Source organism: Epinephelus lanceolatus, chromosome 14 (genome assembly GCF_041903045.1).
Source record: "Epinephelus lanceolatus isolate andai-2023 chromosome 14, ASM4190304v1, whole genome shotgun sequence".
In the NCBI taxonomy this organism is placed as follows: Eukaryota; Metazoa; Chordata; class Actinopteri; order Perciformes; family Serranidae; genus Epinephelus; species Epinephelus lanceolatus.
Genome location: NC_135747.1, coordinates 27,920,406 through 28,183,377, shown reverse-complemented (window position 1 = coordinate 28,183,377; position 262,972 = coordinate 27,920,406). Strand labels below are relative to the sequence as shown.

The 262,972-nt window shown below is 40.7% G+C and overlaps 13 protein-coding genes and 1 non-coding gene across 26 annotated transcripts; 6 read left to right on the top strand and 8 right to left on the bottom strand.

Moving 5' to 3' along the window:
• Positions 1 to 3,455: 3,455 nt before the first annotated feature.
• On the bottom strand, positions 3,456 to 14,035 carry nxpe3 (neurexophilin and PC-esterase domain family, member 3). 3 transcript variants are annotated; one of them, XM_033615408.2, is made up of 6 exons: positions 13,851 to 14,035; positions 9,712 to 9,912; positions 8,684 to 9,465; positions 7,637 to 7,707; positions 7,315 to 7,536; positions 3,456 to 7,222 (listed from the first exon to the last, which is right to left on the bottom strand). In XM_033615408.2, the coding sequence occupies exons 2-6, from the start codon at positions 9,802 to 9,804 to the stop codon at positions 6,657 to 6,659; spliced, it is 1,734 nt and encodes a 577-aa protein (XP_033471299.1). In that variant the 5' UTR covers positions 9,805 to 9,912; positions 13,851 to 14,035; the 3' UTR covers positions 3,456 to 6,656. The 3 variants fall into 3 exon arrangements, with proteins under 3 accessions (XP_033471299.1, XP_078030680.1, XP_078030681.1); XM_078174554.1 differs by lacking the exon at positions 13,851 to 14,035 and adding an exon at positions 11,347 to 11,460; XM_078174555.1 differs by lacking the exon at positions 13,851 to 14,035 and adding an exon at positions 11,361 to 11,460.
• A 1,304-nt stretch (positions 14,036 to 15,339) lies between these two features.
• On the bottom strand, positions 15,340 to 20,382 carry cep97 (centrosomal protein 97). Its single transcript, XM_033615914.2, has 11 exons — positions 20,250 to 20,382; positions 19,238 to 19,380; positions 18,983 to 19,141; positions 18,764 to 18,865; positions 18,526 to 18,639; positions 18,258 to 18,424; positions 17,989 to 18,153; positions 17,725 to 17,903; positions 16,939 to 17,590; positions 16,724 to 16,799; positions 15,340 to 16,514 (listed from the first exon to the last, which is right to left on the bottom strand). The coding sequence occupies exons 1-11, from the start codon at positions 20,284 to 20,286 to the stop codon at positions 15,987 to 15,989; spliced, it is 2,322 nt and encodes a 773-aa protein (XP_033471805.1). The 5' UTR covers positions 20,287 to 20,382; the 3' UTR covers positions 15,340 to 15,986.
• Positions 20,383 to 20,842: 460 nt separating this feature from the next.
• rpl24 (ribosomal protein L24) lies at positions 20,843 to 25,408 on the top strand. Its single transcript, XM_033616129.2, has 6 exons — positions 20,843 to 20,910; positions 21,037 to 21,112; positions 21,906 to 22,016; positions 23,507 to 23,643; positions 24,907 to 24,970; positions 25,280 to 25,408. Exons 1-6 carry the CDS (start codon positions 20,906 to 20,908, stop codon positions 25,358 to 25,360), a joined length of 474 nt encoding a protein of 157 aa, XP_033472020.1. The 5' UTR covers positions 20,843 to 20,905; the 3' UTR covers positions 25,361 to 25,408.
• On the top strand, positions 22,665 to 22,845 carry LOC117251848 (small nucleolar RNA SNORA23). The gene has a single exon (XR_004501273.1). It is a non-coding gene; the product is annotated as a small nucleolar RNA SNORA23 (small nucleolar RNA).
• Positions 25,409 to 27,717: 2,309 nt separating the features above from the next.
• On the bottom strand, positions 27,718 to 36,729 carry mpc2b (mitochondrial pyruvate carrier 2b). Its single transcript, XM_033618386.2, has 5 exons — positions 36,344 to 36,729; positions 33,129 to 33,169; positions 31,560 to 31,644; positions 30,986 to 31,097; positions 27,718 to 28,870 (listed from the first exon to the last, which is right to left on the bottom strand). Exons 1-5 carry the CDS (start codon positions 36,435 to 36,437, stop codon positions 28,828 to 28,830), a joined length of 375 nt encoding a protein of 124 aa, XP_033474277.1. The 5' UTR covers positions 36,438 to 36,729; the 3' UTR covers positions 27,718 to 28,827.
• A 3,820-nt stretch (positions 36,730 to 40,549) lies between these two features.
• On the top strand, positions 40,550 to 78,643 carry dcaf6 (ddb1 and cul4 associated factor 6). 9 transcript variants are annotated; one of them, XM_033615825.2, is made up of 21 exons: positions 40,551 to 40,959; positions 50,137 to 50,198; positions 55,249 to 55,341; positions 55,876 to 56,061; positions 56,164 to 56,277; positions 57,750 to 57,885; positions 58,052 to 58,263; positions 61,001 to 61,094; positions 63,589 to 63,708; positions 64,086 to 64,436; positions 64,769 to 64,960; positions 68,140 to 68,199; positions 70,182 to 70,392; positions 73,501 to 73,604; positions 73,965 to 74,283; positions 74,414 to 74,443; positions 76,574 to 76,712; positions 77,033 to 77,189; positions 77,278 to 77,366; positions 77,803 to 77,908; positions 78,005 to 78,643. In XM_033615825.2, the coding sequence occupies exons 1-21, from the start codon at positions 40,863 to 40,865 to the stop codon at positions 78,061 to 78,063; spliced, it is 2,931 nt and encodes a 976-aa protein (XP_033471716.1). In that variant the 5' UTR covers positions 40,551 to 40,862; the 3' UTR covers positions 78,064 to 78,643. The 9 variants fall into 9 exon arrangements, with proteins under 9 accessions (XP_033471734.1, XP_033471716.1, XP_033471707.1 ...); XM_033615816.2 differs by having other exon boundaries at positions 74,402 to 74,443; XM_033615843.2 differs by lacking the exon at positions 68,140 to 68,199 and having other exon boundaries at positions 40,550 to 40,959; positions 74,402 to 74,443.
• Positions 78,644 to 79,475: 832 nt separating this feature from the next.
• gpr161b (G protein-coupled receptor 161b) lies at positions 79,476 to 93,658 on the bottom strand. The gene is made up of 6 exons (XM_033615875.2): positions 93,059 to 93,658; positions 90,515 to 90,902; positions 86,483 to 87,204; positions 84,715 to 84,822; positions 83,208 to 83,333; positions 79,476 to 83,069 (listed from the first exon to the last, which is right to left on the bottom strand). The coding sequence occupies exons 2-6, from the start codon at positions 90,856 to 90,858 to the stop codon at positions 82,786 to 82,788; spliced, it is 1,584 nt and encodes a 527-aa protein (XP_033471766.1). The 5' UTR covers positions 90,859 to 90,902; positions 93,059 to 93,658; the 3' UTR covers positions 79,476 to 82,785.
• A 134-nt stretch (positions 93,659 to 93,792) lies between these two features.
• On the bottom strand, positions 93,793 to 99,962 carry otc (ornithine transcarbamylase). The gene is made up of 10 exons (XM_033618060.2): positions 99,781 to 99,962; positions 99,521 to 99,659; positions 99,322 to 99,403; positions 98,212 to 98,299; positions 97,761 to 97,914; positions 97,555 to 97,677; positions 97,380 to 97,433; positions 97,147 to 97,296; positions 95,823 to 95,960; positions 93,793 to 95,700 (listed from the first exon to the last, which is right to left on the bottom strand). Exons 1-10 carry the CDS (start codon positions 99,861 to 99,863, stop codon positions 95,641 to 95,643), a joined length of 1,071 nt encoding a protein of 356 aa, XP_033473951.1. The 5' UTR covers positions 99,864 to 99,962; the 3' UTR covers positions 93,793 to 95,640.
• rpgra (retinitis pigmentosa GTPase regulator a) lies at positions 99,549 to 115,662 on the top strand. Its single transcript, XM_033616794.2, has 14 exons — positions 99,549 to 99,675; positions 101,315 to 101,453; positions 101,744 to 101,869; positions 101,959 to 102,051; positions 103,139 to 103,201; positions 103,310 to 103,468; positions 103,554 to 103,703; positions 103,791 to 103,949; positions 104,695 to 104,850; positions 104,988 to 105,112; positions 105,263 to 105,469; positions 107,598 to 108,123; positions 108,249 to 108,328; positions 111,730 to 115,662. Exons 2-14 carry the CDS (start codon positions 101,423 to 101,425, stop codon positions 115,483 to 115,485), a joined length of 5,631 nt encoding a protein of 1,876 aa, XP_033472685.2. The 5' UTR covers positions 99,549 to 99,675; positions 101,315 to 101,422; the 3' UTR covers positions 115,486 to 115,662.
• A 3,768-nt stretch (positions 115,663 to 119,430) lies between these two features.
• srpx (sushi-repeat containing protein X-linked) lies at positions 119,431 to 150,865 on the top strand. Its single transcript, XM_033618296.2, has 10 exons — positions 119,431 to 119,579; positions 129,100 to 129,156; positions 134,104 to 134,292; positions 136,352 to 136,528; positions 139,355 to 139,481; positions 139,624 to 139,745; positions 141,858 to 142,037; positions 143,032 to 143,165; positions 148,298 to 148,419; positions 150,195 to 150,865. The coding sequence occupies exons 1-10, from the start codon at positions 119,519 to 119,521 to the stop codon at positions 150,376 to 150,378; spliced, it is 1,353 nt and encodes a 450-aa protein (XP_033474187.1). The 5' UTR covers positions 119,431 to 119,518; the 3' UTR covers positions 150,379 to 150,865.
• A 3,599-nt stretch (positions 150,866 to 154,464) lies between these two features.
• Positions 154,465 to 222,254, bottom strand: sytl5 (synaptotagmin-like 5). 3 transcript variants are annotated; one of them, XM_033617514.2, is made up of 18 exons: positions 222,103 to 222,254; positions 185,906 to 186,260; positions 185,601 to 185,816; positions 183,796 to 183,908; positions 183,575 to 183,692; positions 182,312 to 182,455; positions 179,230 to 179,338; positions 178,994 to 179,123; positions 175,325 to 175,425; positions 171,892 to 171,987; positions 166,642 to 166,707; positions 163,602 to 163,780; positions 162,656 to 162,758; positions 162,404 to 162,565; positions 162,190 to 162,298; positions 160,559 to 160,697; positions 158,986 to 159,194; positions 154,465 to 158,078 (listed from the first exon to the last, which is right to left on the bottom strand). In XM_033617514.2, exons 2-18 carry the CDS (start codon positions 186,022 to 186,024, stop codon positions 157,936 to 157,938), a joined length of 2,256 nt encoding a protein of 751 aa, XP_033473405.2. In that variant the 5' UTR covers positions 186,025 to 186,260; positions 222,103 to 222,254; the 3' UTR covers positions 154,465 to 157,935. The 3 variants fall into 3 exon arrangements, with proteins under 3 accessions (XP_033473405.2, XP_033473408.2, XP_033473409.2); XM_033617517.2 differs by having other exon boundaries at positions 179,236 to 179,338; XM_033617518.2 differs by lacking the exon at positions 166,642 to 166,707.
• Positions 222,255 to 224,596: 2,342 nt separating this feature from the next.
• Positions 224,597 to 230,082, top strand: dynlt3 (dynein light chain Tctex-type 3). The gene is made up of 5 exons (XM_033616446.2): positions 224,597 to 224,717; positions 227,355 to 227,396; positions 227,481 to 227,604; positions 227,721 to 227,798; positions 228,963 to 230,082. The coding sequence occupies exons 1-5, from the start codon at positions 224,691 to 224,693 to the stop codon at positions 229,037 to 229,039; spliced, it is 348 nt and encodes a 115-aa protein (XP_033472337.1). The 5' UTR covers positions 224,597 to 224,690; the 3' UTR covers positions 229,040 to 230,082.
• A 1,508-nt stretch (positions 230,083 to 231,590) lies between these two features.
• On the bottom strand, positions 231,591 to 248,693 carry xk (X-linked Kx blood group (McLeod syndrome)). The gene is made up of 3 exons (XM_033618383.2): positions 248,208 to 248,693; positions 238,088 to 238,350; positions 231,591 to 233,631 (listed from the first exon to the last, which is right to left on the bottom strand). The coding sequence occupies exons 1-3, from the start codon at positions 248,450 to 248,452 to the stop codon at positions 232,706 to 232,708; spliced, it is 1,434 nt and encodes a 477-aa protein (XP_033474274.1). The 5' UTR covers positions 248,453 to 248,693; the 3' UTR covers positions 231,591 to 232,705.
• A 1,941-nt stretch (positions 248,694 to 250,634) lies between these two features.
• Positions 250,635 to 259,548, bottom strand: LOC117251701 (lanC-like protein 3). Its single transcript, XM_033618202.2, has 5 exons — positions 258,728 to 259,548; positions 257,145 to 257,268; positions 254,695 to 254,892; positions 254,381 to 254,588; positions 250,635 to 253,760 (listed from the first exon to the last, which is right to left on the bottom strand). The coding sequence occupies exons 1-5, from the start codon at positions 259,259 to 259,261 to the stop codon at positions 253,601 to 253,603; spliced, it is 1,224 nt and encodes a 407-aa protein (XP_033474093.1). The 5' UTR covers positions 259,262 to 259,548; the 3' UTR covers positions 250,635 to 253,600.
• Between the last annotated feature and the right edge of the window lie 3,424 nt (positions 259,549 to 262,972).

The window sequence follows — 262,972 nt, the reverse complement described above, 5'->3', positions numbered from 1 at the left end:
AGGTGGTTCAAGCGTCCAATCAGGATGCCTCCTGGGCGCCTCCTGTTAGAGGTGTTCTGAGCACGTCCCACTGGTAGGAGGGACACAGTGGAGGGATTACATATCTCATCTGGCCTACACGCTTTGAGGTTCCCCCAGGAGGAGCTGGAAAGCGTTGCTGTGGAGAGGGATGTCTGGGGTGCTTTGCTTGGCTTGCTGCCCCCACGACCCAGCCCCGGATAAGCGGATGAAAATGGATGAATGGATGCATCATAAAAACTTCCATCAACAATGCAAAGTGGTCATCAAAGCGCTGAACAGATGTTCCTCTACACAGATTATCTCCATATGGTTTGCTCCACAGGGCTAACTACGCAATGTAATTCCATCGAATGAGAGATGAAATGTGATTGAGGGCTGCAGCCGCTGAGTCCGAACGGCAGCTGTTGGAGGCTCCTTCAAACTGACAGATGGTGTAATGTTCCTCTGCTTAAACTATATATAACCAAAAATAAATATTAGAATGATTTCCTACTTCAGTTCAGTATGTTCACATTTTAATTTGGATAAAGAGCACTGTAGGATCTTTGAGTCCAGTGTGACACATCAGATGCAGTTATTAGTGTTCATCATGTTTCAGCCTGTCGTCAACATGAATATGTGGGAGGAAGGTGATATGAGGTGAAAGCACGCCAGTCGCTGACAAATGAGGGTTGCTGTTTTTATTTTCTTTGAGGGGGCAGCGCAGCAAAGCATCTGGGGAATAACTGATCTATTTTTTCTATTGTGTGACAGTTGTATTAGCCTGTTTATATTGTGTGTATTCATTGTAGTAACAGGGTTTTGATGCTGCCTTCTTAGCTACACTTTTACCTGTTTAATGCAGAAAAAAAATTAACCGGGGAAGACATATTAAAAGATGCATCACCAGCATGATCCTTACAGATCCTGACGATCGTCTTAGTGATATAAATACTGTATGGATATATCATTCAGCTCCATCTCAAACCTGCTTTTACTACTTGACATAATATTATCTCCACTTTGGGTAGGCAAATGACACAAATACAGTCACGACTTTGCTCCTTTTAAAAGTTAAAAAAGCACACATTTGACAAAAGCAAATACTGACAGCAGCTCTGCTCTTATTAGTCATGACAAAGTCTCTTATTAGTCAGCCTCTGATCACCGTTGGGGACAAACAGGACAAGACAGAACACAGGCACATTTTCTCTTTGTATCACACAGACCAGACACCTCCAGTCCTCACTGTCTCCCCATGATGAACACGTGACAACACACAGTTTTTGATCATGAATGCTGTGTGGAACAGTGTGTTACAGACGTCACCAGCGAGAGATCAGCTGATACAATGGCTGCAATTCATTACATGGCCCTCTTCCACTTCCCCTTCATTCACTTCCAGCCTTTGGTAACAGCATATGTCACACAGAGGCCACTTATGCCTCTTTAACACCACCATGGAATCGGTTTCATTGCAGTTCCTGCACTTAATTTAGAAACTGTTCAGAATGTTGACCAAAAAGAAATTGGTTTAGAACCTGAAAAGTTGGTTCTCAGCCAAAACCAAAAAGAAGCAGGTTTTTCTTAACCTGAAGTGCGAAGTCAAGTGAGAAATTGTCTGGGGGGAAAAGGAGGATGCAGTGATCTCATTAACAGTCGGTCTGTCCTTATATATATCTGTAACAACAGGACAAAAGCGGGGTAAGTAAATGGTACGCACCTGCCCTTGAACACTTTCAGCCTAAACTATAACAGATCGCCCACAAGTTGAAGGTTTAGCGTTATTCTGCCTTTTACAAATCACCAGAAACACCTGCAGACTCGTTTCAGTGACGTTAAAGGATCTTTTGCAATACAGTGCTGCAGGGATGATGTTTTTTTGGTAGGCCATCACAGAAGTTAGGGTCACCTGGTTCCCTTCTCAAAAAGCCGATGGTATCTTTCCATTGGATTTTGGATCGCTGCAGAATATAAGCCCTGTGGCAAACCAAAGCTTACATGTTGTGTTCACCAAGATAATCTTCACAAATGAGCACTGCATTTATTATTTTTCAATCGTAAATGCACTTGCCAGAAGTACAAAATTAACATTAGGCTACAAACAAACTACACCACAGTCACATGACTTCAGCCTCACCATCACAACGAGGCTGTAAAGCCACGTTAGGTGTGATGACGCTTTGTAGTCTCATTTAGCCACTTGTTAGCCACTGCCATTTTGAGGACACATAAAACCTTATAAATTAATGAGTTGGGTATGTACTGACATATTTTTTTGTCGTAGAACAAAATGTGTTAACCACAGACCTTATTCCAGGTATCTAACCAAAAACCCACTCAAACATTCCATGGACTTCAAGACAAAGGAACCAGGAGTGCTAAAATGCTAACCCTTTACTAGTTCCTGGAGCACTCTATACATTAGTACCCAAGCTGCAGCTTCTGAGGCTGACATCTATTGCACGTCTGTCCGTCCTGGAGGAGGGATCCCTCCTCAGTTGCTCTTCCTGAGGTTTCTACCGTTTTTTTCCCCTGTTAAAGGTTTTTTTTGGGGAGTTTTTCCTCATCTGCTGTGAGGGTCCTAAGAACAGAGGGATGCCGTATGCTGTAAAGCCCTGTGAGGCAAATTGTGATTTGTGATATTGGGCTGTATAAATAAAATTGATTGATTGATTGATTGAATTTTCATATGAATCACCCGTTAACATTTTATTAGGACCCAATTGTAAACAAATTCAAGGGTGTGGCTGCTCTGAATGTGGATAGTTGGAGGACAGTCGCAGCCATTGTGAAGGGATTGGAAGTAAAACGAACACAGCCAAAACTTAAAGTGACGAAAAGCTGAGTTGCAGGTTTTGTCTTTTAAATTACTATTATATTATAATTACAATATAATCTATTGAAGATGTGTCTGCAGGACTGTCAGTTACTGTTTGTAAACAGGCTCGCAAGTGAAAGTCAAAGTCAAAGCCAACCGTAGATCCACTCTCGGTTGGTGTTTCACCTCACTGTATTTGCATTTTTTTTTACAGCAGTGTGTATCTTGGATGTGTGCTGCTTACAGTCTGGCACCTGGTTGCTGACTTTTGTAAAGCCCTGACCTCACCTGACGGCTGTGGGGGTACATGCCCATCAAATAACAAGAAAATTTAAAAATACAGGCAGGGGGCAGAGTCTCTGCAGAAAAATACACCACACACTTTTTGTGGGTCATAAGTGATGACTGAGATTGATTACTTCTGTATAAGTCTTTGTTTTTTTTTAATAGGAAAAAGAATATATCTACCTTATTTAGACAACAAAAGAATTGTAAAGCGCTTTGGATAATAAATGCAACCATTTTCACCTTTTGTTTGCTATAATGATTTACAGTGATGTCCACCATGAGGACTATATGCACCTAAAATATAACTTAAAACTATAAAACAAATTTCACACACATATAGATGAGATTTAATGGTAAATGTAGTTTATGTTTGTTTTTTTTTTGCAAAACAATTAACCCAAGAAAGCTGCATGTCATCATTTTAAGTAATCAGACACAAAGAACAGAGTGTGGTCAACGTGGTGCAACATGGCATCGGAGCGTAAGAACACGTTTTCAACACTGAGCAGCCTGAGGGAAAATCTTAGGAATCAGAACTCACTGAGACGTCAGCTTTGGCAAAACTAACAAACAAACATTAACAAATATAAAGGTTAAACTGAAAGAACAGATTCATGGCAACTTATGTAAAAATACTGCATACACTCACACACATAGAAAAGACTTTGGTAACAACAGCAGATGGAAAGTAACAATCACTGTGTGTTACGGCTGTAGGAGTCCCTTTTCCCTCTGTAGATCTGCCCAGGTGTGCTGCATTACCTAACGAGGTGCACTGCACAAAGAGGAGAGACGCCTCTGGCTTGGGAACTGCTGGTCCTGCTGCCTCTCAGCCTGGGATTTTACTGTCTTGTCTGCATGGTTTGTTGTCATGGATTTGACTGTTTTAAAGGTGTCTTATGTGGTTATTTTGGGCCAGTGTTGGAGTGTTTTGTTGACCTTAGGGCCACCCAAGGGTGGGTCGCAACAAATGGGGGCTCACCTGGGGCTGAACATTTGTAACTTGTGGCCTTTGTTTGAGTGTAGAGATCATCCCTTTTGTCAGACCAGTTGTGGTTTCAATTTTTAACTGACTGACTAGGTAGCCATTGGGTAGGTTTAAAGAGCTTGCCACTTTGTTATTTTGCCTTATTTTTTCTGGTGGCAATCCTGAGTGGGGGCACGCTTCAGTGTATTACAGTTGGCTATTTCTTTGGTCTCCTGTGATGCAGTAAATTCAGAGTTTAAAGCCACCTCGAGCTTGACAGGCCACTGAAGACTACCTAGGGTTAGCTTGCCATGTTGGTAGGCAGGTCAGTTTTCCTAGTTTTGCACTTTAGCAACTTAGTTGTGATTTCTTTTTGTTTGGTCCCTTGTGGGCTGCTGTGTAAGCAGGATTTATACCTCTATGTCAAACTGACGCCGTACCTACAGCATAGGCCCACACCATACCCTATGCCGTGGTCTGACGTACACCTCCTCCGAAATTTAACTACACGTCACGGCGACGCAGAGCTCCTGTCTATTTTTGTGAGATGAAACCATTTCCCTTGGAGGAAGCAAAGCTTTTATTTACTTTAATTTCACAGATAAGAAACAATAACTTGTAAAGACAGTAAAGCCTCCACAAAATAGCATTTTAAGTTGTGTATGATTTATCCTGGTTTCATATGAATAGAGGAAATCTCCACTTGTCGCTAGGCTAATTCATACAATGTAAAATGCCATAGGCTTGTGCTAAAAACATTAGCATGTGGGGAAAATGTGTCCAGCAAGAGACAAATGTTTTGTCTGTGAATGCTGCAGGTTATATTGAAGCTGATTTGTGTACTTGTTTTTGAAGCTGTAGCTATTAAGCCATATCTAATGTGTGTTTTGAATCAACTAAACTCTACAGCACTTCATAGAAGCTATGCCGCTGACTAGTGTTATGGAGGTGTAACTGCAGAGTGACACAGACACACCACTGTACAAGTACAAATGCTCACAACAGTGTAGGCCACGTGCGTAGGCTACGGCATAAGGCTCTGCATAGAGCTGACGCACAAGTATGAATCCCGCTTTAGGTGTAAGTTCGCAACATCTGTGTAGTGGTTAACGACATCGTGACCATTTGTGATTTTCCACTATTTGGTGTGGTCACTTGTGTGTTACTGCTGTTGGGTATTTGTTGTAGCAAATTAGTTGTGACCTTTTTTGGGTTTGGGATGTAGTCACCCCACAGATCATTAGATCTTGTAGTGGTGGGTGTGGCTTCCCAATTCATCAGGTTCATTTATGTTGCTGGTTTCCTACATCCATTACAGTAACTTGTGTATGTGGCTGGAGACAACATGGTGTCCATTTTGTGTTGTAGTAGTAGCAGTTCACTTTTGTTGGATCTTGGTGTGCTGCTGTTGGTCTACTAGTTATGATCTTTTTGGTTTGTGGCTGTTGCACTTGTTTTTAGCGTTGGTAGATGAAGTCAGTGTTTAGTGTTGTGGTGGTTTCTTTCTTTTTTTTTACCTCATGGTGGTAACCATTTTGTACCTTGTGGGAGTGGCATCCATTGATTTGGCTGGTTGACTTAGTTGGCCCTTTGTATAATAAGATCTTGTTTGATCCAAATTTGACCCAAGTTGACACCTTCTGTCAGCAGCAGTCCCAATCTGTTGTGACTTAATTACACCATTTGCTTTGTATTGAAGAGATGCTTGCATGTAGTGTTGGGGAAACTGAGCATCATTGTTTCAGATTTGAGCGCAAACTAGATTAATCTACATACTCAGAGTTACTGAGGTGTTTTTCTGAGTGCTTTTGATCTGTGTTTACCTTTAACATAAAGCCTCTGTAAGCAGCACTCATTTCCTTATTGTTAAGTACACTTAATTTCAATGAATAAATAGTATTTGTCACTGAACTATGGTTTGTTACAGTTGTTCTGTGTTTAACTGCCTCAGTACTTGTGTGTGACTGAGCGACAGTGTGACAACCTATTTATTCATTGTTTTAAGGGTGGGGGTGTTGCCGCTGTGTGTGTTCTGTGCTGCTGTCCCCTTTCCCTCTATTGCAGATCTGCCCAGGTGTGCTGCATTGCCTAATGAGGTGCACTGCATCTGGCATGGGGAGGAGGTGCTTAAGAGCTTCTGTGCCAGCAGCAGAGGAGAGAGGCCTCTGGCATGAGGACTGCTGGTCCTGCTGCCTCTCAGCCTGGGATTTTACTGTCCTCTATGCAGGATTTTTGTTAATAACTCCCATGGATTTGATTTAAGGGATGTGGGTATTTTGGGTCAGTAGTGGAGCTTTGTTCAGCCCATAGGGCCGCCCAAGGGTGGGGCGTAACACTGTGCCAAAGTCTTTGGCTTTTTCCAGAATAAATTTAGTTTTGTTGGATTGATAATTAAATTTAACAGGCAAGTAAACAAAGATCAGTCCTACATTAGAAGTCTCTCAGTATTTAAAGGGTGTGTAGCTTTGAAGAGCGCTAAAAAGAAGCCTTACTGTCGTGAGCTGAAGAACCGGTTGGCGAATTGACACATCAATCTCAGTGTCCTTCAACAAGATCCATTATCGTCACTGTTCCTCTACATCAGTTGTCTTTGCTCTTTGTCTTTTCTGGGCAAACGTAAGACAAAAGCATGTCTATCATGTTCTTGACAATGACTTGAGGAGGATGGAGGGCGTGAGGAAGGTGGTGAGCTGAACTCATTTGCCAGGCGTCCACCAGCAGCACGTTCAGTCCTTTGAACATGGACCGCAGCACCATATCGAGCTGTAGGGAGTACCAGTCGCTGTTGTACAGGCTCACCTCTTGGTCCAGGGCTTGGAGGTTGCCCGAGCGGATCACAACGATCGTCCCAGGCGCTCGGTCCAGAAGCTGCACCAGCGAGCGTCTAATGTGACGGAGCCGCCGTATGTACACCTCCACAGGAAAGGTGCTGAAATGGGCCCAGATGCTGAGGACGACGATGGTGTTAGGACCCCCAGAGAGGTTGTCCAGCTCATTTGAAATGTACCGCAGCTCTCTGGACATGACAGTGGAGAAGCGGATGGGTGGGCCATGGCAGCGGTACTTCAAGAGAATATTATGGGTGCTGTCCACCGCCATGAAAGGCCCGACGTTTTTAGGACTGTGCAGGTTGAACTCCTTTAAACCTGGGGAAAGTGAAATGAATGGAATTTGCAGTGGGAAAGATACACAAGGCAGAGTGTAAAGATAAAAGATGAGACAAAAAGGCATCACTCACCTGGTACTAAAGCAATGAGGTACTCAAACCACTGCCTGACGGTCGAGTCTCCGTACATGTTGATCACCTTGTTCTTCAAACACTGAGTGGTGGCAGATGATTCATTGAACTGGCGCATTGTAACGCCATTTAATGGCCTCCATGTGTCCTCGTAGTAATATCCAGATGGTTCTAGCTTAATAGGTTCTGGTTTTATACTGCTGTTTTCTACCTCTACTTTATCTGATACAAAGCGAGAAATGTTGCAGACAAAATTAAATTAATGGAATAAATCAAATCATGTAACATGACGCACAAAAGTTTCTCTGTAGGTATACTGTACCTTTCCTGGGAGGCAGCACGATGATTCTGTCGGGTCCTGAAGCGTGTATGTGAACTTTAATGTTTACACCACTACGATAAAAGAAACAGAATTTAGTGTTAAAACACTGTCAAAGGTTGAGTCTGGTCATATTCTATATTTTTGTTACTGTGAACAAACCCCATGAAAAAAGACCCAAACCAACAGTCTTAACACTTTCCGCTTTCTTGTACCTGACTCAGAATGAAGTCAGTCAAATCGGATTTCAGGGTGACAGTTAGCCCTCAGAGCTAATGCGTGCTAACTACACCAACGATGGATCGTAAAGGTGCAACATTTTTGGCCGGCACTAGTTATTAAAAGTACGTCAGAGGCAGTATCGTTGCTGTGAGCTGTAAATCCAGCACTTCGAACCATAAGGCAGAAGATAATGTTATCTCGGAGCCCACCCCTCCTCTGGGAAGCTGCCTCCATCTCACACAGACTCACCCTGGGTCTAGGTCTGCAACTGCCTGTACCACAGAGCAGCGTAACAGTGAGGAGCACTCACTCTAAGCTACAAGTTGGAACCAAAACATCCCCTGAAGAACACTGCACACTGACTGAAAAATAATGACTGCTCAATCTGAAGAATGTCAGTCTGAGAGAACTGAGGGGTGTCCGACTGATTCTGAGCTCTGATTCTGTAATGTGCTGTAATTCCTCATTATTCAGCCTGTAATGAATCCGGTCGAGCTCTTGCCATTCTTGCAGGTAAATGGCAGGAGTTTTAATGGAGTGAATTAAGAGGGGAAGGGGGGGGGGTAAACAGGGTAGGAAAAATCCAGTGTTTTTACTGGTTTTAATTACCTTGTCCTTTTGTTTTTGGAGTTGAGGAGACCTCTGCAGATAATTCAGCTCTCTGTAAAACCTCCTGAACAAAGACCACTGAAGGAACTCTAACCAGAAGAAGTTTAAGCTGGTTGCAATCTGCAATCCTCACCACTAAGTACCACTAAATCCCCATGAATCTTACACACCGGACACAAATATACTGTATGTCATATTATGAAATGTTTCCCTACAAACCTCTGGAAGAGCAATGCTTCTTTGTTGGTGATGAGGTGTTTCAGATAGCCTCCTTTGGCGTGGTTGATTCTGGTGTCACAGCTGAGCATCTTCGGCTTGTAGCAGTACCAGGGCTCTCCTGTGTAAAGGTCTGTGTAGTTGCACAGAGGCTGCTGGTCAGGGGGGAGGCACATGTTGCACACAGTAGTTTCAGACAGGAAGCCCAGGCGAAACAGGCTCTTAAAAAACACTCTATCAGGCCGTTCCTCCCTCAGCCGTCGCAGCACAGCAACAGCCTCGCTCGAGTGCACCAGTGTTATCTCAACATGTGCCGTCCCCTCCCAGAGGAGCGGGAACATAGTGGAGTAAAATCCATTCCTGTGGTCCAGCACTTTACCTGCTACACCTGCTCCAACCTCCGGGGAGTGCAGTCTGGCCAAAAGGAAATCCCCACCGTAGCGTTTGGGGCGCCCCTGGAAGTCATGCATTTGGACGAGTACCTCCAGCTGGTCGCCCAAATGCCACTCCCTTCCTCCCTTAGTGGGAAGGATGGCGAACAGGCTGTGGACGGGGTCGCTCGTCTGGCGCAGGGAGGTTGGCGCAGAGCGAGGCGGAGGCCCAGGCCAGGCAATAGAGTCCAAAAGGTAGCGCTCTTCCAGCTCATCTTCAGGGGAGGGTTTCTGGCCCAGATGGGCACAGAAGGTGCGGTTGTGATGGAAAGTGGGGAGATTCTCTGGGACGAAGGATGATTGGATCCTGCTCTGGAGCTGGTAGAGGGCTGAGACGGTGTGGCAGTTCCAGTTCTGAAGAGAAAGGGAGATTTAAAAGGTGCTGCATGAGAAATGAACATCAACCTATGACTGGCAGATACAAATGTATAAAGGAGCAAAATACTGTTGAGGTTCTGTGCTTTAACTGTCCCCATGAGCTTCAGTGTTATTAAAAAGATCGATAAAATGCTGTTAAAACATAAAAGGGTAAATGATCATCCATCCATTCCCCTTCAAGTTAACTGAGGACTCCCACGTGTAGCCCAGTTTTCTGCTCACCTCCACAGTGTGGATGTTGCGCAGCAGGAAGATGAGGCCAGACAGGGCTAAGAAGAGAAAGATGAGGGCATATTTGGACAGATTTCGGCACATGGTGACCTTCTTCTGTCTCCCATGATCAGGCCCTGTGTCACTCTAATCTGTCACATCTGCGATGATGGCATCATTTCGTCATCAGCAACCGATCCTGGCGAATGAACTCTGTCAACGAGAAGGAGGCACAAACAGACAACTGTTTATAAAGAAGCACAAAAATCATACTGTCTTGACATCTCTGTGTTGTCTGTCATGATCATGCTTTATTCTGCTGTTAAAGTTGCAAAGGCTGCATTTTCCACGGCTCTTTTTAGTTATCGTTAGTAATTTTTTGTAGTTTTTGTGTAGTTTTGCCCTCTTTTCTGGTTAAAAGAGGTTGTATTTTTTATAATTGATATTCAGTTGTATGCAGAGACTGCAAATGTCCATCTTTAGAAAAGGAATTTATTGTTAGTTTGGACATGAGGGTGATGTTGTTTCACGAGTGTAAATGTATAGCATCCAAATTTATTTAAAGGGACAGTTCACCCCTATGCAAGAAATACATATTATTCCTTGTATTCGTAGTGCTATTATCAGTCTAGATTATTTTGTTGTGAGTTTCCGAGTGTTGGAGAAATCGGCCGTAGAGATGTCTGCCTTCTTTTTAATACAATGGAACTAGATGGCACTCAGCTTGTGGTGCTCAAAACATATTTGAAAAACTCAACAGCATCGTCTCTTTCTAGAAATCATGACCCAGTTGACCTTGTGAACAGTTTCATGTAAGAACAATTTTCTTTCAAACTACACCCGCAAAATGAATCACCACGCAGAAGGAAGCGTGCATCTACTCCTGGACGAGAGGCTTGTGCTCACGAGATGTAAATATTAACTAATTAATGTAAAACCTCAGCTAGCTCAGTGGTGCTACGTGAACTAGCGGAAGACACTTCTCCCTGCACGGTGATCGAGTTGGTGGGTGTAGTTCGGTACAAAGAAAATAGTTCCCACATGAAACTGCTCACAGCAAGCTCTCTGGATTATCTTGAGTGACCAGGTCATGATTTCTTGTAAGACAAACTATTGTTGAGTTTTTCAAATGTATGTGTACGGCTGATATCTCCAACGCTCAGCAACTTACACCAACAATCCAGACTGATAAACAGCACTACAGGTAAGAGGAAAAATATGTATTTCTAATTTTGGAATGAACTGTCCCTTTAAGAAAAATGACATCAGTATCATCATGATTGTAATTATACATGAAATTATAGTGTGTTGTTAATACTGATGCATTAATGTGTGAGCAGCATTTTTCTGTTGTATCTGGTTGAGAGGGAACTAGTCTACACACAGCTTGGTGGTTTAGTCCATGTTCCCTAAAATACTATACTGCACTCCCCACAGCCGCAGGTCAGACACACACTCGCACATATGAGGAAGCACGGCAAGTTACAGACAGAAGCAAAAATATTTACACCTTCCTGATCACTTGTTCCTGCAGAAATCAGCTGTATCCTGGTGGCCTGTTCAATCATTTGTCTTCCTCGTTAAAAGCAATTTTGTTGCAGTCTCTCTCTTGCAGTAGATAACCACACTATTTCCTCTCTTCCTTACCTTCGCCCACTCACATGTGTTTTGGGAATGGACTCTGACTGATGAGCAAAAAGAACTGTTTTCCATCACCAACTCCTTTCTATCACTGTCTTGGTGAAGAGACTGCCATGGCACCTGGACACAGATACAGACACACACAGCCTATAACTACTCTACCACTCCAGCACTGAGTCCTCCTGCACCAGACCCGTGTTACCTCATTCTTATTGCTTCATTCACCTCCTTCAGAGTTAGCGGTCGTAATGTGTAAGAATCACTCACTTCCTCCACAAACAGTGACTTGAAAACAAACTACAGATGCTGACGCAGAAAGTGGTAAAAAACATTAAGCCATCAGTGGTTCTCTTCTTGAACAGGGTGTTTTAGCTCCAGTGCTTCATGCAATACCTTCAAGCAATTAATGTGATTGTTCCTGTAACACCCACTGTGCCTGATGTCAGCTCCATTTTAGTCTCATTACCTCTCAATTCTAAATTCAGTGGTGCACTTGTGTTCAGCCTCTGTTTCTATTACACTGCACCCTGATAGCCAGTATCTTTTTTCTTTCATATTGTAGAGGAGAATAGTTCAAAACCCCTTTGAGTAACCTATGATATATATGCCACAGCAGTGAAGAAAGACCGTCATGGCCTTGTTATGCCTGCTGGCAGTGCACTGGGGCCCATGGGGTGGTGATGATTCAGATTGCCACCTTGGAAATACACCTGTGTTCAAAGAAGAACTCAAGAATGGAGCCATTTGCAAACCCAACTCTGTCATGATAAAGTTACATGAATAATTCCTTATTTTCTTGCCATATACAGGTACGCAGTGATGATTGTTGGATAACATGTATGTTGATCATGTTGCCAAATGTCTAGTCTCTATTTGATCATGTGAAAAGACGATGATACGATAGCTAGTTCAGGTGCAAAATCTGTCAGGACTAATAAACTGAGCATATCTACAGGTCCGACGAGCAGTCATGCCTTTTAAACATGAAAGCGGCAGTCAGAAAGAACAAGAGAAAAATGACCCAGAAGAAAAAGTAGCAGAACTCCCTCGATTAAATTCGTTTGGCTTTTCATAACCAGTTGGCAGTGGTGTGTGTGTGTGCGCCTTATAACTAGTTACTAGCGTGCACCAGGGCCCATCACAATAGCATGCAATGGGGCCCATTATGCCACTGGAGAGCCACATTTAGGCTTTACTGCACCATTTAATTAATTCTGCTTATCTTAGACCTGTTGTCCTCGTTGGTGGACACTTTTTTGCGCTAGTGGTACTATGAGCACAATACACTGATACACTAATCCATGTTAAAACAAGATGGTAGCCATCTCTGCCAAGTCAGTCTGCAGCCGACCCCGTCACAAAAATGGACAAGGTGCAAAACCTGATGGCATTTTATGAATGAAACTTGTTTATTTATGCTAAACCAATCTGACCAGTTTTGGAACAGTAACAATCGGAGACGCTGTTAATTAGGAAGTATTTGTTTGAGGACATTGGAGCTTTATTATGGCAGCATATTACACAAGCCATGAAGTGTGACTGATTGTTCTTACAGACAAAAAAGACATTCCTAGCTTGGAGTATGGAGCAGGGAAAATTTGTATGGAGTTACAAAATACAACAACACAGTTAAGTTTTTGCACAGCCATTGAAAGGAACAGTGTAAGGGCACTGAAATAAACAGTTTTATACTTTAGTACACACTTGTAAGTATTAAAAATAAACTGTATGTCTTCATATGAGGACATCATTTAGTTCAAGTAGTTATCAGATCCTACTGATGCCACATAGCTTGGAGAAATTAAAAATGTGTGCCAAACAAAAGCTCAGGTCTCAGGAGGATATCATAATTACTCGCCTGCATCCCATTAATCTATCATTTGGGCTACAAGATGCCAGAAAACAGTGAAAAATGGATCACATTCCCTGAAGCCCAAATTAATATTGATATTCTGGTTTTTGACCCAGAGTCAAAAACCTACATTTGATCTTTTAAACAGCAAATATTTATGATTTATGGACATTTCCCCCCCCCCCCCCCCCCCCAAAAAAAAACAACAACTTAATCTATCAAAATTGTTGCAAATAATTTCCTGTCATTCAACCTATCAGTTAATCGACTAGCCGTTGCAGTTTAAACCCTACATATGCACAAACACTACTTTAAATCAAGGTTATTGAGCCTGCTGTTTAACCTAAATGTTATCGATGCATATTCATTATGTTAACAGACATACTGACTGTCATATAGCCATTACGTTGCTTTTAAAAATAGCTCTGATGACAGTAAACAATCCTCCTCAGTCCAATTTTCCATCTTGAGATTCATCACTAACGGTCCGATGTTTATATTAACATATCACATGAACGGTGACGACAAAGAAACGGACGGTTAATAATATTTAAAACATACATAGAAATTACAACAAACATGTCTACTACCATTTAAAACACCGTCCCTTTGTTAGCTAACGTTAACACCGGTGATGCAGCCCCATAACGTTACTCACACATTACGTCGACGGATTAGCATGATGTCGGACCGCAGGGTGATGAAGCTAACGGCTGCCCCGAGGAGACGACACAGAGGCGGCTTGGCTGCCACATCGGAGGCGGTGTAGTAGACTGGAGGAGTGATGATGGGAGGAAAACAGGACCCGGTGGGCGGTGGGTTTATGTCTGGGTTTATGGGTGGTTGAAGGTGCAGCGTCCTCTGCTGGTCAGTAATGTACAACTTGAGTGTATAAAAGCTGTAACATGTAAAAAGTAAAAGTACGGAAGCTCGTAAGGAAAACACATAAAGAAGAATTCTAATATTTAAACGTAATAACATCCTGCAAGCTGCACCCTATATACAATGTGGTATTTGTAGCCTACATGTGACTGTACATAATCATCCAGTACATGTAACGTTATATCCATACAGTATTTATTTCTGTGCACTATTTATATGCTTTACAAGTCACAAACACACTTGTACATAGACGTTTTATTTGATTCTTGTTCTTAATCATCACAGTATAACACCAAGTCAGTTAAACTTCAGAGATATCAATATGTCCATTTAGGAAGCACATGTGATTGTGAATCAGTTCAGCTGCTTTGGTGCAAATGAAAGTGCAAACAGGTGCAGTGGAGGGGCAAAAACAAGACCCAAAATAGGGAATGGTTTTACGTGTGATGGCCACAGACAGTTGCTCCCTCCTTATCCTTACCGACTGATTCTTCTCTAGTTGTGTGTTCTGCTAGTGTCCTTGTCACTACTGGTACCTGCAGCCCGGTCAGGTTGCACAGGTAGTCCAGCTCCTCCAGGATGGTACATCCATACATGTGGGTGGAAGAAGGTTTGCTGTGTCATCCAGCACAGTCTCAAGGCCATAGAAGGACATCAACCCAGCAGAAGGACCGGTATCTGCTCCTTTGTGGGAGGAGGAACAGGAGGAACACTGCCAGAGCCCTACAAAATGACCTCCAGCAGGCTACTGGTGTGCATGTTTCTGACCAAACTGTCATTATTGAGAAACTGAACACTTCTTCAACTCATGAGTATCAATCAGGCCACCTACCAAAATGCTTCACCACTGCAACTTGTAGTTACTCTATTTCTGGTGATTAATACCTTCTTTATAGGAGGATGTTTGACTGGTCAGGACGGAAATGACCAGTCTCTTCTCTCATTTAAATCTAGTAACTAAAGTACAAGATCCAGGGACTGTTCAACCTTTGACATTCCTATGCACCTTTTAAGATGAAATGAACTACAAACTGGCCTCAAACTAGAATCTTACGTCCCCTTTAGCTTTATTAAAGCTGATGTTTTTATGATACTTGTAAATGTTTTTTCTTCACTTCCTGTTTGTTGTGTTGTTTGTTTTGCTGATTGTGCTCTTTTGAGGCTTTCTTGTTCTCAAGTCTCTCTTGAAAAATAGATCTTTTTTTCAATTAAACTGCCTGATTAAATTAAATATTATTAGATAAATAAAAAAATACAAACCATCATTTGAACATAATATGAAACCAAATAACAAAACAGATTTATTTACAATTTTTAAGATAAAGGTGCTACAACATTCTTAGATGAGTGAGCTTAAGTTAATAAAACAGTTCAGCTGTTAACACAGTATGTGCTAATAAATAGTGTGGTTATTGGTTCATGTGTAGAATATATCCGTGGTTACAAGTGCACTACGTTTAACACATCAACTTCTAATCTGATTAACTGTAGTTTATCACGTGTTTAATGCAGGAGATATTGATAAAGAAAATAGGATATACCGTGCTTGGTCTTTTGATCGGTAGAGGTAGCAAACTATCGTGAAGTAATTGCTTTAAAGTTACTAATATGTTATGATGCTACACCACAGTTATTGTCTTTACACAGATAGGAAAATGTTAAATAACAGAATCAAGTAGTGAAGTATAAAAAACATGAGTTACATTCACAGTAAGGTGTTGCTGTCAAGCCTGTCCTGGGATCAGTCTTGATGAATAGAAACTAAGCACACTGCCATTTGAGATCTGGGTCAGTTTGAGATGAGTGCTTTTGTCAGACAGTCTCAGGAGGGAGCAACGCATCTCTATTTACAGTCAGTGCAAACGTACACACACTCAGCAGTTCTGCACAGGTGTGTATTATTTGTAGGCTCTCAGACAGGGCCGGGAGTGGTGTCGTCCGTTCTTTGCACTTCTGCTTGGTTGTCTGCTGCCTTCTGTGGGGTGGAGTTAGGGGTGGACTGTGCTGTTTTGCTGGGTGATACTGGTGAGGAGGGCTGTGGTGTTTCTGTTCTATCACTGACCGCCTCCTCAGCCTCCTCCTCCCTCTGCTGCACAGAGGAAAGGTACTGTTCCAGCAGGCTGCAGTCTGCACTGTCCACACCGTCAGCGCTGCCTGCAAAGCCGCTACGAACAGGGCTCAGTGCTCGCACCGTCTTTAGAGAGTCTGCTGTCCCACTGCTCAGGAAGCTGTCTTCCTGCGCTGCCTGCTGATCGCTTGTTGACTGGAAGCCAGAGTCTGGGAACGAGGCATCTGTGTTGGGTGGGTTCGTCGTGCTGGATGCAACAGGCGGGGTGACTATACATAGTCCAGGAGCTGAGATCTGAGCTGGAGGGACAGCTTGGCTAATGCTGGCCAGCTGCTGCTCCACAGACTGCTTCCACTGCTGCATAGACTGGAGCTACAAGGAGAACACAGGAAAAGTGTAATGAGGCAGCTGTGTGAAACACTGCAAAGCTATTAACAGAATTTTAAAGGCCATTATTTTAGTAAGTCAGCATGTTTATCTGTCGGTTGATTAGTCCGTCAGCCCATCACTTGGTCCAGACTGAAATACCTCAACTGCCATTGGATGGATTGCAATGATAAATGACAATCTTAATCACTGACCTGTTTCCACAGAAACTTTACAGCTTCCTCCTGAACCAGCCTTTGTAACCTCTCTTCTTCATACTGCTGCTGCACCCTACAAACAAATCCCATTTTTAACCATTATTAATCTTTGAACATTTTAGCACAACCATATGTGATATCTATTGAAGTGCAACCATTTTAATATCATGAATAAAATAGAAAATCATCAGTGCTGAAGATCAGTCAGTTACCTGTCCAACTTTTCAGACAAGAAGAGGATATGGTCTTGCATCCTGCGCAGGCGGATCTCACTGCGCACCTCTCTGGCCATGGGGTGACAACACCGTGTGTGCTGTCCCCTCCACCATGACTGTATTTTAACCGCTGCCCTGTCTGCCTCCATCAAACTTGATTTACTGGCACATGTATCAACTTCTTCCTGCTTGGGGGCATCTCTCATCTCTGCTTTACCAAAATCAAAGGTTGTTTGCAGATCATTTTGTGGTGTGCTAACTTTGACGCCCACTGCTCCAGGTGTCGGAGCTGCACCAGAAATAACTTCCTCTTCAAGACCCTTCACTTGCTTATCTGATGAGGGTGAATGATGCGTCTTGTTTGCGTTGTGCTTTTTGGGCTGTGCTGGCCGCTTCGGAGCCAGGGAGTCAGGTTCAAATGTCTCTGTCTCATCCTCGCTGTCAGAGTGGGCGGTGTGGGGCTCCAGGTCGGATGTGAAGGGGAGGAACGTGGATTCTGAAGAAAGCATGCTGCCACTTAGTTTCTCCTCGTCGGTCTGCACATCCTCTAAATAGATGTGCTCCTCTCGGGGCCTCGGGCTGCGAACTACCGTCAGTGACGGGTGGGAAGAATCACAGCTCACCCAGGTGTTAAACTGCACGACTGGTTCTGTACAAAAAAGGACACACCAAACAGTTATCATCTTGAAATATAAAGCTCTACATCACAACTACCTGTAAAGAGAAACAATAAAAACAAATGCTCCGAGAACGCCCCACAGAGAGACAAAGAAACGGTCTTACCTGTCTCCCGCACTGATGGAGCAGCTGCTGGTGCAGGTGCACTTGTGTGCTTCACCTCTCTGGCTCCCTCCTGTGGGACTGGGTGTGTAGGACTGTGCCTCTCCACATCTAGCTGAGTTGGACGAGGAGGACTAGGACAGCCTCCTCGGGTCTCCTCTAACAGCTGCTTTTGGTGAAACCTGAGAGACAAAAAGTCATTGCAAACATGTAGTAAGTTTGCGTGTTGTTTGTTGTGTAGCATTACTGCTGAATTCAGATTCATACCTCTGCTTACTGAGGATCTTCTCTAATTTAGCGTCTTCTGCCGTTTCCAGGGCTGGTGATGACGACAGAGGGCACACAGTGGCAAGGTACTGAACCAGCTGAACATGCTGACCTGGTCGATATGAACGTCCTTTTCCCTGACTGTAGAGCCACTCTGCTTTCAGACTGTCATTGTGACAATAATACACAATAAATAAAGATTCAAACATTTGGATAGTATCCCTGCATTAATCTTAACAAGCAAACTAACAGCACAGGAATGTACGCACCCTTCTTTCTGTGACACCACGTAGCCATCCAGGACCTTTAGGCTCAGACACCAACTCATGACATACGGCCGATAATCAAAACTTGGCAATGAGGGGGTTGCCATAACACAAGGGTTGCTCATAATGGACAGCTGCTCCAGCTCATGGAGAGGTGCTAGGTATGATGCCTATGGAGTAATACAAGTAAAACAGGTCAATGATAATTAGCCTCTGTATAATATAAATGGAGATCAGTGCTGCTGTAATAAGTAAGGGAAGAGATAATTACTTCATTAAGATCTCTTATCTCATTTTCTGCCAGGGAGAGAATGGATAAATGGGCAGGTAGGTGAGCGGGAACAGTGCGGAGTGTTGTAATGCTGTTTCCATGGAGTAACAGTGTCTGTGAAATTGACATAATACTCATCAAAGATACACAAAAGACAACTGCAATAATAACTGTACATTATTAAATTGTTATATTTTGGTTTAGGCTCTCTTTTGACCTCAGAGGCTCCAGCGCTCACCTTCAGTGCCACCAATTTAGTCAAATCACCAATGGTAGAAATGTTATTGTCAGACAGATCCAAGTGTTGAAGGGAAACACAGTTGTTGAGTTGCTCAATAACCTGTGTAAAAGCATGTACAGTTAGTAAACATATTAAGACACGGGCTGAAACTTATGGTTTCACATATGCAACAAGATGAATGAGATATGATTTTATTTGAATCTCTTCTCTCCTCACCTTAATATTGTTCCCGGACAAATTGAGCCATTTGAGGTGTGGCAGATCCCTGAGCCCCTCAATGTAACCAATACTGTTATTGGGAAGATTGAGGACGGTCAACTGGGTTAACCGAGACACGCCCATCATTCTCACCAGACGGTTACTTGCTACAGATAACTAAGGAGAAAAAAACATAAAGATTGAAATCAAGAAAATGTTAAGTAAAGTATTTAGGCACCAAATTATACCTTTAAATAAAAGCAGTAAAACTACCTGCTGAAGGCCTGGGCTCCTTTCCAGATGGTCCAGCTTCATTATGTGGTTACGGTCCAGGATGAGAGTGTGAGTGTCCTCAGAGCAGACGAAATTAGGGTCCAGCTTTTGCATACCGCAGGCTGAAAGATCCACCACAGGACCTTGAAGGAGCAAAGGAAGAGGAGATTCAACAGACTAGAACACCACAACTACTATCATTTTGCTAATCACCAAGGCCATATTACACACAGGAACCTAAAGCAGTTACGCATACACACAGTACACAGCTGCAGTAAGCTGGAGGGCAGATAGACACACTAATTTTAGACATAAAAGGTCAGTTTGCAGCGGTCAGGGCTTCTTGAGAAGTTAAATAATTTACAGAAACCCTGTTATCAACTGGGTGCATGGAGTTAATATAAGGACACTGACTAGACTAATAAATGATGCTACTTAGCTGCATTATGGGAATTGGAGGATACTGCGTTTTTAAAGCTTGACTGATATAGGGACTAAAACATAGGGTATCTCAGCCATTTATTTTTGTTTTAATATGTCTCTGCAAATCTTCCAACTACATTACAGTGTAACACTAAATCACCAGAGTAACAGGAAAAGGACCGAACAATCACTTTTGTGCAGTAGACAGAGCTACCTCTGTGTAATCACATCTAAATAACAAAAGAAAATACCTGAGTCATATCAAGTATCGAATTCTTACACTAGCTAACATTACCTACACAGAATGCAGAACATTAACACAACATAAAATGAGTTGGTCTAATATAAAGTTTTGCTACAATTTGATACAAGACAATTATTAAGTCTAGCATTAAGTTAAAGCATCGACACGGGAGGTTTTATCTGCATCCTTTGAGACTTAACGTTAGTTAGCTAACGTCAGTACTATAGAGGTGATGCAGCTAGCTAACGTTTAGCTAGCAAGTAATAAACACTCACAACAGCTACCGCTAAATAAAAATGAACTATCTTTGCCTATTTGACCAAAACAACCGTGGAGACCACTTACCTGCATTTGTATCGACTTGTAAATCCGATACACCCATCCTGTCGCCTTAAGCAACACCTTTAGCTAACAGCTCTACTAGCTGCAGACTGTGATGTGAAAGGCAAGACGCGCCTGCCGCTTGTCAAACGGTTTTACCCAAAGAGGTTCTGGGAAATGTAGTTCATATACGCTGCCTCGCTTATTATGGAACGGCGTCTTTGCGGCGTGAAAAGACTACAATTTTCATCGTTTCCTTCCGCCTGCTAGGTTTAATAAAAGAAAGAATAAAGCTAGCTAACTGTAGTTAATGACGATAATATCTCGCAGTGACCGTAATTATTCTCTAACTTCATTTTTAATTTGCTTAGTTCAACTCTTTATTAGAATTATTACACCATAAAGTACTGCCTGTCCGCTTGCTGTTACGCTTCCTAGGCAACCGTCAGATTGTGACGTAAACCTTGTGGTGATTGGCCAAATATTAATTTGAGTAAACTATTTTTACAACAGCAAAAATAATTTATATTTATATTTCATTTGTGAAGTATCAAAAGCACGTCAACTGACCGAAAAAATATTTAGTCTTTATTAGTTCTTAAATTTCGCTTTGTGGTCTCCTAAGTCCGTTTCCGCATCCGTCATCTTTCTTTCCGGTTTTGTGCCCTCTCGTAGCCATCATGAAGTGAGTGTACAGAATAGTATCAAAAGCCATCTTAAGACTTAAACAAACTATCTAACGATGCTATGGACACAAAGAGTAAATGTATACCCTTTTCTTTATGTGATGCCTTGTATTTGTCGTTTTCAGGGTCGAGTTGTGCAGTTTCAGCGGGTATAAAATTTACCCCGGCCATGGCCGCCGATACGCCAGGATAGACGGAAAGGTAACCGCTCCACCCGACACCGGCTCACATCTGCTCTGTCTGTAGAGACGTGAAGTACAATTTACCGCATTGAATCTCCTGTATTCTTTGTATTTTGTCGCTTAATGTGAATGTGTATGACATAAACAACGGTCTTTGACCCAGGCCCAGCCGGCGCCGTTGAATGCTATGAAACTTGCTAGCATTAGCTGCTAACATAAACTGTCAAGCAGACTGTAGAACAAGATACTGTGTTAGCTGTTACTTCTGTTAGTACGTGGCATTTAAGCAACACTACTGCATTGGACTGCTGTGTTATTGTTAGTACAGAGCCACTGAAGAGCTTGGGAATGTTTTAAAAATGTTTAGTGTTTTAATTAGCTAGCTTGATATGTAAATTGTGTCAGAGGGGCATACACTAGTCTCCTTATGGCTAACTTCAATGGTATGTGAAGAAAACTACAATAAATCCAAGCTCAACCATTAGTTAAATGTTTGCTTTTCCCAGTCCACATGGCTGTGCCTAAAATCACTCCCTATTTAGTGTATAAAGGTCTGAACTCTTACTTATGTACTAAAGTGCTCTCAAATTCCCACAATGCAGCAATAGACGTTGCAAATGGCATCTGCATTACTTTGTACTAATAATCTCACACTACACATTTTGTAGATGACAAAATACAGCTGTCAGTAATGGTGCAAAATTTGTCTAATGTCACAATGTACTGCACATTATAGAGTAAGCGTGTGAGAGTCAATTAGATAGAGATTTGCAAATTACTTATTTAAGGATGTGATTGTCTGTCTTCATCAGGTGTTCCAGTTTCTGAATGCCAAGTGCGAGTCTGCCTTCCTGGCCAAGAGAAACCCCAGACAGATCAACTGGACTGTGCTGTACAGACGCAAGCACAAGAAGGGCCAGTCTGTAAGTAGCAGGCTGTATTTGTCTGTCTGTGTTTATAGTAACTAGGTGATGTCTGTGTAAATTGAAATTTACACATAAGATAATCCTTTAGTTGTCCCTCAGCAGCAGCGGGATAGTGAAAGCAGAACACAAAGCAATATATAAGTGTATCAATAAAAAGAAACACAGGTCGGTGTAATAAGTAAACTGCACAAAACAAAGAGTAATATAATAAGCAAACTGTATAATAGCAGCAATATAAAAGAAGCAAAATACAAGAGACTGGATGGTTGATTTCACATTTATATGGCTTCAGGTCTTTATTATTATTATTATTATTATTATTATACTGTGTGATAAAGCAGCCAATACCTGCATTCAGTAATATTTGTTGATTGTCTGGTGCTGAAGTTTGGCCGATTTACTAATTTGGCATCTGGGCTTCTTTTTTGCACTGCGTGCTTATAATGATGTTTATTACAGTACTAAAAATGGCAAACTAACATGATAGTGTTTATCAAATTGATTGCATTTGTTGTAGGAATTTTATGAGTGTGTAAAAGCACTGCTAATATAAAGGGTAGTACACAGGGAATTGTTTTGTTTTTTTTTAAGGTTGTTGAATACAAGTCAAGTTCCCACTCATTTATACACATTGATTTGGCTGCGGGTGGACGGTGTGCATGGTCTTAATCTGTGTTACGTGCTGTTGCCTGACTGTGTTTTGCAGACCGGGCAGCAGTGCTCACTCCACACCTGCAGCCATAGAGCAACAGGAGATCATAGTACTGGTCTTTGACGTCTTTGTTGACCTCTTACCATTGGCCAGCCTCCAAACTCTCCTACATGCCTCACTACTTTTCACCTGTAACTGTATTACGTGCAGTTTGATTCTGTCACAGCTCACACTTGTAAAATATCAGCATTTCAGTGATACTGTCAGGCGTAGTCTGGTTTTACTCTGGTTAGTGTTGGCATTTAAAAAATGTTTGAAATTCATTGACACTGATAGTTTTAAGAGGAAGAGTGCTCACCATAATATACCAAAATGTTTCATGTATGTTTGGCACATGCTTAGTCCTTAATAAGAGACGCTCTCTACACCCTGCTTGTATTTTGCTTTGGTAATTCCTGGAAAAATGTAGTTAAAACAAAGGTTTGCGACCTTTGTAAAGTTTAGAGTCCCCCTATAGCCGCAGAGCTTTGGACTGCAGTTAGTATCTTTGGAAGGTTTCATTCAACAAGTTCTTAATTTTATAGTTCCCTGTTCTTATTTTCATCTGTCATGTAGCAGCATTATTGGTTCAACACCTGTAGTGTTTTTCATGTGACTTAAACCAGAAGAAACACAGTGTAAGCTGCTGTTACGTTGGATACTCTTAATCGTTTTTTGTGATTCAGTGAACAGAGTCAGGGATGTGTTGACATGACACTGATGTGGGTCTGTAGAGTATTTTGTTAAAAATTGGGCTACAAATAACCTAAGGTCTCTCTGATGTGTTTCTTAACAGGAAGAGGTGACAAAGAAGCGTACCCGCCGCGCAGTGAAATTCCAGAGGGCCATCACTGGGGCCTCCCTGGCTGAGATCATGGCCAAGAGGAACCAGAAGCCCGAGGTCCGCAAGGCCCAGAGGGAGCAGGCCATCAGGTGAGGACACAAACCATACTGTCATGTAGTTACTCAGTTTCTTGGTTTCTCTTGAATCAGGCCGATTAACTCAAACATTGAGGTGCTGTAGTTTCAGCAGCAAAGATATTATGCTTGTAGAAGTTTTGGAATTTGAGTCTAATTTTCATGCACCACAGTTGGCCCTGTAAAGAATCCAATCTTGCAGCGCCTTTTTTCAGTAATTAAATCAGATTCAGAAAAACATCACTTGGGTTCATTTTAGTCTCGACCAATATGTTAATGTGGGTTGCAGCATTTGAAAACTTGACTGTCATCAATCACTATTTAAAATGGGTGGTGAATAAAATGAAGAGTTATACATCTACATAGTCTACAGGTTCAGACTTGCCACCAGGCAATTCTGGGGCCCAAGAACATATGGCCACTACCATCAATGTTGAAAAAATTACTGCAGGGGTGGGGAAAAAAAGACCTGCTGACTGCGGTCGACATAGCAAGGGGGACAGTCTAGAGAAAATTGGTAGGACTAAATGTTGTTCCTAGTAGGACCCCGATAGATACAAGTGGAAATTTTAGGAGAAATAATAAATGTTGGGCCACTCACCAAAATCATTTTGGTAAGTCTTTCCGTTGTTCCAGCAATCACCAGCTCTGGTTTGGTCAGATGAACCCTTAAGTTAATGTGCTATATGTGAAAATATGCTGTTTTTCCTCATGGTCTCGCTTGGCCATCGCTGACCGGCTTTCGGTCCCATTACCATCTTTCTCAGCCCAGATGCCTGTTCCACCAGTAAAGACTGTGGTTGCGTGTACTAAATCACCTGAATACAGCGTATCCATGTGTATAGGAGGAGGGTTTCGAAAATCTTATTGTCAGGATTTGATAAAGACCCTGGTATATTTTAATACCATGATTCGGCCCAAGCCTATTATTAACTGTACCTTTTTATACCGAGGTACATAATCCTTAAATATCTGTAGGTGTATTAAGTCAAATGTGCAAATCAAAGAGCAGGACTACTTTATGGGTCAAATAAACCTCTAAAAAAAATGTTTGCATCAACGTGATGTACTTACGTTGATTTGACAGATTTCATTGTCTTTATCAGCTGCAGGCTCATTACTGTGTGGTTATTTTATCCATTAACTCTTTCTCAGTTGTCTTTTTCCCCTCCAGATATTTTTTGTCACATAAGATTATACAAGATGACTGAGTGTTTTATCCATATCAATCTCTGCTGCTTGTTTAGTTTGGCTGATTGTTTCTCTGTTTCCTCTCAGAGCTGCCAAGGAGGCCAAGAAGGCAAAGCAGGCAGCCAAGAAGCCCGCTGCTCCAAGTGCAAAGGTAAGATCTCAAGTCTTACAGGAGTGGTAGTGTTTAGTTTTATAGATCTTTCTCTTCACTAATATCAAAGCTGGGAGACTATATGGCAGACATGTTGTGAATATTAAAATTCAGAGTACCATTTTTGTACAAACAAAAAGCTTATGTTGTGACAAGGTTAAAAAAATAAAAACTGCACACTGTGAAGGAGCTTGGCTTTCAGCTGCCTGCTCCTCAGTGTTCACTGGATTAATGACTAACTTTATTGCCTGCTTCAACTGTGTATTACGGTAATATGTAACTGAACTTAATGTTTTTGTCCTCCTGTAGACGTCTGCCAAGACAGCACAGAAACCCAAGATCGCTAAGCCCATGAAGATCAGCGCTCCCCGCGTCGGTGGAAAACGCTAAATCTGACTCAGTTTGTGGTTGTTAATAAAAAAATTTGATTAACCATCATATGTGTGATTTGTAATTTTTTTTAAGTCAATGTTGAAGCAAGATCATATTTATTATTACATCAAAGCCATGCAGATATCTAATGTTTTAACTAACTTGCTGCAACTTGCTTATGTGATTGATTATTTCAACCATACCTTTACTGCCATCACATGTTGAAAGCTCTTGTTAGGAAAAAGGATATCATCCTGAAGAGTTCATTGTCATAGTAAAGCTTAATCTGAGACTCAACTTTAAATCCAGATCTTCCCTCGGTGTTTTCCTCTCTGTCCTCGTGTAATCGGTCGATCCTGTGTCATACACACTGGCAGGCCAGTGTTGATAAGCAAAAATAATCTGTCATGAGACCCTTAGAAGTTTGAGGCCATAACAAGAATAGACTGAGATGAATGTGGTGCATTTTTGGCACCTTTTTAGTCTGAAGGTTTTCTGATGAAACTTTCAGAGTATGATTTCAAGCTGTGTTGAACTGGTGGATGTTAGAAACTGGGGTTTGTTGCTCTTACATGCAGACTGTCAGCAGCAGAGGGTGATGAGTTTCAGTGATGAGTTTATGGAGTGTACTTTAAACAGTAGCTCACATCTATCATGAAGCCTGACACAAATATATTCAGCATTTAAATTACAACTCACACCTTAAGTATTTTAGCAGCAGGGGTAATGTATATGTGTTGGGGCTACAAATGAATGTTTTCTGTTTTTGAAGAAACATTTCTTCAGTTTACTGTTAAGTTTGTAAAAGTCAGACAATTGTTTGAAACTCACCATCAGGTGACTTTCTCACAATGCTTGTTAAGCTCAGACCAACAGTTCACCGTCATGTAAAGACAAATAACCACAGAAAGTTGTCATGGTATTTTTGCTTGAGAATTCACAGGGCCAAAATTATAGCAGAACTATTTGCGAATGTGTGGAGTTTTGCAACAGCATCTCGACCCATGTGTGTTTAATTAAAATTCCAAATGAGTAAAAGAACCTCTAATGTGCAAACAGATTTATGACTGTGTGCAGGGATCTGTAAATGCATACTCAGGATTAATTTGTGCACGGTCAGATTAGGAAATGTGTAAAAAGAAATCTCAAAATCTGTACTTAGATTTGCAAGTGTGCTGACTCTTGAAACTGTAGATAAATCTGTAAATGTGTACATAAATGTCACGCTTATAATCACAGGTTGCTGCCGCCAAGTCTCAGCTCACATCTGCTGATATCTGCTACGACAGAAGCCTAGAAAAAGTCGGTTGTAGAAAGACGGTCAACTGTTGACAGAATATTTACAGGGTTACTAAACTTGGATTGCTAGGGGGCCATTTTTGCAAAATGACAGTAGTCAAGGGGCCCAGTATCTATGAACTGTTGGGAGTACAGGGGATCTTCACCTAGCACAGGGGTTGGCAACCTTTACTATCAAAAGAGCCAGTTTGGCCAAGAAAAAAAAACAAGAAAAATCTGTCTGGAGCTGCAAAACATATTTGAGCCTCATAATAAAGGTAACACAGCATTTTCAATTGAATCTAGCCTATCAATATTACTAATAGATCTAAATAAGCATCCATTAATATATTTTAGTAAAAGGTGGCTACTCTGCAGCGGACTATTTTTGATTACTTGAACTCTGTCTCGGTTTTTGTCAACACATTTATAAATATCAAATATTGGTAAACATGAACAACTCTCACCCAAATCCAATAACTAGAGTGCTAAAACTCAAATGTGTGATGTCATCAAGTATAAAGTCTGGAGCTGCTCCATAGACATTGAATGGTGAAAGATGTTCTAGGTGACACTGAGAGCACTCGGGAATATTCTGAGTATATGGGAACATTTTCTGTTTCAGAAATGAGAACACTACAATAGAATAAAGCTCATTTTGGTAGAAAAACAAAAACAAACATACTGTGGGTCCACAAAATCAGTCTTTCATTCATTGTCTGTGGAACAGCTCCAGACTTTATACTTGATGACATCACAAGTTTGAGATGAACATCTCTGGTTTCTGGCTTTAAGAGAGAGTAGCTCACATGCTACAGTATATGTTCACAAATATTGATTGAACTTTCCAATACCATGGAAATAACATTGGAATTCTTAATTTAGGTGGTGCTCCCCTTTACGTTACAGTAAATAATTAAAGGGCGCTCCAGTGAGTTAGTGTTGCCCTGTGATACAGTTGAGGGACTTGAGAGAGAGATTTAAAATGGAAGCACCTGAGGCCAGAATATCCTCACTTTTAGACCCTCATCGGGTCAAACACAATTTTTGCACTCAAACAACTTCAGCTTCAGTCAGTGAGACGTCCGTACTATAAATAAGCTGCAGGTGTTAAACAGGATTTATTAGTATTACACAGCCACAGAGCCATCGTGAACCAACCATCATAGACCATCATATTGCCCTTTGTTCAAACAGTCAGAAGATCAAGAATTATCTAAAAGTGAAAACATCAATTATTGCTAAAATATCCAAGGGATTAGATGTGTAACTACAGTGGAAACATGTCAGAGAAAGTACTATTCTTCCACAGCAAAAATATAAAACACCTTTCTAAGAATAAAGAGGCATTAGCAGCAGTGTTTTGATATTAAAGAGATGCTAACATGTCAGTTTGTCAGCTGACTCTGCAACAATCAAACAGCTGCACAGGTTAAATATGTGGCATTGGTGTTACTGATACAGAATCAGAAAATAACAGCGTCTTTCTATACAGTTTTCACTACAAGAGACATTTTCAATCAAGTGATTATATAAATTAGGATTCGCTCTCACACAAATTAAAGCCATTAAAATGGAAGGAATCATTACATGGTAATCAATCATGATTTAATAATCAATGAGGTACAGATGCTGTGACTGTTACCTAATTATAAATAAGTAAATGAAACAATAAATGTGATGAAATCCGTCTTAGATTCATTTGGAAAAAAAATAAACATTCCTTTAAACTACCTTCAACACAAACCCAAGAGTTACCTTTGTTTTTGGGAAATTAATGCATGAGGTACTGATTGCTACACCTGAACGATGACGATGATGTAAGAAAAGCAAAAACTTCCCGACTAGTGCACAAGACGTAAAGCATGAAGTTAAATTAAAGGAAGTACAATCATACATGTTGTCGAACGAGCAATACTTGTGCGTTTATGACTATGATTCTTGAAGGTGTGTTGACTACAGTTAAAAAAATGCTCTGTCCTTTTTTTTGTTTTGTTTATGACACCCTGAGGAAATCTGAGACTGGAGGAAAAGTTTCCAACAGGGACGACAGGCTTAATGTGGCAGATTAATGGTTATGGCATGGGTGTTATGGGGACGACGTGACATGGTGCAGAGATGATGAGAAGGAGGGCAGGTTTGTGCCCTGTGTGAAGTCTCCCTTTGTATCCACTGGAGGAAGTGGAGCGTTGGCACCAGCAGAGCACTCAGGACTGTTCAGCCTCTTTAGCCTTCAGAGCCTGGTTGTACCTGTCAGAGAGAAAACGATAAAGAATAAATAACATTAAGATTTAAATTTGAACAACGTACATTTTATTTGCAGACTGTTTTATGACCTGCCTGATCACAGTGAGTGAAGAGATGTGAGCTCAAGATTTCTCTGACTACATTTACATGCACAAAATGTTCTAGTTTTTGCCCTTATCCCCAAAAATATATTAACAATAACATTCCTAGAGTTCCCACACAACAAACTTTCCATGACTTTTAAGGGAGCCATGATAAAAGTTCCATGTCGGAAAAGCACATGGTTCACTGTGTCTGTGGCACATGCTGACCCCATTATGGTACTTTTCTACACAGAAGCACCAGCAGTCTCACTTTGCGTGACAAACGTGACTTATACATGTAATGTTTCTTAAAAGGGGAGGGCACGGTTGGTGAGTTTTCCTTTTGTATTAAGCAGCAAATACGTTCTTTCAGTTATTTTGCCGTACTTGACACTGCACATCCTGTGATGCGACATATTAGACATATTACAGCTATCTTACAAAATATAATAAATGAATGAATGAATGCCTTTATTGTCACTGCATGTTCACATACAACAAAATTTGCCGTCAATTCACTCAGCACACACTCACATACCCACACATTAAAATAGCATATGCAGTTATGTACATCTGTCCATGGTAGTGCCATTTTAAACTGTTGTTGTTGTGGTGGTGGGGGAGAGAGTTTAAGTTATGTTTGGGTGTGGGGTACAAAGTGTTTGCTGTTATATTACATTACATGGAAGGATATCACCAAAGATTACTGTCACAATTAATGTTATTCTACAAAACAAATTTCCATGACTTGTCCAGGTTTTCCATGACCCTGGGAACCCTGTTTTCCACAACTTTTACCATTTACATGCAGCTGCGCATACTCAGATTAACATGCTCTAATATGTTGTTTATCATATCAAAATATGGAAAACATTCCTACCAGAGGCAAACTGGGTTGACTGTGCAAACACAGCCTCCAGCATTCATTCCTTCAGCCACCTTCTTGAAAGGTTGGTGTTGTGATATTTCTGTGTATCCAAACGCTGATGTCAAAGTTGGTGTGTTTCTCGTTCTGGGCTTTTCTTTGGGGCATGCATCAAAACCTGCCATAAAGTGCTGGTTGGTTGGTTTGAGTACAGTGCAGCCATGACATGAAACAGCTGGCTGTTAACAGGTGTGTGACACAAACTGTAGTTAAAACCCCAACTGAGAGGCATATTCTGAATGCACTGTTTACATGCTGGGTTCCCACAATCATGGAAAACCTGGAAAAGTCATAGAACTTTTACAATCACATTTCTATGTATTCAGAGAACTGGATACAGCATTTGCAGCAGGTCCCTAATCATTCCTTTGAGAGAAGCTCAGAGGCGCATGAAGCAAAAATGGTTCAACTCCCATGATTAAATTTCCCAGATGATCTGCACTGCTTCCGCAATGTGCGACCAATAGAGCGGCTGAACGTCTGCCTTCTGCTGGCCGAGCAGCTAACTTCCAGTTTAGCGCTTCATTAACTTGAATGGGGATAAAAATATTTAATCTTGCAGCTTTTCTAGATTTTTCAAATGTAATCGGACCAAATGGATCAAATCCTGATAGTAAAATAAGTCATTTCAGAGGAGTGGTGAAGCTTAAAAAAGTCTATCGACTGATTTACAGGCGTCTCTTTCCCAATATAAGTCAACGAGAAAGTCTTTTTGGGTCGCAAGGCATTAAGTGACAGATCCCAGAATTTGCAGTACCGCTGTTTGGCTGCTACAAAAATTGGCTTCACAGCCTGGCGCACTTCCCTGGGGCCTGGCAACCATGGACACAATGAATATCTCTCTTTCTCTCAAAGATTCTTTTACCGTTACATATTTCAGTGCACCGTTTGGCTGTAACAGACGACCTCACACTTCTTTTAAGTCTTCATGTCATTAAATGAGTTTCACTCCTAATGGCAAATATTTAAACTAATTTCCCTGATGAAGTTAATTGTTGACTAAACCCAGATTAAAACTACTGTGTGTTACATATTTACTACGACGCTCACGGTATTAGCTTCAATGGCTGCTCACTTAATGTTGTAAATGAACCACAATAACACACAAACCTCCAGATCCTAAAGAGTTGGGAGCCTCCGCAACAGCCTAGGAAGAAGTTGACACAAAACAGGTTCCAGTTCTTTGGGATGATGACCAATGAGTATCTGGACCAGATCAGGCCTGGTGGAAGAAGGAGTGAAGGTTATGCACATAATGACGAACCAGCTGTTGCTCTTGAGAACAGAGTCTATGTTTTGGCACAAGAGTGACAGATAAGATTTGTTTGATGACACATATTGCAAAAGCAGACGCACCAGATGACCTTTAGCACAGACTGATCAAATTCTCTTCGAACAACAGACCAACAATTTTGAAATGTACATCGAGGATTCAAGGTCGAGATAGAAACACAATTCAGGGCCACATATTGGGATAAAGTTAGACCAAGATTTCTGATGTGTATATTATCTTGTAATATAAACTACATTCATTTTATTTTTTAGGTCAAGGACAGACTTTTTCTGGTACCAGTTATATTTTCCCGAATCACATTAACTGTTTTAAAATTAAATAAACCTACGCTGCAAATGGAAAAACTGTGCCATCAGAGGCTTGATGGTGAACATCTGGAGTTCATCTTACCTGTGGCTGTCAGCACTGCAGACTGGGAGGTACTGAGTTTTTCTGCTGGTCGAGTCATATCAGCAAAACCAGCTGCAACCAGGCCCTGCAGATGCGAAGACACCACAGTTAGTTTTTTACTGTATTTACTGTACAGGAAGTATACAACACGTCACCTGCGTCTCTTCGAAAATCAAGAAATGCCACTAAATATGGAGGGGTATTACATTTTTCTTTCATGTTCTATTGCTGGAGAAAAAATCCTGACAGTGAATGTTGGATCCTGCAGTCATGTGAACAAGGCCCTCTGAGACAGTAAAGTCATCCAAAAAACTAAGGGAATTTGACTCAGACAGCTAAATTTAGAGCAGAGCAATCTGAGGCTCAGATGTGAAACATTTTATTTTACAAAAGGTTTTGTTTTGTAACAGTATTTAAGCACTTTATTTAACAAAAAAGAACAACAGTTCAATGTGATACATCAAATTCACTAATATTCATTACATTTTGAGTGTTTTCTCATCAAATTGTCATTCAGATAAGCTCAGATTAAAAACACACAGAGGATATAGAGCCAAGTAAGGAAGCTATCGGTGTGTAATTGTATTAGATTGCTATAAAATCCTGATCTGCTTAAAAATCTCTCCCCGTAAAAGACACAAAACGAACCTTCAAGATTCACCTTTGTGTCTAAAATGTACAATCTCAGTAGGAACTTATACACATTGTGTCTGGCTCTGTCCTAAAATTCAAGCGTACTGAGTAAACATTCTGCAGGATATGGGAAAATCATTGGTGTTGCTTTGTGTATGAATCCTGTCTCTTTACTCCTCAGTGTCAAGATGCTACTGTTAGTTGCTTGAGCAGAATGTACAACATTCTTGTATATGCTGCAAGGAAGAATATCGATAGGTGACAAACCACCATCTAAGGCAAATTAGCATAAGATAATCATGGAGGATTACCCTCTGGAATACCTGACCTGTTTAGGACGATTCATGAAAATATGGACTCCATACCTTCATTTCTCACACTATACTGTGGCTTGCTGCACCTATGATTGTACTGGTGTTTTATGTTCATATCCAAATGTTTCATCATTTTTATTCTTGATGGTTGTGCAGATCAATGTTGTGCTGAGCTGTTCGATGTTGTTTGTGAAAAGAAGAAAAGTCAATAAATATACTTGGGGAAAAAACACACACACACAGAGGGAGTATGATGTCATTCTCTGCCTCTATATAAATACTCTGAATGTCACATACTGAACCTTTAAATTGTAAAAAACAGAAGTCAAATAAACAAAAAAAAAGAAAAATTAAAACAGAGATTTGCCAGCAATGGTTTACATCCTTGGTGTTATGTCTGTGAATTACTGGGTAATTTTACATCTTCATGCCCCTAAAAATATTCACATAACACAAAATGCATCATTGACTGAAGTGGCCACTCTGCACAGATACAAGTAATCTGTGATGAGGGGGTTTCATGTAGACAAAGCTTTGTTTTCACAAGCCAAAAAGACTGGGGACCGTCGGTCTAACGTATATTTACAATTAAACAGGTTAGACTGTGTGAAAATGCACTTACCCATTTAAACATTGGGGCCCAGAAGAAAACTGTTTTTGGACCTGAAATAAAAAGAAAAGAGAAACATTCAATTTTGGCAGCTGCGTTTGCACAGTTTTGTCTAGGAGGCAATAATCCACCTGCTCTGGTTCTCTAATGGGATATCTGGGAAACAGATACCAGGACGCCTCAGTGTGTCCAAACACAGAGGAAGCAGACTCAGATAAACTTAATCAGCTCTGTGTGGCTTGCTTCATGACAAGAGAAGAAAACTGTGAGCAAACATGAATGTCCTGCTGATTTCTAATCTACTGTCCTCATATGAAAATCACCTGTAAAAACCATCAAACTGATCCGTTCACTCTTTTAGCACTATTCATTTAGCTAGTTTTTAGTCACTTGAGAAAAGAGATTTAAAGACGTCACCATGAGCATGTTTTAGAAACAGAACAATCATTTAATCAAGAAACTCATCGACAGATTTATTATGAGAAGAGCCTTCAGTTGCAGCCCTGCACAAGTTTAATAAATAAAACAACACATGGCAATCATGTCGGTATGGCATGGCTCAAATTTTTATTGAGACTTTGATTGTTTTATATTTTTCATGGCGATACCTTTGAACTGCTTTTATACCCCGAACTGAACACCACACCACTATAAACTTAATGCCATATTGGCTTTAGGACAACAAAATGTTGCAAAGCAGCAACACCAAATATCACATACTTTACCGTATCATATCAGTGAACATCAAAAAACGTGGCCAGCCCATGATAAACATGAAATGTGGTATTTCAAGTTTCCCAAGATATTACATAACATGGTTTGATTTCATTGAGGTTTTCTCCTTAAATTATTTAAACTTCCAACCAGGATTTTATAACTGATGAAAAGATTAGGCGTAAAACTGGTAAAACAGCTGAGAGCCTGGGAATCTGTAACAAATACTTGAACACTCCAGGGTGTCTGTGCTGCTGGGAGCAGACAGACACACTTAATTAGCAACAGCACATGAAAGGACAATACACAGGACCATTAAAAGCTGCTGGTCTGGAATCATCTTTCCTCATGTCCCCGCTCTGTGCTGCAGGCTAAACAAAGAGGAGGACTTCTGTCCCTGCAAATCATCACTGAGGGAGGGAGGTGGCTTTAGTCACCGCCCCTTCATACCTGGTCAGAAAGTTGTCCTTGACAAATGGAGCTCCAGTACAATACAGACGAAACAGACTGTCCCCAGTGACGCCAGCAACTCCTTAATCTCTGTACCCTCTAGTTAAGATCAGTGTCAAAGAGATCTGAATGTGTGTGCTTGCAAAACAGGAGAAACACAGTCCCTTTATTACATCCTCCTGTCTAAACATGATGCAATGATGCAATCTAATACAATGAATTAAAGTTATAATGTTCAGTTTCTCTTTAAACTGTTTGAGAAATAGTGTCATTATTAGTGTAGAAGTTACTTCAAAGGTTAACCCTGTATCACAAGATTTAGACATATAGAAATGCTATAAATCATGATTAGATCTTAAAGGTCCAGTGTGTAGGATTTGGGAGATATACTGACAGAAATTAAAAACAACAAGCATGTTTTCTTTAGTGTATAATCACCTGAAAATAAGAATCGTGTTTTCATTAGCATAAAATTAGCTGTTTATATCTACATAGGGAGCAGGTCCTCGCCTATGGAGATTGCCGTGTTTCTACAGTGGCCCAGAACGGACAAACCAAACACTAATTCTATATAGAACCATTCGCGTTTTGTGTTGGCCAGCGCTGTTAGCAGCCCCTCTGCAAAGAGAGCGTTGAAAAAACACAGATTTTTTAACTTGAAACTGCTTTATTCAGTGTTTTTGTCGGCTTAAATCAACGGGTCTGTTTGTTTCAAAGAGGAAGAGACCTCTGCGGATAATTCGGCTCCCGGTAAAAACTTCCTGTGTGTCTGGATCTTAAGTTATCAGAGAGGTGCTGGGCTAGAGGTCCATCTATGACATGCCAAGCAGCATCTGCAAAACACTTAATTTAACATGAAACTGTTTTATTCAGTGTTTTAACTGGTTTTAATTATCAGGTCCATTTGTTTTGGAGGGGATGAGACTTTTGCGGATAATTCGGCTCACAGTAAAAACCTCCTGAACAATAAAACACAGAAGGAATCCTAACCAGGAGAAGTTTACGCTGTTTGCAATCTACAAACCTCATAGCTAGATGCCACTTAATCCTCCTAAATCTTGTACACTGGACCTTTAAGATAATGCTACGAATAATGATTAGAGCTTAAGCTACAAGACGATTGACAGAAAATTATTGAGCAACAATTTTGAGTATCAATTACTTCTTATTAGGCATTTAATCAAACACAAAAGTCAAAAGATTTGCTTTTAATCAGCCTCTCAAGTGGGAAGGTTTTATATACATTTTATGAGAATTGATCAGACAAAGCAAGACATTTATAGGTTGTACCTTTGGTGCTCATGCTCATTTTTCACTATAGCCTTTTGTTTTTACGTTTCAGAGACTAGACAATTAAACTTAAAAAATAATAAGCAGATTAATAATTGGCAGCTGCCCAATTAGAATCAGAATAAGATTTGTTGCCAAGCAGGTTTTCACCTACAAGGAATTTGCTTTGATTTCTAGTACATACATTAAACACACAAATGAATGAATGAATAGTGCCAATATCATTGCATGAACCTAAGATTATATTCAAGTGCTAGTAACCAGTTTGATCATGTATGATTTTCCACATCATGAAAGTACTTCCTATGTCTATCGTCTCTTTTCTGGGTTGCCATATTTTTATTTGCGCAAGTTGATATAAAGACAATAAGAAGCTCTGAATAAGGAGCGGCTGAAATTAGAGTAAATTTAACTTTTTTTTATGGCAATGAACTTTGAACTCCTCTCAAACTACAGTAAATTTGGCGACTTTAGAGTCCACAGACGCTACCTGTCATAAACTCAGCTCTTCTTCACAGACTGAGCTGCTTAGCTGGAGTGATCCCAGCAGATTAGGGTCTCCCACAGCAACCCTGACTGACACATCAAAACAATGACCACCACATACTTCAGGCATCAAGAATAGATAGGGGCTGCTGTTTGATCCACTACATGTTAGTGCATTCACATAACTGCCACCACACAGCTGCACGGAGCCCCGCATCCGTCCGCCAACACATCACAAACACACCCAACCTGCTCATCAGGAGCCGGGTGTTTAAACTCTGCCTTACCTGCCGGGTGGTTGTACATAGGTCTCAGTTTGGCGGGCAGCATATGCTCGACCCGGTCCAAAATCCTGTGATAGGACGCTCTCAACGCAGCCATGACTGTGGGTAGATGCTCTGATGGAATTACAGACACTGAGCGGAACTTGAAGCTAACGCGCTAAAAACGGTTAGCTAGCTAAAAGCTACAGAATGCCACAAAACCGTTTGCCTTCGTCTGTTAGCTATATATTGTCATGTAACTGAAAGACAGGAAGACTGAGCGATAGGAGAGGATGCTGTTGTCCTACTGTCGACCTTCTCCCGGCAGCAATGTGACCATGCTAGCCCGGCTAGCTCCTCTGTAGCTTCTGTCTGACCGTCACCAACACGACGAGGTGACTTTCTGTGCGATGCAACCTACCGCGTGAGGGGCGGGGTTACACGTTACCTTGCTCTCATTGGTCCGCGAGGCCAACACTCCGATACGATTGGTTTAGAAAGGATTGTTGCTTTTCTTTGCCCGGTGTATCCCGACTGAGTGGAGACAAATTGTTTTTCCTCAACTATTTTTAGTGAAGAAAAAGAAAAGTATTCAGTTTTTAGGGTGATTTTTCAACTCTATGAACACGATGAAAATTAGATAGTAATTGATCCTTAGAGGAGAAATGCAGGTTCTCTCAGGAGCAGAAAAATAAGCCACTGGGTCACATATGGCGCAGGGGCGAGTACCTGCAAAGGTGAACCCTTTGCATGAACACTTATAGTTTCTGCATATACATACACAAACATGGACCTTATTCAGCTGTATTTGATCTTAGCTGGGGCGGACCAGTAAAACCACTGCAGAATAACCTAGAAATAACAACAACCTTCACAGTTTTCATTTTCTTTTAATGTAAAAAGGTACATTTTAAGAGCTTTTATCTGTTTACATAACAGATGATGAACAGCCTGAGATATCTCAAGAAAAAAAAAGTGCAATGTCCTCAAAATGTCTCAGTTTTCCACATTCAGCTAGTCTAATTCTCTCTGTCATTACATTTTTCCATACATTTCCACTCTTGCAGTACTATTGGCATCACCACACCAAACTAAAGTGGAAGATATTCAGGAAGCAGGTTAGGTTATCCCCTTCCTTACAAACCTCTTACAGATCTAAAGTTTTGGCCGTACTTTAGCTGCAGGATTCCACCAAAAGTTGAAAAGTCTGATACAGATTCTTTTGTACTGAAGCTGCTGGTTGACAATATTTTGCACAGTGTTCAATATCTTTAAATAAAATAAAGTAGAATAAATATTCTGGTCAGGGTGGAAAAGCCTCTGAAGCAGCTTTAACTTGCCCCTGAAATCTGCAACTCTTTGCCTTCACAGCTGCTTCAACAGTAGGTGTGCAAAGTCATCTACTGGGCCAGATTGGACCCTTTGGTGGGCTGGTTTTGGCCTTCGAGCCATGTATTTGACACCCCTGCCATACAGATGCAGAAGAATAAATATTTAGAAAAGAAAGAGGATACAAATAGTTTTGGTTTATTTTTTGCTGATGCTATGATTAAGATATTTTTATTCACAATTTGCTTTGTAACATTATGCTATATATTCAATAACTTTACTTGAATTACACAGAAATAAAAAGAGTAAATTATAACACATGCCCTATAGGGTATTGACATATGACATCATGGCACAGTCAACCTGTTAGACCACAAACTACTCACTTTAATTTGTGAATCAGACTAATGACGGGTTAATGAGTGTTAAACATGACCTTATTCCTTCAGCCACATATCAGATATTGGAAACTCCTCAGATTTTCGAAACTGAAGCACTAATTTGCGAGCAGTGCGGACAGAGGACAAATGTGGACAAATGGGAAATGGCCCCCGAGATCAGGACCTACTGAAGTAAGATATCAGTTCCTCTGTTACAGCCTGATGTTGTGGCCCTGTCTTGTGGAGAGGGCCTGACACATGTCACAACAGCCCAACAGCCATGTTTCGCCCTGGGGCCCCAAACAGGTTAATCTGGCCCTGTCTTGATGGGACTCTGACAAAGTCTACAAAACTGTGGGACATGTTGTCAAACAACTTGTTTAGTTTTCTTTAAAATTTGAATGAAAAGGCGGTTTACTTCTGTGTGCGAAGGCTGGATTAACACCAAGCCCACAGCTGTCATATGCAGCATTATCCTGCCTCTGGAGTCTGAACCATCTACTGTAAATATACAGCAATGATCAGTAAATTTAATTTATTTTGTCAAAGACAATATAATAGATTCCAGGGCTAACATACTGGATACAGATGTGATTCAATTTCAGATATAATTCTGAACAGTGCAACTCTTGGTCTTGGTAGATTCAGGCTTAGGGTGTTTAGTTTGTATTCGGTAGAAAATTATTTGGGAAATATGCATCTCAAAAAGACAACATCGACTGAAAGACCTTTATTAGATTGTCACTGCTTCATTTCCTGAACGTAGGGCCCGGTCCCGAAGAGGGTCACTGTGTCAAAATCACGTCTTTAAACCTTCATAATTTCAGTTTTGTTCTTATGTTGCATATTCTGAAATGAATTTGTTCAAACTACCACACTGCAAATATGGGGCCAGGTAATATTCTAACATAGAAAAACTGTATATACTGCTCAGAGAGGAGAACAAACTGAGGTTTAATATGGGCAAATATTTTCAAATTCAAAGTTTATGATTACATGAGATGCAAAAACAGGGGCTATTTTTGGGTAATTATGGCAGTTACTTTCACTGGTGGAAAGTAAATACATTGATGTAAGTCCCATAAGTACAATTTTCAGTACTTTGCAGTTTAAGAGGAAATATTACACTTCAGATTAATAATATAAATTAACCAATTAATAAAGTATGATGTAATATTATAGGCAACATGAGACTTTATTGATCCTTTGGTGAAATTCACAGGCTACCAAGCAGCATAAAATGAATTGGGGTTTGGGTGTCCTCCGCCAGAATATTTTGATCATCAAACACTTGATTTCCTGCACTGTGGTGAATTTATATGCACTAACTGTACATTTTCTGCATCAATTTATGATGTAAATGTCTTGAATCTTGTCAAAACGAAAGTCCTCTGCTACGTTAATGTTTTTTTACTGGGGAGACAAATGTACATGTTCTTAATATCACTCCCAAAATCCACATATGCATTAGTCTGAAACTGACCAGTCTGCATTATGAGTACTTCTCTAGTATCTTAGTCGACATAGGCCGCCACCTATAGGCCACATATTGTATTACACATACCGTTCTTTTATTTTTTATTGTTTTAAAATTATTATTATTGTTTGTGAGTTGTTTATCTGGGCTGATTTCTCATTAGCGCTTGTTTTTATTAGTAATAGAGACAATACATATAGAGGACAATAGTAATAATAATAATAATAATAATCCCCAAACTGAATTGCACATACTGTTCTTTTGTTGTTTTTATTCATTTATTATTGTTTGTTAGCTAAGTTGTTTATCTGGGCTGATTTCCCATTAGCACTTGTTTTTGTTAGTAATAAATAATAGAGTAATAGTAATAAATAGTAATAAATCTAGAGGATAATAATAATAATGATAATAATAATAATCATAATTGATCATAATTCTTCTTCTTCTTCTTCTTATTATTATTATTATTATAAGCCCCATATTGTATTGCACATACTGTTCTTTTGTTGTTTTATTTATTATTATTATTTGTTAGCTAAGTTGTCTATCTGGGCTGATTTCTCATTAGTGCTAATTTATTATTGTTATTATTATCATTAATACAATTAATAATAGCAAATTATTATTATTAGCATTATTATTATATAATTAGTAATTAATTCCTTGATTTTGATAATATTATTATTCGTGGTATTATTATTATTATTATTATTATTATTATTATTATTATTATTATTATTATCATTATTATTATTATTATTATTATTTCTTGGGGGCGGGGCTTGCCCAGGGTGCTAGCTCCAGCACTGTATAAGTACATATTGATGCAAATACTTTTGTAGTTTTACAAAATTAAAATAATGAATGCAGGACTTTTACAGGAGTATTTCTATAATGAGGTATTGCTACTTTAAGGCGAGTAAAACATGTGAGTTCTTCTCCCACCCCTTTCCAAGCGTTCCTGATTACATTCCGCCCCTACAGCTGTTTGGTTTCCTAAAACGAGCGCTCCCACCCTCTCAGTCAAAACACGGAGTCTCTCGCGTTGTTTGGACACAGCTGACCGCTGCCTGCTAGAAGAAATAAACCAGGCTAGGCTAGCAGGACAGATAGTTAGCAGCGTAGGGAGCAGGAGGACAGTGTACGTAGAGCCGTGAGGACAGCGGAGACAGGACAGGAGCGAGTCTTTCCCCTCCGGTGATGCAGACGTTGAGTGTCGCAGCGAGCTAACGTTAGCGCTGTCCCGACACACAGGGACGGATCTCCATGGCAAAGCCCAAGCGACGATAGATAAAAGGCGACATCAACAGGAACGGGTTAGCTTAGTTTCAATGTTATTGCTAATTAAAAAACACATATGGTCACAATGTCCTGCTCTGGAAACCTGGTTTGGGATGTAAATAAACGTTTGATTGGATACAACGAGCCTAACGCCATCCGGACCAACTATTTAGGTAAGAACAACACAAGCCTCTGTGATGCTAACGATAACGTTTCATGTTAATGACAAGACAACATGTATTATTTTGACACTGTACGGCAGGTAACCTCACTGCAAGCTGTGAGTGTGTCTGTGTGTGTGTGGCGCTGGATCAGATCCACTGACAGCCAGACAAGACTGTGCCACAATATGCTTAATAACAACAGAGCTGCTAAGTTCCTCCTGCTGCAAAGTCAGAGCCGTCCAGGCAGTGTAAACTCAGCCTGTGCGTTTCATTCACTCATGTAAAACACGACATGTGGGAGTCCACGGCTAAAGCACTGGATAGATGGGATTAAAGATTACATAAGCCTTAATGGTGCAGCTTTTTTATGAGGTAATAGCTACAGATAAATCACGTTTATATCCTCATTCAGATATCCCATTAGTTGCAGAGGAGATGCAGTTTGCAGTTTCCATGGATGATGTGCAGAACCAGAAATATTACAGGCCTAATGCCAAGTAAATTTGTGCATAAAAGGAAGATGACATGGTGCATAACATTTAAACACAGCGCAAAAATATAAAAAAATAATATGAAATAACATTAAGAAAAATTATATAACAATTTATTTAGCCGATAACTGATATCGATATATCCACTTTTGTCCCCACCTAATTTTAGTGATCATCAGTTCTCCTTGATAGTGGAATTAATATCACATTATGCATGCATACTCTTATGGTGATGGCCCAACAACAGATGAAAACATGAAATACAATACTTTTTAAATTTATGTAATAATTATTAATTGTGCAAATTGAGAAAAAGCATGTTGGCCTGATCGGATAATTCATTTTAAAGCCAATATCAGTAGATACCGATGATGTACGGATATTATTGTGACTCCTTAAAAAGAAGAAATCCCTAAAAATTAAAATTGAATATTAAAAAAATGTATTCATATATGTCTAAATTTATATATAAGCATAGGTAAATGTGTAAAGATAATAAAGTACTGTTTTTACGACTGTACAGTTGTTCGAAAATGTGCACATTTTTTTGTCCAGGGGATGTAAAAATTCCCAGTATAATACAGGAACAAAAATATGTCTAAGAGTGATGATCGTAATGTCAAGCAGCAAAGCAAAGAAACTATCTACAGGCTGCATTACAATATAAACATCATATAGATACTGAACTCTTAGGTATAGCACTAAAATGGAAAAAGAGTTAAAAGCAGGGATCAATCATGTAATGTATTTATAAATGTGTGGTGCTCCATTATAAAGTGCTTTCAGTCTTGCAGTAATTTGTAGGCAGTTGAAATGAAAGTGCACGCTCCAGCAAACATCTGTCATAATAATAAACTGTCAAAGTCTGAACTACCAGAGATGACAACATTAAAGTGGGGATATACATCTGTCTCATAGAAACTCATCATGATACTGCATGATGAGAGCATTTGTAAGTATTCTAGGTTTCCTGAAAGATTAACAGCTCATGTATGATCTATATGACATGTGACTTAAAGCGAAGTCTTGAATACAAACTGATATTAGTCTTCATAAACTTGATGAAAAATCCTAGAAGAGAAAAAAATAATATGAAAACAGACACAAGTACAGAGGAATATAGTAAAGAAATAAAAAGAAAATAATCTAATCTTAACCAAATATCAGGCCTGAATTCAATATAGAAAATTCCCTCATTGAATAAAGGAAGGGGGCTGCTGTTCCTAACGACTAATTTCCCCTTAGCTTAACCAGACATTCAAACTTAATCTAGTTGACGAGTTTAAAAGTAAGAAAACACTCAAAATATATACATATTGTGTGTATAGTAAGAGCCATTTAAATCATTAATCAGATTTGTTCAACACCCAAATCATATTTTAAATGCCACTAAAATGTGTGTCACTTTGCACTGTACATTATGAACATGTCCTACAAAACATGACTACACTTTACTGAATACAAGTTAAAAAAAATAACATCAAGTGGAAACAATTTTGGGCAAACTCTTTAGGAAACATGCCTGATTATTACAATGGCATTTTCATTTGTGAATGCAATCGCATAAGATAATATTTATTTTTGAAAATAAGTGTTAACGAATAGTATTTTTGGTGCTTACAAGCGAGGGTAGCAACGTTTAATCGACTATTCGAGCACATTCCAAGCTCCTTTATCCATAAACTGAACTAGAGTAATAGATCAGATGAAAATAAATACTGACTTTATCTCATTTTCATTTTTCTTAGATTATATTTATTGAGTTGGGGATCATAACAATACAAAATAAAGGGCGTGGGAGATATACATCTCTTCATATGCATCCTCTTTTTCAACTTATTGCTACCTAACACAGAACACATTCTCCTCACTTAAAAAAATGTACATATATATAAGTCAAAGAATCAGTCAAACAATATGACCAAACCAAAAACTTGTCATGGTGCTGCAGTGTATTTAGATTCTCACAAGAGACAATATAATGTATTGCCATGTTATTATGGCACTTTTAAATAAGAGCATGATAGGCTGAGTTCAGTCTTAAGTGTGTAATGGTATCTGTGCCATGTGGTTTAAAAATAATCTAGTTTCGTTTTTTTATTCAAGCTGAAACTATAAAACTCACAGGTCTGAGTTTACTCGCAGTGAAAGTCCTCATTAGTGAGATTTTCCTGTGTTTAGCTGTACGTCTGTCTCTGTGTCAGCTGTTAGAGAACAACATAATAAAACAACAGTGACCACAGCGGTGTAGACCGCGCCGCTGGCACACAGCAAGACGCAGAGGTTTATAAAACCTGTCTGTGATGTGGTTCGTCAAACAGTCAGCACCTGACAGTGGTTGACTGAAAATTTACAAGGCTGTAGAGGTGGGGCAGGTGCCACAGAGCGTTAGTCAGTGCTGTATTTAGCTTGACTGAGATATGGTTGGAGCTGTTATTGTGTTGTGGGTACATGCAGTGATGTGTGGGTCAGAGCTCTTGTAGGTTATATTTAGCCTCAAAAAGGGGGGATGGGGGCAACAAGTAGTGGTCTGCATCAAATTCCTGAGGCACTTCCAGGGAGGTTAAAGGAAATGTGTGTGTGCCACAGGGCTTTCCCTGAACTTAAGAACGATTTAAGTATTAATAATGACACTAAATCCTGGTTTACATGAAGACGGGGACACAGAGTAACTCTGATGAGGAAAAATAATGCCTTCTGTATACTAAAGACTTTGAAAGACTTTCAAATAGAGGATTATTTCCCATCCTGCTGCTGGTGGAAAATATTACACCAACCTCTCTGAAGAAATATGGCATATTAACAGCTCCTTATGTGTCTACAAAACACCAGAAACACAAGATAAAGGGCGTCGTATGTCGTCACTATTCTTGCCAACATCAATGTGATCTATGAACTGTATTTGTGTACAAACTTTACATTTTGGATGTTGTCGCCTTTTTTAGTGGGAGGAAACTGCGGGAATGAGAGCAATTAAACACAGACTCTTGTTCACATCACAACTCCACCAGTTGCCTCTTCTTTTCCACAGCACAATATAACTGAGACTTGGGGCGCTTTCCATTTTGCTGACATGTCTCGTCGCTCCCCTCACTAGTGTCTCTTCCTCATGTCTTAGCTCCTCCCATCGAGGATGTGACTAAGAGATGCGAGGACTGACAACCCAAAGCTGCCAAATGAGAAATCCCACAGCATCAGTCTTAAGTGATGCCAGTAACATAAGATGTGCTGTGGCATTTATACGTCACGCCATGCCACTTGATAAAAGACTTCTGCATGAGCAACACATTCTCACTCCGACCTCGTCACAAATAGGCATTTGGTCATGGACTTTCCATGTCCAGTTACGACATGAAAGGTACCCTGGGTGTGTTGGTTGTTGACGTTCTGGGACACCCTGTCAAGTTCTGCCTGTTACAAGCATTGTCTTCTTTCAAAATACACTTCTGTTTTCACAGGAAATTTAAGGTTTACATACAGTCTCTTTCAAAATAAATGCACTACGTCACCATGCAAATTGATGTTTTATTTCCTTCACCCATTAAGGCACGTGGTTGGGTTTAGGAAAAAACAACAGGGTTTGACTTTATAATCTTATGGGTCACAAACACCGCTCTCCTGGGTGAAAGTTGGTATTTGTTAGACCCATCCGCCACCCCTCCCACCCACACTTGTCGGATTTTCGCCACCTTAACTTTCGTTCTTGTCCCACTGAGTGCCGTTAAACTATAATGGCGACCTGCCGCATATGCTGACGGCTTTTTTCATCAGTGTCTGATGCTGGTCACTGCCCAAGCGCCCAAGCGCCAGATTTCAGCAACTTCGTTGTGAGACCAGTTTGGCGTAGGATACACCTGTGTTTCCTCGCTCTAAGCTCCTCCTGAAGCCTCCTCTCTATTTTCATGTATAACTGTCCAAACACAGGCTATTTGTCACATTGAGAGACAGTTAGTTTTGAAACAGACAATTTATCTGTTGGTCAATATTAATTTCTAATTATTTTGATAATCAATTAATGCTTTTGCCTGATAATCTGTTTATATCATTGTAAATGAAATATATATTGTTGTTTTAGACTGTTGGTTTGCCCATGGGAAATAGTTATGGACATTTTGTTTTTTAAAATTCTGGCTTTCTATAGACCAAACAATTATTCGATTGATGAAAAGAATAAGAAGGAAACAGTCATCTGAGAGTTAAAATAATTTGTTGCAGCTTGAGACATTACACAGCCTATCCATGCATTTCTTACCAACATAATTAGTTAATTTTGAATTTTCTTTGGTGCCAAAAGTCAGTAAATAAAACATTTGTTGTATTTTTAAATTGTAACTTTCAAGCACATTTTACACAAGATATCGCACGACACATTATAGAATAAGATTAAAAACAAAAAACATCTTGTATGAGCAGTCTGATCGTGACTGTAGTGGGAATATTTTCATATTATTAATCCAGTGTTCATATGTGACATCATGATTATTAGTTGTTGTGATTGGCAGCTGAAGAGACTACAGCTCCTCATTTACAAGAAACACTCAACACAAATTCAGGCTTGTCTGACATCTGGAACACTGGTGAAACCTGTCGGAGCAAGTTAAAGCTCTCGATCGGATGAACAGCAGCTTTCGTAACTTCTCTCTGACACATTCAATTATTATTCAGTCAGAATGGAAAAACAACACCCTTATATTAAATGAATGAAGCTACTGTATCCTTAGATTATCTGTCTCGGAGTGAACAAATAACATAGTTACTGGCTTCATGCTGTGTTCACTATTGTGTGCATGTTTCGGGTCTTGCTGCAGACCTTTGTCATGGACGTCACTGTTGTTGCCGTGTCCCAATGTGCTGTTTCTGAACTTAGAATACAAGAAATCACCATAATTAACCGTTTTATACTAGAAAAGAAAATGAAACGATAAGTGGATCATCGGACATCAAGATGAATTTAAAAAAGAGGCAGCAAACTGTAACAATTATTTTACGGTTTCCATTTTTATCAGCCAAGAGCATCTCCTCCATTTCCCATTATGTGTTGCGTTGAGGGAGAATAGTGTCAACAGCATACTTAAAGATGAAGTATTATTTTTTTAGTCTGCATGCTAACTGTTTTAAGTATATTGAATTTTATCCACCTGAACACACGGCATCACAAAAACTGTTAAGAGTTAGAGTGTAGCCCTGGATTTTGGACACAGCTCTTGACTTAACAGTTAGGGCTGACCTGAATGTTTCAAAGCTTTTACTGTTGCCATGGTAATCAGCATCCAAATTAGTATTTGAATGCTCTGATGTTTGTTGTTGTTTTTTTATTATTATTAGTATAATTAAATTACCTCTAAAACCCTAAGTAGCCCATCCAATAAGAAATACTAATCCAACATTATTAAACACTGGCAGAAGCTACATGCGTATTATTTATTCATTTGTTTATGGGCCTACAGTGGCTGTAGATTATTTGATGTGATTATTGCACATTTTGTAGCTGTTTTTGCTTCAATAAAATGGAAAATCCTTGATGTACGTTCAGGGCAGCACTATTAAAAATGACAAAAAGTATCTCAAAACAGCTTCATTATTGCCCGGGAAAAAAACTCCAAGACATAAAGATGTGAGACATCATCTCATCCTGAAGCTGCACTTTTCAAAACGAAGACTTGATTGATCCAGAGATTAAAACATAAATTGAGTTAGTGTTGCTATCTCACAAATCCCCCGTGGATCCTGCTGTTTTAATGTGTTTTATTGTCACTTAATTCTTTCAAAAGAAGATTTCTTTCTCTCATTTCATGTCACAGCAGAGATGTACCATAAGCACAGCCCACTTTTCCCTGCATTTATAGTCTCATCTTACAGCAGCATGAATATTTCCCTTTCCTCTTTTTAATCTGTTTGTGTGTGTAAGTGCAAGGGAGGCTTCCCCTGCATGAATAATACAGTACATGATACGGAAATACTGAATCCAAATGCTTAATGTGATATTTTATACCAGACCGCAGATCTACTGCACTTAACTGGAGTGAAGCGAGGCACAAAGATGGAGTGATGGATGGATGGATACAGTGAACAAAAATATACATGCTATTGTTGTTAAAGATCTTAGACTCTTTTATGCACACAAAGGATATATTTCTCTCAAATTTTGGTCACATATTTGTTGAAATCCATGTTAGTTAGAGGGGCAGCTGCGGCTCAGAAGTAGAGCTTGTTGTCCACCAATTGGAAGATCTGCGGTTCACATTGGCAGTCTACATGTCAAAGCATCCTCAAGCAAGATATTGAACCCCAAATTGCTCCTGATAGCTGTTCCATTGGTGTGTGTTTGTGTGTGTGTGTGTGTGTGTCGGAAACGAGGAAGCAGGGGGCACCCTGTACGGTAGCCTTGGCCACCAGTGTATGAATGTGTGTGTGAATGGGTGAATGTGACTCGCAGTGTAAAAGTGCTATGAGGGGTCGGAAGACTAGAAAGGCGCCATACAAGTACAGTCCCTTACCATTTCACATTCACTTGCACCTTTGCCAAGATAGTGCATTCACCCAGCAGGTGTGGCATGTCAAGGTGAGCATGATTACTACACAGGTGTGCCTTGGGATGGTGATGATAAAAGGCTCCTAAAAAATGTGTGGTTTTATCACTGGACCCAATTCCACTGATGTCACAAGTTTTGAGGGAGCGTGCCTTTGGTATACTGACAATAACTGAATGTTCATCTCACGGCCATAAGCTGTCTCCTATGTCGTTTTCTATGAATTTGGCGGCACATCCAACCAGCCTCACAACTACAGACCACGTCTAACCACACCACGTCGTCTGAGACCAGCCACATGAACAACTGATGCAATAATTAGTTTGCACAACTGAAACATTTCTGCACAGACTGTCAGAAACCGTCTCAGAGAAGCTCATCTGCATGCTCGTCCTCCTCACCAGGGTCTTGACCTGACAGCAGATCGCCTTCGTAACCAACTTGAGTGGGCAACTGCTCAGTGTCGAAGGCCTCTGGCACTTTGGAGAAATGTTTTCTTCACGGATGAACTGTGGGTGGCCAAGAATGCATATCTGTAGCCATATTCACGTGCAATCCATAGTTCAGATTGTCCTATAAATGTCTTTTCTGTGACCTTTTATTGTGACCATCCCAAGACACACCTGTGTAGTAATGATGCTGTTTAGTCAGCATCTTGATGTGCCACACATGTCAGGTGGATGGAATATCTTAGTAAAGGAGAGATGCTCACTAACATGGATTTTAACAAAGTTGTGTGCAAAATGTGGGAGAAATAAACGCCTTCATGTGCACAGAAAAAGTCTTAGATCTTTAATTTCAACTCATGAAAAACTGAAGAGAAAATGAAAGTGTCACCTGTTATTTTATATCTTCTTTCCTTCAATGAAGGTTATTTTAACAGAGGTAAAAGCAGTATAATTCAGACACCAAATGTATTGTAGACATTTGAAGTAGATTTGGCTCAAAAAGAAGAATAATGAGATGATTCAAGCATTTATTCGACGTCCTACTGGGGTTACATTACAGGGGAGAACACTATTGGAACTATTTCCTCCCAGATTCTTTGAATGCTTTCCAGTCCAGAAAATTTTAAGTGACTCTCAATCATTACTGAACCACAACAGTAAACTGAGCTCTAAATATTTAAGGAACGTTTCTCTTTGGGCCCTCTGCAGTATACTCACTGGTTTGATTTAATAGGTTTAAACTGTGATTTGTCAGTCCATATGTTCAGCTGATATTCTCAGATCCATTTCCAACAGTGCTAACCCTCTTTTTTTCTTATTTTAAAGTTTTAAGAATTGCTTTGCTTCAGCAACACATTGCCTGTTGATTGCAGGTTGCTATAAACATTATTGTGCAGTAGTTGACACTAAAACAGGAACTTGTTTCTATTTAAATCTGCTTGCATTTTGATGCTTAACTTCCAGTTTCTCTTTCAGTGTCTGGAGATTTCTTCTGTTCTTATTGAACTGTTGTTTGTCTCTTTTGCCTTTTTAGTTATATTAGTTATATTTTTGTGTGGCAAAATCGTATCGAATCTTTTTTATTATATATAAATACAAATTAGACTTAAGATAGCCTGATAGAATAATATAATAGTATAATAGTATAATATAATAGAATAATATAATAGTCCACTGAATACATTTCGCTGCAAAAATGGCTGAGGTGAGATGAACAGACTGAAAACTTTATCTTATTAGATGAAACAGATGTTGACGAAGTTTTCGTTTGGGGACATTTTTTACAGTTGAAAAAAGGTAATAAATCACAATGTATTTTAGCACAATATTCAGCATATTGCAGCATATTTCAGATGGTAATAATGTAGTATCGTGTCTTACGTATCGTGATAATATCATATCATGGATCCTCTGGTGACTCCCACCCCTGCTGTACAGCGTTGTGTTCTCCATGTGCAAAACAAACCCTTCATACGAAATTAATCTTTTTGTAAGAAGCCTTCCTGTAATCTAAAAGCATGAAAGACCATCCAAACATGTAGAGTCGTCCTCTCAGACATCTGACGTCATCCTATTAGGCTTTTGTGGCAAGAGATTACACACTTTTTAATGACGAGTATATAGATGGATGGATAAATAGAGGTGTCATTCAGCTGGATGAGATGTAAATCTAGTAAACCTGTCATTCTGTTACAGCTGTTTTTTCTCTTTCTACAGGTAGAAGAGAATTTGTCCAGAGACTCAAACTTGAGGGGACACTGAATGTACACGATGGCTGCGTAAGTGCCCCTGCTTTTCATCTGTTTGTGCATTTTTATGTCTAAGAAAAACAAATGTCTGTGTCGTCTTGAAGAGAAAAACAACCCATCGTGCCTCTCTTCCTCAGTCAGTCAGTCAGTGAGGCCTCGGTCTCTGACAGAGAGCAGATCTTTGACTTCAGGCCAGGTGGTTAATACCTCTGAGAAACCTGACGCTGATATAACAGTCACACGTCCTGTCACACTATCAGCCTGGACGTCAGTCGGTCCAGAACACCACAACAACCACAGGACAGCTTCACTTTAATACCTGTCTCCTTCCTAACCACAACGGCTACAGTCACAAGAATTTTTATTGCATGTTGTAAATATATTAGGAGTTTTAATTTAAAAAAAAAAGAAAAGAAAAATATTTCGGTGACAAGGACTTTTTTGTTCTTTTTGCTGTGGTATCAAAAGAGGTATTAAGTGTTGTTTTTTATTTAGATGAAATCTGGTGTCCTCACTATTTTAAATGTGTTTTTTTTTATCTATTATATATACTCAGAACTTTTAAATTTGCTGGTGTTAGACATGAAACAGTATTTTGTTTTTATGTTTCGTTATAAAAATAACAATAAAATGAATCTGATCTGATCATTAGTGCACATTAAGTTAGTCTGAAGGTCCCGACAGGTCCATAATATCTGAAAAGTCAGGTTTTGGCTCATTTGTGGGGAAAGTAACAGGCTGAAGAAGATAATTATCTTCTTAAAAATATATATTCTCAACAGTTTCATACAGTCTTGGTTGGAGAGGGGGATATTTGATACAGAAGAGATACAGATACCGAAGTCGAGCAGATTAATTTCTCAATCAGTAGAAAAATAGTATAGGCTACTTTGATAATCATTAATCATTGTAGCCCGATTTCAAGCAAAAGTAGTGAAAAAAAATTCTCTGTTGTTTCCAGCTTCTCTAATGTGATAATTTGCGCCTTTTTTGTTGTTGTTGATTTCATTCATTTTCCATAACTGCTTATCTTGTTAGGGGTCAGGGCTGGGCCTGAAGCCTATCCCAGCTGATATTAGGTGATAGGTGGGGTACATCCTGGATAGGTCACAACATATGAACAACAGAACATGCAACCTCCGCACAAAAGGGCTCCCCCACCCTGGGTTCGAATCAGGACCCTCTTGCTGTGAGGCGACAATGCTATCCGTTGCATCACTGTGCCGCCTTCTCTAAGACAAATGAGACCTATTTGAAGACATTAACTTGGGTTGTTTTTTAAATAAACATCAACTACATTTACATGCACACTAATATTCCACATTTATATTTGTATATATTATTTGTATATATTGTCATGTAAACAGCATGTTCTGTTTAGATATTCAGAATTAGGCCTTTTATCGAATTTATCATTTTCCGATTAAGACATGTTTGATATGCTGGTGCTCTTCAGGCTTTTTCGGAGCATACTTTGGGCATGTATACTGCACATTCAGAATATGTGTCTCAGTTGGTGTTTTTACCATGACACATGGCCTCTTGCCTTTTTACAGTCAGCTCTGAACATTGTCATGGATACATTATACACACATCAACTTGACAACATGTTTGCAAAGCTGGTGTAGAGATGCATGCCCAAAAGGAAATCCCGCATTTCTGGTCGGAGGGAGAAACAACAACTTTTAAACATTAGAAAAGGCTTGGGTATCAACAGGTTTTTGGATATGCACAGATATCACACAGGGGGCTATGTTCCCACGGTCGAACCAGACGGCCACTGGTGGAAAATTCTGTAAAAATGCTATTTTGATGCAAAAAGCAAAATGGCACAAGCAGCTCCAGATGTTAAACTTAACCTTGTTTTGACATGATGAATGACACGTTAGAGGATGTTAATCAGAGTATGTATGGCTGCATGTTATAATGGGAATATTACTGGAATGTTTATTATTTATTTATTTTACAAAATACACCAAAACAGATAGACACACCTCCACACTTTTCTGTTGCCGCTCTCAACAAACTGCAACACTTGTCACCAAAGGGCTGCGTCCTCTCAGTGAGTTGATGATCTGAGTGTTTGTGGCTGAGCTCGCCTCGACCCTGTCAGCTGTTGGATGAGGTGATCAGTGGGCTGACGGGCGAGAAAGAGTCACACCACAGACATTGCAAAATTACTAAAAAAATGGGGAAGCTGTACTTATATCAGTTGCGAAAAACAACTTGCTGCTGTTTGTGAAAGAATGAGACATTTGCTGTTAATTCCAGTTGACACAGAGTTAAAATGTAAGTGTTAGGAAACATTACAGTATAACATGGATGTAGAATTTGCCAGATCTGATCAAATCTGCCTGTATAAGGTGATTAAGCTGGTGAGGCCTCTACATTGTACCATATTACACAACATACTCAGACCTGTGTTTAAAAAAAGGCTCGATGATACTCCACATGTCCTCATCCCCGTGTTTGAATCTGCTGCTCGGCGTCTGTTAATCTTTCATTACACGAGAGACGCGAGACAGATTGACTTCACTCCACCTCAGAGTCAGATAACATTTTACTTCAGATGATCAGAATCGATTGAAACCTGTTTAAAATGTATTATAAGCCTGAGCCTGGGGTTCAGTTTGCAGGATGTGGTAAATGGACGGGCAGGCAGTGTGATTTCACTGATTGCAGCAGAGTGAGTCTGAGGAAACGAGGAGTAACAAGGTGATGATGAAACACTGAAGCTGCAACAAACAGGTGTTAATGAAATATTGATTCATGGAGTGACAGCAAACTGTGAACTGAGTGTCTTTGTGCTCCACTTTAGATTCATGGGTGGATTATGATTAAGTTAAATGTGTGACCATGATCTGATTGTTATCTCAGTAAGTTAAATGTTAACGGATGTGTGAAGGAAAGAAATTTGAATTGGACTTTAGAGATTAAAGCACTATTATAGCTGTCAAACATCATTGCATGTGTATATACTGCACATCCTGCACTTCATGCTTTAAAAAGTGCTCCATTTCTCTTTGTTCCGTTACTATGATTTTCATCTCGAGATTGTTTTTTGATTCATATTTCAGTCCAGTGTGACCCAACCTTTTCTGGCATGTGACCCTTTAAGGCCCTGATCAGACAGGTTGCAAAACACGGGCCACACCTCACAGCCTTTTTTTATGTTAATCCCTATAATTTAAAAAAAGAGCAACTTGCTGCATCTTTTTTTTTTAATTCTCACTCAGCAACCACTGAATCACCTGTTATAGCCTAACTGTTAATTTTCGGTGAAGTTAACTCACAGATCTGTACCTTTTTTATTTTAGGTAGTATTAATTACTATTAATATTTATTTCATTTTAGCTACGATTAGGGCTGCCACGATTAATCGACTAATCGATGACTAATCGACTATTAAAATAATCAGTGACTATTTTAGTAGTCGACTAATCGGTTTGAGTCATTTTTCATAGAAAAGTACTATAAAAGTACCACAAAATGCTCTTATTGCAGCTTCTTATGTTCAGATATTGGCAGCTTTACACACTCTCCCGTGACAGTGAACTAAAACCCTTTGGCGTGAGTATGAAACAAGACATTAGATGACATAATTTTGAGGTTTGGGAGAGACAGACCGACATTTTTCAACATTTTAACACATTTTTCGATGAAATGATTAGTCGACTAATCGAAGAAATAATCAACAGATTAGTCGACAATGAAAATAATCGTTAGTGGCAGCCCTAGCTACGATTGGTGAAGTCATTTAGCGCTGGGTATCCCTTGTGAATGTTGTCTCCTCTTGTCCACCACAGAGGGCCCCACTCTCAATTCACCCCAATGGAGAATGGCGAAAAAACATATACTGCATAAATATAATTGATGTAGCTACTGTGATGCCACCCATTGCTTTGTGGACTGCTGTTTGATGCCTCAAATTTGTCATTTTGGCCGTCGCCATCCTGTTTTTTTGGAGCCAGAAAACACCATATTTGGATGAGAGGGTGGAGCTGTGAAGGAGTGAGGGGTGGATCTGACTTATAGACTAGCTGTACCTTACAGTCTGTCACTCAAAGCAGCCCTGCCCTTGAATACACATAACTTTAAGTCTTGATAAAATGTTAACATGTGAGTTATATAAAGCTACACCCCTCGTACAGTTGTCTTGACGGGGGAAATTAGCTATAGAGACCAAAACGTTTTTATGTACCAGGCTGTAAACATGTTTATATCTGCTGTAAAGTTGGGCATTTTAACATGGTGGTCTATGGGGGTTGACTCATTTCTGGAGCCAGCCTCAAGTGGCCATTAGAGGAACTGCACTTTTTTGACGCTTCTGCGTTTGCTTTATTTTTTAGCCGTAGAGGTTTGCGTTTGGAAAAAACGCACATGATATCAGGCACTTTTCCATTCTGAGCTGTAGTTTTTTAACTCAAGGTGTTCAGGGCGCTCTGGGAAGCGTCACTCATAGAAAACAATGACAAAAAGTTGCCCCAGGCTGCTGAAAAGTGCTTTGTTTGAACAAGGCCTAAATCAGGCTTAAGACAAACCAATGTTCAGGGGGATGTTTATGTGTTGTGATAGTTCAGTTGATTTTCTGTTTTAGATGATTTCATTTGAATAATTTTAGAGGTCTCAAGTTGTGACACTGCAGTATTTCACACACAGGTAAGAGAAATGTGGAAAAATAAATACAATTCCCAGTAGGACGTTTGTTTTATATTTTCCTGCTTTCATAATCACATCATGACCGCTTAAATTCATCCTGCAACTCCTCATGAGACTCCTCATGTCCAGATACCCAGATCAGGAGCCTCTGGTTTAGTCTCTATAAAATGTCTTATTTTATTTTGAATGACATATTTTCCCATAGCCCAAAGTGACATCTGCACAATGCTTTTTTTAAAATCAGTTTACAGTTATACAAAATGAAAAAAATCAGCAAATAATCACTTGAGAAGCTGGAGTCAATGAATGCTTGGTTGAGAATAGTCAGTGGTTCATTTTCTGTCAAATAACTAATCGATTTAATGAACTTCTCCTTCTAGCATGAATATAAACTCTGAAGTAAATATCTGTTTGTTAACAGGTCAACACTATATCCTGGAACGACACAGGTGAATATCTCCTGTCGGGGTCAGACGACACCTTTTTGGTTATCTCCAACCCGTACAACAAAAAGGTAGGTGGTGATTAATAAAGTGACAACAGATATGCACACTGAAAATATCTCACTGTATGAAAGAACAACAAAAGGAGGCAAATTAACTTTTGTCTATGAATGAAAAGCAGATGAAGCCGACTATTTTACAGCTGCATTTGTCATTTTAACTCTTTTTTCTTTAATTTAAAGAAAAGCCTAATCATTAGACTTAATCTCTGTCAGCTACACGCTATCATGTCACTTGGAAACACTACTAATACAAAAATGATGTATCATAGAATCTCTTTTTTGCACTTAAAGCACATTTTTTGTGCACAGCAGATGTCCTAAATAAATTAAAAAAGACGAACTCACTAAATCTGATTAATCACTTATTCATATTAAGGATTTTGTTCAAGGATTTTTTTTATTTGGGATAAAATGTGATGACAGACATTCAAAGCTTCATCAGAAAAAACTTCAACAGAGGCTTCAAATTTTAAAAAATGATGTTCGGTACAGTCTTTTGTTACTTCCCAGCAGCCATCGTGTATTTTTGCTTCTCTTCTTCAGGTCAAGAAGTCAATACGTTCAGGTCATCGGGCGAACATCTTCAGCGCTAAGTTCATGCCCCACACCAACGATCAGGAGATCGTGTCCTGCTCTGGAGACGGCATCATCTACTACACAAACACAGAGAAGAGTCCTGAGCACAACCGACAGTGTCAGTTCACCTGCCATTATGGGACAGCTTATGAGGTACTGAACACAGGAAACACTGGTCAAACATCTCACAGAGCAAACATATCTTTCCTCTTCATGGTTTCTGTCTCCTAACCTCCTCCCTTTCTGCTTTGTCAGATTATGACGGTACCAAATGACCCCTACACGTTTCTGTCGTGTGGAGAGGACGGCACGGTGCGATGGTTTGACCTCCGCACGAAGACGAGCTGCACTAAAGAAGACTGCAAAGATGTACGGTGACAGCTTTGATGTTTTTTCTTCTCAGTTGTTTTATGATGCATTGACACTAAGGGTGGGTGGGGCAGTCTCAGTAGGTGTTTTTGGACCAAATAGTTCTGTAGAGGTCCCCGAGAACGTCCTTGTCATGTTCAAAATCACAGTGTATTTCATCTGTAAAGCCTGGACTTTGCTGTTAGTCCATTTGTCTGTGTTTTCTTCCTTTTTTTGTCCATTATGAGCAGCTGTTGCATGTTTTCATGGCTCACGGGTTTTAAGAAATGGCGGCTTTGTTTGCTCTATCACTGAAAACTTACGTCTGGACCAATCAAAGTACACTTCCATCACTCACAATGCCTCGTGTGTCAGGAGAGCACCTGCTCTGAAAAGAGTGGTGTAACTGTGTTAGCATTTTAGCACACCCTGTTCCCTCGTGTCAAAGTCAGTTGGTTTTTGGTTAGGTGACTGAAATAAGGTCTGTGGTTAACACAAGCTGAAGAGTCTTTCACATTTTGTTCTACAACACAACGTACAGCCATAAATACCCCCATGGTGAGATGTGAGGCTTTCAGGTGTCTTTAAAAAGGCGGTTGCTAACAAGAGGCTAAATGAGACTACAGCTCTTTGGCTTTTGGCTCTTGGACTTTGGCTGATTCATTTGGTATTGAAGACCTCCCACTTTTCTAGTATGAGTTTGTCCTCAGTATCGTTCCTCACAAACAGCTCTCTGCCTCTGGAGCAATTCAGAAACTGTTTTATTGGCTTGAGGCCAGATTTCATCAGTATGTGCGTGTGTGTTTGTGTAGATTGCATTGCATCTTCTCATATGTCCTGCTCTAGATCACTGCCTGTGACCTTATACTGTCAGAGTAGTTTTACCAGACTCTGTTACCTCCCTCTTAATTACCCTACAACCTGTTAGTGTAACAAGTGGACTCGGGGATGTAACTAATGATTATTTTCATTATCGATTAATCTGCCCAGTATTTTCTGACCAATCGTTATGTCAAATGTGATTTCTCAGAGCCCAAGGTGGTGTTGTTAAAAGGTTTTATCCGCACCCATTAGTCCAAAAATCCAAATATGTTCAGTTTACTATCATATATGACAAGAAGAGCATCAAATTGTCCAATTTAAGAAGCATTTATACAGCAAATGTTTGGCTTTTTTGCTTTAAAGATTATTAAAACAAGTGGAAATCCAAAACTGGAAAATGACAAATACTTTGGAAATATTTTTAAAATATTTTTTATATTTATATATTTTGTATTTCTTTATAAAAAATTTTAAAGAAGTTTTTTTTTAATATTAATTTTTTTTTTATCTTTTTTTTTTTTAATTATTTATTTATTTTTTCAGCTGGATCAAACTGTAATGATGTCCTCTATATCACTGTACGTGCTGGTTATTAAAATGCCTCCTCTGTTGGTGCTGACTTTGTGATTTCGTTTTTTAATCCTTTCCTTTTGTGTTTGCTTTGATTTCAGGACATCCTGATAAACTGTCGAAGGGCAGCGACCTCTATTTCCATTTCTCCTCTGGTGCCGTACTACCTGGCGGTGGGCTGCTCTGACAGCTCCGTGCGGATCTACGACAGACGCATGTTGGGCACCAGAGCGACAGGTAAACTGTCCTGCAGGCTGACAGCATCACTCAGCTCCTTCTTTCTTTATATTTATGTTGACATAATAGAGTCACTCTGAGTTTTAGGCTCGCTGTATGGTTTTCCAGAGGCATATCTCTCCACCTCAGCAACCAGACACTTATAGACTCTTTGTCTCATCCCCAGGTAACTACATGGGCCGGGGGACGACGGGTATGTGTGTGAGGTTCGTCCCCACTCACCTTTCCAACAAGTCGTGTCGCGTGACGTCTCTCTGCTACAGCGAGGACGGTCAGGAGGTGCTGGTCAGCTACTCCTCAGATTACATCTACCTGTTTGATCCCAAAGACGACCAGGCCCGAGAGCTGAAGGGTCCATCTGAGGAGAGGAGGGAGGAGGTGAGTGCATGGGGTGACTTGAGTCACGCAGCTCTCATCACATCACACATCACATGAGTCCTGATAGGAGCTGTGTGTTTGTAGTTATGTGGCATCATGGCTGTATGGACGGTGATGTCTGTTAGCCTGTGTGTTAGTCCACTGCTTTGATCCAGGCTGAAATATCTCAACATCTTCTGGAGGGATTGCCATGAAACTTGGTTCAGACATTCATGTTCCTCACAGAATAAATTATAATGATAATTTGGTGATCCTCTGACTTTCCGTGTAGCACCATCATCAAGCTAATTGTTAATTTGTGCAGTACTTTGGGTTATGATAACGATGCAAAATATCTGATTTTTGCAGATATACCAATATTGTCCAACTCATTTTGACTGATTGCTGGTGCCTCTATATCTATATAATTTTTCCACCTCATTGCAGAAAACATCGAGTCTCTCCTTTAGAGAATAAACATATTATTTCTACTCTTGTGATGGCTGACTGGAAGATGTGGACATGAAATGTAATGCTTTTCACTAGGCAAAATAAGAAAACTGCTTTAATTTAGGTTACATGTAAATTATGCCATTTGGGGTGGTGCTTTCCCTGAAACAGTCCTGACAGCATCAAGGGCAAATCTCACCTATTTCAACTAATTAAAATTACATAGTTAGGGACGCCCAGTAGCTCAGTGGATAGAGCAGGCGCCCCATGTCTGAAGGCAGTGTCCTTGCCGCAACTTTTGCTTCATGTTGTCCCCCCTCTTCCTCCCATTGCCCCAAACTGTCCCATCATTAAAGGCAGAAAGCTCCAAAAATAATAATAAAATAAAAAGGTTACATATTAAAAATGTCATCTTATTGGCAGAGATTTTTTTTTCAGGCTAACTCAAGATACTAACAGTGTGCCAATATCTCATACATCTCTAGTTTATGACCAAGTACCTGCAAAGGCAATGACATTCCCATCAGCCTCAGCTGTACTTTGTGTTTAGTGCTAACTAGCAAATGTTTGCATGCTAACACACTAGCTAACAGACAAGTAGTTTCAGCTCTAATCACCTGAAAGAAGAATCATTGTATTTTTGATACTTAGAATGAGAAGTTTATAGCTACATATGGAGCAGGTCGTCTTCCACAGAGTCAGCCATGTTGTTTTTTTTTATCAGCCACCGTAGGTCTGCTACACGCTTGGCACACTGGAGTAGTTTCAGTTCTACAACCTCACCACTAGATGCCGCCAAATACCACACACTGTACCTTTAAAGAGATAATTCAAGGCCATTTGAAGTGAATTTGTTTGAGGTGCTTATCCATACTCAGTAGATGTCTGTCAGCAAGCCCCCAGTTTGGAGAAGCAGGCAGAAATACCGACACGTAAGCTATAAGCAGTGTACTGCTGTGGAGTGGGGGGTAGAAAACATGCTTTAGGTTCTAAGTGTATGCTATATTTAGAGTGTTTGCACCACTTTACCTTGCTGTCAGATGATTACTGACAGGGAACTGAAGCTGTCATATTGCTTACTTCAATGTATCGTGCATTTGAACTGTTACTGATTTAGATGGCTACGTTTTGCTGCTTCCCCCGTCCAACACAAGTACATTGCTTAGCTTCCGTGGTTATACTCCAGCCTGTTTCAACAAACTGGGTGCGTGCCAACTGATATTGTCTGTAATACACTGACTATAAAAAAGAACCTCATACAACCTCACTTCAAAAAACGATCCCTTTAAAATGGTTTAACCCTGTGTAGTCTGCATATTATAAGACTAGGATTACCCAGCTGTTACTACTTTTATCTGTTCACCATAGAAAATAAACATGCGCACTTGTGGTTGAGTGTTGTCTGACATGTAGGCAGTGAAAGGGCTGTTTATTGTAAACAAGCACACAATAAGAACCCTTGTTGTGGCTGTCAGTTTCTCTAAAAGCACTGCAGACATCAGGGCTATATCTGCACTGGCTGATGCAGCAGAGTGGAGCAGATGACCCTGAAGAACAGAGGAGAGAGGAAGAAACACAGTGATACGGGGAAAAAAAGGCACGATTGATACTGATTGAAACCAAATCTAAGACGTTTATTTAATCTGTTCTTCTTTAGTGTTTTTTTAAATGTATCTGGGTCATCATGTTTACTGTGAGTCCTGGTCTTCACGTGTGTGTGAATGTGCTGGATCATGGTGCCAGTGTTTGAAAGCCTCGTGGTGAGTTCAGCTGTGTCGGGATGCAACCACCACACGCATTCCTTTCCAAATACAGCGACCGACGCAGGCAGTGTTCCTCTATCCTCCAAAATAGTTCAGGCAGAGGTAGAGGGGATAGCCAAGCTGAGGCTCATTACCTCCCTCTCCCCTTTTTCCCTCCACCTGTAACCTCATTTCTTCAGGGTCTTTGGCTCCCTGTTTTATTCCACTATCTCTGTCAGCCTCTGCTCCTTTTCACCACCTCCAGCCCATAAACAGACCTGATGACATTTCCTGAGTGAAGCAGTTGATAGTCCCTGCACTAAGACCCCCTTTTTCTATTTCTGGCTCTCAGCCTGTTGCCCTGCAAAGAGAGCCAGGGGACTGGTGAGTGGAGGCAACCTCAGCCGAGCAGCCAGAAGGGAGGGGGCACTTTAAAGAGGACACTGACAGAGACGAGCAGTGTTTTGCTTTGGCAGCGGAGCTATTTTTGACCATGCTTTGACTGACAAACTGCTAATCTTTCCCTCTGTGTGTGTGTGTGTGTCTGTGCATGTGTGTTTCCACAGCTGAGGCAGCCTCCAGTGAAGCGCCTGCGTCTACGAGGTGACTGGTCTGACACTGGACCCCGAGCTCGTCCTGAGAGCGAGAGGGAGAGAGACGGTAAGATCAGAGCAGTCGGCACAGATACTGACATGTGCGTGTTCCTGCTCACTGAGGGCAAAGCCGAGCTCTCAAATTACTCATCCGGCTTCTGGGACAGTTTCCCAAGCACCCACCCCTTCTGATTTTTCCCTCAGTCTCTTTATTAAAATTTCCCCTCAATCACATTTAGCATTAAAGGGGTCCTATCATGCTCTTTTTTTTCAGGCTCATACTTGTATTTTGAGATTTTACTAGAACATACTGTATTTACAAACACTTTCTTTTCCTCAAACTGTCTGTGCTGGAACACCTGTATTCACCTCTGTCTGACACCCTTTGTTTTAGTGCCTGTTTCTCTAACCCCCCTCTTGAAATCACTGCAGTCCCCTTTGATTTGTCAGCATTTCTGGATCCCCTGTGTCTCAGCGTTTCTGCGCCATCATTGCAGCCTGTAATTGATTTTATTGGCAGTCTCTACTGTTAAAAGTCACAAAGAAAAACTTCTAAACACACCTGGACATATTCCAGCAGGAATATGATCTGAAATAGGGGCTAAATTAACAATATCGGCAACCGAGTTTACACGTTCTCTGACATTAGCATGTAGCTACATAAAGCAGTGAAGGCTACATACTGTAAACACTTGTGTGTCTGAAGCAGATCACCACATAAAGGATTCTGTCATGATCTGGGGCCGTATTCACAAAGCTACCTAGTGCTAAGAGTTGCTCTTAGTAACAACATTCTAAGAAAATTCTTAGAATTGTGACGTTTTCTTAGAATTTCCCCTTAAAATTCACAGAGCATCTTAGACCTTAATAGAGCTCCTAAGGTGAAAAACTGTCAGGAGCAGGAAGGAGGACTTTTAAGAGGTTTAAGAGTTTCTTAATCAGAGGAGAAAATGGTGGAAACACAAAGAGGTCGGTAGCCTGGTTCCAACCATAGACCCCGCCCACTCAACTGAGTAGGCTTGCATCTCTGGTCTGGCATGCTTCAGTGAATTTGCGATTTATCTCGTCCAAATGCTGGACGGACCAATGAACGCCGGGGGTGGGGGCGGGCCTAGCGATTAGCCAATCAGCGCCACGCTGATGTCAAGCTGTACGCCGGTGGGTAACTGGTGAGGATAGCAACAATGGCGACCGCTACAGATCCTACAGACCACATTAACGATGCTCTCGAGGTATTTCGCCACTACTCGTGTTAATGGAGGACCAAATTAAGGAAGCTGCTAAACTGGATTTAACGGCGATGCAGCTGGGCGTGCACGACGACAGAGACATTTTAAACGGGCAATGCTCACTTGTTTTCGGCACCCCCGAGGCATGGATACTAATGACGTCAGATTCTGGGTGAGTCGATCTCTACTGATTGGTTAGGGAAAAAATCAAATTCCCTCCCCCTTGTAAATCGCCTTCAATGGAAGCCATGTCAGACTGAAGGTTCTGGGAGCTTCAGTCTGACACTCAGGCTAAGAGGTCGGAGAAATATTCTTCAGACACTGGATGACAGTGAGTTATTGAAATGCCACAGATTAGATCGTGCAGGTATAATATATGTGGTCGATCTCATTAGGGCAACACACACATTTCCCATGATTTTATAGCACCAGAAATAAAATCACAACACGAAGATATTTGGAAAACTGTAAAAATGCAACAGTAGAGCAGTGATGACTTGAGTCAGTCTCAACCTTCCATCAGCAGAGTGATCACATTAACAATGACAACACTTTCACAGTCAGCAGTTCATTTCATTTCCACTGGGTGTCCACACCTTTCAGGATCACAAAAGGGTGAGACTGTGACAACCAATCATATCTGTTAAAAGACTGCATCATACCTAGTGACGGGGTCAACCACACCTCCTCACTAAGGTCAAAGTTTCTGTCCCCTTATTGCTTAGATTTGTTCTAAGAACTTTCCTAAATCACTCCTAAGCTAAGACTCCTAACTAAAAAAATTAGGCTCAGTTAGGAGCTCTCTGAGAGTGTTCTCAGAATGTTTGTGAATCCAGCCCCTGACGTCAGCTTGTCTCAGAAGTATTCAGAAAGGTCTGACGCCTGAGGTTTTTGTTCACAGGGATTACTTTTACATTTGTTTACCTCATTATTTGAAACTTTGGTCACGTTTACTATAAAAAATTGACATTGTAGCATTATGTACAGTGTAAGACAGAAAATAGGGAAAAGCATAATAGGTCCCCTTTATATGAGCAGTTACAAGTGATGCCGCCACCGAAAGGTAGTATGCCCCTTCACGGAAAACCGTGTCTGCGTTCCACTTCAGTGTCAGTGTCACAATAACTGCATATCACACACACCTTTATTCCACTTTTTTCCTTCAGTCATCACTGGGTGACACTGTCCAAAATCCAAAACATAAGTCTTTTCTGAAGCTCCACATTAAAAACAACAGTCCTTTGAACTTATATCATTCACATCTTGTGGCACATATCCGCCTCTGTCATGTTTGCTTTAATACATCAAGTGTTTTCTCTTATGCTCCTGTAGGAGAGCAGAGCCCGAATGTGTCTCTGATGCAGAGGATGTCAGACATGTTGTCCCGCTGGTTTGAGGAGGCCAGCGAAGCTCAGAGCAGCAGAGGAACTCGGCCTCAGACACGACCCAGAGGTGAGGTGTTAACTCCCTCTTTGGAACTGTCAACACTCAAACCAGACACACTTTACATTTATTATACTTGATAGCCTGACTTGTCCAAGGCTGTTAATGTCCTTGAATTGCCTATGTGTGTGTATTTGAGTTTTTCATAGCATGATGTGATATGATGGTGATTTTATGATACTATATTTTGTAAATTATTTGTGCTGTTTTGTCTGTATGTTGTTGAGTTTGGGGTATCTTAAAGATACTGTGACTTTTACGTGTATCAATAATTTTTTATTGTCAATGGGTGAACAGGTCATAACGTAACCTAAACACTGAGACCTTTCTGACCGTCTTGACTGCCTGTAACAGCCTGAATTTGTTTTTGTATTTTCTTGTTTCAGGAACAGCTGTCCGTCCAGAGGGGGCGCCGAGCACTCCAGCTGCTCCTGCAGGAGGCTCCAGTCAGGAGTCCAGCGTCCCCGAGGGGCCTGTGGGGTCAGACGCCCCGGAGGTACCTGCCGATCCTGTCGCCGCCACTGCTGCCGCCATGCCTAAATCCACTTCCTCTTCCTCCTCAGGGTCGTCATCGACAGTCACAGCACCTCCTCCTTCCAGCTCCTCATCAGTAGAGAGCTCGGTCCCTTCCTCCTCGCCCCTTACCTCTTCGCCTGATTCAGAGCAGAGGAGTCAGAGCGACACCACTGGGACTCCAACGCCGACACCCACGCCAACGTCAGAACCCGCTCTCTCAGGTAAGTGGACTGTCACCTAAATGTTTGACACAAAAACAGAATTTCACATTTTACTCTTCAGCAGAGTGTGTAGGTATCCTTAGAACTCTGTGTGTGTGTGTGTGTGTGTGTGTGTGTGTGTGTGTACATGTGTGAGTGTGTGTTTGTGTGTGTGTTTTTGTTGGAGCCACTCCACTCAAGCAGCAGCCTCACGTCACTCTCTTTTCCTTCAGCATCCTGTTGTCCTTCTCCTCCTTTATTTTCCTCTGCTCCCGATCCTCTCCTCACATCCTCCCCCTCCAGTCTTCTAATCGTGCATTCACTCTCCCTCTCTTCCTCTGCCTCTCTGTCAGAGTACGGCCCTCATCGCCTGCCCATAAGTTTAGTGTGTAGGCGTTTGCAGAGGTTACTTCGGCTGGCCGACCCACCAGGACAGGGTGCGGCCCGTTCTTCTTCTTCTCCTTCCTCTTCTGCAGCCTCTGAGAGACGCTCACAGAGAGCTGCTACTTCTGCTGCTGCTGCTGCTGAGACGCAACCCCGTACAGGTTACCCTCCCCTCCGAGCTCCCCCACCTCCCTCCATACGGGCTGTTCGCCTGGGCCCCCTCCCCTGCCATCTTCCCCTCTCTGTATGAAAGGCAGACATGTTTTTGGAGACAGTCAGGCTCCAGAGAGACCCGGCCTTGCTAGAACTGACCACTAATCTCACAGTGATCCTCTTTCCATTTCCCAATAATGCACCTTGTGCTTATTAACCTCTACAGCCGTCACTGTGTCGCCTCTCCACTGTTTGCTCAGCCCTTCACTCACTAACGCTCTCACTCCATCGCTCCACTTGTTGCTTGAGTTTTCACCCGAGTGGCACCAGACAGTGTGAAGCTCTGCTTTGGCGTCCTCATGGCTCATGTGGTTGTTCACTCATGTTTTAATGATACATGCTGATCAGCTGTCTGGCCTACTGGGCTGGATTCACTGTGGTTTGATCTCAGGCCTAGTTCACATGTGCACAGGTATTTTTTTAAAACATAGATTTTTTTTCTTTACACGTGTCGACTGGGAATTTTTGGCTTGTAACAGCAGAATGTGCAAGAATTTGTTTTTATTTGTTAGGAACCACAATGAGGCGACGTGTCATGCAGTGGTGGAAGTGGGCAAAATAGTTGTTGCTCTAACCTTACTAACAGGACTTTTTACATGTTTACACATAAATCTACAGTTACTTTTTCACTAAACTGAGGAACAGAGGCGTCAGCGAGTGATACAGTAGGGCTGGGTGATATGATGACTATGTACGATACATCGATATAAATTTAAACAACACAGGTTATATGGATATAGGGTCAAGTTTCGTTACATAATGGGTACCAGTGTACATCCCTCTCACACTCTCGGCACAGCTCCCCCCCACTCACTCACTCATTCACACAAGTTCTCCATCAACACTGAAAGAGACACAGAGCTGCTCCTCTGTTTTATCTGTCTGTTCATTAGTCTACAGTGCCACATCGGTCTATATGTTGCACGTGCCATGCTAAACCAGTGATGAATGAAATGTCCCCAGTAGCACAGGTGCAATCCAGTGCTGTGCTGCTAGTTGGTGTGCGAGGCAGATCATAGCATGTCGCCGTTCCTCTTGGTAGTTGTAGTCTGTTGTGTGACACTGAGACAGCGCCTGGATGCAGGTGACAGATGTGTTTTAAAAAATGCAGTGACAACAGATGCTTCATATACAAGACGTATACAACACAGACAAAGTGCCTCTCGCTCCTTCCCTCCCTCAGCCTCTCTGTTGAAACTCTGTGCATAAATAACATTAATAGTCTAAATAAATAACAATATTCAAATCATTTTTTAGCACTAGATTCATTTGAAAGGCTGTGGGAAACGATTTTGTAACAGCCCTGCTATTTATTTTATATAATCTCTCATTTATATGTTGTGCAGCTGTATATTTTTAAACAGGGAAATAAAATCCCTGTCTTTGAATTTTATTTTGTTAGTCTGTTTTTATAAAAGTGCCTGTGACATCTCAGATGTGGCTTTGACTTGCAGCTGAAAACATGTCGCCCATTTCATAGAAAATACCGAGATATATATCGTGTATCTCCAGTCAGCCTGAAAATACCCAGATATGATTTTTTCCTGTATCGCCCAGCCCTACGATACAGACATCACTGCTCCAGGTAGTTTTCCAGCAATTGCTTTTTTCAAGCTTCTGATTGGTCACCATCTTTTTCAAGCTCCAGTTTATTGTTATAAACCTTACAGGTTGCAAAAAGCAGGAACGAAATATAGTGCCTCCGAAATGTTTGTGCGCCTTTATTCACATAGACACCCAGTCCGTCTTCTTCTTTGCGTGTTTGGCCAACATGGCTTTAGGATTGTATCACCATCTCTTGGTTTGGCATTCACTTGACAGCACTTCAGTTGTGTTTTTGCGCTTTCATTTGGACAGATTTTTTTGGAGGAGGAAAAACCCTGTTTTGAAAAACACCAGTGTACGTGTGGACAAGTCTTCTCTCAAACTTGGGAATCGTTACTAAAGCCCTTTTCAGACATGGAACAACATAACTGGCTTCATCTACTGTATCTGCTAATGTGATGTGTTTTCGTCATTCCAACGTTCTGTCGGTAACTCTGCAGAAAGAAACACAATGTTCTGGAGAACAATTAGCTAAAAGTTAAAAAGTAAAGATGTGACAGAAGGAAAGTTTTCTCAATTTCTCACTATTCTCTCTTGGGCTGCATCAGTGATGGTTTTTCAGACTTATTTTGGAGTTAATTAGTGAGCTCGGCAAAGTGAAGCCACTCGTACATTTTCCCAGTTTCATAATTAATTACAAGGAGAATTCAGCTGCCAACTTTTAATTTTACTTAGCGCACAAGCATCTAATGACAAGATGTTAATTTGGGACATTTAATTGCTGTTATTATCACGTGCTGTGTACAGAGGGTGTTGAGCTGGATATTAATTTATTCATCCATGTAGTCCAGTGATAATTGGGGTTGTACAGATTTTTTTAATGGTTTAAAAAATGTACAATCATAGTCTTTCTCTTCTGTAGGGTTTGTAAGATAAGATTGCAGTTGTGACTTTTATGTAAAAAGGACTGTGATTTATTCAGACATGAGAATGATGTGCAAAATTGCCACTGCATTGACATAACAAGCTGAATGTCTGAAAGGGGCTTTACTGGACCAGTCATTGATTGAATAAAGGGCAATTGCTTGTATTGTCCATGTTGAAACCAGGCTGCACTGATAGCTAGATGAGAATCTGGGCTTTTGTTTAATCATTTAAAAAATAAGTTTGAGTTATTTGGGTTGTTCAGAGGTTTAAAAGCAGACCGAGTGTAATTATGATGTATTTTCCGTTGTATTGTCTCACAGTGAGCTTTATGGTTACTTTAACATTGCAGGAATTAACCATTTTATAAGCAGGACATGTCAGAAGCATGTGTGAACTTGTCATGTTCTTGTTTTTGTTCAAACTTACTAAACTCTGATACTCATTTTACACAAACAGTGAAAGTGAAATTATCAGATGAAGCTTTTTCTCCTCCTTTGGCTGATTTTACAGCTCCTCCTGCTTGGCCTTGGATCGATTTTATTTTTTTAACATGACTTTGAAGTTTTTGTTTTTTCCTCTCGTGCGTCTTGACTGTGTTGAGCCCTCAGGTTTGACCTCTGTGTCCGATGTTCAGTCGGTCTCATTTGTGTTCCAGATTCCCCCTCGTCTGTGGTAAACAAACAGCTGGGATCCATGACTCTCGATGAACAGCAGGGTGCGTCCTCTCCCCCCCCCCGACCCCCACCCCCACCCCCACCCCACCCCACCCTGCTACTCGCTTCGTCTTCTTCACCCTCCCTCATGAACATAAACAGTTTCTCTGTCTGTCCTCCATTTTTTTCATGCTTCTTATTCCTCTCCATCCACCACTTTACTTTCCCATTATTCCCATTACTCTCCCATTATCTGTCCAGACACATATTTATGTGCCTGCAGATTGACAGTGTGCCTATCTTACCCAAGTTACTTTGACCTGGAGTGAAGGACTCTATGACAATAATTAAGATAAATATATGACTAATAATAATAACATTAGATCAATAATTATTATTAGTCATATATTTATCTTAATCACTGTCATAGTGCCCTTCACTATGACACTATGACAGTGATTAAGATAAATATATGACTAATAATAATTATTGATCTAATGTTATTATTATTAGTCATATATTTATCTTAATCACTGTCATAGTGTCATAATGAAGGACACTATGGCAATAATTAAGATAAATATAACCTTAACCTCCACAAACATTTCATCTAATTTAATGCATCTTTCTAATTTCTTCAGCGTGAAAGTCCACATTCCTGATGTTACAAATATTTAAACCCCCACCGAACCTAATGCTGTCTTTTATTTTATACTTACCTGTTGGAACAATGTAGATTAACCCAACTCAAGTTAGTAACCATATTCCTACATTAACCTACCTCTGCTCAGGACCACATGCATACAACTTAGCTTTATACTTATCTGCAGTGTTTGAATAAGAAAAAGATGTTTTGAGAAATTGTGCAAAAATCAGTATTTATTTTGGTTTAAAAAACAAAACAACTTGAAAAGGTCTTAAAAGGCAAGTGTCAGATACCTGTAGACACCTCGGACTAGATGAGAATTTGGGCTAAAAGTAAATCTCTGTTCAGCTGACCCACTAAAAATACATACAATAAGCTTATTTATATTGGTCCAATTCTAATTCTCACCTGAGAGGCTCCAACTAGGGTCTGGGTGTCATGGAGAAAATCAAATCTCAATATTTTTGACCAAATATCTCCAAATTAACATTGCAGTGATAATTGCAGGGTTGACTAGTGGTTTTGATAAATCATCAGTAAGCTTGGATGTACAGTAATGATATCAAGTGGATAAAGGCAAATAATAAAACAGCTACAACAGTCTGATAAATTCAAAAAATGACATCACTTTACTGTAATGCAGCCTTTAAAACCAGGAAGAGAACACTTACAATATTATGATATCCAAAATCTGACACGATATCTAGTCTCACATTACAATATAAATATAATATTGATGTTTTGCCCAGCCCTGCTGGAACAAATGAGTTTTTAGCATTTTAACTAAGAAGGTTAATAGATTATTTACACAGCTGCAGATGAAGTTTCTGTTCTGAGTTACAGTATTTTTGAGGCTTCTTCTTTCACATTAATACAGCCATGATCAATATAGGTTTTTTTTAATTTCCAAAGCTAAAAGTTTAAAAGCTGGACATGTGCCACGCTCCCCCAGACACAGTGTCACTGTTACTCTTGACAATACACAGATGTTGCTGTCATGAGTTTTAATTGGGAACTATGTTGTTTAAAAAGTCAAATAAATTGTCCTTGCCACATTAAACACCGACTATAAACCAGTTTGTTGCTGTAATAACCAGCTGAGGTGTGTGATGATCCTTCAGGGGCTCTGACTTGTGTATCTTGTGTCTTGATGTGTTTGTATCTTGTTGCTGTGGCTGGTGGTTGTCGTCTTTTACAGTGTGTCCACCTTTGTCTGCTCTGTTAATGTCCGCTGCATGTTTGTGCTGTTGGTCAGTGTGAAGTGTCGCAGTAGATGGTTGCATGTTTCTAATGTGCTTTTAAACAACAGGAATAAAAAGATTTTTAATCACAAGTATCATCAGAGCAGAGTCGCAGTGAATCATTCTTGTTTGCTCTGCCTGTGTGTCTTCCTCTCAGGAGCAGCAGAAGCTGCAGCTTCGCCTCCTGATCAACCTGTTTCTGCACCAGTCAGCACCAGCACTCCCACAGCTCCCACTCCTCCCACAGCTCCCATCAACACAACAAGTGGCACCAGTAGACCCAGTGCAGCAGAGCCAGTCCTCAGCCTACACTACAGTTCAGAGGGAACCACCACCAGCACCATCAAGCTGGACTTCACTGATGAGTGGTGAGGAGATAAAATGACTTTCTGAAATCATTGTGACAGTTTTTAAAATCACATTTATAGTGTTGAGTGTCAGCGTGGGTTTTCTCCAGGTACTCCACCTTCCTCCCATAGTCCAAAGACATGCAGGTTAACTGGTAAGTGTGAATGTGAGTGTGGATGGTTGTCTGTGACTGAATTCAAATATCCACCCTCTGGACTTGCAAACCTCATGACTTCAGATATGAGTTCACCATCATCATGTAAAGTCTGCAAGGGTAGAGACCGCAATCTGCTGACAGACAGCCCTCAAGACTATTTAACTCATTGCCATGGAAATGTTCCTGTGACAATTACAGTCATTGTAACTGCTGTCATATTCTGCCTGCTCATCGGTCCTTGCAGATAACAAGATATAAATCACATGTAAAGGGTTGTTCTGTGAGTGAACACAATACATTTCTGTATAACATACAGACTGCAGACATTCACATACAGAGATTTTGTAAATGGGAGCTGGGCTATGACTAAAAATATATACATAATTTTTGTTTTTTTAGTTGGCTGTTGAAAAAAAACCCTACCTCGTCACATACGTATTGCAATGATTTGTGGGTAATTAATCAGTGAAGTCTGCTGAAGTCTGCTCCGCAAGCAGACTCTCTGGAAATTTGAAGAAAGTCCTTCATGCCCCTTGTGGACTGGTTGAACTGTGAATTTGGAGAGCCTTGAACACTCCCAGATTTCCCGGGAACATGCCGGCAAAGTTTGTGAGTCTGCAAGCATGGTGAAATGCGGCCAGTTGGATTGAGCCCGTCTCTATGTGTCAGCCAGGTAATAGTGTGTCAACCTGTCCAAGGTGCACCAGGGTGCCTCTCGCCCAGTGTCAGCTGGGATAGGCTCCAGCCTCCCCATTATTCCTAACAGGATAAGCGGGTACAGAATTTTTATTTTTTATTTTAAATGATCATTTCTTCACAATTATCATCTCTGGTTGTGTAGTAGCTCTTTATTCCTGAAGCATGTAATTATGGATCCTCTAAATGCTGCCTTGCACCAGCTAATCAGTTGTAAAAAGTAAAATGAAAGAGTACCTCATGCAAATTAAATACAAACAGATAGCAGGCATCACAGTCAACACTGTCAAACCCACCTGGCAGCAGCAACACCAGAGTGAGGACAGAAAAATCTCTCTAGACAAACACTGTTAGGAAGAAAATAGTGGAAAATATTGGGGTGCAGCTCTGAAAGGAGGTCTGTATCTCATGAAAAAATAATAACATGGAAAACAACTTTGCACTGCACATAAAACTGTTGTTTATGTCTGTAAACCTTCACTTTCTTTAAATGAACCTTAAAACTTTATTCGTAATAGACACTCCTTTTTTAATCTTAGAAGGGTGTTTAATGTGGTTTATAATCCTCCTCCAAATGCTCTCCCAGAAGCTCTGATAGCTCTGGACGCCGAGAAGGCATTTGACAGGGTAGAGTGGGATTATCTTTTTTTTATTTTGGGGAAATTTGGTTTTGGGGAAAAATTTGTCTCATGGGTTAGGTTATTATATGCCTCTCCTCAGGCCATGGTCAGGACAAATGGCACAAATTCGGAATATTTTCGCTTACATCGTTCTACAAGGCAGGGTTGCCCATTAAGTCCGCTCTTATTTGCTATTGTGATGGAGCCTCTGTCGATTGCTCTGTGGTCTCATCCTGATATATGTGGTATAACCAGAAACGTGTAGAGCTGAAGGTGGCGCTGTATGCAGATGATCTCCTGTTGCTTTTGTCTAATCTGTCACGTTCTATTCCTGCAGCCCTTTCAGTCCTAGACAAATTTAGTAGATTCTCTGGATATAAACTTAATCTTAGCAAAAGTGAAATGTGTACTGTTAATGGAGAGATAAATGAAAATTCACCTCAACTTCAAAATTTACCATTTAAGGTAGTGAACTCTGGCTTTGTTTATCTTGGAGTATATGTTGCCAAAACATTGGTTAATCTCTATAAGAAAAATTTCCTCTCTCTGCTTACAAAAATTAAACAAGATTTTGAGCGATGGTCCCTACTAAATCTTTCTAAAAACTCTTAGAGACCTGTATGTTGATTCTATTTTTGCTCCTTTTCAACAATTGGTAAATAAATTTTGCTTCCTAAAGGACATTTTTTTAGATACCTCCAAGTCTGAAATTTTGTCCGTGGCTCATTCCCAGAATTCCCTGCTCTTCCTAAGCCTTCAGATTTTGAGATATTTCTGAAGCCTCTCTCTTCATTAAAGGGGGCAATCTCCTCTATTTATTCAAATATTTATAATCTCTGCCCAGGCTCTTCTATAGTACTTAAAACAGTTTGGGAGACAGATCTGGGAGAGGTAATTCTAGATGATGTTTGGGAGGAGATTTTGCGGAGAGTACATAAGTCTTCAATATGTGCTGGACACAGTTTTATACAATGTCGAATCCTACACCGAGCTCACTACACTAAAGCCCGTCTTGCAAAAATGTTCGATACAGTGTCTCCCCTATGCAAACGATGCCAACAAGCCACAGCAAATTACTCTCACATGTTTTGGAGCTGTTCTTCTCTGACTAGATTTTGGTCTGAGATCTTTAGTACTTTATCCAAGGTAACTGAAAGGGATGTGACTCCCAATGCCTTAACAGCCCTGTTTAGTGTATGGCCTTTTCCACTTACTCTTTCCCCAGCTAAAACCAAAACCTTTATGACTGGACCATGTGGGAATTTAATTTGAAAGGACAGACACAAGAAGTGTTCACGTTAATTTCCAGGGCTGGTACCTGCGGTTATTCCACAGGCAGCTGTTCTGGGGTATCTTGAATTTATATCTGTAATTACTATTGTATAGAACACTATTGTTTTTCTAAAATGTAAAATTCAATAAACAGATTGTTAAAAAAAAAAGAACCTTAAAACATGTACAAGTGTCCAACAGTGTGCGTAGTTTCTGTTTCCTTCACAGCTCTGTGTTCACACTTTTTGACTTTATTTTAGCACAAACGTTGTGGACACAGATGCATTATTAGCATCTAACAGCAATTTCTTTGTCAAGGAACAATTAAAAACCCTCAGAGGCCTGACAGACTGTCACTCCCTGTTTTTTTTTCTCCTCCACAGGAGCAGTAGCACATCCAGCTCTATGGGCAGTGGAGGTCCCAAAACATCTGAGGCTGTACAGAGCAAAGCGAGTGTGTCGACGGAGACTTCGGTGTCAGAGCAGAGTGAGTTCTTCAACATCATCTAAATCGCTCTGACAGAATTTGAAATCAAATTTAAGTGTTAATAGTGATGACTGATATCATAGTGTAGTAGTTTACACCTGTACATCACAGCCAGAGACTGTTAAGTTAAACCACTGGAGGTCAGCAGAGACACGACTTTCAGGGGTTTTTAAGTTGCTCTTCAACTTTAGTATCCAAAGTAGGTAATTCATTTGAATAAAATAATACACTGAGGAAACAGAGCCTTGTATAATAGGACAGACCTAAAGGAACTGCTGCACAGACATGTCACAGAAGACACTTAAAATTTAAATTAAAAAAAAAAAAAATACAAAGTCTTCTATATGTATTTCCCCTCAGCTCCCTCTGACTCCCCAGCGCAGCAGAGTGCCCCGGCCACCTCCACAGAGCCGCCGTGTGACGCCTCCTGCTCCAGCACGTCGGCTCAGGCCCCAGCGGTGGGTTCCTCTCAGGGGGACACTGTGACTTCTCCGCCAGCAGAGAGGAGTCAGTCGGAGGGTACGGAGGACACATCAGGAGGCTGCAGGAGAGCAGAGCCCAGAACAGAGGAAGGAGAGGAGGGCCAGAGTCAGCCTGCACGGAGCCACCAGGACTCTGACGACAGCGACGATGATCCGATTCTCATCCCATCAGCGAGGTTCAGAGGTCAGGGACAGAGGTATGTTAGACAATTCCTGCTTCTGTTCACTCACTACAAGCAAGAACACACCTCCTGTATTTGAATGGATTTGATTGTTTGTGATGCCTTCCCGTTGACTGTTTGACTACAAATATAGATTTAATTCCAGAGGGTCCGCAGTAGGAGATAGGATGATCAGGTAAAGTGTTTGCACTGAAAGCATCTAAACTGTCAGGTGTGTGACATGCAGCAGAGTATTAAAACTCAACAGCACATCTTGGTGAAGATAACGGGTTTTGTCTTGGTTTGGTCATTTCACTCACAGAAAACTAATACACGGCTAACTGTAGAGTTACGCTACGTCCACACTGATACGCTTTTGTTTTACAATGCTTAACTGTTGTTACGTTTATGTCTAGCGTCCACCTTCCGTGTTTGGGAATCTCCAAAACTGAGACCTTTGAAAATGCTACTGACCCTGTTTTAGTCTAAAGACTCTGGGGTTACGTTTTAGTCTGGACAGGTAGAAATGGAGACTTTTGGAATCTATGACGCAGACACCTGCATTTGCTTCCCAGTTAGGTCACGTCAAGCCAGAACGTGATAGCTAGGTCTACATACCTTTACTGATTTTAGTCTTTTTGTGTGGATAATGTAACTCCTTCCCCATCTCCATGACTTCGTCCTGTGATGGAAAATGCTTCTGGTACTGCTCGAATATGTCGCTGTATTTGCCACGACTCCGCTTTCCAACCTGTTTCCTCCACCTTGACCGACTTAAACTCATGTTACAGTACGTGTCCACACAGGCATTTGTTGACATGAAGGGTCATGCCACCTCCCAGCATGGAGCACTTGGTAGGCGTTCCACCTGGCCCGTTGTCTGTCCCCTCCCAGATTTCAAACGGACCAACATGGCGGCTCATTTGTTAACTTTCTCTTACAGCTGCTCAAGCTGTCTTCATTTTAGATTGACTAAGTTAGTTTAAAAGTTTTTACGGAAATTCCAGAGGTGGCGAGTCACACTGGACGCCCCTGATTTGCATGAATTAGCTTAGATTCAACTTCATGCAAAGGAGCAGATTCTCCGTCTCTCAAAACGCAACACTGCGCTACCAGAAAGCATAGCACAGCTGCTAACATAGACAGTGCATGGTGAAACGTGGAAAAGACAGATCTTGTGGACATTACTTTAAGTAACGTTTTTAATAGGGCTGCCCCCTGACTAAGAATTTTCCTAGTTGACCAATAGTCATCATTTAGGGCCATTAGTCGACTAGTCGCCCACATGTTTACAATATTAATGTAATTATTAAATGATATATTTTGGACAGGGCCAATGGTTAATGACGCTGTGGGCTAATGGGCATGTAGCTACTTCCATGTTTCAGATGATACGTCATGTTTGTAGTCGACCAATGAAGATGAGTTTACATATCACCTTGGGTTCGTCCTTCACCTTCTCAAAATGATCCCACACTTTGGATTTCCTGCCCGACATGTTATTAACTAGCCTGTGGAATAACCGCAGGTACCAGCCCTGGAAATTAACGTGAACACGTGTCTGTCCTTTCAAATTAAATTCCCACATGGTCCAGTCATAAAGGTTTTGATTTATTTTGACAAGGCGCAACTCCAAATAGAGTTTCATGTTTTGTTTTTCTCCGTGACTAAGCGATCAATGAAATCATGAAAGCTTTTCGCCATCTTAGTAGCATTTTTCTGTAACTAAGCGGCCACCAGCAGAGTGAGATCTGCTTTCTGTTTATGTCGTATGCCCAGTGTACATTAATGTGCATGTGATATGCGTTTTCAGGCTTCTTAGTATGGACGAAGATTAATTCTGAAAGTACTAAAACGAAATTATTTTGGTTTTAAAATAAAAACGTATTAGTGTGGATGTGGCCTCAGAGTGATGTGCATGAGTACTGACTCCACAGATGGTGTGAGAAGCAACGTAACAGCAGCATTTTTAAGATTTTGTTCAGAGGAGAAGCTGAATGACCAAAGAATGTATGCATGACGGAAATGAGCCAAACAGATAAAAAGCTTTCCAACTAGTTACTACACAAGTCAGTGTGGATTTAACTCACCAGTGTCATGTCGCTAATAGAAAAGACTTTTCACAGATTCAGCTATGATGTGTTTTGCCTTTAAAGTGGCTGCTTTCAAGCTTTGGGTTTGTTTTTTGGTTGAATTGATTAAACCAGCACAAATTTCACTCAAGATTCAAAGCATGGGGTTCATGAGCATCAGAGACAGCATGGGCTTGTGTGTCTTTTTTTGCGTGCTTTAAAGTCACATGTATCTGTTATCTTGTGTTTGACAGACGCTCCGCAGCCGCTCGTATCCAGGAGCTGTTTCGCAGGAGGAAAGAACGACGGGAGATGGAAGAGAGCGAGACGCAGAACATCAGGAGACCCTCAGTCAAGATGGTTTACAAAGGCCACCGCAACTCCAGGACAATGGTACGTCTCACACTCTTTACATCATAATAGTTTAGAATGACACAGATATTTGCTTGCATTCTGTGTGTTAAATATGAAGCTGGAGCCAGGCGGCAGTTAGCCTAGCTTAGCATAAAGACAGGAAATGGGGGGGAAACAGCAAGCCTCAGCCCGTCTAAAATTCAAAAATACACTGACCATCACCTGCCAGAGGAGATCAGGGAAGCTAACACTGTCTTCTTTCAAGTTACTTTTAAAAACTCACTACACTTACACACTGACATTCCACCACTGGTTCATAGTGTAAAAATTTAAAGTGGTTTCATTAATTTGATGTCCAGATAAAGGAGTCCTGTTTCTGGGGTAACAACTTCGTGATGAGCGGCTCGGACTGCGGACACATCTTCATCTGGGACAGACACACCGCAGAACACCTCATGCTGCTCGAAGCCGACAACCACGTGGTCAACTGTCTGCAGCCGCACCCCTATGACCCCAGTGAGTCCCTCCTCCACCTTCACTCTGCTCCAGGATATCCTGACAGTGTTACTCCCGATGTTAACGAGTACTTCCTGGTCTGTTTCAGTTCTGGCTTCTTCAGGGATAGACTACGATATCAAGATTTGGTCGCCACTGGAACAGTCGCCATCTTTCAACAGAGTCCTCGCTAATGAGGTATGACTGCAGAGAAAGTGATCTGTTTATTTAAGCGTGCAGCACCAAATGCTGCTCCGCTCATAAACCATAATATACAGTGTTTTTTTGGTTATATCCCCCCCAAAAAAGCCAACCAGTCTTTTACTAATATTTAATACCACTTAAACAAATCAGAATCATGGGGTGCGTGGTGGCTTACTGGGAAGAGCAGGCATTCTCTTTACGAAGGCAATGTCCTTGCTGAAGCCACCGCAAGCTTGCATGCCATCCCCTCACTTCCTCCCCCCATTAAATTCATGATTCTGTATCTGACAGAAAATGAGATGTGTTTGAGGTTGAGAGTTTGTACGTATGGAAATCTCTTTTGGTCAGAAACACTTTTCCCTTTCTTCCCCATCTTCCTGTTGTTTATCAGATTCAACTTCTCTCATCTTTCTTCTTCTTTCCTTTCAAGGTAATAACTCGGAACGAGCTGATGCTAGAGGAAACGAGGAACACAATCACAGTTCCAGCCTCTTTCATGCTCCGAATGTTGGCCTCCCTAAATCACATCAGATCGGGTACACAGACATAAAACTTGTGGATATTTGTGCCTGTTAATACCCGGGTACAGAAACAGTTTAATACCTTTAATATCTGTCTTTCTCTTCTTTCAGATCGACTAGAAGGTGATCGCTCCGAAGGTTCAGGACAGGAAAACGATGACGAGCAGTAGCCTGCTGGCAATTTATTTTAAAGAAAACACTATTTCTTCTTGCTGTATAGCACTTGAAAACAGAACCTGAGATTTGTACAAGTATAGTGTAGAATACTTCCTTTTGAAAATTAGTGTAATTTCTAGCCCCCCCTGTGTTTTTTTAAGACGACTTTCTTACTGATGTTTCTGTATGAGGATGAACTACATCTGTGTGAATGCAAAAAGGCAAGGACGTCAGTATATATATATATATATATATATATTAAGTGTGAGAATAATGGCGGCTGGTGTGCAAGGATGTCAAGTGCAATATTATTTTGTTAGGAGAAAGTGAGCTTTGATCAGTGTTAACGTGTGACATAATGAATTTGTAGCACAAAGCTATGAAATGTTGATGTGCTGCTTCGGCAGTTACGCATGTAAACATGGACTTTAAGTAAAAACATACTTGGAGAATACTTTAATTTTATTGTCGAAGACGGAGGAGAAGAAACTGTGGTTCTTCATGTTCTTCAGGGACATGTCAATGAATTATAATACTTTTACAGAATTTGGAAAAAATAAAGCTATGGCATCTCAAAGATGTCTGCACCAACAGATACGCTTAAGATGACTGTGCATTAAAGTAACAAATTGAAAATGACCACCTAACGAGTTAACGCTAGACAGCAGAGCTCATCCATCACACTGCAGAAACAACTTGCTCTGTCATTAGCTGAAGGTTTAAGACGAGTCAGTTCACACCTGTGTGGTCTCCTTAAGCCCACTTGTGTGTCCGCAACAGCTAATGTATCCTGGAGCCATTTCAAACGTATAGCCTTCAGACTCAGCTGGCACTGACTCAAGTGGCATCACTTGAGGACAGTAAGTGCAGCTCGAACAGCTTCACACAACTTCTTTCACACATGAAGTTGAGAGTTATCCCTTTAAGGATATTAGTAACTGTTGTTAAATGACCTCGATTTTTAAATCCTCGCTGGGTATTTGACATGAATATGATGGTTAAATATGACAGGCACAAACTGGTCAAATACTGAGTGAGACTGCTGTTAAACACTGCTCGACATATGGTCATTGTTGTAGAAGCTGTTGTAAAGACACCAACGCCTGATTCACACTGGACATGGAAGAGCTGATATAAGTCACAAGCAGTAGCCTGACTGTTCACACCAGAGGCACTTTTTTTTTAGCGCCGTCAAGAGTCAGTTCTGTTCGTCTGCTCTTTTCTAATCACACAGAGCTCATGAGAGGATTCAGCGAGTGTCACCTTGAAGATGATGTCACAGCAGTTTCCTGTGGCATTGGTATGACTATCGGCTATCCACAGTCTTAAAGGAAATAGAGAAAGGTGAGGTGTAACATGGTTCAGCCTAACAGCAACACAAAAAAGGGAAAATATAATAGAAAACTGGTTCAAAGAATTTTATGTAAAAAAAAAAGTTTTAATAGAAGAATCTTGATACAAAACTTTAATGCAAATATTTGAATTAATACTTACTGTATAGTGAAAATCAAAAGGTTACATCACTTCTCATGTGTATAGTACCGTTCACACATAATATGAAGATATGAGGTAAGACTGAAGCGCTCTACTTAGTACAAAAGTCCTCTCTGAGTTTCTTTAACAACAGTAAAGGGAGCGGTGGAGTGTGTAAACTGAGGTAAACCACATGTACCAAAGAGTATTTACTAAGACACACTGTTGTAGATTAAGACAATCTTCATCTTTGACTTTTGAAGACCAATATAGCAACAAACATGAACGTCTTGCACTGCTCAATATGTGCACAATATTCAGAAATGAAGGCTTTTCCTAAAGCAATTTCATTAATATAACAATGTTTTAAACACTGATAACAGTCAGTCTCCAAATGACCTTATTTTGGACTTCATTTACTCCTTAGCCCATCTAATTGATACTTAATGTCGTCTTTCCTACATACGATATGCAATACTGACCAAACAGTACTAGTCGCCGTCTCTGACACACAGTTAAAGTGGTTTCTATGAGAACAAGCACAACGTGCATGTTCAAGTGCAATTACTGTAGCAGATAATCATGAAATGTCAAGACCGTCTCTGATCCTACTCGCTGTGCACGTACCTAATCAAACACATGTTCGTATGATGAAGCTCAGAGTTGGTTGATACATAGACAAACTGTATCACTATAATTTGAGGTTTTCTTATGATTAATTACACAATTAACTCTTTAAATCCATACATTTCCTATACACATTAATTCCTATTCAGACAATCCCTCCAGGATGTTGCGATCGTAACAATTAAAATACAGCCAATCCCCTTTGATTCCAGCTGTTGATACTGATGCTATTGACTGTGGGAAACACCAAATGCTCATAATAATAATAATAATAATAATAATAATAATAATAATAAGCTTTGAATCTGTGACAGCATCACAACCATACAATTTTCACTTCCCCCAAAACCAGCTTGCAAAATCCTGGAGGGACTGTTGAGGGTCATGGTTTGGTTTTCGTCAGTAACCCTTGAACAGGACATCAGTCGACACCTTCAGGTAACTTTGTGTTTTCAGTCCACATGAATAGGCTTTTTTCACAGCACATTTTGACTCGTCATAGTAGGAAAAGAAAAGGTGTCACTAATAACATAAATGATGGCTCTGTGAATCCTGACAGTGAGCCACCATGCACAAAGCCAGGACCTAGAAACTGAAGGAGCTAAACAGGATTCAGACATTGTTGATTTCTTTTCTCCTGTGACCTGTCAAAATGTCTCCTGTGAAAAAAGGTTTTTTCCTCATCAAAATTCTTCAGAAAGATTTCTAACATATCAAGAGTGTCTTCCCTCTCATTACCACGCTGCTGTGCAATGTGATCATCAGTCAGAATTATAACACAAGTTGTCTAAATGTAAACAACATGCAGTGTCAGAAGACAACCTTCTGCTTTGAAAACACAAATCTATCTTGTCTGAACAGAAAATCTGTAACTCCTATCACCCAAAAGACTTACAACACTGTTACCTGCCCCCTTAAAAATGTGCTTTATTGCATTAAAGGTCCTGCACAGGTGTTTTTACTGATTCTGGCCGATCAGACCTCTCCTTACATGTCATACCAAAGTATTCATTGTGGGGTCAAACTTGTAAATAGAGTTCACTTCAAAAACCGAGTTGTAATTATGATCGAAAACTCAGATTTTTGTGATAAATGTGACTTGGCATTTTAAGAGAAAGTTCTGATTTTTTATTTTTTTTTAATTTGTGTCATTTGAGTTACTTATCCATAGTCTGTGCAGTACTTACAGTAATGTGTGCCGACACGGACGCTAAGCAATCTACTGCTGTGGAGGGAACCAGCAGCTATACCGTTTTTAGCCACCTAAAAAAGTCCCACTAAAAAACCCAATATCAGTTTAAGTGTACGGTATTTTTAGAATAATTTCACTGCTTTACCTTTCTGTTAGCCTGCTCAAACAGGGAAGCCGTTAAAAGCTTCAGTTCCCCATCTATGCTCTCCAGACTCCAGCCAGACTCCATTGACAAAAAGAGTAATTTGGGCTCGCTGAACACAGGAGCAGCTGGCTGACCAGCAGCTCCTGTGTTCAGCGACATTAAATCACAGTCCTTCTTAACGGATTTCGGCTTTGAGTAGATCGATTGAACTACTTTAGCTTTAGAAAATATTCTAAATATAACGTGCACTTATACTGATATGGAGTTTTTAGGGTAACTCCTCCATAGCAGTACTTTGCTTTACTTCAGTGACAGTTGTCCTGTCTACTTCTTTAAACTGGGTGTGTGCCAACTGACATCTACTGTATGTAATACACACTGTCTAGGGTTGCAACGGTATGAGATCTTCACTGTACGATAACATCTCAGAAAATATCATGGTTTCTTGGTATCATGGTATTACGGAATTTATATTTTTAGTATTGTAGATAAGCAAATATACATGGTATGATAAGAGTCACCTTTTGTATCACGGTATACCTTAAAACCAGGATATTGCTGCAACCCTAACACTGTGGATAAGTGCCTCATACAACCCCACTTCAAAAGACCCAAACAATCCCTTTAATATCACATAAGTGTCTGAGAAACGAAAAAATATGGACGCCTCACAACAGCCGAAGCCTGTCATTCAAGGTAAATAACACCTTAAGTAATGAATATGGTGTTAAATTGTCAAGGCACAGTACTTAACTATCACAGGTCCAACTCTGCAGGCACAGTGAAGTGGAAACACCTGTGTATGTGGACCAGTATAAGCACAAACTGGCTCTTTCTCTGTACCTGAATAAGAGAGGATCAGGCTTGAAACTTACTTTTCTAATCACAATAAAAGCGAAATATTAAAGTAATCTGATAACAGTGTTATGAGTCTTTTGGAAGCTAGAATCTTCTGTCATATAAAATAGAGTAAACACATCGCTACAACAATCCATCACTTAGGTTACAGTAGTTAAGGCTTCCTATTTGATTACATGAATCCATACAAAGGCTTGCAAAGACACTGGTGGTGTGCACTTGGTCCAACACAGTGGAAGGAAAAATGTGCCTCTTCCTGTTTCCTAATAATTTCAAGTATGGAGTACCCATGTGTAGAGAGATCAGACTTCATGAACTGCACCACAGACCGCTCCGGATGGTCACATATAGTGGTGTTGAGGGTGTGAGACCCTTGCAGTTCACTGATAAACTGAGTATGGTATATTTAACATGTTCGACAAATGAACAGACCTGCTGTGCTCAGGCCGGTTTTTCCTCCATGTCCTGCTCTTCGTCTTCATCATCTCTGTCATCTTTAACAATCCCTTCATCGATACTTTCAAGCCTCAGTCTCTGACCGTCCAGGTATCTGGGTCTTGGTGCTGCCCTGGTTGTAAACAGTCCCCCTGGCAGAGCCAGACCCTCCCCAAACAGGGTTAGCTTAGCGTCGCTCTCTATAGCCTTCGCCAGACAGGAAGCGAAGGTATCGAGAGATTTGTGCACCTCTGCATGGACCTGAACTGAGGATGTGTTGGTGTTTTCAGCTGAGGATAAAAACAGTTGCTATTAGACATGTTGTTGTGAAAAAATCTTGTGTTTTGTTTTGAAGCTTGATGAAACCCTCAGTGAGTAAGACGTGAACTCCCTATAATCTGTTGTGGAGCAGTGGAACTGACACATACCTTTAGCTTGCTCCACCTGGTCTTCAAAGGTGACAGAGCTCCTCCTCTTTCCAGTCAGATTCCCGTGGTTCTGTGGGTATGACGAGCCATCTGTGGAGAAGTTGTCCAGCAACATCACGTCTGTGCCTGTGTGGGAAACATTCACAGACAAAAAAAGGAGGGGTAATTGAGTGCAAAATGTCAAAGTAGAAACCATCTTAATAAAGACGCAAGAAATGAGTTAGTTTATTAGACGTTTCTTTGTATTACATGACATTACTTGCCATCCTGAGCTAAAACATGAGCTGTGAAACAGGAATGTGAGACTGACTGTGACAAAGCTGTGGGAGTATGATGCAATACAGATTGTACACCTTTTACAACATCATGTTTACACATGCCATGAATCATCTATCTCCATTTTATGTTCAAGTTATGATCAATGATTGAGTTTTAAAAAGCAAAGTTAACACATCTGTCTGTACAGATGCTAACATAACAACCGCTGGCTGGCTGTTAACCTAATATATCCCAGTAAAATGATGATTAGCAATTAGTTAGTTGATCACCCACCAATTATGATTTTTTGTTTTAGGAAAACTGAAGAAAAATATTTAAGTTTTCAGGTTCCAGCTTCTCAGAAGTGATAATTTGCTGTTGTCTCTGTGTTACCTCATTGTAAATTAATATCATTGGGTTTTAGAAATAATTTGAAGATGTCTCCTTGGGCTCTGGATAATTTGTAAATGTTTCACTATTTTCTGACATTTCATGGACAAAATAATTAATCAATTATTGTGAACGCAGCACAGGCAAAGCTCTTCATGAGTTCTTTTTTCCTCATCAGCAGTTTGTGGAGTTTGACATGTGGGGTAAATAACTGATCAGTCTATCCAATCAGAGCTGATCAGAGTGATGGAGGAGAGGAGCAGGTGTTGCAGAGGCAAGTGAATGCAAACACTTAGACCCAGTGCAATGAACGGTTGAGCTTCACTTTCACTGTGCCTGGCCTTCCTCTGCGCCGCCCTGCGCTCTAAGAGTGTGGTTCACTTATTAATCGAACAGCTATAAATGTTCCAACAGCGCTGCTAATGAACGGTCCAGCTCCAAAAATATAAAATCAATACGTGGCGGCAGATGTTATCATGACAGGCCGCTGCAAATAAATGAATGTGTGGGAAATCTTGAGATGCCTTTCTGACATAAGGAAAACATCTGGAGATTAGCTGTGTCCCAGATCCATACTGCATACTTATTCTGATCAGGGTTGGAAATGAACTGTTTTTGTCCACCTAGCGCCGTGACTGCCAAATTCCAAAATCTACCAGCTACTCTATAGATTACTTTTGGTTTTTGGCTCCTTCCAATCCTGAGCATGTTGTGTGTTCACAGTGGAAAAGTGATGAAATAATGTACACTCAAAACACTCAGTACGCAGACTAAAAATATTTGGTTTTTTAGTGTGTTCTTGATGGACACTTTTCTGTGTTTCTTCCCATTCCTTCTGCTTCCTGTTTGCAACACTTACATGAGTCCTGAGTGAAACTGAAGCCAGTATCTCCTGTGCTGCTCCCTGGGGCCAGCAGATGCCCTCCACCAGCCAGCATGGCTGTCAGGTGTGGGGACATACCCAAATCTGAAAGAACACAAGCAACATCATCCAACACAACACATGAAATAACAACAACACAGGAATGTAAATCTAAACAGGCTGTATATACTGTTCATAGACATGTGTACACGCTGCACCAGCACCCAACCTTTCACTGTTATATATACAGTACAGGCCAAAAGTTTGGACACACCTTCTCATTCAATGCGTTTTCTTTATTTTCATGACTATTTACATTGTAGATTCTCACTGAAGGCATCAAAACTATGAATGAACACATGTGGAGTTATGTACTTAACAAAAAAAGGTGAAATAACTGAAAACATGTTTTATATTCTAGTTTCTTCAAAATAGCCACCCTTTGCTCTGATTACTGCTTTGCACACTCTTGGCATTCTCTCCATGAGCTTCAAGAGGTAGTCACCTGAAATGGTTTTCCAACAGTCTTGAAGGAGTTCCCAGAGGTGTTTAGCACTTGTTGGCCCCTTTGCCTTCACTCTGCGGTCCAGCTCACCCCAAACCATCTGGATTGGGTTCAGGTCCGGTGACTGTGGAGGCCAGGTCATCTGCCGCAGCACTCCATCACTCTCCTTCTTGGTCAAATAGCCCTTACACAGCCTGGAGGTGTGTTTGGGGTCATTGTCCTGTTGAAAAATAAATGATCGTCCAACTAAACGCAAACCGGATGGGATGGCATGTCGCTGCAGGATGCTGTGGTAGCCATGCTGGTTCAGTGTGCCTTCAATTTTGAATAAATCCCCAACAGTGTCACCAGCAAAACACCCCCACACCATCACACCTCCTCCTCCATGCTTCACAGTGGGAACCAGGCATGTGGAATCCATCCGTTCACCTTTTCTGCGTCTCACAAAGACACGGCGGTTGGAACCGACTCGACCGTTTTTGCGACTCCACTTGGGGACACATTTAAAGTTTTTGCAATTTTCCGGACTGACTGACCTTCATTTCTTAAAGTAATGATGGCCACTCGTTTTTCTTTAGTTAGCTGATTGGTTCTTGCCATAATATGAATTTTAACAGTTGTCCAATAGGGCTGTCGGCTGTGTATTAACCTGACTTGTGCACAACACAACTGATGGTTCCAACCCCATTGATAAAGCAAGAAATTCCACTAATTAACCCTGATAAGGCACACCTGTGAAGTGGAAACCATTTCAGGTGACTACCTCTTGAAGCTCATGGAGAGAATGCCAAGAGTGTGCAAAGCAGTAATCAGAGCAAAGGGTGGCTATTTTGAAGAAACTAGAATATAAAACATGTTTTCAGTTATTTCACCTTTTTTTGTTAAGTACATAACTCCACATGTGTTCATTCATAGTTTTGATGCCTTCAGTGAGAATCTACAATGTAAATAGTCATGAAAATAAAGAAAACGCATTGAATGAGAAGGTGTGTCCAAACTTTTGGCCTGTACTGTATATGTATGTATCACTTTTTACAGAAATAGTCTAATACAGACATTGTACCTACTTGTCCGTACATAATAGTTATGTTTTCTTATATTTGTTCAGCTCTGTTGTCCTTGTTTTGGCTGTATGTCTATGTGTATCTTCCTGAACATTGTTCTTTTCATATACTATCGCAAGTAATAAATAAATATACAGGCTGATGTCAACCTTCCTTTGAACTGATTTGCACAACAGAGTCCCTGCTGCTCTCCCACCTGTGATTCTGTTGGAGATGCTGAAGAGGCGGGACGTCCTTTGCCGCGTGGCAAACGACTCTCTATAATAGCGATCTCCGAAACACATCCCCAGCAGCTCCTTCCTCACCGTCTTATTCCACAGACCATAGATGAGAGGGTGACACACCGCGCTGCAGAACGACAGCCATGCTACCAAAGTCTCCAGTCCCTGAGACACACTCCCTTGTCCCCACAAAGCTTCCGTGCACACCACCCCAACATACGGCCCCCAGGTCATGAGGAAGGTGCCGATCACCACTAAGATGGTTACAAAAGCCTTGCACTGGCTCCCTGCATACACCAGGCTCCGCCGGCTACCATTAGAGGAAGTTGAGGTGCTTGAGTTTTTGCGTCCATTCCTCTGAGCTCCAGTGGAGTCATCCTGGGCCACAACAACTGTCCCACAGTGTACTTTCCTGGCTTTCATACGGGCAACACGGAAAATTACACCATAACAAGCCAGCATGATGAACAAGGGGGGGAGGATGCACCAGGTGACCCAGAAGGCGGTGTAGCTCGGCTCTCTGTGCCAAGATGCAACACAGGTCCACTTGAAGCAGTCAAACTCAAAGGAGGACCAGCCGAAAAGAGGAGGCAGACTGCCCACCAGGGAGTGCAGCCACACATAGGCGATGACAACCACCGCCCGGTTTCCTGTGATCTTCATGGGGTAGATCATTGGGTAAAGCACTGCGTAGTACCTGTAGGAACAAGAGAGGAGGGAACACAGTGAGGGAACTTTTCTAAAGCGATCCCTCTGGTCCCAGTAACACAGAGACTGCTCAGATTTCAGTGAGTGATACAGAAGCTAAAAGCGGCACTTTCCCACCCAACAATGCTGTGAAGTGTTTACTGAAAGCTGCAAACACAACAGAAAATGAGAGGTTTGGCAGGGGAACAAAAACATGCACTGTAATCACAAATTCCCAGAGGTGCTGAGGGTAATTAGGACAGCAGTGAGAACAGTGAGGATTGTGTGCTGCAGAGCAAATTTACACTAGATCTTAGTAAATACATTTGTGATTCCTGACATCAGGAAAAACACTGTAATTATAACAGAGTGATTTTCAATGGCAATTCTATACAACCTGAAGTGCAGCTATGAAAAAATCCCTTTTACTTTTCGTGTTTATCTGAAGAGACTCTGCCCTCGGGCTACATTTTCTTCTTATTTTTATATGTTCAGGACATTAATGGGCTGCAAACTTCGAGCAGAGGCGTGTAGCCCCCAGCCAATGACAGCTCACAGGTGATGTCAGGAATTTATAAAAAAGGTATCGACCCGGTAGGAGCAGCACACATACAACAGGAAGCTACAAAGGTCGCAGATACAGTGCCAGAAACACAAATATAGTGAGGTGAAACACTATGTGGACAAAGCTCGTTCCAAAACAGGAGTGAGTCTGGGGTTGTCTGAAACTTTAACTGGCGAGCACTGAAGGAGAGGGTTGAATAAAGACAGACATGGAGTCGGCCTGTTTTCTGTTGGACTGGTAGATACAGGTGGTTAACTTAGTTAACTTGTATCTTGCTGTGTAAGTACAGGAGGTGTTAGAAGGTGGGGCCAAGTTTAAATGTTGTGTTTACAAACAGCACGGGACAATTCCTGCTAAGTATACAAACGCAGTTTAAAAATTTCCCACAGTCCATGGGGACGTCATTAGATCTCATTTTGTGGAACTGATGATCCAAAACTCATAGACATCAAATTTACAGTGATATAAAACTAAAACATGCTGGAACCAGGTTATGTTTGGGAGGCCTATTTCTGCTAATAAATGACTTAAAGCTGCAGTTGGTAACTTTGATGAAAATAACCTTGTCATATTTGCCGAAACTGTCACTATATTCTTAAAGACATACATGAGACAGATGATCTATTAGAAAAAAATCATAGAAACAAAAGTTCACAAGCTGTGACTGACATGACTGACAGCCATGAGACTCCTCGGCTCTGATTAGTTGTTTTCGTTCATGTGGGGCTGATGCCATTGGTGTGCTACGAGGAGGAGGAGGAGGAACATGACTTTTGAATTTTATATTACAGATACCAAGAGACAGATTTCTTTGATAGCCCACGTTAAGATATATGTACATTTACTTTTTTTCCATCTGACAAAGTGAGCCAGTCTTCCCACACGTATCACTGTCTAATTTGATCTTAACACAAAACCACCACAAATAATATTGCATAAATAAAACAAAGTCTAACATAATCTAAAAAGTGAATGTATATTCAAAGAATAAGCAAAGAAAAAGAGGTCACAGTCTGTGCCTTAAAAATGGTAGATGTGTACTTCAGTATGCTGGATTATCTATATCTGTGCAGGCTGATTTATTTATGAATCAGTTTCTTATTTTCTAAAAATAGGAATCAATGGAAATAATCTCGGCCCTGCAGATGAATGGTGCATTCATGTCGGTCCACATTTAACGTTACTTTGTGTGAGCCTGTCTAATGCTTGTCACTTGAGCTGGGAAAATCTCCAGAAAAATACCACAAGCTAAGTGTGTGGTTAACCAATCTTATTTACAAGGCTGCATACTGACCTTAAAGGGAAACACACCAAAAACTAGGTTTCACAAGTCTGGTCTGAAAGCCAGATGCAGCACAAAAATGTCAAATATCATATTGACTTTGTCATTAGAACGAAGTAAGGACATCTAATGTTTAATAAAAAATAAATAAATACAATTGTGCTAATTCTTTTTTAAAAAGGGACAGAACTGCTGCAAGAATATAAAGAAACTCAATATTTATCAACTTTTATTAAATGCTTTATATGGTTACTGTTGTCACTCAGTAAGGTATATTATCACCGTATGAGGAATGATGCTGGATGTAATGTATCTCATACAGAATTATGTCCCTAAACATGTCTGGGAAGGAATTTTCTAGGCATTCTCCAGTAAACTAAATGCAAACTCAAGTCAGTCTTCTAAGTGAAATGTTTGCTTTTACATCTTATTACAATTAAAACTGTTGGCAGGTTTTCTTGCCGATTTTGTGTTTCTCACTCTGTATGTGGGATTCTACCACCGTGCTGAGTCCTTTGACCCGTCTGATATTGCTTATCTTAAATTGCCTCTCAGGGACATTATCGTTTATCTTACCTTACTGTAAGAAACATATTGCATAAAATACCCTAAGTTGCCATGTACCGGTGTCACCCATGCTGCGAAATCTTGGCAATATAGCCAATTTTGGTTGAATGTGCACTTTCTCATAGTGTCCAAGAGAGTGACAGCTAGCTAGCGGACAGTGGCTCTGCTCTGAGCATCATGACCAGAAACAAAATATGAGTGTTGCTGTTTCATCTATCCAGAGCTGTGTGATTTTAAGGTGAGAGACATTCAGTACATTATGGTTTTTTTTTGTTTTTTTTTAAATGTTACCAATGTTATTTTGAGAGTTTAAAAAGCAATGTCAGAAAAAACATGATTTAAAAAAATCCCTCTTCCCATGTCTTAGCATTTTTAAGACTTATTTAAGATGGATTATTCGGGACATTTAAATAACAATTAAGGTCTTATCTTTAAATTAATATATTCAATTTTAAGACTTTTTAAGGATCCATGGGAACCCTGAAAATACTCAAATTACTCCACTGACAGCAAATACTGCACAACATTTATGAAAGCCGTGTTGTCACTCTTTGAACTGCACTTTTTCTGGCTCATGACTTATCAAATTACGATAGAACAAATGTGTTCAATCTAATAACTCAAGCATTCCTTCTCAGCAATGTCCAGCCTAACAGACTTTTCAACATGTGGGAGCTGCACAGTACAAGCACAACCACTGGCCAGTAAGCAGCCGCACAGGTCATGGTGTCTAAGTGCCTTGATCAAGAGCACATGAACACATTATGGTAACAAGCCTGCATTTGTAACCATTAAGCCGCTGCTTTGCATGCATAAAAATAGTCAAATATGTCGATATGTCACGTGAGGTGTCCTTTAGAGTGATGAACCAACAGAAAATTATTATTATCATTATCCAAAACTGACCTGTCAATGGCAATAGCACCAAGGGTGAGCATGCTGGCAGAGCTGATGAGCAGGTAGAGCAGGGCGGTGAAGTTACACCACACCACCCCAAACACCCACTCCCTCTTTGCCGAGCTCACAGCCACGAACGGCAATACCAGCACGGACAGCAGCAGGTTGGACAGGGTCAGGCTGAACACAAACTTGTTGCTGGGCGTGAGCAGATAAGGCCTGCGATAGAGGGTCACCACTATCAGGAGGTTTCCGAGGCAGGCGAGGAGCGTGATGGTCACAATGGAGACTGACTCCAGGGCAGCCAGGCCCTCACCATTCCCCGCTGTGGTGCAGTTCCTACTGATGTTCATGGTGAGAGGCTGGGCCACCAGACAGGTGAAGGAATGGTTGGAGACTGTAAATGGAAAGACATGATTAGAAATGTTGGAATTATGAAGAAAGCTAGTAAAATCCAGAGAATGTTTGGCATTTTTGCTTGATAACTGAATCACACTGCACGTTGCATTAATGTATTCATCTCTTTCTATGTGTTACTTTAACACAGATCTCGTGGAGAGTTATCTCTCTACATTACACACATTTGTTTTACACTTCACACTGCACATTCCTTGGACAATATCATGCACATTTCTGCATACGTAACTACAAAGGCTGCAACTAACACTTATATTAATTCTAATATTTCCATCCTCAACTAATCAGTCAATTATTTTCTCAATTATTTGACTAGTTGTTTGGTCTATTAATGTCAGAAAATTGTGAAAATGTTGATCAGTGTTTCTTAAAGCCCGAGATGACATCCTCAAATGTCTTGTTTTGTCCACAACCCAAAGATATTCAGTTATAGAGGTGTAAAGAAACCTGAAAAAAATCATATTTGAGAAGTAGTTGGTGATAAATTTAATGGTTGACAACCAATCAATTAATTGTAGCTCTAATAACTACCACTTCTAAAAACTGCTCAGCGCTTTCATTTTTACTCAGATATACTGTATGCTTTTATAGTATTTTCTCATATTTTTATCATAATTTTTAAACTATTTTGTATTTATGTCTCTTGATTCTTTTAAATACTTGCTTTTATTGTTAATTTCTTTTTTCTCTTAATATATTTAAATTATGCACCAATACTCCAAAGCAAATCCCCTGTATGTGAAAATCTTCTTGGCAAAAAAACTGGATTCAGATTTTGAATCAATTATCAAAACTTTTGCCAATTACTTTTCTGTCATTTCAGCTCTAATGCAGTTTAAGGGCAGATTGATATGAGACATCTGCACTGCACAACCCTATTGCTATTGTGTAACTGTGGTAAACATCAAGGCAGACTTTAAATTCATAGCGATGACTAAAGTACCCCAAACAAGTCTCAAGAGCCCACTTTTTAATTTTCAACAGAATCAGAAATACTTTATTATTATGATTCAATACAGTTGCTCTGATGTAAAGATAGAAGATTATAAGAAGTAAGAATAAGAGTATAAGAATAAAAGTCTGAAAATATATAGCAATAAAATAGAATAAAATAGAAATGAAACTAGTACTTAAGATATAAAAATTGAAATATTAAAAATAAAATGTGTCATCACTATGCTGAGGCTGTAAGTGTGAAAATGTAACTACAATAAATAAGTAAAATAAAACAACAACAGAATCATATTCCATGGAAATAAGCTGAAACCAGTGGCTGCCAGAACATTGTCTAGTTAATTTCACATTTATCTAAGAGTTGTAGTTAATTTGCAGATTGGATTTTACACACAAAACATATCATTATATAATAAAAATACTAATTATTTGCAGATTGAACTATCCAACAGCACATAAAAGTTGCCAACAGCAGCTCCAAGGCAACCAGCTACAACATTAGAAAGCTTTTTACACATTTAAGCAATGTAAAATAAAATAAAAAGCATAATATAGCAATGACAGCAGCAGATAACACTTGTGTAACGTTGCTTATTATGAATTTGAATGCAGCCTTGCATTGCTGTGTTGGTATTTTTACATAAAGCAAGGTTGGGAATTCTACTGACTTTACATTCTACCATCATCCACTGGAAAGGTAAGCGCAAGATGAAGACATGTAACTGTTAACTGAGCCATTATAAACAAACTTTAGCACCAAACTTTAAAGTGTAGCGACTAAAATATGACTAATAAATCGACTATATTCAAAGTTAACGTTTAAGCTAAACAAAGTAATGGAAATGAACGTTAAAATTCAAACCAACGGTCGTCTCTCAGCCGTTACCTTCGTCTGTTAACACTATTTTTCACCACAAAAAAGCAGATTTGTTACCGCATCTCACCGTAGCGTTACTCGGTAAACTTTTAGGAGTTAAAAAGACAATAAAAATAAACTTTAACGCAAAAACCGGCGACATTTTAGCTTTCTGTACAGCTCAATACCGACAAACTTTGTCAACGGCGCTGTTACGTTACTACTTCTAGCTCGAGAGCAGTAACGCTAGCTAACACAACTACCGTTAGTTAGCCTAGGTTAGCTTAAACTTTCTCCCATTGTCCCCCCAACATCTCCCTCTTTACCTGCTTCGGCTCGGCGCTGTGGCTCCACATTTTCCCCCCGTCAAAGGCCAACCGTCCATCCTACTCGTCCGTGTCCACACTATAACCCAGTAACAGGGGGCTGAGTCTGAATAAAGTGTCTCAAAAGCCCCCCGACATTGTGAAGTTTGATAACGTTTGTCTCACAGACGGCCAGCTGCGGCTGCAATGGCGTCCTCCTCCCACCTCAGCTTCAACTCCCTCTCCTTGCAGACTGCTGCAGTGTGTGGGTGGTCCCCGGGTGGGAATCGCCTTGAGTTCATGTCGCAGTTAGCGTTATTTCTCCGTGGTGAGTAGCTTGTTGTGACAATGTACGTACGTTTTACTCATAATTACACTGCTGAAAACATTTATTCAGCTTCAGATGCAACATGTAGTCAGTGCAGACGTTTGCATTCATGTGTACAAAAATCAGTGTACGCATGTGTATCTCTTCAGCAACAGGCTGGCAGTGTTTATGAATGAAGCGCTACGTAGCATCGTATTTATCCGGCTGGACCACCCACATGGATCAAAGCTTCCCGCACAACAACAATACGTCATCACGTTATCTTACGTTATCCAATCAGAGAGGCGGGACGTTACCGACTCTTCCACCAGAGGGCGCACTCTGCCTGAATATCACAACCGCTGGGCTGAGCTCCACAGGAGGCAGGCAATTATTATATTCTTTCCCAGGTATTTTTTATCGAGCCAAAGAAGATATTACATATATTATGATGCAATGTCAGCCCTCATTTCATTTTACAGAAAATAACATTAGAATAATAAGCTCACAGATGCAGGAAAACATGAGCATGAACATGTAAACAGGACAAAACATATGTGGATTAAATGCACATAAAATAAATACAGGGGGGAAAAATAATAAAAACTCAATAACTCATACTATTGTAGAAGAGTGGGTTACAACTCAGGAAGTGTAATTTGTGCAAGGTGTGATTTGAGAGGGTGCCAGATTGTGATATATTGTGGGATTCTGCCCTTTAAAACATATTTTATATTCTGAATGCAAACAATACAGTTTTAGATGTATTCTGATGTAAACTGAACAATACAAAAACTCATAAGTAGTATTATAAAAGTGAAGAGCATGATGTCAAAGGTACATTTGTATACATTCAGATTTAAGGATATAAAAATCCTCTTAACTGGATTAATCTGACAACACAATTTTCTTTTGCTTTAAGACTATAACATGTCATCACTCTTATCACCACATAAGGCAATATAAATAAGAAAAAAATCAGACAGGTAGCTTTTGCCAGTTTTTTTTTCTTTCTCTTTTCTTTCAGTGGTAGGTCGTCTTCACTGGTGCTAAGTTGTAATTTGCTCTGTACAATAAAACGATCCATTGTCCCATTCACGGCTTTCTCCTTTTAAATGTTATCATCCCTCACACTGGCTGCCAACCAGGGCTTTACACTTGTAATTCCCACATGTGAACGGCAACAGATAGGTTCCCTGTGAAGATTTTTTTTAATTAAATTCAATTAAATTACATTTTATAGTCAGAGTTTACCTCTTTATTAGGAAATGGGTGCACACAAAATACTGATAAAGTCAATTAAAAATTAATTCCTAACTTTTTCTATAGGCCTAGTTGAATATTGCTATAATATGCTATGCTATTATGCTATTATAATAACAATGTGTGGTTATCACAAAATCCCATGACACACCATTTGAGAACCACTGCTTTAAGACATCTATGATGCCAGTGTTTCGTCCATTTTCTAAAGCATTTAACACCCCATGGTGATACAGTACTCATTTTAAAAAACAATCTGAACTTAACAACTGATACGTACATAATTATATACAATGTCTTTTTTTAAAAACACATTTTTGGCATTTAGCTTTTATTAGATAGTATACAACAGAGGCACACAGGTGAGGAGAGAGGGGTATACTTTGGTATATGTCTTAGATCACTGGGTCACCAGGGTGCCCATGCCATGCAATTGGAACCTTGTGTGATGTAAACAAGGATTTGGGCTGTAAAGCTGGATTTATACTTGTGCATTTACTGGGCTTAGGCACAGTGACCAATGGGCATTTCCTTAAAAATGTAACTTCATGTTAGAGTTACAGCGGCTGTGTTAATGCCATGTAGAGACTGCAAGGAGTCAGCTAGGACCGACCGCATTTTCTCCTTCAAATTTTCAATGCTGGTGGAGATCGTAGAGAAGTCACGACAACATTATGCAAGTAGAGGAAAAGCTCAGTAATCTTTTTCCTTGTCAGTAACACATGTCAAACACATTTCCACTGTAAAACTCACACACGTTGTAATCCTCGCCCCTCATCACATTAAAAGTAGAATGTAAACAGATAATTTTGACCTATAACTGAACAGCTGAATAAAGCAAACAATGATATCCATGCTCTAAAACATAAAGTGACTTAAACAATGTAAACACTATTATTTTGGGGTAACCCATGTAGCGTTGTGATGGTGCTATCAATAAGTAAAATCTGACATTAAACTTTACAGAGGCAGCTACATCAGGACTGTCATACATCATGACAGACAAGTAAAACTCCAAAACTTGGAGCTGAAGTTAAAACTTGAGCATAGGCATCTGTGGAGTGTAGTCAGTCAGAAGAGACACCATCAGACCCTGAGAGACAAGACAGATGTGATTAACAGTAGATGGAGAATCAGACTGAAGAATTTTGACAGGATTGAATGAAACCCACACTAGTATAAAACCATACATCAGATAATAATCAGGTTACTCACCATGATTGTCCACTTTCTGTTCTCTGCCTCGGGGAAGACGAGGGAGCGGGATGAGTAGAATACCTCGTCATCCACCTCCTCCATTTTCCGAGGGAGACAATGCAGGAAGGTCCAGTCTGGTTTGGACACACTTCCTGTCTGTAGTGGACCAGAGACAAAACATGGAGTTAAAGTAACCCTTTAACTCATACAATACAATACTTAATTTTTAGAACCTACACAGAAAAGAAACATTCAGCTTGGTCATATTTCACTTTTTACAGTAAACAATAAACTTGCCCTTAAAGTTGGGGTAAGAGTAAAGATATGGATACAAAAATAGACAAAATTAAGTGGGATATTTTTCAGGGACAGCTGGAAAGGTCATCTTCTTCACATAGTCAAAGAACTAATTTTCACACCTAACTGGGTGAATTAATGGTTCATTTTGACTAAATCAGAGTTTGTGATTGCTGGCACAGTGTAAAGATGAACCAAGATGGTTTTTGTGAGTTTTATTGTATTTCGGTTGACTCTGAATAAAGTGAGTTTTAGGATGATAAAATTACTGTTTATTTAAATGGAGTCTGGTAGCTTTGGCGATGCTGATTTTGGGGTAGTTTCTGGTTAAAAAAATAACAGGATCTTACACTTAAACAAAATGGTATGTCTTTGTGGGGATCCTTTCCATAATGTGGTCAGATACTTGTAATAACAATCTGAGCCTGTCAGTGGCAGAAACAAGCACTTTTAGTGGACGTTGTGAGTGGTTGCATTTCAGCCTGTTTCACCACTGCTGGCTGAAGCTCTTGGCCAATTTCGAAAAATGTTTTCTCCATCAGTCACTTAGACACAAAACATAGGAAAAAAAAGGTCCAGGTTGAAGAATATATAAATATCCCTTTTCAACCCCCATCAACTCAGTGACATTACACTTTTGCTCCTTTGCAAAATATTTAATTGCCAGGCATAAAGGCATAATTTTAGTGACCCAAATAATTACTGAAATCATTTTCAGAACATGATATCAATTATATAATCATTTTCTGTGCAAGAGTTTTATTGAATGCTTAGTAGCTAATTTAAAAACCAGATGAAGGCCATAATAAGTGTTAGATTAGTTTACCACACAAACAATTACTAGAAGATTAAAACCGACTGCTTTGTGAGCAGGCGGTCAGGCAGAGTGTGTTTTATACTCATTTGCTGACTGTCAAAAGTGTGTAAAGCTGTAAAGAGGGGATAATTTGGAAACAGGCACTGACTGAAATATCAATAAGATACCAAATCAAACATAATGCAAAAACTATAAACAGCTTAATATGACAATTATTTTTTTATTTACCTGCATTGTAATCTGGTAACCTTTAAAGTCTTTAAGTCTCTTTTTCTTCTCTTCTTCCTGTCCCATGCTGACCCAGGTGTCGGTAACCAAAACATCGCTGCCGGTTGCAGCCTCCCTTGGGTCAGAGGTCAGAACAAGCTGGGTCCCATGCTGAGACAAAATGTGACATTACGAATTAACATGATGACATGAGGTCTGTTTATAATAATGACACATAAAGAGGAAGACCTCACCTCTCTGGAGAGTCTTTGTGCCTCTTGAAGAACACTCCTGTCTGGCTCATACCCCTGAGAATGAAGATACAGTTTTAGCTTTGGTAGGATTATTGATGTACATTACAAAGCGAACGAAGAGGAAGTGCATTAAAAGAGAGGCCACGTGTACTGAAGAGCATAAAACTAGGCAAACCTTTGGGGTAGCAATCTTAAGATGAACTCCCAATTTAGCTGCAGACATCATAAAGGAGTGCAGGACGTTGTTCCCATCTCCAATCCAGCTCACTGTTAGTCCACTGAGGGACCCATAATGCTCCTGAATGGCAGTAATTTGGAAAACACTATGTCATTATCATTTACTGGATGAAAACTGCAGTATGTTGCAGGAGTTGGGAGTACCTGTAAAGTAAGGAAGTCAGCCAGAATCTGGATTGGGTGGTAGAGGTCAGACAGACCGTTGATGATGGGGATGGAGGCCTCCTTATCCAGCTCCTCCAGCGTGGAGTGGCTGTACACGCGAGCCAAGACAATATCGCAGAGACCTGAGAGAACCCTGTGGAAGGAGTTGAGAGATTACTGATTGGGACATGAACCCAGGGGGCTGAGGGTCATATGCTGGGCCACAAACACTCGTCTCTCTCTTTAGTAATCAGCAGCAGCAGTAAACAACACGAGATGATGGTTACAACCTTGAAAAACTCACCAGTATTACAATATGTGAAGTTACACTGAAAAATACCATGCTCATTAAGATTTACCTGAATATTCAAATACACAGCCTACATCTATCAACTGACTGACATTCATTTCATTTTATGTCTATGAGTGAAAACATAATTATTAGACTCACCTTGCTGTGTCTGTGCTGCTCTCATTGACACCCAGGTGGATGTCCTGAGAGGTGAGGAAACAGGGGTGTCCGCCAAGCAAAGCAAAACCTGGATACAAGAGGATATTAAAGGAACACTTTGACCCGCAAATGACCATTTGTTTAGCAGTTACTCAGCATGTGTTACTTTGAATTCATAAACAAACTTTTTGTTTTTCTCGCATGAGTCTAAAAACATCCATTTACAAACTCTCACACAACTCCTGCAGTGCAGTCCAAGTCTCATTTATCCAGTGGTATCCTCAGTACTTCCAAACAGGCAGCCCTTTCTGATAAATAATTGAGCTGAAACTCAGTGAAACTTATGTATGCTCTCTTTAAAGCCAGACTCCACTGACCAAAATGGTAATTTCACCTCATCAAACACAGGAGGTGGTGGTCTACCACTGCCTCCATCAGTTTGTTTGTTATTGTATGACTTTGGTGAATCTGAACTAGCCCTTTACAACAGTGGTTCTCAAATGGTGTGTGATAACCTTCAATTTCTATGATGGCCAAATGGTGTTGAAGGGGAGCAGTACAGGGAAAAAGAGGAGTGGAAATAGTCACGGACTGTTTTGTTCCAGGGGTGCAGTGAAAGTCACCTTTCAGCAATTCTTTTGTGTCCACATGAACAATGACTTTTACACCACTGAACACACTGATGAACACACTCACCCAGTGAACAGTGTGAGATGATACACTGATGTTAGACTGTTCTCATTAATGCAATTTAATCTTTTCTTTAATGTATAATTATTATGTATATAATTAACATTTTTATACAGGTACATTTGTATGTATATGCACATGTATTTTTCCTTTTCCTTTCTTTTATTCTATTGTGACATGGCAATAGAAATAGAAATGTTTATGCATCTTACATATTGCAACTGCCCTGTAAATTGAGCGAACAAATCTTCACAAGAAAAAAAAGATAGTTCTGTAATTTAAAGTATAAACTACACACTTAAAAACTGCCCTGTGACTTTATAACATTTACCCACCTCCTGTAATCTGCTATTCACTATATTGTTAAACTGAAGCACATGTGCAAACACCAATACAGATACTTAAATACAAAACAGACACCTGTCTCTGTGGACATTCTTGTTCTGGTGCTCCTCTTCTCAAATATCATAGCAATAGACTTTCCTTGCAGAAGAGGAAGATACTGAAATAGAAATCACAGATTCCTTTAAAAATTACCCATCCTGAGGCTGCAAAGTAAAACTGAGGATATTCATGTCATGCACACTGCAGCTGACATTAGTTTGCTATTGTTACTAACCTGTTTTTCATGTTTGATCCGATGTTTCAGATCTGCAGACACCCACAGCAGCGTCTTGATTTCATCTGAGCTGAAGTCTTTCAGAGTGAGACAGCTGCGACCCTTTAAACTCACTGAACCGAGGCACGAAGCTCCAATGCTGAGAAAGTCACAAAGTAGGGCATAACGCATGTTATAACTTGTACCAACAATACATGCATTGCTGACAAATCTTTACCATCGGTATGCTGATCTAAATAAAGTTATGTAGAGTTTCTTACCTAAAGCCTCGAGCAGAGCGGACTTGGAGAGTTTTCAAACATTTGAAAACGTTGTTGTTTACAGATAATAGTTTAGTAAACATTGCTGCTCAGGGAAAATACAATGAAAGCGTAATGTTGTGGGAATATTTCGTCAGTTTCACTCACTGCCCCTTCCAGAAATAGTAGGCAGCGTGGTACTAGTGACGTCACCGCAAAACCCGGAAGCGAGGCGTGGCCTCTTTCATAAGCTCAGTGCTTTTTGTTTGACAGCTGAAATGAGATGACAAACGCTTTTTGGTTTTCTTATGTTGTAATATAACGACTACTAAAGCAGTTTTTTAGTGTATTTCAGCCGCAAAACAAAAATAGTTACAGCTAGTTTACCAACAGCGAGTAATGAGGTTGCTAGGCAACACGTAAAGCAGGAACACCATGTGTCGCTGTGTGCAAACCGCGGTCCAAAGACAAAACTTTACATTTTATCTGTTATCTGTTTCTGGAAAATTCAGTTTCCATAAAAGAGTTAATTATAGGGAGTATTTTTTCTGATATGGTGATTATAACACATACAGTCAAATAGGTCTTTCCCACCAATTAAGAATTTGGAAATGTCTCCAATCACAGCAATGCACATTTGATGAGAAACAGTAGCTTTGGTGAAATACTTTTTAAAACACTGTTATATTCCTTTCCAGAAATATTCATTTCCTTATTCTGAACAAATCTTCATATTTGTAGAGGTTGCCTTGATCATTAAGAACATCTAATACAAAGATTAAACCCTTATTAATCCAGTCTTTCATGTATCTGGACTTGTTTCTAGACAATATATGCTGATTGTTCTAAAAATTATGTTTGTAAGCAATCCCCCAAGCTTCAAGAGCTTGTTTCTGAAAATTAGAAAGCTTAACAGGCAATTTGTTATTCTTATAATCACTACATAACAGAAATCTTAGGCCACCACACTTATGAAATAGTAAGGAATATAAACCATTGGCAATTTTGTTTTTAGAGAAACATACTTAATTCAATTGATCTTGAAAATCTAATTGATTGCTTGAAAATCTACTGCATTAAATTTTTTTTGCACATTAATTTAAATAGGGGGGAATCAATGGCAGCACATGTCTTTGGATCAACACATGTAAAATCTATAGATAATTTTACTTTCACGGTAAGCTAGGTAGAATGAATGAATAAATGAATTAATTTCGAACCAAAAAATTCAAAAAACATAAATAACAGTGTCCAAAAAGGACGCAGATAGACGTAAAACTTTTATGTCCCTACCACTTTCTTACATTTCTTCTTTTAATTCATATATTATTTCAACTAATTCCCAAATTTATTTAGAACTAATATACAACTATCCCCAGTCTATTTACCACCTAATTAAATAAACAAGTAATAAACCCAGTTTATTTACAGTCCAAGTACCACCCAGTGTTACAAAGTAAATACACTCTCCCCTTACACAACCTTTCCTCATCTATATATCTGCCAAAAATATATTTTTTTGTATGTTTTTAAAATTAATTTATATTTGTGTAAGGAGGTTAGCTGGCTTCTGCCCCTCCCTGACGTCTGGTTGATCCACCGCTCAGTAGGTGAGCACTGACACACAGTGCACGTGAGGAGGTGTGAGGGGACAGCAGTGGAGATGACGGGACAGGACGATGTGGACATACCCGGTGAGAGTACTTTCATCACATTACATTAACCAACATATATTGTGCCTATCTGTATAAGTAATATACTTACCTGTTCATTCTGCTAACGTTTCCACACTCTGTATGTGAGGTTGACCTGATGCTATTTCTGTCAGGCTGCTACTTAAATGGCTTGAGATGTGACAGCAGGTTGGGATTTAGCCGGTGTTAAGTCAGAGGGGAGTAAGTTAGTGTTGCCTTTAAGTACTGCACAGTGTTCATCATTTCTATTAAAGTCTGTTTTAAAAGATGAATCCCACATTTGTCTTCAGAAACAGGAGCCATCTTCACATTTGGAAAGAGCAGTTTTGCTGATAATGTGCCTAGTAAGTTCTGGTTGAAGAATGACCTGCCTGTACACCTGTCCTGTGGGGGAGAACACACTGCTGTCATCACAGGTGCAGATAATAATGCAGATTTTAATGATGAATAATTAATGTGTTCAGTGAGAGATATTTGTTTAATTGAATGAATATTATGTCTGCAGAAAATGGCAGGCTGCTCATGTTTGGTGGTAATATGTGGGGCCAACTGGGGCTTGGATTGAAGCCTGCTGCCAGCAAACCTGTCTCTGTGAAAGGTCAGGTACTTCATTTAATAAGTATCATTAAGTACAAATAATTATCATTTTCATCATTGATTAATATGCTAATTATTTTCTTAATTAATCCTTAAAACATTTGGGTTATAAAGTTTCAGAAACCAGTGAAAAGCCCTGAATTACATCTTCAAATCACTTGTTTTGTCCGGCTGTGGAAAGTAACTAAGAACATTTACACAAGTAATTTTGTATTTTACTTGAGTATTTCCATTTTCTGACACTTTATTCTTTAACTCCACCACATTACAGAGACAAATATTGTAATTTTTACTCAACTACATTTGTGTAATAAGTTTAGTTAATTTACAGATTCAGATTATTGATATAAAATATAATTTACAAATAAATTATAGGTTAGTAAATTAAATGAGGCAAGTTCAAGAAATACAAAGAACAAAATAACTAACTAAATGAATACACAGATAAATAAATAAAATAAAATAAAATAAAATAAAATAAAATAAAATAAAATGAAATAAAATAAAATACCATCACTAAAGCAGATAAGCAAAGTTGGCAACTACTTGCCCTTTGTAAAACATTAACAAATACATACAGATAATGAATCTATCAACACAACTGCCAATTCTTGAAACTTAAGCCTTGCACACCTTACATGTTACCTTATTACTCGTGCGACTTTCCAGTGTCAAATACTGCCAATATTGCTGTAATTTTGCAAACAGCTAATGATAAACTATTAACCAGAAATCACTTCTTTTTAGGCCCTATAAAAAAGCAGTCTACAGTGGCTGCACAGCACAAGTTGCTGTGTAGGCTGCTGTTTTAAAGCAGCAAAGAAAAACTGATTTCTGGGGAAACTGCTGTTTTATTCAGGTGTGAAACTACTGTCAGGTTTATTAATAATTTATGAGGTACTGGACCAGTGCTTAGGTTAGCACACTGTCCGAGACCCAATCCAGTGTTTTAGGCAGTATCCAAGGCATTTCTCAAACTGTATCAGTACTGAAACAACTAGTTCTCAGCTAGATATTGACTGATGAGTCTTTTATTTTTGGTATTTTGTTATTATTTTAGTAGCTATAATGGTGTATTTTTCTTGCAGCCTTAAAGTCTGAGAAGGTGAAGCTTGTAGCCTGTGGGAAAGATCACACAATCGTCTGCACATGTAAGATGATAAACAAATGATATCAGAATATGACAGATGTTTCCTTAAAACAAACAACAGTAGTCTCCAGAATTGGCCGTATTTAATTCAGGTGTTTTGTATTTTCAGGGCGGGGTAGTGTGTATGTTGCGGGCAGTAACCAGGAGGGGCAGCTCGGTTTGGGCCACTGCAACAACACTACATCCTTCCACCTGCTGCAACCTTTCTGTGACCACGCACCAATCAAAATGCTCTCTGCAGGATGCAACACCTCAGCTGCTTTAACAGGTTCAAACTGTGTCAAATAATAATGTAACAAGTGTCCCCATAACAGTAGTGTGAGATGTTTGCTAACCTCTGTGTGTGTTTGTAGAGGACGGGAGGCTGTTCATGTGGGGAGACAACGCCGTGGGCCAGATCGGCTTAGGGGACAAAGGATATGCAGCAGAACCCAGAGAGGTGGATGTTGGGGAAGCAGTGATGTGGGTCTCCTGTGGGTACCACCACTCAGCGTTTGTCACAGGTACAACACAGTCCAACCAAACGCAGCACAAGAGACGGTTCAGTTAACAGACCTTCTGATACCAGTGTTGTGTCTGCTTTCTTTTAGTGGATGGAGATCTCTACATGTTTGGTGAGAGTGCGAATGGAAGGCTTGGTCTCCAGGTGGAGCAGCTGGCCAATCACAGAGTCCCCCAGCGGGTGCAAGGGATTCTGGGTCGTGTCACCCAGGTGTGCTGTGGAGGGGAGCACACTGTGGCACTCACAGGTAGGTTAAAACAGTATTAAACTCTTGTTGTCACTGGAAAATACCAAGACCTTTATGCTTGTTTTACAAACTTGCCTGTTTATATTTTACATATAGAATTACAAATATTTCATTAGTGGTTATAAAGGTAACAAATAGGGGTTGGAGGGGGCCTGCCACACCTGCTCTCTTCCAACACATTCATTTTCATGTTAAAATAACTCAATGCTGACTTGTGGTTTCACATGTGACAGGAACCCCTCGCTCACCTAACTTCCTCCTTTGCTACTGTTATAATCGTTACTCCATGAGAAGCCACCACCTAATAATTAATGGAAACAGCCATTTCATAGCCTGACAATCAGGTTCTCAACCTAATAGTAGGTGTGGCAGGCTCCTTCAAACTCATATTTAAGATCCTTACAACCACTGATATAGGCCATTTAATGGCCTGATGCCTTCCTATAGAAAATTCAAAAAAGTAGTTCACTTATATTAAAGCAGGCTGGAATTTTCTTACTGCAATGTCATTTTAAAAAATCTGTTTTATTAAAATAATAAAAACAAATGACTTGGTGAGATGAAAAGTTTTTTTTAATGTTTATGCTATCAAAACTGTAAGGTTGCTCAATCAATTAAATAAATGTATTGGAGTAAAAAGTAGACTATTTATTTTACTAGTGTAAATGAAAATACTTAGTAAATGTACTTAAATCTGCTGTTTATCACTGTGGTCTGCTTCGTTGTGTCTGTTTTGCTGTGCCAGAGGAAAACGTGTACACATTTGGCAGAGGTCAGTACGGACAGCTGGGCCACGGGACATTTCTGTTTGAAGTTGATTTGCCAAAACCACTGGAGCACTTTTGTAACAGCAGCATCAAACATATCGCCTGTGGAGAGAACCACACCGCTGTGATCACAAGTAAGCACTCTCTGACACTTAAAAATAGTGCTGCCTGTGAAGCTCTGTGTGTGTTTCTGATCATCTAAATTAAATTTCTATCCGATTAAACACAACTTTCAAACTCGATCTAATACATTTATTGTCCTCCTCCAAAGACAGTGGGCTCCTCTACACATTTGGTGATGGTCGTCATGGGAAACTGGGGCTGGGGGAGGAGAACTTCATCAACCAGTTCAGCCCGACACTCTGCACACGTTTCCTCAAGTACAGCGTTCAATTAGTAAGTGAGTGTGATGAAAGAGCTCAGGGTGATGCAGCATGTCGTCCATCAAGTGCAGTTCACCTCTTCAGTGGTGCATCCTGTGTGTCTGAAAGTTTATGAGTACAAAGATAAACTTCACTGATTCCATGTGTGTTTTCTTACATTTAGGTATCCTGTGGTGGAAACCACATGCTGGTCCTGGCTGCACCCAGACCACCAGAGAGCCATGAGGTGATGCCAGAGAGGGGTGTCACAATCGCAGAGGGCTTTTTGGAGCCAAGCTACAAGGAAATTCTCCTGCTGGACACTTTGATTGATCCGAATCCAATAGTGCCACTCTCTGCCCTCTCTGCTCGAGCCCGGCACAGAGAAAAAGTGAGAACCTACACCTTGGTGCTTATTGTACAGACTAAGCCAGTTTTTTTCAATACCTCTAAAACTAAATAGTCCTTAATTTCAACCATTAACAGCTGTGTACATATGTGTTACACACCTATAAACTGAAAGTGGGATTGTTTCAGTCATGGATTGTCAGGAGGCTGCAGTACTAGCTACGAAGCTCATCACCTCATAATGGGCAGTTTTAGCAAAGGCTTACATGTGCTAGGACTTTAACTAACAATTATATGTTGATTATTTTCTTGAATAATTGTTTGTTTGGTCCACAATGACAAAAAAGTAAATAGTGAAAAGGCCTTTCGAGGTGAGGTGATGTCTTCAGATGTCTTTTTTTAATCAACCAACAGTCCAAAACCCTAATTATTAATCAGCTATCAAAATAGCTATCAATTATTTTTCTTTTCATCACTTAATTAATTAATTAATTAATTAATTAATTGTTGCAGCCCTAAAATATACTTTTAAGATACACTATGCAGGATTTTCCTGAAGACTCTTACAGAGGTAATCCCTCTCAGTCATCTCTGTGACCCTATGTGGTTGTGTATTTATCTGAGAGACTCTGCCCTCTGCCTGGATGTTCTTATGTTGTTCCTATTTTCTGTGGGTGTGCTCCTCCACAGTGCTGGGGTGAGGTCAGGGCTTTATAAAAATGGAGCAACCAGGTGACCGTAAGCAGCAGGCATCCAAGAGATTTTTTTTTTTTTTTTGCATGCCTCCATGGTGAACAAAAAAAAACTCAAAACAGAGAAATGTTGAATCAGAACTAACCCTTGAAACATCAAAGTCACACAATAACACAAATAAACTAACTGATGAAGGCAGGGGTAGACCAGTAACTCCTGTGTTTAGCAAGGTAAAATTACTGTTTTTGTTAATGTGGTTTGGCTTTGAAGAGATTATAAATGACTTTCACTTTCCATTCAGTTCACTGTCAGAAAGGGCTGTCTGTTTGTGAAGTACTGAGCGTACAACTGGAAAAATGAGACTTGGATTATACTGCATGAGTTGTGTGAGAATTTGTAAATGAATGCTCTGATACATTGTTAAACGTGGTTGCTTATGACTTCAATTCATCAAGAATTTTATAGGTTCTTGGATTCTTTGTTCACCACAGGCAGGAGAAAGTTCTCTTCAATAATTCAATGTGATTTGAATTTTTAATTTTTAATCCATGCCTTCATTTTATGCTGCTTATGTGGGTCCAGATCGCAGTAATTTATTTCAGTCAGGAACACTGTAGTCAAAGGCAACTTTTTTTTTTCATTTGCAGTATTATCTTTGGTGGTATGGCTCTGTTCTGGGGCCCTTTGCCTTTCCTCAGGCCTACACAGAAAGCCTCTTCCACGTGCCTACGGGAGAGCAAACCTCCCTGCCCTTCCATGGGCCTACATGGAAAGCCTAAGGCAGAGAGAGCAGCAGCAACGCCCCCCGGGAACAGAACATAGCAGCATCAGTGACAAACAGAAATGACATCGATAAGTCAGACACAACATGAAAAGGAGGAGCTGGGGTGGAGGCGGGTTGCAAAGTGGCTTGCAGAGGAAGCAGCAACAGTAGGCAGGCCAGAGCAGTTTGAATAGGGCGCCCTGAATGAGATTTTCCAATTGGTTGCATAGAAAGGAATCATGTGATCTATCAGCTGACTCCCTTCCATCAGTCAGCTGCTCCATCAGATGACTGGGCTGTTTGAGATCAGCTGATGTATCTGGGATGTGTACTGAGCTTGACATCGTGTCCTGCCTGAACTAACACTATGCTCAATTATATTATTGGGAATTACTGTTATATACTGGTGGGAATTTCTGAAAAAATAGTCCATAAAGACCATATTGTCCCAACATACTTTGACCAAACAGGTATTAATTTGGATTCTATGTGGTATTTAAAGGTCTTACAAAGTCATAACCTGATAAACCCTGCAGAGTTTGTTCTCAGCTTTAGGTAATTGTAATCACAGTTAAACTCCAGTAGGGAGCAGTGTTACACCAAGTTGTAGTTCTGCTGCAGTGCCACCAGCTGACTGGTTGGGGGAGCTCCATCGATGTGATTCAAACCTCTCACTCAGTGCAGTTTTTGCTGTTTTTCCTCTTCTGTCTTTCAGGGAAGCTCTGTGGAGCTGTTTGGGGAGATGTTTCAGAACCTCCCACGTCTGAATTCTGGCTTCCTCAACGCCTCCTGGCAAACCTCCAGAAACATCCCTACCCCTAAAACTCTTTCAAAGGACCGTACCACCCCTTCATCATCCCCAAAACCACAATCAGAAGTAACACTAAGCCCTCCACTCTCCCCCAGATCTCCGGTGTTATCCTCTAAGCCATCAAGCCCACATTCTCAGTCATCAAACACCTTTCAGTATAAATCCCCCACCGCTGCTGCTTCCCCTACGTCTAAATCCAAAGAGCTGCCTTCTCCTTTACTCTCACCGAAGTCTATAACTAAACATACCACACCAGTATCTCCCAAAAAGACTGCAAAGAAAAGACTGTACAGAGTGGCAACCGCTAAAAAGGCCTTAAATGAAGAATCTCCTCTTTCACCTAAAGAGCCCTGCAGCCCCACAAGACCCTCCAGTCATACTTCCAGTAAACATCTCAGTGAGGAAGAGCATCCTGCCTCACCACAAACAGGTATTTTCAACCTATAATTTCAGCCACTGCTGAGCTCAGCTTCATCTTGCGAATCCATGAAAGTATAGCCATAGATACTCTTATGTGGAGCCGTTAAATTAACCCAGTCTTTGTCTGTTTTTCAGAGGGAGAAACTGTCCAAGTTGTTTTAGAAGATGTGGAGGAGAATATCTCCGAGAAAGAAGTCGACTTTTTGCCAAAAATGGTGAGAGAAGTTTGACTTTAATTGAGTAGAGGAATACAAGATAATGTCCACGGGGTCATTAACACAGAGTCAGTTCAGTTTTGTTTTCCTCTTCAGGCTTCTTGGTTGTGGTCTAGATTATGTGCACTTCAGGGCAGGAAGCAGCAATGTTGCAAACTCACTGACTTTTCCAGGAAATGTGCATAGCTCAGCATACATGTGTGTGTCTGTGTGTGTCTGTGGAGACAGTTTCCATTTTGGTATGACACTGGGGTGAAATATGAAATTCAGCCAAGTGTCTTGATCTGTAATTGTTCTCTTTCATTCGCTTGTTCTCCCCAAAGAATGTGTGTAATGAATGTGTTTGGATGTGTTTGGGCTCCAGCATCAGATACACAAACACACACTCAGATACACACACGATGCTTTGGAAGAGTTGGCAGGAATCTTGCCACATCTCATCAGTGTTTCCACAGCCAATGATGAAGCAAGCTGTGAAGGAGTCTCCTGCGTTGTTGTGTGTCATAGTGCAACATGTGGTGCTCGGTAACCCCTTCCTGTCCTGGTCATAAAGTTATATGGGCTTGAGTCTGTAGTGCTGGAAGAAGTATTCAGAGCCTTTATGTAAGTAAAAGTAGCAATACCACACTGTAAATGTACTTTATCACAATTAAAGGCATTCAAAATTCTACTTAAGTAAAAGTCCTGCAGTATCATCAGTAAAATGTACATATCCGACAAACATTTTTTTTCTAAAAGGTGTTTAGCAGTGTCACCTCACAGGAAGAGGGTTTGAACCCTGGGTGGGGGAGCCCTTCTGTGTGGAGTTTGCATGTTCTCCCCTTGTCAGCGTGCGTTTTCTCCAGGTACCCCGGCTTCCTCCCACAGACCAAAGACATGCAGGTTAATTGGTGGCTCTAAATTGTCCGTAGGTGTGAATGTGAGTGTGAATGGTTGTCTGTCTCTATGTGTCAACCCTGTGATAGTCTGGTGACCTGTCCAGGGTGTACCCCGCCTCTCGCCCAGTGTCAGCTGGGATAGGCTCCAGCTCCCCTGTGACCCTCAACAGGATAAGCAGTTACAGAAAATGAATGAATAAATGTTTAAAACATGCTCTAGAAAGGAATTTCTGTAGCTTGAAACAAGAATAAATAAGGCAGTTTTCTTTACTAGAATTATGATAAATTTAATTTTAGAAAATACCTGAAACAAGTTTATTGGCATCAAAAACAAGTTTGAATATTCTGACAGCACTGTCCCTAAAGAAAAGAAGAAGAAAGAAATAAGACATTAAAGAGGAGCTACACTAGCCTGAGTGTCAGACTGAAGCTCCCAGAACCTTCAGTCTGACATCGCCTCCATTGAAGGCGATTTACAAGGGGGAGGGAATTTGATTTTTCCCTAACCAATCAGTAGAGATCAACGACTCACCCAGAATCTGACGTCATTAGTATCCATGCCTCAAGGGTGCCGAAAACAAGCGAGCATTGCTCGTTTAAAATGTCTCTGTCGTCGTGCACGCCCAGCTGCATCGCCGTTAAATCCAGTTTAGCAGCTTCCTTAATTTGGTCCTCCATTAACGCGAGTAGTGGCAAAATACCTCGATAGCATCGTTAATGTGGTCTGTAGGATCTGTAGCGGTCGCGTACAGCTTGACATCAGCGTGGCGCTGATTGGCTAATCGCTAGACCCGCCCCCACCCCCGGCGTTCATTGGTCCTTCCATCGTTTGGATGAGATAAATCGCAAATTCATTGCAGTATGCCAGACCAGAGATGCAAGCCTACTCAGTTGAGTGGGCAGGGTCTATGGTCTGGAACCAGGCTAGAGCTACACACATTTTCCAAATTTAAACATGTTATTTATATGGTCTAAGTTGGTCCAAAAATATTAGTATACGATATGATACGGTACGGTACGATACGATACGACTCAGGAGCTGAACAAGTGTTGCTGTCTTGCAATAATAGACCAGAAGAAATGAAAAGCATACACCATTAAAAAAAAAAAACATAAAAACACATACTACATATGACAGCATTGCACATCAGCCACTCATGTATTACACATAACACCAGCACACAACAGAGCACCCTAAGCCATCACATGAACATAAACAACTCTACCAAATCCAAAAACTAGAGAGCTAAACCTCAAATCTGTGCCTTCTAGATGTTCTAGATGACACTGAGAGCACCCAGAGAAATGCTCTGAGTATGTGGCAACATTTTCTGTTTCAAAACTGAGAACACTACAATGGAATAAAGCCTCCATTCATTGTCTATGGAGCAGCTCCAGACTTTATACTTGATGACATCACAAGTTTGAGACTTACTTCTTTGGTCTCTGGCTTTGAGGGAGTAGCTCATGTTCACAAATAGTGATTGACATTTTCTGGGCCATGAAAATAGCATTTTGGAAATTCTTAATTGAGGTGGTGTTCCACTTTAAGTACTGGAATGACTCAATAAGCAGATTTTGTGCACTGACAATGCATCATATCATACAAACTTCATTTTTTAAAATAAAATCGTAATTTTAGGTGTCAAAAAAAATGCAGTGAGGTCAAATATTTCACAATGAAATGTAGTGGAATAGAAGTACATAGTTGCATAAAAATGAAATTCTCAAGCATAATACAAGCACTTGGATATTATTACTAACTAAATGAGCCATTACTGCTCATGTATGGGCATCACAGTTATTGAACTTGCATTCAAAGGTCTGCTGTGTGAAGGTGATTAAATGTCTGTTTTCACCTGACGCCCCACTGACCCCCAATTAACCGCCACCTGTTTATCTCTAGTGCAGATGGGAAAATAAGGATTCCTCTCATCTTCTCTCAGGCGTCACCATGGTTTCCTATACCTCCCACCCACATCTGTATTTAACCTGACAACAGATTGGTTGATGACGGATCAGTCATTCTGTGATATGTGTGTTCACCAGTCACATGCTGCAAAGAAAACCCAGTCATTTTTCTATGTACGTTTCAAATCACACTGGACAAAAATGTACTAAAAAACTATTTGTTTCTGACAGGCAAAATATACTTTAAACTGGCAATATATTTTCTTCCCATGTATTGTTTTCAACATAATAATATTTATAGTTAAAGATTAACATCTAGGCCTACAAAAGCTACTGAAATGTCTCTAAACAAACTGTTCTGTTTTGAGTGTTATGGCAGTGTGTTACTGAACAAGACACTGCTTCCTTTAACTAGAGCTGACATGTTTCTGGCAGTAAAACACAAAACATCAAATGCCGCAACTTCACATGCTGTCACGTTGATTGCAAGTCTGTTGCTGGTACAACTTCACTTTTTTTTTAATAACACGTTATTATCAGGCATACGACCTTTCCTGTCAGTTTTATTTTTACATCTGACTAAATCCCTGTTTTCTCTGTGATTTGTTACAGGCAAAGAAAAAAGGCCGAGCTCTGAGAAGAACTACTAAAGAGGCAGAGCTGTTGCAGTTCAATGAGAGGGCAGAACATAATTCCTTCAAGGCCTCACCCACAGAGCTCCTGAAAGGCTCTTTAAAGAAAGAAGTGACTGCACTCAAGGGCTCACAGAGTCTGAAAAACACACCCAAAAAAGTCACATCCAAAGGCAAAGAGAACATCACCAAGCAGCCCAATAAAATCAAGACTCATGAAGACGGGCAAGTTCAAAATAAATCACCAAAACTATCAGCATCGAGCCCCAAAACTCCACAGTCTGTGCGGAAGACTCTGACTGAAGCACAGCAGAGGCTGACTGAAGTGAAGAGAAATGAGAGGAGAAATAGAAATGTGAGAGAAAATAATATAAATCAAAAGGATATGAAAGCCAGTAATTTCAAGAAAAACTTGACACCAAAAAAGGAGGGAAATAAATCACCCTCTTTAGAGAGGACATCTCCTGTTATTATGGTCACTACAGGAAGTGAAGCAACCTGCATATCTGTCCAAAGTGGAAGTTTGTCATCCGTAGAAAAAGATGCAGAAACTCAGAGTGAAACCAATGATGTCAAACCTGTTGAAGAGGAGACACAGCAAGTCAAATCAACTCCAACAAAACATTCACATAAGGTTAAATCTTCACCAGGGAAAGGTCAAAGTATAGCAGTGAATATAAAATCACCACCAGTGAAAAAGGAAACCACACCTGTCTACACACTTCAAGACATCACTAAGAAATCACCAAGTGTGAAATCCACACCTGTGAGAGTTAAAGAGGTCAAATCCACACCAGTCAAAAACCAAAGTAAAAGGGCAGAAAGTACTCCAGCTAAAAGTAAAGGCAAAGGGAAAGTTGTGGAAAAAGAAGTGAAAGCAGCTCAAAAAACCAAAAGTAGAACTGCAGATAAGGAGAAGATACCTGAAGGTCACGGCACTAAAGCAAAGGATAAAAAGAAGGCAAAAACAAAACCAGCTGGAGAGGGAGGAGATCATATCAGAGTTAAAGAAGAAGCTCAGGATAACACGAGCGCCAAGCCAAACAGTGAGCAGACTGAAGCTTCCAGCCTGCTGTTATCACAGCAGGATACACCTATTGAAGCGCTCTACAACCCCATTTCCTCACAAAGCACTCAGAGAACAGAGACGGTTTCAGTCGCTGGTGCCAAATCCCCACAAGGCCCGGCACCTGTTGATAAGGATCTGCTTGTTCCTGGAACACCCAGAGAGGATCCTCCGAGTCTGACTGAAGGAAAGCCAAGGCTGGGGGAAATCCTCGGCACGGCAGCTGCTCTTCTTCCTGTTGCTGGGATAGCAGGTGCTGCTATGGGGGTCCTCGGTGAGGCAGTGACAAGCGTAGGTAGTTTCCAGTCCGACAGTGACACCATTTCTTCTACACCATTTAAAGCACCTGGTCGAGGAAGGCAATTCACAAAGCAGAGTGCGGTTATGCAACCTTCTTTTTCCTCGACGTTGTCACAGGAGACGTCAAATCCACCAGAAGACAGCACCAAGACAGATGTTCAGGTCAACAAGGATGTCACTGAAGACGAGGAAAGTGACGACACCACTCAGTCACAACTGGCGGAGGTGAAAAGTGAAGAGGCGAAGAACAATGGCACAGACGTGGAAACTTCCCAGCAAGAACATGAAGAAGATGAGAAACCCAACAGGGATCATGAGGGAGAAGAAACAGATACTGAAGATGAGGAAAAGAAGGAAGATGAAGAGGGGGAGAGTGGAAGTGATGTAGAGGACAAAGAAGAAGAGGAAGAGGGGGGTGAAAGCAGCGAGGAGGAAATGAGTGTTTCTGGAGAGGGTGAGGAAGAGCAAGATAATGAAACTGCAGAGGAAGATGGTGAGGAGGAAACTGGCTCAAGCAGTGAGGAAGAGGATGAAGGAAGCAAGAAGAGCGATGTCATAGATGCTGAAGAGGAGGAGGAAGCAAGTATAGAGGAAGAGGGTGGAGGAGGGAGTGAGTCTGAGGTAAGTGAGGCAGCAGAGGAGGAGGAGGAGGGAAGTGAAGGGGCCAGTGAAGGAGAGAATAAAGAGGAAGAGGAAGAAAGTGAGGTGAGTGAGGATGAAGAAGATGAAAGTGGGGAAGAGTCTGGGAGCAGCAAGATCAAAGAGTCAGAGGAGGAGGAGGATGGAGAGGGAAATGACTCTGATGAAGACGACAATGAAGAAGAAGAAGAAAATGAGGTTGACGCAGAGGAAGAGGGTGAAACTGAGGAACAAAAAGATTCCTCCGAAAGCGAGGATGAGGAAAAACACTCGGAGGAAGATGAAGAGAGTGAAGGGGAGGAAGAGGACAAACAGGATGAAGAGAGTGTTGAAAATGAGAAGGAGGAAGATGACAGTGAGGCCGAAGAAGACGAGGGTGAACAGGATGAAAAGAGCGACAAAGAAAATGAGGAGGAGGAGGAGGAGGAGGAGGGTGAGGAGGAAGCGTCCTCAGATGAGGGGAAAGCAGAGGACGAGACTGCGGAGGAGGAAGAGGAGGATGAGGAGGTAGAAAAAGAAGAAGATGAGAAGGAGGTTACAGAGGAGGAAGAAGAGGATGAGGGGGACGAAGATGAGGATAAAAGGGAGGTTACAGAGGATGAAGAAGAGGATGAGGAGGTAGAAGAAGAGGACCAAAAGGAGGCTACAGAGGATGAAGATGAGGATGAGGAAGAAGAGGATAAGAAGGAGGATACAGAGGAGGAAGAAGAAGAGGGTGAGGAAGAGGAGAATAAAGAGGAGGAAGAAGAGGTAGCAGGGGAAGAAGAAGAGAGTAAGGAGGTTACAGAGGAGGAGGAAGAAGAAGAGGGTGAGGAAGCAGAGGAGGAAGAAGAGAGTAAGCAGGTTACAGAGGAAGAGGAAGAAGAAGAGGGTGAGGAAGCAGAGGAGGAAGAAGAGAGTAAGCAGGTTACAGAGAAAGAGGAAAAAGAAGAGGGGGAGGAAGAGGAAGAAGAGAGTAAGCAGGTTACAGAGGAAGAGGAAGAAGAAGAGGGGGAGGAAGAGGAAGAAGAGAGTAAGCAGGTTACAGAGGAAGAGGAAGAAGAAGAGGGGGAGGAAGAGGAAGAAGAGAGTAAGGAGGTTACAGAAGAGGAAGAGGAGAATACTGAGGGGGTAACAGAGGAAGAAGAAGAAGAGGAAGAGAGTGAAGGTGAAGAGGAAGAAAAAATGAAAAGAAAAGAGAAAATGAAAGCTAATAAAGAGGTGACAGTAGAGAGTGATGAGGAGGAGGAGGAAGAAGGTGAAGAAGAGGAGGAAGAGGGAGATGAGGAAGAGGAGAATGAAACAAAGACTAAACCAAAAACAGATACAAGACTCTATAATCAACGAGAAAAAACAAAACAGGGACGAACTGAAGAAAAGAAAGGTGGTGCTTCTGAGGAAAATGAAGATGAGGGTGAGGAAGAGGAGGAGGAGGAGGAGGAGGAAAAAGGACAGGTGTCAAATGTTAAACAGAAGGAGAAGGAGAAAGAAGGAAAGGAAAAAGTGGAAGAGGAGGAAGGAGATGAGGAGGAGGAGGAGGAGGAAGATGAGGAGGAGGAAGAAGAGGAGGAAAAGGTCAAATCCTCAAAAACAAAAACCATACAGAAGTTGCCTGCCGACAGAAAAGACAAGCAACAGAAAGAAATGCCAAAACCAGCGCCGAGGATGAAGCAGAGCGCTGCAGAGAAGAAACCAGACGATCCTCAGCAGTTCTGGGACAATGTTCTGCCTCAGTACCTCGACCTGCAGTGATGTCATCGAATAGGACACACACTCAGCACCTCAGGAGTTAATGTGTCAGCTGTCAGTGTGTGTGACATTTTGTTACTGTCAACAAAATCCCATTAAAGAACCAAACCAACAATGCATTAGTCTCTCAATACTTTACCACTTCCTGTCTTTGTCTGTGGTGCTCAGCCCCAAGCTCATTCATTCCTACTGAAGACATTCATTTTTAAATATGGATCACAAATTGATAGTTTTATTTTCGCAAACTTGACAGGGACTTATGAACATCTAAGGTGCTATCACACCTGTAGTTCGGTTCATGTGGTCCACACCAGATGGAAATTCATCTCAACTCAACTTAAATGTATTTATAAAGCACATTTAAAAACAACTCATGTTGACCAGTGTCCCTCCCACTGTCTCTGAAGATGCTCCAGCCAACCACATCTGGCAGTTGGCTGAGGTGGGAGGGTCGTTTCCTTGATTGAGCTCACCTGCTCACCACATTAGCATAAATAGGTTATGGGTTATACATGGCCTTTATCAGGGTCAAATATTAGACTGCGGACAGGTTTCATGATCAGCATATTGGTGTAGCTGTTGCTAAAATCACATATCTGCTATCATAAAATCCTGTGGCTGATTTGTTTTCTTTCACATCACAAACAAACCGCACTAGAGTCTGCTTGGAAGCGGACCGAGACCCACCTTTTCGAGCAGTCTCGGTTCGGTTGTTTGGTCAGCACCAGGGTTAGATTGACAGCATTCACACTAGCCCAAGCGAACCGGAACAACCATGCAAACCACCACCTTACCTATGGTCATGGGCTCTTTGTAGTGGCCAAAAGAATGAGGTCGCAGATACAAGTGGCCACAATGATTTTCCTCCGTGGGGTGGCTGGGCTCAGCCTTAGAGATAGGGTAAGGAGCTCAGACATCCGGAGGGAGCTCAGAGTAGAGCTGCTGCTCTATCAAAAGGGGTCAGTTGAGGTGGTTCAGGCATCTGATCAGGATGCCTCCTGGGCGCCTCCCGTTGGAGGTGTTCCGGGCATGTCCAACTGGTAGGAGGCCCCGGGGCAGACCCAGAACACACTGGAGGAATTACATATCTCATCCCCCAAGAGGAGATGGAAAGTGTTGCTGTGGAGAGGGACGTCTGGGGTGCTTTGCTTCAGATAAGCAGTTGAAAATGGATGGATGGATGGACTCTTTTCACTGTGCGCTCTATCGTTCACTATGCTCTCTACATCTGTAGACACTGTTGCTTTTTGATGTAAAAGTCTTATCACTAAATTGTTCATTTTGGTCTCATAAATGTTTTAATATTTGAATTACTGAGGGAGCGCCTTGTTCTGCCCACATACTGGCACATTTTTGTCTTTGGTTACAATGATTATAAGCCTCATAATGAACTGCAGCAGTCAAATGTTCATACCTCATTATTGTGTCTCTGTGTCTGTTCCCTCCCTTTATGCTGACAAAATCCCTGCTGAAATTACATACTGTACAAGTGCACTGTGTTGGGTAGAAATCAATGCTTTTAAACACTGAAACCTTAAAAAAATCAAACGTATCCTCAGAGAAAACAGCTGCTAAGTGTGAGTCGTGTAAACAATAGTTAAACAGAACAAAACAAAACCCAGAGACGATCCAAAATCCAAACTCACCACATCAAAGTGTCAGTCCAATCCTCCAGAGTCAGGTGAAAAAAGCTGGAGTCAACTAACTTTTTCTTCAGAGATATTTCAGCTGAACCCACGTTATAAACATAATTACAGCTCAGGGCAGGAGATCCTCCTCCGCCACACGCCTCCCCTTCCTGCTTCCCGTCAGGACAGAGAACACTTCAACACCTTCATGTGTGGACTCGCCCCCCTCGCACTCTACATGACCAAACCGCTCGCAAATTAAACACCGATCAGTCTTTTAACAGCTCCCTACTTTCACGCAGCCATCATGCTGTGTGTGTTTGCGTATGAACCAGAGTGATAATCAGGTATAGAATACTGTGATGCCAATGTCAAGAATACAATATGGTTACTATGGAACATTTCATCAGAACAGTGTCGCTAGGAAACAACTTGGATCCAACTTCCTATAAAATGTTCACCTCATTAGTGAACAGTGAAACAGGCAGTAAAGTCTACCAATGTCAGAAGCTGGGAAATGTTTCCACTGTGTTACTGCTGCTTTTTTATTGATGTCGGTCTGTGTGTGTGTGTGTGTGTGTGTGTGTGTGTGAGAAGAAGGAGCACTACTGTATGCCCAACACAGTACATACTAGTGATGACCTGCAGGATGGACTATATGCTGTATCTTTTCATGTCTTTTGAATGTACAATAATGATGTCTTAAAGTGTTCATAATGACCCAATTATTTTAAACAAAAATCACATCTTTGTAGGACTTATAAATTTGTTAAATTTCCTCCTGATTTCAAGAGTTTACCCATCAAACCTCATTATAAAATAGGCCTTTTTGTGAGTACTGTAAAACTTTAATTAAAAGCCTAGTCCCAATTTAACAGCCAGTCCCTTACACTAGCCCTTGTGGCTACACATTTTGACAAATAAAAGCCTGTCTCAAATTGACACCTAGTCTGGTTGCCAAGCAGTTCTTTGGATGTATAAAAGCGGGTTGTTGGCTACTCACTTGAGTAACGAACAAAATGTTAGTTAACTGTTTAGATCGTGCATAAGAATATCCTCCTGAGGCATGAACTTTTGTTTGATATATATTTTTAATTTCTCCTAGCTATTTGGGATCAGTAGGACCTGATAAGTACAAAAAAGTTAACATTGTCAATGATAATAAAGTCCCAATGTCCTCAAACGAGACGATAATAAAGTTTCAACGTCCACAAATGAGGCGATAATAAAGTCCCAATGTCCTCATACGAGTACTTCCTAATCTACAGTGTCTTACCTTGTTACTGTTGCTAAAATTGGTCAAATTTGTTGCCATTTCAAACAACAAACATTACTGAGCATACATTAACAAGTTTCAACCATAAAATGTGATCAGGTTTTGGACCTTGTCTACTTTTGTGTTGAGATCAGCTGCAGACTGACTTGGCAGAGATGGCTGCCATCTTGTTTTTACATGGATTAGTGTATTGTGCTCTTACCGCCACTAGAAACACACTACAAAAAAGTGTCCACGAGGTCTAAGTTAAGTAGAATGTAGTATAAAGTCAAGTAGAGTAAACCTAAAACGTGATGTCCTCCAGACAGTTCTCATAATCCATGGTTTTTGGTTGTGGGATGATTTAAATGGTGTATAGCAGTGATCCACAGCAGGAACAGGACAGCACCTCACGCTTTTTTTTTCAACTTGAGTTCAATGCGCTCTGGCAAAAATGCCAGGCACCTAGAACGGAGACATGCCAGGTGCATCGCAACACAAAAAACACGAGCGAAAAGCTTAATTCTCATTAAAACAATTACAAAAAGGGGCCTCCAGCTGCTAAAATGCTTTCTGCGTGATCAGGGCCTAAAACCTCAATCTGCTCTTACGTGGCAAAGACGAAAACACAGAAGAAAACCAAAGAAGAAAAGGTTTAACTTTAACAGAGATAGATCCATGTCTCTGATTGGTTGCATTTGTTCAGGATAGGTAGATTCTTGCAAATGCCATTAGTAGCACCAGGGGGAGACAGGGGTGATTTTTTCAGATTATCTATCTCATTAATAAAAGTTACCTACTGTGTCTTTATGTAGCCACAATGGGATCTGAATACTTTTTCCACCACTGAGTGGGAGCGCCTCAAAACTGCACATATGTGATTACTTGAGAAGCTGTGCCTGACCACTGTGGATTGTAAGAGGGGTTTTATAAAGAGAATTAAGCTTGAGTGTCCTGTGATGATAATCTGGTCCATGTCACAGTTTACCCACAGGGGTTGGCACAGCCTCGTGTATCATGCCGGTGGCCTGACTGTATTTGGAGAATCCTCCCTTGTTTCTGGAGCAAGAGGCGGGCCTTTGGAAAGCTGGAATGCGCTGGAAGTTTTCCTGTGAGCTCTCTCTTCACATGTTGGAGAGTCCTGCGTCTCGATATGGACATGTGGCCACTGGTGCTCCTGTTCGTCCAGCTCTGCTTCTGCTCCGGATACGAAGGTAAGGACTTGACAAAGACCCTCATTCACCTCCTGGACATTGTGAACTCTGCTGGGACCATGAGGATGGAATAAGCCAACAGTTTATTTTAAGATCAGTGGGGAAAGTTTGGGATGTCACTGATTTGTGGATGGATTAAGATAAAACGCTTTGTGTTTAAAGAAGATTTATTGTGTAATTTTGCGCATGCATTTGAGGCTTCTTATCCTCGCCTCTGGTTTTTGGTGAACCGCGGTGTGTTTACGTGGAGGAGGGGGTGGACAGCGGGGGGAGTGCAGTGTGCATCTGGGGGACGTTTCTCTGCACAGAGCTCAGTCTGTGGGACTTATGAAAGCACTGCAACTGTAGTGTAAGTGCAGGGCAAGTTTGCTTTGTGCCCTCTCTTTATAATGCATAACTAAGAGCGACCTTTTCATAAACTCTTTGAATTAAACTGCTGCAGGAGTTTCACATCTTGGAAGTATTTACAGAATGTTATGAGGAGTTTCTGTGCTGGTGTTGTGAAAACACAGGACTCTTTCACACAAACTGAAGTAGAGCTGCAGTGATTAGTCGAGTAATTGACTTTTACTGTATATTTTGATAGTTGAATTATCATCTTTTTAAAATATATCATGGTAAATTGATTATTTTTGGACTGTTGTTTGGATAAAACAAGATATTTGGAGACTTCACCTATATGTGATGGACCTTTTTCAACATTTTCTTACCTTTTATAGACAAAATGATTAATTGATTAGTTGAAAATAACACTGAGTTTAAGCATCCAACAATACCGAACAAACAGACTCCCCAAAAAGATGTAGCCAACAAGAGCTGGGCCTGTAGCCTGCAGTGAGGAGCTGAAATGACTTCAAAGCTCAAGTCTGGATGGAGTATTGTGTGTGTGTGTGTGTGTGTGTGTGTGCGTGCCTGTAGATGATTCGAGAGTGGCTCACCACTGCCGTATGATCATACAGGCTGAAACATGAACACAAGCTGCAGAGCAGATCTACACTGACAGGCTAAAAACTGCCTTTTCGAGCCGACAGTGAGAGTCTGGTCTGTGCTTGTGTGTGTTTATGGGGAGTTTATTTTACAGGGGTGTGTTTGTGTTTGTTCCGGCAGCCAATTAGCCAGTTGAGTTGTTGAGCATGCATGCCTCAAATCGGGTGCCAGTGTACCAGAATTACCTTTTTTTTTTTTTGCACCCTTTGGGCTCTTTTTTAACAATGGAAATTTTTAATCTTGGCCTGAGGTCTGCATGCATTCTTACAGTTAAACCCCTCTACACTACAGCGAGTTTTCCTAAAAGCTTGATCACATTTTCCATGACGATTTTTGTGCTGATGTGAGTCTGGGGGAAGATTCATCCTCCACACACAGGGAGTAACCTGGGGAAATGCCAGCAAGCAACATCACTGGAGAACAGTCACTCTGTAAGTGTGCAGTTGTGTCTCTGCTGGTGAAGGGAGCCTCGCAACAAGTAGATCCTGAATAGCCTCAAAGGAAAGCCCCAGGAAACAAATCAGGACTCAAGTGATAATAGCTAAGAGGTAGTTACTGTTCTAAAGTGCAGGCAAAAACATTTGGAGCAAAGAGAAGACTGCAGCTTACACTAAAATGAACTGACCAGTTTGTCTTAATTGAATGCATCTGGTTGCAGCTCTGCCTATTACAGCGGCAAACTTCAGTCCTGGTTGATTTGGCGACACCTGCAGTTACTTGTGGTCTTCAATGCAGTTTAATATTACAGGTCACAGAGTTCTCGGGGCAGCAACACAAACTGTTGTCGTATAAATAAAGAAACCTGGCAATAATTTACCTTTTTTTCCATCACTCTGTGAGGACCTGTAATCTGATTTCACTCTGCACATGGCATGAGTCTGCGGACTGCAGGGCACAGTGAAGGGAGTTGATTACATCGCTAAGTTGGAGGTGTGAGGTGTACAGCCTGCAGCATGTCATCTAACAGCTCACTGTGGCTGCTCCTGACCGTTCCACTGCTCCCTGCAATATTTCAAACTGATCCTCTGTCAGCAAATGATGAAAATGACTGTTTCGCCAGTGAAATATTTTTAATGTGAAGCTGCTGCAGTGGGAAGAGTTCGGTTCGCATCAGCAGTAAATTAACTTGATGTTCTTGTGTTTTAAATACATAGACCAGATGTGGCTGTCGAGGAGGGTCTGGCACCGTGTAGATCCTCCTCTTTTTACATTCTTGATATGGGTTGGAAATAAAGTAAGTTCAGCACGTTGATCAAAGGTCCGTAGGCAACCAGTTTATAATACTGCAAATATATAAATATAGCAATAATTTAATCAGTGAGCCATAATCCCTTTATACACAGAGATTGTGCCATAGGGCTGCTACAACGTCCCTTCTTCATGCACAGAACCAAACAACAGCAGCATCTTGCCACTTCAGTGTGTCATTTTAGACAGCATGCCAATATTGAAGAAGCAAAAGAGGTGTGACGGGTGTAACATGCAACACAATAGCACTGGCCTCTAGTGTGACATATAACACACATGTCGGCAGCTATTTCTAAACAATAACAATGGCATAATATGACCATAACAATCATTTACCCTCTGTGATATGGTGGCTGACCTTGTCCTCCGGTTGGAAGGTGTTGGAGCCTTAATATACTCATAAGTGCTATATCGTAGGCAACTGGACTTGCTTGCGTTTCTTGAAGACGTTTCACCTCTCATCCAAGAAGCTTCATCAGTTCTAAATGACTGGTACGGAGTTGCAGGCTTTAAACCCTGTGTGGGTGTGAACCCTTGCAACCCTTGAAAGAGGAGTAAAAGAAGCCATCTACGTCAAGATGGAACGACCATCGTTAAACAGACAGGGTGGCCTACAACACCTCTTATCACCAACCTACAATGCAGTCTTGGGATCCCTTCCCAGACGACTTCACACCCATTCACCCCTGGTCCCACCTGACCCTAACGACCCACATGATGGCCAGGTGGGTCAACGACTCACATTGTGACCTTAAGGACTCTCATCTCGTCATTTACTGTTGTTTGGTTCTGTGCAAAAATGCTAAAGCAGCATGAAGAAGGGACGTTGTAGCAGCCCTATAGCGCAATCTCTGTATATAAAGAGATTATGGCTCACTTATTAAATTATTGCTATATTTATATATTTGCAGTATTATAAACTGGCTGTCAACGTTCGTGGCCCACAGACCTTTGATCAACACGCTGAACCAATGTTACTTTATTTCCAACCCATATCGAGATTGCAAAAAGAGGAGGTGCTTTAGTATCTACATTGTGCCAGACCCTCTCCAACAGCCACATCTGGTGAATGTATTTAAAACACATGAACATCAAGTTAATTTACTGCTGTGTAAAATATGTGTATATGTATATATATATATCGTCACTGTGCCGAGGCTGTAAGGGTGAAATGTAACTACGGTATGTACATCAATAGAATAAACAAGAATAGAATAAGAAAGAACATAAGAAATGTGTACAGTTATGTGCGTAATTAAGTCGTATACAAAAAAATTTTGCACAGAATATTCATGCAGTTGATTAATGCACCCAAACTACTCTGTAGAGCGTTAGAACAGGTGATAATTCACTCTTTGTTCATCGCTACGAGCAGCTCCTTTCGTATTAAACACAGTCACTTGATCCATTTTCAATACAAAAATATTTATCAGTGCAGCTTTAAGAACAGACAGGTAAATACTTTATTAATAAAGCAGCATGCAGTGATGAGTCTCTAACTGTGAACCTGAACACCGAACACTTTCTTAATGAATTATTCCCACTGAACTCTGCTGCTAACAACTGTTATTCATTTAAGTGTCTCTCAGGTAATGTGGTGCTTCATCTTACTGAGCCTTCACTGGAAATACACCAATAATTAAAGACAAGGATCAAAGACAGTTAAGAGACTTGAGATCTTTTTAAAAATGCAAAACACATACAGAATTAAATATTGTTAATATTATACATCAATTATGATTTAAACAGCTATATTAGATGCTAGCCACGGGTACATCACTGTTACTTCAACAGTTTGTCCTGTAAAGTGTTAATGCAGATGAAAACAGCAGCAGCAGTCTGTTCCTCAGGGTCAGAAACTGCTGATGTGATTAAGAAACCAGCAGCAGACATGTTGGTATACAGTTTAAATGGGACAGAAATCATTAGTGCTCCAAAAGGAGTTATATAACTCCGTAATCGAGGCGGGTTGAACTGAGCGATAAAGAAATGACATCCCATTTTATTTTTCTGCTCTCTTCTGCTCTGCTAGCCCGTAGCTATACTTCAACACTTACAGGGAATGAGCCTCCATATAATGACAGTTTGTATTACAGGCCTGCAGAGAAAAGCTAATTGGAATATCGGGCTCTGTAATTTAAAGCTCATTCACTCCCAGAGGTTTGTCAGGATGATGAGCTTCTATACTTACTGCACTATTAACATTTGACATCTTTCTCGCTAAGAACTGGTTTGAAGCAGATGAGAATAAGATGCTGGCTGCTGATCCCATCTCAGCATGTTCTCAGGTTTGGTTTGAATACAAAGGAGTCTCAGATCACATTTTCTTCTCTTGACTTTGTTTGAATCTGGAGTGCCTTTATGAGTAAAGGATGAATCAGGTCCAGTCAATTTAATCCAAATACAGAGCTGCAGTGCAGTTTGCATACCCAGCCAAACCTAGTCTCACTGCCAGGGCGTCAAAGTACAATGCTTAGGCAGCGTCCCTATAATGACCCCCTCAGTGTCACTATAATGACGCTAGAGGCACCCTTTCAAGTCTGTATGAGACTCACTCGGCATTCCATAAGCTCCAGTTTAAACCCATCCACGTCATTACTACACCTCTTCTCAACTGGATGCGACACAAGCAAGTGAACATCAGACTGTTTCAGTTTTTGCCAATAAAGATGTCCTAACCTAGTCAGCGAACAGGTGAAGCAATGTGTCAGCTGCTTGAAAAAAGCTCGCCCTTGTTGCTTTGGGCAGCTCAGACCTACAGTATTTTCAGAGCGACAGCAAGCTGTTATTGAAGCTCAATAGGCTCCCTGAATGTTGTTGTTGCTCGTGGTATATCTGGACAATTTCTTGTGCTCCATCCACCAGAGTTCACTCGCTCGCTGTATGTTAGGAAGAGGTGTAAGACACTCAGAGCAACAGATATAGAGTGCGAAAGTCCAACAAGCACAGGACTTTGACCCATGAGACCAGTGCTTGAGACCAACAAACAACAACATTGGTTGTGGAATTTGTGGCACTCAAAGTTGAGTGTTTTTTAGCAACACGCTGCTGCCTTTCCAGCCGCATTTGTGCTAAGCATTTTCAAAAGCGGCTGCTGCTGCTGAAGTCCAGGGCTGCGATGACAGGCAGGTGCTTCGGTGAACACTGGCAGAAGTGCAGGCTAGCTTGTAGCTGTATTCTGTAGCAAGACAACAGAAATCACCTTAAGTACCAAAGATTTCTACATATTTGGAGAATTTACCAAACATCTGAAGTTTGGTGGAAATGTTATACCAGGCCCATTTTTTCTAAAAGTAGTCCTCATAAGTTGCTAACACCGTAACTCCAGGTATTCAGACACCATCTTTCTGTTCATTGATGCCCATTATATGAACGGCCAAAGCCAGCCGGCTACCACCAGAGATTTGTGTGCAGTCATATGGGTGCCAACCACTTCATACCCCTACTGCCGTATTTGAAACCGCTTACCCTCTGCCAGCATCCTTCCATTGAAAGACTGGAGACGGCAAGTTACTGCACATCGATGTGAAAGCCCCACAACATCAACCACAATATTTTCCAAACCATAACCAAGTAGTTTTGTTGCCTAGACCTAACCGTCGACCCCTCCTTACCAATGACCTGTCCTGCATATAGATGCAACACAAACTGCTGTCGTCGGCATCATTATAGTGACACCTATTGGCAAGAAAGGTAACAGCAGCAACCCAGTTGATAAGGGAACAGAGGATATAACGCCACCCACAGCAACATGCATGTCAGTGTCTCTTTCTCTCACCCCTGCAGGCTAGTATCATAGACTTTTTCACAGAGATGACTTCACACGTACAAAAGGCTTGAGTTTTGTTTAATCAAGCACATTATTCGCTTCAGGAGGTTTACAGAGTTCACAATCCTCTGAGTGTCCTCGTATGTCCTCTGTTCCCCTGGGTACTGCAGAGAGGGAAGACGTCCAAAAGCAAACAATTCAAGGCAATAAACAATAAACCATTCTTTATTAAGTTCTGTCTTGCATGTTATCATGTTATTGTTGACATATTTCTTGCTCAGTGTTTAAAACAACTGAATATTTCTACAGACAGTTAGCCAAGACAGAGAAATAATGATGTCTATTTATGATATCATTAAAAGTTAACACATAATGTTCTGCAGCTACATATAGATGAAACCTCAGTCATTCAAAACTCAGTCATTTGGCAGCAGAAGTCAAAGGCAGCTATGCTTCTATTTCTGTTTGATATCCACTGGAGGCTAGTGTGGCACTATGATATTCATTCATTTTATTTCAAGATATTAATAGTGGAGTTTGTGGACCTTTTCTTTCACATTTAGAGAGATATTGATTAATGCTCCTGTGCTTGCAGTAGGATTATCATTCATAAATAACAAGACAAACTCTATACTGTATAAAATGACTTATCATTGTCCTCTAACTGCATGAAGGTGTCCACAAGTTTATTTTCATGTTGTAATGTGGGTCACTGTGTCTCTGTCTTAGTCATTATAGCAACTAGTTTCTTCACATGTTGAGTGTTTGATGTGGATTTGGATATAAGTGTGTGTCAGGTTATACAGTCTGATAAAGTTAAATTGTTATTGCAGGGCGGTTAAAAACTATACATGATATATGTGACAGTTTTGTGGTTGTTATGTTTGTCTTCCAGTAAAAATATTATTATAGCAGGTGTTACAAGCATTACAAAGTAAAAGCACATCCGCACAAAAAGCAACTTTTAAAGAGAAAGAAACTGCAGCTGTTACTCTCCATATCTGCAGGTGGTGCTAATATTCAATACTGCAGTATCTTCTCACTTTCTTTAAGTGACAACATAAACTAATAGCATAACATATAATAGTGGATGGAGCCACTATGATGTCACCCACTGGTTTGTGGATTCGTGGGTGCTAGCTGCAAGCCTTGTTAGCATGGTGCATGGCGTGCAGTGTGCACTGCTGCCTTCCAAAAGTTGAACTCCTTTTATCTCAGAGCGTGGCTATCACGCCCTGAAAAAAGGTGCTTGGTAACGCTGCGACAGCATCCCTCTGGCTGTTAAGTGCTAGAAAAGTAATAGAAAACAATGGATTAGAGGGCGATAAAAGGCGACATGTACAGCCCCTTTGAGCAGTGGTTCCCAACTGGTGGGTCACAGGTCTATTCTTAATGCACCGCAAGTGACTCATGAACGTGTCAAAATAATACACTTTATTTTTAAGTAAAGTGAATTTCCGGTGCAGAGCTTTTATTTTGAAGTGAAGTTTCCTGCTGTAGAGTGAGTGACTAACCCACAGCTTCTTGACAGAGACAGCAAACTAGCTCGACAACATGGCCAGACTCAAGTACGATGCTGAATATATATATATAGACAACTCTTGGACCTTGAACTAATGATTAAGGAGAAATCTTGACTCTGTGGGTGGACCAGTTGGGAACCACTGACTTAGAGGGTTTTTTACTACAACCAAATGCTGATCGAGACATTTCTCTTTCAACCAGTAATATTATTTAAATGGTTAATTAAAAAAATCATCTCCCATACAGTTGTCATGAATGTTTAAATTGGGTATAGAGACCAAGCACAATTTTTGTACCAGGCAGTAAACATGTTTATTTCTGCTGTAAGGCTGGGCTTTTTAACATGGGGGTCTTTGGGGACTGACTCACTTTTGGAGCCAGCCTCAAGTGGCCATTAGAGGATCTGTTTCTGGCACTTCACTTTTCAGCTCTGGATGTTGCCACTTGGGAGGCAACACCATTTGCAGGTATAAACTGCTGCTGCTGTTACTGTTTCCTGATTGTAGTATGGTGCTCAGGTTGGCCTGTTCATGTGAATATGTCATGCACGTGAAGGCAACTTGAATCCAGAGCAGCAATGGCGGACTCCGCCACTAAATACATTAAGTGGCCATTGCAGATAAAAACATCGATAGCATCAAATTTCATGATAATCTGAAGGAGCTTAACTTTAAAACTCAGCTCCATGAGGCGTATATTGTGAGTAAAGGTTTGTGGTAACACATGCCAGTTAGTCACAAAGAACGAGCTTTGTGTGTAAATTCTTGTGTCTAGTTTGGTGGGAATGGCTGAAAGTTGATACAGAACTGATCATTTTTCTGGCACATGTGAATCTAACTATTGTTCACTCTGAATGAGACACACACACACACACACACACACACACACACCTGTAATTAGTTTTCAGTACCTTTCTCTTCCTCCCATCTTCCCTTCATTAAGAAGCAGACACTAAAGTTTTCCCATTAGACAGCTAAATCTGACTCACTCAGTCTGTGGGTTTGCTCTGTACAATCCATGCTGTGTGATCTGACTGCTAAACCTCAGAGTGTGTTGTGTGTGTGTGTGTGTGTGTGTGTGTGTGTATTGGATGACTTGCAGCATTTTGGTCCAGACAGCTTTTATTAAACTGACAGTAAAGCCATGATGAGGAATTGAGGGAACGGGACGCGAGATGTGCTCACAGTATCAGGTTCAATGACCAACATATGGCTGATATATGAAGCAGGAGCAGGCTTGAACACTCCTCCCTTGTGGATCCTGAACAGAGGACACATTCACGCCAGGGTTCATAACATCCTGGGGCCAAGGTTAAATGCCCTTCCCCCTACTGTAACCCCTTCCTCACTTATTTCCTGTATCCTTGCTGTTTTTACTTCTTCCTGACCCCGTCCCTTCATCTTCTTTCCTCAAATAATCCTCCTTGCTCATCACAATTCCCCTCACATTTGTCTTTTACCAACATCACTCAACTGTGTCCTCCACCAGCTCGGCTGCCACCACTGAGAAGTATTTCTGCTCCTCTTAAATGCTGTTTTATGGTTGAAATATATTTTTCTCTGTCTGAGTAAACTGCTCACTGTTTAAAGTTGACTTAAAATGGTAAGTATGATCTGTGGGAGCTGTTTTGGAACAAAAAGTTTCAAAATAGTTTCTCTCTTTTCTCATTTCTACCATACGCTACAGGGGGCCCCAGGAAAAACAAAAAGAAACACTGGATCAAGCACAATCTTTGTGTTGAACATTCACATTTCCAAACCAGCTGGAAAAAATAGGATCTTTTGTGATTTATTCCTTGTGCATGTGGTCTGTCCAAAAGAACCAGGTCCCCTGCAGAGTCTGGTTCAGATGAGAAGTTAGGCAATATTTTGTAAGCCTTTTCTTGGCGCTCAAGGTCAGCCCAGGACAATGCTTTCAAACATTGCCCAACATCTTGGATGCAGCTCTTTTTCATCGTATTAGTTGCTTTGTCTTCTCTTCTTTCATCCCCAGGGTCAGGACAGTACGCCTACGGAGATGACGAGGACTGGTATTCACGTAGATATAAAGGTGACTATGTGCTCAGTTTGGCATTGTAAATATATACAATACAAACAGTGCATTCATTCTGAAACATGACTGAACATGATACTTAAATTATTGAAATATGTTTTCCTGAATTGTTATGTAGATTCAAGTAAGTCCCTCTGGTCTACAGTCATAGTGAAACAGCTTGTGAGGTCTTCCAGAGTGATTCAGACTATATGGGTGAGGTTTAGCTGCAACATGGGTTTTATTAAAATACTTGAGATTTATTTGAATTGCTCAAAAGTAGTCATCGCAATACAGCGTAACAGAGCTGTTGAGGACCGTTAGCTTGCACCCACGCTCCCCTAAAGAGCCCAGGAGAGGTCATAGAGAGAAAAAATAAGTAGCTTGAGCCCATGATTTATTCATTAGTGCACACAAGATATAATTTGTTACCTTCATTTAATTACTATAAATCATTTTTGTTAAGTCCCGTGCATGAGATTAGTGTGAGCCAGCAGAGCACATCCTGTACTTTCCACCACTCGGAAACTACTACTTTGGAACAGAGAAAGTGGCAGCTTCACAGACAGACAGAGACAGACAGTTTGTGGCTGTAGAATCTCGAATATGGCCAGTGTAGTGTTGTCACGATACCAAAATCTTTGTTTCGGTACCCATACCAATATGAATTTCGATACTTTTCGGTACTTTTCCTAAGGAAAAGTCCTTTTGGCTACAAACCTTTAGAACAATAAATAGCCAGGGTGTAACGGTACCAAAAAATCATGGTTCTGTAAGTACCTCGGTACAGACGTCACGGTTTGGTTGCTCAAATGTTTCACCAAGTTGGTGTTGTCTCGTGTTGTCTCCCTTTGCGAGGCAGACTTTCTCTTGTCTTTTTTCACGTGCGCCAGCTGCGAATGTTGATACAGGTGTTGTCATACACACCATTTGTGCAATCTGTGCTCCAATAGGAACGAGAAAGGCGTTTGTGTGCATAAATGAGTAAAATAAATTAACTAAATTAATGAATTGAATCAATTTCAAAGTACTGGTATTTTCCAAATGCAGTATAGTACCGTTTGGAATACTCTAGTACCACGGTACTATTTTAGTACCCGTATACCGTGCCACGCTAGACCAGTGTGAACCCCAGTGACTCAGGTCATAGCGTTGTGTTGAGTCCAACCTGTGTAACAGCAGCAACAGAAAGTTTGCATGCTCTGGGTCTGCCCCGGGGCCTCCTACCAGTTGGGCATGCCTGGAAAACGTCTAACGGGAGGCGCCCAGAAAGCATCCTGATCAGATGCCTTAACCACCTCAACTGGCCCCTTTCCAAGGCAGCAGCAGCTCTACTCTGAGCTCCCTCCGGATGTATGAGCTCCTCACCCTATCTCTAAAGCTGAGCCCAGCCACCCTGCAGAGGAAACTCTTTTTGCTTGGGTTTTTGCTGCCTGAATTTGAGGTGCTACACCCGCTAACTTAAAAGGCCGTCCTCCCAGCGAAGTAGTCTCCGAAGATTGCAGGGTGTGTTGTGCTAGCTCTCTCTATATACGCTTATCTTGTGCACATGAATGAACCAAAACATAGGAAGGATTTAATTAAATTCAGATCACAAAAAGCATCTGCCGTGCATGAATTAATAAATCATGCCTTCAGTTTCTCGTTATGGCCACTATGGGGACCCGTACTTCCCTCAGAAGCAACAGGAGGGCAAAGGAGAAGTGATTAAATTATTTATGCATATGCAAATGACAAAAATATTTTAAAATTTTTCAGTAAGAGAAAAGAGCATATATTTCAAACACACACCTGTGATCTATTACACTACTGTTAGCTGCTATGTCTGCTAGCCACTCCAGCCCACAAGCTAACAGTCAAGTGTGTAGCTGGGTGACTCAAATAATTTGATTAGACTAAATTGCATGTATGATGTGTCAAAATGAATTAATTCAAGATAGCATTAACTGTTTTACAAAAGAGAGGTATTTTTGATATACTTTGTCACTGACATATATTTGGAGTATGACAAAATATAACTCAACAATTAACACAGAGACACAGAAGAAGAATTAGAAAAATGTATTTTTAATCTCACTGTGTCTTTAAGGAGGCATGATTCAACCACAGTTGGTTCAGCCAGTTTTGTGAACTGACTCAGTTACGTCAAAGTAGCTTCCAGCTTTAAATTCGGGGTCAGTTAGACACGGAACATTATCGTCCCGGCCAAACCAAACTCTCCCCTTGTGTAAAAGCTCAAATATTATTTTCTGTTACTCAGTGGTTGTGGAGACTTTGCCAACACACACACACACATACAGAGAGAGAGGCAGCGAGCGCGGCTTGCTGTGTAATGAATACTCAATTTTATTCCAACTGGAAATTAGCCTAAACTGCATTCTCGCCAAGTGTGTGCATGTGTGTGCGCCGGTCCACAGAGTGTTTCTCCTGAGCCAGCAGGAAATAAACTGCAGATTTTGATTTCTCTGTATTTGAGTAAGAACCTTGTGGCCCCTCAAACTTGGCGTGATGCAAGGAATTTTTACACAAGCGTTGTAGAGATGGGCAGAGGTGTCCGCCATGGGAGGAGAAAAGTTAAAAAACAAATGCAGTTGTCTCATAGCTCTTAAAGGAAGAGAGTGCTCCTATTAGCACTCCCAGTTCCCTCGTCTCAAAGTCAATGGGTTTTTTTGAATGGGTTTTTGGTTAGATGCCTGAAATAAAGTCTGTGGTTCACACAAGCTCCAGAGAGTTGCACGTTTTGTTCTACCACATGAAATACAACAATAAGTAGCCTGCTTATTAATCTTGAATGCATCTTAAAAAAGACGGTTGCTAACAAGTGGCAAAATGAGAATGTCATCATGCCAAACACGGCTCTACACCCTCGTTAAGGTGGCATTATTAGGTCATGTGACCATGGTGTAGCTAGCCTAACGTCAGCTTTTACTCCTGGTGATTGCATTTACGCTTCAAAAGTCATAAAAGTGGTGTTCATTTGGGAAGATTATTGTGCCAAACAAAATGTGGAAGTCTCATAAACTTTTGTTTGCCACAGAGCTTATCGTCTGCGGTTATCAAAAATCCAATGGAAAAATCCCGTAGGCCTTTTGACAACGGAACCAGGGTGACGTTAACTTCCATATCGGCCCACAAAAAACGTCCTCCCTGCAGCACTCTATAGTTTGTCATCTTGACTTATTACATTTCTTAATTAGAGTCAGATGAGAAGATACAGTAAAATATGTGATGGTACATTACATTGTGTGGGACGGGGCGGGCGCCATCTTGTGAAGTACATGACCGGGTAAAGGTCTTTGCACACTTAGTTCGTTTTTTTTATCCAAAATTTTCGCACGTCTAAATATGAATACGACCGCACGTTGTGTCAATCATGTTTGCACACTGGGTCTGAAGCCTTCATTTGTCATTAAAATTTTCAGAACAGGTTTGATTTTCTGCGTTTTTCATATCCGTCAGAAGCTTCAGAGATGTTTGACCGAGAATCAGTGAAGAAAATGTGGCTGCGGGACACAGTCGCAGCAAGACAGAGGAACAGGGCACACAGAATCATTTAATAAAACAGGCAGCTCACGTTCAACAGGTCAGACAGTAATATTCAGGTGGATGATGATTAAGAGGAGGAAGTTGTGGAGACAGAGAGGGTGGACAGCTCCGCCCCTTCATGCAGCTGCGGAGCCAAATGCAAGACAGGGAGGGAGCGGAGAAAGCCAGATAGCTGGAGAGAGGTCCATTGGAGAGAAGCAAAGGAGAAAATGTGTCTTTTCATTTCGTCACATACTGCAAATTTTCACAGTGAACAGAGCAATACAATACATTAGAATCAGTGTGCAAACGCCTTAAGACACAGGTAACACAGCACGATCCTTACCAAATGGCGTACTAAAAATTTAACATGGCATGATGTCAACTTTAAGTTATCTTTACTGGTTAGCTTAGCTTAGCATAAAGACTGAAAACAGGGGAAACAGCTAGCCTGGTTCTGTCTAAAGGTAACAAAAAATGAACCCACCAGTACCTCTAAAGCTCATTAAGCTTACTAAAAGGCACTGAAGGCATTAATCTAAAAATAAGGCCCTGATTGGTTCTAAAATGTCTTAAAAAAATTTCAAAATTCTTAAAAAAAAAGCTGAGACATTGTATTGTGAAATTTCCAAATAATTGGCAACATATGTTGTTTTTTGTTTTTTTTTAACAATTTACCAAATGCCTCTCACATTAACGTCACACAGATCAGGATAGATGACCCCACAGCTATCCTTTGTACCCAGTATGTTCAGAGCAGAGGATCCACCGTCTAGCTAGCTGTCACTTTATGGAAAATTGGCTATTCAACCAAGACAATTCATTTGAGGCTTCAGTGTATTTTATGTAAAAAGGTTTTCAAACTTGTCATGATGGGAACTGAGGCAGTGGAAGCTGCAAGCTTTAAGCTGTAGGAACCCCCTTAGAGCCCCACTGATCCATCTATGTTCAGTCTGATCAATGTCATGTTATGGACAGACTAAATCCAGGGACAGCACAACGAACAGCTGATGCTTAAGACCAGTAGGTGTGATAAGTATCAGTAAAGAGCTGCACTCTCAACACAGATCTTTATCTGTGTGGAAATTTTCTCACTAAATCACGCACACACTCTTAAACTTAAGTGCTCTCCACACATCATTATCTGCCTTTTCCTCAAGTGTGACTATCCTCTCTGCCTCACGAGACACTGTTGGATTATGGGAAGTTGCAGATAAGGTAATAAAAAATCCTCCGTATCTGTCTGAACTCAGATGATGGGCGGGTTTTTGCATTTTCACACCTATAAAGGAAGTCTGTCTAAGCTTTAATAGTCTTCAGGTAAGTGCTTATTATTGAATACTGATACTTTCCCACTCCAAGGCCGGACCATAAAAAACATATAATTGCCTTGATGCAGTAAAGAAAAGGTCAATGTAACTGTCTTTCGTCAATTTTTAGGGACACCATGGTGCGCGCCCATTAAGGTGAAACATGGGGACGTGAGCTGTCGCACACCCAGAGGAGAACACTACAGGAACGTGATGGGCACTCGTTGTAAAATCCGATGCAAGCAGGGATATGAGTCCCAGAGCTCAGAGGTGGTGTGTATGGCCAGCAAACACTGGTCCTCTAACTACGCCTGCAGAGGTAAAAACTGACACATACACATGCATATGTGTGCTCACGCATGCACCTACGTACTAGGTTTGACTCATGGGGATTCCTGATGATAATTCTTACATTTTTGAGCAAGTTCATTCTTGGTCCTGGAAATAGGAGATCTACGTCTTTACTTTCTCAACAGCTTTAAACCACATCTGGCTCCATCAGGGGAGGGAGCTTTTTTTCCTTTGTTTTTGGTGATATTCTTTATCCAGATCTGACATTTGGGATTTTGAAAATTGGTTCATGTTTGTACAAATAATTTGTAAACAACTGCACAGATCAACTTCCTCTCCCTACAGTCTGTTCTCTGTGCCTCTTTGAAAACAGTATTTACACCACAGGACGCTACTTTAAATCACTCCCTTGTAACTCAGGATAATAATTACAAATGACTGCCGCTGCTACTGTCATTAAGGTGGGGTCATACTTAAAAAAAGAACTGGTTCATATGACGTCAGAAAACAAAACTAGCTGTTAAAGAGAGGACAGAGATGAGATAGCTGTTTAAATAAGGGGGATAGCAGCACAAACCTTTAGACAATCTGTCCTTGAAGGCATCTGCATGGTTTCACTCAGTTGTACCCACAAAAAAATTTAACAGAAGTTGTGGATAATTCACGCTGAATGTTAGATTGTTAGTTTCAGAGCCAGCTACTCTGGTCGGGTCCCTCAGTTTACCATTTTTATCCCCTCTGCAGATGGCCTGAAGCCACAGATGTCTTCTGTTACTGTCCTTGGCTCTCCGGGGAAGTAAAAAAAATTGTGGGTTTTTTTTGACATGCAAAATACATCCCAGCAGCTTTGGCATGGTGTCACTAATTTTCCAATTTGGCACTGGAACTTTTACAGTTGTTTTCACCCAAAAGGGGATATGGTCTCTCTGATGACAAGGAACTGTGCGTTCTAATACCCATACTACCATACTATATAGTATGCCAGAAAAAGATTTAGTATGTCCCAATACATAGTATGTCAAATGCAGTATGCCAAAAATACCAGGATGTTCTGCTACATCTGGTCCAATTTTGAAGTATGCAAGCCAGCATGCTTTTCTGGCTATTCTGACCCACAATCCTTTGCGCATTGGACGATACTTCACATCGACTGAGCTGCAAACTTGCAGTGACGGATGACAGCACATTCAAGTAACTGATAAGCTGTTGAATAGTAATAATAGGAATATTGATTAAGCAAACAAAATAATCATAACTATAAAAATAACAATGACAGAGAACTGCAGATGTAATTTCACTGTCGCAAATATATGTTAGAATCTACAATCTGTGCAGTTATAACTTTAAAGTTGAACTACATACATTGCAAAGTAACAACAGCAGAACGTTGATCTTCGTCTCTGGTGAATAGATATAACGCATATAAAAGCAAAAGGGTCAAAGTTCAGGGCGTAACGTTATAAGACAGTAGTATGTCCTGATTGTGTGCATACTGCATACAACAGTGCGTACTTTTTAAGGGCAGCTGCAGTACCTACTAAAAGTAAAAAAGAAAAACGATTAAATAATTTTTACCCCATTCAAGTTAGCTGAGCACTAAACTGGAAGTTGGCTGCTCGGCCGCACCTGTCATAAGTCTTTAGTGCAGTCGCTCTATGGAAGTAGTGCTGATCATCCCCGGATCATCTGGGTATTATTATATGCACCAAGTGAACCATTTTGGCTTCATGCACCACTGAGCAACTGTCATAGGCCTCCAACACTTTATCCAGTTTTCTTAATACATCCAGGCCTGCTCTTATGAATTACCACTGCTGATCCGTAATCAGTTCAGGTTAAAGGATTCTCATTGTCAGTTTAATGTTGGAATAACTTTGAAATTAAAAACAATGAATCACGTCCAACATATCAAAGAAGAGTGGTTGATGTATGACTTTAATAAAAGACAAAGACAGACCAGTGCAATGTATTATTAAAAAGAAGCATAACCTTAATTTATAGCATGTACCTGAACCAAATTAAACTGAGTGAATCATCCTGTAACTCAAAGTAAGTCTTGCATCAACACTGAGCTCCTTCTCTGGCAGAGATCCGCTGTCCCAAGCTGAGCATGCCCGCTAACGGCGGCTACAAGTGTTCAGACGGCTCCTACTTCAACTCTCGCTGTGAGTTCTTCTGCTCGCCTGGATTCAGTCTGAAGGGTCAGAAGACGGCAACCTGCCAGCACACCAAGTCATGGAGCGCCGCAGTCCCGACCTGCGTCGGTAAGACTGAGTGTGTGTTGTTATTTTGTGCATAATTTCATCTCCCACAGAGGACTGGAGCCTGCAGACTACTGAGCTGCAAAAACACATGTAGCAGGTAATTACTTGCTTAAGGCGAATGTCAGCTGCAGACTGCAGACGATTCCTCATAATACAGGGTTATGTGATTGATGTTTGGAAAGAAATAAGCCTCTAGACATGTACATGTACACAGACACACAAACAAATACATACTGTAGTTAGTCAGTCATCACCAGAAAATGTTATATATTTGTCAGTCTGAAAATGAACTATGAGGCCTGCATTTACTGTAGGTGATCATATACATGGCTGAATCATCCAGCGACCTTGGTCACAGTCACAGGGTTTGTGTTGTGTGAAGACTCATTCAGATCTCACCGCATCACAGCCGTCACGACCTCACTAATTCTGTTTGTGAAGTGGCACTGAGTCTCCTGCAAGGAATGATGCTGTGTTGTTTTTTTAAATCTTGAAACCAAGTCCTTGGCCAGATCACGTCTAGCTGTCTCACAGTGTCTTGGATCATCAGACATTTTATTTCACGGTGAAAAGTCCAGGTGTTTTGTTGAAGAAAGGTGCCACTGGAATGCAGGATTGGGGCTGTAGGAAGGGATACGTGACATCTAAAGAGTTTTGAGGGTGGGGTCTTTTAGCTTTTCCAAAACCAATTAGAAAAGTGCACTGAGTAGATTGAAGCAGCAGGTCATGGCCATTCTAGACACCACCTGTCACAGCATGTTTCAGAAGCATCACAGAGGTTTATAAAAACACCAGCCTTGTCTAATTTTGACAAAGCCACGTCGTGTTGCAGAGCAGATTTACATGCTAACAGCCACTGTTTCTGAAATCTAGATAAAATCTTATTATAAAGATGAAAGTGATTTTTAGCAAATAAAACCTGCTGTATCGGGCTTAGTTTTAAAGCTACAGTGAAGACACGGGTATCATATTAAACTAGGAAGACCTAAGGCATCAATTGGTACCAACTATAGTATGCTATGTTGTTGATATGATAGCCAAATAATGCTTCAAAGTTAAGCAACATTTTGGCGAGGGAAAAGGAAATATTGCCTCTTTTCAAAATGGTGTATTTGAATACATTTTTGCATGCTGTGGTCCCTTAACAGTCTTGAAATTACATAAATTTGGTATGAATGGAAAACTGAAAGACATACTCTTTTCATTATTTCAGTTATGTACACAATTTGACCAATATTTAATTAAAGTAGCCCTCAAGATTGAATGAATAAATGAAGAAGAAAACATTATTTGTTCACTCCTGATTTAATGTCATGATTACCTTGCAGTAATTTCCTCAATCAATGTTTGATTTTACTTTTCTCTAATCATTCATTCAGAAAACGGCTGGCCTGACTGTAGGCTACAGCACAACACAGAAGGAAATCACATTAATAAACACTATTACTTACCTATAGTAGAAGCACGAATATCAAGGAAAAATGACCAAATCTGACAAATATGACAAGTCTACAAAATTGGGCAGGAAAAACACTCCCAGTGTGAAATCACACTGTGTGCTGGAACAAAACCAGGGTGTACCTGGGCCTGGTGGAATTGTCCCTCCAAATCCCAAGATTTCAAGATGGTGACGAAGATAACAAAAATGGAGTTTAATTCATCTCCTATCGTGCCTTATTTTAGTGAATCATTACATTTCAGGTATGGAATCATTCTGCAGATACTCTGGTTGAAAATAAGACCAAACTGTTCTAAAAATGTCACTCTTTGAGTCACGACGAAGGCCAAAATGTGGCCTGCAACGCTTGTTGAGAACTTGTGGCCCTTACCAGACGGTTTTAAGCAGCTAGGAGTCAACAGCAGCCCCCCAGGAAAAAGTGCTGGGCTTTGAAGGCAATTTTACATATTGGCCAAAAGTGGAATTACAATGATTGGGTCTGTCTCATGATGCTATGGGATCCAAAAATACTTTTTCCTATAGACCAACATTGGGAAAGTGATGTCTGGAAATCAGTGGAAACTTTTTTTTAATCGTCACAACCCCTGTGAAATTACTTGTTTCACTATCGGGATTGATCCATTTGATCTGATGACATTTCTTTAAGATTTTTTTGGGGGGCTTTTTAGCCTTTAATGTATAGGACAGACAAGCGTGAAGGGGGGAGAGAGAGGGGGAGTGACATGCAGCAAAGGGCCACAGGCCGGAGTCGAACCCTGGTCACTGCGGCAACAGCCTTGTACATGGGGCGCCTGCTCTACCACTAAGCCACTGGTGCCCCGATCTGATGACATTGTCTAAAAGAGCTGCAAGACTAAATAATTTGATCCCCATTCAAGTTAGTGAAGCGCTAAACTGAAAATCAGCCATGAGGCTGGTGGAAGTTGGCCGCCTTGCCATGCTCAGTGGCTGCAAGTCTTTAGTGCACTTGCTTTCCGGGCCCCACAATACAGCACTTCCAGGTAATTTCATACCATGGAAATTGAGTTTTTTTGGCTTCATGTGCCAGTGAGCAACAAATCTTTTAAAACATGCATGGTCAACAGTAAGTGAAAATTAATATGAGGCTGATTGGTCCAGTAGTTTGCGGGATTAGCTGCAGACACACACTGATACATGCACACAAATGACTTAAACGCATGATACCCTGCAGACTTACGCCTGGTGGTGATAAAAACACAAGAACAGTGTGTTTATCTGCTCTTATGTAAACAGCAATTGTCAGCTTGTCCAACTAACTTGCTTACAGCCTACAGTAGTGTCCCAGCATTACTTCATATTTAAATGTGGCCTCTTTTTCTTTAAGTTTTCTTTCTTTGTCTCTCTAGATATGGATCCTCCAAAAATCAAGTGTCCTAATGTGAAGGATAAGTGGGCAGAACCAGGAAAACTGACAGCGAGGGTGACCTGGGACACACCAGAGGGTGTAGACACTGCAGATGGCATCCTTACAGAGTCAGTCTCATCTCTGCCACCCTTTTAAGCTTTTTATCCCGTTTCGCTTCAGTGCACTCAGTCTGTTTTAGTCCTGTTGGTTATCCTCAGTCTGAACACAGAGATCACAGTGAAAGATTAAAACACAGCCTGTCTTTTTCAGTGTTGTCCTGAAAGGGAAACCTTCAAAATCAGATTTCCCAGAGGGGCTCCATAAGATGTCCTACACTGTGTATGACCGTGCAGGGAACAAAGGATCCTGTCGCTTCACTGTCAGAGTGCGAGGTGAGTTTACAAAAGCTTACTGATACTCTGTGTGTGGAGCAGGAGTGTCAGTCACACTTTGTGTTATTGCCAGGAATCAGGGGAAAGTGCTTTGTAACTTGGTACTAACAATGGGAAAAATAGAGACTGTGCTACATTATTTGACTTCTGATTATTTTCAGTGGTAGACGATCCTTTATTTAAGTAAAAGTAGCAATAATACATCACTGCAGAAATACATTATTACAAGTGAAAGTCATGCATTTAAAATTTTTCTTTGGATTCAGTACAAAAGCATCAAAATATACTAAAAGCTGGACTGTGGGAGTTTTAACATATAAAAGAACGTCTGTTACATTTAAGCCCTTGCCAAATGAGTTCACAACATATTGCTGCCAGGGAAGCTATCTGTATTACTCAGATACCAAAGTTTGGGTGTCTGATGTTTGTGGCAACTTTCCCGCGCACCAGAAGTGATTCATTTCATGTCAACTCATTCATTTATTTGTTTTATGCTCGATTTGTTTCATTAGTCTCATATTTTTTTTTTTTTTTGTTAACTTTAGTTTCTCAACACAGTCTGTATGTGCATGATTCAACAACCCTATCACTAGAAAGACGGCAAAAGTTTCAGCAAATCACGGATACGTTCCATTTGCACATTATTATGGAGCAGATACATTGGAAAGTTATGTTTTAACAACAAAAAACACTTGGCTATGGTCAGGTAAACATCATTTTATGGCTTAAAATACCATGTTGTGGGGGCACAGTCCCAGCAGGAAAAGCAGTGATATTTCACACTATCCCTGGTGGAAACACATTGACGGATTGCCACAAAACACCCACATTTGAAACCAAAAAGCAGATGGAAACACAGTAATGACTCGCTAAAACACAACTGGTTTTGTAGTTTGTCTGTGTTGACCAGTGTCTGCATTTGCCTGCAGCTTGGTAGGCCTCGCGCCTAGGTGCCACGCCATCCACCATCCTCCATCCTCTCCTCCTCCTCCTGACAAAGTCAGCTTAAACATTACATCACTTTAGACACATTGATATGATATGTATGAAACATGCAAATGCAGAAACTGAGCGGTAACCTCAAAGGCTGAAAAAATGAAGCCACGAACTGCAGTTCATCTAATGGCCACTTGAGGCTGGCACCAAATCAGTAAATCCCCATAGCCCCCTATGTTACAATGCACAACTTTACAGCATGTAAGCATGTTTACAGCCTGGAACAAATTTTTTGTCTGATCTAAAGCTAATTTTAACATTGATGACGGCTGGACAGGGTGAAAGTTTTTTGTACAACTCACCCGTTCACATAATATTAACGCCCAAAGTTAGGCATATTTAAGGGAAGGGCCACTTCATTGACTGGCTGGGAGGTGTCGCTACCAGTCACTGCAGTCTGTGAGTCAGATCCACCCCTCATGCCACAGCTCCAGCCTCTTGTCCAAATATGGTCACTACTGGCTCAAAAAGAAAAAAAACAACAACAAGATGTTGAGATGCTGAACTCAAGGCTTCAAAACAAGAGTCCACAACCCAACAGGGGACGCCAGGGTAGCTACACCCATTATTTATACAGTTCATGACAGCATGTTCCTCTGGTGACTGGGGGCTGGATTCTGCTGCTTTCTTTTGATACTTTGTATGCCCACAGTTTGAAATAAAGATGAAAGAAAAGAAAACAGAAGGGGAGAGAGACCATAGTGATGGAGCAGCAGCAAGGAGTATGGCAGATGTAAAGGTTTAAAATCCTCAGAAGCATCCAAGAAAAGTTTCAGGAGTGGATGCTCCAGATAAAAAAAGGGATCTCAAGGCAAAAACAGACTTCAAAAGTGCGCTCCTGGGGGCGGGGAAGATGCAGCAAGCTCACCTGCAGGCAAACAATAAAAGCATGAAACACCAGAGTTTGTGTAGTTACTCTCAGTGCCAGAGGGGGGCGACAAAAGTTCTGCACTTCAGCTTTAAAGTGTATAAGTAAAAGTCATTATGCAGAACTAATTACTCGTGTACCCTACATGTCTTTTAGTCAGTGCACAGCAGGTAAATTGAATATTCAAAACTGTCTCTCGATACAATATTAAGACTGCCAATGTTCCTCTGTGTTTTGTGTCTGTGCAGTGCGCCGCTGCAGCCCACTGTTCCCCCCAGACAACGGTTACATGAAGTGTGACAGTGACAAAGACAACTACGGTGCCAACTGTGAGTTCAAGTGCACCGGTGGCTACGAGCTTCAGGGCAGCCCTGCCAGAGTGTGTCAGTACGGACTCACCTGGTCCGGCACAGACACGACCTGCACAGGTACGTACTGCATGCAGAAAAACACACACAATAACATGAATGTACAGTACTATATTTTCTGAAACGTATTTTTATCTCTTTTGAATTTGAATTATGGTTTTGTTTGTAGTTTCAGTCTACAAGTAATTTTCATACATTCATACACTCACTTTAATCTGCTTACTCCATTCCCATGTGTAAACTGCATCCTTGACATAATCAAAAGAATATCTAATAATAAGTATGAAAGTCTGCAGGCTTCAGGGATCACCCCAAATACTGCAGCCTTGCGATTAATTAGGAGGGATATCTCCAAAACATTCATAAAAAGAAAAACTTTGGACACAAGCAAAAACAAAACCATGCATATATTAATGACAATAATAGTACAATATTTATATCACCCAGCCCTACTTCAGATGTGTACATCGTTTTTGGACTTGTGAACAGCCACAGGACATAAAAGAGAAGCTCTGGGTTTACAAGATACCCAGTCTGACACAGAAAATATAAAATTGGGCTACTTTTATACTGCTCAGGCAGGTTTAAGGCTCAGATTGAGTGTTTTTACGTCTTATTCTCTGAGCTCAGACTCATTTTATTTTAAATGTGTGCTGTCTTGTGCCGTATAGTCAGTAAACACAACAGCCTTGTGTAAAGTTTGCCTACCTGTGCTCAGCTGGGTCCATGTGAGAAGCTCAGCGAAGGAAAAAATGGGCCCACTGTGCCATCCATCGATTTGACAAATCAATAGTGGACGCCCTTCTATTGAATGTCTGTATCTGTGAGACATGAAAAAGTAGCGGATGGGAGAGACTGCTGCAACAAACCATCAGTAATTCATATTCAATGTTTCAGGTTCAGTTCACTGGTGAATTCGATGGTGAACGATGTTTGCTCAGCACTCAGGAATCAACTAACGCGGCATCTCACTGTGTTGTATTAAATCTTGTCATCCTGTCCTGTGTGTCATATCTTGTCATTTCACTTAATTGTACATTCAATGTCATCACAGCCATGAACATAAACGTGGGAGTGCGCACGGCTGCCGCTCTGCTGGACCAGTTCTATGAGAAACGACGGCTCCTCATTATCTCGGCCCCGACGGCTGCCAATCATAATTACCGCTTCCAGATGACTAACTTACAGGTGAGGCACGACTCGCAGGGAGAACATGAGCTGTATGTGGGGTGACGGAGACGAAGGGGAGAAGCGATGGACGTCAGTGCTGCAGTGATTTGTGTCTCCGCTGCTGTTGTCATTCTCGCTCTGCTGCCTCTGTGGGGACAAAGCAGTGAGACAAATAAAGAAAAAGATAAAAATAGAGGTGGGGGGGGTCCAGAAAATGTCAAGGAGATGAATAAATGATACTGACACCAGCTTTGATAAGGTTTATTCTGGGGCTGGATGTTTCCACGGCTCGTCAGAAACCATTAAGTCAGAGCTGACTTTAAAACGCCTGACCTTTTAAAGTGACAGGTTATCAGCTGAAACATGACACCATGTTAAAAGTTTGTGAACAACCTGAGTGATCAGTCGTGGAATCTGTCAGGTTGAGAGTTGTTTGTGCGACTCAAAGCAGAATTGATTAGCTGATTAACCGATTAGTTGATCAAGAATTGAGGATTTGCTGCCTTTCTCTGTTTTAAAGGAGCAGCGTGGAGGGTTTATGGGGATTTAGTGGCATCTAGTGGTGAGGATATCAGATTGTAACCAGCTAAAACTTCTCCTGGTTAGAATTCCTTCAGTGTTCATTGTTCAGGACATTTTTATTATTAGCAGAATTATCCACAGTGGTCTCTTCCTCTCTAAAACAAAAGCACAAGGTGATTAAAAGCAGTAAAAACGCTGAATGAAGGAGTTTTGTGTTACAAATCAGTGTTCCTCTGACGCTGTTCAACTCATTAGAGACGGGCAGCTAAGCACCTGCTAATGTGTGCTCACCTTTATATTTTGATAACTTAAGATCCAGTGGTCGGTTGCACAAAATACCTTAAATTGACATATTCCTTTAAGTCCTGGTTAAGGTTTCCTCACAGTAAAATTGGTTGCACAAAACACCCTTAAGTCTTCTCTTTAAGGTTTCTTTAAAATGTTCACTTAACAATTTTTGTTTTTTTCCTTGTCTTTGTCTTATACTTAAGGAATCCCTAGACTGTTGCACAAAAGACCTTAGCAACCAAAGCGAGGCAAAACAAAAACAAAACAAAAAAAGGGACCTCAGACTCTATCTTAACTGCAACATGACCGAGTTTATGGTGATAAATGAAAGAGCTTTCTGCAGTCAGGAGAACCCAGGGGACACACTTTTGATTTTACACTTCAGATTTGACTGAATTCATTTTCATTGCAATTTCTTCCTATAGTAGTTTTCTGTTTTCTGGTATTTGGGGATCAAATTTACTTTGTAGTTTGTCCCTTCTATGATTTTATTCCCACAGAAGTATAATCTTTTCCTCCTCTGACCAATATGGTTTTATTGTCCTCTTTACCTCTGCCATTTTTTCACTAACTATAAGGTAACTTTGTGGGACGATAACAGGCATAACAAGCCTGAGTCCAAGCAAACAAACATGGAAACTTTTACCACTGTAAAATCTCTTTCAATGCAGTAAATGAGTTAACGCTTTTTTTGTAACTAGGGAAACCTTTAAAGTGATTCTGTGCAACTGTGTAAGTCCCTCAGCTAAGGAGAAATTAAGCTGTAAGTATCATACATATGGAGAAAACTGAAAGATGTTTTGTGCAACTGGTCCCAGATATTCCAAAAAAATGGACCCTGCAATCTAAACAGGTGAAAACATGGAGTAAAGCAGTTTAATGTTTAAAAATCAGTTTTTCCCGATGCTGCTCATCGCGGAGTGACTGCTTACTATGGTGGCTGACGCAAAAATGTGAAGAGCCCTTTCAAGAGACAGTGTTTGGTTTGTCTGTTACTGTAAAAACATCCTAGTGCAACATGGCGATCTCTGTGAACGACGACTTGCTCCTTATGTAGATATAAAAGACTGATTCTAAGGTAACTAAAACACATTCTCATTTCAATCAGGAGAGACAGGAATGAAATAAAGATGAAGTTTAATGCAGAATACAAGTGTACAGATTAACAGATGATTTGTGCTGATAAGATTCAACAGAAGTCTTTGGCACTTAGTCACCAGAGGGAGATTATTTGTGATTGTTGGACATCTGAGCAGCAGCAAATAAATCCCCCCATGGAGTCCAGACACTGGTGGTGGTGGTGAATGAAGACTTCGGTTGATGAGGCGAATAGAGGCTGCATCCGAGAAGACAAGGTGGTGATGGGAAGGTGGGGGATACGCACAGCAGCAGCATGACAAGACTGTGGGCAGAGAAAGAACCATATTTAAAATGAGGAGCGCTAAGATCACGCTGTGCTATTGGTTGATTGTAGATCAGCTGATGACTCAGTTGACAGTCCCGAACACTGACAGCCAGGAATAGAGCGTGAGCATACGTGAAAGGAGTGAATGTCAGGGTGAGGAAGAAGGTTACAGTCTAAGCATGAAAAAGTACTGTCTTCCTGGCTGAACCTTTGCCAGAGCTTCATTTCCAGGTGATTATACACTAAGGAAAACATACGGTACAGGCCAAAAGTTTGGACACACCTTCTCATTCAATGCGTTTTCTTTATTTTCATGACTATTTACATTGTAGATTCTCACTGAAGGCATCAAAACTATGAATGAACACATGTGGAGTTATGTACTTAACAAAAAAAGGTGAAATAACTGAAAACATGTTTTATATTCTAGTTTCTTCAAAATAGCCACCCTTTGCTCTGATTACTGCTTTGCACACTCTTGGCATTCTCTCCATGAGCTTCAAGAGGTAGTCACCTGAAATGGTTTTCCAACAGTCTTGAAGGAGTTCCCAGAGGTGTTTAGCACTTGTTGGCCCCTTTGCCTTCACTCTGCGGTCCAGCTCACCCCAAACCATCTCTATTGGGTTCAGGTCCGGTGACTGTGGAGGCCAGGTCATCTGCCGCAGCACTCCATCACTCTCCTTCTTGGTCAAATAGCCCTTACACAGCCTGGAGGTGTGTTTGGGGTCATTGTCCTGTTGAAAAATAAATGATCGTCCAACTAAACGCAAACCGGATGGGATGGCATGTCGCTGCAGGATGCTGTGGTAGCCATGCTGGTTCAGTGTGCCTTCAATTTTGAATAAATCCCCAACAGTGTCACCAGCAAAACACCCCCACACCATCACACCTCCTCCTCCATGCTTCACAGTGGGAACCAGGCATGTGGAATCCATCCGTTCACCTTTTCTGCGTCTCACAAAGACACGGCGGTTGGAACCAAAGATCTCAAATTTGGACTCATCAGACCAAAGCACAGATTTCCACTGGTCTAATGTCCATTCCTTGTGTTTCTTGGCCCAAACAAATCTCTTCTGCTTGTTGCCTCTCCTTAGCAGTGGTTTCCTAGCAGCTATTTGACCATGAAGGCCTGATTGGCGCAGTCTCCTCTTAACAGTTGTTCTAGAGATGGGTCTGCTGCTAGAACTCTGTGTGGCATTCATCTGGTCTCTGATCTGAGCTGCTGTTAACTTGCCATTTCTGAGGCTGGTGACTCGGATGAACTTATCCTCAGAAGCAGGGGTGACTCTTGGTCTTCCTTTCCTGGGTCGGTCCTCATGTGTGCCAGTTTCGTTGTAGCGCTTGATGGTTTTTGCGACTCCACTTGGGGACACATTTAAAGTTTTTGCAATTTTCCGGACTGACTGACCTTCATTTCTTAAAGTAATGATGGCCACTCGTTTTTCTTTAGTTAGCTGATTGGTTCTTGCCATAATATGAATTTTAACAGTTGTCCAATAGGGCTGTCGGCTGTGTATTAACCTGACTTGTGCACAACACAACTGATGGTCCCAACCCCATTGATAAAGCAAGAAATTCCACTAATTAACCCTGATAAGGCACACCTGTGAAGTGGAAACCATTTCAGGTGACTACCTCTTGAAGCTCATGGAGAGAATGCCAAGAGTGTGCAAAGCAGTAATCAGAGCAAAGGGTAGCTATTTTGAAGAAACTAGAATATAAAACATCTTTTCAGTTATTTCACCTTTTTTTGTTAAGTACATAACTCCACATGTGTTCATTCATAGTTTTGATGCCTTCAGTGAGAATCTACAATGTAAATAGTCATGAAAATAAAGAAAATGCATTGAATGAGAAGGTGTGTCAAACTTTTGGCCTGTACTGTACATGTTATATTTATATTCCATTTCTTCCAGTATGTCCCCCTAAATCCTGCACACTGGACATTTAAATGATCTTAATCTTAAAAATTACATTTACTCCTTCTCCCTCAGTGAACAATCCAGAATCTATTAATATGGAAATGTTGCGCATTTTCAGAAGTTCAACTGCTGGACACAAGATGTCTCCTATTTCACTGAGAGTTCCACTGTCATTGTTTGTGACCTGGAGGTTTAAAGTTTCCACGTCACACTTGTGAAGGTGCATATTGGGCCATGATTGACCTTCCAATCACACTCAAACATCCACCTCCCTTAAGCAGTAATTTTAGTGCATTTAGAGTCAGCATATTTTCACATCTAACTAACTTAAGGGTTTATTTCAACCAAACCAGAGTGGGTGATTGTTGGGACGGTGGAAAGACGAACCAAGATGTTTTTTTTGACTTTGAATTACGTGTGTTTTATGATGAGAAAATGTTTATTTAAATGGAATCTGGTGGGTTTGACGATGGCGATTTCAGAGCTGTTTCTGGTTACTGAAAGGATCCCACTCTGTGACAAGTTGGTCGACCTCTGAAGGGGTCCTCTTGTCCGACTGTCAATGGTGAAAACAAGCACTTTTATTGGATGTAAATGACATTGCAAACACACTCTGAGTGGCCTGTTTTACAGCCTTCAGCGGCCTCTCTCAGTACTGGACTGGTTTCAAAAGTTGTTGTTCCAATTAGTCGCTTAGACACAAAAAAATGGGAGAATAGAGTCCAACAAAGTTGAAGATAAGGAGAGAAACTTTCCTTCCTCCAGCAGATGAGTGTGAAAACAGCCTTATGGTGTAGAACTCAGTGAAGGTCAAACAGTGAGTAAATCTCATCTCTCAGTCGAGGGGGACTTTAATTAATCATGATGATAATCGTTAGTCGCAGCCTTGGAGTTTTACATCCACTGTGAAATAAACTGTGCTCAGCTTTCTTTCGCCTGCATAGAAATCAATAACAAAGCCATAAAACAGCAGAACTTATAGATCAGCTTCTCATTCTGTGTCTTTCTCTCAGCACGCTCAGTGTGGACTGGACCTGAGGCACGTCACAGTAATTGAGCTGGTTGGGACTTACCCTGCACAGATTGGCCGAATTCGACACAGGCTGCTCCCTCCAGCACTGTCCCTGCAGCTCAGGTACGCACACACACACACACACACACACACACACACACACACACTTCCAACACTTGTTGGAAGAAGTGTTATGATCCTTTATTTTATTTATTTATTTTTTGAATATATGCTTATTATTTTTCAAAGGACAGAGAGACAAAAGGAAAAGAAGAGCATAAAAAAGAAAGATAACATACAGAACATAGCACATCTAAAATTATGACATCAGTCCATGGTCATAGTTAGACAATAAGGCAAATGACTAAAGAAAAACATTTATGAATAAATAGAAGAATAAAGTGAAGTATATGCAAACTCATATACATCTGCGCACAGTGAAGCATTAAGTGTGTCCCTTAAGGTATCTCAGTACAGGGTCCCATGTCTTGTCGAATACCTCTCCTCTATCTTCGTTATAAAGCCTCAGTCTCTCGAGATGTAGTGTGTTGGACATTTCTCCCAGCCACAAGTCATATGTCAGTACACAGTCCATTTTCCACAAACGTAAAATCAGTTTTTTCGCAATCACCATCCCGAATTGAATAGCCTTCTTCTCATGTTTGTTGGTAGAAGGTAGAACACTTGTAGCTCCCAGAACCGCTACAAGCGGGCTGGGTGCCAGGCTTTTTCCAAAAGCCTCAGAAAAACAGTGAAAAATGCTTTTCCAGTAAGAGTGAAGTTTACTGCATGACCAGAAGGAATGTGAAAGATTACCTAACATGGATTTACATCGATTACACATGGGTGAAACAGTAGGGTAAAATCTGTGTAGCTTCTCCTGTGAATAGTGGAGTCTGTGTAGTATTTTAAATTGTATAAGGTTGTGTCTCACGTTGACTGAACATTTATGAACATTATGAAGACATTCCCCCCAATTCTCGTCATTCAACTCAATATTCAACTCATCTGCCCATGCCTTTTTATAAACCTCCGTACTCAGCAGAGCTCTCTTATGAAGGATTCGATAAAAAAGGGAAATCGCCCCACGTGTGGCCGGGTTAAATTGGTTACGATCCTTTATTTATTTAAAAGATTTTTTGCCTTTAATTGATAGGATAGTGAAGTGTGGAGAGAGAGAGAGACATGCAGCAAAGGGCCTCAGGCTGGAGTTGAACCCGGGCCACTGCGGCAACAGCCTTGTACATGGGGTGCCTGCTCTACCACTAAGCCACCGACGCCCCGTTACAATCCTTTACTTAAGTAGAAGTACAAATACCACACTATGAAAATATTTCCCAACAAGTACAAGTCCTGCTTTCAAACCCATTCTTAACCCTTTAAAACCTGAGCAAATATCTTGATTTCTTTCAAACATATGGGAAGAAGAAATAACCCAAAAAATTGCAAGAAATTGGTAAAAAGAAAAAATTAAAAACAAGAAAATTAGTAAAAAAAAAGAAGTTAAAAGCAATCATGCAAACACCTGAAAAAAGTGCAAAAAAAATTACATTAATTCTGTACCATAATTTTAAATATATAATAATATTAATTTTAAATATATCAATAAATATAATAAATATATTTTTTCTTTTTTCCCAAGTTTTTTTTTCAAATAATTTTCTAAATCTATTAATTTTTTTGATATTTGTAGGACATTTCATACCAAGTTGCTCATTGCCTTTTTCCCCATATTTTTTTGAAAGAAGTCACACAAATTTGCTTAATTTGGTACCACCACCAGTACCACCAAAATTGTAATTAAAAACTACAGATGTCACATAAATGTAGTGGAGTAAAAAGTACAATATTTGTTTCCACCACTGCTGCTGCTCACTGCTCTGGTGTTCATTTTCCAGGTTACTGCTCCAGATCCCTCAGAGGTCCTTCCAAATGGTGCTGGTAGACAAGCAGGGCAGTGACAAGCAGCGCTACCCGTTCCCGATCACAGCGGCTGAATTATTCACCACCATCGACACCTTACCCGTTCGCAAGGACGAGATGGTGCTACAGCAGGAAGCGGGCCAGAGCTGCCAATCATAAAACACGGACTCTCAGCCATCTTTGATCCTTCTCCTCCTCAGTCGCATCAGACCGATCTTCTGTTTCTAACATGTCACACACTCCTACCTGAACTCATTCAGTCCTGTTTCCAGAGGTGTGAGTGCGTCTGTGTGTGTGTGTGCTAATGTGAAGCATTATTGAAAGAGGTCACTAAATGGAACGGGTCATACAGTACATTACAATCATATTGATTCCTGTGTCTTGTCTATCTGTATGTTTTATTATTATTATTATTATTAATATTTTCAAAGCAGAAATATGTTTTACTATTTTGTACAAAAAGTCTTTTTACTGTATGAACTGGGAGACTCTTCGCCTGTCTAATATTTATATCTCACATCTTCTAACAATGGTGTACACTCTCTAGAATACTGTATGTGTGTTTTATGTGCAGGACAGTGATGCTGCTCTCTGTACATCTACATCTGAATTCACAAGACACTGATTAAATATGTCTTTTCATCAAGGATGTGATCGTCAGTGTGTCAAAGTGAGTGTCTGAGGAGTCAGGAGAGAAAGTGAAGAAGGGGAAAGGATGGAGTAAAAATAATCCATCGTTATCAAGTTATTTTTTTCTACAGATGAGTCCTGAACAATTCATTTTCTTAAAACAACAAACAAATGTCTCTTCTGTGAGATTATTTTAACCATTTTTTTAGTACAAACAACCTGTTTAAAGCATTTTCCAGAATCAAGTGGCTAAGGCTTGAATCTCAGGCTATAGATAGCAGCTAGCTAAAGCTGCCCTAGGTCTGGTCAAAGGTAACAAAATCAACTTACCAGGGCCCTATTTCAGAAAGTGGGATGAGTGAAAACTCTGAGTATGTTAAGCCTGAGATGAGGGAAACCAGCCAATTCAGCGTAACCCAACAACAACATACTCTGCGAACCTGCTGGCTGGCAGGTTTGCTTCATCAAAGCGTGAGGCTGATCACTTGCTGAGCATGTAACAGGAAGGAGAAGCATTGCGGGTCCTTTTGTGAATAAAATCATGGACATTGAGGCACAGATTATTCAGAGGCTGTTGCATAAGGAGATGGTGATCAGACCCCGTTTGGACGTCTGTCTGTATTAAAGATACCATTTCGCCTCACGTTCAATCATTTATCTTAACAACCTGTTCCACCCAGATATGTATTGAATATTACACATCGTGGATTTGCATTATCATCGTAGCAAATGTTGTGCATTGCCCTTTGATTCTTTGGCAGCTGCACTTTTCTTTATAACATCGCAGATACTGAACACATCGTGACTCTGGCTCTGAAAAGACATTTAGGCTACCCATTTTTGTGGTTTTCCCTGGGCATAAATCAGGAAGGATCATCAAAGAGCAACGGTCATTGGTTCAGCTGTTTACACGCGTTTTACCATCTAATAACACAAATTGTGATTGGACGACAGAATCAACATGGCTGCCATCGTCTAACAAGCGCCGCTTCCAAAACAGTAAATAATTATGTAGGCATTTGAGAAATAAGTGGATAAAACGTACAACTATCACTTTATAATGTTTCTGAAGTGTTTCCCTGATGGATTACTTCTCTCCTTGATGGATTCTAAAAACACGTGACGGCTCGTAACTGCTGAACGTCGCTCTGGACAGAAAGTAGGCTAATTATGGGCCCGAGCCCGATTTAAACCCGACATTTTTCAATAAGTTGGCTGTTATAATTAAGAGTATTAAACCACAAGTCTTGTTATGTGAATGACAGAAACATAGGATGTTAATGAATGGCGCAACACGGAAGCATGATTATGTAATAAAACAGGTGTTTATTTTAGGTGAAGGGCTGTGCGCGCACAATGTTGCAACATTGTAACTGAGGGCCAAATTCACAAAAGGATTGCGTGGCTTTTGCGGCCGCTAAACCGGTAAAAATGGAGCAAACAGATACGGTCTAATTCACAAAGCACGCGCAGAGGGTGAAATGCTTCACTAACTGCGCTGCCAAGCAGATTGTGTCTCGTGTTATTTGCACGTATTTAAATAAGGTAATATGCATATATTACCTTTTTCTTTTACCTTTCTATGCAAATGAGCCTCATTGATAAACAACGTCTAATTCACTAACACCACCGCTAATAGCCACACGCAGTTTGAGTGAAGTAAATAACGTCTTTAGAAAGCTGGTGCAAACTGGGCGCTCCTCTGTGGAAGCCTCTCGCCCAGACTTTCCAGTGATCGTGGCAGCAGTGATCGTCTGTTAAATCAGTCTGTAAATAATATTTTGACATTATTATTATAATTATTATTAGCCTAAAGTTAATTGGACGGGCTCGGGCCGGTCCGGACATAACGTGCACGGGCTCCGGCCGGGTCGGGCTGGATTTTTTGGGCCCGATCTATGCTCTAAGCTGAAGTCAGGTTTTTATTGTGAGAGCTGATTCATTTAGGTAGTTGTTTACTCACTGGCACTTTAACTGTGGCGATATGCTGTTCAATATTCAGCCAATATGACCCAAAATGATTACTTTAAATCCGGGTTACGGGTCGGGCTGCGGGTCGTGTTTCAACGGGTCGGACCGGGTTGCGGTACTAATTGGCCTGATGCGCGGGTTTGCGGTTCGGGTGCGGGTTTGTACTTCGCCGGGGCGGATCTTGAAAACTGGACCCTTGCAGGATTCTGGGTTGTCAGTTTTAATAAGAAATGAATCTACGTGGATACATTATGCGATGATTTATGAATACCTTTAATATATTTAAAGATGTAATAGGCTGCATTTATGGGACTCACATCCCATCATAGCTCCATCTGAATAAAGGAGATTACGTGAATCAGAAGTCACTTCACAGCAATTCAGCAATTCGATTAACCTCAGCCTAATATTGCAAGTATAAGCAACATTTCTTTCCAGTCCATACAGTATTTTTGGGTTTGATTTTGAGTTACTGCCAAGTGCGTTTGGGCCTCATCAGATTGCATCTCCATAAGAAGATATAGCAAATTATATCAAAATATATGAGCACTGTTAAGACATAAAAATGTGTCTATATTTTTCTGTATATTAGACACGCATTAACGCATCAAATTACTTAACATCACTTCACATTACCTATTAATACGCTCTGCAGTCTTTTCCCATCACACCTCACACTGTTTAGCTGCAGCTGCTGTATTAGTTTTGTTTTTTTTTTTGAGGAAGAAGTGTTCGAAGTCTTCATTTGTGGTCATTAAAATCTCAAATTCAGTTGGTGTGGAATAAGTGGCTGAGCTTTTAACTTGGCCCCCTGCCAATAAAATCATCTCATCTGCATTGATGATGGCCATAGACTGTATAAAAATAATGGACATAGCCACTGGGATGTCACCCGTTGGTTTGTGGACTCCAGTTTTAAAGCTTTGAGTTCTGCTTTTCTGCATCTAAGGTTTTTTTGGAGACAAAAGCCAGTCAGGAAGGATAAGGAGACAGCAATTGGATAGAGAGACAAACTTGTTTCACTGGCAGATATTTGCTCTTGGTCCAAAGTGCTGTTGAGTGTTTAACAAGTAAATCTTGGGATGCATTGACAAACACTGGTGAAGAAAAAACAATAAAATATTCAAACATGAAAAAAGCAAATTTAAGGTACATGTGTGTAGAAAAGCAGGATGTCATGGGGACTTGTGATAAAAGGTTTGGTCACATGTTCATCAAACAAAAACCCAACATAGCTGCAACCTTGGCAGGTCTTCAGCAAGGGCACAAACCAGGAGACAAAAACTGAGCCCGACCTTTTATGCATTCAGTCACAGGTGTGAACTGTTTGGATAATTAGGACAACAGGTGGAAGATAACGAGTGTCATTCAGAAAGTACTCCCCCAAAACAAACTCTTTAAAACACTCGCAGAAAATAAATTATAATAAAATAAAGGTAAAAATGGTTATTGAAATCAATATATAGCCTTTCCCTGGGTGAAAGTCTTCTAGATTTTTATATCTTACATAACAAGAAGTAAGTGTATACTTTCCAGACTCTTTGGACTTGAAAAAATGTATTTTTTTGGTCGTCAGAAACACATAGACAACAGTTAATCAGGCATATACATAATATTCTCCACCAAAAAAAGACAAGCCATCAGTCTATGGAAAGATGCGTTTATTTCAAAATATTCCTGTAACACGTTTGGGACAAAATAGGTTTGAATACAGTGAGTTTGACGCTTGGAAACCAGACACAACAGAGATAGTGCATGCTGTACATCAAAGAGTTTCTTCAGTAATCAGGTATTGCACGAGCCTCTCATCTAAAGTATGTAGTACAGTGAACACCATGTATTATTACTATAATTGTGCAGTGTGAAACTGTTGTGCCCCGGGAGTTCAGAGCGGAGGTGTTGCCAAGGACAAGTGCGACAAAATTGGCATTCCACATGAGAAATGGTCGCACAGGGTTTAGGTTGAGAATCGTTTTTGTGAATTTCGTGATTCATCACAGGAGGGTGGATGGCCGAGCCCGGGGCGACAGCGACAAGGTGACTGTGACTGACTCATTATTAGGCTCCCCCTGAGATGAAGGCAGCTCGCCTCAGTGCTGACTCACTCTGTAACACACAGCCTCTGTCTCAGGGTTCCTGCACTTAAAATCACACTTGTAAAATGTGTAAAATGATGTAAATATCAGTGCTTTATATAACCATCTTTTGTTCTTCTACCTCTGTTTTATCTAATACCATGCAGTTTCTATTATCACACTGATACAGTGTTAATTTACATCGAAGCTAATCTAAACTGTGTCATCTCTCTACATTTTTTTTTAAATCTGAAAGCCAGAGGTGGAAAGTAACTAACTACAAGCAAGGGCGTAAGCTTCGTTTCAACATTGGGGGGAGGTTTAAGGGTCCTTCCCCTGATAATTTAAGTGTCAAACACTTAATTTCCTGCATTCTGGTGAATTTTTATGCACGGATTTGTGCCTTGTCTGCATCGATTTATGGTGTAAATGTCTTTAACTTCATAAAGTCCTGCTATTTTTTATTGTGGTAGGGGGTTATGCTCTAAATATTGGAGGGAAGTAACCATATCCCCCGTGAAATCTACACTTGTCACCACAAGTAGGCTACTTTTTACTGTAAGTACATTCTTCAAGAACTTGTACTTTCTTTTAAAATGCTGAGAGTTGATTGATCAATTGAAAGAAAGTAACGTGCCAACGATTTTGCTTTCAGTTAACTGGTTGTCATTTATGAAGCAAAGAGACTGAGTCTGATGATGAGTATGATGCTCACTGTGTTCACCACGTTAGTTTACCCCAGTAGTTCCCATCTGGTCCAGTCACGGGATCCAGATTTCTCCTTACTCATTAGTTCATGGTTCACAGTTTAATTTCTTCAACGCCATACCTGCGTTTGGCCATGCCATCGAGCTGGTTTACTTTCTCTGTCAAGTAGCTGTCTGTTAGTCACTCACTCATAAATAAACCTCTGTGTCAGAAATTCTCTGTACTTCAAAATAAAGTGTGTTTTAAACAGTCTTGACACATTCACGAGTCACTTGCGGTGCATTCAGAATGGACCACCAGTTAAGAACCACTGGTTTAGCCTGATAGCATGATTGTATTTCCCAGTTAGCATTAAACACAAACTGTCATTAGTTTTGCTGGTATTTGGTCGTAAACCAATTTCCTGAATAAAAATTTTGATCTGATGATAACGCTAAAGAGACATCAGGAAATCACCAATCACTCTAGAGGAACCGTGAAAGTTTGCACCAAATTTCATGCCAATCCATCCAACAGTTGTTGAGATGTTTCGCTCAAAACCTACAGTGCTAGAGTAAAACACATGTTCGCTAAAGTCATCGGGATTCATCCTCTGGGAGCCATGAATGTTTGTAAATGTCATGACAATCCCTCAAATAGTTGTTGAGATATTTCAGTCTGGACCAAAGTGGTGGACCCACCAAACGTCTGACGGCGCCTGACCCTCTAAGCAAACGGTCTGCCATCGGTCAGTGTCGGTGTCTTAGATTTTTGGGTGTGTCCAGCACTCTTGGCCCTACTCGGCCCTTGTTGGCCCTTTTCAGCTGATTCAGCATGTTGAATCGACATCGGAGACAGCGTGAATGAAAACAATCTTATTGACAGTTCAGCTCAGTGAGAAGACAAATGGAAGTGAGGAAAGTAAACAAATGGCTAAAGTCATGAGATCAAAACAAACTTGTTATAATTAGTGGGATTATTCTTAAGCCATTGAGTTCTTTAGCAGAAACAGTTCACTATTGATATTGCTCACTAGTGTACAATAAATATAATTTGTTCCTTCGTGCTAACTGGCTAACTAGCATCCTAAATCTGTCCTGTCTGTATTCCAGTTTTCCTTTTTGAACGACGAATACAGACTGCTGCCACCTGCTGGTATGGAGAGTTATTTCCTCTCATGCAGGCGCAGAGTGTACGTGCCAGTTGGCCATTGGCTGTAGTCTTTGTTTGTGTTCAGCTCAAGGTTTTGGTGGAGACACAGGTGATGTGAGGTGACGCAACACTCAGCCTTCAATGCTACTAGTTCTTTGATGTTGGTTCGGTGTGTCTGGGCCTTTTAAGTGTTGAGAGGATTTTGTTTCAGTGTATGTATCGTTGAGTTTTAGATTGTTATATCAAACAGTCAACACAAGCTTTCAAAATCTGAAGTTGCCTACGGCTTTGGAAATTTTTATAGCCATTTTTCTCAAATATTCTGGCATTTCATAAATTTTTAATCAAATGATCAACACAGTTGCATTCCTAGTTTTTTGGGTGAATTCTAAAATCAGTAATTATACTGTTGCCCCAGGCAGAATAACAGAGCAGCCTGCAGGAGGATACTCCATTTTGCTGCGATATTTTCCCTCATGAAGTGATCTAAAACGTATAAATAAAGATGGTTACTACTTTGAGAGCAGCGGAGATAAACAAGTCTTCAAAAGTGCTACCGTTGCTACTATGAACTATGTAGTTCTCCTAAAGCCTACTGCTTGAATGAGACAGTAGTACTAGTCACTTTCCACCTCTGTACAAAACTGTTTCCAGGGGATGAATCTCAGCATCATCGTGTGCTTTAGACCAGGATGCAGCTTGGTTACTTATAAAGGGAATGTCTAGGTCTCTATGTTATTGATCAGTGCCTCATCTAACGCCTTACAGATGGCCTCTGTCAGCTGTAACTACATGCAGATAGGACTCTGGTTCATGAATCACAGAGACGAGGACGGGCACGTCAGGATTCACACTGTGCTTATTCGGCTAGGTACAGTAAGTTACACACAACACATGTTTTTCATATACAGCAGTAAACAGCAGTGCTTAGTCAAGACTAGATGCTTTGGAGGGCACGAGGGGGGGCACATGTGGATGAGTGTGTAAGGCATGACTGGCTGAACAGGGCATCTCAGGGGGGAAAGAAGTAGGGAGAGAGGGACAGTCTCTATTCCTGTATGAGCGTTCCAGTCCAGGACCCTTTGTTTATTTCTTGACCGTTCCACTTCACCAGCTCTCTCCTCACCTCGCCTTCACATCACCTCTCCTCCTCCCTCTCTTTATTCTCTTTTGTCCTCTCTTGCCTGTGCTGTGATTTGGCTCATGTGTTGTACTTGCGCATGCTGGATCGCAGCATCAGAGTGCACTCCTGAGGGACTTCTGGGTTTTCAATCATGCGTTGCCACAGCCGCTGTTCCTCCCCGTATGAGTCCATCCAGTCTACCTCGTTCCCGTAGCTTGTGCCTTCGGGGGAAAAGAGACAAACATTTGTTTTACTTTGTTGGAACTACCAGAGTGCCCTGAGGACAGTAACAGTCTCTCAGCACTCACGCTTTGGATAGTAGATGAAATGATATCTGTAGGTAACTTTATAACAATGGATGAATGAATGAAGTTTTCATGTTGTGCTGGCACAGACAGGACACAGCTCCAGAATATGTCTTTAAATTTTCAATCATCTGCACCAGAGTTCAGTGTTTCCGCAGGTTTTAATCACCTGGTTTTTTGTTTTGGAGAAGAAGAGGCCGATTCAGCTCCTGGTGAAAACCTCCTGAACAATGAACACTGGAGGAATCCTAACCAGAAGTTTCACCTGGTTACAATCTGCAGTCCTCACCACTATATGCCACTAAATCCCCCTAAATCTGACACACTCTTTCTTTAAATTATCGTAGTGTGTACAATACAAAAGAAAATGGGCCACTTCTTCCAAATCACACAGCTCACACAATCTGTTTTCCCTTTGTTCATTTTTCAATCTGCCAACCTCAATAGCCCAGGGCTGAATACCAGCTCTCGACTGTGCAACTAAAGATCTTTGGCTTCCAGATGCGTCACTCCTGACTCTGGACTTCTCTTTGTTGTGCAGACACGTCCTTCATTTGGGTTTTTACAAGATATTTTCAAGCCTTTTTTCTTTGAACTTGGATAAAAGCTTATTTTTATGAAGTAAGCATTCCAGCAAAAATGACTGCTGTAGATAAACAGCATGAGCCTCCAGTAAAGCTCCAGTGAAGCTCTCCAGCCCGCGGAGAACTGTACAGCCTTTCAGAGGTTTTAACCATCTTATTTGAAATTCTGTGCAAGACTTTGACCTTATAATGTCTACTGACAAAGTCTAACCAGATACTTTTCTTTTCCTTTCACACACCTGTGCCAGCTCCGAGCCTGACCCCTCCCAGGAAGACGTTGCTGGCCAGAGCTTCTTTGTCCCACACGGTGAGCTCTAGGCAGACGTTGTTGAGGTCTCCTGGCTGCAGGCCGCAGTAGGTGAAGGTGTGGTTCCACTGTGGGTTCACGGTGCGTCGCTCCACCACCGTCTTGTGCTTTGTTGACTTGTTACTGTCAGGGAGGAGGTATCTGAGGGGAAGATACAACTTTATGATGGGCTGCGCTTTTCAAAATCACATCTACTGTAAAAAGGGAGAAAGCCAGAAAGGTTACTAGGGGTGGTAAAGTTACAGGCCCTGAAGTAGAGGTACAGAGTCTGTACAAAATGTTAATATTTCCATTTTAAAAGTCAGTCAGAAGACTACAAACAGAAATAAAACACAGACAAAACAAAGACATACAATACATCCATAAAGAGAAGCAACATGACTACAAAAAGACACAAAATCACAGACACAAAACAATCACAAAGATACACAAAACAAACACAGATACACAAACAACCACAAAAAAGTAAAATACAAACACAAAGAGACACAAACAACCACTGAGACACAAAACTACCACAAAGAGACACAAACCAACTGCAAAGAGACAAGAAATGACCACAACAATACACAAACAACCACAAAGAGACCCAAAGCAAACACAAAGAGACCCAAAACAAACACAAAGAGACACAAAACAAACACAAAGAGCCCCAAACAACCACAAAGTGACCCAAAACAAACACAAAGAGACACAAAACAAACACAAAGAGCCCCAAACAACCACAAAGTGACACAAAACAAACACAAAGAGACACAAACAACCACAAAGATAAACAAAACGACCACGAAGAGACAAAAAACAACCACAGAGAGCCCCAAATAACCACAAAGATAAACAAAACGACCACGAAGAGACATAAAACAACCACAAAGAGCCCCAAACAAACACAATGAGACACAAAATGACCACAAAGAGACACAAACCAACTACAAAGAGACAATAAATTACCACAATACACAAACAACCACAAAGAGACACAAAATGACCATGAAGAGACACAAAACAACCACAAAGAGACACACGACTACCACAAATATAAACAAAATGACCACAAAGAGACACACGACTACCACAAATATAAACAAAATGACCACAAAGAGACACTAAAAAAAAACAGACACAAACCAACTACAAAGAGACAAGAAACGACCACAACGATATACAGACAACCACAAAGATACAAAAAACGATGACAAATATAAACAAAATGACCACAAAGAGACACAAAACAACCACAGAAACAGAAACACAGAATGGTCTTGCCTATTTTTAGAGTTACAAGTATCAGCTATTTTTTGATGTTACTCATATTTATAGAATATTTACAGTTGTTTATTTTGCATTAGTTCATTACACTAAATAACTTTATGATGTAGAGTTTATTATTGCCAAGAATCACGGCTTTTATTTAATTCTAATTTTATAAATATGACACTGCCCCTGTTCTTTAACACTGTGCCCCCATTCATAAGTTCAACCCACTCTTGAAGGGAGCAACTCACCCTTTCACAAAAGGATCAGAGGTGCCTCCGGACTTGACGGCAGTTAGATTTTTGGCTCCTTTGACCAGCAGCTCAACCATGCCCCCTTTAGGCAGAGTGAAGTTGCTCGTCTTCTTGCCTTTTAGGAACCCTTTCTTCACTGAGGCGGGAGAGATGCGGACAGACACAAAGAGTATATCATCCTCATTTTGAAAGGTTTCAGCTTGTTTACACAACACTTGAGAGACAAAACAAGTTTGTAGTAAAGTTGCATAACGAGGAAAACCTGTATGTCTGCATCACAGACGCACATGTGCACCTTGTGTGTACGCAAGCCAAGCTCGTTCACTCTGGACATGGACTCATGAAAATAAGTGTGCACAGCTCGTTGTTGTTGTTTTAACAAAGAAAGAATAATTTATATTCAGGTGTCACAACAACTGAATGAGTAAGAAATAAAATGAACTCATAGATACATACAGACAAAAACTATGTGTATGTTCTCCGTAAGTATGAGGCTCTGTCCTGAGTGGTGGAGTCAGGAGGCAGGCATCAGAGGTGCGGAGGCTGCAGGAAGGAGTGTGGCCATGGAGGTAGGAGGGGACCTGGTATGGAGGGCTTTATAAGTGAGGAGAAGGATTTTGAATTGGATGCGCTGTGGGACAGGAGGCCATATGGCAGCAGGACACAGCCGCGACAAAACAGAGGAACCAGGTGCACAGAATCGATCAGATAATAATAATCAGGTGGATGATTATGATGAGGAGGAGGAGGATGTGGACCGCACACAGAATGTGGAGGACTGCTCTGCCAGTTCATGCAGCTGCGGTGCCAAATGAAAGACAGGGAGGGAGTGATGACAGCCAGATAGGTAAATCCAGTGGAGAGAGGCAAAGGAGGAAATTTGTCTTTACATTTTGTCAGTGTGCAAGATTTCTGTGTGTGACAATTGTTTTTTGAGTGAAGGGTTTAAAAAAAGGCATCCCAGAAAAACGGACTCAGCATGCAAAGGCCTTAAGTGGTCAAATTATTTAACCAGAAAAAGGATTTTTAACAACCTGACAATTACCTAAGCCACTTGTTACAACTTAAAGGGCTTTTAAAACAATTAGTACATAAGAAAAATAAATCGCAGCTGTAGAGAAAAGTGGATCCATGAGGTGGTGGACCGTGCAGAAGGATCTTAAACTGAACTAGCAGTATTTCAGATTTGATAACAAGCAGGAGACGGTGCACAGAGGCAAGGATTCTGACCATATCATCTACTTCTGCATCTTGACCGCAGTCTAGCAGCAACACTAATTAGAGATGGGGAGCAAAATTCTCTGGAATTCTAACATTGAATTGTGCCAAAACATTTTTAGGTCAGATGGGGGAAGGAAGTGCTAAACTCTGAGTTGGAAAGAAATATTTAAGTCTGTTAACAAGCCACCTTCCACTGGTGGGTCACTCATTATTACAAACTCACGCTGTGCAGGCAGAGGTCGGTCTAACCCACAAACTTTATTTTAAATTGTAGCAGAGATCCGAAAGTTTCCAAGTATACCAAAATGTCATGCTTAGTTTCTGCTGATCTGTTAAGGCAAATATCCAAGCAGTTAGAGCATGATATATAATGTAATATATAATGGTCGTGGCAGTTATGACTGTACCTTGCACTTGGTCCAGAGGCAGCGTGAGGTTCTTCTCTGCAGGTATGTACTTCAGCACCACAGTCAGCTCTCCTTTATACTGCATTGTGGTGTCTATGTTGCTCTCCACCTACACAAACATCGTTCACAATCCTCTCAAACACTTTTTATCTTTGTGTGTGTGTGTTTGTATAAAAAAGAATGCATCATGTGTGGTGCTGATTTCAGTTCCTACCCTGGGCTGCAGCGCGTACCAGTCCTCTATCTGGGAATCAAACTCCCAGGAGTCAAAGGTCAGCTCCACCTCTCCCAGGAAGCTGTTGTGCCCGAACCGGTCGTGGTGCCACACGGAGACCTGCAGGGTTCGAGTCTCCAGCTGCGAGTGGCTGATCACGTACTGCGTCACACAGGAAACAACGTGAGCGTAATGATTAAAGTTTTGCATTCAGGAACTTCTGCAGGGTTATTGAGTTTTTCAGCCACTGACCCTCAGATTCTCATTGAAAACAGGGTTAATGGTGTTGGCCTTGATGCTTGTCTTTCTCTTGCTCTGTCGTGACGTATCTGGCAGAAGGTATGTCTTCACATAACTGCGATGAAAAGACACAGTGACTCAGCTTGGTCGATCAATGGAAGAAGATGGACACAAAAACACGAAATATCAGCTGCCTCTGATTTATTACAGTAGATACTGAACAAGTGAATGGAACAGTGAACTTTTGACAGTAACATTTACTGAAACAAATAAATATTACCTATTAAAGATAACACAGAACACTGAGAATTAAAATTGAATTAAAGGAATATTCTGATGTTTTAGAAAATGTGTTTTGTGTGAAATCAACCTCTTTGAATCAGGAGCACAAAAATACTAAGTCATTTCTGGGTTTTAGGATTAATTCCTGGAGCACTCTGTGGTCAGAGAAGTGTTTTTGCACAACATTATGATGTCAAAGTAAAGCCTTTGACCTTTTGGGCATAAACTGTCATCACTTCATTATTTTATTCTATTAGACATGGGTACGAAACTTTGTCGTAATTAGCATATGAATTTTTGAGTTATGGCCAAAAACATGTTTTGTGGGGTCACAGTGACCTTTTCAAAATATAACCAGTTCATCGTCAAGTTCAAGTGGACGTTGGTGCCAAATTTGAAGAAATTCCCTCGAAGGCCTTCATGAGATATCTTGGGACGGTGGCTGAATGGACAGACGGATGGATGGACTAAAGCCTCTGGCCAAGGCTGTCGCTGGCACGGAGGCATAAAGATATATTGATGTGTGAATTCATCACACTGACAAAAATGCCCCGTGTGTAAAGGCCTTAATTCAAACAGCAAGTATTTCCAAACATGTTGGAGTATTCCTTGGTCACACACACTGAGCCAATACAGCAGATAAACTTGTATTATCTGCGTGTGTTTGCGCTCTTACCTGTCCGTACGCTGCCTCCTCTCATCTCCTGTCGCCAGGTTGTGACACTCTTTCACCAGAACGTTGAGAGCACCGGTTTTGTAGCTGTAGCTGATGTTCAGCAGGATCTCGCCGCTCACCCGGGCGTTGCCATAGTCACCGGTCTCACTGTACATGCTCATCATGCTGTTTATACTACTCTGTTGGGCAAAGACCGGAGATTAGAGGGGGTGGAGATGTGCGAAGGGGAGGAAGGTCAAAGGATGAAAAGAGAGTTGAATAGGTGAGGAAAGAAAACAGAGAGGAGCACATGAGGTACAACACATAAAAGACAGATGAGGGATGACAAAGAAAACAAGATGTGAAGTGTTACAAAGCGCTGATGAAATATGGGAGAAATAAAACAGCTGCGGCCCTATATGAACTTGAATCTGTGGCAATATCATGGTAATGTGAGAGGTAAGGTTAAGCATGGCAACCCAGTCTCACATCAAGATGTGTAACAACTAGTCAGGTCCACAATAAAGGCTCTTAACTTGTGAGATGCCTACGTACTATGTCGTGTGACTGCCAAGTTTCTTCATTCAATTGATTGCCAGTAGAATATGCAATATTTAATATAGTTTTGGCATTAAGTCTCAGCTGCACTAGACATTATATAGAGTCACTATCTATGTCTTTGTGGAGGAATGTAGCCATGACATATTTTGATATGAGACCGAGCTGCAGATGGTCGTAAACTGTAGACCTTAGACTTCAGACACATCAGGAAGATGAGGGTGTGCAGGAAGAGTGATGCAGAAATGAGTCCTAAAGGCAGAAATTAGTTAGCATTTTTGCACCTCCAGTTCCCTCATCTGGAAGTCAATGGGTTTTTGAAATGTTCACGTTTCTTTCTACGAAATAAAATATGTTAGCAAATAACCCACTTGTGAATTTTGAGCTTTCACTTGTCTTAATAAGACGGTTGCAACAAGTGGCTAAATGAGACTATAGAACGTCATCATGCCGAACGTGGCTTTACAGCTTTGTTGTGTTGGTGATGCTGAAGTCATGTGACCATAATGGTGTTTGTGAGGATTATCTTGCTGAAGAAAACGTAACTATCATAAACATTTGTTTGCCACAGAGCTCATTATCTGCATTAAAACGCCATTGGCTTTTTGACAAGGGAACTAGAGTGACACAAACTTTCAGCCTGCAGAAAAACATCATCCCAGCAGCACTCTACCCAAAAATATAGTATTTAGACAGCACAGTTCTTAATGACACTCGCCTGGATAAATACAGGTTTTTAAAAAAGTAAAAAATTGTGACCAAAATCGAATAATTTTAGACTGTTCTGTGGTGCATGCCACTAGTTTGCAGTTTGTATTATGTCCAAAAATCCTTTCCATTGTTACTGGATCTAGGACGCAATAATTACAGGATGAAATTACTCCTTTTCAGGAATGATCGACAGAGTTTGAAAAGGTGGCTGCATGTTAAAAAGGACGTGTAATAGAGCAGACAACTTGGCTACAGTATTTCTTTTATGAATTAACAAGTGAGAGGATGAGGTGGAAGCACTTTACTGACACTGATTTCACTGTGGGATTTAATGCTTTTAGAGTTTCTCTCAGAATAAGTCACTTTGACATGTTTGGTTGAACCCGCTTGTTTCTGTGAGTGGGAAGATGGGAGGCGGACAATGGAGAGGTTGTGGATTTCAAAATAGGCTGCAGTTATTAATGTCATTATCACCATTGTTTTGATTAGATTGCGAAACAAAAACTGCAAGTAGGACCGCAACTAATGATCATGATCATTGTTTAATGACACAGGTGTGGATTTCAGGGGGGACGCAGGGGACACGTCCCCTCAATATGTAGAACATAGCATTTGTCCGCATCACTAAAAAACATGAAAGTAGGAGAAGACTTTAATTTTGACAAAATCAAAGACAGTTACACAATGAAGTGATGGAGAATGGGCACAAATTGGTGCAGGAAAATTCACCAGAATGCAGGAAAATTATATATAGAGTATATATATATATATGTATATATATATATATACATATATATGTACACTCACTGGCCTCTTTATTAGGTACACCTTGCTAGTACCGGGTGAACTTCAGCAGGTTGTCTTGACCATGTCTACATGCCTAAAAGCACTGAGGTGCTGCCACATGATTGGCTGATTAGCTGTTTGCATTAATGAGCAGTTGAACAGGTGTACCTAATAAAGTGGCTTGTGAGTATATCTGTACGTACTCTCACATAAGACAAAGAAAGGCAGCAAATCCTCACAATTGAGAAGCTGAAACTAAAAAAATCATGTTTGAAAAATGACTGACTACTTAAAGTCTGATTGCAGGTAATGTAAAAATAAAAATCTCGGTCAAAGCGGGCAGGTAGATAAGATAAAAGGAACAAAAAATGATCAAATACTCAGAGGAAAAAGTCAAAATGTCAGTGTTTGTAAGAGGAGTGAAAGCCGCCAGTCATGTGGTCTTATAATTTACCATCCAGAAAGTTAACGTCACATTAACTGCGGAACTGTGTATTGACCCATGTGGCTGAGTCTCCTGAGTTTCATAGATTGCCAAATTAAAAAGCTTGAAGAGCACATTCTGCCTCCTCGTATACCTCGAGTACCTGCAAAACTCATTTCATGAACAAAAGACTCCAAATCATTACAACCACAGCAGATAATTTCGTCTGGCACACATGACCGTTGTAGCTCTGGACAGGATTTAACTGGTCTAATCCACTGATAATAATGCTGTCTGTCTGGAAAGAAAGCCAGAGTTGAGCCACGCTGTGCTTCTTCTACTGGAAAGTCTACCTCACTTACATCCTGCTGGGAGCCGGTGTGATTAATGACTAAAAGTTTAATGTGAGGAGCTTAGACTTTAATGGAAATAGATGGAGCCACCACCACATTAACAAACACAAATACACACTGAATATACTGGTGTATTCAGTTGTATGTCATATTTGTGCTGCATTTTTGCAGTTACATAATGTATAGGTGGAGATAAACGCATGCACAAACATGGAGAGAGGAGACTTACAGTCTCAGCATCCGAGTCAGGGACATTGAGGTACCCCCATCGTCTCTCTGAGCCAGGAGTGGAGGACTAGCAGCAGATTCATTTATGAGATAGAGAGATCAACGGGAAGGCAGGAAGTAGGGAAGGAAAGAGGGGAAGGAAGGAAAAAGAGGAGAAGAGGAAGAGAGATCTGAGCGCTTTGATGTGTTAGTGATCGGCAGACCCCGAGCACAGACCCTCAGGCCCCCCGAGGACAAGCTGCAGAAACCCTGTCTACAGCAGCGCAGCCAGAAACCACATTACACACTGTTACCATGGTGATTATCAGATGAAACTACAGAGATTACAACTCATCTGGAACCAACATACTGGACACACACACAAACAGGGCAACAGTCAGAATGAGGAAGACATGCAGTTATTCCGCAATGTTTATTATGAAAATATATCATCACATCATATTTAGAGTGTTTTCTGAATAATTTATAGAGACGTTATCGTCGTAGCTTAAGTGATGATACAGACTGAGATATCTAAACAACTACTGGATGGATTGTTGTTAATGTTTTACAGACATACATGCTGTTTTTGAAAATATACATTATGTTGACTTTGGTGATCCTCTGACTTTTCATCTAGCGCCCCCTGCAGGTTTATATTTGTAGTTCTGAGGAATGACTGTTTAAAAATAATTGGCGTAGCCAACGTAAGGTCACCCATTGGTTTGTCGACTCCCATTTTGAAGCTGGGCTTTGAAGCCAATTTTTGTGGTCCTTCACGTGATGCCCTCTGGTCATGAAAAACTTTCCCCATTGCTTTGCATTTTTTTTCTTGTTAATTGTTGTCAACATTTGTACATCAATATAACATATACCTAAACTGAAGTTTATTGTATTAGACTACCATGATCCTCAACCTGTGATTTATGATTTTCTCTTCCCCCTCATTTTTATTTATTTCCTGTCTGATTTATTTATTTTTTATTTTATTTTATTTTATTTTACTTTGTTTTATTTATTTTATTTTATTTTATTTTATTTTATTTATCTTTAAATTCATACTTTTGGAGTTGGAGGTGGGGGTGATTACATGTGTTAAATACTCAGAGGTTGTACTGAGATTTTATTTTGGTGTCCTTCTCTTCTTTAGTGTCCTTGTGACACGTGTTTGTGGATTTATATCCTCACATACTGGATGTGTGTATGTGCATGTCTTTGTGTATTGTTGTTTAATCAATAAAGATTCTGTATGAGAAAAAAAATGTCAGAAAACAGTGAAACATGGGCTGTGTAATTTTTACAGAGCCCAAGGTGAAGTATTCAAATAGTAAGTTTTATTTGACCAACATTCTAAAAATCCAAAGCTATTTAGTTTTTTTTTTCCACGTTAAATAATTACTTAAAAGATTATTTGAATAGCAAAATAGTTGTCAAATTATTTTCTGTGGTTTAGGGCCCAAATGCATCTCTGACTTTCTTCTACACTATGAACCATTCAGACCTCTCAGGTCTTCTGGGACAGGTCTGCTGTGTCCCCAGACTCAAAACTAAACATGAAGAATCAGCGTCTAGTTTTTATGCTCCATATTTCTGGAACAAACTCCCAGAAAACAGCATGTCTGCTACAACTCTCTGTTCTTTAAATCAAAGCTGAGGACTTTTCTGTTTGCCGCTGCCTTTCAGTAAATCAAATTTCTATTCATTTCTCACACTGTATTGTAACACTTATTCTTGTAGTTTGTACCTGTCTTGGTATATTTTAGCTTGTTTGAATTTTCTGTTCTATAGGTCTTTAATGGCATTTTTATTTGAAGGTCCTTTTACAATGTGTTCCTTTTGCACTTTGTCTCTTTGCTTGTGATGTTTTATATTGAGCACTTTGAATTGCCTTGTTGCCAAAATGTGCTAGATAAATAAAATTGCCTCTCCTAGCCGTCTGTTGATTGACTTATCAGTTTGTCCACAGCTTGTTTTATGACCAAAAATCTACAAAACTAATAACATTCTCATTATTCTGTCCGCCCCATTTAGATTTGTAAGAGTAGACTATTGATTTAAACAAATACTGAACATTAAAACCACCATAAACACAGGATTTACTGCAGAACTGGTAGTTAGCTAAAGGTGTACCTAATAAACTGACAACAGCTGTGTATATGTGTTGCTCATCATGATTCATCAGTAAAACTGAACAGACAGAATAAAAATAAAAGTTCTCCTGTCTAGCTGGTGATGTAAACAGCACTATTAAATAAACAGCTCTAATACTGCCTCTGTTTTGGTTTCATTATCTGCCCTCCATGAGGTGAATCATAGCAGCAGGCTGAGTATATTAGAGCCTGATTCAATGGCAGACTCAGCTATCTGCATAATGTCTCTCATCACCTCCTTCCACTTCCATTCACGCTGAAAACAGCGCCTCAGTGACGACTGTTAGTCATTTATGAGACGACACGATAAATGTCAGGCAGGCAGGATGTCTGTCTCGCCTGTTTACTTATGCAGTTCTCACATTTCAAACATACACAGCACAATGAACGTCCCATGAGTCAGGAAATAAGCAAATTATTTAGGCTATTTAAATAACTGGATTTTCTGCTAGACTAAGTACTTTATAGTCAGTCATGAGACAATAACGTGTGACCGAGTCAACTGAAAGCCCAAGTGTAAACATGGGGAATCAAGTCAAGTAAAAAGGGTACCAATTTAATATGTGTGATAATAATACACAACAACGCTGACACACAGAGACACAGAAAACTCGGGCACATAAAACTAGCTGCAAACCACGGGTCTGACATCGCCAGACCAAATCACAGAAGCAAATTAGTCTGGAACCTCTCAGTTCATTTTGGATTTCCAAGGGGTCCTGAGCAAGGCCATAGACCAAGATGCATCTGGACGCAATTGTATTAAACCAATCAGAGCAACTGAACATGTAACACTGCGCTGAGTGACGGACAAATGTAAACAGATTATGGCGTGCAGAGATGAGCTTTGATGGTGTAGCAGTATGTCTGTGAACGGGTGTTGCTAAGAAGTGTTTTCACAAGGGTTGAGCCGAATACTCGGATTAAGTTTCCGGTATCGATAACATACTTTGAACAAATGCAAGTGTCACCTGATTAAAATGTGTCAATATTTGTACTTATGAGGAAGCAAAGTCCCCATTTGGGTAGCTGTGTTTAGTCTCTTACTCCCGTGATTAAAGAGAGATAGTTCTGTAATTAATAAATATAGCAACTTCTGAACAACCTGTATCAACTTCAGGTTTATAATATCAACACCAGGTTAGGTCCCACTCAATTTCTTTTTAAATCACATCCACTTCTGTTTTAAACTCCGCCCATTCCGAGTACAGATACAGACACAGATACTGGTGTACTCGCTCATCACTATTTTTTACTCAGCCCGAGAACCAGATGAATCTGTGAGTGTGTGTTTTATTTTCTCTGGCAAATGCATCTGGTTCCTGTCCCATTCAAATAGGTTTCCAGCTGATCTGTCCCACTTCAGGCCAACCACAAATGCTTATCCAATACAGGGCATGTTTGAGACGAGCCCATAGGAACAGCAGCATGAAGCTGATTTGACAAAGTGGCCAAATAGCGGAATTACAACAATTACAAATACACTTTTTTTTCATAGACTTACAGTGTGAAGGAGAAGTCTGTAAATCAGTGGATATTTTTTTAGGTGCTTCAGCTTCCCAGTACGAACCCTTGAATAGCCCTTATGTTTAAATCATAATAATAGAAGTTGTACAATTCCCTAATAGCTATAGCTAGTTGAAATAGTTAGCTCAAAGTAATGGCACATCTAGTTTCTGCCACTAGTAGTGCACATTTCAAACATGACCAAACTTGACTTTATCAATTATTTTCCGTAACCGCTTATCCTGTTGGGGGTCACAGGGGTGCTGGAGTCTATCCCAGCTGACATTGGGCGAAAGGCAGGGTACACCCTGGACAGGTCACCAGACTATCACAGGGCTGACACATAGAGACAAACAACCATTCACATTTACACTCACATCTACGGACAATTTAGAGTCACCAATTAACCTGCATGTCTTTGGCCTGTGGGAGGAAGCTGGAGTACCCGGAGAAAACCCAAAAAACACTTGAAACAATTCTGTAAAATATTGTAAAAACCAAAACCCTGTGAATATTGTTTTATAATATCCAGTCTATGAACACATTTGGAACCTGACGGCTGGTGTTGATGAAGGTGTATTTGAGTTCATCTGACAGGGTTGCAGGGGTTCGTCATAAGGCCCTGACACACCAAGCCAACGGTCGGCCACCTGTCAGTGTTGGGCTGTCCGCGAGCGTCTGTTGCCCTAGTGTTTGAATTGGTGTCAGAGATGGGGGAGACCATCAGTGAATGAAAACACTCTGACCGGCAGTTCAACTCAGTGCACGAGAAGAAAAACGAAAGTGAGGTAAGTAAACAAACAGAGGGCGTGAGACCAAAACAAACTTGTTATATAAGGTAAGATCTTTTAGCCTTTGAGCTCTTTAGCAAAGACAGTTAGCGGTTGTATTATTGTCACTAGCACTCTCTAAATATTATTTGTTCTTTCAAAATCAGATTGTGTTGTAATTGTGCTAACTGGCTAACCAGTGTCATGATGGTCTTCTGGTTTCCTTTTTTTGAATAACGAATACAGACCACTGTCATCTGCTGGTATGGAGAGTTATTTCCTCTCACGTAGGCGCAGAGCGTATGTGCTAGTTGGTCAGCTGTAGTCTTTATGGTGTGTTCATGTGCTTTTTGGCTGAGACAGAGGCGAAGTGAGGCCATGCAACAGTTGGCTTTTGTCAATACGAGTTCTTTGATGTCAGTTTGTTGTGTCTGGGCCTTTAAACAAAAGGGTTGGGAACCACTGAGTGAATCTACCCTATAATACGATAAAAACTATGTTAACCTACCTTCAAATATGATCCTGCAACAGTTACCTCCGACACGCACGATGTCATCCTTCTCATTATCATACTACAAGTGAAGTTAATTTATGTAAATGCAGCAGGCCTCCTAAGTGTGCAGCAGCAGTGGAAGGTGTTCACGACACAAGCTGCCTGCAGAGCTCACACAATGTTTACACAGTCAACAACAGAACACAGAAACCTGACTCACACGTCAGGTGATGGTGAGTATGTGTGTGTGTATATATGCACACGTATATGTTTGTCCTGTGTGAACATACAAGACTTCCCGGAATCTGCTTTTGATATTTTTGTGTTTGCACTGGCTTCAACGTGGCTGTTACCGTTGACTGTGCGTTGCTGAGGCGTCGGCCTGCAGTCTTGCTGTGAGCCGACATCAGGGCATCGATGTCTTCCTCCGCATCCTCGTCAGAGAACTCCTGCGGAAGATGACAGTGTTCAGATTTAATCAAAAGGGAGATGGCATCTGGGAAGCTGGCCAAAGCATCTTTGTATCGTTTGCACAGTTTTCAACACAGCAGCTCCGTGTGGGCGGACGCCGCCAGCTTCCATAAATTCAACCAGACAAGTCAGGACAGAGTGTAGTAATTTGTTTACTTGTTTTTCACGCTTAAAAAATCACAATGTCATTGGGTTTACAGTAAACTTAAGAGCATGAATGGATGAGTATGTGTGAGTATATGTATGTGTGTGTGTGTGTGTCTAAGTGGCTGCGTTTTGAATGCTAATGAACACTCAGTAAACACAGAAACAAAGCAGCCCTATACTGACCATCAGATCCTTCACCTGTTTTCAGCCTACAGCCGTTTAGATGCTTGTCATGCTCTTTGAAGTGAGCTCTGAAGTGAAATTAACATTCAGGCCCACATCTGACGCATCAGTTCATCAGCCCACAGATCCTGAGCTCAACATGGACACACAGTATGTGTATGTATTTGTTTATACAAGCCATGGTCACTATTGTTCAAGAGAAGATTAAAGAGGTTCATAATTTAGTAAATTCATGGTTATTTATAATGCACTTTCATGTTTAGATTGCCTCCCTCGATTGTTTCAAAGCAGCCTGGGAAAATTATTTAAGGGTTGCTATTTCGGAAGAGTTGTGGACAAAAGCCCAATTACTGGTACATTCTTTCTCAGTTTGGGCTAGACATGGACTTTTGCGATTCAAATTACTCCACAGACTTCACTTATCAAAACATCGGCTCTGTAAAATGTATCCTGGCACTGCCCAAGAGTCACAACATACTGGCAAAACATCTTTCAGTCACTATAAGACATCCTAGGTCGACCTGTGGATCCTGATTCACTGACTGCACTCTCTGGTATTCAAGGTTTTGGTCTTCTTGTTAACCAGCTCCTAACATAACATGATATTGTTTGTGTCCCCACTAGCATGTAAATTGCTCTTATTAAATTGGAAGCAAACACAGGCTCCTGCCCATTCTGCCCTCGCGAAGGATGTGATGCACCACCTGCATTAGGAGAAGATTAAACTCTCATTAAGAGGGTGTGAAAACAAATTCTACCAGATCTGGCAACCCGTTATAGACCACTTTAAGAAAGATGCACTCAGTCTTTCCCCTAGCAGGCCTCGTTTAAATGACCCAAAACATGGTCAATCTGACATCCTTCTGAATCCTCCTAGTCCACCCTTTTTTAATGATTTATTTATGTTCCTTTTTAAAATTGTTTTAAATAGAAGAATACATTTTGTCTGTAAATATCATATTTAACTTTTTCTATACATGTATGACAACCACCCTTTAGAGTATTTTTGATTTTTGACTTTTGATTTTTTCTACTTTGAAACCCCCCAAAAAAAGACTTGGAAAAAAGAAAACAGTATCTCCAGACAGTTCAGAGACCATAATTAGGGCCCCTCTTGAAAATGAAGGAATTATTATTAATTATTTTCCCCAATGATCCCACATTTCCCACATTTTGAGGGGCTTCACATACTCAAAAACTCATGAAAGTTTGCACACACATCACATCTGGTTGAATTATGTGTTTGCAAACTGTGGAAAAATGGTGCAAGAAGTAATAAGAAAAAAATCAACTTTGTTATAAATTCTCGAGGAATTGCCCAGAGGAAAATTTTGCTGCTCACAATAGTCTTATCTCTGTGTCATCAGAAATAAATCAGCTTCTTGTTTGGAGATACTAAATTCAGATGTGTTTCTCCCAAAACCCCCCTTAGGAGCAAAAGAATAAATCAGCATGAGTTATTCTGCATGCTTATTGGCTTCTCAGAGGTTTGTAGGTATAAAAACAGATAAAATTTCTGATATTATGCAGGGTCATTTATAAGCATATCACGTTTTATTTTGCATCTTACTCTTACCTCAAGAGCTGATTATTTCAGACAAATAAATATATCTACAGCGAGAGGAAAAAGAGCATTTTAAGATCATAAATTAAAATTGGGCTGAGACTGGGGCTGCAGCATTTATCAGCAGCTGAATTTAGGAAGATCTCATATTGATGTTATATTGAGCTCAGTTATTTTTGTATGTTATCTTACTATATAATGACAAAAACTCTGTCTGTGTGTCTGTGTGTCTGTTCCATGTTTTTCTCCTCACTGACTTGGTCAATCCATGTGAAATTTGGCACAGTGGTAGAGGGTCATGGGAGGATGCGAATGAAGCAATATTACATCAATTGGCCAAAGGGGGGCGCTATAGCAACTGACTGAAATTGCAAACTTTGAATGGGCATATCTAATGCCCCGTATGTCGTAGAGACATGAAACTTTGCACAGAGATGCCTCTCCTCATGAGGAACAAATTTGCCTAAGAACCCATAACTTCCAATTATATAGATTTTCCGCCATTTTGATTTTTTTGAAAAACACTTAAAATCGATCTCTTCCTAGGAAGTTTGACCGATCTGCATGAAACTCGGTGAACATAATCTAGGGACCAATATCTAAAGTTCCCTCTTGGCAAAAGTTGGAAAACTTACTAAAACTGAGCTTCTATAAGGCAATGAATATTGCGGAGGGCGTGGCTCATCACATAAAGGTGTATAACATCTCAAGGGTTTCACCCATCACCACGCAACTTTGTAGGCATATGACCACACATAATCTGAGGGGACCCCTCCATTATTGACCCCATAAAACAAAATGGGGGCGCTAGAGAGCTAATTTCGCCACGTTGTCTATCGATTAATCTGCTGATTATTTTCTCAATTAACTGATACGTTCTTTTGGTCTATAAAATGTCAGAAAATGGTAAAAATATCAATCTGTGTTTCTCAAAGTCTAATATGGCATCGTCATATGTCTTGTTTTGTCCACAACAGTCTTGTTTTGTCATAGGGGAGTTAAGAAATGAGAAAATATTCACATTTAAGAAGCTGGAATCAGAGTTTTGACTTTTTTATCTTAGAAAATTACACAGACTGATTCATTGATGATCAAATTAGGTGGTGATTAATTTAATAGTCGACAACTAACATTAATTAATAGAGATGGATTATTAAATCAATGAAATGAGCTGTTTTATGTTGCGTCTATGTGTTATAGTGTGTATAAGTGTGTGTATGAATATGTGTGTGGACCCCAACAAGAACAGCCTGCACCTGCTTGTGCTGGTGCTAATTGGGATCCAACTAAATAAAGACAGAAACAAGCTGTGTGCTTTTACTGTGATTTTGTTTCTATGGTGAATTTGTTGCAGAAATGTAATATGTGATCAGTGTGTGCAGACACAGCAGAAGAAAGGAAGAAGAAGAAGGGATGCTTACTGCTTCATTGAGCCCAGGGACTGAGCGGCTCCTGAGACTGAAGGCGTCGTCACTGGGTTCAGAACCAGGAGCTGACAGGTCCATCTCTGAGCGACTGTGATCTGGGAGGAGAAGGGGAGAGGGAGTGAGAAAAAAAATTGTTTCAGAGATGCTGTTTGAAGGGAGTGAGGGGCCGGAAGGCAAACACAGACACAACACAAGCAGACAGCGAGGGAGAAGGTAGAAAATAATGATTATCGTCACGTTGTCTGAGCACCATAAATGTTCTCCGGCGTGATTTAAATGCAGACATTTCACCCCAAAATCAAAAATACATCTGTTTCCTCTTACCTGCAGTGCTATTTATCAGTCTAGATTGTTTTGGTGTGAGCTGCCAAGTGTAGATATCAGCCGTAAAGATGTCTGCCTCTTGAATATAATGAAACTAGATGGCACTCAGTTTGTGTGCCAAAACAATACATTTGAAAAACTCAACAGTAATGTCTCTTTCCAGAAATCATGACCGGCTTACTCAAGATAATCCACAGACATTGTTGTGAGCAGTTTCTGGTTCCAACTCCCAAACTATACCTGCCAACCATCTCACCACACTGAAGCAAGCATGTATCCAGCTCACCTAGCACCACTAAGCCATCTTACATAACAACTGAGCCGAGGAGGACGCCATTAATGTTTACATCTTGCTCTGTCACGAGCCTTTCGTCTATAAGTAAATGTCCCAGAGGGCCTCACGAGAAATTGAGCTCCAAAAATGTTCAAATATGTATGTCATAAATTATAATATTACATATTTGCACTGCCAATATTGGGCCGGGGAAGTCTCAGACGTTTCCTGTGCATAGTTTTAATGATTAACATACTAGAACTAGAAAATATATCTGCGTTTTGTAATTCCAAAAACCACAAATCGGGTAGCTGTATCATCGTGAGCGTGCTGAATGTTGAGGAAGAGGGAGAAAAAGAGAAGCAGGCAGTCGGAGGAGACAACGAGCTGGCCAGAGACAACTCTGCTGCTGTTTAGGAGGACGTTGGACCATGTGTTGAGGTTATAGAGAGGCGCTGACAACAGGAGGAGAAGCGCAGATACAAGATTGGATGTTTGTGGGTTTTTAATTGTAAAGACTGATATTGTTGTGTTGCTGCTGTGGACTCGGGCCTACTTGGCTGATAATCTTGACCTACTGTTGAAATATTTCTTACATTAATGAGTTTCATATTCTGTTTACTGATTAGGGGGACGCTCTTTTTTACTATTTCTTTCTGTCCATTGTTGTGGGGGGTTCTAAATTCATGTTGCTGTGGCACATTGTGAAGAGAGGGTCTCTAATAGCCCCAGAGCCTGTAGTATACCAAACAAAATTTAAACACTTGTTCTTGCTCCAATGTTTCATAGGTTTAATTTAAAGATCTAAGACTTCTTTTCAAGCACTCAATAGATATACAGTATCTGTGTCAAATTTTGGTCACAATTTTGTAAAACTTCATGTCAGTGAGCACTTCTCCTTTTCCAAGATCATCTATCCACCTGACAGACGTGGCTTATCAAGATTCTGATGAAACAGCATGATTTCTACAAAGGTGTTCCCTGTTTCTTGGGATAGTCAGAATAAAAATGGCCGCTCTAAAACATGCAGCACATTGCCACAGATGTCACAAGCTTTGAGGGAGTATGTCATGAGCATGGCGAGTACAGGAATGTCCGCCAGAGCTGTAGCCCGTGAACATAATGTTCATTTCACCACCATAACCATCCCCAAAGCTATATCCGTGAATTTGGCAGTACATCCAAGCGGCCTCACAACTGCAGATTACTTGTAACCACACCAGCTAAAGACCTGCACATCCAGAGTCTTCACCTGCAAGGTCATCTGAGACTGTGTGGGGAAAAAATAGACCATATTCATGTTTTTTGGGGTTGTAAGAAAATGTACAAATACTGGAATGATGTATGGCCTGAACTTAAGGCAATATTGGGATATGCAATACCAAACACATGGGAGGTTTTATACCTAAGCAACCTGGCAAGAGAAGCTGTTCAGCGTAAGGATCAATACTTAATCAAAATCCTTTTAGCAGCAGCGAAGAAGGCTATTACCGGGAAATAGCACAAAGAGGATCCTCCTTCTTTAAGTGACTGGAAAGACATTGTTGAGGAGATATATGACATGGAAAGACTCATTTACTGAGACTCGAAAAATCAGAAGTCACAGGAAAATGGACCAGATGGACTGAATACAAGGCACACTGCTGAGACACCACCTAAATCTCTTGATGGACATGGGAAACGTGTTTTAGGTGACCACTAGGATGAGTACTGAGATGCCATATAATTATAATATACCTCAGCGACACTCACAGTTTTGTTTTACTTTTGTATGTTTATTTGGGGAAAACAAATTGTTAAAAAAGCAATAAAATTTACGTTAAAAAAAAAAAGATGTGCATGAAAAAAGTCTTAGATCTTTAACTTAAACCTGTGAAAAGAAGGAGCAAAAACAAAAATGGTGCTTTTAATTTTTGTTTTGTTTTCAAATTACTAGACAAATTAAGAGATATCTGGTTATGATACACAACTAAATCTAAGATTTAAAAGGTCTGGTATGTTTTCACTGGTAATTTAAGGATTCATTTGTGGTATTTTAAGGGACTCTTAGTTTGTTGGACATGCTAACGATGCCGGTTTATGTAAGTTTAATCCATTCCCTACACTTATGCTCGTGATTTTGGTTTTAAAAAGACTGTTTGTGAACAGATTTAAACAAATGAGATGTTACTTGTAAAACTTTAGAGCTGGAAGGCATACTTTTGAAATTTAGTGATAGCCAGCATAGCAGTAAGCAAATAATCACCACTTGGCTCTTGCTCGTTCTTAACAGACATGAGATTGATCTTTTCATCGAGCAGGTTTATGTACAATACATTCACAGGCAAAAAGAGGAAAGTAAAGTTAGATTTTGACATTGATTAAATGTGGAAATAAGCTGGCAAAACTGCAGGAGGCAGCTTTAACTCTTTGTCTGAGACTTTAGAACAGTGAGTATCAGAGCATGAAGATCTGACGACTCCTCCAGGGACAAACTGTATCTTCAGAGCACATATAGTCAGGCACAAGTCTATGAATAAAATTATAGAAGAGTACGAGGACGTTAAAAATCTATCTTAAAACTGGAGATACAATGTCATCTTCAGTATAAAAAAACTGCATATCGAGTGGAGCTCCTCACTCAGCAGCTCTTTTCAAGCTAACGACACTAATCGGAGCCATCTTAAAAAGCTTGACACACTTCTTTTCTGCTGTTACTAGAGGAGATAAAGGGTCTGACACCGAGAGAGACAAAGTGGAGGAGTTTATACTTAAAAAAAGGAGGAGAGCAGACAGTGACGGGGGTGTGAGTTAATAGTGTGGTTTGTGAAGACGTGACATCGGCTCCTGATCGAAGGGGAATTTTGTCCTTTACTGTACGAGGTGCTGAGCTGGAGAGTATTTTTGCACCGCTCAGGCTGTCTAACATCACCTTTGATATAATGCTGCTGCTGCCAACACATCCTGAAACTGTGATTCAGGTATTGAAATGTTTGTGCGTGAGCTGTGAAGCTGCGAGACAACAGCAGGAGTCACGTCGCTCCAAGGTGAAGCAACAAAAAAATAACAAGAGGTGTGGGTTGTACCTGATGAAACCGACGCCCTAGACACAGAAATAGTTGGGGCACCCGAGTCCGTCCTGTGATGGCCGGGAGCTTTTTTCTCAGGCGCACTGTCACTGGAGTGTACACTGGCAACGCTCTCCGCTCCGTCAGGCTGTGAGTAAACACAAATCCAACACACCCACACTGTTAAAATAACAATATAATCTGCATAGCCCAGTGTGTCTCTGTGCGTGTGTTGGTGTGTATTCATTGCTGACCCTGACCCTCCGGTTGTCGCTGGAAGTGGAGGTTCTGTCCGGAGTTTGGGTACGCAGGTTGTTGGGTACCGTGGGCATCCCAGAGGACTCCAAGGCCACCGCACCGCCCCTGAAAACCAGCGAGAAACCAGTCATCAACATGTATTTAACACCCATGACATTCATTTAGTCTTTCAGCATCAATCAGTTAAAGTCTAGTAGGTGTGTAACACTTGTGGGAAGCAGCCTCAGGCTCTTTGACTGCATGAATAACTCTAATATAAACAGGCTGAGCTTTTAATAACTGTCACCGCCACCTCATTTAATTTTTCCTTAATGTTTATTTCTTTTTTAGTCACTGAAATGTTTTACCTTGATGCCTGAAAATGTTCCCTTTATAAACATAAGTTGTAAGTAAGTTTTAACCTAGATTCCTAAACACTCAAAATGAAAGACTCCATTCACATGTTGAGGTTTTACACTGTAGATCCCAGAGGTGGGGACTCGAGTCACATGACTTGGACTTGGGTCATTGGTAGCTTTGTCTGGTTATTTTATTTGGTGTTTGCTTTATTGGCAGTGTAATGAATGTCTTGTGGTGTGGGCAGGTAGTAGGAGGCAGGGTAAGCGCTGATGTCACACTTGGGGGTTGGTGGTATTGGCTCATTAGCCACTATTAGTCGTACCTGGAGGGAGAGCTGGGGAGGCCTTTCAGCTGAGTGGGCACGCCACGAGGGAGACGCTGGAGGCAAGATGTTCTGAAGACAAAATAGACTGAGAAAGCGTTCGCCACGCCACAATTATTCATGTAAATACACATTCACTCTGAACAACCACGGAGAAGAGCAAGCTGGCCAGCTGACTGGTCCGACGGTTTGGCAATCTAGTTGAGTCGTCTGGTCTGAGCGAGCTGGTCGCGAGGAGCAAGAGCGATGGCCCGGCGGTAAGTCACACCCCTCAGATAGGAAAGGTCACAGCCACCCAGGGAAGTCCAGGCACATTTCTCACGTCTAATGCAACTCGTAGGGAGAGGCATTAAGTTACGGGATGGCTAGCCTTAGTGGATTCCGTCTCACGAGCCTGGTTTAGCAGCGTAACACTCGTGAAAATCAAGAGACTTCAACGCAACTCGGACATTAACGCCAGTGACTCGTGACGTCAGTTGGACTTGAGCAATTTGATGTGCTGTAAATCAGTTTATTTCCCTTTATTTGCTGAATCGACTCACATCAATGCTTTTCATTACCTAGCAATAAGACACTTAACTCCCTTGATCAACTTTGTTTGAACAATCCAACAGCGTCCAATCAAGGTGCAGGAGAGAGACGAAAGAGTTAACTAGTGTTACTGAGCGCCAGTTGGAAAGAAATGATACCAAAGATAGTATAGACTATTGGGAGGTCAACAAAAAAGACGAACTGCGGTATGTAAAAGAGACATGCCAACTTCCAACTTCGTTTGACGTTTGAAGTTGCATAAAGAACTTAAGTTAAGGCTAACATTAAGACAGAGAGCTTAGCTACTAACATTTCTCTGTTGTTAATATGGTATTATATTTGGTAAAGAGCATATTATGAATTGTTAGGGACTCGAAACTAAAAGTTTAGGTCTTGGGACTTGAGCTGAAACTTGTTAAACTTGCCCATCGTGACACAGGACTTGTATTTCCGGCTCACCCTTTCTTCCCCTCTAAGGGCGGTGGCCTTGTGGGTAACCTGTGAGGGTGTGACATGTGCTTTGTGTGTATGTGGAGGGAAGCAGCTCTCTTGGGGTGTCATGGTGAAGACGCAGGCAGCAAATAGTGATGATAGTCAGCATAATTAAGTGTCTAGATGAGCTCAGGGCTGTTCGACCCCATGAGAAGGCCATGTTTGTTGTTTTGTGGTGAAGGCTGCAATAAAGCCATTGTTGGTTAACGGCACCTGAACGCCTCGCCATCCTTCCCTCTGCAGAGTGGTCCGGACCGCAAGAAGCTGGCTACCAGCTAATAACGAGCCAAGCTAAAATTAATGTTAATAAGCCAGTGTGTTCCCAACTACGATTCAGAGCTGGTAAGGTGTCACTGAGAGGAAGGTAACACTTGTGACTTGAACAGTGACTTGGTCCCACCTCTGGTAGATACTGACACAAGGCTGCACCACTGCTCAGAGAATGATTATCTAAGACTACCTGAAACCTTTTTTAAACCTGATAACAGCTTCAAAAACTGTTAACGTGAACTCTTATGAAGTTATTATATGATTGTACACGTTCTATTCATTTATTCATATGTCACACTGTGAACTTTTGCACCTCCTGCACTAAACTACCTACTTCTACTACGTCCTCCTTCTTGTTCAGTTCTTTCATTTTGTTACAGATCTACTGTGCATATTTCTTTGTATCTTTTTAGATTTTTATTCTATTTTCCACATTCATGTTTATTAAATTTTGTAGTACTTCTTTTTATTTCTATTTTCTCTTACTATGTTTAGTGTTATGCACCAATACACCAAAGCAACTCCTTGAATGTGAAAACCTATTCCGCAATTAACTGGATTCTGGTTCTGATATTAAGTTTAATTTTTGCATTTTCCATTCTTGTTTTCATTTATTCCTCAGTGGATGTTTGTGTAACTGCCCTCCCTGAAGACACAGTCTAATTATGGTTTGATCTGTAATCGTATTTCTCACAGGCAATTCGAGGGAAGTAAAGATTCCTAGTTTCCTTAATTTTGAGACTACTTTTCCTCACTTACCTCACTTCCTCCCCTCCTTTCCTCAGCACTGATTGGTTCCTTTCACTCTTTGTTCACTCATTAACCTAACTTCTTTCTTCACCATCACATGGGGTGGCAATGGTGGTTATTTATGGTGGAACGGTAGTTTAATTTAGAGCATTATTTATCCTTAGTAAGACAGACAATGTTTAATTTGACTAAGGTTTTTAATTTTGTATTTGTTTCTTTCAGATTCAAACCCATGAGTGTTTGCTCCCCCCTTTAGATTTAACTACAAGTTCTTCAGTTTGAAAATAACTGATGGCTGATGCATTCTGACTGATGCCCTGATAGCCTCCTCCTCCTTAACATGTGTTCACAGTTTACGTGGCATGGACGGATACCTGCTTGAACGTGGACTTGGAGCAGAGTGAACGCTTCGTACGCTCTGAGCATCTCCATCCGAAGCAGATTTGGCACTGGCACTGTCGACTCCGTTGTCCTGCTTCAGGTTCGAGCGGTTGCCTCTTTTGTCCAGCTTCATCCTTCTACACACACACACACACACACACACACACACACACACAGTCTGTTATCTACTGAGCGCTGGAGATATTCAGTCACATCCATTATTGCAGAGTTATTATTACACTGTCTCTCTCTGCTTTATCAAGATCATCTTAACACCACAGTTGTTTGCATTATTTTGATTAATTATTTCCACTAAGTAGGTTGTTTTCTGTCCCGTTTGTTTCTATTTTTGTTTGTTAGCAGCAGGATATTAGTTTGGAGGATGTTAGGGAAGTCTCCACAGTGACTTTAGTGGAATATGTCAACGTCTATTGAATGGATTGGCACACAACTTGGTAAAAGACACTCATGTTCCCCAGAGGATGAACCCTACTGACTGTGGTGATCCTCTGACTTTTCCTCTAGAGCCACCATGAGGTTGATTTATATATTTTATGGGTCTTTTTGCCTTTATTTGATAGAACAGATGTAGTGTGAAAGGGGGAGAGTGAGTGGGGACGACATGCATTAAGGGGCCTTGAGCTGGAATCAAACCCACAGCTGCTGTGGCGAGGACATAGTCTCTTGTACATGGAGCGCCAGCTCTATAAGGTGAGCTAGCGGACATTATTTCAGTGAGATGCTTCGCCAACTTTCTGATGGATTCCCATTAAAATTTGGTTCAAGTATCTGTTTTCACGAGAGAATGAATGAAGTCACCACGATGATAAAATCATTGCAGCTTTGTGCTATTCCGAAGTTTTCTGTCTGCATGACTCCTTTGTCTGAATCACTGTGATGCCTTCAGGAACCATTAGAGTGCAGCTAAGATGAGGGGCAATGCTATCCAGCAAAATCCAATTACCGCCGTGCTGCTTTGCCAAATGTATTTGAAAATGCATTCAGATTCTCAGTGAAATCAAATGAGCATCCACCTGATATTTTCTAAAGCCTTTGTGCTGAGGCAAGTCCTCATCGCACTGCAGGTTTCTTTCAAATGTGATTTGAGATAATGTTATCTGCTCTCTGCTTACTGCATATCCTGCGTACCTCATGTTTTCATGTTGTGTAATTCACTGAGTAAATGCTCTAATATTCAGAACAATTATGTGTGTGCATGGACATGAATTTTGCTGCTCTGTTTATCCACTACTTACCCTTTCCTCCGGGCACCGTCCACAATGTTGAGCACTGCACTTCTTTTGGATCTCGGTGTGTCAGGTATCTCAGACTCAGAGGCAGCTGACAAGTTCTCTGTCGACTTTGAGTGTGTGACTGGTGATCAGAAACAAGATCAAGAATAAAATCAGCACATATCCTACGTGTCTCAACCTCATCTTTATGGTTTGGGTGACAGAAAATTAAAGGTAGAACTCACTGATCGGGCTGTTCATAATTGTCTGTTTGATCACGTCACCGCTCGGCACTCCCTGCTCAAAGCGCTTGGACCGCTCCTCCAGGAACCACTCTCCTGTTACCACCTTCAGCTCCCTGCAAACACACCGGCCACCTATTAATGGCACATCAACACCTCAACATACAAGTTTAAATAAAAAAAATCCTCCTGAACTCTTAGGTACCATCAGTCAGTCAGTTATTTTGTGATGACAGAATGTCTGCAGGGTTCACAAAGCTAAATTTAAGACCTCTTTAATATCACATAGAATACAATTTCACAGTCAAATGCAAGATATATGGAAAACCAGTGGGGATGATAAGCAAAGAACTATTTAACATGTGCATAAAGGTATTGAACTCACATTACTGCCAGTGCGTCACAGGTGGATCTGAATAATCAGTGGAAAATGGATGGATGGATTAAGGGACTGTTCTTTATTTATCAGAGGACAGGGTGGCTGGTTTTTTTTTTTACCCTCCCTGAAGCTACAAATATTTTTCCTTGAGCCTCCCTGTGAGTGACTAGCAGAAAATGAAAAGGTTAAAAGACGAAATCCTGGAGTTGAAAAAAGCCTTGGTTTTTCACTTTTGTCGTGGATGCTGATTAGTTAGCGCAAAGACTTTACTTTTGGCCAAATGTGAAACGCGGTGAAGAATAAAGTGATCAGTATTTTAAGCTCAGATTAGTATTTGTACAAATGATGTGTCTAAAGACCGTCGGAAGTTTGAAAATCCAATGGAAATTTCAGTTAATACAGTTTCTGGCTATGATCAGTGGTGTCATTTTTTTTTAAGAAAACAGTCCCTACCCAATAAAATAAAATAAAAATACTAATAATAATTTCCACATATTCATTTTACATACAATACACTCTGTATGCTATGAGGTCTGAAAGAATAGTACTGGGGAATTTATCTATTTTACAAAAACATTTTATAACTAATATTACTGCCCACTGCAGGCTACAAAAACATTCAAGACCTCTGTAAATAAACTTTACCTCAGGCTTTATCTTAAGTAAACTTAAAATCAATGTGTGTTACGACTTTTCAGGACCTGTAGATGCCCTGGAATAAGAGTGATTGGTGAATCTACTTTTTCTACTTATCTTGAGTTTCAGTCAGTGATTTTTTATTTGTGAACTTTAGCTGTGGGCTACATGTGTAGGTGGACGGAGGATAAACATTTGCATACTATAAGCAAGAGAGCAAGAGTTGAGAAAAGTTTTACTTCTTACACTAACTCAAAACATCTTGCGGTCACAGTGTGATAAATCATGCTGGCGGCAGTGGAGAAGTTTGTATCTCTTTTTAATTGTGTGAATGTTGTTTACCTCTGGTCTTCCAGTTTCATAGATATCAGTATCGCTTTAGCTTTAAAACTTAGCCGGGTACAGCCTCTTAAAGATGGGAATGTCGGCCACAAAAAAAAAAAAAAAAATCTAAATTAGCATCCGTATTTGATATAGTTTTGCTGTTGTTAAACATGGACCTGTTTTACTCAATTCATCACGAATTTTCTCAGTTTTTGGATCCTTTGTTCACCTTGGGGGTATGCAAGAAACAAAGTTTTCTTCAAAATCTCAACGTAACATGGGGTGAGTATTTGATATAAGTAGCTTATTCCTTTAAGCCCTGTAAGAGATGACAGCACTGAAACATCTGAAGCCCTCGCAGACAAATGGAGACCAATATGGTGTCATTAACAATCTCATCAAACCATCAGGAGTGCACTGTCTGCTCAACAGTACGCTGGTTTGGTCCCTGCATGGCATCTACACTTACAAGATCTTGGCACAAACATTACATCTCCACTGCCGTGTTTTGGAAGTTGTAACGCGACAGTCGTTGCAGACACGCAGCTGACACTCCTCACAGAGATCTCCGCGGTCAAAGATGAGGCCCAAGCTCTTCAGGCAGCGAGCGCACTGTCGCTCCCCCAGCTCCTGGGGCCGACGGGAACCCTTTCGTTTGATCTCCAGCAGCTCATTCTTCAGCTTCCTGTAGGAGAGAAAGAAGAAAACATCAAGGGACATTAAAAACACTCAGAGTGAGATGAAGGTGACTTCAAATGATGCTGAAGACCTCACCGTATCCTCTTCTCCTCTCGCTTCCTCAATTTCTCGTCTTTCTGCAGCACCTTCAGAATCATGTCTCTTTCATGTTCCAGCAGATAGGAGAGGTTCAGATCCTCCCCGACCTGCTCCATTGGTCCCTCAGTCTACACACGGCCAATTATATCAGCCAAGCAGAGATGTTGCATGGAGGAAGTCAGAGAGAACTACATTATGCTGCAAAAAGCTCCTCTTCTCTGTAATCTTCTGCTAACGGTTGGGTTGTTGTGCTTTTGGCACCGGCATAGTCTGAAGTTTGTCCCTCCAGTGTGTCCTCCTCTGATCCTCCTCCTTTTTAGGTGAGCTGAGAAGACGTTACCTCTCAGGAAGCCTAGATGAGGTTACACAGACACAAGTGAAAGTCTGTAAAACATGGCTGACATTAATAACTTTTTAAAAAAGTGTTGTCGATAAATGTCCTGGGTAAATTGCTTGGGTTTTTTTTTGGCCAGCATAAAAAAACATTAATTAAAATAAGACAATGATTTACATTATTACAGGAGGAAGCACAAGTAATCAGTGGACATTTGACAGCTCTGGCAGCTTAACAACCTCCCAATTAGGCTCCAGGCCTGACATTCACAGCACAACACCAACATTTCCCAGCTTCTATTAGCAAAGCTCTTTCCCTGAAACTCATGACAAGTCTTGTTCTAACTATCTGTGCCTGCATACCAATGCACACAGATACATGACATTAATTTGGCGCTTTTGTACAAAGAGACATTTTAGCCATGCGAGTGCCGTGGCTCTAGGGACAGAAATATAAGTCTGTCAGTCCTTTAGGTAACTCAACAATTGTTGGATGGATTGCCAAGAAAGTTTCAGGGCTGGCATCGAATATTAGACTATTTGGATATTTGTTTGTTTAAAATTCTAAATAAATGTTAACCTTTTTGATATAATTTTCAGGTGCTGGAGCCTATCCCAGCTGACACTGGGTGAGAGGCAGGGTACACCCTGGACAGGTCGCCAGACTATCACAGGGCTGACACATAGAGACAGACAACCATTCACACTCACATTCACACCTATGGACAATTTAGAGTAATCAATTAACCTGCATGTCTTTGGACTGTGGGAGGAAGCTGGAGTACCCGGAGAAAACCCACAATGACACAGGGAGAGATTGCAAACTCCGCACAGAAGGGCGCCCCCATCCTGGGGTTCGTACCAGGAACCCTGTTGCTGTGAGGCAACAGTTTCAACCACTGTTCCACTGTGCCACCCAACCATTTTATCATGAGACAGTAATTTGTGCATAACCCACATTACTGGGAAGGTTGCAATCCCATGACGAATGCGTTGGTGGGAGTAAAGAAGTAAGTAGTATAACAGGACTTTCCCCCAGGAGACCAGTGTTTGTGTCCTGTGTGAAACTAATGAACTTTTGAATCATTTTCAGGTATGTTGTCACGGTGTTTCCGATTACTACGCTTTTTATTCTGGAGAGTCCCAGAAATTTGGTGCTTTAGTGATCCCTAACTGTTTATCCCCCAGCCAGCATTTATATGTGGGGCCCTTGTGAGTAGTAAATGGGCTGAAAAATGGGCCCTATGGGACTGTTCCATATTGGTCCCATGACATTGGCCCACATGGGTGGGTTAGCTCAAGTGGGCCCCAGATAAGATGCCCATTTTGGACCCATACCCACTTTGTACCCACGTAGCCCCAGCATGACCCATGTGGGGCCCACTAGGGCAGACCCACCCATGTGGGCAAGTGGTATGGGGCCAATATGGAACACACAGACAATCTAATATAGGGCCAATTTTACAGCCCATTTACTACCCACATGACCCCACATACAAATGTTGGCTGGGCCAGTGCCACAATTTCAATTTGTCTAATGCTTTAGTTTATGACTCAATACTTGCACGCTAAAGGCTGATTTATGGTAGGGCGCTTGACTCTTTGGAGGAGTGTTGCTTGATAGAAATTCATGGGCAGTGCAATGTTTTCAATTCATGCTTCGGCATAGGGTTTTAGTCGTCTCCACTCTAAAATAAGGGCATGAACATTCCCAGCTAAACATCAGCATTTTAGCATTTAGCTGACACACTACTGTACCACCAGCCTCACAGAACTGCTACCATAGCTGTAGACTCTCGTATCCCAGCTGTCCAGACACACACATCATGTGCAGTTTGGCATTCAGTATCTAACTAAAAACACTGTGACATATAGACAAGAGGAGCCAGAAATCAAACCACCATCTGTATGATTAATGGCTCTATAACATGAACTATGGCTGCCCTGATTTTGATAAATAGTCCATAGGGAACAGTGTGAAGCAGTAAAAATGTCACTCCTGCTGTAGCCGTGCTATGGATCTGCCAAGTGTCTCTGATTTTCTCTGATGCCACTGTTACTCAGAGGAATGATTTGATTTGAATGTTATACATGAACTCACAGACACAATTCTCAATCTAGCTGCAGTGCCTGATCAAGTGAACTGCCGCCAATAACCTGATTTGCAAAAGAATGGTTTTCAACCGTGAAGATCAGAAACTCATAGACCGTATCTGAGGTTATATGACACACCGAGGAGACAGACAGCATTCTGCCAGTGCTTGTGTAAATGAAGTTGGGAAATGAAAATTGAATGGAGTGGAGGGATCTGCATAAGCCCACCCCAGCCTCCTTCACTCTTTATTCATTGCAGTCTCTTTCATCCACGGTCTTTCTTCTCTCGCCTCTTCTCTTCACTTTACATGAATTAGCACTAATGAACCGGCAGACATCATCTCAGATTCATTTGCAACCAAAGGCACATCATGACATCAGTGATTATAGCATTTTAAGCTGAGCTGCAGCTGCATTGTTGCCAATGAATAGCTTTTTCTTTCACCTTTAAGATGTGAAGTGGGGATTCAATGGGTAGAAATAATAACAATTTACAGACACCTTTGCATTGGAAAGACTCAAGCTGATGAATATGAATATGGATGGTCAATTATTCACTGACTGTGGCTCCTCTTGGAGTTAAAGCGATGCTAGCAGCTCTGTCCAGCTGTATCTAGGCACACTGGTTTCCACTGTGAAAAGTTGTGGATGGTACCAATGGAACCATTCCATACCGTCCCCATTTTTGGTCCCCCCTCTGTTGGGGTACCTAGCACACAGATCAGATACTAAAAGGTGGAGCTGTGAACACTGCAGTCTGTTGATTGGTCAATTGAGGACGGTCACTCTGCTCAGGGCTGAGTTGTGGCTGGTTTTGAGGCTCATGTAACCTCTGTTCAAACTGTTTGGAGGAAACAGGGCTTTAGTTACAGTGTGGGCTCCACGCTAATGCCGACAGCTGGACAGACCATCACAAAGGGGAGGGACTTCTATGTGGCAGTTGAATCATTCATAGTAATGAACAGGGCCGTGCTGCCAGTGCTGTATCGATTGTTGAATACATCCATAGTTGCGCCTGGCAGCTCGGTGTAATGAGCATTTTTTCCTAATTTCTTTCTCTCTGACTCGCTGAGCTCTTGCTCCAACTCACTGTTTGAAATTCGCAAACACAATGAAGGACTGCCAGTTGTCCTCAGACAATCCATCTGTGTGTCTGTGTGAGACAGAGCTACAGTCCAAGTGGTCAACTGAGCCACTTCTGCAAACATTCAGAGAAGACAATATATCCTCTGAAATAAAACCAAGTCAGTGATCTGGGCTCTCAGTGGCCAGTTTATTAGGTTCACCTATCTTAAACTGAAGCAGTCTAATAAAACCGTCCTGTACCACCTTAAAAAAACAATTATAGTCAGAGATTATTTTGTCAAACTTGCGCTAAGATCTGGAATGAGATCCCACTCTACATTAGAGCAATAACCTCTGTTACACATTTCAAAGACGTATTTAAACACTATCTGATGGATGTACCTGTAACCACTGATTTAAATCCCATATCCCATTTTACTTACTTCACTTCAGTCCGCTACTCTGCATTGTCTGTGTAGCTGCCTGTGTTTTGTTGTTTTGCCTCTGTTGATTGTTTCTGTTTTTATTCTAATATTGTAATGTGTTTTTGTTGCATAACAGGAACCTGCTGTAACTTCAGTTTGAACTGTAACACACTATGTTACTTTTAATTCCTTTCCTATATAAATAAATAAATGACATCTGTTATGGACAAATAGAGAAACTCATCTTGGTATGACGCAACCTCAAAAATGAGCATATAGTTGAATCAACACCTCTCCAGAATAATTTAAAAAAAAATTAACATTATAACCTAAAGGTAGGAGCAGCACTTTGGGATTAGACTGCATTTGTTTTAGCTAAGTTAAATAAACTGGCAGGTAGTGGTGTATGTTAACAGGAAGTCAAAATGCAGATTATAACCACATAGAACATTCTGGCAGCCGAGCAACTGCGACACACGATACTCCTGACGACCTGGGCTGACTTGCACTGGGTCAACAACATCAATAAAACGAAACCAATATTTATTTGAGCTTCTACCATATTATAGTCGTAATGTGAGAGCACAACAGTGTCTCAGAGTTTGAATTGTGTGCTGCAGTAGGCGTGTGTCCTGAACAGCCCTCCCTGTGTACACATTCCTGCTGCCGCTCTCTCTGCCCTGAGTAAACACGAGTCAGGAGACAGTTAAACTTTGGCTTCTGAGCAGAGGAAACGCACTCACTTCTCAGCTCCGCACTCATAACGTAGCTCTGAGGAAAGCACAGGTGACTGAATGTGCTGTAACAGTGCAGGGGAGGTTTTCATCTTTTCCACAATGTATGTCGTTCAAACACGTAATGGATGGTTTGTCACTAAGTCTGCGCTCCACCAGGCGACATCTGGCCACAAAGCCACAGTGTGGTCTACTTGGTGTTTCGTAACTCTGTGTGGCCTTTTACCACCAGTCAGTCTGGAGTTTCCTGCAGGTGGCCAGGCTTATAGACAGCAAAATCAATCTGCCAATTAAAGACCACAGGTGTGCTGGGAGCAGCTGGGCTCCAGTTGGCAGAAAAGCAAAGTAGACATGGATGAAAAACGACTGGAAAATACATTAATTACTGAATATGCAGTGGGCGGACAGAGAGTTGAGTTTGATGTCACATGATGCCCTCAGAGCATCTTTAATACTTCCATTTCCATCCTGGAGTGTGTGAAACTCAATACTAGACTGTAATGATAAGGACAACCTAAATGTAAATAGTTTTTTATAGGGCGTAACAGCATAAGGTGACTCATTTTATTTTATGTTCTGACGTTGCAAAAAGGTTCCAGTTTGTACACCGGGTTATGTTTGGCTTTGGATGAAGCGCTCTGCAAATAGCAGACCTGTGAGGCTTTTAAACACAAGTCTGTTGATATTTGATGTTTTCTTTATCGTCAACCAACAATGAATTGATCCCACTAGCAAATATTGCGTGTGCAGCCAAAGCCTGATTTATCTAATTCCTCTTTTATAGACCTCTAAAAACTATTAAAAACACATCAATGAGCCTCATTGTTGCACTGGGTGACATGTTCCTTCATTACAGGCAACAAGGGGACAGTAGTTTATTATGAGTCAATCCCACAAACACCATCCTGCTGCTGTGAATACTCTCCAGAGCATCACGTCTGTGGCTGAGTCCCAATTGCAATTTTTATTCCTGTTTGTGTAAGGTTCGATAAAAACTACAGGGCCAAGCTGCTTAAAGGAATATTTCAACCCCCAAAATGATCGTTTCTACATTACTCACTTACCCCATGTCACCTTCGTAAAGACAGAATGTTTCAATTCACCAAAGTCCGCAATAACATAAACAAACTACAGATTGAAGCAGTGGTAGACCAGCAGCTCCCGTGTTCAGTGAGGTAAAATTACTGTTTTTGTAAATGGAGTCTGGTTTCACTTCTTTTTGTTAGCTTTTTTTGTTGGTGTTTTGCCTTTATTGACATGACAGTGGGAGAGAGAGAGGAAATAACCTCCCAGATGATGCTGGACAAACCTCGACTCTGACCACTTTTATTTTATTATTTATATACTTTATTAATCCCCCAGAGGGGAAATTCAAATTTTTCACTCTTGCTGTCAATTACACACAGGTCTGAAAGACACACATGCACAAACAGGACCTACACATGCACAAAGTGGAGAGATGTCAGAGTGAGGGGGCTGCCTTGGAGTGGTTGGGGGGTTCAGTGCCTTGACTGCAACCTTATTTTAAAACTCAGTTTAAAATCATTTTAAAAATCATTTTATCTTTGCATCTCTTGTCTGCACTTTTGCTCTTTTAATGGTGATTTTTCTTAAAAATTGTAAATCATTTAGTAATTAATTTTACCTTTTATATCTCTTTTTCTGTATCCTTTATTATGCTTTATCTTTTATTGTTTTGTAGCACTTTGGATTACCTTTGTGTATGAAATGTGCTATACAAATAAAGCTGCCTTGCCTTGCCTCAAGCCACTGCAACAGACTTTGTCAGGTGAGCCAGAGGTCAACACAATAAGTTTCACTTTGACTTCAGTTTTAAATAATAAGGTTTTAGAGACTTGGATTATACTGCATGAGTTATGCAACAGATGTTCTGATATAGTTTTGCCGTTATTAAACATGAACCCCTATGACATCAGTTCATTTAGTTTTTGGAGTCTTCGTTTACCATGGCAACGTGATCCTATCCCTCTTATTGCTACTAATATGATGCTGAGGGCAGCCTATTGCATGTAGGGGTTGACAGTAAGAATGGGTCAGTGGTTAGGTTTCTGCAAAACCTTGGCTGAGTGCCATAAATGCCACAACCGATTATTTGATGGTCTCAAACACCACTCTCACCTCCACCCTCGCCCACCCTAAGGGGACTTTTATGCTCTTTCACCTACGTCTGTTTCCTTGAGCGTCTAATAATGATGCAGATGGGTTTACATTGGAGATGGTGGAGAGAGTCTAACACAGACACTGTACGGTGCCCCTGCCGTCATTAAAGAGACATCGGGTACACTTTTTTGATGGAGGTATGAGACAGACAAAGTTTTCTTCACAAATTTAAGGTAACTTTGGGTGAGTGATCTATATACAAATGATCATGTTGTGAGTGAAGTATTCCTTTAAGAACTTTACTGAGCCTTTTTAAAAATACAACTACACTTGTGAGCCTTCTAACATATTTAGTGAACATGCAGATCCCTGCTGAATTTCAATATGACTAATGGGCTTGTAGTTTAAAGCTAAAGACAAGTCAGAAAGTAATGAAAGTCTGATTAACAGATTGTCTCTTTATAATATAAAGAATATCAAATAAAAATGCAGCTTGTGTCACAGACCTGTTAATTACCTCTGTGAACATTTCTGATGCCATTATATTGGTCTAGTGCTGCACTTTGGCGTCTCAGCATGACATGAAAATGTGTCCCCCTTGAGTAATTAGCACTGCTGTGATTTAAACAGCACATATACATAATGTCCTCTTAAGGTGTTCATTATGTCGTATTGCACTGACATTGTAATATAATAGAAACACAATATGAGTAAAAGCAGTGATGATCAGAGCTCTTTAGTGGAAATGCTGGGTTAACTGGAAGTCGTTGTGAATGTGATTTGGTAACTTGAGCATTAAGTTAGGAGGCAAATAGAGAAGCGTGCTCTTTCCTATGCCTGTGTGTGTTTTCTCCAGTTTAGTCCTACACTCTAAAGACAGGTCCAGTTGACTGTGACTTTAAAATCAGCTGTGAATGTGAATAGTTGTCTGTATCTCTGTGATTGACTGGCGACCTGTCCACAGTGTACCCTGCCTCTCGCCACCCACAACCTTCTTAAGGTTAAGTGGGTAGAGCCATAACATGTACAGTACAGGCCAAAAGTTTGGACACACCTTCTCATTCAATGTGTTTTCTTTATTTTCATGACTATTTACATTGTAGATTCTCACTGAAGGCATCAAAACTATGAATGAACACATGTGGAGTTATGTACTTAACAAAAAAAGGTGAAATAACTGAAAACATGTTTTATATTCTAGTTTCTTCAAAATAGCCACCCTGTGCTCTGATTACTGCTTTGCACACTCTTGGCATTCTCTCGATGAGCTTCAAGCGGTAGTCACCTGAAATGGTTTTCCAACAGTCTTGAAGGAGTTCCCAGAGGTGTTTAGCACTTGTTGGCCCCTTTGCCTTCACTCTGCGGTCCAGCTCACCCCAAACCATCTCGATTGGGTTCAGGTCCGGTGACTGTGGAGGCCAGGTCATCTGCCGCAGCACTCCATCACTCTCCTTCTTGGTCAAATAGCCCTTACACAGCCTGGAGATGTGTTTGGGGTCATTGTCCTGTTGAAAAATAAATGATCGTCCAACTAAACGCAAACCGGATGGGATGGCATGTCGCTGCAGGATGCTGTGGTAGCCATGCTGGTTCAGTGTGCCTTCAATTTTGAATAAATCCCCAACAGTGTCACCAGCAAAACACCCCCACACCATCACACCTCCTCCTCCATGCTTCACAGTGGGAACCAGGCATGTGGAATCTATCCGTTCACCTTTTCTGCGTCTCACAAAGACACGGCGGTTGGAACCAAAGATCTCAAATTTGGACTCATCAGACCAAAGCACAGATTTCCACTGGTCTAATGTCCATTCCTTGTGTTTCTTGGCCCAAACAAATCTCTTCTGCTTGTTGCCTCTCCTTAGCAGTGGTTTCCTAGCAGCTATTTGACCATGAAGGCCTGATTGGCGCAGTCTCCTCTTAACAGTTGTTCTGGAGATGGGTCTGCTGCTAGAACTCTGTGTGGCATTCATCTGGTCTCTGATCTGAGCTGCTGTTAACTTGCGATTTCTGAGGCTGGTGACTCGGATGAACTTATCCTCAGAAGCAGAGGTGACTCTTGGTCTTCCTTTCCTGGGTCGGTCCTCATGTGTGCCAGTTTGGTTGTAGCGCTTGATGGTTTTTGCGACTCCACTTGGGGACACATTTAAAGTTTTTGCAATTTTCCGGACTGACTGACCTTCATTTCTTAAAGTAATGATGGCCACTCGTTTTTCTTTAGTTAGCTGATTGGTTCTTGCCATAATATGAATTTTAACAGTTGTCCAATAGGGCTGTCGGCTGTGTATTAACCTGACTTCTGCACAACACAACTGATGGTCCCAACCCCATTGATAAAGCAAGAAATTCCACTAATTAACCCTGATAAGGCACACCTGTGAAGTGGAAACCATTTCAGGTGACTACCTCTTGAAGCTCATGGAGAGAATGCCAAGAGTGTGCAAAGCAGTAATCAGAGCAAAGGGTGGCTATTTTGAAGAAACTAGAATATAAAACATGTTTTCAGTTATTTCACCTTTTTTTGTTAAGTACATAACTCCACATGTGTTCATTCATAGTTTTGATGTCTTCAGTGAGAATCTACAATGTAAATAGTCATGAAAATAAAGAAAACGCATTGAATGAGAAGGTGTGTCCAAACTTTTGGCCTGTACTGTATATAGCCACCAGGTTTGAAAAGTGAAGTCAGTGTGTGAAGTGCTTTAAACCTGCATTCTCCTTACTTGATTTATTATCTCTGGAAATATTTTCCTAATGCGTTTCTGATCTCAATGGCTACTTTCAAGTCTTCTTCAATACAGCACAATGTTCATCTTGTAAATTATGGTTCTATTAAGAGTAAAGTAGACAATGCTTTAGGGCATGACTACCTTTTGACTGACAGATCTCTACCACAGTCACCTGTCAGTCAGGATATAGGCGTGGAAATGTGTACATTTAAATAGCTTTGAACTTGTCTATGGGTGTTGTGTTATTGTGTTCGGACTTTGACCATGTTTTCAGGTCATGGAATTTGACCGTAACATTTTGGGAGCAAAAAATCTCTTGTTCAGTTTTCTGTTGTACTGTAAGACACTCTAAGGTGTTGGCTGTTCATTTTGTTTAAGGGCACAGTCCCACATTAGCAAAATTAACACTGGCGAATATTTGCCTCCCGTTCACTTCCATTCAATGCGAGCAGAGGGGTGTACAAAACATTTACTTTCGGTGGCAAAGCAAATTTACATCTTCACTTTGCTTTGCATCACATTGCGTCAGGCAAGCTGCCCCACATGAGAGATGCTGCTGGGCTGGTGGTGATTCAGGACATTCATGGAACACAAGAAATGGAAAATGTTCTAATAACATCATATTTTACGTTATTTAATTCAGTCCAATTCAATTTTATTTATAAAGCCCAATATCACAATTTGCCTCAGAGTGCTTTACAGCATACGACATCCCTCTGTCCCTGGACCCTCATAGCAGATAAGGAAAAACTCCCCAAAAACCCATTTAACAAGGGAAAAAAATGGTATAAACCTCAGGAAAAGCAAGGAGGGATCCCTCTTCCAGGATGGACAAAGTAACAAAGACAAAGACAAAGTTTCAAAATGTCCACGAACCAGTGGGTTATGTCACAGTGGCTACCTCCTCTTCTTTCATACAGTCATGGGTATAAATGATGGATGGAGCCCTATAAACAACTCTACATTTTTCCCTGACTTCTCAACAACCCTGCAAATCGTCAGCTCATATTTCTCCCTCTTGTTCACTCTTAACTCCTGAACCTCAAAACGATCTCAGCTGAAGGGCAGCAACATCTGATCGGTGCAGGAGCTCTGAATCTATCACACAAACCTGTCACTGTGTGTAAATGTGGTGACTAAACCTTCCTGTGAGAGAGTAAAAGTGGGATGAACGAGGTCGAGAGAACATTTTATGGTGTATTTTTTACAGAAAAGTGGGCCACCCACATACCCCCTTTAAATTGAAAATTCATCAGCTTCGACTTCAGCTTTACTCGTTATTTCAGCGAGAGGCAGCGTGGAGGTTTTTTTGGCCTTAAAGATAGTGAATAAATCATACAGCAGCTCTTTCACCTTGTATCAGCAGATTCCTTGTCTCTCGGGAGGCTGAGGCTTTTCCAGATAATTTACCTTATCTAGCATGTTCGCTACCACACAGTGGTGACAGTGGTGTGAAGAGCAGCATGCCCACAACATTAATAAAGCATACAAATTGCCTGGTCCATGTAACATACAGCTAGACCAGTCTGTTAGCCTTCATTCTGTCTGATTTTCTCCGGGTTCAAAGCCCTTAACGCACCATGTCTTTCCTTTCCTTTGTTTTAATGTATAACCACTGAAATCCCCTGTGGTGAGGCACAGGATGTTGCACGTTTTCCTCCTGAATCATTAATGTGAGACGGCAGTAGACAGTGATGATGAGCGGCAGAGAGCGTCTCTGGTGACCATTAACCAGCAGGTCACTTCAGCTCAGCCAGACCTCCCTTTGCCTGCGGTCTGACTCCATGCACATTCACAGACAGAAAACATTAATTATTCATCAACAAAGGTCAATAATGACAGATCTCACAGCTGCTTACACCTGTGCCATGACACACACCAGAGAATATAACATATAGTTATATACTACATCTCTCTGCTTTGGTATTTTCTGCTATGAGAAGTCAGGGCTGTTTTCTGGACTCTAGCTACCTTAATCACCACCCAACATCCATGCATATCATGTGGGAGTTACCATAATTACCAGTTTACCACTGACTCATATTACATGCTCACTGCATCAACATTCAAGTCGTGATTACAACTGGGAACCTCAAATATGTTTGGTGCAATTATATGTTTTTTGCTAACAAATCCCAAAGACCAAAACCAACAAGCCAAGCAGGGAGTGAACAATGAGTTTGCCTAAAACAGCTGCCTACTGCTGAAAAAGCTGCTGGAGGTGAGACTGAACCAAAACAAAAACGTTGTGGGCTGTAAAACGAAAACAATGAGCTGATAGATGCAAATCTGCAATAATTACTTGTGGGCTTGTTGTTACAAGTGACACCCTTCACACTGCATATTTCATTTCATTGATTCTTTGTTATTATAAAAAACATTGAGTTTACAGCTGGGGTAGGCAGAAATCTGGAAAGGGCAAAATAAAAAATGCAGAATTTGAAAATACACGTACAGTTTCCCATACATTGATTTATTTAATAATATTTCAGTATACAGTTGCATACAGCTCATTCTCTCAGTCCCTCCTTGCAACACTTTCTCTCTCTCTCTCTCTCTCTATTCATCAGGCCACAAAAGAGACAAGAATTAGATAGCTAACGTTAGCCACCCCACCTCACTCCCCACCTCTGTGATCTACTTCCCTGGGAGAAAAGCAGGCAGCAGCTTGGGAGACAGCCCTTGGCAGATGTAGCAGCTCAAATTTGGTCAGCGCAACCGCCCAGCAGGCTGGTGGCCAGTGGCAGCGCCAGGTATGATCGGTGTAACAGCAGCAACAGAAAGTTTGCTAATCCGACAGGGAGTCAGGGGTGTCCAGTCCCCTGGTGCTAGGGTTTGCATTGGGTGGATTCAGGTTGCTGTGGCTGCTAGCTGGGGGTCTGTCTCAGGAGCTGAGACAGCTGAGGCTCTTGCTAAACGTGGACTTCACACCACAGCTATGAGTCTTTGGCTACTGATAGCAGAAGGCTAAATTATTTGCAACATTTTCTCACCATCTCTGAAACGCTTCGCCAATATTGACACGTGTTTTATTTTGTTTTTTGTTTATTGTCAGACTCTCCTTTAGACTCTCTTTTTGAAGTCCATCTTTCTTTTTTGGGTTACTTTGTGGGTTGCTTTGATGCCAATCCAAGAATAGCAACTTTCTCTGCCAACACATTCTCATTCCGACCTCGTCACATATTGACATGGACTTTCCACGTCCACATATGACGTGCAAGGTACCCTGGGTGCGTTGGTTGTTGACGTTCTTTGACACCGTGTCAAGTTCTGCCTGTTATATGCATTGTCTTCTTTCAAAATACACAGGAAATTTAACGTGTATGCACAGTCTCTTTCAAAATAAACGCACTACGTCGGTACAACAACGTGAATTGATGTTTTTTTTCCTTCAACAAAAAACATATGGTTGGGTTTAGGCAACAAAAGCAGGTGGTTAGGTTTCGGCAACAAAAACACGTGGTTAGGTATAGGAAAAAAGAACAGGGTTTGTCTTTATACTCTTACGAAACGCGAACGCTGCTTTCCCAGGTGAGGGTTGGTGTTTGTTGGACCCATCCACCACCCCACCCACCTCACTTGGACTCTCACTGCCTTAATTTATATTCCTGTACCGCTGCGTTTCCCCCCTATGCAGCCAAGTGCCATTAAACTATAACAGTGACCAGCCGTATATCATGCCGACGTTGAAGGACAGCTTTTTTTTGTCAGTGTCTGACACCACAAGTCATTCCCCAAGTGCCATATTTCAACGAGTGAGATTGGGCTGAAATATTCCTTTTATTAATGACTTACTATCATTTATGTCCTGCAGACTTGATGGATATGTATAAATAGACTACCAACCATTTTATACACTTGCCAAGTGAATTTTCCCAAACCTTGAAATTGTTCTTATCAATTGCTCAACTTTCATCCGAGAGAGCGGTGTTCATCAAACCCATCCACCACCCCTCCTGCCCACCCAACTTCGACATTTGCCACCTTAACTTTCATCCTTGTGCATTAAACTATAATGGCAACTGGCCGCGTATCATGCTGACGTCACAGGATGCCTTATTTCATTGGTTTCTGACACTGCAAGTCACTGCCCAAGCGCCGGATTTCGATGACGGGGTGAGACTGGGCTCTCTCTGCAGGACTCTCCACCACTGAAGCAGGCTTTCATCAAAGCCTAGTGGAGCCTTAGCATTTAATTGATTAAAGTGTTAAAATGAGTTGCTTTGGACTGCATTCATATGTCATCCTATGTCTACTTTGTTAATTTCATCCTTTTTTTACGGCTAGTGTTCTGAGGATAGTTTCCTTTTATTTCAAAGATGAAACAATTCACTCTAGATTACTAACCCAAAGATGAGTCATCACCACCTTACTGCCATTTTTTTCAATATGTACCCATGAATTATTAAGGGGAAAAAAGCAACCACTGCTTTTGCATTGCCCTCAGTGAAAGGAGGAATAACACAAGACAGCAGAACAAACTGGACTTTGAAGCCAGGCAGGGTGTTAAACGGCCTCCCTCCTTCATTCAAGCAGTAATTCCAGGGGGAAATATCACGACAATGACAGATGTAGCGATGATCAAAGCACAGCAGCACTCAGCAGACATAAAACTCAATTGCTTTTCTAAGTAAGAGGACGAGATGAAGCACAAAGCTCTTAAGATATATTTCTCCACATAAAACCCAAAGAGTCAGGCTCATCAGATTTACCAGCAGTGAGTCGACAACAGGCAACAGACTGAGAGCGCTCTTTATAAAGCAGCACGCACATAGCTTTGTGTATTTTACAACAAAGTGCTGTGAAGATTCTGACAAAGATCCATATGGTTGTTGGTGTGCCACAAAATGGTTTCCAGCTGGCACAGCTTATCTCAACTTAAAGGAAATGAAGCAAACAAGATTCATCCCACTCTATCTCAGCTGTGCATCTCTCTGCATGTAATCCACTTCCTGAGGTCGGATGTGGGAACTGTGCTCACAGCAAGGTGAAATCAATAGGCAGTCATCCTCTACACACAGAGCTGGAGATGAGACCTGGCATGGCTGGAGGAGACTGGAGAGGTTCCTGGCAAGAGACACCGCGATGGAGGAGGCAGCACTTTGAATGATACATGACATGTTTGTCCGAGTGGAAAGTATCCCTGGCTGTGTGTACTTTTCACTGAGTGGTGACCTTTCTGTCTGTCTCTCTCTTTTTCTGTCTCTTGGTTTGAAGCTCTCTGAGACACACACACACACACACACACACACACAAAACACCTAAGGGCAGATAACATATCCCCACCACTGCAGTGCACTAATAACCCTCTCTCTCAGCCTGGAGACCTGTCAGACACACTGTCCGTGTCACTGCCAATCAAGCCAGGTCCTGTCTGCAAACACTCCTCTTCATCCTCTGATCTCTCTGTGTGTCAATAACCCCACTGAAACTCAGCCACCATCCTGATTTGTCAATCAGAATCCAATTTGAAAGCCTTAATTACTTGGCTGACTCAAAGGTAATGAAGCGGCTTTCGGCAGCAATATGAATAACACCTCTGTCAAGCCTGACACCTTGCATAACAGTGACTGGCATTCTGTCCTTGCCAGATCTGGCCTTTTTGTCTCTGATTATGAGTCTACAGGGAGGGTGGGATGTCAAACTGCAGCTGCGAGCAGGGCTGTACCGAATAGCTCGCAGCTTCAGTCATAATTTTGGCATTTAAATTCTAAATCAAAATCTGTTCAGTCTTTTTAAACCTGGTGTTTCTGAGCGAGATCCTCTAAGGGCTCCTCGACAGGAAGCCATGGAAATAGAAAGTAGACTTGTAGCGGTACAGATAGGAGATCTCACTACGAATGAAACATATGTTGCATTCACATGGCATAGGGCTGACGGGAGATCATTTTAGTGGACGAGGGCAAAATGGTATAAAAAAGCAAAGTTGGCAGATTATTCCAGCGGTGCCATGCCATTGTTCCAATGGCCTAAAATTCAGCCTACCTTTTCTCCTTGTGTAAGAAAGCTTTGTAACATCAGCTTGTAAATTCCATAGCAGAGGATGGCAAAGAGTTAAAATATTTTAACTTTGAATGGCGATGCCGGCTTCTGTTATCATTGCCATATCGTCATGCATGTTTCGTTTTACAATCCTGCCATTCTGTTGGACTGTTTGTTTGCTTTTACCCATGCCATCCCAAAAGTGTTGTCCATCTGCCATCTGCCTAATTCCATGTGAACGCAGCATTAATGGCAAAGGTTAGGTGGGTATGGTTTCCTCACAGGTTGGTGGTCTTGGTGGTGATCTGTTAGCTCCCATGCTGAAAACAAGCTGGGTTATGTTACAGTTACAGCAAATTCACTTGCGGCAGGATGTACTGACCGGGTTAGCCTGATGGGTCGATCACTCTGATGACTCACTTTATTCATTTTATACTCAAACGAGTATTTTACTCTAGGATTTTTTTATTTTGTGGGTGATGTCATGAAATATGAGGACAGACACTTGAAGCTTCATTCAAAATCTTCCATGGAAGCTTTGATTGAAAAAAAAAAAAAAAAAAAAAAAAAACATTCAGTACTGACCTAGCTGAGAGAAAGATCGACCAGAACAGCTGCCAGTCCTTTGATCTGATTCCTAAACTCGCTGTCTACATTTTTTCAGAGGTGAAGGTCGACTTTGAAACAAACTCTTTGAGATTCTGAGGGCAAAAGTGTTCGTAGCTGCTCTGAACAGCCTCACTAGAAGCTGGAGGATGAAAAGCCGTCCGTCACAGAGAGGGCCGAGACACAATAATCACTCAAATGGGGATAACATCACACACTTTCTGACGTCTCTCCTGAAAGGCATTCACGGTGTTGCACTCTATTGTAGACACGAAAAGTGACAAAAAATAGTTGTGTGGAGAATAACAACAAAAAATAGAAATAGGCTTGAGTTCAAATCCTGCGTACTTTCTCACCCCCACACACCTGCACAATCACTGCACAGAGAGGGTGTCATTGTTGGATTATTGGTTGCAGAAAGCTACAAAAACTGTCAGATATAAAGTGTAAGTATGCCTCAACTGAAGCGCTCATCGGATGGCTGAACACTGTCTGAAATCCCACACCTTTCCAAAGTTGGATGCTGCTTATAACTTTTCAAACACAAACATTCACGCCAACTCCCCACAGTAATGGGCCAGCTGTGTGGAGAAAGTGAGCAGGGTTTGAACATATTTCTTAAACTCACTGTTTTAATTCCTCACAGAGCTACTTAGATCAGTTGTTTGTGTTCAGCCAAGTGAATCACTTTGAGGACAGACTGTCGGAATGCGTGCACCTTCATCTGTTTGACTGACTATCTCGTCTTCACCCTCACTATGTTAGCCGGCTTTTTGCCTCTGTCTTTATCCGTGATTGTTCAGAACAACATGAATTTGGATTGATTGATTTCAGATGTACTGATGTACAAGCACACTGATACCTGCAGCCCCACCCAACTTTGACTTTGGACAAGTGTGGGTGGAACGAACAAAAACTTTGAGAAAAGTGACGATAACAAACTTGTGGAAACGTGTGAAAAATTTGAAACACATTGCTGTAATGTTTCCTTTCAGCAGCGGTGGAAAGTACGTATCTGAGTACTCTGCTTTGAGTACAGTTTCACGTATTTCCATCTCACGCCATTTTATACCTAATTTTAGAGGAAAATATTATTATGACATGTTTACAGCCTGCTCTTTATAGCTAACTTCCTCCTTCATGACAACTGCACGCTCCTCTACAGCTCCACCCTCTTGCCTAAATATGGTGACTTCTGGCTCCAAAAAACATGATGGCAACGATCAAAATGCCGAACTTGAGAGGAAGTCTACAAACCCATTGGTGACATAGCTACATCCATTATTATGCAGTCTATGGATAGTATATAAAAACAACACTCTAAAGGGACATTTTTCTGCATTTAGTTAATATTTTTATTATATTTTAAGAAGCCTACTTTTAATTAAGTAACATTTTCAATTCAGGACTTTTCAAATGTCAAAAAAAAATGTCTTTTCTAAGGAATATGTCCCTTAAAAAGTCTGACCTCGACGATACTGGCCTGTATCTCTGCTAAGTTTGTCACTAAAATCTGAGATCCAAATGTACCCAGAGCAAGCTGGATTAGATGGGTCACAAATAAGATGTCCCCCAGGAGGAGCTGAAAAACGTCACTGGGGAGAGGGACGTCTGGGGTGCTTTTGCTCAGCCTGCTGCCCCCGGGACCTCGACCCGGATAAGCAGATGAAAATGGATGGACAAATATGAAGGCCCATCACTGTCTAAAATATAAAACACATATCAACAGGGGAACAGACTTCAGCACCAGCAAAGAAACCTGAAATCTCCAACACAGCGGACTTGTCAGTACAGAGAGCAGAGTTAGCATTAGTAGAGTAAAGGTTTTGGCAGCAAATATGGTAGAGCAGGGTATTTAGTGATGTATTTTCTGTCACAGAGCAAAACATGAAAGTCTCTTAAGCTTGTGTTAACCACAGACCTTATTTCAGGCGTCTAACCAAAAACCAATTAAAAAACCCACTGACTTCCAGACGAGGAAACGTCCCAGAATGCCAACTCATTTCCGTGTTTTAGGACTCATTCCTACACCAACTCTATTTCCTCCTCCACTGCATTTCAGAGTTGTTCACATTTCGTTGTTTCTAGTTTGAGTTCGAACACCACTGTTATTTCAAGCAATTCCTACCCAGCCATGACTAACAGTTAAAATGCTGCCCTTACAGCCATGGGGCACATGTGTCAGTGCCACCGTAACATTACAACTCTCACAGGAGCTGTCACCAGTAATGACCTATCAAGCCTGCAGGCCACCACAGCTCCCTGCAGGGCTCAATGGAGCAGAAAATAGGAAAAACAAACCAACAGAGTTAGTGCCCCTAAAAAACCTTATCTAGAGCTTCTCTCAGCTGTGCTCTCATAAACTCCCCGTGCTCCTCCTTTCGCTTCCTGCTCCTTTCACCTCCAATGAACTCTCCTACATCAGTCTTATCTGAATGCTGCCTCATTGTCCTTGTATTGATGGGTTGTTTGTGTCATTTCACCCACTAATTAGGAGGAAAGGGCAGCGTGGGCTCAGGAAGAGGCTGCCCTCCTCCAAACAAACCAGCAGAGAGGAAGTGCTGAGCCAGAGACGGAAAATGGATGATTTGATTTGGTAAGTGCTGCTGGGCGTGACTGGAAGAATAAAAACTACCAGAAAGAGAAAGGCAGATTTACAGGGAGAAAGGGCAAGAAAGTTAAATCAGGTGTTCAGTGATGTCTTCAGTACAAGTTAAATGTTTTGACCTTGAAACCTTTTTTCATGCCTCTGGGAGACACAGCACATCTTAAAACAAACCTCAACATCTGAGAAATAAAAAAGGGAAAGACATCTCTCCTCGTACAGCAGTACTGTGACCGCTGCTGCATTCAGCTTATATTTTGGAAAATTGCTTAATTATTCAATGCTGTGTTATAAAACATGCTCATGTACCAAAAAAAAAGCTGTTACGTTTAAAATTGCAGCACAAAAGATAAAAAAAGAACTCAGACCATTTCTTGAGCTGTGATGTCTAAATCTAGCTGAGAGCAGAGAGTTTTGACTCTAAACATAACTTCCAGATTTTGCAGCCTTTATTTCACAAAATGCAGAGAACACCAAGACTAACAAACACCACACAAACAAATGTCACACAACGATGATTCTAAAATGAGTCCACTGTGACTAATTTGGGGTTAAAATTGGGTTTAATCTGTTCAGTGACTTCCTGGAAAGAGAATGTGCAGCCATGCTAGCGGCTCTGATTAAGTCATGTTGGTGTTTTGAGCTGAATACTAACACACTCACTATGACTTTGCTAACAAGCTGATGTTTGGCAGGTATTATGTTTACCATGTTCACCATCTTGTTATAGTATGTTAGCATGCTTACATTGCTAATTAGCACTAAAGTATAGCTGAAGCTGATGGGAATGTTGTTATTTTTGTAGGTGTTTGGTCATAAACTGAAGCGCTGGACAGTCACTTGAAGTCGCTATGACCATGAGCAGTATGTGTTACTGGGACTCCCACACAAGGTTTTCTGGGTAACATAGTATGTGTGTAAACGAGCTAAGGGATACACAGCTGAGGAGCTGCATGCTGGTCTGTTTATTTTAGACTGTGCTAATGTTCGATAAACAGTCGAGTTCAAGAGCATGAGTCAGTGAACTTCATGACAACGGGATCATGCATTCATTTATGTGCATGCGTGCATGTATCTGTATGTCTGCCTCTCTACAACTAATCTCGCTAACTACTGCACCCATCAGCCTAATATTTTGTGTCCACGTTTATGACTGTTGAAGGACCTTCTGTCATGGCAGTGATTCACAAATGCCATTGACTGCTGACTCCTTACTCCTCTCAACCGGCCAGTGGGAGCCGCAAGTGATGATAGCAAAATGCATTCCTGATGTTGTGTCAAAGTCTGTTCCCCCACTGAGCAGTGTTTTCTTCCTCTTAATGCATAGCAACCCCCCCCCTCCCATTACAGATGGTAATTGGTTGAATATTAACTAAAGCAAAAATGCAAACTGAAATTATGAGGATGTCCTTCCTACTTTTTAACCTGTTTTTAAGGCCCTGTCTTGTATAAGGGTCCTATTCCAAAATCTCCTTTAGCATCTTAAACATTTGGGTTTATATAATGCTTACAGTACATGGTGCATATTCCCAATTAATTTGCTCCCAATCAAATTATATACAAAGTTTTGGTGGAGTGTCCCCTGGGGTTAATATGCCAGTGTACAGTAGTCTATGGTACAGCTAGACTCGACTTGCTTAGATGTGTTCTTTACTGGTTTTCTGTTAAAAAGACAAAAATTGTGGATAGAACCTGGAACCTGGTACTTTTTTCAAAAAGTATATTGACTCAGCAAGCTGAGTCAATATAAGAAGCTGGAGTTAGAGAATTGTGACTAGAATCGTTACTTGCGCGACACAGAAAATCCTGCTGCCATTTTTAAATAGTGAAGCTATTGGAAAACCGCGCCGTGGTCAATTAATGGTGTGAAGACATTCCTCTGTTTGACTGCCAATGAGAGGATCCAGCAAGAGAACATGCCTGTGTGTTTGTATTGTGCTGAAGATGATGCAGTGGGAAACAAAAAGTGAGCATAGGACCTAGTGCCAAAAGAGAGTTGACCATGAAGTGGAAATTGGGCCTAAGTGCATAACTCCGGTCATGCCTGTGGAAAGCATTCAACCACTCTGCTGTAAAAGTGTGTAAATAAAGTCAATGATAGCTAAACCTGCTGCACCCTTAATAACATCACGTCCTCTTTGCATGGAGGATAAACCTGAGTACAAACAGCAAAGGAAAATCATGTAATACAGACATTATCTTCGCAACGTAACACAGAGCTGACACACATTTTCTCTTTGTCAGCCTGCACTGCAGCAAAAATCCACATTATTCAAATCCACTATGACTCTTCTACCTCTCCATCCCCACCTGCAGTTTCCTCAATGCCTCCTCAATAAAATCAGCTTGTATCGTAATGTGATTAATTGCACGCAGGACAAAAGCTTTCGCTTCTCCCTCAATCTTCAGCGTAATCAACTCGTTCCACGCCTGCAGTGTGAAATTTCCTTTGCCATGAACAGCAGTGAAACAGTCCAGATTTCAAGCCACAGTCTGCCATCTACGCCACAGATCTGGCACTGTTTAGTCTTATGATAGAAACTGTGAGACGGTTCAAGTGAAGACAGTCTGGTTGTTGGATAAACACGCACATATTCAGCATAGAGTGTCTGAAATCTCTCTCTAGAAAAAAAAAAAAAAAAGATGTAGGGAAACAGATCGTTAAGGAATTCCAACAACAGAAAAAACTAAGACGGATGATGTGTGATCTTTTATGATATGCATCTTTGAGGAAAACTCTTCCACAGCATGTTAAAGATTTCCATGTCGTTACTACGAGCGCTTAAAGAACACGAGATGAGAGGGGTTTGGATCCAGGCTGGATCTCATTAACCCAGTTTCAGTCGTGGCCTCTGCGCTGCTTCTTCACAGAGAGGAAGAGAGATGTTGAGGTTATAAACAGCTCCCTCTCCTTTCACTAACGTGGCTGAATATTTCATAGCACTCATTCCTGTTTAAATACTGCCTGCCTGCCACATTTTACTGCACTTTGTCTTTTCGATGCACCACCGGCTAATGGAAAGAAGGGAATCTTTTGAAAGTGCTTGTGTGTGTACAGAGCAGTGTTACCATTAATCAGAAGTGCATGTGTAATTTAAACCCGAGTGGACGCTAATGGATTATGATTTTCTTTTGAGATTAGCCTTGTGTCATTTCAGTTTTATTGCAGTGTATGTGGGTACATTAGTGTAACACCGAAGACGCAGACGCACAATGAAACTCAGTGTTTGGGGGACAGATAAGTGTTTGGGCTGGCTGAGCCTCCAGGACAGATCGATGAGAAAAGATCTTGCAGCAAAGACGTGTGCTGTTGTTTTAGGCAGGTGAGCATATGGTTCGCTGCACCAAAGATCCACTTGTCATCCCTTTAAGAAGCCGAGCCGAGCGAGTTTATTTGCTAATGATCATTTTAGTGAGTTTCAGGTGGCCATGACATTCACACAAACACAGAACTTATGAAACTAAAACTTTAAACAAGTTCAGTTATACCATGCAGCAACCCACACATTTCAAGTTGAATCCTGGCTGTGAGCCACAACAACCGAATCTGTAAAATAATCAGGAGCCAATATTTGGAGCGCACAACATTTTGACAGAAAGGGCATCCTAACAATTACTGAATTCTCACATCCTTGTACTGCTTCAACAACTTGCACTTTGCAATTAGCTGCATCTTTGTTGTCACATTCTGATAAGGCTTTATAAGGACATGGTAATGGCTGTATTAATGGTTAATTGATTGTATTGTGACTGTATAAGCCATCAATAAGAACAATTTTATGTTTACCACGTTGTGAAAATTCTACTCTTGGCTGGTGTATAAAAATGGTTGGTAGTCTAAATATAAATACCCATCAAGTCTGCAACATATAAATGATAATAAGTCATTAATGACGTTGATGATCACTGAGGAACAAAGCCGTCCTGTAACGTCTGCATGATACATGGCCTTTTGCCCTTATAGTTTAACGGCACTTGGCTGCGTAGGGGGGAAACGCAGTGGTACAGGAATATAAGGCAGCGAGAGTCTGAGTAAGGTGGGCGGGGTGGTGGATGGGTCCAACAAACATGACCCTCACCTGGGAAAGTGCCGTTCACGTTCCGTAAGAATATAAAGCCAAACTATGTTCTTTTTTCCTACACCCAACCACGTGTTTTTGTTGCCTAAACCCAACTATGTGCATCAGTTGTTGGAGGAAAGAAAACATCAATACTCACTGTTGTATTGACACAGTGTGTTTATTTTGAAAGAGACTGTATGTAAACAGTAAATTTCCTGTGAAAACGAAGTATATTTTGAAAGAAGACAATGCATGTAACAGGCAGAATGTCAACAACCAACACACCCATGGCACCGGGTTGGTTTTAGGTGGAGCTTAAGGAGGATCAAATTGTGTGATTGAATTTAATCAATGGATAATTACGTGGCTGGATTATTTGGAAGGGAGTAGGCTGATGCCAAATTGGTGAGTAAAGATGGATAGCTTTTATACCTTTGCATTGTGTAGATCTACAAAGAGCTTAAATGTGTCCTGTTCATAAATGACAGGACATCGAATAAAATCATTATTGTGTGGGACTTTTATTCCCAGCATTAAAACTGTAAAAATCCAGCAAAGCAGATGATCACAGGACAGCTTCAAGAGACAACTATTGTGGGGAGAATCTGCCTGAAAACCTGACATGACATGAACACCACTAAAGAGCCTTGCGGTAAAATCAGCTGTTCCCGGGACAAAGTCACATTCTTTATCACCAGAAAAATGTCAGGATAATTGCTTTCTGAGAAAATTATCTCTGATGTAGGGTTAAAAATGAAAAGTTTGTTGTGCATTTATGGCTGGAGCGCACTGAGTGCTCCTCCCAGGCTCAAAGTAATTATGAGTTAATCGTCGTTTAGATTATCTGAAATGAATTTTACACACATTGCAAGTACAAGGCAGATCAAAAGCACACATTACCTTCACTTTGCCTGTGGGGTACTCCACGCAAAAGGCTCATGGCCGTACCCACATGATCAGTAAAAGGTACACTGGCCACAATTGGGGCCCCATTCTGCCATTAACTATTGTTTATATAAAGTCCAGTCGGTGCCAATTAATCCGCCAAACCGATGAATCAGTTGACCTCTAGTTATATAATTATTAGCTCACGATTATAGTTATTCTAGTGCACTACTTTTCATAGGTCTACGTACAAACAGTGCATGAGAAAAGCCTGAATATAAGGCTGCCACCAGTAGCGGGTTAGCTTAGCTTAGCATAAATGAATGAATGACTATATTTTGAGCAAAACAAAGAATAAAAACCAAAAAAAAACATCAACAGACATGATCAAAAAGGAGTAGGAAGAAGTGTACACTTAAATAATCCTACTCCCCTTACTATTTATCTCTCATTTAAAAATTAAATTGTCAAGAATAAAAACTGAAAACAGGGGAAACAACGAGCCTGGCTCTGTCCAAAGGCAACAAAATGCACCCACCAGCCCCTCTAAAGCTAACTACTGAACAATTCATATCTCCTTTGTTTAATCTGTACAAAAATAGAAGCGTAAAATCGACAATTCACCTCTTTAAACTGGGTTATGTGACTTCCTGAGTACAATGACTAACCCTGCAGAGTCACAACAAGCAGATTCAAACACTGATCACAGGCCAGATGGCTCTTTCAATCAGGTACAAAATGCACCTCGACCAGAGGAAATAAAGAGCCAGTAAGAGGTGAACTGCTTCAGAGGTCTGGTACAGTTTGTACAGACACTGTGTCTCAGTGGTAAGAACCAACGCAGTGAATACATTTCAACATGGACTTTGCCCTGTACAACAAATATGGGTGAGGTTGACAGGAAATTCTACTGAAACTGATGATTAATGCTCAAGATTATGTGATTAAAATGTGTATGACACCAAGAGCGGCATTCCTTGAATTGATAAGAGAACAAAACATCGTCGAATACCTCATTGGAAGATAAACTTGGCTCTGCCTTCATGAACTTAACCTCTCATTCGCCTCTCACCTACTGCAGTTTATCATCTCCCCATACAGCCTAACTGCATCATCACAGTATTTCTGATTTATACATATCATGTTTTAAAAGTCTAGTGTGTAACAAATAAATTATGTTTTAAAAAGTTGTGCCTGTATAGAAATAAAAAGTATATTCCCATCATCCCATTGGTCTCAGCTATACTTTGTGTGTGCTGCTTATTAGCACGTTAGCATGCTAACATGTTCAACTATGATTGTGAACATGGATTGTTAACAGTATACATGCTAAGCATCAGCATTGTTGTAATTTTTATCTTAACATGTCACTCATAGAGCCACTAGCATGACTGCCGACTCTTAGTCTTGTTTATCTTTTCTGATTCATAAAACAATATTAACTCAAGGTCCAATTACAATAGCTCCACTGCTGCATGTCATGGTTGAATGCTGTGGAAAAAGTAAGTGGAGCTTGACTTAGGACTACTTTGTCAAACTACGTTTCCAAAATTCAAGAATGACCCTTCAAGCTAAAATCCAATTGATTTTCATTTATTTATGGTAAATCTGTAAAATAAGAACATTTCTAAATAATATTCCTTTAAATGTTATCATTTTGTTTACTTTGAATTTAAAATTAATCAAGTTCCTACTCCAAGCTTGGTGGTTTTAATGTTTAAACATAACCATGAGGCAGCCATGTCATTACATCTGTCCTTAATCTGTTCAAATATATTTATTGATTAAAAACCTTGATGTGCACGACTTGCAAACAGTGAATCTAATTAATGCCAGTGTTTGACGTATGCTCTGCTTTGTTGACTCTTCCACACCGCACACTCTGGTCAACGTGCTGGTGCTGTGGAAAAAAAGAAAACGAAATAATGATGTAATTTGAAATAATAAGGGTTTATTTTGAGCGTGTGTGCATCCACACATTTTTTTGATTTGCAGGGTGAAGTGTCCCATCATCCCATCACAGCCCACCGTCCCCGTCAGAGGTTCAGTTCAACATCACAGAGCGCCCACAGTGCATGACATGTGTCCATACACATTAGAGGCTGAGGGAGGGTGACACAGAGGCATCGCCCCCTGACCGGCAATCTATTACCCAACTGAGTCATTCCTCTCTGCGCTGCCTCCAAATTACATCTCTGCTTTTTGAGGTGCTTTTTTTCCTGCCCTCCCACATCTGCAGTGTCGGTGTGTGGATGGGCTTCCACTGATTGCCTCGTTGCTGCTTTGATTGAACGGGGACGCGATGCATCTCTGAGGCCGCATGGGGCTATAGGCTGCATACCAAACGGGGTATGCACTAGAGAGCCATGGATAAAGGGAAGCATCAGTGAGTGGGAGGGAGGGAAACCCCGTACAACACGACACTACAGGGATCAGACGTTATTGAATGCAGCAGCACAGACAAGATTTGTTGCAGTAGCTCAGGTCATCAGCAGTTAATCTGGATATAATTATGCAGTTTGTAGTAGGTTTAGATAATATTCAATGTGGCCCACATTTATAATGCTAATATTTCTTTCTACTGTATTTTATGTTACCTGTTTTACTTAGTTTATCTTACATTTATTGTTAACCTATGAGGCATTTGTGTTACCTTTACTCCCTATATTTGCTACTTACATTCTTATGTTGTTGGTTTTTTTTTTTATCTTATCTTATCTCATCTTTTCTTATCCTATCTTATCTATACACTGTAGTACCATTCAAGTTTTGCGCATAACTCTCAAAGGCAGAAAATCTCCATCACAGTTACCCTGTCCATTATTAGTGAGAACAGGGAGTGGATAGGATTTATGTGAGAGGCAGAGGAGGTGCCAACAATACGGCCCTATAAAGGCAGAAAGCTGTAACTACTGAGGCAGTAAAGTAAAGAAAAGGTCATTTAAAGTTCTCAGAATGGTCTGAAAGCTTACATCCTACATATAACTGAAGCAACGCAATCATTTTTGGATTTTTAGGCTTCATAATGTTTCAAAATTGCAGTGCCTGCCAACAAAATGTAGTCTACTCTTATAACATACACTTTAACAAGTTCGTTTGTAGGGATTACATGCCTTTAATATGTGTTTTTGTGTAATATGTGTTTTTTCCATACTGCTATTTATACTTAAATCAATTTAATCAATTAATCTATTATTTCATGCAATTAAATATTTTTATTAAGGTAGCTCAAACACATCAAATCACATGAACTTCACAGAGTCAAAATATTGCTGCTCTGCTAATCAAGTCACCATTAACCCTTTTTTTTTTTCTTTACCCAACTGCTTTATTTAATTATGTAGAATAATGAACCGAAGATGTTAACTTATCAAAATTGTTAATTTTCAGTTACAGGTAACAGCTGGGGTACGATCAGTTTAGATTTAGCTTTGGCTAGGTATGGCTACATCGCTACACCAACTAGCTTCCACTTATCATGCTCTTGAATTAGCTGTGTGCTAGTTTGCTAACAAATATTTATCTGGTTAGGCTTGGTTTTTAGCTCATTTCTGTAACTGCTGCAATTTAATAAATTAATCTATTAACATTTTATTGTGTTTAGATAGCTGAACCAAACCAAACTGCATGCGCTTCACCAGGGTTAAGATCTAAGATGGCACTTACTGCTACTCTGCTAAGCTAGTTGCCGTTAGCAGAATGTTAGCCGCTTTTATTTTTTTCCTTTAGCCACTGCTTAGAAAAGCATGTACAATGAACTGAATCAACAAGATGTTTATATATAAAAGTCATCATTTTCAGTTACAGGGCACAGATAAATTAGTGTAAGATCAGGATGTAAATTTAGATTTAGCTTTAACTAACTATGACTCCGTAACCACACTAGCTAACGTCCACTTAATGTAGCGCCACTGAGTTTAGCTGTGTAGTTTGATGTTCCTCTGTGAGTTAGGCTTGGTTTTTAGCTCAGTTTTGGAATTACAATTACTGTAATTACTGAAATTTAGCAAATTAATCTACTTTTATAAGACGTTTAAATATTCTATTTAGGTTGCTTAACCACAGCAAATTGCATGAAGAGTACCACCAACTGCCACCTAAGCCAGTTACCGTTAGCAGAAGGTTAGCTTTTTTTCCTTCAACCACTGCTTAATAAAAGCATGTAGAATAAAGTGAATTTACAAGATACTGATTTATTAATTCCATAATTTTCAGTTACAGGGAACAGATAAATTAGGGAAAGAGTATGGAAATTGAGATTTAGCTTTAGCTAGCAATGACCCCCATCACCACGCTAGCTAACTTCCAATTAATACAGTGCTCTTAGCTGTGTAGTTTGCAGTTTCTCCGGGAGACAGGCTTTGTTTTTAGCTCAGTTTATGAATTACTGCAATTTATCAAATTAATCTACTTTATAAGACATTTTAATGTTCTTTTTAGGTAGTTTAACCCATAGATATATATACATAGATGCCGCACCCTGGCTTGTGGGATGCGTCAATACCACCGCCATCTTGCCTAGGTGCTCTGACGGGTTCAGACCCATGTCAGACTCAGCAAAAATGCCACATTTTTGCTCTGCATTTGGGTGTACGAACGAAAGAAGTGTTAAAACCAAGCAGAAGGGAATGACATTCCACAGGTAAGAAGTTGTTTTACAATATTTTACTGTTACGAACATGTTTAATTTTTTTTTTTTTTAAATTTTATATACTTTATTAATCCCCGGGGGGAAATTCAATTTTTCACTCTGTTTGTCAATTACACACAGGTCCGAACACACACATGCACAAACAGGACCTATACATGCACTAAGTGGAGAGATTTCAGAGTGGGGCTGCCCATGACAGGTGCTCCGAGCGGTTGGGGGGTTCGGTGCCTTGCTCAGGGGCACCTCGGCAGTGCCCAGGAGGTGAACTGGCACCTCTCCAGCTACCAGTCCACGCTCCATATTTTGGTCCGGACGGGGACTTGAACAGGCGACCCTCCGGTTCCCAACCCAAGTCCCTATGGACTGAGCTACTGCTGCCCCCAAATGAGATATATATCTCAAAAAGTGATCCTTCTTTTAAGCTAATCAAGTAAAGTAACTGTCCTGATCTGGTCCTAATGCCAAATTAAGCTAACGCTATGTCACACAACTTAAAGAAAAAAGGTTAACATTTATATAATATTACTTATAAAGTTATGATGCTTTGTCAAACAGCTATGTCGGTGTATGTGTTATTCCAAATTGTCAACTATCGGTTTCATGGCACCAACGTGACATAACGCAGTATAACGTTAGTAGTTAACTTGTGGCCTGAATTGTAACTACAAATTATGTGGAACTGCATTTTTCTGACACACTTATTTTGTGTGTATTTTCCCAAAAAACACAGATAGGAGACGGGCATGGGTAGCAGCAGTGAGGAGAAAGGACTTGACTGTCATCACTCCTCAGTCATCTGCAGCTGTCACTTCAGACCTGAGGACTTCGACAGGACTGGGCAGACTCCTAAAAATAATACTAGCTACTGTACACTGTATTTTTTGTAAATATGACCTAATAATGTAAACAGTTCTGTGTCCAGGCTCCCATGAGCACTGTGGTGTTATACTATGAAATTAAAGCAAAATTTTGTGTAAACATGCAGCTCTAAGTCATTTATTTTCACTTGTACAAAACCAACATTTGTTAATCAGAATCTGCACTGCAGCTCGGCACAACCCTGCTGATACACTATTTTTTGCACATTGTGTGAAATGTGAATAAACATTTATAGTCAAAATTAATAATTAAATGACATCATGGTGGGCATTGTACATCTAGTAAGAAAAAAGAATATTTATTACATGGGGAAAGTTTAGTTTAAATGTGTTGTAGAACTATTACTGTTACTTTATCTTCATAAGATCAAATATTTTGGTATGAACAACTGCATTTTTTATTTAACCAAGTATCCTGTATCATATCTACATGTCTGACAATTGTAGCAAACCAAACCGCATGAAAATCGGTTGAGAATTCAGCGAGTAATGATGATTTTAATCATAAATAATCTCCTGCCTCAATAGACATACAGTCAGGTCCATAATTATTTGGACAATGATACAGTTGTCGTCATTTTGGCTCTGTACACCACCACAATGGGTTTTAAATGAAACAATGAATACCTGCTTCAAGTGCAGACTCTCAGCTTTCATTTAAGGCTTTTTTCAAAAATGTAGTATGAACCGTGTAGGAATTACAACCATTTCTTCACACAGTCCCCCGACTTTAAGGGCTCATAAGTATTTGGACAAACTAACATAATCATTAATTAAACAGTCAGTTTTAATACTTGGTTGCAAATCCTTTACAGTCAATGACTGCCTGAAGTGTTGGACACATAGGCATCATCAGATGCTGGGTTTCTTCCCTGGTGATGCTCTGCCAGCCCTTTACTGCAGCCGTCTGCACTTCCTGCTTGTGTTTTGGGTGTTTTGCCCTCAGTTTTGGCTTCAGCAAGAGAAACGAATGCTCAATTGGATTCAGGTCAGATGATATGACTTGGCCATTGCAGAACATTCCACTTCTTTGCCTTAAAAATGTCTTTGGTTGCTTTTGCAATATCCTTCAGGTCATTGTCCAACTGCACTGTGAAGCATTGTCCAAAGAGTTTTGAAGCATTTGGTTGAATCTGAGCAGATAATGTAGCCCAAAACACTTCAGCTTTCATCCTGCTGCTCTTGTAAGCAAGACAAGACTTCACTAGAATAAATACAGAGGGTTTATCACAAGATGCAAACCATTGGTTAGCCTTAAAAATGGAAGGCCAGATTAGAGTTTGTCAAAAACCATCTAAAAAGCCTGTACAGTTGTGGGGCTACATTATCTGCTCAGATTCAACCAAATGCTTCAAAACTCATTGGACGATGATTCACAGCGCAGATGGACATTGACCTGAAGCATACTGCAAAAGCAACCAAAGACATTTTTAAGGCAAAGAAGTGGAATGTTCTGCAGTGGCCAAGTCATATCATCTGACCTGAATCCAATTGAGCATGCGTTTCTCTTGCTGAAGCCAAAACTGAGGGCAAAACACCCAAAACACAAGCAGGAAGTGCAGACGGCTGCAGTAAAGGGCTGGCAGAGCATCACCAGGGAAGAAACCCAGCATCTGATGATGCCTATGTGTCCAACACTTCAGGCAGTCATTGACTGTAAAGGATTTGCAACCAAGTATTAAAACTGACTGTTTAATTGATGATTATGTTAGTTTGTCCAAATACTTATGAGCCCTTAAAGTTGGGGGACTGTGTGAAGAAATGGTTGTCGTTCCTACACGGTTCATACTACATTTTTGAAAAAAGCCTTAAATGAAAGCTGAGAGTCTGCACTTGAAGCAGGTATTCATTGTTTCATTTAAAACCCATTGTGGTGGTGTACAGAGCCAAAATGACGACAACTGTATCATTGTCCAAATAATTATGGACCTGACTGTACATACATTAGGCAGCGCGGCTCCACCTGGGCAAGATGGCGGCCGTGTTGACGTATCGCTCCAATGAGGAGCACCGTTGAATGCGGCATCTACGTATACAGTACAGGCCAAAAGTTTGGACACACCTTCTCATTCAATGCGTTTTCTTTATTTTCATGACTATTTACATTGTAGATTCTCACTGAAGGCATCAAAACTATGAATGAACACATGTGGAGTTATGTACTTAACAAAAAAAGGTGAAATAACTGAAAACATGTTTTATATTCTAGTTTCTTCAAAATAGCCACCCTTTGCTCTGATTACTGCTTTGCACACTCTTGGCATTCTCTCCATGAGCTTCAAGAGGTAGTCACCTGAAATGGTTTCCACTTCACAGGTGTGCCTTATCAGGGTTAATTAGTGGAATTTCTTGCTTTATCAATGGGGTTGGGACCATCAGTTGTGTTGTGCAGAAGTCAGGTTAATACACAGCCGACAGCCCTATTGGACAACTGTTAAAATTCATATTATGGCAAGAACCAATCAGCTAACTAAAGAAAAACGAGTGGCCATCATTACTTTAAGAAATGAAGGTCAGTCAGTCCGGAAAATTGCAAAAACTTCAAATGTGTCCCCAAGTGGAGTCGCAAAAACCATCAAGCGCTACAACGAAACTGGCACACATGAGGACCGACCCAGGAAAGGAAGACCAAGAGTCACCTCTGCTTCTGAGGATAAGTTCATCCGAGTCACCAGCCTCAGAAATCGCAAGTTAACAGCAGCTCAGATCAGAGACCAGATGAATGCCACACAGAGTTCTAGCAGCAGACCCATCTCTAGAACAACTGTTAAGAGGAGACTGCGCCAATCAGGCCTTCATGGTCAAATAGCTGCTAGGAAACCACTGCTAAGGAGAGGCAACAAGCAGAAGAGATTTGTTTGGGCCAAGAAACACAAGGAATGGACATTAGACCAGTGGAAATCTGTGCTTTGGTCTGATGAGTCCAAATTTGAGATCTTTGGTTCCAACCGCCGTGTCTTTGTGAGACGCAGAAAAGGTGAACGGATGGATTCCACATGCCTGGTTCCCACTGTGAAGCATGGAGGAGGAGGTGTGATGGTGTGGGGGTGTTTTGCTGGTGACACTGTTGGGGATTTATTCAAAATTGAAGGCACACTGAACCAGCATGGCTACCACAGCATCCTGCAGCGACATGCCATCCCATCCGGTTTGCGTTTAGTTGGACCATCATTTATTTTTCAACAGGACAATGACCCCAAACACACCTCCAGGCTGTGTAAGGGCTATTTGACCAAGAAGGAGAGTGATGGAGTGCTGCGGCAGATGACCTGGCCTCCACAGTCACCAGACCTGAACCCAATCCAGATGGTTTGGGGTGAGCTGGACCGCAGAGTGAAGGCAAAGGGGCCAACAAGTGCTAAACACCTCTGGGAACTCCTTCAAGACTGTTGGAAAACCATTTCAGGTGACTACCTCTTGAAGCTCATGGAGAGAATGCCAAGAGTGTGCAAAGCAGTAATCAGAGCAAAGGGTGGCTATTTTGAAGAAACTAGAATATAAAACATGTTTTCAGTTATTTCACCTTTTTTTGTTAAGTACATAACTCCACATGTGTTCATTCATAGTTTTGATGCCTTCAGTGAGAATCTACAATGTAAATAGTCATGAAAATAAAGAAAACGCATTGAATGAGAAGGTGTGTCCAAACTTTTGGCCTGTACTGTATATATCTATGAGTTTAACCACGCCAAATCGCATGAACCTCACCAAGGAGATGGTAGTTCCTGCTACTCTGCTAAGCTAGTTACCGTTAGCAGGAGTTTAGCTGTTTGTTTTTTTTCCTCTTTAGCCACTGCTTCATTCAGTTATTAAGAACAATGAACTAAATGCCCAGGACTTTGGTTTATTAACATTTAGATTTTTCAGTTAAAGGTAAAAGTTAGGGTAATATCGACGTAAATCTAGATTTAGCTTTAGCTAGCTATAGCTACATCACCACATAGCTTCCTCTTAATATAGCTTAGCGCTCCTGATATAGCTATACAGTTTTACTGTTTCTCTGTGACAAAGTGCATTTTTTATTGGTAATTACTGCAAATTGGGCATGCTTTTTAATGCAAATAATACATTTATAGTATAATAATTATCTTTTGGACATCTTTGGACTATCATCTCTGCACACTGCACATTCTCTAATATTTAACATTGTGAATGTTTGTATGCTCCTGTTGGAAACTGTATTCTCAGATTCTGCTCTTAACTCAGTTTTGACCAAATATGTAGTCACACTGTTTGGTTTTATAGGTCAGAGTACATCAGTCTGGCACCATGAGCTGCAGCCTGTCACCATACCATGATAATACATACATGTGTGAATGCATGCAAGCATACACTCCACCATGCACGCACGCACACACACACACACACACACACACACACACACACACACAGATATACACATTTCTACAGCGTCTTGCCAGATCTTGGAGAGGCAGCCCTCTAATGCTGTGTGACTGCACTCCCCGGGGCTTCTTTCTGCTCCGCTGGATGAGCTGCCTGCACAGAGAGAAATCAGGGAATCCCTTCCTTCCCTGGCTTCTCTCCTCCCTTATTCACCCATTTATTCCCCCTCCAGCAGCCTTGTGTGCAAGCTGTATAAAAGCTCGGTTATCATTAAGGAGCCATTCTCCCCGTGACAATGATAAAACAGCCTCAGCAGATACTGCATCTGCGGCTCACAGGAGCCAAATGAACCAATTTAAGGAAGCGTCACTATGACAAATTACAGTAATGCGGGATGTCTTACGCAGCAAATGCTTGTTGTTCATGAAAAAGAAAAACAGCAATGTAAAATTTGTCAGGGTGGATGTTTCTTTTCGGGGGAAAGCTCGTACTGAATGAAGCTTCAGGAGGCTGCTTATTTTAATATAACATCCACTTACAGGGCTTCATAATGAACCTAATGATAATGTATGAACTCGTGGGTGTTATTTTAACTCATTAGCACAGCTTTGTTTTAATTTACAGTACAGCTGTTTTCAGTTAAACACACAGATCTGATGGCTGATAGGAAACACTGGTTAAATATTGTCTGTGGCTTCTTCGACACTTTGGCCAGCAGCCACCCTTGTCTGACAGGTCTAATGGCCACTCTGATGAGTTGAATTGGCCTTTTCAGACCACACTGGCTGCTTGAACTGGACAATGAAAATGCAACACTTGCTGCCAAATAACAACAGTAAACAACACAAAACCATGATGCTGAATTAGTCAGTCAGTCCGCGTTTTAACCTGAGATTCGATACATCTGAATATAACCATGTGACATGTAATTTAGTGCCAAAACATGTCGTTTTATTAACAGAACGATGATTTTAAAGCCAATACATAGACATTTTGGGAGCTTACTTGCTCTCCAGAGTTAGAGAGGATCGATGCTGGACAGGTCTCAGAGTGGTATTGATCTTTTCATCTGTCGGAGACAAAGCAAATAAACGTTTTTCCCCAAAATGTCGAACTGTTCCTTTAGGTCATCTATCAAGTTGAAAATGCGAAAACATTGGCTCTTGAATGTGAGGATTTGCCTCTTTTCTCTCACTTCTATCAACATACAGAAAATCATTGAGATTTAGTCTTGTGGTTGAGTAAACCATGCAATTTTAAGTGTCATTTTCCACAATTTTCAGACATTAAAGATTTATAATGGAGTCAGAGCTCAGAAGATGAATTATTAATAAATTTGTGCCAGAATTTACTGCTTTTGTTTGTTTTATTTGATAGTAAATTGAATATATTTCAGTATTAGACTGTTGTGATAGTCTTTTCCCACCGTTTTCTGACATTTTAAAGACCAAATGATGAATTGACTGATCAAAAAACATTTTCAGAGTCATTTATAACGTGTTAAAATCAGTCAGAAATCATAAATTGACTGAACAACAAAAACTAATCAGCCCTTGAACCCAAATGTTATTCATACATCCAAGGTTTGGTTACAACTTTGGGGGTGACACTTAATGTCCTGCATTCTAGTGAATTCTATGCACCGATTTATGACGTAAATGTCTTTAATTTATGTTTCTGAAAAGATGCACATGTTCTAAACGCTGACAGGACGTGTCCCCTGCGTCCCCGTGACATCTACTCCTTTGTTTACATTCTGCATGCACCATGTATTCCAGGCCCAAACCATCCTGTCAGGATTTCTGATGAATAGAGGCTTCAACTCCAGCTGCTGACAACATCTTAGCATCTTCAAAAAAAAGCTTTGCATTTTTTAAAACTGGATCTCACATCTCTGCTGTGAGTGGCAGCATCAAACGCAAGCATAACACCAACTAATCTGGGGCAAAAGAAGCACCTTTGAGTTGTAATAAGATCAGCACCTTGTGAACATTCTGCCAGATATCTATCCAAAACCAGCCTAGCAGACATACAGCAGCATCACTGTATGTCACCCCCTGGATAAAAAGCCCTGGGATATCCTGGTGACGCCACATGAAACTACCAGACGAGGTCATCATTTATTAACAGCTGACATATTACTAGCCTATAGGACAATTAAAATGATTCACCTCAGGTCACACCTGTGAGAAAGCCTCTCAGTTTAAGGTAAAGTCAAACCAGGTGATCAAAACCACTCCTGCCCCTCCATATCATGACATGATAGGTTTCACATCTCAGTCAGCAGTTTAATGAATAAAACATATTCTCAGCAGATGGATCCAGCTGAGTTGACTGCAGGTTAATGTGCCGTCGAAACCTGCGGAGGCTCCAACAAGACACAAGAAAAGGCGCTTTTTGCTGCATTGCACCTGACGCGCTCAACTTTACCCGGGGAAGTGGGGCTGTCTGGTCCCGCTGATGTGTGACTAATCCTCCGAGGTCGTGGTCGTGATGGTGGACAGACAGACACCCCCCCCTCACACCCCCCAGGAAACACAAGGAAAGGATAGAATAACATATCATGACCAGCTGGGGGACAAGCAGGCAGCGGCTGACTGTGCCATATGCCACAGGAAACGCGGTGGCGGTGTGGTGTCCCGGTGTGTTGCCGGCTGACCTGCAGAGCGGCGGTGTCTTACCTGGTAGCTGCGGACACGGAGGCGGGGAGCCGGCGAGGGGAGCACGGCAGGCTGGGAGAGTCCGTCCCGGGATCAGAGCACCGTACGTGAGAGAGTCGGTGCGTCTCGGCACCGTCTGAAGGCTGAGCTCCACAGCCAGGGTGTTCCCGACAGGAGGGGGCGTGGTGTGTGTGTGTGTGTGTGTGTGTGTGTGTGTGTGTGTGTGTCAGGCATGCACGCAATCCTCACAGAATAAGCTTATTTCTGACAATGCGACAGTTGTTCCAGCAAACTAAGACTCCTGTTGTTTTAATGAAAAACACTTAATGACCTAATTAAAGTGGGTCATATTTTATACACTGCAGCACTGGGCTCAAGATAGGTTGAGGGAAACTCCTTATTGTCACCAGCAGGACATTTTATATTATGGATTTCCCTGCTGAGATCCAGTGGGAGTCTGTATTTCTGAGTTTATGGCCAGAGCTCTGCTGCAGAGTGACAGTTTATTTCATAGCCAGGTGTAGCTGGAAGAAATGAGCTGGTCATTTTGGACAAACAGGGCTGTGAAAAGAGCTGAAGATATGGGGGAAACACGAATAAAAGAAAATAATAATAAAAGGATCTTATTCCATTATCAGAACAGATTCTTTAGACGTTGATAATAATGTGTCTGTCTTTATTGTGACCTGTTTTCTTGCTTTTACTTTGGCACATTTTTGTTTTTATGTATGTTGCTCTCTGTGTTGCAGACTATCAGGCAATGTAGTTTAATGATGTCCTGCACAACACATCTTATCTTATGTTCCCTTTTTTTGTAATCATTGCATGCATTATTTAAATATTTGTTAGGGTGACAAGGTCCAAAAACTGCTTTTGGCTAACTATGGTACATTTATTACAGTCATTATTCATTAGTCCACTGTTCATGCTAAATAAATAACACATAAAATCAATAAATATAAATGTCCATCACATCGTGTTATATCATTACATCATGATAGGTGCTGAACCTTTACTCAAAAGAACACGTGCAACATATTATCACAAGTGGAAAACCATTTTACATGTGAAAATTTCCCATTTTAACAGCAAGTAGAAACAACTATAAACAGTAAAACTTCAATTAAAAGTCGAGTTCCAATTAAATGCCCAGTCACAGCCACACATTTTGACAAATAAAGGCCTGTCTCAATTAGAGGCTTGGTTTGGTTGCCAAGCAGTTCATTTTTAAAGAATTTCTATGGATATATAAAACAGGCTGCTGGCTACCCACTGGATTAGATTCTCCTCAGTTCAATAGTTCAGTTCATTTAGAAGACTGCAATTAATTCTGATTTACCAGCATGACGAAAAACAAATGGTGACTCCCTCCCCTGAAGCTGTCATAAAGTCAGAATATGTGTCCATTCCAAGATTACCTGGTTAGTTATTCATATTCCTTTAGTCTGGAAGGATCAAAAGAATCAATGTTTTTCATAAAAATGAATCCAAGTGGTAAGTACTGTTTTAACAGGATAAAGTGGTGTTGGGTCAGTGTGCCGGGTGCCGTTAATTTTTAAGTGCCTTAAAAAGAGTGTCATAACACTCTCTCTGGTGCCTTGTCTGTGAGAGCTAGATTGAATGAATGACTTGTCACTGATATGTTATTCAAATCTTATTTTTTATACAAGTAATATTCATACTGGTTTGAACAAATAATTTCATTGTGTTTTCAGATCTTTGCTGAGCAACCGATTCATGTGAAAGCAATTAAAGGCCTGTCCCATTGACTTCGGTGATTTATGCAAATAATAGCCTGAGCTACTAATTAAGTTTTTACAGAACACATATGACATCTTATGTAAAACACATGTCACAGGGCTATGAGATATTCATGGTATGATAACTATCTCAGAAAATAGTATCATGCTACTACAGAACTATTATTATCATCAGGTACAATGACCCTTAAAGAAATGAAAACAGGAGGGTTAATAAATGATTCGAATAAAAAATGATTTATTATTATGATTTAAGCTTAAAATCATTTGTATTAATGGAAGTATGTCTAAAAAGTCTCCCTTTTGAAAATAAGTAAAGATTATGTGACCAGCTGCATTGTTTTTCCAGTACTGTAGATACATGGTATGATAACCATACATTTTAATACCATGGTTTTCCTTGAAATTGGTATGCTGCTGCAACCTTACACAGGGCACACATTTATATAGGTACATATGGATGAGTTCTACAGTTTGTTGAAAATTAAATGAAACCGTATTCCACTTAAAGTCATGTGAAATACAGTTTTCAACATGTGTTTATATGGGTTTCCTGAGTTATAATAACGTCCTTATGAATCAGTCTGAAGCATAGTCTGAACTCAGTCCACAGCTGATAAATAAGGACAGTATTTTTACATGAACAAGTCGCCCTCTAATGTTGATGCTCGCCTGCAGTATCCAGTTTCAGCCACAGTGAGGCGACATAATAAAACCAGTCACCAGCCTCAGGAGGAGCAGTGACGTCTTGTCTGTGTTCTTTGACTCTGAGCGGCAGGAAGTAAACAGGAACAATAACTGAGCCGGTGATAATACAGCTAATACACCTCTGAATCAGCGTCAGTGACGATGGAGGAATATAACTCTGGAGATGAGGTGAAGTTGTTGAATTATATTTAATTTAAATATAGACAGCTCCGCATATTACAGAAAAAAGACGCCTTGGTTCGTTGACATTAGCTGTGCAAGCTAGCTTTAGTAGCTGAAGCTAACGGTTGTTAACATCGGGGTGTGGTCATTATATTAACTATATTATATTTATATTTACAATATTAGCAGCCTGTTAAGGTCAGAACCAGCAAATTACACTTACATCGATAAATAGCACATTTATTTTAGCACATATGTAAAGAAATGGACATAATAATAGTTCTCCCAACCCCTTATTAAAAAGAAAATATGCCATTAAATTAAATTATTTCTGATCCTGAATTCATGTGGTATTTTTAATACATAGATATTTTATCTCATTTCTGTCTGTAGTCAGTTGAGCCCGAGAAGTGCCATGGAAAAAAAGTGGTTAATTCTTGCGTTTGACTTATGTTCCCTCAAGATAGAAGTTGTTCCCTCGAGATATACAGTACAGGCCAAAAGTTTGGACACACCTTCTCATTCAATGCGTTTTCTTTATTTTCATGACTATTTACATTGTAGATTCTCACTGAAGGCATCAAAACTATGAATGAACACATGTGGAGTTATGTACTTAACAAAAAAAGGTGAAATAACTGAAAACATGTTTTATATTCTAGTTTCTTCAAAATAGCCACCCTTTGCTCTGATTACTGCTTTGCACACTCTTGGCATTCTCTCCATGAGCTTCAAGAGGTAGTTATTTCACCTTTTTTTGTTAAGTACATAACTCCACATGTGTTCATTCATAGTTTTGATGCCTTCAGTGAGAATCTACAATGTAAATAGTCATGAAAATAAAGAAAACACATTGAATGAGAAGGTGTGTCCAAACTTTTGGCCTGTACTGTAAATCATTCCCCCGAAATGTGAGTCATTCGCTTGAGATTTAATTTGTTCCCTCAAGATATAAGTCGTTCTCTGAGATATAAGTCGTTATCTTGACATAAGTTGTTCCCTCGAAATATAAGTTGTTCCCTCTAGGTGTAAGTTATTACCTCGAAATATAAGTTGCTCCCTCTAGGTGTAAGTTATTACCTCGAAATATAAGTTGTTCCCTCTAGGTGTAAGTTGTTACCTCAAGATACAAGTTGTTCACCCAAGATAAGTCGTTCCCTCAAGATACAAGTCGTTCCCCAGAGATACGTCATTATCTTGACATATAAGTCGTTTCCCCGAGCTGTTCCCTCAAGATATAAGTTGTTCTCCCAAGATTTAAGTTGTTACCTTGAGATTTAAGTCGTTTCCTCGAGATATAAGTCATTTCCCCAAGATATAAATCGTTTCCCAGAGATATAAGTCGTTTCCACGAGATATAAGTTGTTTCCCCGAGATATAAGTCGTTTCCCAGAGATATAAATCGTTTCCCCGAGATATAAGTCGTTTCCTCGAGATATAAGTCGTTTCCCCGAGATATAAGTCGTTCCCCTGAGGTAAAAGTTGTCCCCTCAAGAATATAAATTGTTCTCCCAAGATTTAAGTTGTGTCCTTGAGATAGAAGTCGTTTCCTTGTTTTGGTTCATTCGTGAGATAAGTGTAACATTACAGAGAACCAGCACAACAGACCAGCTTGTCTTCAAGGGTGAAGTTAGTGAAATATTTGATGTCTGCCTTTTTTCGCGGCTGATATCTTCAACAGCTGTGTACCAGAGCTGCATTTTCTCCCAGTTTTTCAATATGTTGGAAAGCTAATTTAGGCAGATATTTAACAACTTGAAATAATCAAAAATGACAAGGCAGTTAAGAACGCAATGAGCTGAATGTCTTTCCAATGCGCCTGTGACTAGGCGTAGTTAGGGACCGTCCTAAAAGTGCAAAATGACCCATTTCAATATTCAATAACTTTTTTGTTTTTCAACATAGAAATATCAAGCCACCGCAATTTCAGAGAGTGACAGCATATTTCAGCACTTCTCATAGTGTGAATTTGTAAAATAGATCGATAAATAATTAAAAAATGTAGCAAATCATAAACAACCTATTTCATTAATTGTGCACATCTCAAGGTTGTGATGTCAGTAGTTGCTCATTTGTGAATACACTGATGTCACATCACATGCCATGTCTCTGTGACATCTTTTACAACTTTCACAGCTGTTAGTTTGTTGAAAAAGCCAGTAGCAAATCTCTCAATGTAATGAGCTTTTGCTTTGATATGTATGCATAATTCAAGGTTGTAATTTCAATAGCTTGCTCATTTAAGCACATAGATTAACCAAAATGAGGGAATTAATCAAACAATCTCGAGGCCACACATTAGTAAAGTGAGGCCTCACAGAAGCATCTCAAGCAGTCGATTTAGTAAAACGTGGCCTTGATTTATTTATCTTTTTCTCTCCATTGTCTTGTTACCTGTTATTCATTGATTTACTGTTTTGTATTGTCATGCTCTGCATTACGTTTTTATCTATTGAAAAACTATTGAATAATTTAATACACTTATTTAAGTCTGAAATTATTTCAGTTTTTTTAATGTCACCCACTGTGACATGCACAGTGACTGTTACAGAAAAAAAAACAGTCTATAAGTGTGTTTCTAAAACAACAGATGTCCTCACTAACCCTGTTTTTCCTTCTTCTTTAAAAACAAAATGACTGCAGGTTGTCTTCAACGCTGATGAGGTCCATATCTCAGTCAAAGAGGTACCTTTTCACTCCCTGAAACAATAAATATTTTATTGTAAATCCACTGTGTGGTGTGATGACGCCGGTGTGTTTTTTTCTCAGTGTATTGAAGGTGTCATCGGTGGAACAGATTACAACCAGAGTAAAGTGAACCAGTGGACGGCCAGTATAGTGGAGCACTGTCTGACTCACCTGGTGAAACAGGGACGGCCATTCAAATACATAGGTAAAACAACTGCCCTTCATCTTATATACCAACATGAGAGCTCAGGACGTAATGTTGACATGCAGAGGTTTTTATGTGACTGTGAGTAAAACCTCTCCCCGATATTTATTTTGCAGTAAACTGTGCGATCATGCAGAAGAGCGGCGCTGGTCTCCACACAGCCAACTCCTGCTACTGGGACACCGCCACTGATGGTGAGAGATGACTCATCATTTTTAAATTTGTCAATATGATACCCCAGTTTCAGTACAGATACAGATATGGTGTACCATTGGTGTACCATCTTACCTGACTTTCCGGTCTTAATCTGTGACTTTCTCCTAAAATTACGAGTTTAATTTAATAGATTTATGAGTTTTTTTACTTAAACATGGCACTAATCGTCCTCCATATGCACTATATAAACTGCATTAAAACACAGGCTTATAACATTGTCAGATTTCATAAATTGCTCTCACATTGTCACAGTGTCCTCAACACTGCCAACATTTCGGGTAGAGCTAAAAACAATGATTATTTTCATATTGAGTAATCTGTCGTTTATAATTATTGTTTTTGTTTTTTTTTGATGAATTGATTAGTTCTTTAAATTCCCAGAGCCCATACTCATGTCCTCAACCTGCCTGTGTTGTCTGATTAAGGGCCCTGACACTCCTAATCCCACTGTCAGCTGTTAGTCAGTATTGAGCCATTGGTGAGCGTCTGTCACCATGGTTTTTGTGGTGTGTCCTACACCGTTAGCGCTTGTCAGTCCTTGTCAGCTGTTTTTTGGATGATGCAGCATGTTGAATTGGTGTTGGAGCCTGTGGAACAGCTCAGAGCACGAGAAGAGAAACGGAAACAAGGATCAAACACATGGCTAAAGTCAAAAACCAACAGACATTTAACTCACAATGACACAAAACAGAGAAAGGCAGATCATTTTCAGGTTTCAGAGACTTCACGCAGAAAATATGAGAATTTTTTGCATTGCACATCTGTCTGTCCTGGGAGAGGGATCCCTCCTCACTTGCTCTTTCTGAATATTTTTCTCCCTGTTAAAGTTTTTTTTTCTTGGTTTTTCCTGATCTGTGGTGAGGGTCCAACAACAGAGGGATATTGTGTGCTGTAATGCCCTCTGAGGCACATTGTGATTTGTGATATTGGGCTTTATAAATTGAATTGAATTGAATAGTATCATATATTGTGGCAGTATAATACTTATTTTTTAAAAAAACAACTTCTGACAATTCAGTTTTATTAATGGTTCCAGCTCTAATTGTTGGCTCTGATGAGCTTTATTGAATAACTTGTGGGGAAACATGCTTTATAAATAACATCATACAGAGTAATTTCTCCTGCTTGTTCGTGTCTTTCAGGGAGCTCCACAGTGAGGTGGGAGAATCGCACCATGTACTGTGTGGTCAGTGTGTTTGCTGTTGCCGTGGCACTGTGAGCCGCTGTCTCTCTCTCCTCACATCTTTATATCTGAAGCTTGAAACGGTGCCGTGACCAAGAAGCCATGACGATCCTCTGATGATACCCCTCTGTATGTACCAGTAGCTTATTTCTCTCCTCAGGCTCGAACAACACAACGTCAGTAAGAGCTTGTGAGGCGACAGCCTGCTGTTAGTGTGAGAAAATGCTGCTTTGTAGGGACCAAGGCCAGAATTCAACCCTGAAGCAGAACATGGTAAAAGAAGTTACATCTCAAACATCACATGCTCTTTGGTCCGCAGATGTTCAGAAGTGAAAACTCATTTTTTTCTCCATATGCCCCAGGTGTTGTAATCTGTGCATAATGTAAAACTTGATTAGTTTTTTTGCCATGCTAACGGCAAGACTTTGGGGCTGGCAGTGTGTCTGTCCAGACTGAAGCTTCTCAACTATTGGATGGTTTGTCATAAAATTTGTGACACACATTGAAGCCCCTGGCAGTATAGGTTATAGTAAATTTGGTGATCCAGCATTTTGGTTTATGATCAAATACCTGCAGATCTAACATCATTCCCAGCAGCCTCAGCTGTACTTTGTGTTAGCATGCTAACACGCTAAACTAAGATGGTGTACATGGTAGTCATTGTAGCTGCTAAACATAAGCATGTTAGCCTTGACATTAGCATTTAGCTCAAAGCACTGCAGTGTCTAAGTACAGCCTCACAGAGCTGCTAGCATGGCTGTTGTCTTTATTTGTCTCCTTCAGTACATTCCCAAATAAAACAGTTGATGTAGTTTGGTATTTAGGAAAAGTCTGACTGTTTTAGTATCTACCTGACTACTTGTATAAAGTGTCTCTAATAGTCGACATTAATGTTTTAATGACTGGTCTGTATCTGTGCAGATGTGAAAGTGTGTATTTCCAGGATGTTGGAGTTTAATGTTAAGAACTGTTGAGACTAATGCACTTTTTCTACCTTTTCTTCTGTAGAAATCCTTGAATTGTTCTGTAAGACTGAGTTCATGAAGGTTGTTTAATAAATTAATTTATTGGAACATAAATATTGCAGTCTTTGAATGTGTTAATAATCCAGTTTTTGCATCTGAGTGAGATTTGATCTCTACAATCCTAGATGTTATTTGAGGGCCACATTATTGTACTTCATTAAAAGTAAACTAAACACTGAAAAAAATAGGTGTAAAAAAACATTTTAATTAACTGAAATTAAAGAAAATAAACAGAAAAAGGAAATTAAGTGAAACAATGTTGTGGACTTTAAAACTAAAATAAAAAAATATCCATATACAGGAAATATCTCGAGGTTTAGTCTCTGTCAATTTGGTCAAATTTGTCAACACATCAAGCACGAGGAGGCGTTGGTGCTTGTTTATTGAGACTGGGATGTCTACATGAATGTAGCCTCGCGTCACCAGGCTCTTCAAGAGAAGAAGAGAAGAGCCTGGTGTCTATTCACTCTGAATTTTGTCAGGATTCTGGTTCCGGTCTAGGGAGCGGATGCGGTATTCACCAAATTCACCAAACTAAAAGTGTTCACCATAGTAAAACTTTAAATTCTGGCGCACCATCGATTTGGGGTGATGAGGGGCGTAAGAAAATTGATTAACTTAATGGCTTGGGGCTTTTCTTGTAAATTATATTCTTTGAAATTAAAAGTTTCACCGCATTTTTATTAGCTTGGTGCTTTTATTTTTACGGAAAGGCACATCCATCAAATTCCGGATCCTGTCTCTCTCGCCCTGGTTCCGTTTCCTTACCAAAACGGCCTCTAACGGCCCCAGACTAACATGAATGTGAGTCAGCTGCCTTCAGGTGTTGCGTTGGTATTGTAACACCTTCACTGAACTTTTTAAATCTTGCCCCTGACAAATATCCATCCATCCATCCATCCATCCATTTTCATCCACTTATCCGGGACGGGTCGCAGGGGCAGACATCCCTCTCCCCAGCAACACTTTCCAGCTCCTCCCGGGGAACTTCAAGGTGTTCCCAGGCCAGATGAGATATATAATCCCTCCAGAGTGTTCTGGGTCTGCATCCGGGGCCTCCTACCTGTGGGACATGCCTGGAAGACCTCCAATGGGAGGCGCCCGGGAGGCATACTGATCAGATGTCCGAACCACCTCAACTGACCCCTTTCAGCGTGAAGGAGCAGCGGCTCTACTCCGAGCTTACCCTATTTCTAAGGCTGAGCCCAGCCGCCCCATGGAGGAAACTCATTTTGGCTGCTTGTATGTGCCACAAATATCCCCATATTAGGAAAAAAAAATCATACTGAAACTAATAAAAATTAAAAAAAACTAAACACTTTTTAACAATAAAAACTAAAAACAAAAAGGCAAATCCACTCTGGAAACTAAATGAAAAATAAAACGAAATAAAAATACACACTAATCAAAATTACAAAACTGTAATAACAGTGTGATGATAGCAGACTTGACACAAAGGAGACAAATGTTACTGACGATGCAGTTTGGGTGTTTGTCCACTAGATGTCAGCACAAGACTGTATATGGCAACAGCCCAGCTAAAAACAAAACAGCACTGACAATTTTCACATATAAATATAAATTTATTTTGATTTTTAATTAGGATTTTATCTTATATTACTCTTATCTTGCTCTGTACGAGAATGTTCGATGTGTACAATAGATTTTCCATTTTTTTTTGGCTTATCTCATTTGTACAAACATTAGGAGCATTCATTTGATACCCGAGGTTTTCATCCCTCTGCAGATACATTGCAAAAAGGAGCAGGTGCAAAACAGACAACACTGACATTCTCTCTCACACACACTGTTACGCATTAAAGGTTGAGAATAAGCAAAAATACTTGTTACAGTTCCAGTTTTTCAGTTAGATATAATTTAGTGTGCACACGGTGTAAATATCCTAACTAATGAGACACACAGACGCAGAGCTGACAGACGTGACAAGCATGAATTAGAAATTAGCAAATACATCATACAGTGCTCAACAGCTGAACCAAAGCCACTTAAATCCTTTTTTTTTGTAAACGTGCAAAAACGTTGGAGATGTCCGTGTTTTACAGGTAACATGTTTGGTGATCAAACGGGCTCTTTTTATTAAACAATGTGTGGAGATTCATATCTCATCGTCAAGCACAAACACATCACAGAAGCAGCGCGTATTTATGATAAAGCTCTTATCAAGGAGTAAAAAAAGCTGATTGCTTGCAGCCATAAAACTAGATGGGGGGGTTCAGAAAAAACCCTGTACAAAACAAACCCCCCTCACCCCTGCAGGAAGTCATCTGAGGCTCCACACATGCACACCTCCATGCCAAACAGATACTAAATACAATCAATTCAAACGCATGGCGCCTTGTGATCAGTAATGCAGCATATTAGTGGACACAGTCTCCAGAACTAAAGACGCAGTGGTGATGTCCGTGTTTTTATATTTGTATTAAAGCCTGCAGGATGATGGGCTCAGGATGTTGGCTGATGACTCAGGTGAGCACCACCTCTGCAGCCAGAATACATCTCCAGTTAAGGACACATTTGCTTCACGTAGGAGGAACAGAGTGGTAGAAAACAGAGTTGAGATGGATATATGAAAGGATTCAAAGTGTAAACTCATGTGGCACTTAAAAGGTCACAGAGGGTGTGATAACAGTCGCTCCTCTGGATGGCACGTGATGCTTTAAGCGTTGCAGGATACACTGTGGTTAATGTCACCATTGATTCCACCACATATATTATTGCCCATTTCATTAGGAGTTTCACAGATTGTGTCGTTGAGCATGTCGTATGTTGTTTCATTAGGCATGTCCTCTGTGGTGTCGCTGGCTGAGTCGTGGGCCCCGTCATCAGCCGGCTCTATGCGCGTGGTCGGGCTGGGCGACTTCCCCATCGGCCTGTTCTGTGGTGAAGCAGAGTTGCACATGAGACAGAGCAGGGAGGAGCAGTTCCACAGGTTGTGGGTCATGCTGGAGGAGAAGAGCCTCCGACATGGATGACAGAACTGGTAGAAGACCAGCATGAAGAAGATGGCGATGGCGTAGGCGACCAGCAGCTGCAGCACCAGCAGTGGGGCGCAGATGAAGTTGTAGAAGTCAGTTTTGTGGATGTACCAGAGCAGGAGCAGTGAGGCGTTCTCCACAAAGCGCAACATGTAGTACACGGCCATGCGATACCAGTTCTGGGACTTGTTGATGAGGTCTGGGTCGTTTAGTTTCACCTGCACGGCCGACCAGCAGAACATGTTGATGCCGGCGTAGAGGAAGGTGAGCAGGCAGAGCACGATGGTGGTTCCCACCCTGGTCAGAGTTTTTTCTATGTTCTCGGGGAATGGTGAATGGCTCTGCCAGAACAGGATCCACGGGTAGAGGAAGAAAACCAGGAAGTTAAGCAGGACAACAGGCAGGACCCAGAGCTGCAGCACAGAGCTGAACAGAACCAAAACCACCACACGGGTGGCGATCTCAAAGCTCCTCCACAGGAAGATGCACAGGTAAGCCACGGGCCGGACGTCCACTTCATAGTCGTCATATTTGATCTTAATGGCCAGGATGTTGCAGCGCAGCGCTCCGTACACGATGGACAGGAGGGAGATCACCATCAGTGTGCCTGGCAGTGAAGAAGAGACAGAAATATGAGGACAACATCAAGTCTATCTTCTCAAGTCCAGGTTGATTTTGGCCGACTTTCAATGCATTCATTTTCTCATTCATCATCTCATTTTGTCAGTTTAACAAGGTTTAAAGTGATAGTTTGGATTTTTTGAAGTGGGGTTGTATGAGGTACTTATCCATAGTTAGTGTATTACCTGCAATAAATGGCAGTCAGCACACCCTGCAGGAGTACCACCAAGGAAGCTATGTAATATACTGCTGTGGAAAGGGGGCAGCAGCAACACAAATTTCAGCCACCTAGAAAAATCAATATCACTTTAAGTGCACGCTATATTTAAAGTATTATCACACTTTATCTTGCTGTCAGACAGCTTCAGTTCAGTGTCTATGCTCTCATCAAAGCCACCAGACTCCATTGGCAAAAACAGTAATTTTAGCTCAGTGAACACAGGAGCCTGATGTTGTTGTGTGACTTTGGTGAATCAGAACTAACCCTTTTAAACGCCAAAAGTCACACAATAACACAAACAAATTAACCAATCAAGGCAGCTGTAGACAAGAAACTCCTGTGTTTAGCAGTTAAATTACTGTTTTCTCAATGGAGTCTGGTTTTGAAGAGAGTAGTGTAACGGTTTCTGTTCAATGCCAGAAATCGCTGTCTGCCAGTAAGATAAAGCCGCGACAATGTCCTAAACATAGTGTACACTAAAACTGATGTTGAGTTTTTTTAAGTGGGTAAAATTTGTGTTATTGCTGCCCCATCCACAGCAGTACATTAGCTTCCGTGTCAGTACTCCTGCCTGCTTCTCCAAACCAGGGGCCTTCTGACTGCCGGTCAGCTGACTCTTGGCATCATCCTAAATTAACCCAACCAGATTTTGCCACAATCTCCCTAAGCCAATCATATCGCCAATCATCACTGCCACCTTTACCAAAAGGTTGGCTGGCCACATTTGGCTGTAAGGGGGGAACAGCATTGGTATCTGTTCGTTTATAAAGCTTTGATGCTTCCACCCTATATTTCATCCCTTTCAACTCCGACCTCACATAATCTTGGCACTCGTTCACAGAACACATTGTTGCCTCACGTTCCCTTCATTACAACTGAACTAGGAGGAATGTCATTCTCTTACTATGGATAAATACCTCATTCAATCCCACTTCAAAACATCTATCTATCTTTATAAAGTAGCTAGTAACCAGAAATACATTAAACACCAAACACAGCAGAAAAACATAAGAAACAACTATCTTCATAGTCGATAAATGAACACCCGTGACTCACTTAAAATATCAATAAAAAACATCTTTATAGTCCAAAGCCATACATGAGATACTGTGTGAAAGCCCCACATTAGGCTGCAGTATCAGCTGGTTTCCTCAGCTCGTCTCTACATGATGTATAAATACAGTGACTATAAATAAAACATGCTCAGTTTATTCACTGGTGAACAGACGGACTCCAGAGGGTTATATCAACGTTCAGGTGCTCGGATGAGCATTTAGACAGGTTTAACTTGCTGTAATTTTTCCTGCTGATTCATATTAGCTGTGAAAAGACTTCTCCTAACATGCTTCTAGTGTGCGTGATGGGGGACAAAATCTAATATGAACGAATTCCAGAGATTATCTGACGCTAATATGAGGCTTCAGTCTGAGTTAATCAAATCAATCCATCTGTTTGGTTTGAAATTACCTTCTTGTGTTTCCTTGTGTTGAGCTGCAGTGGAGGGATCGTGACAAGACGATGAAAGACTGAAACTGTGGATGAAACTTGATTCAACTGACTCAGACTGATTTATATTCGCTGCAGAGAAACTTTGGCCTTTTTGTCCACAACGAGAGTGTGGATTTAGTCCTCCATCATGCATACTGGAAACACATCATGAAGGGATCTTTTAAAGGGACAGTTCACCTCAAAGTCAAAAACACATATTTTCCTCTTACCCGTAGAGTTATTGATCAATCTACATTGTTTGGTGTGAGGTGTAGAGTGTTGGAGATGAGATCTAGAGATGTCTGCCTCCTCTCCAATATAATGGAACTAACCATTGACAACTCCAAAGTCCGTCCATCCCCTCAGGTTAAGCGTCTAGGTGTCACCCTGGACAGTACACTGTCCTTTGAGGCCCACATCCATTATGTTACTCTGTCTACATATGTTCATCTATGAAATATTGCTCATCCTCGCCCGTCACGTTCACCTCAGAGTGCTGCTATTCTCGTTCATTCTTCAGTTACATCCCGTATTAATTATTACAACTCTGTCCTTTATGGTCTCCCTCTCAAGTGTCTTCATAAACTTCAGTTGGTCCAGAATTTAACCGCCCATATCGTTACCAGAACCCCCTCCACTGATCATATCACTCCTGTTCTTCAACAACTTCACTGACTTCCTGTTAAATATTGCATCGACTTCAAGATTCTGCTTCACACTCCTCTCACTCTCTTTAATCAAGCCCCTTCCCACCTGTCTGAACTCCTTCATATCTACACACCCTCCTGTACTCTTAGATCCTCTTCTGTAATCCAACTCACATCATCATCTGCCCACCTGACTACCATGAGAGCCTTCAGTCGTTCTGCCTCCACCCCTGGAGCTTGTTCCCCCACAACATTTGCAGTATTGACTCCCTCTCCACTTTCAAATCCTGTCTGAAAACACACTTTTTCAAGCTGGCATATTCGGTGACATGCATATTGAGACTTGCACTGAATTTATACCTCATATTTATGACTACAATTTTTGTCTGGTCATTTTATTAACTTTGATTGTATATTGCAGAATTGTTTGATTTTATGATCTATGGATACATTACTGCTTGTGTCTTTTTTCCACTGTGTCTTGTAATGTGTCCTTGAGTGCTTTGAAAGGCACCTATAAATAAAATGCATTAGACAGGACTCAGTTTGTGGTGCTCAAAAAAACAAAAAAAATACATTTGAAAAACTCATCAGCAATCACTCCCTCCAGGATTTCGCAGGCTGTTTTTTGGGATGTTGCTGCCTGAAATGCCTGATTTCACAGCAGCTTTTCTAAAAAACTAAAAAAGATGTTGCAATATTTATAGTTTTTTTATGCCATGAAATTGCGGGGTGAAGTGAAAATTGCAAAAATAGCTGTAGTACTGTTTTGGATTCGGAGCGTATCATTATGAGCATTCAGAATTAGAATCTATGTGTCATAGTAGGGGGGATTGCCACAGATCAGCTGTTAAAACTGTTTAACACATTGCTTAAGGACTGTCCCCATCAGAAGCTCTCCTCCTGCTTTCTCGCACAACATGATCTCATCACTACTTGTCATATTTGTAATGAATATTTGTGAATCATGACCTGGTTACTTGAGATAATCCAAAGACCATGTTGTGTGCAGTTTCATGTAGGAACTATTTCTTTCTACTGAACTACAACCACCAACTGTATCACCATGCAGAAGGAAGCGTGCATCAACTGCTAGCTCACCTAGCACCACTGAGCTTGCTAACGTTACAACCCAGCCAAGGAGGACGCCATTAAGTTTATATTCCATGCTATCACGAGCACAAGCCTCTCGTCTATGACGAGCAGGCTTCCTTCTATGCAGTGATGCGTTTGGTGGGTGTAGTTCAGTAGAAAGAAAATAGTTCCTACATGAAACTGCTCACAAGAAGGTCTGTGGATTATCTTGAGTAACTGGGTCATGATTTCTGAAAAGAGACATTGCTGTTGAGGTTTTCAAACATATTTTTTAGCACTTTGCACACCACAAGCTGAGTGCCATCTAGTTCCATTATATTCAAGAGGCAGACATCTCTACGGCTGATATCTCCAACACTCAGCAACTCACACCAAAACAATCTATACTGATAAATAACACTACAGGTAAGAGGACAAATATGTATTTTTAATTAGGAGGTGAACTGTCCCTTTAATTGCCATTATGAACGGGAGGGAATGATAAAAGCAAGCAAAATCAGTTTCAGTATATTTATGGGTGTTTGTGAATCTCTCATTTAAAGGCCCTAAGCCTCCATTCACCAAATTCAGGCTGTTAAATCGTCGAGCGTGAAATAGAAGTGTCAGACCGCCAGGAGCAGAGGATGTAAGATTTATGTATTTATAACGTCTTTTATTTTGTCCTAACTCCAAGACCAGATGTCCTCGTTTGACTTGGTGTGAACCTTTACTAAATCTGTCTCAGGAACAGAAATGCTGGCTCCCACAAAGAGTTGGACAGCCAGATCTCCAGATCACCATTTTCCATCCTCAATATCAGAGAGGCGGTTATATAACACCACTTTGACTCATGAAAACACCATCCTCTTATTTCCAATACGGCACTTAGCTTGATCAGCCCACGTTACGGTGGAGCTGTGGACTGGTGACGGGGGATTGAAGGTACACGTGACCATAAAATCAGAGTACATGTACCCCCTCCTCCTCCTCCTCCTGCTCCTCCTCATCCTCACCTCTTCCGATGGACACCCCTTGCTGCAGGACGCAGATGTAAAGCTGCAGGGTGAGCTGGGGGGCAGATCCCAGGAAGGCCTGAATGACAGAGGTGCGGGCGAAGGCTGCTCGGTGAGTAAACAGTTTCCCCTCCGCCTGCCCCACCTGCCGTTCCACCTCCTCAGACTGACCCCCGCGAGGCATCTGCTTCTTCCTGGTGATGCTGACATACGGCTCCTCCACTCGGCCCACACTGCCATAGATACAGAACGCCTCCAGACACCTGCAGGAACATGAAACAGCAGGGGAACGTTAGAGCTGAAGAGAACTTTTCTATTATTAATTAATTATTTATTTTCCAGATTATTCGTTTTTCAGTTCATCTGTTAGCTGATACCTCCAACTCTCGGCAACTCACACCAAAACAGGCTAGATCAGGGGTCTTCAACGTTTTGCAGGCCAAGGACCCCTTAGTTTGAAGAGAGATGGAGCAGGGACCCCCTACTACACATACTGAGCTGCACTTGAGATAATTTCCAGATAAGTTTTGAGTCGTTTTAATGTGCGCTTGCCCGTAGCTGGTAAGCCTGCAGCAGTTGTAGCATTGCTAGTTGCATTAGCCTCTCTACACTTTCACCAGTTGTTTCTGAGGCGTCTCTTGCTCGTACAGTTACAAAATGATCTACTGTGGCTCACAAGAATGTCCATACACTTGGATTAATACCACAGCTAACTGACCAATATATTTCAGTAGTATGTAACGGTTAGCTAACTAGTTCACCTTGCTGTTACGGATAAGTGTCGTACAGTGATTTAGTGTTAGCTAGCTCATAATTGCACTTGGATTCATGGGTAGCAGTTAGCCTTTAATTAATGTTGTGTATTGTAAAAAAAATGTGAATAGGTATTTTTATCTTTGTTATAACATGACAGATTTGTGTTAAATTCAGCCAGGACCTTTTTTTCCATTTGCAGTATTACATTTGGCTGTATGGCTCTGTTCTGGGGCCTCTGCCTTTCCTAGGCCTATGCAGAAAGCCTCTTCCATGTGCCTACGTGTAAAGCCTGAGGTGGAGAGAGCAAACCTCTCAGCCCATACATGCACCTACATAGAGCAGCAGCAAACAGAACAGAGCCAACATCAATGACAAACATTGATAAGTCAGACACAACAAGAAAAGGAGGAGCTGGGGTGGAAGACTCCCAAGGGGTCACGAACCCCCTGTTGAAGACAAATATGTATTTTTGATTTTGGGGTGAACTGTCCCTTTAACAGTATGATTTGAACGAAATGGATGATATACTATATAACAGACATAACCCACTGTGTGGGTGGTTAAACAACTCTGCTCTGTACCAACGTGTGGCTCAAACCAACCCTTGTTCTTTTGTTTTTTGACCTTTAAACACCAATAAAAAGTTAAAATTAAACTTCTACATCACCTATTTAGGAAGTAAACTGCATTTTTCTCAGTGTTTCAACACAGTGTGGTGCATGTTATGTTGCTGAACGTACTCTGATAAGCAGATACATTTTTTAAGTTTATCACCAACTGATCCCACTCTGATAATTTTCAGCATGTCTCAGACACCGACCACACTGAGCGTGTCTCAAGGACAGATGAGTGATTACAGCCCGATAACTGCAATGAAAACTCTTTGACTTTAGCTCTCGAAAACATCTGAAATACCTACAGCGCAGCTTCAGTCAAATGATTGAGTCAGTCAGGTTTGCTCTGAAAGATAAATATATGCTTATGAAAATTTAGTTCCCTTTAAGGGCTTCTCCTAAAGACGTCCATACAAACTGTACAAATGATAGTCCTATAGGGAACAGACTGTGATGGTTTACTGAGCTCAATCAATTCATTGTTCTTTGTTTTATGTATTTTTACTGTATTTATTGCATTTTTCAGGGAATCTGTACAAAAGGAACACAGCACATGGGTAAACTAATAAAAAGAACAAGTAGGTGAGGGAAAGTAAGGCATAAATAACTAAAAACCAATCAATGGTAAGAACAATAATAATTGTAAAATAGATAAATAAGAGAAAATAAATTAAATGATAATTAAATAAATAAATAGATAAGTGCACATAAACTAAATCAAGAGGGTGAGGGTGGGGTCATCTTCAGGGTACAGTCTGGCAGGTCTGCTTCTGCAGAGATGTGAACAGTGGAACACTTTGAATCGGAGTATGCCTCACACAAACTGATGACTTATGTATTCTCTTGCCAGGTTTTATCAAGTAACCTTGTTCCCAATTCTTCTTCCCAAGCACCCTTCAGATGGTTAAGAGAGAGGCTAGAGATATTTTGAATTATATTATACAATCTTGAAATAGTGCCCCCCTGGTAGGTCTTATCTTTGTTTTAATTGTTTTGGTGTTTGTTTTCCATTCTTGCATATGAATCGTGTGTTGTTGAGTTCTTTTGTATTCTCTCTACTGTCTTTACAGAAAATTGAAGCTATATATGGCTGGAACTTATGGCTATTTTCATTTTAATTGAAAAATGTTTTAGTCTATAAAATGTCAGAAAATAGTAAAAAAAATACCATCACAATTTAATGGAGTCCATAATAAGTAAATTAAGTTTACAATGACATTAAAAAACAGCAAATACTGTCATTTGAGAGGCTGTAACCAGAGGGGGAAAAGCATTTTTACTTGATAAACAAATTAAACTGTATCAAATGAGAAGCAAAACTGTTGCAGATTAATTTAATGTCAATCTACTAATTGTTTCAGCTTCCAGCCCCTTTCAGCTGTACACATTTTAAACACTAACTACCAGGGCTTGAGTAAAAGGTTAAAGCCTGATTGATTGTTTTGGCACTAACTCAGTTAGGCCAGAGGGGACATTTAACATTTAATATTCATCATCAATACCTATTGTACACCAGCATTTAGCGCTCTGTTATATTGAGTGTCTAAAGAGATGTCAGTTGCAGTCAGATGAGCGTGGGTCGAGGTGAGGTCGAGGCAGCGCCGTGCCAATAAAACAGCAAGGCAGGAGGATTTAAGCCACAGGGGTGCTGAGGGACAGACTGTTTATCAGCTGGAGTGGCACACACAGTGAACACATCACTGACTTGATTAAAAGATATAAATAAATAAAAGTGTAAAAGATTGAGTCTGTCAGCAGCTTTTCGGATGTTAACCTATTTGTGGCTGCACTTGAAATTTTGATTTTCCTCTGGTGGAAATGTTTGGTGCAAATTTGAAGAAATTTTCAAAATCGGTCAAAGCATTTAGCTTAAGATTGATTTTTCCCTACTATATTTTGTCTCTTTGCACACAGGGCTGCTGCTTTTTCACATATATTTCATTATATTTTAGGAAGAAACTGTAGTCCCATGTACCCAAAGACTAAATATACAATCATAAGAAAACGACTGTATCTCAGAAACTACAAGGAGCACAATCAAGTATTTGGTAACAAGTTAAATATCAGAGACATGCACACATGTGCGATGTTAACAAAAAAATGTGAAAAAAATGTCATAAAATGGTAGCATTTTTCAAAAATTGTAACTGTGACTGTTGACAAAATGGTGATTTTTCATGTGATTTCAAGTTGTACTGTTGAACACTTTTACCAGACCTCAGGACTTTAGACCATCAGATCAAATGGTGTGCCATTTTTCCTTATCAAACTAAATATGGTCTTTGAGCACAATTAAACAAAATACCAAAATCTCATTAAAGGATGAAGAGCTTAAGATCAGTCACACACTCCGTCTCTGCTGACTTCAGCTTGTTGTTAAATTGATGTGTTTGTGCATCTTTAAATGGCGAAGTAAGCAGAAGTTACAGACAACAAACCAATAATCGTAACTTACAGCCGCTATAATCAATATTGATTCTCGTGTGAAGGTGACCCTTGTAGTGGATTATCACCTGATTCTGCAGATCCCCCCCATCTTTACAAAGCTTTACAGCAGGGTTGTCAAACTCTTTTTAGTTCATGGGCCACATACAGCCCAGTTTGACTGGTCCAAAACCACTGCATTGCATGTAAAGAAGTACATTCTGAAAACATTCATCCATTTACAAAACAAATGATGAACAGCCTATGATATTCTAAGAAAAACTGTGTGCAAATTCAACAGTGTGTCTCAGTGTTTCCACATTCAGTCAGTCTACTACTCACTTTCATAACGTGACTTTTTTTTTCATAATTTTCCACTTAAGTGGTAGCTATTAAGGAAGCTACTGCTTTGAATCAATGCTGTAGCTACAGCATAGACTCTGGGTCGAAATGGCGCCTGCTAGGCTAATTTATACAATGTAAAATGCCATAGGCTTGTGCTAATAACATTAGCATGTTGTACTTGTGGGGAAAATGTGTCCGGACAGTTTTGTCCACTCATACTGTTTGGCATTGTTTCACAATGTTCAGTATCTTTAAATATGACCACATTAAGTATTTTTTGTTATTTCAGAGAGCTGTATTCTGGTCAGGGTGGAAAAGCCTCTGAGGCTGCATTTTACATGAAGTATCTGCTCACTGTTTAAATTGCTCTTGACACCTCTCAGCTTTCACATGTGCATCATTTGGTGTGCAAAGTCATCTAGAGGGCCAGATTGGACCCTTTAACACCCGTGCCTTTACAGTGTCTTTCAGCCTCTGTTTGGTTTCTGGCCCAAAACTTTACTGTTTCAGTTCACTCTCACCGCTCTCTCAGTGTTGTTTTCAGCTGCAGCAGACAGATCTATAAACCTTGCGTACACGACCTGCTCAACACCAAAGAGCAGACACACACAGTTAGCAACCAGCTGGTGAGCATGAGATTTCTCTCAGGAGTTAGTAGAGACCAAAAACAGAGCTAAATTCATCAGGCGAACAGAGACATGCCTCTAAACAAATGCTTAACTGCTTGATGTGTAAATAGTCTAGCCTCACACTTCACTATTTACAGAGTGTTATTTACTGTACACTTGTTTTGCTTAATATTTATTTGTTGTTATATTATTTTTTTTATTTTACTTTTATTCCTTATTTCATTGACTTTTTAAATTTGCTGTTATTTTCTCTATGTTTGTCTGTAAGGTGACCTTGAATGTCTTGACAGGCGCCTAAAAATAAAATGTATTATTATCTATTATTAACTCAAAAGGTGATGATATGCCACTGTTCTGTTCTTGCTTATGCAAAAATAAAATCCAAATCCATCAAAAAATCCAAACTATCCCTTTAACTGCTAGAGACAAGATGTCTCCAATGTCACTGAAAAGTCGATTATTAATGTTTATGACCTGAAGGTTTAAGTTTTCACATCTCACTCCAGCTGCATTCTGAACCATGATTGGCTTTCAGTTGTGATGTCACAAAATCAGCACATGGACGTCGTCTTTAGCTCAGATTTAAGGTGAGCTCTGAGAAACTTCCACTTCCAGCAAATGTCAAACTCTGCACACACATCATTTTTATTACCTTCAACGAGGAGGAAAAACAAGCAAATGACATTGAGAGGAGGGCGACTTTAAGCATTTAAAAACTGCGGGAAAAGCTGTGGACCTTGAGTGAGGATTACTTTGTCAAAGGCCAACAAGTTATTTGCACACTTAACAGACAGATCTCCACCTCTTGAGAGAAGCAATGATCACACACTTCCAACATACACTGAGGAGGAATTAGAATAAAGCTGCTAATTACATAAGAGGCTGGAATTAAGAAAATAAAACAAGCAGACGAGTGTTTTGAACCGTAAGTGTCACTGCTGCTATAACACAATATGATAAGGACTATGTTTATAATAAGTGGCGTTTCAGAGAACAGGAAGCGGTGCCGTGATGTCGGTGGCAGAGACAGATATTTCCCTCTCTGGTTGTGTTCTCAGAGATAAGGAGCCAGCAGCGACGTGTGCTATTCTTAGATCTGCTCTTCACTGAGGAAAGATGTAGAAGTCTGAACAGTAATCATCCAAACACACTTGAGGGGAAACGGCCGGGCAGGGTCACTTCCACAGAGGCCACTGCAGGGGAGTCAACAGGCGGAGAGATGTCAGTTTAACTGGTCCACCATAGAAAAACACTAAAGTATAGACGTCACTGGGTCACCATAAATATAACTGTCTCCATCAGTTGCTAAGCTTATATTCAGTAGCTGAAGGCTTACTGAACACTGACAAGCCGATGTACAACTAACTGTTTTCTTGATTAATCCATTTTTTAATCTATAAAATATCTCCAAACCTCTCTCTACGCCCAGGTCCCTCAGGTCAGCTGACCTGGGGTTTCTGGCTGTCCCACGCTCCAGACTTAAGCTCAGGGGTGATCGTGCCTTTGCTGTGTCTGCCCCCAAAGTGTGGAACAGCATCCACCTCCCAATGATCAATAGCATATGAGAATAAATAGCATATACAAACCCTCTTGTCCTCCCGCTTATTGTGTACCACTGTAAAAACATTTACTCATCTTTATTTCACAACTTCTTTGTGTTGTTTTCTTTCATCACTCCCCCACCCTTTTTGGTTACTATTTACATTCTGTTTGCACTGCGACTATTTTCTCATGCCTCCCTCTTTTTATTAGACACAAGTTTACTCCATTTAATGTGTATCATTTTAAAGGGGTTGCTCTGTATAGTTTGTGTTGTTTTGTTCTGTGTTTTATAATGTATTGAAACATTACAATAAAACTATAAATCTTTAAAAACAGACTGATAAGTAGCACTACGGGTAAGAGGAAAAATATGTATTTTTGATTATGGGGTGAACTTCCTCTTTAAAAAGCAACTAGAAATCAAGATTTAACAGATGTATTAGTAGCACCAGTATCCCACAAGTCTCTGCTCAGTAGATTAGAAGGGCAAACCGGAAATGGGATTTCTTTTTGAGACCTTTTTGGACCTGCTGTTTAAAAAAGTGCCTGTTGATTTTTATAATCAATTTAATTTAATTTAATTTAATTTTATCAATTGTATTTTATTAATTTAATTTTATCAATTTAATTTAATTTAAATTTATTAATTTAATTTAATTTAATTTAATTTTATTCTATTTTATTTTATTTCATTTTATTTTATTCTTATGAAGGACAAAATGTGTCCGCACACTGAACTAAGATATTTTTGGATAAATTCTGTGGGATCACTGTGACAGTTTAATGGGATATTTTTAGGATATGATAATGTATTTTGTCTTGTCTTATTTTCTGCTGAATAGATGAATCAGTCATCAAATATAAAGTCTTATCAGGAAATGTATCTGTAATGACATCAGCATGATGTAACCACTTCATATATACACCTCGCTCTTTGTCACGTTGCCACTGATGCTGTCATCAGTCAAATAAAGTTCTTGGGAGCTAAAATGTACTTTTTATTTTCTACTCTGTGTTTAATAATGTTTACTCATGTAACCATAAAGTTACAGGCCACAATGCAGATGTGGGAGTAAGTCACACATGTGCAAGTCACAAGCAGTTCTCAAGTCTTTATCTTCAAGTCTCAAGCAAGTCCCAAGTAACTGTGGTGAGAATCAAACAAATCACAAGTTGGGTCTTATGAATTTCTGATTATCTACAGTTTCCACATTTAAATCAGTTTAACAGACAGTGGTCATTAAAGTTGAGTGTTATTTTCAACAGTAACAAAAACTGTTGCAGCCTGCTTACACCTTATAAATCGTACTTCTATTAGACATTTTGTGGCACTCAATAAAAAGCCTCCTAGATGAACAGCAGACGAGAGAGGGGCTCTGAAACGATAGTACAGCCGTATAGCTCTAAAGTACAACATAAACAAAATGGATGCTGTGGAGGTTGTGTCACTGAGTTTTGAGCAGACCAGAAATTTTATTATATTTGCATTAACCGCCTGAATGATAACTGCCTCATGCGTTGGCTTCAGCTGGTCTGCAGCGTTTGAGTAGGTTGCCAGGTGTGGGTGAACTGTACTAGCAATTACCCGATCATGTTTCACAAACAAATCAACCACTCAATATGTAGACATGTCAAGGCATGAACACCAGGTCAAAGTCAAGTTGAGTCTTTTATCATTGTCATGCAAGTCTCAGGTCATGTGACTTGATGTACTGGCCTTTTCTTTAAAGATTATTTTTCAGGGTTTTTAGCCTTTATTTGCTAAGACAGTGTTAGTGTGAAAGGGAGAGACAGAGGGGATGAACTGTAGCAAAGGGCCACAGGTCGAAATTGAGCCTGAGGCTGCTGCGGAAAGGACATGCCTTTTGTACATGGAGTGCCTGCTCTATCATGTGAGCTACTTGGCACCCTACCAACCTTTTCTTTAAAAAAACAATAAAACGAAAAATTGTTGCATATTGAATTTCTGTCAAACAGGTCTCCATTAGAGCTGCAACTAACAATTATTTTACTTTATTAGTCTGAGATGATGTCTTCAAATCTCTCTTTTCCTTTTGTCTAATGCTGATGGATGGATTACTGAACAAGCCGACCAGGCACAGGCCCAGGGGCCAACAGTTTCAGGGCCCCCCCTGAACTTCACCTGCAAAACGTCAGTCAAATGAACACATACTGACCAGGAAGAGACTCAAAATGACCACAAAGAGACACAAAGGAACTACAACACAGGCTAAACTAACACAAAGAGACACTACAGCCCTGTTTCCATCGAGTAGTACGGCACAGTTTAGTTCAGTACACTTTTTTTTCTGTTTCCACTGTGAAAAGTTGTTGGGGTACCTAGCACACAGATCTGGTACTAAAAGGTGGAGCTGTGAACACTGCAGTCTGTTGATTGGTCAGTAGAGGACGGTCGCTCTGCTCAGGGCTGAGTTCTGGCTGGTTTTGAGGTTCATGTAACCACTGTTCATACTGTGGAGAGTTTTATAGTAGACTGTAACTATAAAATGAAAGGATGTTTTGCTGCCTCTCACAGCAGCTGGAGTCTGAGAAAGAATAACTTAATTCACTGGGCCGACTGCCGGCAACTTTTAAGGTGGAACATTAACTTGTAATGTTACTCAATGCATGAGCTGACGACGTGAATCCATCAGTACGCCTTTACTTTCACTGTGACAACTCTGACCATTACTTTAGTTTTTATATGACATGCACTTTTAGTAACAAGTGGATCTTTGAGCGTTTAAAAATATATATCAGTTTCGACTGGATTATGTGAACTGCATATATTCAAATCCTCACTCGAAGAACAACAACAACCCCACCCACATTTAAAAGTACAGTTTGCAGTGGAAACACTAGGGTCTAGGTGCCATGTCTGAAGGGTTACTTTTAGTTTCAAAGGTACCATACTGAAAGTGTTTGGTGGAAATGGGGCTTGAAATACCACAAAGCCTGTGTGTCTTGCTCCTATGTAGAAGAGGTAGTGGGGCCTTTTGTATATCTGTGCCCAGGGCCACATTGTCTCATAATGCACCCATGCCTACAGCTTAAAAACTCAAAGAGATTCACTTTACTGTAACATCATTTCAGCTCCAGCTTCTCTATGACAGGAGATAAATGGGTTTTGATACCACAGTCATTCCTCCTGCTGTGTGTCTGTTTGATAACATGATCATGCTGCATGTCTGACAGCAGGGAGGTTTTCTACATGCAGGATTAGGCTCCTATAGCTGAGGCAGATGGTCCCTGCAGGTCAGGCCGGGCTGAGGCTTACACAGAGAAACACCAGGCCTATTATACTTTAAAACACAGATGTTTAAAGTCTCCTCCGTCCGTGTGTAACAGCTACGTGATGTCAGGTTTCCCCTTCAGAAGGTGCAGTCATGCATTAATAAATCAGACACAGCTGAATTTGATCGACCTGTGAGGAGGAGGGGGGTCTTATAAAGTACACAGACAGCGATGGCGTCCAGCTGTGTGCCTATATGGAACATATCGATGAGCATATTGATTGGGTTTTAATTTCCGAACTCATAGCACACATAGATTCATTGCAGCGGCGTGTATGCAGTCAGTCGGAGACAAAAGGCCGGAGGAAATGAAAACAACAGCATGTGCGCAATGCATTCATCAAACCATAAGCAGCTTATGTGAAAAACAGGCCGGACATGTTTTTAACACAAAAAAAATCACGCGTGGACACAACACCTGTGGGTAATAATAGCTTGCGTGACACGGTGATTAGGAGGACAATGGCATCCAGGGCTGCTTTAGGATTCAATGAGGGATAAACAAGCCAGCACTGACCTGACGATGGGTCCGAGCTGCAGGATGTGCAGCAGCAGGATGAGCGGTCTGTCTCTGCTCAGGTCCCGGTGGATGAAGGTGAGGGTCAGCTGCACGAGCACGGACGGTACGAGCGTGAAGAGGAGCGTGAGCCCTTGCCAGATTTGGTCTCCAGCTGAGCGGTACGTGGAGCTGAGGTAGAGCGCTGCCGTGGTCTCGGCCGTGAACAGAGACACCGACACAAATATGGAACTGGGGAGTCGCATCCTCACTCACTCCGCCATTTGGGGAATGCGGCTTCGCTCGGGGTCCGCGCATCCATACCACCGGTTAGCACCGGGCAGTCGGTCGGTCGGTCACCCGCCAGAGGGGACGGCGTCGTCTCTGGCTCCCGCCGCCGCCGCAGCTCATCTGCGATTTTGAGGCAGGCAGGATGTTTTCACAGCCCGGTGTTGTCCCTGGGAGAGACTGCGGGTGGCGCACGAGGCGTTGCGCTGTCCAGAGAGCGCGGTGCGCTCGCGAGAGGCGGCTGTCAGAGAGAGAAGAGACGCCCTGCAGTCATGGAGTTATTTCTGTTCAGACACTGGAGCATTATTTCACTCATCAAACAAACCATATAATGAAGTTAGTCATTAGTCAAATATTTTATTGAGGTATTAGGGAATAAATAAGAGCAGCCTGCTACTACATTGTAACTTCAATTCTTGTATTTTAGCTTGTTTTTATTTTCTGTTCTTCACCTCTTTCATGGCGTTTTGTATTTATGTCATTTTATAATGTTTATTTTGCACTTTGTCTCGATGCAGAGCACTGTGAATTGCTTTGCTACTGGAATGTCCAGTATAGATAAACTTGCTTTACACCCATAAAACAGACTAACTAGGGGAAATACAACAGAAGGCAAAAAGAAATAAGGGGGAGGGAGAGCATGTAACACTGAAAATAAGGACCAGTAATTTCAGGGTTTTGCTGATTTACTGATTCTGTGTGCTGAATGCTTTGGTGAATTTTTATCTTAAGTAATTTTATTATTATTTAAATTATTATTAATAATAATAATAAAAATATTATTATTATTATTATTATTATTATTATTATTATTATTATTTAATAATTTATAATTATTTTTTATTTAATTATTCACAATTGAATCCCCAAATAATTTGTCTCAGGGATTATTTAAAGATATTCAATTAAGATAATATGCCCTTTGACCTTTTTCCTACGTTTATAATTTGTCTTATATTATTTCATAAGGTTAGGTTTTTTGTTTTGTTTTTTGTTTTTAAATATATCTACTTTGTTATATTCTTGGACTGCTTTGTTATTTGCTCTGTATGTTGCATGATCTTGTGCAACTTTTAAGGGACAGTTCAGTTTAAAATCAAAAATACCTATTTTTCCTCTCACCTGTAGTGCTATTTATCAGTCTAGATTGTTTTGGTGTGAGTTGCTGAGTGTTGGAGATATCAGCCATAGAGATGTCTGCCTTCTCTTAAATATAATAGAACTAGACTGCCAGTGCCAAAAATACATTTGAAAAACTCAACAGCAATGTCTCTTTCCAGAAATCATGAGCAGGCTCCTCAAGATAATCCACAGGCCTTGTTGTGAGCAGTTTTATGTAGGAACTATTTTATTCTTCTGAACTACACCCACCAGCCGTCACTGAACAGAACGCAGTGTGCATTACTCATGGACAAGAGGCTCTTGACAGTGCAAAAGGTAAACATTAATGAAAGCCTCCCTAGATGAGCTGTAACACTGGCTAACTGGTGCTAAGTGAATTAGCAGTAGATGGACACTTCCTTGTGCACAGTGATATGGTTGACAAGTGTAGTTCAGTAGAAAGAAAATAATTCCTACAAGAAACTGCTCACAACAAGGTCTGTGGATTATCTTGAGTAACTGGGTCATGATTTCTGGAAGGAAGGCAGACATCTCTAACACTCAGCAACTCACACCAAAACAATCTAGACTGATAAAAAGCACGACAGGTAAGAGGAAAAATATGTATTTCTGATTTTGGGGTGAACTGTCCCTTTAATGTTTTGGCATGTTGTAGATTTCATGGTTCTGTTAGCCTTGTTCTACAAGGCTGTAATCTGTTCAATAAAGAGAACGTTTCCGTTCATTGTTTACTTAGTTTCTCTCCTTTCCATGAATTCTGATGGATACACTGTACATCTGTTCTTTCTCCACCCAGGGCAACGTGTTTTGTGTTATTGATTGCACAATTGAGATGTTTTCCTCTTTCTCTGCTGCATCAACTGCAGGGATGCAGTAAAACATTTTAACTACAACAAATAAGAGTGATGTAAGTGCTTTGTTGGAGATGCACTGATTTATGTTTTAATTTTTTTTTTCACATAAATCACATTGTCATTATGTGGAGCTGTGGAGGCAGTTCAAGATGATGTTACATTTTCAGAAAAGAAAACCCCTTAATTTGTTTTCATCCAGACACTTTATTAATGACAATAAGCCTTTAGACTTGGTTGTGGACAGCTTGGATTGCAAATGCAAAAAACAGCACACACACACATACACGGCTTATAAATGTTCCACAACATGCTCAGTTAGCATCAGGAAACTACTTTGGTTTGCGATTATTCACAGCCACTTTTACCAACTTAAGCCATGATGATGTCCAAAACGCTGCCCAAAGCATTTTTCAGTTTCCAATATCGTCAATCCTTTTTCACTCTGAGAGATGGGATCATATCCAAATGCTAGAAATTTGTTTTAAGGCCTCATTATCACATTTACATAAAGAAATCCTCCGTCCACTGTAATTTACACAACTGAGGAGCGTCTTGAACAGATTGCATCGGAAAAGAAATTAAATTTTCACACTGACGACATTTTTACAGGCTCACAAACCTGCACTCTAACATACTAAAAGTCATAACAGATCACATACAGTAACTAACACAGTTTATTGCAAGTCATACTGCGCAGCTCAAAGAAAGTGAGACTATTAAAAGGACAATAATCTACAGTTGTTGTCAACAGCATCTGTTGGTTGTACCTCACTACCCAAGTTCAGTATCAAAATCCTTCCGTTATATTCAACGTTAAAGGTTGTGAAAACAATAATTTGAGAGATTGCGTAGGCCTACCCTAAAGACATAAATTCAAAGTTCTGTGATATGTGACGCCGAGCTGGTGACGTGATAGAAAAATATTTAAAGGCATTATGTGACACCAGATTTTCTGTTTTCTGTTTTTTCTTTTGGTTGTGATCGCCGTTTATTTAAGCTGTCAATGGTTGCGACGAGTCCTCCAAACAATAAAGCCACATAGATTGTTTGTTCCTATCCTTTGATACGACACACAGGAGCGTTTCGTAAATCAGTGCCTCTATCAGTGGCAGGGGATCAACACAAATACAACATAAATGACGATTAATGGCTGCAGTTTGCAGGTGGTAGATGTTGTGGAACGGTAACGATAAAGTTCAGGGTACAGTCACATATAAGCAAAATTAACTGGGGTAAATATTCACCTTCCGTTGCATTCAATGCAAGCAGAGGGGCAAATAAAACATCTGCTTCCGGTGGCAAAGCAACTTTGCATATTCAACTTTGGTAAACTTTGACCAACGAAATCAAAGCCTTCCTGTGGAGGAGACAGTGATTGTTGCCAAGTCTAACATATAAACTGCCCAATACGAGAGATGCTGCCTAGCTGGCAGTGAGTCAGGACACAGGCACGAAACATAAGAAATTGGTCAATGTACCAATAACATCATATTTCATAGTATCTATTCGCAAGCTAGCTAGTATTAGCTTGCAAGTCACATCTGGCACTGTCGACATTCAGCACACATATCGCCTCAGCAAGTGATGGTAACTTGCCTGCATTTGCTCGTTTGTGACCGTACCTTTAGGAAACAAAACTACATGGTTAGGTTTAAGAAAAGGTCATAGTTTGGATTAGCCTATCTTTGTTGCGTATGTCATGTGCCAAACATAACTTAACATAGTTCAGAATTAACTTTTGGTGTCACATGGGACACAGACAGTGAACTCCTGGGTCAAAGTCCTGTGTTGGATTGACTCATCCATCATCCGCAACCTCCTCATTGTCTTAATTTATTTTGCTGCTCTTAATACTATGTCACCTGAATTCCTCCTTGGCTCCCATCATTATTACTATTAGAGGTCACTGCCTTACCATAAACCTAAGTACAGGCTGTAATCAGGCCATGGATTTGCCACTCAGCCTTGCTTCCAATTTTTCCAGTGGCCACTCGCAGTATTGCAGCGGAAAAAATTCCCCTGCAGCCCAAAAAGCATTTTCCCCATAGACCACCATTATAAAAGAGACATCTGTAAAACTGTTGACAGGACACCTCAAATTATGACTCTTTTTATTATTATTTCTGGAGGATTTATATTTGTAAAAGTTTCCTCAAGCTGAGAAAAGTGATTAAAAAATCTGTGATGTCATCACAATGTAAAGTGTATGAGCCTAGCTGGAAGTCGCAGTTGGAGCCAGCAGGAGAAACACTACTGCAAATATTCAGTGGAGTGCATACTGTAAACCCAAGCTAAAAATTTTATGCGCCAGGCAAGCAGTTCTCTTTAGACTGAACAGACGCCATCTTAGGGTCCAGTATCCAGATCTAACAATACATCCATTGCCGTAACAAGCTGCTTGTACAAACGACCTATGGGGTCCTTTTGTTGGAGGAGGACAATTGTATGTGTGTGTTTCTGTCCTGAGGGCAGCATCTTCTACATCTTCATATGCTGCAATTTCAATCAACATCAGCAGCATTACCTCTTTTCAAAACCGTCAGTACTTAATCACAGGGGTTTTCAAAGTCTGCAAGGCAAAATCATGACAACTACTTTGTCTCTGCCAAATCAGCAACATTACAAATATGCTGAATAACCTATTAGCAGTTCCTGTTGCTAGTGCAGACATGGATTTAGCCTATCTATAAGTTATAAGGTGCGCCAAGATTTATGGATATTCATTTGGGATGGACATCACAGTGATAATGGACAATATTTTGTTTTCCATCCACCAGAGTTTGCTCGTGCGCTGTACTTTAGGAAGAAGTGTCAGGCAGTATCTTCGCCCCGCAGTTTAAAAACCCTTGCTTTAGTAGTAGCCGTCATTGTAAATTGAAAAGGGTAACGTTACAGTGAGTGGTGTGAATCTGGTAAAGCCTGGAAGCTGATCATCCACTTTTAGTATAGACACAAAACAAGACCATTTTCAGCTGTACTCAAATGTGATTTTCTAAATCCCCAAACAAATACCATCCATCCCTCCACTCCCACTCCAATCTCAGTCTAAATCCAGGCTCTTAATGCTTCTACCAATACCAGCTCTTGAGGGATCAGAGGGAAGGAAAGGTGTCTGTTCAGGTCAGTGAGCAGCGGTAAGCCAGGCTCCATTCACACAAAGATGCTGAACAGCGGGAACTCTGACTGGTCTGGCTGCAGGAGGTCGACCAGGAAACAAACAGTCCCCGACAGGCCTTCAAACAGACTGTAGACACTCGTCACTGAGTGGGAGCCTGTCTTAAACTCCTCAGTGAAGATGAACTCTGCAAACCTTTGGAGAGGGAAGAAGAGTGAATAGACATGAATGAATAGTGGGACTTTGAGTGAATAGACAGGTAGCTACCACATCACTGAGGTCATGTCCTCTGTATTTTCTGGGACTCTGGGGGTCTGAGGAGAGGATTAACTTCTACAGATAAACACAAACATGATGGAGTAACTAATATTCTTTTAGACTTAAAAAAGTTATGTTTCCAGTTGCTAACCTAGCTGCTCTGTCAGGCTATTCTTCCAGATGAACTACGGTGCTTTAAGCTAAGTTTGCTGTCCCTGTTAAGTAGCTGTCTGCTCACTCTACAGCAAAAAACAGCACTTCAAAATAACAGTTCCATGCAGGAAGTTCACTGTACGTAAAAATAAAGTGTGTTTTTTTTCCTCCAGATTGGACCCGTGACCCACTTTCGGGCCACAACCCACCAGTTGGGAACCACTGATTTATAACATCTTTCACCATTAACTGTCGTTTGAGCCACCTGACTAAAAACTAAATGTGGTTACTGTCACACATTTTTAATTTGGGGTGAGTTTCACTGGCTGGTTTGTACTAATGACCTCGGTATTTCTAAAATCCAGACTGCAGCTCTGTGGGAAACAGAAGGAGGGATTTCTTGCCTCTGAGCACGGTACATGTACTTGGAGTTGCCTGTGAGCCGATAAAGCAGGAGGAAGACGTAAGCGCTGCCTGCAACTCCGTGACAAATCCCAGGTCCCTTCTTCAGCAGACCCTTCTGCCACACAAGCTCCCCACTACGGATACATGTGTCTAGATACTGGGGCTTCTTATGGATCAGGTAGGCTTTGGCAAAAAGATACGCCACACCTATGTGATAGGATGGAGACGTTAATCTAACACAGCAACAGAAACAGCAACTGAGAAGCCACATATGAACGCCTGCGCAGAGTCATGTGTACAACACTGAGTGTACCTGGGGCTCCGTGGCACCAGTGCACCAGCTCGTTCTCCCTCTGGATGATGGCGCCCAGCTCAGCGGGCCAGTTACAGTTCTGCTCCTGGTTCATGAGGAAATCAACGCTCTGCCACACCAGGTCCTTCTCTGCCGCACTGAGCACGTCCTGGTAGCTCAGCAGCATCTGCAGCACGGATGAGAGGCCGTGGGCTGCACCTGACAGGATGAACGGGGGGGCGCGGGGATAACACATGCAGCCAGGCATGCAGGGAAGCACCATGCCAGGCACACAGACAGACACAAAGGACTACTGGAGAACATGTCTTTGTTGCTTTTTGCTTTTCATTTTCTAATCTATAGCCCACTGTACATACTTGACAGTTGTGTTTGACAGTAAAGGTTTTGTTTTTCAGCGTTGAGGAGGTCATCTACATGTAAACTCGTGATTATTCCCAGAACAGTTGAGCTCCTGTCAAGTACATAAGCAGCTGCACAACGGCTGTCCCACCAAAGAACCCTTCAAGAACAGAGACCACTCTCCATTTGACCGGAAGATATATACTGAACCAGGATTATAAACTGTATATTCAATGATTAGTAGGGTAATTAAGCATCACAGAATCTAAAACAATTTAATTAAACAAACATGCTTTAGTGCAGAAATCTGGAGGTTTCAAAGACAAAATATTGGTCTAATCCCAGAGAGTGATTGAGTCACATATCATGCTTCGATCTGAGAATACAGAGTAAAGTTGATAAAACAGAGTAGCTCTTCGTAGTCTTGCAATCCTCTTAACAAGAAAGTCGATAGTTGACGATTCTGCAAATCCACAGATATGAATAAGTTGAATCTTTATTATGTCCAATGCCAACTTTTTAAAGTTCTTGTTTTCTGCAATATTAGCACATATGATGCTAAGCTAAGTTAGCTAACTGCTGGCAGTACCTTTATATTTAGTGTACAGAGACCGTCTCATCCAAGCGGCAACTACTGTGGCTAAAAATGAATGAAATTAACCTCGGGCATAAGCCCTGGGCATTGCTAAAATGACGCTGAGGGCAGCCTTATGTATTGTACCTTGATGCAAAAGGGGTCTGCAGTAAGAGTAGCTCAGAGGTTATTTTTAGGCAACAAATTACTTGGTTGTACCTGAGAGGTACCCATCTTTGAGGCTATAAAAGGTTCAATGTCATGTGTGCGACCCACTATGGGAGATTTAAAAAGTAGCTGATAGCAGTTAGCAGCTAACTCAAAGAAGAACAGGAGCTCCTTACCCTCTGAGCAAAGGATGAGATCAGCTGCCATATAACAGGGACAGAAAATGATCTTATTTTCATGTAATGCCATTGTCATTTTTTCTAAAAAGCTGCCAATGCATATCCTGTATGTCACACTAGAGGCTGATGCTGTTGTGTTACATGCCACTGCCATCATGGCTCTTTTGCTTCTGGGATGCCAGCATGCTGTCTAAAATCACACACTGGGGCAGCATAATGCTGCAGTTGTTTGGTTCATTGTAAAAATACAAAGGCTGCATAAACAAGGGACTTTGTTGTGGCTCTATAGACGACTACTGTCTGGTGTTTGTTGGAGTCATCCATGTCCCTCTTGCCCTCCCTATAAGTACTTTGAGGCTCTTTAAACAACTTCCGTTGCTTTAAGTGTCTAATAATGAGGTGGGTGTATCTATATTGGAGTTGGTGGAAAGCCCAGGTGATAAAAAGTGTCCCTTGGTGCCCAAGCAGCACTATTTTAATGTCTTGGGAGTGAGACCAGGCTGGCTACATCCCATCCACCACCCTGACCTCCACACCCTCACTATAGCAACAGCATGACTTCCTGCACTGAATGCTGGGATTGGATGTAAATCTTGAGTTGCAGAATCGTCAAATATGGACAAAAATCACTGAGATGTTGGTCCAAGGCTTTCTACATAATGCTGGACACATGCAGGAAAAACACGGCTCTCTGAGTGTCTGTAAATTTTCTTTTATATCTGCAGGAATTCAAAAGAGAAACCCCTCTGTGAGCAAATCTGTCAGATCAAGCAAACTGTAACACATGCAGCACCTTTAACCAGGTGTGTTCACCAGACATGACCAGAATGTCTTTTTTTTATCCTTCTCATCATCCTTTAAAGTTCTCGTTGTATCCATGCAGAAGTAGCCAGCAGGGCTATGCTTACTATGAACTCTGTGCTGCTGTGAAAGTTACTGAGGATCTCCAACCCTGACGGCTGTCTTCATCCGATGCAGTCAAGGAAAGGAAAGTTAGCTTTACACATGTTAACACATCTAAAGCCTGTCTGCATATCTGCATAGGACTGCAGCAAGGTTTAGCGTAAAATCTTAATTTCCAAAAGGTAATTCACACTTGAACTGACAAAGTCTACCTGGATAAAAAGGACACATATTTAAAGACTTAAATCAGTGTATCAGCGAATTAAGATCAAAGCTGCTTTTCTTACCAAGATACTCAGTTCCATAGTACGAGTACATGAGGGGGAAAGGCTTCCTCTTCCTCCTGGCATATTGTTTTCCAGACTCAATTATGGCCTGACAGATTGATTTGATTTGATCCTTGCTCAGAATCTGCAAATAAAAGACAAGATTGTTTGCAAAGTTAATCAGCACTGGAAATACAGATATAAGACATAAACAAAATAATTTAAGAGTTCCAACTAAACCTGTTACATCATGGTTTTTGTGTTTCGCAACTCCAATGTAAAAATACAGAGCTGATTTTAAAGATGAATAGTTCATCAACAGAAATTATTTGTCAACAGTTTTGAGAACTAATAAATCATTTAAGTCAATTATCAAAAAGACACATTAAAAATTTGCTGGTTTGAATGTGTGGATGCTTTTTTCTGTTTTATATAATTGTAAGTTGAATATCTTTGAGTTTTGGACTATAGCCAGACTTTTGATATTGATATTTGACCATTTAAAATATCAGATATTTTTTTTCTACCATACTGATTTTTGTCATAAACATATTGTTTGGAAAGCTGATTTTCTGGCCTATTGGTTAATGCTAGTTTTAGCTGTCTGAATTTTTGTTAGTAGCTTGCACAGAAGTCTAAAGTGTGTCTGTTCTCCCTGGTATGGTTAGGACAGTATTGTTTACAGTTCCTGCCTTGTAGCGAAACAACAAAAAGTAGACAAAAACAAGACAAGGGCATTTACAAATTGAATATGACCAACGGTGAAGTCACTGAGTGAATGTCCCACTTATTAAGAGATTTAAGCTGCTACGCTGAATTAATAGGCCACATAAAAAAAAAAAAGTTAACCCTATATAGGCCTAAATGTTTAACTAAGGTTTTAAGACAACCTTCAGGTAACATTACCTTAGTCTCCTTAGTCAATAGTTCAAGGTCCTCACAGTTCAATATATTCAGCATCATACTTGTGTTTGGCCATGTCGTTGAGTTAGTTTGCTGAGTTTAGAAAACGCACTCTGTATATATTCAATTAAATTGTGTCTTTCACATTTGGGTTGGGCTCCAAAAAAACTTAACTAAAATGTCATTACACATCAGTTTATTTTCACTATTGTTGAAGTAGTCCGTGAGTAATGGAAGGTTATTTTGTGTTGACACAGAAGCGTCCCAATCGACCCTGTTCTCCCCTATCGGCCTATAGGCCTACACTGACTCAACTGAGTTATCGGTCAAGCTGAAACTGTGTTGACCTTTTCTGACATTTTCTGTCATAAACAATAAATTAATACACCTAGGCTACACATAATCATGATTTTCTGTAATACATCCTGTGACTCACTGTTGGTAGGTGATAATAGAGGTTATGATGATCTGGGACTCAGATCACCATTTTCTGACCTTTTGAATAAATAATTTAGCCCATAAAATAATCAAAGCATTATCAGGAGCTGCAGCCCTTTTACACCAGTGTTTACAATCAGGTCTTGTAACAGCACATTAACAAAAGCTGGTCGTTGTCTTGTGTGTGCACGAAGTGTTAACAGGTCCTGAAGGTGAATCAGGGATCTGAAGTAGTCCCCCCCCCCCCCCGTTGTTTAGCTCACCTCTATCCCCAGCTTCTGTTTGAGGACCAGGGCGGCACACAGGTACCCAGCCCTCCCCACGAACAGCTCATCCGAGCCGCACTCCAGAAAATTGATGGGCGCACACACCTCCCACAGGTTACGAAATTTGGTGAGCGGCTTAACGAAATCAGCCAGACCCAGAGATTTATAGATCATAGCGGCCACCGCGTAGATGCCCGCCCCGCCGAGCAGGAAGGCGGCGCGCATGTTTGTGTCCGGCTCCGCGTCCACATATCTGACCGACACGTCGATGATCTGCTTGGCCGCCTTCAGATACACGTCCCGCTGTTCGGAGAACAGCGGACACTCGCTGACATGATACAGCATGTAAGCCACCCCGGCCGGTCCGTCGTACAGCCCTCCGTCGCAGTCGCTGATGTCGATGGGGACCTTCTTCAGGATCTTGTCCACGGTGGCGATGACGGCTGGCACCACGGCCTGCGCGCCCTGGCCCGGCAGCAGCGCACCGCTGTAGTCAGAGAAGCGGTTTGCAAAGCAGCGGAGGTTTTCCATCACAAACAGCTGGAGGCCCCAATGTTACAACGCAGATCTGTGCTCGGCTGCTCCAGGTATCCAGGGGTGCGAGAGGAAAAACACTTTGATTGCTCGTCCAATCCCATCAGCCCGCAGCTGATTGGATGTCAACAGTGATGGCTCAGCCTCATGTTGGCTGATGACTCCTGCAGCCTGTCAACATAATGATACCTGCACTGTCATGTCTGGTGATGAGACGAGCTGGAACAAGCGATCACATGATTTGAAAGTACAAGCCCTACCACAATATGAAACAAGTCAAAGTCCTTTATTCAAAATAAAAAAACACACAAAGATAATATTTAATGAAAAGTACAAAAAAATTTCCTCTTTTGTAATGTTATATTATCAGATATAGTCCATTATGATATTAGTGGTAAGGTGAGGGCATGGATGACCAGGGGAAATATGGAGTGAAACAAAGATGAATATGATTAATGTAAGGACCATAAACAAGAGTTTACTGATGCTATTGTGCTGACCTTTATTTCACCAAAAGTCAACTTTTTTTTTTAATTAGTTTTTTCAAAAATTGTTGTTACTGATTGGTAAAAAAAAAAAAAAGTGTGGGATGGGGGTTTATGAATTATGAAAAAACTTTGACCTCTGACATGGAGATTGTCTGAAGGTTATTTTTGGTTCTTAAAAGTAATTTTTCACATAATCTTTAGGGAATGTTCCCTGAAGGTCCTCTATTTTTGTTGTTGTTTTCTTAATTAAATAACCTTCAGAAAAGGTTATCTTCAGTTTTACTCACCTTTATCTCACCTTTAAATTTTTGAATGAACCTTTAGGGGACGTTCCCTGAATACTATCTTAGTTGTTTGTTTTTTTTAACATTTAAATAACCTTCATAAAACGTTTAGAGAAAGTTGCCTGAAGATTCTGTAGTTTTATTTATTTATTTATGTTTACTTTAAATAGCCTTCAAAGTACCTTATAGGAATGTTTCTTTATGGTTCTCTCAAGGTGTTTTTTTTTACGTGAAACATTTCCTGGATATTTAAAAACCCTTTAAATAATCTCCATACAACATAGGGAACATTCGCCAGATGCTTTTTAATAGAACTTTGAATAACCTTAAGAGAACCTTTAGGTACCCTTTAGGGAACGTTTCCTGGTGGTTATCTTTTTGCTGGGAATGTTGTCTTAATATTACTGCTTTTGTTGGTGCTGTTTGCCGGTTTATCTCTGGCTGACATCTCACTGTGTCACTATAAGAACGATTCATTTCTCCAGGAAATGAAGAAGTGTCCATTCGTTCTTATAGCTTTCAATTCAGCATCTTCTCCACCAGGTGGCGACAGAAACCTGCAGGCTGAGCTGGCTGCTGTCCATGGTGCTGAATGATGGTTTTTAATGCTCATATTTGTTAAACAAATACACACAAAAATATTTTAACTATAGGGAATTGATTGAATAAGTAAGAAGAAAAGATATAATTTGTAAATCTCCAAGGGGAAATTAAATTTCACTCTGTTGTCATACACACAGGCCCGAAATACACACACATGCACAAACAGGACCTATACATGGAGAGAAGTCAGAGGGGGCTGCTTTGGACAGGTGCCCCGAGCAGTTGGGGGTTCCCTGCCTTGCTCAAGGGCACCTCAGCAGTGCCCAGGAGGCTGACTGGCACCTCTCCAGCTACCAGTCCATGCTCATACTTGGTCTGTATGGGGACTTGAACTGGTGATTCTCCAACTCCCAAGCCAAGTCCTTATGGAGCCAGGTACTGCTGCCCTAAATTTTAAGTATAAATTTGAGGTAGTTGTACTTGAGATTCCTTCTCTTCCACTTTATACCTCATTTAAACCACTGATTCAACAGCAATAAAATAAAATTAAATTAAATTAAGTAAAATAAAATAACTTTTCAACAACTTTTTCACAAAAGTGTTCAAGACTCAAATTATCCCTAGATAGGGAAATAAAATTTCTGAGTGTACACACACACACACACAAAAAAAAAAACCACACACACACACAAAAAAAAGTTAATAATGGGAACATCTCAGCAGCTACAATATCTGTTTATACACTCATGTATAACTCCGAACAGTCCACTATTGATGTAATATATTTCAGGCACAGGGGACATTTTTCTGCAGAACGAGTACTTTTACTTTGACACTTTAAGTGCACTTATACAATAAAACTATCCACTGAACCTAAGTGTTTTTGTATTCAGCACCAAGACTATGAAACAGTCTCCCTCTGGGTCATTATATAGGATTTAAAAAACAGAACAAACAATAATCTTGTAGAATAAAACCTAATGCACTCTGTAAAACCACCAAACACATTCAATATGTTAATCACAGCTTTAATCAAATGGTGTGCCATTTTAAAGTGGTTATCTGAATGTGTGGGAGATGCTTTTATTTAAATTTTGTTTTGGTCTTTGCCCAGTTTATAAAGAAAGAGAGAAAACAACAGACAATGAATGCTGTTGACAAATATGGAAGCAACGGTCAATTTTAAACCACTAAAACTGGCAAAATGAATCCAAATGTCTTAGAAATGAAGAGACGTGAGGGTGAGGATAATGGAGAGAGAGATGAGGAGGAGGTTGCTTTGACATCAAATGAGAACAGAAGTGGATGCAGTTCCACTCAGAGCTCTGAAAACATAATTTGGATCAACATGGTCCATCTACATAACACTTGAAATAGCAGGCGGTGGAGTCAGTGTGTGTTGTTGTTTGTGAGTTCAGATAAAAGTGTCGTTCAAGTCCAAGAAGACATTTTACTTTGAAGGCTGTTTTTCCTCTCAAATGATACACATTTTGGGGGGGGAAATACTTCTGAGAATTACCAACTCTGCAGCCATTTTGCTCTTTGAAATCATATTTGGCAACAGAAGAGTGTTAGAAATTTAAAATGGTTAAAGTCATGCTCACCGAAGCGTACTTTTATCTCTGTTTTCCGCCCCGTCGATACAGGAAAATTCAATTTGCATTTATATTGGAAAATGATTTCAAGCCAAGTTGGCACCATCTGACGCACCAGAGAATAATGCTGCTATATGTCTCCAGTATGATGCTGCAGCGGGGGTTTTTATCTCTGGGTCTATAAAGTTAAACCAATGTGGAAGAGCTTTAAACTGTCACTCTTTCTAATGGCCAGCAGGGGGCGACTCCACTTGTTACAAATAAAGGTCTATGAGAAAATAATCTTACTTCTCACTTGGTTTATTACCTCAGTAAACATTTTCCTTGTGAGTTCATGGTCTCAGTCACAAGTTTCAGGTCTTCTGCAATACATCATGATGTTTATTTTGTAAATTATGGTCCCATTTAGATTAAAATAAATTATAAAGCAAGGTTTGCTTCAGAGTGTGGCTACCTCATGTTTGACAAGTTGCTACCAGGTGGTCGCCTTTGGTTCTCAGTCAGATCCACCCATTGCTCCTTCACAGCTCCACCCTCTAATCCAAATATAAGTCCAGCTGTCTTTAAACGAGTACTTCCTTATTAGCAGTGTCGTAGCTTATACTATTGTTAGAATTGGTCAAATCTGTTGCCATATCAAACTACAAATATTATTAATTACAAATAAACAAATTTCAGTCATTAAATGTGATCAGGTTTTGTTCCTTGCCCACTTTTTTGTCAGGACTGACTTGGCAGGGATGGCTGCCATCTTGTTTTTACATGGATTAGTGTATTGTGCTCTCACTACCACTAGAT

What these genes read in the sequence shown, in the direction of transcription:
- nxpe3 (XM_033615408.2), bottom strand. Translation starts at nt 9,804, where the DNA reads ATGTGCCGAAATCTGTCCAAATATGCCCTCATCTTTCTCTTCTTAGCC. An exon ending in GCAACATCCACACTGTGGAG is followed by an intron (nt 9,466 to 9,711) that starts GTGAGCAGAAAA and finishes CTTTCTCTTCAG; the next exon opens with AACTGGAACTGCCACACCGT. An exon ending in CGTGCTGCCTCCCAGGAAAG is followed by an intron (nt 7,537 to 7,636) that starts GTACAGTATACC and finishes GCTTTGTATCAG; the next exon opens with ATAAAGTAGAGGTAGAAAAC.
- cep97 (XM_033615914.2), bottom strand. Translation starts at nt 20,286, where the DNA reads ATGGGTGTATCGGATTTACAAGTCGATACAAATGCAG. An exon ending in GGAGCCCAGGCCTTCAGCAG is followed by an intron (nt 19,142 to 19,237) that starts GTAGTTTTACTG and finishes TTTTCTCCTTAG; the next exon opens with TTATCTGTAGCAAGTAACCG. An exon ending in AAGATCCTCAGTAAGCAGAG is followed by an intron (nt 17,904 to 17,988) that starts GTATGAATCTGA and finishes TTTGTCTCTCAG; the next exon opens with GTTTCACCAAAAGCAGCTGT.
- rpl24 (XM_033616129.2), top strand. An exon ending in CAGAGGGAGCAGGCCATCAG is followed by an intron (nt 23,644 to 24,906) that starts GTGAGGACACAA and finishes GTTTCCTCTCAG; the next exon opens with AGCTGCCAAGGAGGCCAAGA. An exon ending in CCGCTGCTCCAAGTGCAAAG is followed by an intron (nt 24,971 to 25,279) that starts GTAAGATCTCAA and finishes GTCCTCCTGTAG; the next exon opens with ACGTCTGCCAAGACAGCACA.
- mpc2b (XM_033618386.2), bottom strand. Translation starts at nt 36,437, where the DNA reads ATGGCTGCGTTGAGAGCGTCCTATCACAGGATTTTGGACCGGGTCGAG. An exon ending in TATGTACAACCACCCGGCAG is followed by an intron (nt 33,170 to 36,343) that starts GTAAGGCAGAGT and finishes TTTTTATTTCAG; the next exon opens with GTCCAAAAACAGTTTTCTTC. An exon ending in GGGCCCCAATGTTTAAATGG is followed by an intron (nt 31,645 to 33,128) that starts GTAAGTGCATTT and finishes TCGCATCTGCAG; the next exon opens with GGCCTGGTTGCAGCTGGTTT.
- dcaf6 (XM_033615816.2), top strand. Translation starts at nt 40,863, where the DNA reads ATGGTCACAATGTCCTGCTCTGGAAACCTGGTTTGGGATGTAAATAAA. An exon ending in CTGAGGAGAGGAGGGAGGAG is followed by an intron (nt 58,264 to 61,000) that starts GTGAGTGCATGG and finishes GTGTTTCCACAG; the next exon opens with CTGAGGCAGCCTCCAGTGAA. An exon ending in GTAGGAGATAGGATGATCAG is followed by an intron (nt 74,444 to 76,573) that starts GTAAAGTGTTTG and finishes TGTGTTTGACAG; the next exon opens with ACGCTCCGCAGCCGCTCGTA.
- gpr161b (XM_033615875.2), bottom strand. Translation starts at nt 90,858, where the DNA reads ATGAACATCAGTAGGAACTGCACCACAGCGGGGAATGGTGAGGGCCTG. An exon ending in CAGTTTCACTCAGGACTCAT is followed by an intron (nt 83,334 to 84,714) that starts GTAAGTGTTGCA and finishes TTTCCCACACAG; the next exon opens with GCACAGACGTGATGTTGCTG. An exon ending in CCAGGTGGAGCAAGCTAAAG is followed by an intron (nt 83,070 to 83,207) that starts GTATGTGTCAGT and finishes TTTTATCCTCAG; the next exon opens with CTGAAAACACCAACACATCC.
- otc (XM_033618060.2), bottom strand. Translation starts at nt 99,863, where the DNA reads ATGTTTACTAAACTATTATCTGTAAACAACAACGTTTTCAAATGTTTG. An exon ending in AAGAATGTCCACAGAGACAG is followed by an intron (nt 98,300 to 99,321) that starts GTGTCTGTTTTG and finishes TCTTGTATCCAG; the next exon opens with GTTTTGCTTTGCTTGGCGGA. An exon ending in CTGACTTCCTTACTTTACAG is followed by an intron (nt 97,678 to 97,760) that starts GTACTCCCAACT and finishes ACTGCCATTCAG; the next exon opens with GAGCATTATGGGTCCCTCAG.
- rpgra (XM_033616794.2), top strand. Translation starts at nt 101,423, where the DNA reads ATGACGGGACAGGACGATGTGGACATACCCG. An exon ending in TCACACAATCGTCTGCACAT is followed by an intron (nt 103,202 to 103,309) that starts GTAAGATGATAA and finishes TTGTATTTTCAG; the next exon opens with GGCGGGGTAGTGTGTATGTT. An exon ending in CCACTCAGCGTTTGTCACAG is followed by an intron (nt 103,704 to 103,790) that starts GTACAACACAGT and finishes GCTTTCTTTTAG; the next exon opens with TGGATGGAGATCTCTACATG.
- srpx (XM_033618296.2), top strand. Translation starts at nt 119,519, where the DNA reads ATGGACATGTGGCCACTGGTGCTCCTGTTCGTCCAGCTCTGCTTCTGC. An exon ending in CGCAGTCCCGACCTGCGTCG is followed by an intron (nt 136,529 to 139,354) that starts GTAAGACTGAGT and finishes TTGTCTCTCTAG; the next exon opens with ATATGGATCCTCCAAAAATC. An exon ending in CTTCACTGTCAGAGTGCGAG is followed by an intron (nt 139,746 to 141,857) that starts GTGAGTTTACAA and finishes GTGTCTGTGCAG; the next exon opens with TGCGCCGCTGCAGCCCACTG.
- sytl5 (XM_033617514.2), bottom strand. Translation starts at nt 186,024, where the DNA reads ATGGAGCAGGTCGGGGAGGATCTGAACCTCTCCTATCTGCTGGAACAT. An exon ending in TCCCTGGGCTCAATGAAGCA is followed by an intron (nt 171,988 to 175,324) that starts GTAAGCATCCCT and finishes CATCTTCCGCAG; the next exon opens with GAGTTCTCTGACGAGGATGC. An exon ending in CAGGCTCGGAGCTGGCACAG is followed by an intron (nt 158,079 to 158,985) that starts GTGTGTGAAAGG and finishes TTTCCCCCGAAG; the next exon opens with GCACAAGCTACGGGAACGAG.
- dynlt3 (XM_033616446.2), top strand. Translation starts at nt 224,691, where the DNA reads ATGGAGGAATATAACTCTGGAGATGAG. An exon ending in AATATAACTCTGGAGATGAG is followed by an intron (nt 224,718 to 227,354) that starts GTGAAGTTGTTG and finishes AAATGACTGCAG; the next exon opens with GTTGTCTTCAACGCTGATGA. An exon ending in CTGGGACACCGCCACTGATG is followed by an intron (nt 227,799 to 228,962) that starts GTGAGAGATGAC and finishes CGTGTCTTTCAG; the next exon opens with GGAGCTCCACAGTGAGGTGG.
- xk (XM_033618383.2), bottom strand. Translation starts at nt 248,452, where the DNA reads ATGCGACTCCCCAGTTCCATATTTGTGTCGGTGTCTCTGTTCACGGCC. An exon ending in CAGCTCGGACCCATCGTCAG is followed by an intron (nt 238,351 to 248,207) that starts GTCAGTGCTGGC and finishes ATGTTCCTGCAG; the next exon opens with GTGTCTGGAGGCGTTCTGTA. An exon ending in AGGGGTGTCCATCGGAAGAG is followed by an intron (nt 233,632 to 238,087) that starts GTGAGGATGAGG and finishes CTTCACTGCCAG; the next exon opens with GCACACTGATGGTGATCTCC.
- LOC117251701 (XM_033618202.2), bottom strand. Translation starts at nt 259,261, where the DNA reads ATGGAAAACCTCCGCTGCTTTGCAAACCGCTTCTCTGACTACAGCGGT. An exon ending in CTGGTGCCACGGAGCCCCAG is followed by an intron (nt 254,589 to 254,694) that starts GTACACTCAGTG and finishes CCTATCACATAG; the next exon opens with GTGTGGCGTATCTTTTTGCC. An exon ending in TACATGTACCGTGCTCAGAG is followed by an intron (nt 253,761 to 254,380) that starts GCAAGAAATCCC and finishes CCCTCTCCAAAG; the next exon opens with GTTTGCAGAGTTCATCTTCA.